Here is a 288,358-nt window from a genome sequence, read left to right as displayed (position 1 = left end):
TCTAGGATTTAAATGACAATATATAGAAATTAATTCACATTTCAAGCATGAAGTATATATAAATATTGAAAATATTGGAAGGTCACAAAAGTCATGATAAATATTTAAAAGGAATTTATTTGTACTATGTATAGTAGATTTTCTATAACTATCTTGAAAATATAGAGAAAAACAAAACTCTTAATAAACAGGAATAAAATAAGTGTACTCGCCCTGATAAAAAATCTACTAGATACCTATAGAGACTAGATACCTATAGATACCTGTAGATACCTATAGAGACATACCTAATGATGAAACATTGAAAATATTTTCATTAAAATTAAATTTCCAAGCCTATGGGCACAAAACAATTTTTTTAAAAAAGCAAGAGTTAGATGTATTAGTAGAAAAAGGAAAGAGGCAAATCTTACATTATTTGCAGATGCCATGACTGTCAACAAAAAGTCCAAGCATCAAAACCTGCCAAATTCATAAAAGAAATCAGTACAGTGACTATATGTAAGATAAATAAAATCATCTTTTCTAAATACCAGCAAAACATAATTGAAAAAATGTTTCCACATCCTTAAGCAATAAAATGTATGACTAGATATAAACCATAAAACTGTAGGACTTACATGATAAAACATTTACTAAAAGATGTAGGACGGACCTGAGTAAATACAGTTGGAACCTGGATAGGAATAATAATATTGCAATCCTGACAGTTTCCTCAAATCATCTAGTCAGTATAAACCTAACTGAAATCCTAACTGGATTTTTTAAAAGAGAATTTGAAAAGCTTAAAGTTCATCTCGGAAAATATGTGAGCAAAAATAGTTGCAACCTTCCTGAAAATATTTTCATTACAATATATTAAAACATAAAGCTATAGTATTGAAATGTGGATAGATGCAGAACATAATAGTACAGTTTTGATTCCTGAAATAGACCTGTGTATACTTACAGGAATGTAGTGTATATGTACCCTATCTAATGGAGGGACTGACAGTATTACTGGAAAAATGTGCATAACTAAATCAACTTAGCAGGAGAATGACTATCACAGAGTCCCTGTGGACATATTTTCCTGATATCCTGCCTTAGCAATCATTCCTATAGTCTATTCAGATTCTTAAAGTGGGGAATGAGCTTTTGCCATGTTTTTTCCCCGTATCTTCACATAATGGTTAGTCTATCCAGATCACGGTGCTATTTATGATGGACTTCGTAATGTCAGATGTCACTTGTCAATAACTAGATTCTTGATGAATCTCAATGTTCTGCTTTCTTTATTACACACACACACACACTGGCATGTACCTTTACAAAAACCTCTTCAAAGCCTCTAAGATCCATTATAACACTATTTTCTTATTTATATGAAGCCTGTCCAACATTATTATTTTCACACACTAAATCAGTCATTTGGGACAAAGTTTCCTCCAGAACACAAAATAATTGAAAGAGTGGTGATTACTGAGTAAATATCACATGCTACAGAATACATTCATACCAGGGTAGCTGAGTAGCAGTTTTCTAGCTATCAGCTGAGAGTGAGAGCTCACAAGAGTACTTAGAGGCTGGAAGAATATATATATTCTCAGAGTCTCATGTGTGTGTGTGTGTGTGTGTGTGTGTGTGTGTGTGTATACACAGAGACAGAGGCATAGAATGTTGTAAAAATGGTATTAAATGTGTACATATGTGACAAAACTGGTATATCACAGGTAAATGATGCCCTGATCAATGGTACTGAATAACTGGCTTTTGATTGGGAAACCAATTTTCGTCTTTAAGCAATGTACCAAAGAAAATTTTAGAAGGAATGGTTACAATAAAACAGAGTTTCAAGCCCTGTAAGAAAGTGAGAAATAACCTTTACACTTTTATAGTGGAGAAGTCTGCCTTAAGGAGGATAAAAAAATTCAGAACTCAGAAAGATGAAACATGACTTCTGGAATTCTACAGGCAGAAATGGGCTTATAGACCTACACAACTGCAGATACATGCTATCCTTTAAGAGAAAAGAAGAATGACACCGAAGATAGAACTGGTACAGAGGCCAGCAAGGCCACTAAAGGTAGCCCAGAAACTGAGTTGCCTCCATGGCTACAGAGACTGATGGAGACATTGCTGCAAAACCGGAGGCTGGAGTTGGGATTTAAGCAAGTGGAGGATTATCCTAGTCCATTCAGATTGCTATAACAAAGTACCTTAATTGAATAGCTTATAAATAACAGAAACTTTTATTACGATTCTGGAGGATAAGTCCGAGATCCGGTTGCTGTGGATTCCATATCTGGAGAGGGACTTATTATTTCCAATTCATAGATAACATGTGAGGACAGGTTCACATGCCAGAGGGGTGAGGGAGGTCTCAGGATCTCTTTTTTGAGGGCACTAGTCCTATTCAAAGGCTTTACCTCCTAATACCATCATATTGGTTTTCAATACATGAAAATCATGAAATACATGAAAAATCCTACATATAGGATTTCAATACATGAAATTTGGGGAGATATGAGCATTCCTTCTATAGAAATCATTAAGCCACAGAGGATTATTCTTGGATCTTGAAACCCAACTTTTTCCTACTAAATTTCAAAGTTGAGACCAGCAACCTCTTCATTTGTATTAGCTTTCCATTGCTATGACAAAATCAACTGATAAGGAAGAAATATTTATTTTGGATCATGGTTTTAGAGATTTCAGTCAAGGGTCACTTGACCTTGTTATCTTTGGGCCACTGGCAAGACATGGTAGGGTGCATGTGGTGGAAAAAACTGCACACCTTCTGGTGACCAGGAAGCAAAAAGAGAGAGGAGCCAACAGCCAGGGTTCTCATAACCTCTTCATGGGCGTGTCCACCAGAGACCTAACTTTCTTCCAATAGGCCCCACCTCCTAAAGGTTCTACCACCTCCCATAGCCTCATCAGCTATGGAAAAAGTCTTCAACTAATGAGCCTTTGGGAGAATATTTAAGATCCAAAACAGCATTATTCCTTTCACTTTCTTCCTTTTTGAATGTGAATGCATAAGGATATACACTTTCTATCATAGACAAGTACAAGGATATGTAGCTTAGCCCCTCCATTGTATTTTGGAAGATGATAACTTGTGTTCTATATTCACGGGTCCAAAATGGAGAATATCTTTTTTTCCCAGAATGGCTTATGCCATTCTGGTATATACTAGTCAAACCCATGCCTGATTTAGATGATGAGATACAGGACTTTTGAGTTAATGATAGTTAGATGAGATTTTGGACTTAGAGCTTAGAGTAGGCTAAGATTTTTGGAAATGCTGGCATAGGATGAATGTGTTCTACACGTGGGCAGACATGAAGGGGGGAGCCTGGATGGCAGATTTGGTTGGGTTGAATAGTGGTCAACCAAAAGTTATATCTAAGAAATATCTCACAGAACCTGTGAACATGACCTCATTGGGATCTTTGCAGATGTAATTAAGTTTAGGCTTTTGAGATGAGATCATGCTAGATTTATGGTGGGCCTTAAATATAACAAAGGTTAAAAAGACAGAGACACAGATAAGAAGGTGATTGAAGATGGAGGCAGAGATTGAAGTAATGTGTCTACAAATCAAGATATGCAGACAGGATTGCCAGGAGCCAACAGAAGTTAGTAAAGAATTGTGCAGCAAATTCTGCCTCAGACCCTCCAGAAGGAATTAGCCTCCAGAAATGTGAGAGATGGTTTAAACAACAGTTTAAACCATCTAGATTGTGGTAATGTGTTGCTGCAGCCCTAGAAAACTAATGCAGATTTGGGGACTAGGAGGTGGGCTGCTGCCCTAATGAATACTAAAAAGTGCAGAAGTGGATTTGAAATTGAGCAATGAGTACAGGCTGGAAGAATTTTGAAATACATAATAGAAAAGGCCTAGATTGCTTTGAAGAGACTATTGGTAGAAATATAGCTGTTAAAGGAGATTGCGAAAGGGACTTAAAAGAAAGAGGATGATAAAGAATACCTCTGTCATTTTAGAGAATTCAAATTTCATCCTGAACAGAGATATGAGGTTCTTATGAGGTCTCAAAAGGAAATGAGAAACATGTTATTATAAATTGAAGGAAAGCCACTGTTACAAAGTGACGAAATTCATGGTTGAATTGTGTTGTGTTGGAAAGCAGAACTCTCAAATGATGAACCCCAATATTTAGGTGAAGATATTTCTAAGCTTAATGTTGGGGATATGGCTTGGATCCTTCTTGCTGCTTATAGTAAAATTGGAGAGGGAAGTAAGAAATCGTCAAAGGAACAGTAAAGAGGAGCTAGCACTTGATAATTTGAGAGGTTCTCAGCCTACCTAGATCCCAAGGATGCTAAAATTAGGAAATTCATTGTTGAGAAAGCTTGCTCTACATAGAAGCCTAAAGGTGTGACTGGATAACCTATTGCTCAAGAAATTAGGTGTGTGACTCCTGGAGCCAATCAACCATCTCAACACAAGGCAGGAATAGAGACTAAAAAGACTAAATATAGTTCCAAACAATCAGTTATGCTTTGATTGCTTTTTAAAAGTTGGCATAAATTTTACCTAATGAAGGATAAGCCTAGAAATAACTAAATGTCTTAAATACCAAACTAACTAACCTGAGGATGTTTCATTTACTGGGGAGGAAAAAAAAAGCAATGGGGAGCCCTCTAGCTTTCTCAGTAGTTTTTCAGCAGATCACTGATGTGATGAAAGTAGTACTTTTTGGAGAGATTTCAGCAGAAATGTGCAAAGTGAACTGTACTGGAAAGAGTCTACAACTGGGAGACCAAATGTATCTGGGTGGGTTCCATTTTGAGAAATTAGGCCTAAACAAGATAGTGTTTTAAAATGTATCACAAACAAAGAAGACTTCATTTTCCTAATCCCTCAGGCACACAAGGGTTGTTTACGGGAATTTGGCATGAGTATATATTTCTAAATGTAACACTGATGGTATCTCTTATCAGATGACATGATTAATGATGTTTTCTTCAGAGTGGCTTCAGTTAGTGTTTATTAAGATGCTTCCCAAATCCTAATGTTATTTCAGAGATGCAGTCAGATGATTATACTTATGAGTACCCTGCAAGAATTAGAAAAGATAAGGCAGTGATTGAATGGTTTTTAAATAATACATTTTATGCCGATTAATTATTATGCAAATAGTGACTTTGTTCTCTTGTTTTTATGCTTGTCATTCTGTTTCTTTCTTTTCTAAGAAACCCACTAATTTTTAACCCTGACTTCATTGGAAATGCCATGTAATGACTGGTATAGCCCATCCCTTGGTGCAAGGGAAAGGAACCTCCCTTTCACAATATTAAATAATTTCTGGTTGTGGGCTTATCAGTGAGTAGAGTCAATGTCACAGTCTGAAAATTGTGCATTTCTTCTTTCTCCTTGTTTACTATTTGGCTTTTCTACTTAATTGCCCTACCACTTAAGGGAGAAAAAAGGAAACTAGCCCATGGTCTTTAGAAATGGCATGAGATGCAGGAAGAATAGCAACAGTGAAGGCTTTGAGCTATATCATACACGTGTTAATGCAACTGAAAGAAAACCATTGTGGTCAGAGTAAGCAAGCAAAAAAGTCAAATGTAATTAAATCAACAAGATGGTCAGAGTTACAGGGCATGGTGGAGCGTGCCTGTAATCCCAGCTACTCGGGAGGCTGAGGCAGGAGGATTGCAAATTCAAAGTCAGCCTCAGCATCTTAGTGAGGCCCGGAACAACTCAGCAAGACCTGTCTCTAAATAAAATATTTTTAAAAAGGACTGGAGATGTTTCTCAGTGATCAGTGCCCATGGGTTCAATCCCCAGTACCAAAACAAACAACAACAAAAAAAAATGGACCGAGTCAGAAAAGGTAGGTAAACTACCACATGCTCTTATCACCAGTCATCATCATATTGATTGTTTGTCTTTTGCTTGTCCCTTACCAGTAAATGCTCAAGTCTCTATTAGGAAGATTATGTCTTAAATTTTTACTCAATAAGTTACTACTTGTCCTTCAATGAAGTTTTCTGAATGCAATAACAACTCTCATATTCTCAAATTTGCAAGATTATAAACATCTGGCCTCCCATCATTGACCTCCTGAATCTCTAGATGAGAGACTTGGGAAATTACCTTTAATAATTCTTATGATCAGGCAAGTTTAGGAAAACTCTAAGCCTCAAAATCAAGTTTAATAGAATTTTGAATGCAAAAGACAATTTTGAGCAGTAGTTCCCCAAATCACTTACTACTTTACTGATGTTTTTGGTAGCTCTGGCCAGTACAGGGCATGTGAGTAACCACTTGCCCTTCTCATAACTATGGTCTTCATCTCTAATGAATCTCACGACTCTTTCCTGCTAACTCTATCCAGGACCACAGATTCTTTCTCCTTGCAGGAGTCCCAGTAACCATCATTTCCTAGGACATGAAACTAAAATGCCATTTCTCTTGCAGGGTTATCACTAGATCAGGGGGAATTTTCAGTCAATTTGTATTTGGGCATATATTGAATTATTACCCAGTAAAATGTATTTAGGTCTGTGGTTGATCTATAGGGTTAACTGTACTTTATTGATTCACCAATATATATTGATGAGATTTCATAACTGAAATATCCAGAAAAAAATAATTTCAACAATTTCTTTTTTAAAAGCATATGTATGGGGTTGGGGTTGTAGCTCAGGGGTAGAGTGCATGCCTAGCACATGTGAGGCACTGGGTTCAATCCTCAGCATCACATAAAAACAAATAAATAAAATAAAGTTATTTTGTCCACCTACAGCTAAAAAAATTTTTTAAGTTTATGTATACAAATATACTTATGATGAGGCAATGGAAACAAAAACAGTGAGCTCTATAATTAGATTGACCTTAATTTTAATCCTGCTACTTGCCAGTTATAGTACTAACCAGTTAATACATGCCTTTGAACCTCTGATTCTTTATCTCCATTATAGAAACAAAATTCTTCGCACAATTACTATAATATGAACATTTAATGTGAACGTGTGAAACAGCTAGAACAGGTTTGGCCACATGACATGTACATTAAACTAAGGCCTTGATTTCTTTCTCTCCTTTACGAACATAACTCTCACTCTAGTAATGGACTGGCTTATGAAATTTCCTGTTTCTCTATTTGGTAATGGAATTTGTACCATAGCACAAAAATGTTCTAAATGGTTATATATTCAAAATTTAATAATTAATGTATTGAGACAAGCAAAAACCTTAGTTAATCTTTTTGTGGTAATGGGTGTATGCCCTAGATTTTAAGTAAACTTTAGAATCATAGTCCCTTCACGTTAGGTGGGATCTCAACATCATTAGTATAATGTGCTGAACTCTACTGCAAATGGTTAGAAAATAAGCTGAAATTGGGGCTTCTGACAAATATGTATGTCCTGGAGTTAAGAAAGAATGTCTAAAAGTAAGCTTGTTGTTTCTTCAGTAAAAAGTAATGACTGTGAGGTATGTTCAGATTTTAATTATTGAAGGAATATTGAATTTATACTATCATTAAGCTAGGAAAGTTAAGCTAACAATTTAAAAAATATAGATAAATTTGTATGTCCCTAAAAATTTTAAATAACTCAAATAATTAGAAACCTAAGTGAATAAAAACAATCCAATTCCTAAACCTGATAATAATTCAAAAATTTTCTGAAGTTGAATGTAAATACATCTCAAGTTTTCCTAACAGATTATCTTACCTATCTTTTGCCCCATGGACATGTACACTTATTCAAAACATGCCAGTAGGACAAAATATCAAAAAGTTAAGTTGCAGACTGGTATTACCTGTATAATTGCCTCATTTGCAAAGGCCAACTCCTATTTTATGTCTCTTAACTCTCCTTCAGCTACACTCACAAGGATCTGCAAGTTTCTTAACCAATCCTAACAAAAGTTTTGAATCTTTAATCTGGTATAGGTTTAGAATTAATCACAGCAAAGCAACAGCTATTCACAGAGGTTGGGTCCCTGTGTACTCCTGTTTCTCCTATACCACCAAATGGCTCAGCCCAAGGCCTGCATTATAAGAATCAAACCTTGGTTGTCTAGACATTCCCAGGCATGGCACACTCTGACCCACCTCTTTCCTTAGCCATTAGACCAGGTTGTTCCTTTGATTCTGTCTTTCCTCGTATACTATTCTATTCTGTGCTCTGGTCCCTGCTCTGAGCACCCAGGTGATGTCAAGTCTAGAAGCTTATTAGTCCTGGTGTTGGTAATGTTTTCCTGAGAAGAATCCTGAAATGGTTTCTCTCACATCTGCCACATTGTCACACCATTGTCAGCTTTTTTGCACCATCATCTAGATTTCCTATATTTTTGTTCTGATTATCAAATACATTTTTTTTAATGTTAGTACTTGCCAGTATCGTACACAAGTTTGTTGTACCTTTTGGACACCCGGCTTTTGAAGTTCCCATCTAACCTCACCAGGTCACATTTCTACTTCCTATACCCTGATCTCTGCCACAATAAGCAGCTTTCCAATCAGTTTTGGTCCTGACATGTCCCTGCTAAAATTCCCTTAAGGTTTCCAACAAGGCTGACCCATTATTTCTACCTATTCTTCTGCACAATTTTTCCTACATAATGCTGAAAGATTGATCTTCAATGACACTCTTTTAATTTTATTATTCTGTTTAAACTTTATTAAGTTCTTCTGCATGGCTTCTAAGACCCTCACAGGATCTATCCAGTCAAATTGCTTAGTAATTCCCAAGAGTCTGATATGACTTGTTCACAGGTCAAGTTCATGCTGTTGGTTCCACATAAACTGTCTTCCTTCCTCCTCTCTGCATGTCTCAGGCCTGGCCATTGTTCAAAGACGAGATTGTTGGCCCAGGCCCAAAATGTCTACAGTTAGGCTCCCTTACTGAGACTTTTGGTAGGTTACATTATGTTTTTAGTGTGCAGCCAGAGCTGAGAATCAGCTATGTTATGGTTAGTCAAGGTCAGAAACACTCTGATTCAGCATATATACTCAAGGTCATAAACATTAACTTGTGAGCATGTACCCCCCTATGTAACCTGTTGTCAGTGTGCCTTCTTTGTTTGGCCTAAACATAAAAAGGGCCTTTGGAAAAGACTCAGGGGCTAATGGGAACAAAATGGGGCAAAATAAGGACTAAAAGGAAACTGGCTGGGGACTGAAACTAAAGTCCGAGGCTGCAGGCTGTGGCCACCTCTGAATAAAATATGTCTACTTCCCTAACTACATCTTGCATCTTTTTCTGCCTGCCAAGCCCTGAGCCTTGTTTTCTGGCTGTGAACTTCTGCATGACAAAGCTCCAGTAGAAATTCCAACATAAAGTCTTTCTTGATTCCTTCAGTTCTTCCATACATTGTCCATGTTTTTAACAGTTTTGTATTTAATTATTTTTTTAATTTCTAAAGAAATGACGACTTTTATCTCTTACAATGCTTAGTACAGTGATAGGAAGCATGAAACAGACTGAAAAAAAAAACAAGTACAACTGGTTTTAAAAAATGTTTTTATTTCCATTGAAAACACATTGGTCACAAAACTGAAGAGTGCTTCAGTTGTATATGATATGATGATTCAATTATGTGTGCATTTCTCAGGTAAGACACTGTATCAGGGAAAAACATAAGGTGACTATGGCCTTTGTAAAGCAGAAGCAGGTGTTATTGTGGAAACCTGTCTGCAGTGGTAAGTGACCAGCTAAGTTAAAGGCCTGGGAGGGACTGCCTCCTCATTGTTTCGCTTGGAGAGTTTTTCTAGGATATTTATTTCAAACATTAATTTCTAGAATGCTTATTTCAAATAGGGCAGAGGACTAAGAAAAGGTGGCGGGTGATTCCAATAAAAAGTGATAGAAAAAGAGAGAATATAAATGTAAAGATTGTTCTAAGAACCAGCTAAGATTTAGATCAGGAAGGTAATGGAAGAGAGCTATGCCTAGCATCCTGTTCCTTGCATATAAATAAAGTGTTGGTAAATGTTTAACAAACATCTCTCTGGAAATCAAAATTCCTGATCTGTAGAGTTTGCAGATTTCCATGGAATTAAATACTCCCATTGCCAATCCAGTTACCAACATGCCCTCATTGAACACAGACTTGGGAAAGCTGTGCACACCTGAGAACTGGGACTCACTAGGAGTTGGCTCCAGTACACTTCTACTTAAAGTTAAGGACAGACACTTGGAAAAATTTCTGAAATTAACTTGAGGTCTTGTAACTTCTCTCATATAATTTAGTCTTGTGAGTGGACAAACAGTGAGCCACTTATTTGAAAAGTCTCAGAAAGACTGAGCTATTCTTCAAATAGTCTTTGGAATCAAGTAACCCAATGTTGCAGGATATGTAGAAACATTTATCATCATCACTTTTTTTCTGATCTTGAAATAATATCAGTTTTATAATTAATATTATTCTTTCATGTAGACTTCTTGAAAGGATTTTTAAAATTTACTGAGAACCTACTCGGTCCTAACTACTATTAAAGATGAAAGCATTAAAAACATTGAAAGGCTTTGCAAGGTGTGGTGGTGCACATCTATAATCCCAGCTACTCAGGAGTCCGAGGCAGGAGGATCACAAACTCAAAGCCACCCTGAGAAACTGGAGACTCTGTCTCAAAATAGTATAAAAGGGGTTAGGGATGATAGAATGCTTTCCTGGAAAGTGCAAGTTCTGGGTTCAATTCCCTGTACTATTACTATTATAAAACAAACAAACAAACAAAAACATGCAGCTTAGTCCCTGCCTTCAGTATCTAAAAAAGTCTTCCCTTTGGTAGAGGCCCTAGAAACTCATGAGATGATTTAGCTTTTTGTAATAATAGCCATTTCCATATAACCAATAGCAACAAAGGATGAGGAGCTTAGGCCAAGTCTGGGGAAAAGGAGGAGTCAAAGCAGAGAGCCTGGTAGAAAACTTAACTTAACTGAAAAGTTAACAACTTAACTGAAAAAAGTCTTTCTTCCACTCGGATAAACAGAGACAATAATCTGGCTATGAGATGTAGAAAAGTTAAGGTAGAAGCCATTTAAGAATTAGTTAACCAACAAGAAAGTAAACTAACCCAGCTGAAAGGTTATAACTATAAATTGATATTAAAGTGATCTACACAAAATAATTTTGGACAACTTTGATTTATTTAAATGAATAAAAACAAAATGTTAATTTATGAACATAATTCGGTAGGCGAATTAGTCATGCAGTACAGCATTGCCCTTCGACAGTTTATTTCCATCAGCAGAATTAATCACAGCAGAGCAGATGTAGTAGGGACAATCCAAGGTTAAAACAAATGATACAAAATAAGATGATAACCTGGAGAAAGTCATGATTTATTATTCTGCCAGAGTCTGCTGTGGATTGTGCAGCCACGTTATGCAAGCCTGTCTCCCTTTTAACCAGATATCTCTGATTGTAGTGATCTTTTAGTTTGCATTAATTCTATCTGCCTTTGAAGGTAATGTAACTGTGATAAGAGCCAATTAGTTTTGCACGATCGAGAAACACAATGAAATGTGACTTACGAAAACAAAGATAAAATTAACTGTCTAAATGAGACAACAAGGCAATCTCATCTTTGCTATTTTCTTATAGTGCTAGAGTGCCATACGTTCAGCATCATAAACTGAAGGACAACTATAAGGATATTTGAGTTGGTTCAAATACATGCTGTAATGAACACAATTCTTCCAGAGTAACATTAGCTAGTAATTTAATGCTAACTTTCCACAGAACTTGAGAGCTATATCTACAGATTACATTACAAATACAAATGTCAGAGGATCAGTATGAGGAACCAACTTTTTTTAAAACTTTTCATATTTGTGAATTTGATAATGAAATAAAACGAGCAAATGGATCTTTGGATGGACATCATCTGGTTTTATTCTGCCATGAGCATTTCTCTAAACTTCAGGACATTTAAGAAAATTCCAACTGAAGGAGTGCTGCAAAAAAGGAAAAAACGTGTTAGGCCAGGTTTCACTTTTGCAGGTGTTTTGTATTTTTTATCTTATATTTCTGGTAAGACTTACATGCAACTAATAGTTCAACAACACACTCCAGTTATATTGCTTATGGTCTCATTTAATTGTGATAAAGATCAGACTACAACACTCAATTTACTAACCTTTTTTCCATTAAAAATAATAGACAATTTTAGTCTTGATAAGGGTTATTTTTTGAGGGCTAGGAAATAAATAATGGAAGTTTGTATTTGTTTGTTTAAGTGGAGAAACTGTCACCAAAAAATGAAAACAATAAAAAAAGACTGAATTATTTGACTTCATAAAAAATATGCATGGAAAAGCAATAATGAAAGGCAAACAGCCATCTCAAATATATGAACAACATATATGATAAAGGATCTATCATTCTAGTATGGGTGGAAAAATAAATCAAACAGAACATCATTACATTGGAGAGAAAGCAACACCAACAAAGCCAGGTGTAAATAATTCAAAGAAGAAATATAAGGGCAAGATAAACTGAGGAATGGGTAGAATTCAACCTTCCAAGTAATGCAAGAAATAAAATTAAAATAAAACATAGTATTGTTTGCTTATCGAAGATAAAAATGATAACAATCAAATAATGTTAGGTGGGAATAGGAAAAATATTCTTAAATTATAAAAGTGTAAATTGGTGAATCCTTTTTGAGGGAAGTTGGGATATATTCATACTTTCTTATCCAATAATTACAGAAGTAGGAATTAGTCCAAAGTAAGTAACCATGATTATGTTAAATTTTTTTAAAAGGAAGTTCTTTCTAATGTTTAAAGCAGGAAAAATTTAACAAAAAGCTTGAAATATATCCATTTATTAAATAAGTTATTGTGCATCCATTCCATGACACTGTAACCATTAATATTGTGTTTCCAAACATTTGTAATTTAGAATCGCCTGAGGATCTTTTGAAAATTCCAAAGCCCAGGTCATATTTCATATCAATTAAATAATAATTTCTTGTAATGGAGTATGGGCATTATTTTTCAAGCTAACCAAGTTCAATATGTTATGTTATTTGGAAACTGTTACATGAAAGTGATATAGAAAAAATATTTATCATCATGAAAGGATATTCACAACATAATGCTTTATTTTTTTAAAATTCAAATGCAAAATGTTATTCTTGAGGATATGACAGTATTCTACAAAAATTGTGTTCTATTTGTAACCCTTACTAAAGGGACAACCTCAAGGCTATGGTAACAGCCTTGCCTTCACCAAATCTGCCTAGACCAACAGTGAGCTTCGGACCTATAGATGGTCAAATTATGAGCTGACCAGAGGCTCAGAATAGGTAAGCATCAAAATCATGGGCATCAGTCAGAATCTTGTTCCAATAAAATTGCAACTATGAATATTGAGGGAAAAGGGCAGTGAAGCCAAAACTAAAGGGATATATAAATAGAAGTCACAAGACAGAGAAGGGGCCATGAGAAAATGAAAGTAATGAAGAAGAAAACATTAGTAAACAAGAAGCTATGAAGGAGTCCAAAGAGAGTGATAGATGAAGATGTTGGGTATGGGAGAGAAACTTTGGAAAGACAGGCACAATGAGGAAAAGTACAAGAGTATCTGAAACGTGGCATTAGTTAAACTCCTCAACACTTGCTGAGGTTCTCCAGTGCTTACTTGAATTCATAAGACCTACATGAACCCAGTCTCCACGTAGCCCCATGGAACTCAGAGAACTGTCAAGATAATTATATACATGGTAAAGAATTTTAGGCCACTTTCTAGGAGATCAGAAGCCAAAGATTATAACTACCAAGAGGGCAAATGATAAAGGCAGAAACCAAGAAAATACATAGATAAAAGCCACAAAGAATGAATAGAAGATGATGACATTCGAACTCGGGTTCTGTAAAATTTAATTTCCTAACAAGAGGCTTGTTTGTAAAGAAGCTCCTTCACTGGTTCTCTGTACTGGACACTTGGAACTATGTTAAAGCTGAACTTAAAAAAAATAGAAGGAAATTTGTGGTCCATAAGAGAACACTCGAGTTCCAATCCTAGAACTCTGTTACTACTACGTCTGTATGTGAACAGAAAGTGTTGTTGTTTTTTTTTTTTTCCCCTCTCCCTGGGTCTTTCAGCTTTCCACATATACCCAGGGGGATTGAGCTACCTCTACCAGCCATACACTGTTACCACTGGAATTTTTAAAACATAAATAAATATATAAGCAGATCTAGGACTGTTAGATTAGCCAGCTATCTTAAAAACAAATATGGTTAAGTTAATGTATTTAGGTTAATATTCTATTGTTGGAGACCCAGCACACCAATGATGTCCAACCCAAGATTCAGTATCTTTAGGGATACTGGAGGGTGCTCTATAGTGAACACAAATATTGACAATCAATTCTCAGACCTTCATTTTTTTTAAATTTTTATTGTTGGTTGTTCAAAACATTACAAAGCTCTTGACATATCATATTTCACACATTTGATTCAAGTGGGTTTTGAACTCCCATTTTTACCCCGTATACAGATCGCAGAAATACATCGGTTACACATCCACTGTTTTACATATTGCCATACTAGTGACTGTTGTATTCTGCTGCCTTTTCTATCCTCTACTATCCCCCCTCCCCTCCCCTCCCATCCCATCTTCTCTCTCTACCCCATCTACTGTAATTCATTTCTCCCCCTTGTTTTTTTCCCTTTCCCCTCACTTCCTCTTGTATGTAATTTTGTATAACAATGAGGGTCTCCTTCCATTTCCATGCAATTACCCTTCTCTCTCCCTTTCCCTCCCACCTCTGGTCCCTGTTTAATGTTAATCTTCTTCTCATGCTCTTCCTCCCTACTCTGTTCTTAGTTGCTCTCCTTATATCAAAGAAGACATTTGGTATTTGTTTTTTAGGGATTGGCTAGCTTCACTTAGCATAATCTGCTCTAATGCCATCCATTTCCCTGCAAATTCCATGATTTTGTCATTTTTTAACGCAGAGTAATACTCCATTGTGTATAAATGCCACATTTTTTTATCCATTCATCTATGGAAGGGCATCTAGGTTGGTTCCACAGTCTAGCTATTGTGAATTGTGCTGCTATGAACATCGATGTAGCAGTGTCCCTGTAGTATGCTCTTTTTAGGTCAGACCTTCATTTTTTAAGTGACTTTTTTTCTGAAAACCAATGCAGCTGAATAACTAAGGTTACAATATAATGTTTGTTTTTCCTATTCTACCTCCCTTTTCCCTAACACCCATGTCCATTTTACCAGGTACAGGCATAACTCTTACCCATCCTGAACCTAACAAAGGTTGCATTTTCCCAGATTGCATAAAGACTATGGGATGTCAAACCAAGGGCAATTCAAAATTTTGGTGTCTGAGAAGTTTCTTTAGGTATTGGTTATTGTTTTTTCCCCATGGCTTCCAGGAGGAGTGAGGTAGTTGGAAATTCTGTTTATATTTCCTATGAATGTATCAAATTTGAATGGAAAGAACAGTGATGGAGGTAAGTGAGTGGGTTGTTTTTCTTATTCTCAAACTCAAAAATGAAAAATATTTTCATTAATATTTGCTTGTTTTGTTTGTTTGTTTGGTACCAGGGATTGAACCCAGGGGTACTTAACCACTGAACCACATTCCCAGCCCTATTTATATTTTATTTAGAGACAGAGTCTCGCCTCTTAAGTTGCTTAGGGCTTCATTAAGTTGCTGAGGTTGGCTTTGAACCTGAGATCCTTCTGCCTCAGCCTCCTGAGCTTCTGGGATAGGCATGTGACACCACATCCAGTTATATTTTCTAAAATATTATTGATATTTTAAATTCACGTTTTTCTTTGGATAGTTCTTCTGCTCACCATCACATATTAATAACTTCTCTATTTTTTCATTCCTACCACATTATTATTCATTTTGGACTAAAAGGGATGTGTTGTTGTTTCTTTTGTAAATACCACACTTAGAAACAATCATGAAAAAAATTCATGATCTTTTAGTTATTTCCAGTAAAATTTATCTCATTTTATAAATAGGGCATATTTATTCATTAATACACATTCTATTAAAAAACTGTACCCATCATATTAAGAGATGCACTGCTGATGAAATCTTACCGTGAACAATACATTTTGGGGGGAGTGAGTACTGGAGATTGAACCCAGAGACACTTGCCCATTAAGTCACATCCTCAGCCCTATTTTGTATTTTATTTAGAGACAGGGTCTCACTGAAATGCTTAGCACCTTTCTTGTGCTGAGGCTGGCTTTGAACTCTCCATCCTCCTGCCTCAGCTTCCCTAGCCACTGATATTACAGGCGTGCACCACTGTGCCCAGGTTTGTGAATGATAAATATTACTGTTTAACAATAGCTTATGAAAAGCACAAACCAGGCACAGTGGCGCACATCTGTAATCCCAACTATTTGGGAGGTTAAAGAAAGAGAATTGCAAGTTCAAATCCAGCCTGAGCAATTTAGTGAGCCCCTGTCTCAAAATGAAAAAAAAAAAAAATTAAAAGTGTTGGGGTTATTGCTTACAGGTAGAACACTCCTGGGTTCAGTTCCCAGTACTTAAAAAGAAAGAAAGCACATATTTAGAATCTTTTGATCCTTTTTTTAATATTAAATGCAATCATAACCGAATCCAAAAGATGATTTTTAAACATGTAAAGCTTTATGACTACCACCTAAATGAAACTTCAGATTATGTGCATGTTTTTTGTTTCAAAGAGTACATATAAAGGTGTAGTCAATAAAGTCTTTAAAAATAAATACTTCTAAGCATAAAAAACAGTAAATTAGAATTAAAAAGTTCAGCGGAGTAGTTATAATGGAAAGATGAGTATAAGGAGGAGAAGGAACAATACATATTTTCTGACAAAAAGCACCTATTGATGTATTAAAATGTTTGATTTGAGCACCAAATCACTATAATATTAGATTCCCTTAGCCATATTCAAGAGCACTGTAACAGTTTTAATTTAAAATGTTAATATTTTAATACTGTGGAAATGGTATACTTTGTAACTATTAAACCTGTGATAAAAAATTTAAATGTTGACTTAAAATTAACAATGGGGTATCTAAATTTTTCAAAACATTTTTAGGGAGTAATAAAACAAAAATTAAAGATCCATAAAATAAAACACTTTATATGTACTATTTAGTATTTTCATAGTCATTACTTATTAAAGACATGAAAAACATTCAAAATTATATTGCTTATTAAATGACAGTTATAATAAGTTACATTGTAATTTTAAAATCTAGAAGAATATGCTAAAGTTCTAAGACTGTCATTAATATTATCATATTATATCAATTATTTAAAATGTATTAATAAAATTACAGTATAAATATTAAGATCTAAAATATTAATGGTTATCTGTGGGTGGTGGAATTATGAATAATTTGTATTCTTACTTTAGTTTATTTTTCCTAACTTTTATTCCCTGAGTACATATTATTTACACTATAGAAAAAATATTTAAAATACACCAATAAAGAATTTTTTAAAAGTTTAGACATCTATAGATTTACTAAACAAAACCAGCAAAAATGCTGAAGAATTTGATGTAGTGGTTGTAATTCTGATGCTTTAGCCACAAAGAAGGCTAAAATAAAATCTTACTTATTGATGTAAGATTGATATTGATATTCAGCTTTCTCCAGGATTCTCAGGGCATTTTTTCCTGAACAAGGAGTGCAGAACGAGGCCCCCTAGTAGCAACGGCACTACATCACTCAAAATGTGCTGCATAAGTCTTTGTGAAAAGGCCAATCAGCAAAAAATGTATTTTATAGAGGCATCTCCTGCGAGGCTCTGAATTATAACTTACCTGAACTGAAAAATATAGAAACTAAAGAACACAGAAATAGTAGGCAACTTCCATTCTACATTAAGTTTGAATTATTATTCTTCAAGGAGTTCTGAGGCTGTTTGGTGTGTATTAAATCTCAAACAAGTTACAGGTTTTTGGAGCTGAACAGTAATTGGTTTGTAAAACTGGCTTAAGCATTTCCATCTGCACACATAAAATTTTGATTAATTTTCTTTCTAGCTTTGTGGTGAGGCATAGCAATGTATTTTGACATTGAGCTCTTATCCACATTCAGAGGACTGAAAGGTCATTATCGTTTTACTCTCTGTGAAGACATTTCTCGATAATAATAGACTGTGCAAAAATAGTACCAGGTGATACTTGGCTAGCAGTCAAATGGAGCTCTGCTTTGTCTATAATTACCATTTTCAAAGGACTCAATTCCATAAACACTTGACTGAACACTTTGGTTGTGTTAGTTTCATCTTGCTTATTTTGGAAATATCCTAGCCAGAGGATTTCCTGATAATCTTATGCCAATACACTTTCTTCATCTTACCCATTGATCCATAATTTTCCATTAATTTAAAATTTAGAAAACAAAGTTTTGTGGGGAATGTAAATAAGAACAACCTAGTAAACAAAGACAGCATTTTACTTAATCTAGCTCAGTGGGTCGATGAAATGGAAATTTGAATGCCAAAGGATATATTAAGGCAAGCCCATCAATCAGGTCTTCAATCTACACTTATTTCAAATGTATAAATTCTGGCATATTATGGGCCAAATCTAAATACTCATGAAACAGAACAGTTGAGATACATTTTGTATAGAGATAGATATATCTCCTTTAGAAGTGGGACTATGGTTGAAATAAAAGGAGCTTAGACTAAACAGTAGTGAACAATCCTAATGCACTTTAATTTTAAATGAGGGCTCATAGAGAAGAAAAGCTATACTAGAACTTGAACTTCCCACTAAACCTTTCCTCATCTACTAAAAACCCACTTTCCATTTTAATATGTGATTAATTTGCTCAAGATATTACTGAATATTGATTATTAACATGCAAAATTCTTTATAAAAGCTGAATTTTATGCTAGATTTTGCTATCTGTGCTTTTCAGCATGGTATCACTTTGTAATTGTTCAGAAAACACACCACCCTGCCAAACTTCTCTAGTTTATTTAAAGATTATCAGTGGCTACCAGTGACTGTGACCTTCCAGTGATACATTAGAAATAATAGACTTGCACATCCTAGTTCTAATACTAATGCTGACTTAATGTTTGATATTTGACAAGTTAATAAACACCTTAAATATTGGTTTCCATAAGATTTTAAATGGAAATATCAATATTCACATTTTGCTGCTCAAGGAGTAAACAAGGAATTACAAGAAAAATCCTACCACCATGTCTGACATATAATGGTTTCTCAAAAGGTATTCTGTTACATAAAATCCTGATGGTTGAAATTTGTTGAAAAATTGCCCTGGTGGGAAAATATTTATAGCAATAATAGTAAGATATCAGTTGTCAATGTGCAAACAGTATTCTTTGAATCATTGAAGTCCATTGGTTTATATCATAGATTATTTTATGTTAAACTAATTTGATGCCAAAATTGGCTTAATCATGATGAAGGTATTTATCTTGTTCACCCATTTGTTTAATGGTGCCCTTAATAACTCTCTCATTGTCAATGCTATTTATTTTAAACTTTTTAATTACCTTTGTACCTCAGTTAGCAGTATCATCAAATAAAAATTTAAGTGCTTAATAACTTAAGTGTTAAACAAATGTGGTTTGATTTGGCTAAAATTCCAAAAGCAAATGGTGAAAAGAGAATTTGCTGCCATTGAAAGATTTAATATCAGGAAAGTTTAAATTAAATTGAAGACTTACTGCAAAATAAATTTATTAATGAAATCATCCTGCAAATTTAGGGTTAATCAGAAAGCAATTAATGAAAATTCAGTATCACTCATTCATAAGTGCAAAAAGTATTATATAATAATTTAATGCTGTTGTGACCTTTGTGTCCCCAGGCAGTGACAACTTTGGAAGCAATCAAAGCTTAAGCAATAATTGTGTTAGTAACTGGACTATTTCCCATCCATTTTTTTCTGAGACTCCAGAGTCTCTTTTCCTGGTGGTACAATTGAAGAAAAAAATTAATAGTGCGGGTCAATTGTGCTATGTAATGCTATTCTGGACATTTCCATGGATATATTGAAAGGGCAATTTAATTACAGTAAAAAGAAATAACTGTTTTCTTTTGCAACTCCTATCTGTTGAGAACTCATAATTACAACATACCTTCATGGAAAAAAAAGCACAGATAGATTGTGGAAACCAAAGAGAGATTTGTAAACTCTTTTCCTATTAGAAAGGTTCTAGCTCAATTCTAACTGGTATAGTGAGTAGATAAAAGCTTACTGTAGTAAAATCTCGGCTTATGCAGTTCAGCATCACCATGGAAACATCTCCCCCTCAGTGAAATAATGAGATGGTAATGAAAACAGCTGCCACATAATGAACCTAGGCACAAACAGAGGCCGAGTTACTCATGCCAAAAAGTGAGTGACAGAAGGGTCAAATAGATGGAGGCGGGCATGCTCAAGGAGTAACAAGAAAGCCTATCAGTGGGTGTTATGGGAAGGGGTGGGAAGAACTGCCTAAAATTATAATATTGAAACTCTCAGATTTTGACTATTGCAAATTTTGATATTGAATTTGTGGCATTCCCACGCAGAGACAATGGGGTGTAAAACTTGAGTGTTGATTATCTGAGTTCAACCTAATATTTCATATGTCTAATGCTTTAAACCAAAAATATGTGCCTTGACAATTAGCGCTCTATATTCTGCTGGGTCCTAAAGACCACATGTAGCTGGGAGCAACATTAGGATGGTAGGAGGATAATCCCTTTGGGGAGATGAGAGGATTTGAGACCTTCCCTTAAAGCACTCCTAAGTGAGTAGAAATTACACCTTTCCCTTCAAAGATGATCTGGGTCCACAGATTGGAACTGGTTGATAAATGCATAGAGCAAAGGGAGTCAACAAAAAACTGCCTTCTGGAGAAATTCACATTAAAAGACATGAATCCAAAAAGTTTGGGCTGAGAGAAACAAAGTTCAGAATAAGGCAACCAGGCAAATAAGGAAACCATAATATTACAATGTGGATAATGTATGTTACAAATTATAATATATGTGTCTATATATGCAAAATTTATACTCTCATTCACTTAATATTAATTATCATATACATGCTTATATATTTATATGTGTGTGTGTCACATAAACAGAATTGATCTAAAAATCTTCCACTGTAGTTTGGATCTTGTGTGTCCTCCAAAGGCTATGTGTTGAAGTCTTGATTGCCAGCCTGTGATGCTATGGAAGATAGTGGAACCTTTAATAGTGGGAAGTTAGGTCATCAGGGGAGAGGGGTGTGTCTTTGAAGGGGACATAGGGACCTTGGTCCATCCCCCTCTCTATTTTTGCTTCCCTGACACCATGAGGTGAGTAACTTAGCTCTACCACATACTTCCCACCACCTGCCTCTTATAGGACCAAAAGCAATGAAGCCAACCAATCACAGACTAAACCTCTGAAACCATGAGCCAGATTAACACTTTCCTTCTTTAAATTAATTTATCTCAGGTATTTTGTCACAGTGACAGTAATCTAACCTAAAGAGTCACTTTTGTTGAATGAATGTTTCCGATCAGTCCAAGGGAGCCCAGAACTGTGATAGAGCTAAAGGTGGTCATAAAATCATGGATCCTGCCCAAGATATTCTGGATCTCTTATTCAGAGATAAGATGAAAAATAGTCTCAGGAAATACTTCAAAGGATAGTGGAAGACAAATACAAATATTTTATTATAATATTAGATAAACTATGCTTATTTGATGTAGTAGTTTTACTTTGTTACTCACTGCAAATATGTGGTAAAAGAGAAAGCTATTATGGAAGTAACAATGAAGAAGGAAAATTTAATTTTGGTTTGTAAGAAAGACTTAAAAAATTTTCAAAAGATTATTGGCAATGAAAATCTTATTTATTTCTTCCCTGCATCTGTGAATCTTTTCATTAATTTGACAGAACTTTAATAAACGTTTGTTAGGATAGGCACTGTGCCTAGGGTGGATGAGTAGATCAGTGAACAAAATAGATGTGGTCTCTGTCCTCATGGTGTCATAATCTCAAGGATTGAGACCAGAGATGAAAACTGCTTTCCCAGTAAACTTGGCTATGAAACTGAAAAATGGAAATAGCTACAAACTGTGACCAAGTTAATGATTAATTAAGTGATTTAGACTAGAAAGTTCTAGCTACTTTCATAGCCTGTGAAGAAAGAGCCAATAGGGAGAAGTTAGAAATATAGGAGGTAATAAATGATATAGTAAGACCTAGAAGGAGAAAAAAGAATCTGGACTTGATAATTCTCAAATATATAAGGAAACATGGTGGTAGAAGTAGGGGAAGAGGTAGATAGTTTCTCCTGCCTGCTAGCTTCTCCTCCTGAATAGTGGCCACATGCTAGTAATCCCAACAACCCTGGAGGCTGAGAAAGGTGAGTTCAAGGCCAGCCTCAGCAACTTAGTGAGGCCCTAAGCAACTTAGTGAGACCCTGTCTCAAAACAAAAAAATAAAAAGGGCTGGGAATGAAGCTCAGTGGTAAATGCCCCTGGGTTTGACCTCCAGTACCAGTAGGAAAAAAAGAGAGTGAGTTCAGGATACCTGGGAATGACTGGAGGGCAGGAGTCCTAGGAAGCTTTAGGAGAGAACAATGAAAGTTTAGAATAGCCTGTTGGGGTGTGCAAAGTCACTCAGTGATTAAAATACACTTCAGAAAGGAATCAATTTGCTTCAGAGTTCCCTCCATCTGTGCCCTGGAGCAAATAACCACATCTCTAAGTGTCTTTGCCTATAAAATGGGGTTGTAATAGTACTTGTCATAAAGTTGTTGTGAAGATTAAATGAGATGATCCTTATAAAACACCTATCATGAGGAATGTTCAATACACATTAGCTGTTGTTTCTGCTAATACCAATGAGAGGACTGGCAGAATATTAGAGCTTTGGGGAAAATGTATATCAACACAAGACATTTTTAAAAGGACTTTCACTATATCAAGGACCAACTTGAGATCAAGTAGTTTGTATTTGGAGTGGCTTCATTATATACAGTTAGGAAATAGTTTACAGCTGTGTCTTGCAGTCTGGCTATTAAAAAAAAAAAGAAAGAAAGAAATGGTGAAATTGATACAAGGTTGAGAATTTGCAGGTAAGAGTTAAAAAAGCTTTAAGGGTGCTATTGTTGTAAGTTAGGCACATTGTAAAGAAGCAAGGGTAGTGAGCATTTAGATTAAAGTGAAGGCATTAGGAGAAAGAAAGCATCCTAGAAGTGGAAGGGAAGCAGAGAGGAAGCTAGAAGAAGCCATCTAAGAGTTGAAGAAAGTGGTTTGTGACAGTAAAGAGTAGTGACTGGTAAGAGTTTTATGAGGACCCTGTCCATTTAGAGGCTCTGTGCCTTTGAAAGCAGGTAGGTTGGGAGAGAGTTCAAAATGCTTTCAGTAAAACACACCACGAGGTCAACTTCCCAGATCCTCTGGATTGACCGGCTCTGAGATGCCACCCATCTCCTATTCAGGTGGCTTCCTTGGATGGCTTGGGGTCTTATTCCTCGGCCAGTCAGCATCAGATCCTTGACTCTCTCCATTGTACAGTCCCCATACCCTAAAGGCTTCTGCAGTGTCCTTTCCTGCAGAAAATCCTGCTCTAGTCATTGCTATCCCCCAAGGTGCTGGTCCAACCCTTCATTTCACATCCCCCTCTGTAGCCCAGCCTGCTAGTCTTTTGTTGTTGTTGTTGTTATTCTCAATTGTTATAACCTTAATGGAACACCCAAACTAGTCTGTACAAATTGAAGACGCTGTGTTCTATTACAAATGTGTTGTAGGTTAAGGTTGAGTGCTTTCTACATGCCTGTTCATAGACTAGACATGGCTGTTGTCTGCTGCCAGAGATTGCTGTCACACACTAGGGAACCCCACAGGCCAACTACCAACCATTCACACCAGGGCTTTTCAGATAGTTTGAATGGGGCCCCAGAATTCACACAATGAATTGAAAAGCTGCACTTTGCAGCCCAACCCCTCACAGAAGAAGACAGGAACTGGCTCTCTGACTATAGCCCTGCTCTCTCCAACAGCAACACAGAGTCTGTATGTCATGAGAATAAGCTTCTGCCTTTTGCAAGTGGTGGCAGGAAGCAGTGCAGTTTCTTCTATGCAGTCCTTGCTCTTGTTGGGAGACAGCACATCTTCCTGGTAAAGTCTCCACTATGGTTTCAGAAAAGGTAAGGATAAGCATCAGCTTAAGTTCAAAGGCTTCACAAGGATGAATGAAGGAATAAATCAACTTAAGTATGAGACACTGAAGTTCTTGCCTCAGAGCTGATGGGTCTTCCTGTAGACCCTTGCCTTGGCCTGTCTGCTCTGGTGTACCTAGTTACCTCAGGAGATCACTATCAGTGCCCGGGGCACTATCTGCTCCCTCTGACTGGCCTTGCTTAATAACCCTTTTGTCCCAGCATCCCAGATATCATATTTGCCCAATGTCCTATTTATAGGACAGCTTAAATATGTAAAAGATAATATATTGTCCCAGTTCCCTACTTATAGGACAATCTATTTTCATTCTTAATGATAATAAAGGACATATAAGTTCTAGATTATGATTTCCAACCTATTTTAGTGCACTCATGTCAATTTCATTGAAATATTTGCAGGATTGAAAACTTGGGATTTAGTAGGTTAAGGTAGATAGAAAGAATGCCCAAATTTACATTCTCTGTGTATCAATCAGAAAACCTCTGCTGATGACAGGTATGGGATGGCAAGACACTAGCCATCATAAAATATATCATTTTGGCAGTTGTATTTAGTAAGTTTAAAATTTGCAGGCATTACTCGCATGCACAGAAATGATTATAGAAATTATATACTCTTGACATTCCAATACATTAAACCTATTTTAAAGTTAGATCTTTCAGGTGGCAGTATAAAATAAATAAGATTTTCCTTCTCTTTCTTCTCATCGTTGGACTTCCCTTCTCTCTCCTAAGTGAGCCAAGTTTCCTAGGAATTTATCACACTGGTGTATGTATGGATTGAGGGTAAGGATAGGGAATAGCTAGTCCAAAATTTGTGCTCCAGTTAGATATCTCTTGTACCATCTGATCTTCAGGTATCATAACTTGGCATTTGCAGTGTCACTTTGCTTGGCTTTGGGGCATCAGGAGGTGATATTCGCTGCTGATATCCATGATGCCCATTATGGTGCGCGATCTCATGCATTTGGAGATTATCTCATTCTAGTTCAGACCTTTTTCAACCCCAGCTTTCACAATTCTCCTATATACCCCATATGAACTCAAGGGCAGCTCTCCGGGTTTTCCCTTCCCAAACTGGAATGTGGGTCTCTGTCAGTATGCCTTCAGGCCCCGCATCCCAGACACACTTTTAGCTGTGGCCATCAAAGTCCTATTAGCACCAAGGTTCTTGCAAAGCTTCTCTAATGGGACCGTGCTCTTCTTTGGGACCTTATTTGGGTTTCCTAGCTAATAGAGGATCTAAATCTTAGTCATGTTCTTCTCTTCTACTTAACAGCTATCTGAAATTCTATCTCTTTTCTTAGTGACAAGAGAAAAGTACTCTGACATCTAATGGTAAATTCTTCCCCTTTGATCATTTGAAATATAAACCAGAGATTTTTAAACCATAAGTTGTGACACATTAGTAGTTTTTCAATCAATTTATTTTTGTTGAAATTAAATAGAATCAAACAGAATAGAAAATACTACTCTTATCATATAGTAAATAAATGTTAAGTATTGTTCTGTAAAATTTCTGTTTTACTCGTGGAGGTTCATCTGTGTGTGTGTGTGTGTGTGTGTGTTACACTGATTCAAGATGTACAACATATTTATTTCTGTGGGTTACTGTCAAAAATGTTTTAAAAACTCCAATATAAACTTTGCTCAGTTCTCCAAGCTTCAGTTCTTGGGGATCTAAAATATTTTTCATCTTTTAATTGCTCAGTTCTTGCAAATCAAAGTGCTTTGACATGTTATTAGTCTTTATCATAGATTTTCAGAAATGAGTATTAATTCTTTATTGCAGGTTCTTTCCTATCTTCTTCTCTGATATAATAAATAGCATTGGCTGATTGGGGAAGGATACTACTGATACAAAGAAAAGAAAAGTATTGGAAATGAAACCTGGTACTAAAAATTTTCATAAATTGTCCCATTCAGTGCTCTCAGAATTCATACCAACAGTTATTTCCCATGTGGGTGAAAATAACAGGATCCCACCATTCCATATAAATGCAGCTGCAATCATTTTATACAATAACTACATTCAACATTTATTGAGCATCTAGCATGTGCCAGGGATAAATAAAAAATTTCTGCTTATATTCTAACTCGGTAGGTAGAAATAACTAATAATACAGCAAGAATGTAATATAAGTCAGCACAAAATCCAAAGGACCCACAGAAGAATAATGTCAGATGCAGACTTTTAGAATGGCTACTCCATTTGAACTCTGAAGACACATTGATGTTTCACAGGCAGCAATGAGACCAAGAGTATTCCAGGCAGAAGAAATAGCAGCATGAATGCACAGTGCATGTTCAGGGTGACTAGACAGAAGTTATGCAGCAAAAGAGTAATATGATGAGACTGAAAACAAAGATGGAAGGCAGAATGATATATGGAAAGTTCTTAACACTGCCAGCAATAGTATGTATTATTAATTTTATTGTTACTTATGTGTTGATATGTGTTTATGAATTTGTACTTGCTTTTGGCAGATAGGGAGAAAAAGTTTGAAGCAAATATGTGATGTATCAATATCTTTGAAAGACAAAAGCTGGGAGATTAATGCAGTGTGTGTGTGTGTGTGTGTGTGTGTGTGTGTGTGAGAGAGAGAGAGAGAGAGAGAGAGAGAGAGAGAGAGAGAGAGAGAGAGATAACATGGAGAAAGTACATAGAATAAGGAAAGAAAATGTTGGCCACCTGGAGGTAAGGAACATCAAGGACTCCCCAGATGTTCCTGGCTTGGATAAAAGTGTAGATAGTAATTGTGGTACTCGAGATGCAGCTCATAAGAGAAAGAGCATAGAATCCTAAGTATATTTTGGCACAAAAGTAGAACTAAGGGAAGACTCTGTAAAGTTTGCCAATAGTATAAAGAAATTTACTCTAGTGTAGGCTTCCAGAAAGGGAGTAACTCCACCTACTTCATATGTTAAAATCACCTGGAAAAGTTTAAGCAATAAATGACAATAAAATGCATGCCTATCGTAAAGACATTCCTTCTCATGGGGTTCCATATGGTCTGTTTTGCTGCATCATAATGGGGCACAGTGGGAGAATATATAACTTGGGTGTAATACTGGGGTGGGGCACATGCTGGGGTGATAAACCCAGGTGAAGACTGAGGAAGTCTGTGGTACCTGGAGTAGGTAGCATTAGGAAGTAGGTGGTTGTCAGTGAAGTTTGACTGTACTACCTATTGTGATCTGAGGAAAATATCCAAAGAGCAACCAAGCATAATGATATGGGATACAGGGAAGAGTAATGTCATCTTGGCAGGCAGACTACTAATGGAAAAGTATGTCCACAGGATGCCCCTTTTATTGGGTGGCATCTTGAGAGAGAATTCTTGTGCCTAAGAAAGCAACTAGCAATGTAGAGAACTGTGGATCTATGGAAATGGAATACTACCTGTGTTTTAAGTGGGTTCCTACGTAGAGAAACAAAAGGAAAGATCCAGGCATAAAGCTGAATGTATAGTTTGGGAAGTGGTGGTTTAGATCCAAAATAGAAGTCTGTTACCAGCTGAGCAGGAAGATCATGGAGAACAGAGTTGATGAAGTACTGAGTTCAAATATCTGCCTTTGATTCTCCACTGGGTTAGTATGTTGTATTACTTGTGGAAGTTTGAACAAATATCTTTATCTAGTACACAATGTATACCAATTATGATCAGAATCTCTGTGGGTGGAGCCTGAGCATTGTGCTTTGGAACAAAAACTGTGATAAACTCAGTCTTCACCTGAGTTTATCACCCCAGCATGTGCCCCACCCCAGTCCAAGCATTCTAAGCAAAAGTTGAGAAACATTGAGAAACTAGCCTAGAGTGTTCTCAGACTTAGCTGCTCATTGCAGTCACCTGGATTTTTTAAAAATTCTGAGGCCGGGTTCTACCTGAGTAGGTTCAATTTAATGAGTCTGGGGTTTGACTGGAGAATCGTGGCTTTGAAATGCTTCCCAGATAATTCTAATATGCAGCCAAGATAGAGTCATGCACGTACCCAATAAGGTACCCACTAGCCATGTGTGGCCATTAAACACAAAAAAACATAGCTACTCTGAATTGAGAAATGCAGTGGATTTAAGATATGTACAGAATTTCAAAGACCAGCAGTGAAAATAATGATGTGAAATATTCATTAATAATTTCTATATTGATTACATGTCGAATATTTTAGATATATTAGGTTAAACAAAATATATCATTAAATGAACTTTCTTTTTTTTTACTTTTTAAAATATGGCTACTAGAAAATTTAAAATTACATATATGACTTGTAATTATTTCTATTGGATAGTGCTGGTTTAATTTCTTACATGTTTCCAGCCTAAAATCCAGATTGATTCTAAGGACTACAGTTGGGTGGAGCCTGGGGTAGTCAAGGTAGAGGAAGAGAAAGGCTACAGAAGCTGAATCACAAAACTGGACAGACTTTAGCCCCAAATGGCTTTCCCTTATATAACTCTTATTTAGTCATAAAGTTAGAGAACATCCAGGTTAATAGGAACAATAAAAGCCATCCAGCTTAACTCCTTCATTTTATAGTAGGAAATATGTATTTCATTTCATTTTGTTGTCATAAATGAAATTCTTCTTGTAAGTTATAAGGTAAAAAAAAAGCATTTGCTTTTAATAATGTTAGCATCTTGCTGGTGCAGTGGTACACACTTGCAATCCCAGCGACTTGAGAGGCTGAGGCAGTAGGATCACAAGTTCAAAGCCAGCCTTCATAAATTATCGAGGCCCTAAACAACAAGACCCTGGTCTCAAAATAAAATATAAAAACCATATGGGAATGTGACTCCATGGTTAAGCACCCCTGGCTTCAATCCTCAGTATCAAAATAACAACAACAACAACAACAACAATAATGGCAGCATCTTGAAACAAAACAAAGGAAACCTGTGACTGATACAGAATTCAAACTAATTTGATATGATTGCTTTCATTATAATACCTAAGGGAAAGCTGTGGGGAGGCAATCAGGTTGCCTTTCTCATAGATGTCCAAGTCTGGAATGGGGGAAGAAAGGTAGGACAATGGGGGTACAGAGAGTAGCCCAGAGAGCAGGATGGGCTCAAAGGAGTCTCAGAGGGCACTAGGGCAAGAGGAAGATTGGGACACTGTAAGTCTGAGTGGACTAGGAGGTGACAATGGAGACAGAAAAGATACTAAAAGGGGCATCAATATACTAACAGATACTAAGAAGACACTAAAGATTATTTAGGTTGGATGCAGTGATATGCATCTATAGTCCCCAACTACTTGAGAGGCTGAAGCAGGAGGATCACCTGAGCCCAGGAATTCTAGGCTTGCCTAGCCAGCATAGTGAAACACTCTGTCTGTGTCTATGTCTCTGTCTCTGTCTCTGTTTCTCTCTTACACACACACACAAATTCAAAATTTGCCTGTTTCCAAGGAAAACTAGATTTCTTCTTTTTTTTTTCCCCACAGTTCCCATAGCCTGACTAATATCATAGTATTAGAGTTTAGTGATACTGACAGTTAAATAGGCTTTTAAAAATTAAGAATTTCCCAGGTAGAACACTGACTACTAAATAAAAAAAAAATTCTGACAAAACTTAAGTATAAACAGAACCTGGATTTGCTATAAGGCAATAAATCTGGACAAAACTAAGCATACAATATGGTTAAGTTGTAATAGTTTTATAGCTTGGAGTTGTTGTCTGTTTTATGGCTAACAACATTGAGTTGGATACTTTGGACAAGAAGGAAAGTGTTCAATTTCCCTTCATATCCCAGAATTAGCCCTGATTGGCAGTTCAGAATCAAGGCAATAAAAGGAATATAGGAATCTAAGCTGTATTGGTAACTTTTTGTGAGCCAAGAATTTCTTTTCTAAAATTCTGTTTCTTGTACCTTGAGAAAGAAGTTTTTATTTCTCCTATCACTTCCCCATGTGAGATTGTTGATCATTTAAAACCAGTTTTATTTATGCAGAATGTAGCAAATGCAAGGTTCTTCTTTATGGTAAGTCATTCTGTTTTTGGATTAAAAATAAATCCTCAGAAAAATGTTGAAAAGAAACTCTAACCAAGTAAAGGGAACTATATGAAGAAAAAATCAGATCGACTAAGATAATTTGTAATTGATATCCTATTCTAAACATATTACTTGTTCACAAAGCAAAACAACCCTCACTTGATCTTTCTGAAATGACCTAAATTTGACTGAAAATTTGATAATAAGGGAACTCTCTAAGATTACAAAGGGGATGTTTTCAGTCAACAAGTTTAGAATAGCTTCTTTTTAAAATTTAATTTTATTTGTTCTTTTTAGTTATACATGACAGTAGAATATATTTTATATATTTATACTAACAAGGAGTACACCTTATTCTAATTAGGATCTCAGTCTTGTAGTTGTACATGATGTGGAGATTCACCATGGTGTATTCATATATGTACATAGGAAAGTTATGTCAGATCATTCCACTGTCTTTCCTAGAATAGCTTCTTGTAGAAGCTTAGATCCTCACTGATATATTTGGGGGTTTTAGTCTTCTCAATTTTATAAAGATTGACTACCCAGAATATTAGCCTTTCTGTTTTCTGAGTCCCAGAAACGTCTCTTCATGCAGTGAAATTTGTTAAAACCCAAAGACTATATTTACTACTTTTCTCGACTGTAAAGCAATGAGACCATCTGATATTGGACAAAGCATATAGTTAATTGCCTCCTTTTAGAAAGAAATATTTTATTGCTCCCAAATGTTATGTCTGTGAGCTTAACATATTTTTCTTCTCATATATAAACTGATTTCTTTCTTGATGATAAAACAAATCAGAGATTCTTAAGAACTAGAGTTGAGGCATAGGGAAGCAATACTAAAGAGGTTCTTATAAACTAACTTTACTAAACTTATAAACTAACTTTAAGGATTCCTTAGGAAAATGTGATAATTATGATTTGGTTGCGTGCTGAATTTCCAGCAGAGCTTTTACAATTTCTGCTTCAAATGAAATTATTACATTTTTAATTTTTATAAAGCATGCAAATATAACATTAGAAGTGGGCTTTGGCTCAAATGGGCAGCACATTATAATCATCTGTGACATTTCTAAGTATTTTTTAGTAAAACAATATCACTTTTACTTGTAATTTTTAACTATTATTTTTTATTGAGAATAATATTTATGTCTTTACAGTGTGATAATTCCAATATATGTATACAATGAATAATGATCAAATTCGGGGTATTCCATTAGTGGAATTCCTGATTTTTGACTGAATATGAATGAATCCTATTTTCTCAGCTGCTCATGCAGTTAGGTATTTATATTAAATACATTCTATCCAATGAGATAAAAGTGGAAGTGAGGAGTACAACTTTGAGGAAGCATTACTAAAGCGAAGGAGTATAGTGGGTTGAATAGTGTCTCCCTGAACGGTGTATCCATCTAGAAACTGAATAGGATCATTTCAGATATAATTAAATAAAGGATCTTGAGATTGGATCATCTTGGATTTAGGGAGAACTATTCTAAATTCAATGATAAATATCTTCATGAGATAAAAGGGGTAGAGGGATGTCTGAGACAGAAAGACATACAGGAGAGATGGCTGTGTGAAGACAAAGCAGAGATTGGAGATATGTCCCCAAGCCAAGGATTCCCTGGTACTGACAGAAGGTAGACAGATTCTACAGTAGAGCTTTTGGAGGGAGCATAGATCAGTCCACACATTGACTGATTATCTATACCTTGATTCAGATTTCTGGCATACAAAACTGTGAGAGAATACATTTCTATTGTTTTAAGTCACCAAGTTTGTGGCACAGTTACAGCAGTCCTAGGGAACTAACATAAAAGACATACTCTTTTTTTTGCTTCTCCTTCTCTTTCTCCTCCTTCTAGTAATCCTCTTACTTCTTCTTCCCCTTTTTTCCTGATTGATCTTTTTTTTTTTTACTTTATTTCTTTTATTTTTTTTTTTAATTTTTTTTTAATTTTTTATTGTTGGCTGTTCAAAACATTACATAGTTCTTGATATATCATATTCCACACTTTGATTCAAGTGGGTTATGAACTCCCACCTTCACCCCATACACAGATTGCAGAATCACATCAGTTACACATCCATTGATTTACCTATTGCCATACTAGTGTCTGTTGTGCTCCGCTGCCTTTCCCATCCTCCACCCTCCCCCCCTCCCCACCTTTCCCCTCCCCTCCCCTCCCCTCCTCTCTCTCTACCCCCTCCACTGTATAACCCTGAGGGTCTCCTTCCATTACCATGCAATTTCCCTTCTCTCTCCCTTTCCCTCCCACCTCTCATCCCTGTTAAATGTTAATCTTCTTCTCCTGCTCTTCGTCCCTACTCTGATCTTAGTTACTCTCCTTATATCAAAGAAGACATTTGGCATTTGTTTTTTAGGGATTGGCTAGCTTCACTTAGCATAATCTGCTCTAATGCCATCCATTTCCCTGTAAATTCTATGATTTTGTCATTTTTTAATGCAGAGTAATACTCCATTGTGTATAAATGCCACATTTTTTTTATCCATTCATCTATTGAAGGGCATCTAGGTTGGTTCCACAGTCTTGCTATTGTGAACTGTGCTGCTATGAACATCGATGTAGCAGTGTCCCTGTAGCATGCTCTTTTTAGGTCTTTAGGGAATAGACCGAGAAGGGGAATAGCTGGGTCAAATGGTGGCTCCATTCCCAGCTTTATGGCTGGAACACCAGAACAACAGGGGACCATAAAGGAGGCTTTTTTTTTTTTAATATTTATTTTTTAGTTTTCGGCAGACACAACATCTTTGTTTGTATGTGGTGCTGAGGATCGAACCAGGGCCGCACGCATGCCAGGCGAGCGCGCTACCGCTTGAGCCACATCCCCAGCCCCATAAAGGAGGCTTTGAAGTAAAAGTCAGCTACAACTAGTCATGGCAGAGTAACCCTGTTACTATGGCTTACCATTTCTAAACTTCTTATGATGAAAGAGAATTATCTTTTTTAAGCCATTTCTATTTTGAGTTTCCCTGAAACTCACATCAGAATCTCATGTTAATCAATAACTCTTGTATAATAATTATTTTATGTGGTTAGGTTGTCATTTTCCTGAGACTCAACCTGAGAGGGGATTCATCTTTGTACAGTATGCATTTTAGGCATTGATGTTAGTCATATTATTGCTACTCAATAGACATTTGTTGAATGAATGGATGGATTAAACTTTACAGTGTTCCTATCAGTGTACAGAAGATTTAGCATTTGCACTTCATCAAAAGCTAATGAAATCTAAGTTTTAATGATAGAATCTGTACTATGGTTACAGACACATAGAAGGAAGTCAAGAAAGGAGATTATAGCCATTATTGAGAGCAGGTAACAGATATACAACTTATTTTTTAAATTTTTTAAAGAGAGAGAGAGAGAGAGAGAGAGAGAGAGAGAGAGAGAGATTTTTAAATATTTATTTTTCAGTTTTCGGTGGATACAACATCTTTATTTTATTTTTATGTGGTGCTGAGGATCAAACCCAGCACCCCGTGTATGCCAGGCAAGCGCATTACTGCTTGAGCCACATCCCCAGCCCAACAACTTGATTTTTTATTCCTATTCCCCTCTCCTTTTATTTTGGCCCAGATGAAGGCCTTCTCTTCCCAATAGTGTGTCTGTGTGTTTTTAAGGAAATGTTTTAAATCTTCATGTAAACCATAACAGAAGTTCTAGAGGCCTAACAATATCACGTATCAGAAGAACTAGAAAATAAAATTCAACGGTCTCTTGTCCAAATCAGAAACTGAGATGGAGCTAGAGAAATCAAGTTATAAATTATCATACATGTGGGAACTTTAAAGGATTATGCCTATTCCTCCAATGCCAGCATATTTAGATATTTAGAAGGCTTTCAAATCCAAGTAACTATCAATGGCAAAGTGATAGAAACCATCACTGGCTCCAGAAAGAAGGAAACAAGAAAAAATGATTCATATTTCTTCTTTTTAAAATTTATAATTGACAATCTCAATGCTTCTAATAATCAGAAGGATAAGATTAATAAATTTCAAATCTGTGCCATATAAGGTAGTGAGAGTGGAGCAATAACAATAAAGCTTGCCAATAATGACATTTAAATTTGATGCTGACACAAGTCTAATACAGAATGATTTCCAGATTATCATTACTCAACATATTTAAAGTATTCTTTTTTTCAGTTCACATCCTTATATTTAAATTTCACTTTGGTTCTCAAGGACCTGTGGTCAAATGGGCATAACAAAACGAAATCAACGTCATATATATTCAAAGTCACTTGAAGTGATGGGATCAATAACAGGACAGAGGACTAATATTCTCTCATGGCTTATTCTTATTCATGTATTTATTCATTCAATATTAATTCATCTAAGGCTCTTTTCCTGAATCCAGGATTATTAAAAAGATAAATCAAATATAAATCTGTCATTCAAAACATTTATAATTCTCATAGATAAACAGAACAGAGATAGTTATCAAAATATCATGCTCTTTTTATCCCTGGTTATAGACGCCCTACTTTTTAAAAATAGATGTATGATCATGTGAAATAAAGGCTACATTCTTTAGCTGCCTTGTTTGCTAGATATGGATATGTGATTCAATTCTGGCCAATGCAATATAAGTGGAAGTGGTGTATAAAATTTCATAATGGGTCTTACTGTACAAAGATTTTTTTCCCTCCCTTCTTCTAGGCTGTTTAGATTGCAGACAAAATGTCTCTAATCTGAACAACCACCTTGGACATGAAGTTGGAGCCACATACTATGGAAGGCAAAGCAACAAGGTAGAAGAACCTAGGTTGGTAATCCATGGAGCACGAAAACACTCTTACCTGCCTTCTGGACCTCATTTATATGAAAGTGAAAAAAATTTTTTGTTTGACTTATTGTTATTTTGAATAATTTAGTAATTTTCAGTTACACATACCTGAGTTTACACCTAGCTAACACTTATATAAATTGCTTATTGAATGTGAGAATGGCCATACAGAGAGACAATGCAATGTTGAAGTTACTTAGAAAAGGAAGTTATTAGTTCTGATAAGAAGAACCAAAAAGTCTGCATAGAGACAGTTATAGTTGAAACATAAAGGATTTGGACATGTGGAAATGAGTTGAGAAAAGTCCTATGTGGGATGTGGAAAGATACTTGTGGGACATACACCTGGAAGAGCAGTGTGTTGGTCAGCTTTCTATAACTCTAATAAATTCTTGAGATGATTAACTTACAAAGAGAAAAGGTTATTTTGGTTCACAATTTTGAAGATTACAGGTCAAGATTGGATGGACTCATCACCTTGAGTCTCTGGTAGACATGTCACATGGCAACAGTGAGGAACAGGTGGCAGGAACTACCTACCTCATGGCCAGGAAGCAAAAAAGCAGGATGAAGAGACCAGGGTCCCCTAGTCTCCTTCAAGCTCATACCCACAATGACCTAAGGATCTCCCACTAGACCCTACCTCCTAAAGTTTCTACCATCTCCCAATAGTACTATTCTGGGGACCAAGCCTGTAACACATGACCTCTGGGAGACATTCATCCAACCATAGCAGGAAGCCGGGAGCCAGATTAGTGTATGGACTCCAATAGTGACATAAGAAGTTTCAGCTTTTCTCAATAGACAGTTGGAGTAACCAAAAGCTTTTTTTATATAATCAATACTGTTTGGAAAGATTATTGAGATGTACTTTAATTACAGAACATATTTGGCCCTAGATAATAAGAATTCTTGGTAATTATAGGATAGTTCTTTCCAACCTTTTCCACATGAGTACACTTAATGGAATAATATTTGCATGTCACTCCAGATTAAATGGGTGAGGCAGTTAACCGCTGAAGGCCTAAGTCTGCAAGGATTAATATGGCAGCACACCTATTACTTATTTCCTACTAGGCATACAAGTTAGGAAGCACTGCATTTCATTATAAGATAGAGGATGTTTCTATTTAGACATATGTTAATAATTTAGGAATGGACTTGAATAAAATAAGATATTATATTTTATTATTAGGGTTAGTACCTTTGATTTCTATATAAATCATGAAGAATATCATTCAATAAAATGACAGTGCAGATGGTGATGACATTAAAATGTATACCTCTTTCTCTAACTACACATACTATAAATATATATGCATATATGTTTTACATATGAATATTTATATATATACACATACATACACATTATATACACATTTATATCAAGGAGAAATGCAGGAATCATTCCAGGTTTGCCAAATATAATTTTGTATTCGATTGTATAAACAATTAGACACATTTTGGAAATAGTTAATTTTCACACTCCAGTGACTAATATCCTTACCCCCTACACTGATTACCGTATGGCTCTTTCCTATTTTCCTATGTTCCTTTTGCATATAAGGGAGTATGGAGACAGGGACAGACCCTCTGAGAGCCAAAGGCATGCAACTCCATAAATCAAAGCTCCTCATGACTTTTCATACTGACCAGACTCTTTCAGATTCAGATTTGATACCATTTATTAATAAAAGTTAAGAATCAGAATAACTAATATTGCTGGTCATAGGGGCATATACCTGTAATCACAGCAACTCAGAAGGATGAGGCAGAAGTATCACAAGTTTGAGGTCAGCCTCAGCAAGTTAGTGAGGCACTGTCTCAAAATAAAAAATAAAAAATAGCTGGGCATGTAATTCAGTGGTAGAGACCATGAATTCAATCCCTAATATCCACCCACCCACATATACACACAAAGAATGACTAACATGCAGAATTCCTATCACTGGTCACTGTGTACAAGCATTGTTTTATTTCATATAACACCACAGGGAAGTAGGTATCATTATTATCTTTTTGTTGTTGTTGGTGGTAGTGGTGATGATGGTGCTAGGGATTGAACTCGGGGCCTTGTGAATGCTAGGCAAGCACTCTAGCAACAGAGCTATATCCCCAGCCCCATTATCATCTTTATTTAAAAGAAAATCTAACTTTAGGATAAAGTTTAAAAGCTTTTTACGTTTTTCTTCTGCTAGAAATGAAAAAAGAACTGAAGTTTAGCAATTTTATGCTGTAATTGCTGGGAAGTTCTGCATATCCAATTGTGGGATCCCTTACAAAAAAATAATATACCTCAGCTGGACATGTTTAAAAGTAAGCAGTAAGAGGGAAGCCATACTTTTAATTAGGCAGCCTCAGTATTTTGGGACTTGATCATCTACTGAAATTCTAGCTTTGGTTATTTCCATCCTTGAGATGCAAAGAAACACAAATATTTTCCGTTTATGGGATAGTTTTTTTTTTTTTTTCAATTAAATGAATGCCTTTAAACAATCTCAGAAAATCCAGGGTCCTGGATATACTTGATATTTCTGAAAACTAGTATATTCATGGAAAAATTATTCATACTAAATTCTATTCTGCTTGAAAGAAACAGCCTTGACATAGAATCATTGCCATGATTTAAGAGGATTATATTCTTCAAAAAAAATTGGTTTAAACGTTCATCTTTATCTATTCTTTTTTGCTTTATCCTATCAACTTAATGAAACCAAGAATGACAAGATACGTGGAAAACCTGCATCTCAAGCTATGATTTTATTCCAAAAATCAAATCTATTTTTAACAGATACTGAAAGCCAAGGACTAATTTTTACACAAAATTATGCATTCATGAAAAAACTGTGAATGAATCTACTGCTTGTTAAAAGAACATAAGTGATGGAGTAAACTGCCACCTAGAGTTGAGAATTGAATTCAGTTCAATATATGATATAAAAATGTGCCTATCAGTCCAAGATTTTTAATGTCTCATATTTAACATGTACATAGAAGCCTTTTTACTATAGATTCCATTTAGTCCTTCATCTATATGGTGTTCATGTCTCTCTGGATTTGGAAGTTCTAAAAGAAAAAAGTTAATTTTATAAATAAGGAAAACACAAGACTGGGAGAATTACGATGTCATTTTCACTGACTGTGTTTATAAAAACAGTCTTTGGGAAAATATTTAATATATTAAAATATGAAAATGATCCCCAAACAAATGGTCGAATTGGAATGTCTTATGTTATAGATTCTTGGAACAAAATATATTCAGCCCAACTCTTCCTGCTTTGCTTATATCCATCCTGAGGGTCAGAGGCTTCTTTGCATTTTAGTATCACTATCAAAATCTGCACGAACTATTCAGATTTAAATAAGTCATTTAGATCTGGAAAGCTGGTATTTCATTTCCTTAACTGGATTGCTCTAAAACCATATCCTTTTCCAAACCCCTATTATGGCTATGGCACCCCAAATTTGTACCTATCCACAAGTATGAAAAGGAATTGTACATCTCACCACTTGTGTGTAGCATGAACCAAGGTATAGCTGGGTGTGTGTGTATGTGTGTGTGTGTGTGTGTGTTTTAAGGTAGAGTCTGGCTTTTCTGGGTCAAGCTGAGAGTGTATATGAGCTGGGAATTTTGAAGTGAGCTCCTCCTCCCCTCCTCCTCCTCCTCCTCCCTCCCCTTCCTTCTCCCCCTCCCCCTGCCCCTCCTTCTCTCTTTCACTCTTCTCTCTTCTCTTTTTGGTACTGGAAATTGAACCCAGGGGTGCTTTACCACTGAGCTAACCACAGTCCTTTTTATTTTGAGATAGAATTTAAGTTGCTGAGAGTCTTGCTAAGTTGCTGCAGCTGACCTTGGGATCCTGTTGCCTTGGTCTCCTGAGTCACTGGGATTACAGGTGTAAAACATATCTTCCAGTTTAGAACAGGAGTCAGGAAGTGAGCTATTTCTAACACACTTCACCTACAAAATTCTGTGTTGTGTGTGTTATTTGACTGTCCTTTTTCAATGCTGACCATGTACCTGGTTTATCATTAAAACTCTTGGTACATGGAAAATAGGTTGTTGACTCTTTTCTGCCTCGTATTCTGACCTAATTCTTTCTCCTACAATAATACTTCCGCATTCTTATTATCCCCACCCACTTTCCCAGAACAATCTTATCCTCCTTTTCTTTTACAAAATTCTCTTTCAACATTCCCCTCCCAATCCCCTGAGGGCAAACCCGTGCTTAAGCCAGTTCTCATAGTTTCCCTCCATCTGCTCTAGGTCTCAAGGGTCTTTGCATCTCTTATAAGAGATATCTTCCCCTATGAAGCAATTGCCTTCCACTGCTTCTTTAATCAACCAGAGTGGAGATAAGCTAGGTTTCCTCCGTACTCAGTGAGGTGACTCTTGTTCTAAACTGGAAGATATGTTTCAAAATGATGTTGCCTATGTCAAGTTCTTCCTAACAATTTGAACACTACCTGTATGAAAGGCATTACTCTACATGCTTTGCACAATGTATTACTTCATCTTTCAAAAATGTCCCTTGAGAGAAGTATCATTATTATTTCCGTTCTACAGATTAGGGAACCTATGCACAAAGAATTTAAGTAACTTGTCCAAAGGAACACAGTTAATGAGTGATTGACTAGAATTTGAAACCCAAAGTTAGGCTTGAGAGCCCACAGATTCAGTGACTAGGCTATACTACTTCCAGGCTTCAGTACTTCTCTTAATTTTTTTTTTTTTTTGCCTCAAAAAGTGACATTTATTCAAAGAGGGAAAAAAAATGACAAGATGTCCATCCCTTGGCTCCCTTCCCTCCTCCTTCCAGCTGTTCCTTAGCCCCAGGGATTGAACCCTGGCTGGAGCTAGGTAGCAGGACAGCCCCTTTTAGATGAGGTCAGCAACACTGAGGGGCATCTCTTCAATAGAGGTGTTGTAGAAGGTCTCCATGTCTCAAAGAGTCCTCTTGCCTTCTTTGTCACAAGGTTAATAGCCACACCCTTACAGCCAAAACTCCCACCTCAACCAATTCTGTGGATGTAGTTTTCCCTGTTGGTGGGAAGGTCATAGTTGATGACTGAAGAAACCTGCTGCACAGCAATGCCTCTAGCCTATGTCAAAAAAGATGGCAAATTCAGCCTGTAACTTGAGGATTTGATCCATCCAATACTTCCATGCTAGCCATGAATTTCAAGGCATGAGGAAATCTAAACTTATGATGTTTTGAGAAGGGCTTGAGCTCACCTTATGCTGCTGCAGTAACAAAGTCTCATGGATCCAGGCAGTTCTGCAGAATAACTGAAAAATGGTAGCAAGGATTTGGATTAGAAAGGCTGGGATTTGAATCCAGGCTCTACCACCTCTGTGACTATGTGTGGTTATGTTACAGAGCTGGAGCCTTTTGGGAAACCAAGGCAGCATAAAGACCCCTTTCAAGCCTTGATTCTTGCAATCAAGTCATAAAAATTTCAGACATGTCGCTCAGAGCAAGAGGAATGAGTTTATTAAAGGAAAAGGGAAAGGGAACACTTTCAAGGGAGAGAATGGGTTCTCTCAGAAAGGAGAGGGATAATGTGCCTCCCTTGCATTCCAGTTTTATTGGGAATCCCAGAGAAGTTTCCAGAGTCCACCTCTTGACTTTTGACTGACAATAAGATGACATCAGACTTTCAAGTATACACTGCCATGACAACTCTGGGTCACTCTGGCCAATGCTGACTGGTTCTAATTGACTTCTTAACCACAAATTCTTACAGATTTTATGGTTAGAAGGAATTATCCTTATCTCCCCGAATTTTGAGATCTGATCTAGGAAAAGGCATGCAAAACTCTCCCTCTTCAGGGTAACTTGGGTTCCTCTTATCAACATTATTTTCAGGTCTGCATTTTTCCTGAAGTTAATAGTTAGTTTGCTGAGGAATGTGACATAGCCTGTCCACATAAGTAAGGGAGAACTGTAGGTAAATTGCTTCATGAAAAAGAAGACATGTGGGGGTCAGCACAGTGGGCCCATTTTACAGAATTATTCTCTTAATGTCATGTTCCCACTATTTACATCTGTCTGTTCCCTGACAGTTATTGACCTCTCGAGTTCCTCTTTATCCTTTAGACACTGTTATGATTCAAACCCAAAGTTAAATCTTTTAAAATTTCTTTTCCTTTTCATTCCTAAATATTTGTCTCTTTAAACCCAATACTGTCTTTGGCTGCCTTCTGAGGTTCAGTGGTTGAGCTCCTCTGGATTCAATACCTGCATGCGCATGCGCTCTCTCTCTCTCTCTCTCTCTCTCTCTCTCTCTCTCTCTCACACACACACACACACACATACACACACACCACAGAGTCCTTAAATATTAGTGAAAGGAAATCAATGATTAGGTTTTTCTTTAGATTTATTTCTATCTAAAGATTTAAAAACATTTTGTCTTTCATCAGCACATCTCCCAAGAAAGTTGTATTAGGTCTTCATGTTTGAGAAAGGCTTGAGGTTTTCAGAGAAACTTTATTAACTGAACAACCTTTCTATGCAGCAAGTCAGCACTTTCATCTTTCAGAGTAGGTAAACAGGACATAGAAAAGCAAAATAATAATTTACCTTACGTCATGAACTAGTTCATATTTGAATTGACTTCCTGTCTGATAGGCCAAGCAATGAAAAACAAAATATCAAAATACTAATTTGTATATTGTTACACATTAGTGAGTCATCAGGGCATCCTGTGCTTCATGAATATGAATTTGCATGTCATGTTCCAACTGCCTGAGCTGACCTTCCTTCCCCAGCCCTCGTATTTTTTAAGCTAATTTCTACTCATGTTTTATAATTTAACTCCTATGTATCCTCCTCTAAGAGCTTCTGAGAATCCTGGCCTTGTCTCTTTAGAGTTGCTATCCTCTTCAGTGTTCACATAGCATTCTGTATCCCACTATGTATGTCTATCATAGGACTAACTGGACTCCATTGTGATGGACAATGGGTTCTCTGAGGAACAGAAAGCTTTCTTCTCTGTCTTTATATTCTCTAGGCATAGCACATGATATTTATTCAACAAATGCTTTTGCATGAAGAGTGCATAAATGTATAACTATATCTGTATCTATCTATCTATATCTGTTCTAGTCAGGAGAAGAGGTGCCATGATAACAAAGACAGCCTAAGTCTGCTTCTCACTTCATACATATGTCCAACACAGGTCAGAAGAAAGCTCTACTCCAATAAATCAGCCATGCAGGCTCACAAGACTCCACCATCTTGTGGTGATGCATTCTTTGAAGTAAGTACACTTCTAGAGTACCAAGGTATTAGGGAAAAAATGCAAAAGGAGTATATCTTGGAAATGAAATTTCCTATGTCAGTAGTTTCCATCCATATATCATTGACCAGAATTATTCATGACACCTAACACAAACAATGCCTGTGATTCATATTTGATGTCCAGCATCTGTGACTCTTCAGTGACCTGCCTTTGGCTACTGGAGTACCTTTGCACAAAGCCTTAGTGCCTGGAACTTACCCCTAAGTGGCTTTTAGTAATGACTGTTTTGTCAATAATTATTAGTTCATCTCCTTTGTCTGAGGTTAGGAAAACTCTGAGAAGTTACTTACCCTCCATAATTCTGCAGAATCACATCAACGCCTAGCCTCTGTACGATTTTGGCCTGAAATTATGTTCTTTCTTGGCTTTATTTCATTCTCTTGTCTTGCTCCTATCACTTTCTGCTGTAGTTTGGATCTGGAACATCCCCCAAAGGTCAATTAAAGTCTTGGCCCACAGCTTGGTGCTATTAGAAGTGCATCCTAATGGGAAGTGTTATGTCATTGAGGATGTTCCCTTGAAGGGGGTTGTCTTCTTTTTTCTCTCTCTCATTTCTGGCCATAAGATGACTAGACCTCTTCTGCCACACTCTTGTCATGATGTATTATCTCACTACAGGCCTAGAAGCAATGGGGCCAACAAATCATGAAACCTCCAAAACTGTGAGCCAAAATAAACCTTTCCCCTTTGGAAGTAGAATCTCTCTCTCTCTCTCTCTCTCTCTCTCTCTCTCTCTCTCTCTCTCTCTCTCGGTACTGGGGACTAAACCCAGCAGTGCTTAACCAATGACTCACAACACCAGCCCCTTGTTTTTTTTTTTTATTTTGAGACAGGGTCTTGCTAAGTTATTCAGGGCCTCACTAAGTTGCTGAGGCTGGCTTTGAACTTTCGATCCTCCTGCTTCAGCTTCAAAAGCCTTTGGGATTATAATTGTGTGCTACGGTGCCTGGATATCTCAAATATTTTTAATGGTAACAGGAAGCTGACTAATGTACTTCTTTTCTAATTTTCCTTGAGACTACTTTCTTAATACATCATTTACATATACTTTTTAATTTAAGGACTGCATCTGGGGAACTTGACAAGACATTGCCACCTAACAAAAAGGTGGGCTGAGAAGCATAATGTATCGAGTTTCTACAAAGAGAGAACTGACACAGGTAAACTTTAGAATGTCTCTTACAACATAATGAAAAATAATTTGGTAATTAAGCTCAGGGTTACATAACATGGATCTAGCTATCTAATTTTAGCATCAAGGAATGAACAAGAAAAAGAAGAAAGACAGTATTGCATGGTGGAAGGGTCATGGAGCTGAGTGACTTCCTTGTAGATAAGACACTGAAGATTCAAGGCCACTAGACCAAAGTGCAAAGTTGACAGAAGCCCTGGACTTGGTTTTAACTGCAGTCGTTATCTGAGCAATAATTATAGAGATGACAAGCAATACAAGGACCTAGGTTTCATCAGAGTTTAAATAATATATACAGAGAAGTGAAAATACAAAAAATCAACTTGATGGTAATGTGATTCTGGGTTATTTCAAAACAGGTCCTCAGTCAATAACTAAAGGTGTAGGGAATTGGGAAATAGGATATGGTCTTTTTGTGGGAAGATGGTAGTAGACGCAGGGCTGGGGCTATAGCTCAGTGGAAGAGCACTTGCCTTGCATGTGTGAGGCACTGGGTTCAGGCCTCAGCACCACATATAAAATAATTAATAAAGATATTGTGTGTCCATCTACAACTAAAAAAAATATTTGAGGATATCTCTTTTTGTATGGGTGAAGCATGAATCTAATTTTGTCTTTTTCTAAAGTCTTAATATTTGAATATAATTTTAAAAAATCCATTGTTTCTCCATGTTTTAAAAATTGCCTTCTAAATTCTATATGTACACGGATCCATTTCTGAACTTGACATTCTGTTCTGTGGTCTCTCTATTCATGCATCCACAATGAACTTTTTAAATTATAGATTTATAGTATGATTCATATCATGTAAGAATAGTCACCACTTTTTAGATTTTCCTTTTTCAGTTTCCCTATTATTGTAACTTTGTTTTTCCATGTGAACTTTAGAATTAACCTATCTTAAACAATAAAAACATCTTCAGAGTATTTTTTATTGGGACTATATTCAATGTATCTATTAAGTTACAGGGAATTTACATACTTGTGATATATAGTTCTTTCCAAAAATGGAGAATGTCTTTCTACTGCTTCTGGTCTACTTTCTGAATATAACAGTATTTAAAAGTTTTCCTATGTATGTTTAACATAATTTTTGTTAAGAATATTTGGAAATATTTTTCTATCCTTATTAAAAAGATTTTTATAAAGTTATATATATTTAAGTGGTTATTGTTCTGTGTATAAAAGCTATTGACTTTTAATACCTGCTCCTTTATGAAATTTTTTTTTTTGATATTAATCTTAGCATTGGTTATTTTCTGTGTCCGAAGTGTACCAATAGATAATATGTCATTAAATACAGTTTTCTTCCTTCTTTTCCAATCTTATGCTTCTATTTATTTTTTTCTTGTATGATTGCACTAATATCTTCATTCCCAATTCATTAGTAGTGAAGGTAATAGGCATCCTTTCCTTTCCTGACTTTAGTGGGAATGCTTTTAGTGATTCTCTTTCTATATATTCAATATGTTATGGAAATGTGTATCCACTGGTAGAGCTTTTTAAATACCTGTATCTATGAATCTAGGACTATGTGCAGAGTGGGACTTGAGCATCTGTTTTATAAAACATTTCAGAAGGATTTTAAGGTAAATTCTCACAGCATAACATGTAAGTAAATTAATCCACTGCATAAACATTTATTGGGTCATATTTTGTATAGGACCTGTGGATATGAAGACAGCCTTCTCAACTCAAGGAACTCAGTTTAGCAGTGGGGAAACACCTACAAAGTAATGATGTATAAAGTATAATCAATATAGTGTAGACAGTGTTTCATTACTAGTATCTTTGCTTCAAATTGTATTTCTCTAGAGTTTACAGAGATTTCCTTTTTTTTATTAGAGCATTGTAGTTATAAGATTTATTCTTTTAAAAATAATTCAAAATTGGCCTTCACCAATAGCCTCTACTTAAAATATTATGGTGTATTATAGAAATTCTCAATTTCCTGCCCTTCTCTCTCCTCATCGTATGTGTTATTTTCAAATTGTGGCATATTGACTACGGCACATTATCTAATTCACATGCACAAGGCCCTGGGTTCGATCCCCAGCACCAAAAACCAAAACATAATTATGTTATGATCAAAGGCCAATCAGTTGTCTGTTAAGCAAAGTTATATAGATAAGTGTTTCTGAAAGCAGAGTAATTCTCTTAACTTTTGTTAAAGGATTTATACTAATATTTTTAATGGTTTATACCTGCCCCAAACTGAGTCTGAGACCTATATTCCTCCTCTCAGTGTCTATTCTTTATAATTTCTCACATGCTTTCAAAATTTTAGGAGGATAGAAAAGATTGTCCTAATGTTTGGAGTTAATGCTAGAACTTGTTGAAGAAGAGATGAGATTTTTTAACCTAAAATGAGCTGTAGAATTTTTTTAAAATTTGATACATTGGGATAACTGGCCTCCATTGTAAGTCAGTTTAAAACTCGTACAGCATTTGGCTCTCAAGCCTTGCAGTCTCTTCTTTCTGTGTCTGGGGTCTGAAGTACCTTCAATTGAGATTTGCCTAAGAATCTGAAAAGGCAGAGAGGTCAAAATAAGGCACAAAAGAGCTCGAGGTTGATGCTTAGAACTAATTCTAGATACTGTACTTCAGGCATCTGAAAGATGTAAAGAGTTTAAGATTTGATTTTCTGTCTTTCTTTTTAGAGTACTGAGTCCAGCTTAAAATAAATTGAACAGAAGTAAAAATCCAGGGTTATTAATTTGACTAGGTTATAATTTTGCAGAAATAAGCTCATCAATGAAAAAGATAGAACCTAGGTAGTAGGTAGAAATAGCCCAGTAAAGGACAATTTAAGAGTTCTCTAGCAAAAATTGTTTATATTGCCTTTTAAATACTCCATGTGCACAGCACACAGAAAAATGATTTAAATAAGTGCTATGCTCAGTTTTATAATATATTTAGTTCAAGATGAGTTATTAATTTTGACATCACTGTAAGGCATCTTATGGATAAGATAAAAAAATAGAAATAATTTCAATAAGTAGAAAGAATTACAAGTTATGTATTTTTTCCCCAATCAGATCTCTCTGGGCTTAACTTTTCCTTCTTGAAGCTGAACACCTGAGACCATGTTGATTTTGCATTTTTGTTACAATACAGGGTCATGGAAATTTGAGTTCTGTCATCAGAAACTCAGGGGCCTATTTATTAATCTTATTTACCCAAACCTTTCTTTAGCTGCTGCTGCTGCCCCTGCTCCTTCTTTATTTCTTCTTCTTCCCTCCCACTCTCAAAAAGGATGTCAAAATATTGCTTCAGTTTGGTAAGCAGGGCCCTCATGGCTTTCTGTGTCAGGCTTACCTATCAACCTATCTGAACATGTTTGGATTTATATAGCCAATAGGACAAGAGTTATTTGTGAAGACAAATATAGAGTCCAAGAATACAATTAGTTATAAATTATAATCTTAGAACCGATGATAGAATTTATTTCCTTGTATTGATTAACCATTTTCAATGGGAAATATAATTGCTTATATGACTTTGAGAAGCATTAATTTGCAACTAATATTACAAGTTTAAATTTAGCAAATTTATTCTTAAAATGATCTTGTTAACTTCACAACTTTAGCTTCTAAGCTCTTATCACTAGATTTACTCATTAATCTAATCTAAATATGTTCATACACATAAGTGCTAAGCACTGCTTATTTACTTCAGCCTTGATAGGATATTTATAATGTCTACTGGCTCTGATGAGAAAGTTATTTATTTTCTAAAAACTTAAATATACCACATTTTAATTTTAAACCAAATTTTGTTTCAAAGAAACCACTATATTATTTTATTGTGAACTAAGTAGATGGAAAGTGAACTAAGACAGTGAACTAAGTCCATTGACTACACAAAGCAGTGCCTACAGGAAGAGTGTTATATTTTTAAAGAGATGTAAATCATTTCTTTTTAGAGCAATAGGTACAATCAACCAAAACTCTTACAAAGACTGACATAATATTGCTTCAGTCAGGTGAGAAGGGCCTGCAAAGCCTCCTGTGTCATGCTTATCCAAGCAATAAATTACTTTTTTAGACAAAAACCATCCTCTAAAATTGCTTTAGCTTTTTTTTTGAAGTAAAAGTACTGAATGTGTAGTATTGGAAACACTTTATTTTGCTTTTCATCAAGTGAAATTATTTTCCATTTGATAGTGGAAAATAATGATATTTTCCACATCACAAAAGAACAAGATAGGTTTCTTATATTTTAGTGTTTTCTCATTCATATTGAGTCCAGTTTTAATTTGTCCCAAATAAAGATTCTTCCCACCCTATAATTTAATTTCATTGGCCTCTTAACCTAGAAATTTTCCTGAAAAATAGTCCTAAAATATCTGAGAAATAGTTCCATATTTAATACCTGATATTATTTCCTTGAAAGATATTTCTAAAGATACATGTGATTTAAAAGTTTTGATAGAATGCTAATACTAACTTCTCATTAGATGTTCATCTTCCTTGAAATTTCATAAGCTAAGTGAATAACAAGTGCTTCCCATTTTAGTCTCTCTTGAGAAATATGCTAACAATATCACACATATACAAATAGACTAGTATGTGGAAAAAAAGTAGCAAGAAAGAAATTAAATGAAAATTAAGTGCCTTTGGGGATTAAAACTCTTAGGAAGTCTTGAAATCTAGGTTAAAAACATCAAGCAAAGACAGACTCAAATTCATAGTCAGTTGTATGTAAATACCACTAGGTTGGTGTAGTGTATGCTGAACAAATTCTGACAAATAAAACTATTTATTTAGCTTATTTTGATTCATATTAACTTTAGCCAGATTTTGTAGGCTTATAGGTCATTTTGTGAATCTGAGGAAAACTGGGAACCCTAGTCCCAGGGAGAAAATGCACTTACACACAATCACAAATTTTGCATATAATTTCAAGAAGTTTTCAGTCTCATTGAAGCCTGTTTGTCCATTAACTGCATAGAGTTTTATGTTAGCCAATATGTTGCAAATAAGAGAAAAATAACTCATGTTATCTTAGGCAAAGATGAATATCTTGGCCCTTGAGACTGGGAAGACAGTGAACTAAGTCCACTGATTACACAAAGCAGTGCCTACAAGAAGAGCTGGATCTGCAGACTTTCAATACCACCAGAAGGGGGGAAATTATATATGTGTGTATATATATTTATTTGTTCTGATTAGTTATACATAACAGCAGAATTCATTCTGACATATATTTTGTGTGTGTATATGTGTATGTGTATGTGTATTTTTTATTTTTTATTTTGGTATTGCGGATTGAACTAAGGGGTGCTTATCCACTGAGCAACATCCCCAACCCTTTTATTTTTTACTTTATCAACTTGCTAAGTTGCTTAGGGCCTCATTAAACTGCTGAGTCTGACTTTGAACTTTTGATCATCTTGCCTCAGCTTCCCAAGTTGCTGGAATTACAGGTGCACACCACACTGCCTTCTCTGCTGCTCATTTCTGCTTGCCTTCACTTTTGTTGGCATAGGAATTTGATTTTCTTCTACAGAGATAACCTTTTTCTGGTATGAGAAACATACCCACCAGCAAATGGTAGAGAAAACCATGGTAGAGAAACATACCCACCAGCAAATCCTGCTTAGCAAACCTAGGAAAAACAGCTTTCCTGACATGTATATATCAAATCCAAAGGATTGTACCACAATTTATCATATCTCTGATTGTATATAAGGTATGTTGATTGTATATAAGGTGAATTTGGTGTTAACATACCTTATACAAATGTAGTTGTCTTTATGCTACCACTAGGTCATCACTGAAGACATGAATTGGGAAGAGATGTGTACCAGCATCCCACTCTATAGTATCTTCACCATACAATAGATTTAAATGACCTCAAAGTCATACATAATACTAAAAAGTAGTAAAACAATTAGGAAGTATTTTTGAGTGTTTATTGCTTTTGTCATATATATATATATATATATGTATGTATTTATATAATTTCATTGTAAATTTATAAAATTTTTAATTATGGCTGTGTGGAAAATAGTGTACCAAAATTCCAGAAATTTTAGCATTTACCCTCCGAGACAGTTCAAACCAGTCCAGCATGTCGTTTGTATGATTGCAAGATAATGTTAGTCAAGAGACACCTGTTTGAAGTTTTTAATAAGTTTTTAAAGTTTTTTTTAATAGAGCTGAGATGTAAAATCAAGGCTCTGCTTAGCCATCAAATTTTTATCTGAGACAATATACTCCATAACTATATGTAGGTAGATAGTGTCAGATACACTCAAATTTGAATGGCTTTACTTTTTTTTAAATTTGTTTTAATTAGTTACACATGACAGTACAATGACCTTGACATATCATATGTTTGAATCAGATGGGATATCATATCTCATTTTTCTGAGTATAGAGGTTGAAGAATCACATTGGTCATGCATTCACATATATACACACAGTAATAATAATGGCTTTACTTTATGATTAGATGAGTTATAGATTATCCACCAGTTTGGATTTTCCAAATCCATTTTCTTTCTCTTTTTTTAAAAATATTTTTGTTTTAGTCATAGTTGGACTCAATACCTCCATTTTATTTATTTTTATGTGGTGCTGAGGATCAAACCCAGTGCCTTTCATGTGCTAGATGAGCTCTCTATCACTGAGCTACAACCCTAGCCCCCATTTTCTCTTAATATAGTGCAAATCATTGAGAAGGTGTTTTCTCATATAGCCCCAAAATTTAATTCCCATACTTTTACAGTTTAACAGAAAAGGAAGGAAAAGCAGAATCTCTGAAAGTGTTTTCTGCTTCTTCACTGTGATTAAAATCAAACTTCCATTTCCTCATATTATGAACTCTATCAGAATTTTGTTTCACACTTGAATGATCTTTTAAAAAACTGTACTAGACAAAGTGTGACAATGAACATTAGAAATATGCTCAGATATACTGGCATTATTTAGTGGGTATGATTTTGCTAAGATATAAGACTAAAGGAAAATAATTGTGATAAATGCTGATACTTTACTTTTATGCATTTAGCATTGAATACAGAAGTGCCATCATAATTTTTTTTTTTTTAATTTTGGTACCAGGGATTGAACCAAGGGCACTCAACCACTGAGCCAGATCTCCAGCCTTTTTTCTTAAAAAAAAAAAAAAATCATTCAGAGACAGGGTCTTGCTAAGTTACTGAGGCTGGCTTTGAACTTGAGATTCTTCTGCCTCAGCCTCCTGAGCCACTGGGATTATAGGAATGTGCCACTGCATCTGGCTATAATTGTCTTTTTAGTGATTTTTTTCTGCAACTCAAACTCTCAGGTGCTTTAAGCGACCAAAGAAATGGATAACTGAGATTAATTGATGAATTAAGTCAGAAACCTAAGAGTAATTGTGTTCTTTAGTAATTACTTTATCTTTTATGTTCAATATGGATGTGTTGCTTTTAAACAATGTGCAACTGTAAAACCTACCAGTTTTCTAGTATTTATTTTAAACTTGACTTTATTTCTTAAAATCAGCAAAAAGGCAAAGCTGTATAATTATGAGACACATTGTATCAAAATGTTTCTAAGCAATTGATTAAAAATAAAAGTGATAATGAAGCTAATAAGATAAACTGAAGTTTAGGAGAAAAAGTTATCAGACATGAGTGAACATAAATTTATATTAGTAGTCTGGAACATCAAAAATGGAAGATTTTGCAAATCAGCTCTGGATTTAACTTCTCATACATGTCTATGTGCTATAACAAAATAGGGTTGCTGATGAAGTTAGTATAAAATTGCATCTTTTGATTTGTTCTTCTTGGTAGTAAGAGTTCACAAGATACCTCTTTTTCTGCTCTTGTGGGATTTGGATGCATCCTGAGCCCATGATCATGAAGGATATTTAGGGACTAGAAACTAGCCTCAGGAGAAACATGATGGATTCATCAATGATAGAATTATCAATGTCAGAACTAGGTGAGAAGAGAGAGATAAAATTGATCTAGATAAGCAGAAAAGCATAGGCTCCTGGGGGTGGGGGAAATGAAGGAGAATAGAACCAACAAAACCCAAGTCTGGTACCCCATTCAGAAAAGGAGGCAAAATGCAAGAAATAAACTCGATACCCTAAGGTAACAGTATAGTCACAGCATGAGGCTGTGGAAACAAGGCAGGCATATACCAATCATAGTGATGTCAATGATAAACAGGCCTCAAGTGGATTTTGTGAGACTAGCTGAATGTATAATGCCATGTCAATGAGAAAGAAATCAGTAAATATGTGAGATTGGCAGAGGTGAAGTTTGTTTATACTGGAGTAGAACTACAGTTATATTTCTGCAAATTAGCAAAAGAAATTAGATAAAACTCTACTGGTTTCATACTTTTATCTCTTTTTATATAAGAAGGGAGGAAGTAGTTAAAATTGGAGATCTAAACTAGTTATGCAACTCTACCTCAATAGGCAAGAAATGCAGTCTACTTCACTGCACAGAAGGAAACTGAAATGATTAGGTAAGATAGCATCATCATGCCATCGAGTGACCTAGGGAGCTAATGGCTCATAGATTCCAAAGACAAAAATGAAATTTGGAACATAGAAATTTGATTATATTTTCACAGTATAGTTTCTGTGTAACCAAAATTTCTGATATAACCATAAAGTGAATGAAATATCCAGAAGAATGGATATAACTTTAAAATAAAGGCACCTGTTTTAAGAAGTCAACAGTCTTTCACAGATTACTATAACCCAATTAAGACCATAATAATATAGGATGTTATTTCAGGGTAGCAAAACTGCATTAAAAATAATTCTGTAATTTCTGTTTTAAGGTTAGGATAGTCAGAATGGCCACTTTCATCATGCATTTTTAAGCACAGTGTAAATCATAGTAATATTTTGCAATATGTTGTCTGTGATATTTATCCATAAATTTCCTGCCCTAAGTAAAAAAAAATACTATAATAATAGAAAGATGAAGAACAAGGTTTGTGTTAAAATTCTATGATCATAGGATTTGAAGGGAAACCTAGATCTCATCTATTTCTCTTTCCTTTTTTGGAGACTAAATTATTCAGGCAAAAATGCAAAGAGCATAAATATCTTCTTTGGACCTCCTAGCAACTAGATGGGAAGTGAAAATAAATTTTCTTGATATGAGTTCCATAACCCTGCAATCTTTGCATTTGAATAGTTGGCCCATTTAAGGTTAAATGAATAAAATAATGTGCAAATAAATGAACAAATTCCATGTTTTTTTAAAAAAGGATTCTCTGATAAATAGTCAATCATGCACCTCTACCCAGAAGGCAGACATTTCCCTTGTAGAAACATGGAAAAAAATGGATTCCTTCATTCATCCTTCTGCTACTCCTACCAATAAAAACAAACACATCCCATTCAAAGCAGAACATTTAGCTCTCTGTTAGCAACAGAAAGAACACTTCCCCAGCAACAGGAAAACCCGAAAAGGACATCTATTTTTAAAAATAAAATGTGAAGCCCTCAGCATTTTGCTGATTTAGTGAACAAGACAGAGAATAAATCTTATCCATCCAAATTAGGTGAATGGCCTATGGATTTTAAGAACAAATAGCCTGATTTTACATACCTTTTATTTGATTATTTGCTTTGTTTTTTACACCAGATCTTTTCCTGACATTTCTGCTGATTTCTCTGTTTATGGTTATTTGCACATATGGCCATTATAAGGCAGGAGGTGTCTCATTTTAAGTGGAAAGGTGGTAATTCAAGGAGTCCATTACCATATGAAAAATAGTTCATAGCCGTCTGTGCTACTGCTCAGTAGCAGTAGCAAGGTTTTGTAAAAGGAGGTGATAAATATGCTTGAAGAAAAGTGATAGGAAAATGAACTGCAACTTTCTTATTATTGTTACATATCACAGTTTTAAAACAGATAGAAACCTAAAGAAGCATTTGATTTTGAGCCCTGGTATTGTTCAATGATTAAAATAACAACCTACTTTATTTTATGTGTGTGTGTGTTTTACACATTAAGTGTTAATACGTGTCATATATGTTGGATCTCCTAAATTTACAGTTAAAAAAACCCCCGGAATCTCAACAAATGATGAATTTTCACTTCAAAGGTTTAATCCTATTTAATAGCAAAGGCAGGATCACAAAGCAAATCTTCTCAGGTTTCTATTCTTTTCATTCCCCAGCCAATATTATGAGCCACAGATGTAATATCTCTTCCATTCAGTTGTGTGTACAATTAGTACAGTTTCCAATTTAACATTTTCATTGAAAACAAAAACATCACATAGGCAAGGGTGAAGACATGCCAAATTAACTTTGTTGCAACTAATGCATTACTATTTAAAAACAATAGTACTTTTTAGAATATCCTTATTTTCTTTTTTAAACTTAGTTGTTAAGCTAGTTAAATAGGAAGCAATATATTATTTGATTTTACCCTTTGTAAAAATGGAACTAGCTGAGGTAAGCGTTAAATATGGAGATGTATTATAGAGCTTGTTTTATGAGTAGATTGCTTTTCTCATTTCCTCCTTTGGCTGAAGGCAAAAACAAGAGGACAAAGGCTAATAACAACACTTAGCATGTCAGATTAAGGACAGAGATGGTCGAAACGTTTTAGTCTTTAGTTTAATATATATACTTAAAGATGTAGTATACACATAATTCTGAGTTATACAACTCTACTTGATAAACACACACACACACAGAGTCAAATAAGCTCATTCAATAAAATCATAAGGTGCTTGGGTGTACAGATAAAATGTGAAAGCAAACTGCTATGCGCTTTCCTTTATGATTTGGGCTGGTGAAACAATTCTCTATGGTATTATAATGGTGGATAGGTGACATTATTTATTTGTCAAAAAGAGTGAAGCAACTTATGCAAATAAAAAATCACATCATTTAGGAAGTAGGCAGATCTCAGGAAACAATGCAGAAGTTGACAAGACAATCTAACTGTATTATAAATATATCAAACAACCTCACTGAAGGGATTGGGGAAGAGGTGCCCAACTCAGTAACTCTGGAAATGACTAAAGTCTGTAAGATTAAAAACAAAAGTAACTGTATGTTAACAGTTGATAAATCTGTTTCCCATGAGGGTATGGGCTAACAATTCTGATACTGCTATACATGTGCATTGAAATGAAACAAGTAAATGGAGATGGCAGGAGCCAGATTTGTCACTGATGAAATAAGAATTATAGATAAGGGGAGGAAGTAGAATGATTGTTTTGGTAAATGGAATTAAGTTGGAGACATCACTATATACTAATATTTAGCTTAATATAGAGTGTTACATACACAAATATAGATAGGTGTATATACATGGATTAGTGTATACCTATATATTATCCTTGCTTTGTCAGCTACAAAGGCTTACAAGAAATGACACCTCAAGCAGCAAGTAAAATTTCTATCCTTGTTTCTAATATCATTCTCCAATAAAAGGAACCAGGGTTTCTTAGAGAAATGGTTGATTCTAGACTTGGGGCATGATAAGTCTGGAATATTTTATATCTATTAGAAAATAAAGAAGTGCTTAAGAATGAAAATAAATGGCTCCATATTGATTGGAGTTTGTTAGAGGGACACAGGACATCTGAAAAAGTTCCAGTGACCAAAGCTGGGACAATTTGAATAATAAAATAAAATGGTATTGAATTTTAACCTAAAGTTTAAGATAAATACCTATGTGTTCATGTTTATATAAATCATTAAATAACAGAAAAGAGGCAAATCTCCAATGCAAAATAATTTCAAATAATTTATTTGTATACTCTACCCTCAAAAGGAACATAAATTCCCATTCTCTAAGTGTGGGCCACACAGAGTGTCTTCTTTTCAAGGAGTATAGTGTGAAAAGTGGAGAAAAGAGTAATTTCACAGTGTAGAAACTTGACAAACATGACTTCAGGTGATAAAAGCTCAATACCATCATTGATAGCTTGTATCTTTTACAGGTTACCTAGGATAAGTAAAGCTCTCAAGGTCTGTAAGTGTATGATAAGATCTACTGTGATGACCTTTTCCAAATATTAGATATAACACGTTCAAATTCTTGCTACAATCTGGCCCATAATTAAGTATCCATAATAAAGAATTGTTTGTAATGTGCTTTCAATCTACTTTTTAAAAATTTTTTTGTGGTTTAAAATAGTATTTGCTTTTAAGAACTATTAACTGGGGTACCATTGATCTGGTAATACATATGAAATATACCATAGACTTTTAAGTATCTGTAATATTGTCCTTTTTATTTAGCTCTTTGTATCATTGTAGAACTGTTATTGAAGAGACGTGTGAACATTGTAATTTTATAATGGCTGCATCTGCTGTTAGCAGAGCTGTATATTATTTCTGCCTGTCTGTTGGTCTTGAGTTGGCCCAGTATTTTCTCAAACTGTACCAAGCAAGAAAAAAATACCCATGTTGGGCTGTTTGAAGGTAGACTTCAGAGCACTCTTAAGTGCTCTGGAATTTCTGTTTAATATTGTTCTATAAAAGCTGCTATTGGGATAGTCTGCTCTTGTCTGTACTTTGACTACAGTCTCCTGTTTCCAATGCATTATTTCAATGTCTATTTGCTGGCTTTGACCCTGTACTTTGTTAATGAATATATGGCAGTTATTAATGTTCAGTAGAGATGGTGGATCACGCTAATAATATTATAAGAAACTGGAGCTGATAAAATGTTTAAATAAAATATAATGTATTATATATTTCAAATTAGCTAGAGGATTTGTAATTATTTTACTACAAAGTAATAAATATTTTGAGATGATGGCTATGCTGATTATCCTGATTTGATCATCACACTATGTATATACATATTGAAACATCACATTGTACACTCTAAATTTGTACAATTATATCAGTTAAAAATAAAACTAACCAGGCATGGTCATGGTGCACACCTGTAATCCTAGCGGTTTGGGAGGCGGAAGCAGGAGGTGGAAGCAGGAGAACTGAAAGTTCAAAGCCAGCCTCAGCAACTTACTGAGACTGTCTTTCAATGAAATAAAACAAAACAAAAAAACACAAAAAAACAAAAACAAAAAAAGGAAAAAGGGCTAGGAAAAAGCTCAGTGGTTAAGTGCCTTTGGCTTTAATCCCAAGGACCAAACAAATACACACTAAAAAAAAAAAAAAGGTTGTTACCAAAATATTTAAATGTGGCAACTGTTCAATAGGTCAAATTTGTTTAGGTAGTTAATGCTGTACATTTCCAGTTTCTCAAAAAGAAATTAGAGGCAATTTGTGACAATCTGAATATGTAGAAAAAATTGTTTTGTCTCACACTAAAAATGGACAACCTGGATATTCTGTTTGCTTGGAGGTTTAAAAATCACTGGCAGTGGACTATTTCAAAGCATTTCACACTTGATTTTTGCTTCTTTTTGTCCTCTTTTCTTTTGCTAGACTGATTGGATATTGCTGTTGGGAAATCTAACTTCTTTCAATAACAACCACAGAGGCATCCTTATCATGTGCTTCTTAAGATAGTTTGTTTTGTTTTAAATTTCTTATTGATAACTAAAACACCCAGCATCTCAGATCTTCCTGTTCCACATTTCCTTTGTAATAACTGATATGAATAGGATGTTTTTAAGACCACATGGAATGAAACTGCAATCTGTATCAAATTAGGTGCTTACTTTGTTTTTTAAAATGCTAGCTGCTTCTGTAAGCATTCTTTTCCAACTATATAAGTCAATTTCCACAATTATGAAATAGCATACCTATTCACTTTGTTTCCTTTGCTAGAAAATTAACTTTGACTCATCCCCAACAGTATTTGTTTAAGAAGGTGGAAAGACAGCTCACAATTCCGTCACAAGCTTTCTTCTTAGTATTCTAGTGGCAGTATAACTTAAGTAATTTACTCTTTCAACATAAAGGATTGTTTCTAATTAGTTTTAACTAGCCTTTTCCATGGTGTCTTAGGAAATGATTCAGGCATCAATTTAAAATATATTTATTGAGCATCTACTCTGTGTCACACGCCATCCTATTTTAGGTACTAAGGAAATATCACTGAACAAAACAGAAAGACATGGTCTCATGGAGCTTATAATCTAGTGGAAGACAGATAATAAGAAAAATAGTAATTTGTTAGGTGTAACTACTATGAAAAAACTGAAGCAAAGAAGGGAGGCTGTTAGGGGAGAGGCAATGTTTTAAATGGAATGGTAGGGTAGGTTTCTTGGATGATACTGGTGGAAAGATTCTTCCACATAGAGATAATAGGTACATATGCTCCAGGACTGAGATTGCCTTGTTTTTATATAAGATCAGGGAGCAGGCCTGTGTAGCTGGAACAAATTGTTTAGCAGAAATAAGGCCAGAGGTAGAAATGGGGTAGGACTAGGAAGGTCAGCTAGTATAGGTTTTAAGGTCACAGGACTCTGGATGAGAAAATTGGGAAGGTATTGAATAACTGGCAATTTTAGCTTGCTCCTAGTTCTACAAACTTCTGAATATTAAAAGTATAACCATGTCATATCACAAGTTGCTACAAACCCCAAGTTGTGCCCAAACTTAATTTACCATTCTTAAAACAAGTGAAAATGCCTTACTTCTGAAAAGGGAAAGAGATGTAGAGAATAAGATTGAATACTAAGGCCAGATACCTAAATTACAGCTTTAATTCTCTAGTTGGGATCTTAAACATTAATGAGCCTTCTTCTCTGTTTTCTTATTTACAGGTTGGAAGAGTATCTTTTTCCAGGGTTCTTGTTATCTCTAGTATGTCTTGGTTTCCCATAATACCTCAGTCCAGGCTGTATTTTCCAATCTTATTTCCTATTTATGGCTTGCTCTTTCTATACCTATGATTTTACTGTACTACACAGTTCAGAATTTTCCTGACCCAGCAAAGTGGAAATGATGTATAAAGTATAGATTAAAACAACAAAAACTACTTCGCTAGAATTCTTGTAAAATGGAACAAAATCAGGGTTTTCTGTTTGACTGCTTGAATGAACCATTTTGTTTTCTTGGTGGGGACAAAATATAGTACAAGATTTGTAATGCCTTTACTCACTGTTCTGAGAATTTAAGAGGAACGTATTAAGTAAATTACACTTAGCACAACAGTATTATAGGTAAGTGGAGAGAAAAGATTTCAGTACTGGGAAAGAAGAAATTAAGGGTCCTAGTTTTTCAAATGCCTTTATGAGCGCTTCTACATACTTTATCCCACTTTAGCGGTAGACTGCCTAAGGTGTCAAGTCTCAGAGGGTTCTATGCACACTGAGTTCCAGAGTTTAGACCCATTTAAACTGGAACTGTATAGAATGACATATGAAATTTGCTCACTCTGATACACGAAAACATTCTATAAAGATAAAGCAATAAAGCAATTAAAGGCAAACCCGCTTTAGATATATGTTAAAGATCTCCTACTTGAAGAAAACCAAGCTCTTCTGATTATGCAAGGTGCTGTCCAATCACCAAATCCCCAAGAGCAAAGCTAAAGCCGATATGCCATATCACATCTACAACATGTAGCGCACCCTGGTAAAGAACTCACTGGGGACTGATAGAGACAAAGGAAAGTTTGTCAAAGTTTTGGAGAAAGGAACCGCGCGGGGAGCGTTTCAGACCACGCTTTAAGCCCACACAGTGAAGGAAGCCGACTACCCCAACTTGTTCTTCGATCGCCGCCGGGCCAGGAGATGCGAGATGCAAGTTTTTCTACAGGAAATCAGTCTCCCGGTCCCCGTGACGCTGGAGATTCGCAGCGCCATCAGTCAAAGTCTGGGCTTCTGCCATTCTGGCTCCTCCCCAGGGCTGGCCAACTCAGGCGTTTGGGGAAGGACGAACGAACTCCGCGGGCAAGCATTCCAGATTCCCTGCGACCCCGAGGCAGGGGTTTCTCTCCACTCGCAGCAATCCCGAGTTGCCCGGGGCACCTAGCCGGGGGAAGTTCGCAGCCGGCGGCAAGGGGACAACCCCGCGCCCGCCTCCATTCCTCCGCGCGCCGGCGCTATGGAGACGGTCACAAGACGCCGGCGGCTCCTGCGCCAGCCAATGGGAGCGCACGTCGCGGGGATACGCGGACGTCGCTCTTCCAAGATGGCGGCGCGTCCGTCGCGAGCAGCCGGGCCGGGGGGAAGCCAGCGAAGCCGAGTAAAGCCGCCGCCTGGGAGAGGACTGAAGGAGCAGTTGCCGCCGTTGGCGGCGGCCCGGGCAGTTTTCGCTACTGCTACGGCTGTTGCCATGCGGCGAGGCTAGGGAGGACCTCACTTCCCCGGGGTGTAATAATGTTAACAGAGGTAAGCGGCGACGGCGGCCAGTGTTTACCTGTGAAATGGGGAAGGGGCCGGCGCCAGCCCGTCAGGGAACATCATTTCTCTGGCCCGCGGGCCCGACCCCCCCCGGGGGCCTGAGGAGCTGCGGGGATCCTACAAGTGCCCCCAGAGTAGAAGCTGTGCTGACTCAACAGAGTCCCACCACCTTCGGCTGCCCGTGCCTCGCCTTTCGCAATTGCTACTTGCCAAGTCGCCTCTGGCACTGGGCTCCCGCCTGCTGTCGCTACGTCCTAACTAATCGCTCCCTTCATGGTGTCCCCTTACATGCTGGTCCGTGGCAGCGTTGGCCCCTGTGCGTTGCTGCTGGTTTTCCTTGGCCCTAAGATTTGTCCGAGGTTCCTCTTCTCGGGTCCATGGGCTCCAGGCCCTCCACCTCCGAGCTCAGTCAGCATCCTGGGTTTGCCGCTCGGCTAGATCCGTTTGTTTCCCATCCCTTACTTTGATCGCTTCATGAAGTGGACGTTTTCCATTAAGCTACACTGGGATAGCTTAGTTTACCATCCCTCTTCTTTCCCCACATCCCGTCACCGTTCGCTTAAATTGTGGTAACCGCAAAGTTCAATGTAGCATCTGCCTTCTTGATTTGTGTATATGGTCCCCTTGCTACTCTGGAATGGTTTTCTCCTTGGACATGAAATGGAAGTAGGGCAACAGTGATGAGCGAATCAATTCCCCTTTTCTAATGCCTACTGTCCATTGCACAAAATAGACTTTTTGAAGAAGTAGTTTGCCTTTACTAGCAGTACTTTAAGAGGGAGAAATTGAATTGGTGCAGCTAGGTCCTTGACTGAAGGTAGCCCAGTTATGTATAGTACATGCAGGTGTTACCATCATGGACTATAAAATACTGAAGTTTGTGGATCTGATAAGGTTTTTCTTAGAATCTGTACCCTTTAAGTACTGTGAGGATCCCCATATCAGGGACTATTTTAGGCATCTTTGTGGACTGAGCCTAAGATAGGAAGCAGTTTTAATGGACAATGGGAAGTAGTCCTACATGCACCAAGAAGGAAATAAAAACATTTATAGATGAGTGGCTTTTATGGTGTGAAAGTGATGATAAAGGATACTTACCTTACTTTGTCCTTGGAACTTGATGAACTCGGAGAAATGCCATACTTTGGTGTTTGTATTTAATCTATGTACAAATCCTGGCATTTGATGTGTTCGGTAAATACTACTTGATTGTAACTACTTATTTTTAGAAGTTAGAAGTTCACTTTATATTTCCATATTCTACAGGTTTTTCATTTCTGTAGTAATTTCATTGTTGGAAACTGTGACTACATCATGAATTTCTGTTGTGGTTAGCAGATTAAAAAATGAAAGTTTGTAAGCTGGGCACTGCGGCATATGCTTATAATCACAGCTGCTTGGGAGGATGAGGCAGGAGGATGCCAAGTTATGAACCAGCCTGAGCAACTTTGTAAGACATTTTCTCAAAAATAGCTGGGGATGCTGCTCAGTGGCAGAGCACTTGCCTAGCATGTGCAGGCCTTGGTTTCTATCCCCATGTGACAGCAGAAAGAAAGAAAGAACACACATAAGTTCTGTGTTTACCTTTAATGTGACATTTTGATGAGAATAGTTATCCTTATAAGTTTTCATAGGTGTCTCTAATACATAATGTTTTATAAGGCCATCTTTTGATAGAACTTGGCTGAATGTTTTAAAGATTTTTATTACTTTCACATGAAAGTGGTATCTGACTAGTAGTGGTGTCTTGATTTGTGAAAATTGGACTTCTGAAGTTTGTGTATTTACTATAATTTTGTTTGAGCAAAGTATTTTAAACAGTAATTAAATGACAGTAGCAAGATGTATGTTAGTGTTTTGTGTGTGTGCCTTCACAAGTTTGTAAGTGGCAGACTCAGGGTTTTAACCTTGGCATTTCCTACAGAGCCATTCTGTTAATCACTACTCTGGATCGCCTCTTCAAAGAAAGATCTAGATTAAATTATCCTTGGGTTTCATTTACAGTTTTCAGTATTCATTTTTATGGATTAGGAAACTGAAGCCTAGAGACTCATTCAAGGTTAAAAGATTATTAGTGACATAGTTGAAACTAGAATCTCATCTCTGGCTCTTGAGCACAGAGTGATGACCATTTTGCTCAGCCGCTATTCTTTTTCTTTTTTTAAAAAATATTTTTGGTTATGGGTGGACATGATATTTTTATTGGTGCTGAGAATTTAACCCAGTACCTCACATGTGCTAGGTAAGCTTTCTACCAATGAGCCACAACTCCAGCCTCAGCTGCTTTTCATTTAGTAGTTTTCATCTCTTTTGATAGGTTTTAAAACATGCTACTTCCTTGTCTGAATATTGTTAGTAAACTGAAAGGTTATTGTTACTTGAAGAAGACTTTTTACTTCACCTTAACTTTTTTCTGAACTTAAAAAAAAAGCAAAAAACAAAAACAAAAAGAAAACTTCTAAGCCTTGTGAAATGGTACTATTTTGAAATATTTTAGATGTAAAATTTCACTAAATATTGGTTACTAAAAAATTAGTAGTGTGGGACTTCTTTTTTACTGTATTAGTTCTAACTACTTAGATCTGCAGGTTTTAGAGGATGATTTAATTCATGTTGTATCTCAAAATATACAATGATGATTTGTGGCATGAAAGATTATCCTGCCTTTATGTTAGTCATGCACAGCAAGCATTGCCTGTGCTTAGAAAATTTGAATTTGTTCCTGGTTCCTTTACATCTCAGCATTGCAGTAGTGATATTATCTACATTAACCAGATGAAAAAACAGGTTGAGAAAGGTAAAATAGTTTGTTTAGAATCATGTAACAAGTGGTGGAGCCAGGAGTGGCATTTAGGTCCTCTTACTCAAAATTATGTGCTATTTTTTGTAGCTCAGTATGGAATGTATCTATCTTTTTTTTTTTTTTTTTTTTGTAGCTAATATCAGTTTACTTTTTTTTTTTTTTTTCCAAACCTAGGTGGGAATACTAAGTACAGTGACATGGTAACAGCAATTATAAGTGTTTATATGAAACTTCAGTTTTGCATTTTCAAAATATACCTTTAACTGAAACCTTTTCAGAAATGAGAAACCACCTGAGTTATTCATTAGAGCTCTTTTAAGTTAGGCTGAAAGGGAAAATTACTCAGTTGAGCAAACTAATATGTACATTGAACTTTGAAACCTGTGAAAGATATTAGATTAGTATGAATTGAAAACAGACCCAGTTATATAGTTCTCATTTGTAACTCTTTGGCTTCATTTTTTACTATTTATATTCTAAATGTAATTGAATTATTTATAAGACTTGCTAGTTATATTTTTGTTTTTTCATTTTTCATACAGGGATGAGGAATAAATATGTATATCTCACATAGATATGCACATATATATATATGTAAACGCATATATATGCACACAGATATATTTAATATCTTATTATAATTTTTTCCTTCTGTCTTTGCCTCTATTTGAATGTCATGCTTTTAATGTTTCTCCTATAGCATGTTGCAAAAAAATTTTCATGGTATACTTGAAATTTATTTGTTTAATATTAATCCGCTCAACCTCTGACACATCTCTGTCTCTTTTTTTAAACCAACAATAAAATCTGTGTATAAAAATTAGGACGGGAGATATTTAACTGAAACTTTGTTTTAATTAATCTGATTTTAACAGTAGAATATGATGAAATATTTATCAGTGAATTTTTGTTAGTATACTTTAAAACTTTTCTTGATGTTTTAAAAGCTATTAGGATTATGATTCTATGTATTATTGCGGAGAATGAAAGGTATAGAAGATGTATGAAAATGGAGTAAATTGGTTCTAGTGCTTTGGCATACTCTGGAGTTTTTTTTTTTTTTTGGTATGCAAAAGTTTATAACAACTTTATAAGAGACAAATACTACAAACAACTCAACTGCTCAACTGTCCATCAAAAAATGAGTGGATAAATCATTGTGGTGTAGCCACACCATGGAATACTACTGTACAACAAAAAAGGAATAGACTGTTGCTAACCACACACATATACACACAAATGGATGAATTTCAAGAGCATTATTCTGTTTTTTTAATTATATTTTTTCCTTTCTTTTAATATGGAATGCATCACGAATTTGCGTGTCATCCTTGCACAGGGGCCATGCTAATCTTCTCTGTATCGTTCCAATTTTAGTATGTCTGCTGAAGCGAGCACAAGAACATTATTCTGAATAAAAGAAACCACACATGAAGGGGTACAGACTTTATGATTTTGTGCATATGAAACTGTAACAGGGAACTGGAACATGGTGTCACATACCTGTAATCTCTGCTACTTGGAAGACTGAGGCATGAGCACACAGGTTTGAGGTTAGCCTGGGCAACTTATAGTGACCCCATTTCGAAAATGGGTAAGGGGTTGCTGGAGGTTGTTGTTGCATAAAATTAACTACCAGCCTTTTGTAACTTGTTCTTTAAAAAATACTGGATAAAATATGTAGCCAGACACTATGGAACACACCTCTAATCCCAGTGATTTGGGAGGCTGAGACAGGAGGGCTGTAAGATTGAGGCCAGCCTCAGCAATTTAGGGAATCCTATTAAAAAGTAAAAAAAAAAAATCAAAAGGGCTGGGAATATAGCTCTGTGGTAGAGCATCCTAGGTTTAATCCCTAGTACCAAAAAATAAGTTAAAAGTTATTAGTTGTTGGTTTGTAATGTGGGGCCGTAAGTGGATGTTAAATAAAAATTGTTTTTGTTAATTTATTAGATATAACACTGATTCTTAATTTTAAGGTTAACGGATATGATACAGATGGGAATGGCAAGAATTTAAAAACAGTCCCAGGTTAAAATAGTTGTTAGGGTATAAAAGGTTTTGTGGTTCACATAAATTCTGAGGATATTTACCTAAGGAAAATTAAATAGTTTTCTTCTCTTTAAGACTTCTCTTGCAGAGTGTGAGTCTGTAATCCCAGTAGCTCAGGAGGATGAGGCAGGAGGATTGTGAGTTCAAAGCCAGCCTCAGTAGAAGCCAGTCACCCTGTCTCTAAGTCAGATGCACAGTGAGGTGGGGATAAGGCTCAGTGGTCAAGTGCCCCTGAGTTCAATCACTGACCCCCCTCCCCCACCAAAAAAAAAAAAAAAAGACTTCTTATCACTTTTGATGGGTGATTTTTCTCACAAAGAAGGTGATAGAATTTGGAACATGTTGCATTTATTTAACCATGGAGACTTTCTTGTTTTGGGGGGAATCCTGAGATGTAGTGAGGAGGTGTGCATGTAGAAAGCATCTTTGAACTTCTAATGCTCTTTTAAAACATGAACATGTACGGGTGCACACATACGTTATGACTTGGTTTTTGAAATTATTTATAGTAGAAACATTCTTGGGATAAATCAATCCTTAAACTATATGAACTATTTCTTTAATTATTATTCATGACATTTTAAAGACTACTAATCAGAACAAGAACTCCATAGGTTCAGTGGCATTCAAAAGATGTTAAAGTTTGCAAACAATTTTATAAAGGGAGTAGAAGACCATCAGTGTTTAGAATGATTCTGGTTTGCCATTCTTCACACATCATTGTTTAGCATCTTTTGACCAGCTAAGCTGAATATTGCTAACTAGTTTTAATAATTTTTGTATCTATATTTATTTATTTCTGGGGATTGAACTCAGGGGCACTCAACAACTGAGCCATATCCCCAGCCCTATTTTGTGTTTTATTTAGAGACAGGGTCTCACTGAGTTGCTTATGCCTTGCTAAGTTGCTGAGACTGGCTTTGAACTCACAATCCTCCTTCTTCAGCCACTTGAGCCGCTGGGATTATAGGCATTTACCCCCACGCCCAGCTGGTGGTACGTACTTAGCTCTATCAACAATATTATTACAGTAGTAAGGCAACACATAAATTAACCTATATGTTAAGCATTATAAGGTATGAGTCTTTATGTACTTATTTTTGATGTGATGTTGGGGAAATCCTTTGAACTTTCTAAGCATTAGTTTCCTTCTGTGTATAATTGGGATAATAGCACCTTCCTAGCTGCATTCACAGTGTTATGAAGATCCAGTAAGATGGAGGGTATAACTATAAATTGTCAATCACTGTACAAACATTAGTGGTTAAAACATCAGTTCTTTTTTTTTTTTTTTTTTAATATACCTTGAACTAATATGAATTCAAGTCCTAGGCTTTAACTAGCTTCATTACTTACTAGGTTCTTGGTGGCTTAGCTTTGGGTGAAGGGAAGGTGGTCTTAGGCTATTGGTAAGTTTAAGGAACACAGGGAATAGGCTAAAAGAAGTGAAAGAAAAGTAAATGTACTGAGAGTAAGTCTTGCAATTACCAAACGAACAGTGTAGTTTCTTGTGTGTAGGTAAACTGATTTCAAAGAAATTCTTAAAGGATGTTCCTAAAAATGTTTTGAAAAAGGTGGCCCTTTTGAGGTGAAGCAGTCATTTGTATGTACATATTTTAAAATGTTTGTGGGAAATCTTTATTAACCCTAGAAACATTTTGAAAGGAAAATATGCTATTTAGGATAATATTTATAAGGATTTGATTGTAAATTATGCTATAAATTGATTTGAATAGATTAATATTTTCACCAAATATGTATATGCCTACTTTGTGCTAGGCACATGATAATAAGTTCTGGTGCTAAAGTGGTGAGTCAGACCAGAAACCTGCCCTCAGAAATCTATCAGAGCTAAATTTAGCTCTGCGCCACTTTGGACATCAAAGTGAAAGCCTGGAGGTCTTTGTCAAAATAAAACAAATACGATTAAAGGATGAAAAATTAAGAGGAAGACAAGGTTCAAGGATATAATTAAAAGATAAATTTGACTTAGATTAGTTTTTACAGTTGTAAGCAAATCACCTCAGTAGTTTCTGTAACATGGAAGCCCTGAAATGAGTTTCTTATAACTGAAGAGTCTCTACTGTCTTTAATTGTTCCATGGTAATTTATAGTGAGAAGAGAGCGGGTAATGGGGAGAACAGAGAAGTTTTTTTTTTTCCTTTTAATTTTTATTGTTGGTTGTTCAAAACATTACATAGTTCTTGACATATCATATTTCACACTTTGATTCAAGTGGGTTATGAACTCCCATTTTTACCCCATATACAGATTGCAGAATCACATTGGTTACACATCCACTGTTTTACATATTACTATACTAGTGTCTGTTGTATTCTGCTGCCTTTCCTATCCTCTACTATCCCCCATCCCCTCCCCTCCCATCTTCTCTCTCTACCCCATCTACTGTAATTCATTTCTCCCCCTTGTTTTTTTTTTCCCCCCTTTCCCCTCACTTCCTCTTGTATGTAATTTTGTATAACCATGAGGGTCTCCTTCCATTTCCATGCAATTTCCCTTCTCTTTCCTTTTCCCTCCCACCTCTCACCCCTGTTTAATGTTAATCTTCTTCTCATGCTCTTCCTTCCAACTCTGTTCTTAGTTACTCTCCTTATATCAAAGAAAATATTTGGCATTTGTTTTTTAGGGATTGGCTAGCTTCACTTAGCATAATCTGCTCTAATGCCATCCATTTCCCTGCAAATTCTATGATTTTGTCATTTTTTAATGCAGCATAATACTCCATTGTGTATAAATGCCACATTTTTTTTATCCATTCGTCTATTGAGGGGCATCTAGGTTGGTTCCACAGTCTTGCTATTGTGAATTGTGCTGCTATGAACATCGATGGAGCAGTGTCCCTGTAGCATGCTCTTTTCAGGTTTTTAGGGAACAGACCGAGAAGGGGAGTAGCTGAGTCAAATGGTGGTTCCATTCCCAGCTTTCCAAGAAATCTCCATACTGCTTTCCAAATTGGCTGCACCAATTTGCAGTCCCACCAGCAATGTACGAGAACAGAGAAGTTAAAAAAAAAATTCAGTGAATCTTTTTATTTATTTATTTATTCTTAAATAACTTTATTTTATTTATTTATTTGTATGTGGTGCTGAGGATTGAACCCAGGGCCTTCCATGTGTGAGGCGAGCGTGCTACCTCTGAGTCATAACCCCAGGCCAAATCTTTTTTATTTTTATAAAAATTAAAAAATATATATATTTTTGTGCAGTGTTGGGAATTGAACCCAGGACCTCACTCTCCATTGAACTAAGTTCCCCCTGCCCCTTTGAGTGGTGGAAAAAAAAAAAGAAGCTTTAAGTCTCCTTAGAGTGGTATAGCAAATTTTACTGAGAGACTTTGCCAAATTACATTACCCTAGGGAAAGTAATATTTGATTCCCTGATCCCTCACCTCCACATATTATATGTTTGTTTATTTGCTTATTGTATGTTTTTTTCCTACTAGGGTACTTCTGAGGCTGTAGCTTAAAGTTGTATTTCACAGCCTAGAACAGAGCTTGACATTTAGTAGCTGTCACTAAGTATTTCTTAAATGAATGCATGCTAAATATTTCCTCAAGAAAATTAAGAGAGAAACTGATGTCACCTTCCCTGTTTTCGACTGACCGCAGCTCATTCAGCCATAGAACAGGTAATTTCAGGCTGCAATTCGCCTGCGGCTTGCAGACAGATTGCTAGGGTTCAGCGCCTGGGTGCTTCTTAGAATCTGATCTTATCGGAGCGAACACCGAGCGCGGGGCGGCCGAGTTCCGGCTCCCGGAACCGTCCCGGAACCGCCCTGGCTCAGGGCTGCGGAGCCTGCGGAGGCTGCTTCTTGGACCCTGCTACTATCAGAGCATACACCAAGCACTAAGCAGCCGAATTCCGGCTCCCGGAACTGAGCCCGCGGGGACTGCTTCTTGGAGCTTACACTTATAGGAGCTTACACCGAGCACGGAGCGGCCGAGTTCCGGCTCCCGGAACTTCCCTGGACCGGGGCTAGGAGCCCGCGGAAACTGCGTCTCGGTCCGGGTCCTGCTGAGGGCCGGTCAGGACTCACCCGTTGCTTTGGTTGCCCGGCAAGGGGAACGAAATGCTGCCATTCGCATAGGATACCAACATGGCAGAGATCTGATGTCAGCAGAAAGCGGCGGAGGAGAGATCTTCATCAATACCAGCGGTGACATAAGCAGTTGGTCTCCTGGTAGGGGGGGGTGAGGCACAGTCACCCGAGTCTCCTCAATTTGTCCTCGAGCCAGAGGGGAGGAGCCGGGCCGCCGCCAGCGCCCGGAGCAGGCCCAGCGGCTCGCCAGCGTGGTGACCGTGTGACCCCAATTGGAGAGGGGGCGGAGCGGAGCCGCCACCCACACCCGCCAGGTGGGCAGACCCGCGACCCAGTAGTACATGGGCGTGGTAGGAGGGGCAGGGTAGAGCCGCCCTTCGCGCTTGCAATGTAAACAGACCTGTGACAGCCTGGCGGGTCAGGCCCAGTGGCCTGCCAGTGTGGTACACATGTCACCCCAACTGGAGTAGGGGCAGAGCAGATCCCTCTCCCACGCCCGGATCAGGCCCTGCCGGTGTGGTGGTCACGTGACCCCAATTGGAGTGGGGGCGGAGCGGAACCGCCACCCGTGCCCACAGGGTGAGCAGACCAGTGATCAACCTGCAGATCAGGCCCAGGGGTCCGCAGGCGTGGTAGGAGGGGCAGGGCAGATCCGCCGCCCGCGCCTCCAAGGTAGGCAGACCTACAACAGACCGGCGGATCAGGCCCAGGAGCCTGCCGGCGTGGTACAAACACCACCCTAATTGGAGTAGTGACAGAGCAGAGTCGCCTCCCGTGCCAGGAACAGGCCCAGCGTCCTGCAGGCGGGGTAGTCACGACACCCCAATTGGAGTAGGGGCAGAGCAGAGCCTCCACCTGTGCCCGAAAGGTGGGCAGATCTGTGACTGACCAGCGGGACAGACCCAGTGGCCTGCCGGTACGACAGACACGTCACCCCATTTGGAGTAGGGGCAGAGTAGAGCTGCTGCCCGCGCCTGCAGGGTAGGCAAACCTGCAACCGACCGGCGGATCAGGCCCAGTGGCCTGCCGGCGTGGTACACTCGTCACCCCAATTGGAGTAGGGGCAGAACAGAGCCGCCGCCAGCTCCCAGAACAGGCCTAGTGACCTGCCGGCGTGGTAGCCACGACACCCCCATTGGAATAAGGAGAGAGCAGCGCCGCCGCCCGCCCCTGCAGGAAAGATACGCAAGCAGTATGAAAAGAGAAGGAAAGAAAGGACCACAAGCAATGCAGGTCAACGCAACTTTAGAAGAGGTAACAGCTGCAGCAGATGGAATGTCAGATAAAGAATACAGGATATACATGCTTCAGATGATCTGGAGTATCAAGGAAGACATTAAACAGCAAAATCAGACAATGAAAGATCACTTCGACAACGAATTACGCAAACAAATCCAGGAAGCAAAGGATCAACTATACAGGGAGATAGAGGTTATAAAAAACAAGCAATCAGAAATCCTAGAAATGCAGGAAGCAATAAACCAACTTAAAAACTCAATGGAGAATACTACCAGCAGAGTAGAACACTTAGAAGATAGAACATCAGACAATGAAGACAAAGTATTTCAACTGGAAAAGAACATAGACAGCTCAGCAAGACTGTTAAGAAACCATGAGCAGAACATCCAAGAAATATGGGATAACATTAAGAGACCAAACTTAAGAGTCATTGGGATACAGGAAGGTACAGAGCTCCAAACCAAAGGAATGAGCAGTCTATTCAATGAAATAATACAAGAAAACTTCCCAGACTTGAAGAATGAGACAGAATCCCAAATCCTAGAAGCCTACAGGACGCCGAATGTGCAAAATCATAAGAGATCCACACCTAGACACATTATAATGAAGATGCCCAACATACAGAATAAGGAGAGAATTTTAAAAGCTACAAGAGAAAGGAAGCAGATTACATTTAGGGGTAAGCCAATCAGGATAACAGCTGATCTTTCAACACAGACTCTGAAAGCGAGAAGATCCTGGAATAACATATTTCAAACACTGAAAGAAAATGGGTTCCAACCAAGAATTGTGTATCCAGCGAAATTAAGCTACAGGATGGAGGATGAAATTAAAACCTTCCATGCTAAACAAAAGTTTAAAGAATTCGCAGCTAGAAAACCATCTCTTCAAAACATCCTCGCCAAAGCATTACAGGAAGAGGAAATGGAAAATAACAATGAAAACCAACAGTGGGAGGTAGGACAGTAAAGGGGGGGGGGAATAATCAAAGAGGAAAACAAACCATGTTTAGTAACATAAATAAACAAATATGGCTGGAAGAACAACCCATATCTCAATAATAACCCTAAATGTTAATGGCTTAAACTCACCAATTAAGAGACACAGGCTAGTAGAATGGATCACAAAACAAGACCCAACAATATGCTGCCTACAGGAGACGCATTTGATAGGAAAAGACATACATAGGCTGAAGGTGAAAGGTTGGGAAAAATCATATCACTCATATGGACTTCGGAAACAAGCAGGCGTGTCCATACTCATATCAAATAAAATAGATTTCAAGCCAAAGTTAATCAAAAGAGATAAAGAGGGACACTACATACTGGTTAAGGGAACCATACACCAACAAGACATAACAATCATAAATATTTATGCCCCAAACAATGGTGCAGCTATGTTTGTCAGACAAACTCTTCTCAAGTTCAAGAGTCTAATAGACCACCACACCATAATCATGGGAGACTTCAACACACCTCTCTCGCCACGGGACAGATCTTCCAAACAAAAGTTGAATAAGGAAACTATAGAACTCAATAACACTATTAATAACCTAGACCTAATTGACATATATAGAGTATACCACCCAACATCAAGCAGTTACACTTTTTTCTCAGCAGCACATGGATCCTTCTCAAAAATAGATCGTATATTATGTCACAGGCCAACTCTTAGACAATATAAAGGAGTAGAGATAATACCATGCATCTTATCTGATCATAATGGAATGAAACTGAAAATCAACGATAAAAGAAGGAAGGAAAAAGCATACATCACTTGGAGAATGAACAATAGGTTACTGAATGATCAATGGGTTATAGAAGACATCAAGGAGGAAATTAAAAAATTCTTAGAGATAAATGAAAACACAGACACAACATATCGGAATCTATGGGACACATTGAAAGCAGTTCTAAGAGGAAAATTCATTGCTTGGAGTTCATTCCTTAAAAAAAGAAAAAACCAACAAATAAATGATCTCATACTTCATCTCAAAATCCTTGAAAAAGTAGAGCAAAACAACAGCAAAAGAAGTAGAAGGCAAGAAATAATGAAAATCAGAGCTGAAATTAATGAAATGGAAACAAAAGAAATAATTGAAAAAATTGACAAAACTAAAAGTTGGTTCTTTGAAAAAATAAACAAAATCGACAGACCCTTAGCGATGCTAGCAAAGAGAAGAAGAGAGAGAACTCAAATTACTAGCATATGGGATGAAAAAGGCAATATCACAACAGACACTTCAGAAATACAGAAGATATTCAAAAACTATTTTGAATCCTTATACTCCAATAAATTAGAAGATAGTGAAGGCATAGATAAATTTCTTAAGTCATATGATCTGCCCAGATTGAGTCAGGAGGATATAGACAACCTAAACAGACCAATATCAATTGAGGAAATAGAAGAAACCATAAAAAGACTACCAACTAAGAAAAGCCCAGGACCGGATGGGTATACAGCAGAATTTTACAAAACCTTTAAAGAAGAACTAATACCAATACTTTTCAAGCTACTTCAGGAAATAGAAAAGGAGGGAGAACTTCCAAATTCATTCTATGAGGCCAACATCACCCTGATACCTAAACCAGACAAAGACACTTCAAAGAAAGAAAACTACAGACCAATATCTCTAATGAACCTAGATGCAAAAATCCTCAATAAAATTCTGGCGAATTGGATACAAAAACATATCAAAAAAATTGTACACCATGATCAAGTAGGATTCATCCCTGGGATGCAAGGCTGGTTCAATATACGGAAATCAATAAATGTTATTCACCACATCAATAGACTTAAAAATAAGAACCATATGATCATCTCGATAGATGCGGAAAAAGCATTCGACAAAGTACAGCATCCCTTTATGTTCAAAACTCTAGAAAAACTAGGGATAACAGGAACATACCTCAATATTGTAAAAGCAATCTATGCTAAGCCTCAGGCTAGCATCATTCTGAATGGAGAAAAACTGAAGGCATTCCCTCTAAAATCTGGAACAAGACAGGGATGCCCTCTCTCTCCACTTCTGTTCAACATAGTTCTCGAAACACTGGCCAGAGCAATTAGACAGACGAAAGAAATTAAAGGCATAAAAATAGGAAAAGAAGAACTTAAATTATCACTATTTGCAGATGATATGATTCTATACCTAGCAGACCCAAAAGGCTCTACAAAGAAACTATTAGAGCTAATAAATGAATTCAGCAAAGTGGCAGGATATAAAATCAACACGCATAAATCAAAGGCATTCCTGTATATCCGCGACAAATCCTCTGAAATGGAAATGAGGACAACCACTCCATTCAAAATATCTTCAAAAAAAATAAAATACTTGGGAATCAACCTAACAAAAGAGGTGAAAGACTTATACAATGAAAAGTACAGAACCCTAAAGAGAGAAATAGAAGAAGATCTTAGAAGATGGAAAAATATACCCTGTTCATGGATAGGCAGAACTAACATCATCAAAATGGCGATATTACCCAAAGTTCTCTATAGGTTTAATGCAATGCCAATCAAAATCCCAACGGCATTTCTTGTAGAAATAGAGAAAGCAATCATGAAATTCATATGGAAAAATAAAAGACCCAGAATAGCAAAAACAATGCTAAGCAAGAAGTGTGAATCAGGCGGTATAGCGATACCAGACTTCAAACTATACTACATAGCAATAGTAACAAAAACAGCATGATACTGGTACCAAAACAGGCGGGTGGACCAATGGTACAGAATAGAGGACACAGAAACCAATCCACAAAACTACAACTATCTTATATTTGATAAAGGGGCTAAAAGCATGCAATGGAGGAAGGATAGCATCTTCAACAAATGGTGCTCGGAAAACTGGAAATCCATATGCATCAAAATGAAACTGAATCCATTTCTCTCGCCATGCACAAAAGTGAATTCAAAATGGATCAAGGAGCTTGATATCAAATCAGAGCCGCGCCGTCTGATAGAAGAAAAAGTTGGCTACGATCTACAGTCGGTCGGGTCGGGCTCCAAATTCCTCAATAGGACACCCATAGCACAAAAGTTAATAACTAGAATCAACAAATGGGACTTACTCAAACTAAAAAGTTTTTTCTCAGCAAAAGAAACAATAAGAGAGGTAAATACGGAGCCTACACCCTGGGAACAAATCTTTACTCCTCACACTTCAGATAGAGCCCTAATATCCAGAGTATACAAAGAACTCAAAAAATTAGACAATAAGAGAACAAACAACCCAATCAACAAATGGGCCAAGGACCTGAACAGACACTTCTCAGAGGAGGACATACAGTCAATCAACAAGTACATGAAAAAATGCTCACCATCTCTAGCTGTCAGAGAAATGCAAATCAAAACCACCCTAAGATACCATCTCACTCCAGTAAGATTGGCAGCCATTCTGAAGTCAAACAACAACAAGTGCTGGCGAGGATGTGGGGAAAAGGGTACACTTGTACATTGCTGGTGGGACTGCAGATTGGTAACAGAAAAGTTCAATAAAATAAGCCTATTCTGTTTGAATGTTTAAACTAGAATCTTTATAATGTACTTCTGAAGTTAGAGTTAGTCCTGAGATCCTTTTATTCTCAATCATTTATGAAAGCCCTAAATGCTTTGCTTTTGACCTTAGCACCCTGCATTGTTGAAAAATCCTTAGTTGTTGCTCCACTAAATCCTGAATTGGTTTTGGTTCTGAAACCCTGAAACTATTTCTAGTTTCTTTATGGTTTGACACAGGATAGATACACAGTTCTTTGTATGACTTCTTTCTTTTCATGCTAGAGTTGTGTTACAGTGTGATGTATGGGCATGACTTCTTTCTTTTCATGCTAGAGTTGTGTTACAATGTGATGTGTGGAGAATGGTCATAGGATTCACCATATTTTGAGCTTGGAAGTTGTAAACTGCTATCGTATTATTTCTATGGAATAGGTATTATAAAATAAAATATCATCTCATTTCAGTTGTTACGTAAATGTTAAAAAATAATAGTCTGACTTCAAAACACACTATTAAATGTTATCCATTCTTTCTACAAGCCATGTTGGATTTTGCAATTTCTTTTTGGTATCTCTTCCTGAGTTTGAAATAACTGCTTTTCTCATATTTTTTCCTTAGCTGAGAAAATCATTGGTTTAATCAGACTGCAACTATTAGTATAATATCCACCTACTTTTACATCTGATTTTTTTCTCCTGCAGTATTGCAGATAGTCTAATTGTGATAGTTCAGGAGAGGGAAATACACTAGAGGGAGATTGGAGAAAACTTGAAGGGTGGAACACAACGAAGATATATAAAGAAACAAATTGTGTGCTTCATAAATCATAAAGGTTTTAGAAAACCTAATAGGCTTTGAGAGTGTCTTATGATTTATTCAAATTGTATTTTATGAACCCCAAATTCTAGAAGTTAATATCTGATAGAATATTCAGTAAAGTGTTTCAATTTAAAGTGTTTCATTTATAGTGAGGGAAGCTGGAATTAGCTGGATCAAAAAATATTGAACTTGAATTTAATTAGGGATATGGTTATCTTAATGTTTCATATAGGCAAAATCTGATTAGATTGTTATTTTTATATTAATGCACAGTTTATATGACTATGAAGACAATGAGATTATGTTTGTTATGGGACTCATATCACAAATGTATATTTCTTATTTCAGTGTATAAAAACTTTTTTTTTTTTTTTTTTGTACTGTGGATTGTGAACCCAGGGGTGCTTAAACAACTGAGCCACATCCCCAGCCCCTTTTTCTGTTTTGTTTAGAGATAGGGTCTCACTGAGTTGCTTAAGGCCTCGCTAAGTTGCTGAGGTTGGCGTTGAACTTGTGATCCTCCTGTTTCAGCCTTCCAGGCTACTGGGGTTATAGGTGTGGGCCACTGCACCCAGCTAAACTTTCGATTGAGTGAGGCTGGTGTCACATTAGTTAGGTTTGAATCTAAATTTTGTTGCTTCAAAACATTTTGGCTTTGGGGATGTTAGTAACTTTTCTGCCTCTGTTTTCTCATCTCTGTGATTTATGAATTACTAATACTTAATCCCATAGGGTTTTTATCAGTATTAAGTAGTACATGTTAAGTACATGTATTTCTCAAATACTGTACAGTATTTCTCAAAGTAACAATAAATAATACTAGGTATTATTATTTTTCTTTTTGTATAAATAGCAAGTGATTTTCAAAATTTAGAATTTAATTTTTGATGTTTTCTGTACTCTTGTTTCATTGAGTAAGTTTAAAAATGTTACTAATTCTTTTTTGACTCAGGTGATCCCATTCTTTCATTACTTTCAATCTCAGCTTTTATTGGCTTTCTAATTATTACATTTGCAAAGTGAATACTAAAAACTTGAGTTTAGACTCAATTTTAGGAGGGATGACACCTGACTTAATATTATGAATTGATCATAATCAGAAGTTTTGACTAACCATTATATTTGTGGCGGGGGCGGGGGAAGGAGGGGGAGAGAGAGAGAGAGAGAGAGAGAGAGAGAGAGACACACACACACCACTAAAATTTTAGTGAAGATAAAATGGGAAAATTCTCGTATACTCCCATATTATGCATTCAAAATGTTATTATTGTACAGTTTTCTGACATGTAAAGTACTATAATTCTTGCTAATTTAATAAGGTTATACAGAGTAGCTCTAAATTTATAGAAAGGTCTTAGAATAATCAAATAATTGAGTATTTTACAATTTATTAAATTCTATGAAATTGTCATAGGGAACAGAAAGGTGAGGAATGTTTAATTTGTTTTTCTAATATGTACTTGGTTTGTGTTATTAATAGTACTGTGTAGTAGTTTAAGAAAAGGATTTAGGGCTGAATTATTACAAATACAATCAGTACTTATATAAATCAGAATTATGGGTATTTAAGGAGATAAGTAATTTCCAGTTCCTTTATAAAATAGCTGCTCATATTGTATTATTACATGTGGGTTCATGTAATAATACAATAAACTGTTAGACTAAAGGAGTAGGGTGTTCTAATACAGTAACATTTTACTTAGCTAGAGATTATGCTACCAAGGTTCTTTGTGTGTGAGTTTCTGTCTGTCTCTATTTTCCCCTCTACATTTAGTTTTTTCTTTCTTGTTGTTGCTTTATGTATGTTTCCCCCCCACCACCACTTCTATATTTTCTGTGTTTTAAAGGCTTGCTTATGTTGAGTTTTGTTTTTCCAGTTTTCAGTTTTCCTTCCCCTCAAATAAATTTAAAAGACCACAATAGAAAATTTGTTTTATTTTTATGTTTGCTTCATTTGTGAATTTAAAAATATTTTTCATTGCTGATTTATAAGGTTAATAAATATGATAGTTTGTTTTTTCTTAAACATACAGCCCAGTATAATTTTATTATATAACTCTTGCCTGAATTTATACTGATTAAAAAGACTAATTTTCTTTCCATTAAATCAACATTATTGAGCTTATTTTTTTCAGTTGTGAATTAAGAGCATCTTGTGTTAGTTTTAGAGTCAGGATCATTGTTCTGATATTGATGTTTTACTCTGTAGTCCTCAGGATTATGCAGGAAATTTATCTGAATCTATACTAACTCTAGAACATACCCTGAAAGTTATCTTAATACCACAGAATCTGCATTGGATTCTTTAAGAATATCAAGGACTTTAAGATATTATGATCAGATTAGTTCCATTATTTCTGATAAATTAAATTTTTGAATCTTTATAAATTGATTATTCAGATGTTGTATGCAGAATTTCGTTTACCCCTTTTAAAAAACACCTATGTGATAGTGTAGTAGTTCAGAACGTGCTTAGATTTTAAGCTAAGCTCAGTTCATGCTTCAGTTCTATGACAACTGTTTCTTTTTCTGTTGAATATATTTAGTAATATAACTTATGTTGTGAGAATTGGATATATGTAAAGCAGTCACAAAAGTCCTAATAGTACTTAGTAAATGCTAGCCCAAATTATTATTTTATTTGTTGCCCTTTTTCGTAAGAAATAAATGAAGGATTAGGAGATTGGTGACAGTTTAGTGTTAAGCCACACATTGAGGATCTAACATTATCTACTGTGATAGGCTTGTACAGTTTTGATTTCCCCGTGGATTATATATTATCAGGAAAAGCAAGTTAGGAGTTGTAAATATTGGGAGTGTTTGTTATTCTTAATGTTATAACAGTATATGAATGAGGGATAAACAGGGCTTTTTGTGAATATGGCCTGTTTTATTTTGGTTTTACTCCAGTAAACTTTCATACAGGAACACTTGTGAATAGAAATCTTCCGATGTATGAATTGAATTTATTCTAATTCATTCAGATGTTAAAACAACTTAAGGTGAATTTCTATGTAATTTAACTTATTTCTTAGTATGAGATAATGGTAGAGAATGATGTTTGGAGAATCTTTAAGTACTTTAATATGGTCTAAATAGCTGGTAGACACTAGATTGTTGGCTTAGAAATGCCAAGTGCAATACTGTGTTATGTCAGAGTTATACACTATATTTTAATTTAGTGTTGTAGTGAGAGGGCATCTAAATGGAATAGGAAATTATTGAGAAACCTGGACATTCAAGAATTTTTAGGTCTCTTTTCTGTGAAAGGGTCCACTGTCTCCCTTTAGAGTGTCTTCTTTCCCTTCTAATAAACTGTGCTGTATTTTATTTATTTATTTGGGGATGAGGTGGCTGGGAATTGAACTCAGGGGCACTTGGCCACTGCTCCACATTCCCAGCCCTATTTTGTATGTATTTTATTTAGAGACAGGGTCTCACTGAGTTGCTTAGTGCCTTGCTTTTGCTGTGGCTGGCTTTGAACTCAGGATCTTCCTGCCTCAGCCTCCAGACCCAGTGGGATTAATGGTGTGCGCCATCACACCTAGACTTTGCTGTATTTTAAACTTGTTTTTGTATTTTATTTTTGATGTTTTTTGCCCTGAGAAATAATGAAATAATGTCCTTTTCCCCCTTCAATATGTTTCTGGTGTTATTTCAGAAAACATGATGAATCAAAATCATCTTCATTGTTCAGAGAGACCTTTTTAAAGAAATGATTTAAATACTACTTAAAAAATTTGTTAGATGTTTTATAAGAAGCAGAATGTTTAATATACTTAATTATCTCTAAGAATATATTCAAAATTACTAACAATAGTTATCCCATTCCTTGGTATTTATTCAGAAAAACTAAAATCAGCATACTACAGTGATGTTAATTGCGTGCAATTCATAGTAGCCAAATTATGGAACCAACCAAGATGCCCATCAACATACAAATGTAATAAAGAAAATGTAGTGCCATCAACAGACAGATAGAATAAAGAAAGTGTAATACTCATTCACAATGGAGTCTTATCTACAGAAGAATGAAATTGTTTGTCATTTGCTGGTAAATGGATGGAACCTGAGAACATCATGCTAAGTGAAATAAGCCAGACTTAGAAAGTCATGGGTTGAATATTTTTTCTTATATGCTGGAGAGAAATAAGACATTAAGAAAAAGGGGATCTCATGAAAATAGAAGGGAAAATAGTAGGGTAGAGGAAGAGGGTTGAGGGGGAGGGAAGGAAACTGAGAAAGGGGAGGAACTGGAGAATGAAATTAACCAAACTGTGCTATGTGCATGTATGAATGTATCATGGTGAACTCCACTTTTATGTATAACTATAATGCACGAATTACAAAAACAATAAATAGAAGGAAGGCCAGTTGAGTAGAGGAAGGGTGTCAGGGTAGGGAAGAGGGGAGAGAATGGGGGGAAGTACTGGGGATTGAAATGGAGCAAATTATGTTATATGCATTTATGAATGTCAAAATGAACCCCACTATGCATTAATAAAAGGAAATAAAATCACAACATAATTTTCAACCTTTTAAAAATCTCCATATTGATCAAAATTTGGCTTTCTTTTTTAAAATTTATCTGTATATTTTGTCCTAGGTGAGGAGTATCATATCTTAGAGATCATATTTTAATTAAAAAACTTGTTTATGTTGTTTGTTTAAACTTTGATAAGATTAGACAGAGATCTCATTTTTTCATGTAGGCGTTCACACCTAATTATTTTTAAAAAATGTGGGCTCATATGAATATACAAATAAATTTATAACCTGTCTTCTTAATATATTGTAGATTTATAGAAAATTTTACTTTACAACATTCTTGTGAAAATTATAACTGAAAGATTAGTGTTATTGAACATTAAAGGAAAACTGTGCTGCATCATTAAATAGAATTCATTGCAGATATGCAAAGATGCTTCTTTATTAGAAAATATATTAACATAGCTCATTATTAATTGATAAGTAGAAGAAAAAAGAGTATTATAGTTCATGTCCATTAGGCATTTGATAAAAGTTTTTTTTTTTTTTTTCCTAATTAAGTGTATTTAATAAAAAAGGTAAATTAGGGGCTGGGGTTGTAGCTCAGTGGTAGAGCGCTTGCCTGGCATGCATGAGGCCCTGAGTTCAATCCTCAGCACCACATAAGAATAAATAAATAAAAATAAAGATATTGTGTCCATCTACAACTAAAAATATTATAAAAAATTTTAAAAAGGTAAATTATTTATTAAAAGTGTTAAATGTCAGCAGCATGCTTTATAATCTTATATACAGCTTTTTCAAAACATTTAACTTTCCACATGTTATTTTTGTTGTTATAACTATTAAGGTAAATTGCAAACATTATGTCATTTCTTAAAATACTCCCATAAATCTTCCAAGAAACAGGATTTTTAAAATATAACTGCAAACTGGGTACAGTGATTCTAGCACTGAGGTAGGAGGATTACCCGGTGTGATGCCAGCTTCTGCAATTTAGCCAGGCCTTAAGCTGCTTGAGGAGATCCTGTTTCAAAATAAAAAGTAAAAAGGGCCAGGGATGTGACTCAGTGGTAAAGCACCCCTGGGATTAAATCTCTAGTACAAGGAAATAAAAAACAAACATATATATATAATCTGCAACATTATTGTCATACCTAATATTACCAGTAATTCTCTGTTGTCATCTAATACTCAGTGTTTACATTTTCCTGGTTTGAACCAGTATCTTCTAATCCAGTAATGTGATTATTATGTTTCTTTAATCCCAAATGTTTTCTCTGCCTTTCTTCTTCCTTTTTCTCTTCTTAATCAGTTTTCCTACTCTCTGTCCTCCTGTTTCTCCTCTTCCTCCTCTTTATTGCTGTGGGGGCTTGTCCTGTGCATTGTAGGATGCTTTAGCATTGCCCCTGGTCTCTGTGATAGCACCCTCAGCCCTGTGTTATGATTACCAAAAATCTCTCTACATTGCCATATGTCTCCTGGAGGTAGAACTTACCCCAATTTAAGAAACACTGAATTAAAGGTGGCATCTAATTAAAAAACAAAAAAGTCCAAAACTTATATTTAAATTTTTTTTTTATCTTGTTCAATCCTGAGTCAATTTTGTTTCCTTGGTTTTCTTGCTTATTCTTTAGGCTTATATATTTCTTTTCTCTATGTTGTTTAGTAAGTGGTAATGTGAAGAATAACTTTACTAAGATCATTTGGATATTGTAAAAATGTAACTGTACGATTCAATGCATTGATGTATACAATTCATTGATTTTTGGTATATTCAGAGTTGTGTATTTACCATCACATGTTGTGTAATGAATTATCCCTCACCCTTTAGCCATCACTTCCCAGTTATCCCTCCCCCATACTCGGTTCTTATAATTTTTTTTTTATATTACATATATATATATTTTTATATTTATTTTTTAGTTATAGTTGGACACAGTACCTTTATTTCACTTATTTATTTTTATTTGGTGCTGAGTATCGAACCCAGGGTCTCACACATGTGAGGTGAGCACTCTACTGCTGAGCCACAATCCCAGCCCTATCTGGTTATATTTTATGAACTGAATTGTACAGTATGTGATCCTTTGTGACTGTTTTCTTTCTTTTAGCATGTTTTCAAGGTTCATCTGTATTGTGTCATGTGTCAGAACATCAGATTTCTTTTTATTGCTGAATAGTATTTCATTGTATGGATCTATTGCATTTTGCTTATCGTCTTATCAGTTGCTGGGCATTTAGTTTATTTCCACTTTTTTTTTTAAAGTTGGACACAATACCTTTATTTTATTTGTTTATTTTTTATGTAGTGTTGAAGATTGAACCCAGTATGTGTGTACTAGGCAAGTGCTACCCTTGAGCTACAACTTGGCCCTTCCACTTTTTGATTACTATAGAATAATGCCGCTGTGAACATTTGTATAAGTTCTTATTTAGACATGTGGTTTTATATCTTTTGTGTATATACCCAGGAATGGATTGCTGGGTCATATAGTAAATCTCTGGGTTTTTGAGAAACTATGAACTTTTAAAAAATGGTTTCACTCTTTTATGTTCCCTCAACAGTATAGGAACATTCTGTTTTCTCCACATCCTGCAGAATACTTGTTATTGTCTTATAGTTGTTTTGCATTTGCATGTCCCTTATGTCTAATATTGAACACATTTTCATGTATTTATTAACCCTTTGCGTATTTTCTTTAGAGAAATGTCTGTTTAAAAATGAGTTCAGTTGTAAGAGTTCTCTGTGTATTCCAAGTAGAATTCTATTATCAGATATATGATTTGCAAATATTCTCTCCCAATCTGGGCGTCAACTTTTGATTTTCTTGATGGTAACATGTGCAGCACAAAATCTGCTTTTGATATAGTTTAGTTTATCTTCTGTTTCTTGTGCTTTTGATGTTCGAAGGTAATTATTTACATTCTATGAGCATTTTTACTAAGGGTTAGTTTCAGGTAATGGTATCAAATACCACTTATGAAAGAAAAAATAGACAAAAGGCAGACTGAAATTAAGCCATTATTGTTTTCTTCAACTTGAATTGGAAGTTTTTTCCATGCATTTTATTATCGTGTCTAGATGGTGTATATATTTATGGAAGACTCTACTGAGGATTTGAGGGTAGCAGGGGCATGGGTTTACATTGCAGTGGTGCTGGATAATTAACAACCACTATGTTCTGTAGGGTAAACTAAAACTGTAGTAATCTAAAATTCTGTAACATTGTAGTTTTTCATTGCCTGCTGTGAGTGTTCTTCATGGCCTAGAGGCGGAGGACTAGTCCTTCAAAACAGGAGACTTGGTTTTTTTTTGATTTATTTGCTTATTTTTTAGTTGTAGTTGTCAATACCTTTATTATTTATTTATTTTTATGTGGTGCTGAGGATTGAACCCAGGGCCTTGCATGCACTAGGCGAGTGCTCTATCGCTGAGCCACAATAAACATGCTGTTTCTGCCTGTGTGATCTGCTTATTTGCTGCATGATCGCATGCATTATTGGGGTGTTTGCTCATTGTCTTTTTTTCACAGTGCATTCTGACTGTCTGGAGCTTAGCCTTGGAGATCTTTATTGGCATTCTCTTTCACCAGTTTTCCAGGTCCAGGATTCACAGCTCAGATCATTGTGTGGTCCTGTTGCCTTTTTACAAGGAGCCACTTGGCCTTAGTGTTTACCTTCATCATCTCTGCCTTCTTAGTGTCATGCTTCTCACTGAAGTCTTTAAAAGTTCCATTTGCCACATAAACTGTGACATATTTTTCTTTAAACATTTTCCATATTCAAATCTGATTTAAAGATCCTGTGCATGGTAGATTATTTCCTGGTTGTTTTCACAATTTAACCAACTATTTTGTTTTACTTTTTCAAAATAGGATATTGATTTAACATTTTTTTGGTTTGATGGAGTACAAGAAATTTTGTGATTATTGGTAGAAATAAATGTAAGGATTTATGTCTTCACCTAAATCTTTAAAATAATTGTTAATTTAATATGCATAGATGATTTGGAATATGATGTAATCTTTGTAGGAAAAGTGGTATTTGCTATCTAAAAGTAGCAATATAAAAATAACTGCAGCTTATTTTCCTTTCTAATCATTAACTGGCATCCTAACACATATGTTCCACTTGCCTTTAAATAGTTATTTTTATATTGTTACTTGTAGTGTATATTTTTTGTTTTAAAAAATTATATGCTCTTGAAAAGTAAACCAGTGTAGAAATGTACTAAGTAAAAAGTGAAAGTTTTATTTACTTTTTCCAATTTAAAATAATCAGTGTCTACTTCCATATTTTTCTTTGTGTAGACACATCAGAGTTTTCATCAAATTTCAGAAAAATTACTCTTAAAGGAATTAATATGAATTGTCTTCCTCTTCCTTGATAATTTTTATTAGTGCTTAATTTTTCCAATAGTTTTTGTTTATTGTTACACTACAGTTTTCTCCCATTCTCTCTTCTCTGTGGACAGTAGTTGCTCAGTGAATTGATTTGATTCAGAATCCAAGAGCAAATGAAACATATATGTTAGGATGCCATTATTGATCAGAAAGGAAAATAAACTGGTAAAGATGTGTCACCGGAGGTGAAGAGAGGATCTTGATTTCTAAGACATTGATTTAGATGATTGTTCAGAAGATCTGTGTTTTCTTTTACTTACCATATACTTTTTGGGAGCCACTATGTGTGCCAGATACTGTATTTGGCATCAAACATACAAAAGTGAACAAAACATGCACAGTTTATATGCTCATGAGACTTATTGCTTGTGGTAGGTATAGGAAAATAGGCAATTCCAATGTGAGATAAATGTGAATACTGGCAAGAGTCTTTAAAATGGTGAACTATGGAGTTCAATCTAGAAATGAAAGTAAAGAAGTATGGAAGTAGGTAAGAAAGGAAAAAGTACTAAAATCAAGAGCCTGCAACTCTGAATGATAGTGAAAAAATAGATGCAGTTACCCTAACTGATTTAGAATTAGAAGATTGAGGTCAGAGAATAAGTATGTAGGATAGAAAAGAATGTTTTATTGACATGTATCAGAGTTTTCTGATGAATGATTAATAGTGCTCAGGGGATCAGTGGTTTTCACAAGACTGCAGATTGGAATCACTGGGAAACTATAAATTACCAAAGTCCTTATCTTAACTTTGTTGCACATTGGAAATCCTGATGCTTGGCTTCCATCCCTAAGTAATCTGTTTTAATATTACGTAGTGTTATCTGGGTAGTGGGGTTTTTAAATGCTTTTCTGCCTCACTGCTCTTTAAGTAATTCTTTTTTTTTGAATTTTTTAATATTTATTTTTTAGTTATTGGCGGACACAACATCTTTGTATGTGGTGCTGAGGATTGAACCCGGGCCGCAGGCATGCCAGGCGAGCGCGCTACCGCTTGAGCCATATCCCCAGCCCCTAAGTAATTCTAATATATATATATATATATATATATACACACACACACACACACACACACACACACACAGAAATTTTATAGGAGCATGGCCTGCATCCTGAAGTTTGGGTTCATGATAAAGAACAAACAACCTTTGTTTTGAAAGATTGGAAAGAAGCAGCTTTTTACTTGAGGCAAGATAGTGAAGTTGTTGGGGGATATGAGAGTACTTATTTTTACGGTGGAACAGAGTGAGCCTAGAGGGAAGTTTTAGGAGGAGGGAAGGAGGCAGTGGGAAGTTGGATGAAGTAGTAAAAAGCAAGAACAGTACAGCCTTAAGAGTATAGGAGAGGATTGATAACTAAATTTAGCTCTAGAGGTGACTAAGAATATCAGTGCTTAGGAGATTCAGAATTAGTCTGGAGAATTCTGATATTCATCAGTCCTGTGACAGATGATAATTGAATTGGGTGCATGGTTCTTGACATTTGGGGTCTTGATGAATTTAATTTTATAGGAGTCTTAGCCTTGTAGCCTTTTTGACAGGGGGTCTGGATTATTGGTGCACGATCCAGAGAGAAGCCCATGTTTATAAATTATTGTTCCCCAGGTCCCTTGCTAGTGGCTAGAAGCTGTTCTATCTAGCTAGGGTGAGCCTCTAAAAGTCTAAAAGTTTGGTAATTCTGCTTAGTGTAGCTCATTTCACTCATAAGTGTTGCTTGGATGAGTATGCTGTGCTATCTCACAAGGGCAAAGCCTTTAGTATTTCTTTTACACTTGATGCTTTTCAGGAACAATTTTAAATTTCTCAGTCCCAGATTTGTGACCAACTATTGATAGATTTTACTTTTTTCAATGTATGAGAAATGTATAGGAAAATAGGCAATTCCAATGTGAGATAAAACAAAGGGGGAGGAGGACCTTATTTATTATCTAGGCAAACTCCCCTCACTTGTGCGTTAGAATTTCATGCATAGAGGATTGAAGTTAGTTTCAAAAAGAAACCACTTGACTTAGATATAAACTGTCAATGGACTGGAGATCTATGATTGTTATACTGATTTACATTTGGTGCAAGAAAAAATGGTTTCACTGCAACTCATTAGTGATATTTTGGCACTGTTAAACTTGGAAATATTAGAACATCAAGCATCACTATTAGCAGATTACTTCAAATTTATTTTATTTTAAAATTAAAGCTTTTAGAAGTATAGTGCTTGTAGGCTTTATGAACTACCCTAGTTATGCATGAGAAACTATGATTTTGCTTTTGAATGAGGAGTTCATTCAAAACATTTTCAAAAAAAATCCATTTTATTTTTCGTCAGAGTAAGGTAAGAAGTAAAATAGTGAATTTGGTAGCAGCTTGTTGTAGAAATAAGAAAATAGTATGCTAAGTAAAAACAAGACTTTCACATAATTATAGTATATCATAGTAACTAGTAATTAAAACCCATGTACTTTTACTAAGCAAATTATATATCATGATTAAAGCTTTTACACTTTTTAAATTAGATGATTTTGCATATAGTGACTGTATTTCACGTGTTTGAAATATGAAACTCAGAATAACTTTTTGAGGTGCAACTCCAGGTAGATAAAACCTGTGATGGGTTATGGGGAATTGAGCTACTTGAAAAGTATACTGTAATTGGTAGGTTGTGACATAACATTTTTATGTGTCTTTTGTGTTCATAGAGATATGCTTCGCAATATGAAAACTGAGGAGCAATCACACTAAATGGTGCATGTATTACTTTGCTTTTTAAAAATATTTTTTAGCTGGACACAATACCTTTATCTTACTTATTTCGTTTTATGTGGTGGTAAGGATTGAACCCAGATCCTTGCATGTGCTAGACGAGCGCTCTCCCTCTGACCCACAATCCCAGCCCATGCTTTTTTGACTAACTTTCCCCTAACCATCTGATGTTTAGGTGAATATGACTATTACTCATTTTTTTAAAACTCATTGTATTTTGTTGAAGAACTCTATCCAGCAAAACCATTGTCTTAGTGATATGAGGTTAAATTTTGCAGTTTAGTTTTATAGAGTCAGATTCAGGCTATTTGTAGGAATTCTGTTAAAATTTTTTCGTTGGCTATGACAGATACATCATTTTGTTAAAAATTTCTAGGCCATAATTATTTCTATTATACCAAATGGTATGACATTCTGATAACTCAGGTTAACATTTGTTATGTGGGAATATATCCAAAGCATTTCCCTAGGTAAAATTTGTCTTTACTTTCTTGTCTTTGCTGTAGTCCATATAAAAATAGGGTGGTAATAAGACTTTTTAGTTTTTATAGCTTAACTGATTCTAGGTGAATATGGATCAACTCTAATCATAATTATAGAATATCAATAGTTAGTAACCTTGAGTAATTTATTATAACCTTTCTTCTAGATTCTTTATTTTCAAAAACTGATTTTTCATTTATTGTTAATTGTGATTAGATTGTTTGATTTTTGTCTTTGGATATAGTTTTGACTCCTAGAGGACCATAATTTTATAACACATTAGTTGTAGAATTAACACATTAGTAGAATTAACCTTTATAGCATTATTATTGCATATAAATATTAATATTCATTATGTTCATTTTTACTTAAAAGTCATTATGAAAAGGAGTCATGGTAAACTTCTTATGATTTTATTTGTTAAACCATTACTGAGAACATTAACCAGTACATCATACTTTGTCTTTCAAATAAATTCCTATATGATACAATTCTTTAAAAATTTACTACTTCAGATACAGAACACCAGTTAATGGGAGGGACCTTAGTATCATCTGTTCTCAACCTGCTTTACAGATGAAAAAATAGAGGACTGGAAAGGTTAGCTTTGACCCAGTATTTTTTTTAAAAAAACTTTTTTTTAGAAAAATATTTTTTTTAGGTGTAGATGGACACAATACCTTTATTTTATTTGTTTTTATTTTTATGTGGTGCCAGGTCAAACCCAGTGCCTCACGCATGCTAGGCAAGTACTCTACCACTGAGCCACAACCCTGGCCCCTTTAAAAACAAAACCCTTTTTTTAAAAAATAATGAGTACATTTACAAAGTTGTAATTGTAAATTGGCATTGAGTACATTTACAAAGTTGTGCAACCACTACCTCTATTTATAAAACATTTTCATCACCCTTTCAAAGATCTGTTAAGCTATTTCTTCCCATTTTCCATGCCCCCACCCCCAGGAACCACCAATCTGAATTCTGTATCCATGGATTTACTTATTTTGATATTTCATATACAGAAGCCCTGCTTATCTGTGTTGAGTATGTTCCAAGACTTGTATTGGACGCCTGAAACTTCACATAGCACTGCACCATATGTATATGTATATACATATACACATACATACTCTGTATTTTTGCTGTACTGTTAAATCATTACTGAGAACATTAACCAGTACATCATTCTTTGCTTTTCAGACAAAATTTAATAAGATTATTAATCTTATTGTTCCTAATATAAATTTATGTTTTAAATATTATTAAGTTTATATTAGGACAGTAAGATTAATAATAGCTAATAATAAAATAGAAACATTGTAATGAAAGTTATATGAATGTGATCTTTCAAAATATTTACTTGTACTCACCCTTCCTGTGATAATGTGAGATGATACTCAAGTGCCTATTTGATGAGAAATTGAGATGAGTGATATAGGCATTGTGTAATTGCATTGGGTTACTAAGTAAGGCTCACTTGAACACTAGCACTAGAATACTAAGACAGTCTATCTGATAACATAGAGTGCTACTAAATGACTACTAAATGACTGTATACAGTATGAATACACTGCACAAAGGAATGTGTTCATGTTCTGAGTAGGATGGTATGAGATTTCATCATACTGTTGGGAATGATGCCCAATGTAAACTTTATGAACTATTTCTTTCTGGCATTTCTTATTATTATTTGCAGTCTGAGTCGGGCTCTGTGTAATCCTGTAATCCCAGTGGCTGGGAAGGCTGAGGCAGGAGGATTATGAGTTCAGAGCCAGCCTCAGCAATTTAGCGAGGCCCTAAGCAACTGAGTGAGACCCTGTCTCTAAATAAAATACAAAAAGGACTGGAGATGTGGCTCAGTGGTTAACTGCCTCTGGGTTCATTCCCAGTAAAAACCCCTCTCTACCTACTGCCAAAAAAAATCAGTTCTGAGGATGACCTCAGAAAGGTGAAACCTTGCAAAGAAAATTACACATTAGGGAGAACTGTAAATATAATCATACCATCTATGGCCTTTTTTATCTGACTGAATTCACTTAGCATACTATTTTTTGAGGTTCATCCATGTTTTATCATCTATTAGTACTTCATTCCTATTTATGACTAAAAGTACTCCATTCTGTGTAGTTCCCAAAGTTCATCTGTTCATTCGTGGACATTTGGACTTGTTCTACCATATTGCTATTCTAAATAGTGCTGCTATGAACATGTATATTCATCTATTTGATTGCATATCTGTTTTTCAGTCCTTTCTGGGTATATTCCTAAGAGTGGACTTGCTGGGCCATATGGTAATTTTGTGTCTAATGTTTTGAGGAACCATCAAACTCTTCCATGCAATGGTTGCATCAGTTCCGTACCCCCCCTTCCATCATTCTATTTGAAAAAGAAAATGCGTTAAAGATGAATGTATTTTTAAAAGATATTGATTTTTATTTGATACATCTTTTGCAATGCATTTTCCAGCCAATAATATTTGTCTTTCTTCTAATAGTTTATGGGTTTATTGAATTTGATTTTGGTTTGGTTTTTGGTGTCTTTCATTCAGACTGAGTGAAGTTGTACTGTATTCTTTTCCACTCATTGTGGAACCTATGGGAATGAATTTGGAGGTCTACATAAATTTCACTCTATTTATTGGACAGGAGGGAAAAAAAAAAGAAATCCCAGTTTTGAGTTTCTTTCTTTGGTGTTCATTCCCCTTTGTCTAATCCACCTCTGATTTTTTATCTTTTTTTGTTTTTTATTTTTGGATTAGCTTCTACATTTGACCTTTGACTTTTTTAGGCCTGGCTTATTTCACTTAGAATGATAGTTTTCAGTTTCTTCTATCTATTGGCGAATGCCATAAGTCATTCTTTTTTTATGTCTAATATTCCATTGTGTATAGGCACCACCTTTTCATTATCCATTCATCTGTTGAAGGGCACCTAGGTTGGTTCCATACCTTAGTTATTGTGAATTGAGCTGCTGTAAACATTGATGTATGTGGTTGTTTCATGTAGAATGCTGATTTTTAAGTCCTTTGGGTAGACACCAAGGAGTGGGATAAATGGCTCAAATGGTAGGTCCATTCCAAGTTTTCTAAGGGATCTCCATACTGCTTTTCAGAGTGGTTGCGCCAATTTGCAGTCCCACCAGCAATGTGTGAGTGCATCGTTCCCCACATCCTCATCAACATTTACTGTTACTTGTGTTCTTGATAACTGACATTCTGACTGGAATGAGATGCAATCTCAGTGTTGTTTTAATTTGCATTTCTCTAGTTGCTAGGGACATTGAAATAAATAAATACACACATACACACACATATACATACATACATTCATACACACACCAGTAGTATCTCTTTTTCTGTGAAGTGCCTATTTATTTCCTTTGTCCATTCACTGGGTTATTTGCCTTTTTTTGTTGTTAAGTTTTTTGAGTTCTTTGTATATACTGGATATTAATCTCCTATCCGAGGAACAGGTGACAAATATTTACTCACATTCTGTTGGATCTCTCTTCACACTCCTGTATTATTTTCTTTTTAATTTGATGCTATTCCATTTATTGATTTTGTTTTTTTGGTGGGGGTGAGGTGGGGTACTGGAGATTGAACTCAGTGGCACTCGACCACTGAGCCACATTCCCAGTCCTATTTTGTATTTTATTTAGAGACAGGGTCTAACTGAGTTGCTTAGCATCTTTGTTTTTACCGAGACTGGCTTTGAACTGAAGATCCTCCTGTCTCAGCCTTGTGAGCTGCTGGGATTACAGGCATGCACCAACGTGCCCCACCATGCTTGGCCCATTGATTGATTTTTTTTAATTCTACTTCTTGTGCTTTAGGAGATTTATTGACAAAATTAGTTCTTCAGCTGATATATTGGAGTTTGGGGCCTACATTTTCCTCTAGCATGAGCAGAGTTTCTTGTCTAATTCTAGCTTTTTGATCCACTTTGAGTTGAATTTTGTGCAGGGTGAGAGATACATATGGATTTCCAGTTTTCTCAGCACCATTTGTTAAAAGGATGTTTTTCTCCAATGCATGTTTTTGGCGCCTTTGTCTTGTTTCAAATTATTGTCTTATTTCAAACTATTTATGTGGGTTTGTCTCTGTTTCTTCTATTCTATTCTAGTGGTCTTCATGCTTGTTTTGGTGCTACTACCATGCTATTTTTGTTGCTGTAGCTCTATAGTATAGTTAAGGTCTGGTATTGTGATGCCTCCTGCTTCACTTTTCCCAATAAGGATTGCTTTGGCAATCTTTAAACACCCCTGGTTTGAATCCTTGGTACAAAAACAAACAAACAAAAAAAGATCTGGTAGAACTTGGATGAGAATCCATTTTGTCCTGAGCTTTTATTTATTGGAAGGCTTTTGATGGCTGCTTCTCTGCTATCTCTGTGCTCCTGGTTTAATTTTGGTAGATCATATGTCTCCAGGAATTTTGTCTATCTTTCAGATTTTCTATTTTATTGGAGTACAGATTTTTAAATATAGTTTCTGATGATCTTCTGGATTTGAAGTCAGTTATTATGATGCTGTTGCATTTTTTTTTTTTTTTTTTTGGCTTAGAATTACTTGGTCTAATCTCTTTTATTATTCCAAATGAATTTTAAGGACTCTTTTTCTCTCTAGCTTGGTCTCTTATTTTGCCAAATGAATTTCGTAACCACTTTTTCTAGTTTTATGAAGAACGTCATTGGCATTTTGATAATAATTTCATTGAATCTGTGTAGTGCTTTTGGTAGTATGGCCATTTTGACAACATTAAATCTATTAATTTTACCTATTCAAGAACATGGGAGGTCTTTTAATCTTCTAAGATTTTATTCAATTTCTTTCTTTAATGTTCTATAGTTTTCATTGTAGAGGTCATTCACCTTTTTTGTAAGATTGATTCCCAAGTATTTTTGTTTTTTTGAGGATATTGTGAATGGAATTCTATTCCTGATTTCTTTTTCAGCAGATTCATCATTGAATTATATGAACACAACTTTGATACATAGGTGTTGATTTTGTATCATGCTAAACTTTGTTGAATTCATTTATGGGGTCTAGAAGTTTTCTGGTGTAATTTTTGGGGTATTCTAAATATAGGGTCATATTGTCAGCAAACAGATAATTTGAACTTTACTTTTCCTATTAGTATCCCTTTAATTTCCTTCTCTTGCCTAATTGCTCTGGCTAGAGTTTCAAGGACTATGTGGAATAGGAGTGGTGAAAACGGGCAACCTTGTCTTGTTTTTGTTTTTAAAGGAAATGCTTTTTTCAGTTTTTCTCCATTCAAAATAGTATTGATCTTGGGTTTGTTAGATATAGCCTTTACAATGTTGAGGTAAGTTCCTTCTATCCATTTTTCTAGTGTTTTAAACTTGAATGGGTGCTGTACTTAGTCAAATTCTTTTTCTGCAACTATCCAGATAATCATGTGATTCTTGTCCTTTAGTCTAATTTATGTGGTTAATTACATTTATTGATCTGGGTATGTTGAAACACCCTTGTATCCCTTGGATGGAACCCACTTGATCATGGTATAATCCCTTTTTAACATGTTTTTGTATGTAGTTTGCCAATATCTTATTTAGAATTTTTGCATCTCTGTTCATCAAGGATATTGGTCTGAAGTTTTCTTCCTTGATGCAGCTTTGCAGCTTTGTCTGGTTTTGGTATGAGGATGATACTGGCTTAGTAAATGACTTTGGCAGTATTCCCTCCTTTTCTGTTTCATGCAGTAATATGAAGCAGCTTGGTATTAGATTGTCTTTAAAGGTCTCATAGAGCTGGGTGTGGTGGCGCACATTTTTTTTTTTTAATTTTAAAATCATTTATTTAACACGTTTGGCTAGAATATATTTAAAACTCTTACAATTCAACAATAAAAAGACTACTCTAACTTTTTATTTTTTATTTTTTTTCCAATGGGAGTTATATTTATTTATTTATTTATTTTTCTTCTTTTTTTTATTGGTTGTTCAAAACATTACAAAGCTCTTGACATATCATATTTCATACATTAGATTCAAGCGGGTTATGAACTCCCATTTTTACCCCAAATACAGATTGCAGAATCACATCAGTTACACATCCACATTTTTACATAATGCCATATTAGTAACTGTTGTATTCTGCTACCTTTCCTATCCTCTACTATTCCCCCTCCCCTCCCCTCCCATCTTCTCTCTCTACCCCATCTATTGTAATTCATTTCTCTCCTAGTTTTTTTTCCCATTCCCCTCACAACCTCTTGTATGTAATTTTGTATAACAATGAGGGTCTCCTTCCATTTCCATGAAATTTCCCTTTTCTCTCCCTTTCCCTCCCACCTCATGACTCTGTTTAATGTTAATCTTTTCCTCCTGCTCTTCCTCCCTGCTCTGTTCTTAGTTGCTCTCATTATATCAAAGAAGACATTTGGCATTTGTTTTTTAGGGATTGGCTAGCTTCACTTAGCATAATCTGCTCTAATGCCGTCCATTTCCCTGCAAATTCCATGATTTTGTCATTTTTTTAGTGCTGCGTAATACTCCATTGTGTATAAATGCCACATTTTTTTTATCCATTCATCTATTGAAGGGCATCTGGGTTGGTTCCACAGTCTGGCTATTATGAATTGTGCTGCTATGAACATCGATGTGGCAGTATCCCTGTAGTACGCTCTTTTAAGGTCTTCAGGGAAAAGTCCGAGAAGGGCAATAGCTGGGTCAAATGGTGGTTCCATTCCCAGCTTTCCCAGGAATCTCCATACTGCTTTCCAAATTGGCCGCACCAATTTGCAGTCCCACCAGCAATGTACAAGAGTACCCTTTTCCCCACATCCTCGCCAGCACTTGTTGCTGTTTGACTTCATAATGGTTGCCAATCTTACTGAAGTGAGATGGTATCTTAGGGTGGTTTTGATTTGCATTTCTCTGACTGCTAGAGATGGTGAGCATTTTTTCATGTACTTGTTGATTGATTGTATGTCCTCCTCTGAGAAATGTCTGTTCATGTCCTTGGCCCATTTGTTGATTGGGTTGTTTATTATCTTATTGTCTAATTTTTTGAGTTCTTTGTATACTCTGGATATTAGGGCTCTATCTGAAGTGTGAGGAGTAAAGATTTGTTCCCAGGATGTAGGCTCCCTATTTACCTCTCTTATTGTATCTTTTGCTGAGAAAAAACTTTTTAGTTTGAGTAAGTCCCATTTGTTGATTCTAGTTATTAACTTTTGTGCTATGGGTGTCCTATTAAGGAATTTGGAGCCGGACCCCACCGTATGTAGATCGTAGCCAACTTTTTCTTCTATCAGGCGGCGTGTCTCTGATTTGATATCAAGCTCCTTGATCCATTTTGAATTAACTTTTGTGCCTGGCGAGACAAAGGGATTCAGTTTCATTTTGTTGCATATGGATTTCCAGTTTTCCCAGCACCATTTGTTGAAGATGCTATCCTTCCTCCATTGCATGCTTTTAGCCCCTTTATCAAATATAAGATAGTTGTAGTTTTGTGGATTGGTTTCTGTGTCCTCTATTCTGTACCATTGGTCCACCCGCCTGTTTTGGTACCAGTACCATGCTGTTTTTGTTACTATTGCTCTGTAGTATAGTTTGAAGTCTGGTATCGCTATACCGCCTGATTCACACTTCCTGCTTATAGTTGTTTTTGCTATTCTGGGTCTTTTATTTTTCCATATGAATTTCATGATTGCTTTATCTATATCTACAAGAAATGGTGGCGCACATTTTTAATCCCTATGGCTCAGGAGTCTGAGGTAGGAGGATTGCAAGTTCAGTGCCAGCTTCTGCAATTTGTTGAGACCCTAAGACCCTTAGGGAGACCCTTTCTCAAAAAAAAAAAAATAGTAATAATAAAAGGACTGTGGATGTGACTCAGTGACTAAACACCCCTGGTTTGAATCCCTGGTACCAAAAAAAAAAAAAAAAAAAAAGATCTGGTAGAACTTGGATGAGAATCCATTTTGTCCTGAGCTTTTATTTATTGGAAGGCTCTTGATGGCTGCTTCTGATCTGTTTAAACTATCTCTGTGCTCCTTGTTTAGTTTTGGTAGGTCATATGTCTCTATGAATTTTGCCTATCTTTCAGATATTCTATTTTATTGGAGTACAAATTTTTAAAAATAGTTTCTGATGATCTTCTGGATTTGAATTTATTTATTATCATGCTATTGCATTTTTTTTTGGCTTAGAATTACTTTGTCTAATCTGTCTCTTTTATTATTCCCAATGAATTTTAAGGAATCTTTTTTTTCCCTAGTTCTGTGAAGAATGACATTTATATTCTGATGAGGATCACATTGAATCTCTACATTGCTCTGATAATATGACCATTTTAATAATATCATTTTTGCCTATCCAAGAATATGGGAAGTCTCTCCATCTTCTTGTGTCATCTTCAGTTTCTTTCTTCAGTGATTTAGTTTTCATTATAGAGGTCTTTCTTGTCCTTCCTTAGATTTATTCCTAGGTTTTTTGTTTGTTTGTTCTTTTTTTTTTTTTTAAGGGGGATACTATTTTGAATGGGATTGTTTTCCTGATTTCTTTCTCAGCCATTCATTATTGATACATGTGAAAGCTATTCATTTTGGCATTGATTTTGAAATCTACTACTTTACCTAGTTTGTTCATTAAATATAGCAGTTTTATTGTGGACTTTTGTATCTTCTAAGTACAGGGTCATATCATCTATAGTGATAATTTGACTTCTTCCTTTATTATTTTTATCATTTTTATTTCCTTCCATTGCCTAATCACTCTGGCTAGAATTGGTAGTACTTACTATGTATAATAGGAGTGGTAAAAGTGTATATCCTTTTCTTGTTTTAGGCTTTAAAGGAAATACTTTTATTTCTCGTCCGTTCACTATGATATTGGTTTTAGATTTACCATATATAGTCTTTGTGATGTTTTGGTAGATTCCCTCTATTACTAGTATCTCCAGTGGATTTTTTTTTTTTTTTTTTTTTTTTATCATGAATGGGTACTGGATTTTGTCAAAGGCTTTCTCTGCTTCTATTGAGATGACTATGTTATTTTTGTCTCTACTACTTTTTATGTGGTGAGTGAAATTTATTCAGTTGCATATGTTAAATCATCATTGTATCCCTAGAATGGAACCAATGTGGTCACAATGTACAATCTTTTTAATATGGAATCAATAAATGGGAAGGTGTCAAACTAAAAATCTTCTTCACAGTAAAGGTAACAATCAAGAATGTGAAGAGAGAGCCTAAAGAATGGGAGAAAATCTTTGCCACCTGCATCTCAGATAGAGCATCAATCTCCACGATATGTAAAGAATTAAAAAAACTTAACACCTAAAAAACAAACAAAAAAACCCCTAAATAAACTAGTCAATAAATGGGCAAAGGAACTGAACAGGTATTTCACAGAAGAAGAAATATGAATGGTCAACAAATACATGAAAAAATGTTCAACATCCCTAGCAATTGGAGAAATGTAAATTAAAACTACACTGAGATTCCATCTCACTCCAATCAGAATATCAGTTATCAAGAACACAAGTAACAGTAAATGTTGTTGAGCATGTGGGGAAAACGATGCATTCACACATTGATGCAAATTGGGACTGCAAATTGGTGTAACCACTCTTGAAAGCAATATGGAGATTCCTTAGAAAACTTGGAATGGACCTAACATTTGAGCCACTTATCCCACTCCTTGGTATCTACCCAAAGGACTTAAAAATCAGCATTCTACAGTGAAACAGCCACATCAGTGTTTATAGCAGCTCAATTCACAATAACTAAGGTATGGAACCAACCTAGGTGCCCTTCAACAGATGACTAGACGATGAAAAGCTGGTACATATACACAATGGAATATTACTCAGCCATAGAAAGGAATGACTTATGACTTTTGCTGTAAAATGGGTGGATTGCAGACTATCATGCTAAGTGAAATAAGCCAGTCCCATAAATCAAAGGTCCAATGTTTTCTCTGATATGTGGATGTTAACACACAAACAAGTGTGGGGGAATATAAAAGTTCAGTGATTAGACAAAGGGGAATGAAGGGAAGGGAGAGGGAATGGAAATAGGAAAGACAATAGAATGAATTGGGTATAACTTTCCTATGTTCATATATGAATACACCATCATTGAAACTCCACATTGTGTACTACCACAAGAATGGAATCTAATTAGAATAAGTTATATTCCATGTATGTATAATATGTCAAAATACACTGTACTGACATAAATATATAAAAAGAACATATCTAAAAAAAGATTCACATATGAAAAAAATGTTAATATGTTTTTGGATATGATTTTATATATTAATTTTATATATTAATTTTTTATATATATTAATTTTTATATATATTAATTTTTATATCTATATTCATCAGGGATATTGGTTGGTAGTTTTCTTTCCTTGATGTGTCCTTTTCCTGTTTTTGTATGAGTATGATACTGACTTTAAAGAATGAACATTTGAAAATGTTCCACTTCTTTCTGTTTCTTGAAATAATTTGAGGAGCATTGATTTTAGCTCTTTAAAGATCTGATAGAATTTAACTAAGAATGCATCTGGTCTTGGGCTTTTCTCTATGAAGATTTTTTATTGTTTTTTTCTATCTCATTACTCATTATTGGTTTGTTTAGCTTTCTTTATCCTCTTGATTCAATTTTGATTAGTCATGTGACTAGAAATGTATTAATTCATTCTAGGCTTTTTAGTTAATTGGAATGTAAGTTTACAAAATGGTCTTGCTCTTTGTGGTATCTGGTGATTTCTTTCTTTTTTCATTTCTAATCAATTAATTTCTTTCTTTTGGTAGCGTGGCTAAGATTATATCAATCTTATTTTTCTTTTCAAGGAATCAAAAGATTGTTATAATTGATCCTTTGTATTGCTTTTTTATTCTTAGTTGCATTGATTTCAGCTCTGATCTTAATTATTTCCTTCCTTCTACTGGTTTAGGAATTGGTTTGTTCTTATTTTTCAAGGGCCTTGAGATGAATCATAAAGTTTTTTTTTTTTGGTAGATTTCTAATTTTGTTGCATTCTGATTAAATCGGATGCAAGGAATTTTGTCGATTTTTTGGGGGGTGGGTTTGTTTTGTATTTGTGAGGGCTTGCTTTGTGGCTAAGATTATATCAATCTTATTTTTTACCTCCTATGTTTCTTCTCATATTTTCTAAAATTTGGTCAATTTTGGAGAAGGTTCCATGAACATCTGAGAAGAAAGTGAATTTGGTTTTTGTTGGATGGAATATCCTATAGATGTTGGTTAAGTCCATTTGATTATATTACTTTTTTGGGTCCAAAGAATCTTAGTTTATGTCTGGATGGCCTATTGATGAGAGAGGTTTGTTGAACTCACCCAGTATTATAGTACTGGGCCATACCTGAATCTTTTAAGTCAAATAGTGAATAATTATAATTTGTATAATTAGGCATACTGATGTTTGGTACATAAATATTTACCACCATTATATCTTCTTTTTGGATTGTTCCTTTTACTAGTTTGAAGTTACCTCCTATGTCTCTTCTCAATAATTTTGGCTTGAAGCCTGATTTGTTACACATAAGAGTAGCTATGCATGTTTGTCTTTTGGCTCCATTCTCATGATGGTGTACAGTTTCCAGTTTTTCACTTTCAGCCTGTGACTATCTTTACCTGTAAGGAAATTCTGTTACAAAAAAACATGTAGTTGAGTCTTGTTTTTTTTTTTTTTAATACATTCTTCCAGTCTGTGTATTTTAATTGGAGAGCTGAGACTATGTACATTCAGTGTTGCTAGAGAGAGATGTTTATTGATTCCTGCCATTTTGATTAATTTCTTATGTTTTATTTCATCCTGTTTCTCATTTGCTTAGCTGTTCTTCAAATGAGATTTATCCATTTTCGAGCCTTGAAGTTTGTTTTTAATTTCATCTTTGTGTAGTATTTCTTTAAATATTTCTGGAGTTCCAGCTTAGTATTCATGAATTTTTTTAGTTTCTGCCTGTCTTGGGAAGGATTTTATTTATTTTTCAATTCTGAAGAATAGCTTTGCTGGATATGGCAATTATGGTTGACAGTTATTTTCTTTCAGGGCTTGGGACACATCATTTCCAGACCTCCTGACTTTTAGAGTTTGTGCCGAGTAGTCAGAAACAATTCTGATTGCTTTGCCTCTAAACATGTCTTAGTGTTTTTTTCCTGAGGCTTTAAACTTCTATACTTTAAAAATTCTATACTGAACATTAAGTTTTTAAATTATGATGTGTTGTGGAGAAGTTCTTTTTTGATCTTATCTATTTGGGGTTATGAATGCATCTTGTATAAGGATGTTCATTTCATTCTCAATATTCCTTATATTCCTTTGTTGGGTTTTGTGTATTGGGTGATGTGGAGTTTTCTTCCCCTCTTATAAGTAAGCCTTTTTACAACATTGCCTTCTCTTGGTAATGTGTTTTGGGATATCATTTTGTTGTAACTTTTTTAGTATGTATCTATGTGATTTTAGTAGTATAATTTTCCTGATAATTCTTTGGTATAATTAGTATATTTTGATCCAATGTGTATTGTGTTAGAGCTTCAGGAACCCACTTTCTCAGTAGGTTTCACAAGAGTGGTCCTCCTTGTAGGTCTGGCATTTGTGTTGTATACGCAGGGTATGTGGAGTCCACCCTGTATGATTATTATTCTTCACTTAAGAACTCTGTATATTTTAAAAGCATGTGGGAGTGATCTAGATTGAGATCTTTGTAGGTGTGGTGTACAGAATCTTTGTTTTGGGAGTGAATTTCCATACGTGAAACTTAAGAACCCCATAGCTGTTCCTACTTGGGGCCTGGTTGTAAGTTTGGGGGGTTTTGTTTTTTTATACTTTGTATTAAAGTATTATTGAAGTTTGTGTGTGGTTATTTTGTGTTGGAGCAACCTGTGCTATCTCTTTGTTGGCTTTTGGGTGTAGCTCAGCAGCAGAGTCTCAACCCTGTGAACTGGTAGCTGTATCCCACAAGATTCCAACATCTCACATTAAAGGGGAAAACAACAACAGTGAACAATATGCATTGTTAAAATAAATACCTGTGCTTACTATGACATCAGCTACACTAATTATCACAATTACCACAAAACAGGAATGACGAGTCAGTAATTGCCAACAGCAACCATAATAAATAGCTCTGATCTAGATCTGGCATTAAACAGAAGGTGTCAACTGGGACATCCACAGTACTAATAATTACAACAACATGAACCAAGTAATTTGAAAAGATGGTAAAAATGTGGCTCACTAAGAGAAGAGAAAATTTGAAGGGAAAATAAAGGAAGATTGGTATGTTCAAAATGTGAACAGAAAACAGAAGAGGTGTATCAAGTGATGGATATAAAGGAGAAAAAAATATAACAGAAAATGACAAGATAATTTGGCTATTAGAGGAAGAAGAAATGAAAGAGAAAAGAGAAAAAAGTAAAGACAAAAACCAAAATAAACAAAAAGCCCTCACCCTCAAGTCAAAAAATAACAAAGAATATGAGAAAAATGAGAAAAAAGAAACAACTATTTATGCATTTGTATAACCCCAAATGAATCAGCACAGCAAGATTACAGAAAAAGTGGAAAAAAAAATCATAATGAAAGAATCATCTCTGCCGAAGTGGTCAAAACTGTTGGCAAGGATGATGTTTACTGCCTACATCAGACTGCCCATTTCTCCTTTTTTTCTTGGAGTGTGTACCCCTTAGAGCAAAGGCTGAGGATTGTCAAACCCTTCCTTCTTTTGTGCTGGGCATGGAATTGGAGTGGCTTTGAAGTAAAGCTGGTTGAATGAACTTTCAGCTTTCCTTTTTACCAGTATATGGTAGCTGAATGAAAAATACTATCAGTTGGAGTTTTGTGTGGCCAGAACAGATCAGTGGACTCCCAGGTTGAGGCTCCTGCAGAGTTCTAAATGAGTTTAGTCTTAATAGGCCTTAGGGACTTTATAGGGTGGTACCTGTTCTGGAGAGATTATATGAACACAAGTCTAGGGCTGTGCAGATGCCAGTCTCTGCTGGGATTCTGGATCCCAGGAGTCTCTCTAGAATTGTACTTGAAGGGTAGAAGAGCCAGCCCTCTATAGGTCTCACAGATTCTACCCCTTACAAATATAGCCTTCTTAGCCTATGTTCCTAAGTGTAATCATGCCACTTGTTCAATTTTCCACCTGTCTTGAGCTGCCAGACTCAAAGTGAGTTGCACTCCCCTCTGTATCTCTGATTTGAATCTCCCTGAATATAGTCTTTTCTATGCTGGTTTCAGTCATGTTCCACTAGGTACACCTTATGCCATATGGAGGCACTTGCTGGGATAGAATGGCAATATTTACTGTTATATCCTGTGTTCCTGAAGTAGCAGGCTACATTTGGCCTCCTTGAGATGGCTCTCTGCCTTAGCTCTTGCTTTCCAGTCAGAAATACAGAGCACTTTTCAAACGCCAGTTCACTGTGCAGCCTCTGGTTCAGCTAGGTTAAGATTACTTTTCTATTCTGTGTATTTTTCCATACCAAATTTTTATGTTTCTCTCTGAGTATTATCCCTCCCATCTTAATCAAACTGGTGCCACTGCCTCTGCCACCATTGGCTTGGCTCCAATATATTCTTTTTTGTCTTTTGTTCAGTGCACCCAAATTTTGGGGTCTCTTAAGGGTCTCTGACTGATATGGAATTCCCGTAAATTTCCTCTTTCACCTGCCTCTCACTGTAGTCCCATTGCTTGAATCCTGAGCCACACAGCAACTAGTCAGGCATTTTTGAAAAATCCAAGAGGGAGACAGTGTTTCAAGTGTGCTCCTTATTTATTCTGAAAGGAAGTTTTATATTTTTACAAGATACTGTATTTGCTTCAATTACTGCATTTTGGCCTTCCTGTAGCGATATATATATATATATCCCGAGATTTAACCTCTATCCTTGCACATGCTAGGCAAGTGCTGTATAAAAAAATTTTTATGTTGAAAGAGTGTCTTGCTAAGTTACCCAGTCTGGCCTTAAACTTGTGTGATCCTGCTTGGCCGATCCTCCTGCCTCAGCCTCCTGAGTTGTAGTTGGATACAATACCTTTATTTTATTTATTTTTATGTGGTGCTGAGGATTGAACGCATAGCCTCGCATGTGCTAGGTGAGTGCTCTACTGCTGAGCAACACCCCAGTCCTTTAGTGCTCTTAATAGCTAGATAGTTTATTATATGTAACCCAGGCAGAGAGTCTTAGGAATCATTTATACTCTAAATGTTTATCCTTCTTGCAGTTACATAAATTCATAAGAGACTTCCAGAGGATTTGCTTCAAGAATATATTTTTAAATTTCTTGTGTACACATACATATACTGTACACACTGTCATTCTCAGTTAATTTTTTAGCCATTTAAGCACAAATTTGATAATCCAACTTGATAATCCAACTTCACATTATGTCTTGGGCAGAGGTAGGAAAGGAAACCAGAATTTGTGTACTTCCACTTTAGTTTCAGTGTGTTGTGCATGTTTAGTGACTTAAAGAAACAAAAACAAAAAGGGTTTTTGCATTCCTGTCATTTTCCTCATAGTTAGGATTTTTTGCTTGAGGCTCTAGACTGTAAGGATCAGACATATATTTCAGTTACCTTATGTAAGAAAGGGAATCCATGGAAGCAAAATTAAATGGAAACTAAAAAAACGATTGTAACTAAAAAATGTCAACTCTTTCCACATCTTCCAGCAGCCATATAATCTCTTATGTTGGCTTTTCAGCATGTATCTACTTCATGTCTGGTCTTTCAGTTGGCTTTGTTGCTTGCTGAATTGACCTCAGAATAACTATGTCTCAATGCAGGTATCCTTTTGCAGCTTCACCTGTTCACTGGCTGTAGTTTATAACTTTTCAAGTTATTCAGAGTCTAGCTCAGATTACGAATGGGGCCAGGTTCACAGGGTATACATTATCTACCAGAAAATGTGTTGGTTGCCTTTGTGTCAGGTATACTTGGTTAGGTTGGGCATCAGGAAGGGAAAGGTAGATAGGTTGTTATTTTCAGGGCTGTGAGAGCTTGGGATAAGCATATGAAACTTGCCTTTTATAGTATGTACTGGTTTCATATTCAGTTGTTTATTGACCAGAGACTAAATTGTTAAAAGGATTTTGTTTGAATAGAAAAGACTGAATACATTTTGTTTGGTCATTCTATATTTCTTGCATCTGTGTAATAAGTTCTTTAATTGTAAGTGAATTTCAGTAATTCTCAATGGCAGAGATGTGTGCTTATTAGGAAGCTTTCTTTTTAGCCCGCTTTTGGGGTAAGATTATTTATTTCAGTGTTTATTATGAATGTTTTATGGTTCACTGTTTGGTGAATGAGTGTTTAATGTATTAGAAAAGGAAACTCGGGCTGACTTCATTCACATACCCATGCATGTCATGGACTCTTTGAGTATTTATTGTATTCTGGGAATTTTCCTAGCCATGGGGAGGAGTTGAATATGTTATGCTGAATATGTTAAGTTGAATATGGTATGTTCCATATCCTTGCTTTGGAAATTGAGCTGTCCTTCTTCTTAGAGGTCAGATGTTCTTTGTGCCTCTGAATCCATCCCCTGTTGATGTGTGAGTCATGCCTTTACTCACCTGTTCTTTGAGTTGGCTTCCTTTTTACTGGATACTTTCTTAAAGCCTGATCTCTTCCCATTCACTCTGAACCCATGGCAGTCTGGTCCTTTGCTCATTATATTGATGCTACGCTCAGTAAGAGCAACAACTGCCCTCAAGTTGTCAAATCCCTGAATATTTACTGATTTCGATTATCTTGTTGAACTGTTCTGCTTTTGGACACTGCCAATCACTAAGGGCCTGTTAAATGTTGATGCATTTTAGTACTCCATTATTGTCTGCTGCTGTTTTTATGACCTACTTCATTCTTATTTTTAAGATTATTTTCTATGTAATAGTAACCAAAATTTTGTATGTCTAGCCTAGAGTATGGCCTTGAAAATGATTTGTATTGATATATCTAGTTACTTGCTGACTATCTTTACTTAAGGTCTTATATACACATCAACATATTCCATGCTGAATTCAACTCTTTCATCCACAAAACAAAAAAAATCCTCCTCCTCTTCCAACTTGTTCTCTTTGTCTAGGATGATAGGCTCTTCACCTGTTATTACTCAAGCTTAAAAACCTACGATGGCTGCTTTCTCATGCTCCATGTAGTTAATCACAAAGATAATTGATTATATTGCCTAGATATTTCTTTAAATATGGCTCCTTTCTGCCCCTGCCTTCTTGTTTATTTCTAATCTTGCAAATAGTTGTTGGAGTGGTTTCAACTTGAGTGTCCCTTGTGATTTCTCACAATCCACCTCTTCAAAATACTTCAGTGATTTCCTTCTGGAACATTGTTTCTTCAGTACCAATTCATGTTTTTGTCTATCACTTACTTTGTTCTTCACCTGCCTATATCATGCTTATTCTTTGAGACCAATCATATGTGTCACCTCTTCTAAGATGCTTCCTTTGATTCCACGCTTTACCCATTGGTTGGGTCAGATGGTATGACCCTTCCTTATGCCTGTAATAGCTGATGCATATCTGTCACTTTATAGTTTTATAATTATGTATACACATTTCTCTTCTATAAGACTGTAAGCTTCTTGAGTCCAGGAACATTTATAAAAATATTTTTTGTTAGTTATTGATGGACTTTTATTTATTTAATTGCTTATATGCGGTGCTAAGAATCAAACCCAGTGCCTCACATATGCTAGGCAAGCGCTCTACCACTGAGCCACAACCCCAGCCCAGGAACTTTTTTTTACTTACCTTTGAAATTGCCGAGCCTGTCTACCCTAAGTACATAGATGTCAGTAAATATTCAGTGAATGGATAAAAGAAACTTTTAATCTACAAAAGGCAGATACACATAAATAACTACCATAGAATTTTAAGTAGTACAATGAGAGTAGAGAATGCAAGAAACCAATATTCTGTTGGGAAGAGGGTGAGGTACTTACAGGAGAAGGCTTACTTCATGGAAGATAAAACTTTGAGCTGGTTTTTGAAGGAAACTTGCTAGAGGTTTTTGCTAGAATGGAGAATATAAACAAGAGGACAGCCCCTACTTATGCAAAAGCCAGGTGTTTCAGAACCTTTTTTTAAGGTCATTTTGGTAGTGAGGAGGAGGGGATAATGGGAAGGCAGTCATGCAGCTGTAATGAAGGTTTAGCCTCAGTCTTTGGCAATTGGTGGGGATGCTATTTAGGGCATTTAGAGTATAAATGGACAGGCCATAATAACTGATTGGAAAAGAGTTCTAAGATGGTAGTTCCAAGAAATTCTAACATTTCAATTTAAGTAATTGAGTAGGCATTAAAATTTAAATATTGGGGCTATGTAGTGAATGTAATTTTGAGTATGAGTTTGTAGGACCCATGAGAAATGTAGGCAGAACTTTTCTGAATGTAATTGAATATAAGTTTCTGAAATAGTTTTGGAAGTCATAATTCATATAAAATAGTGAAAAGTGATAGATTAGAGACAAAATTACCCAGGGATTACATATATAGTCAGATTATAAGAAAGTAGAAATAGCCTTGGGGATAGTAAGCTTTCTTCTATTTAGGAGAGATAATCAGGTACAGTAGTATTCATTTTCCTTGGTCTTTTTTATTTCCTTTATTCTTTCCCATTTGAACAGTTTACAGAAATTTCCTATTTGCAGCCCCTGTTTGTGATTTCTTTCTTTTTTTAAAAAAAATTTTAATATTTATTTTTTTAGTTTTCGGTGGACACAACATCTTTATTTTTATTTTTATGTGGTGCTGAGGATTGAACCCAGCGCCCCACACATGCCAGGCGAGCACACTACCGCTTGAGCCACATCCCCAGCCCTTGATTTCTTAATTATTCCTTTTTGAGGTTTTTATTATCAGTGTAAACTGGGGAAAAATAAATGCTTAAATCAGGTATGTGAACTCAAATACCTATATGAAATGGGCATGTATATTTAGAGCTTAACTTCTAGTAATAAATAGGCTGCTGTTATAAAAATATAATATTCCTTTGATTTATCTTTTATTTTCTCAACTTTGATAGTGGTGTAGGTACAGGCAAATTTCTTGACACTCTAATCAAAATAGCTATACGATTAGGATGATAAAAAATATTGTGGCCCATGTCTATAGTCCCAGTTACTATTGAGGTAGAGGCAGAAATTGCTTCAGCCCAGGAGTTTTAGACCAGCCTAGGCAACATGGTGAGACCCCCATCTCTTAAAAAAAATAATAACAACAAAAAACTTAGCATTGGGTAGACTGTGTAGCAAGTGCTGGTACTATGGCAACACTGGAGTGTTCATATCTCATGTTTATGGTGAGTGTTGCACTCTGCTTCATCCAGTTACTGCCTTGCTGGGGTTTGAGTCCACTTATTCCAGTTTTTTTTTTTTTTTTTCCTGGAATGCAACATAGCAAACTGCTAATTTCTGATCACTTTCTCAATTTTTAAATTCTTTGTAACAAAGACCAGCCACATGGCCTACTGGGCTATTTTGAGGTGTACTTGAAAAGAAGACAGGTTGAATCCTTGAACTTACAAGATTGAGTAATTATGGGGTCATGAGTTGGATGGGCTAAGACCTACATCCTTAGTAACTATAATGGCATTGACTTTTTGCCACCTCCCTTTAACTCTTTACTTGTTGAGGTCTTGATCCTGGAACCTGCAATTAGTGACTTAAAACTGGGATGGTTAGAAAGGACTTTTTTCCCTATTATCCTGCATATTTAAGTACAAAATTATAAAACACAACACAAAAAATACTTCGATATTTTGCTACAAGAATGTAATCGACATGAATAGAAATGTTTTTATCAGTTCCTTTTTCTGTTTTGTAGTACTGGGGATTGAATCCAGGGGTGCTTTACCATTGAGCTATATCCCCAGTTCATTTTATTTTTTATTTTGAGACAAGGTCTCATTAAGTTGCTGAGCCTCGCCTTCAACTTACTGATCCTCTAGCCTTAGCCTCCCAGGTTTCTGGATTATAGGCATGTACCACCATGCCTGGCAGGTTTCAGGTTCATTTAGCAAATGAACTCAGAATGTAAGTTGGTTAGGGCTGACTGAACTTGCTATCCTCCTGCCTCAGACTCCTGAGCAGCTGGGATTATAGGCATGTGTTTGTTTCTTTTAAGACAATCAGAAAATGTGTATGTATTTAACACCCTCCCTTTCTTAGGTGAACATTAGCTACCCATACTTTATTACTGTGTAGTTATTTTTAAGCAAAATACTCAGAATAAATGTGTTGGTACAAAGAAAACAATTCATTCAAAGTAAATAGAATTGGTATTTTCTGGTATAATGGACTCTTATTACCTCACATAATCAGCTCAATATAATTTGAAATTTAACTATTATTCTTTGGGAGCTTTAAGTTTTTTGCTTTCATTTACTTTTAGAGGAATAGTTATTATTTTTATATCAATCTCATTTGTAAACACATTTACAGTAGGCCTTTATCTGTCAAAGGAATATTTATAAAGATGGGAGTCTTTGTTTCTAATTATTAAAAGGTCTGCCATAAAAGAACCTGTTTTCTATTGAAAATTTATTCTTTAAAAGTTGTTTACTAAAAGTTATTAAGGCAAAAAATAGTTATCCCTAGAAGAATAGTTTCTTCTTCTACTACTACTACTACTACTGTTGCTGCTGCTGCTGCTGCTATAATTATTATTATTTTTTAGCCATGACTATCTACTAGATCTTTTGTTAGTTATTCAGGAACCTTTAGTAGTTTTACAGTTTGAGACTTTGAATAATAGTTGAAAGCCTGTCAGCAGGATTGTTCTTTCCTATATAGCCCCATTGATTTTGTAAATACTCTTATTATTTTTCCCGTTTCAGTACTGTGAACTTCTGAGTTTTAAATACCGTTATATTTTCTAGTCCCTACTTCAGTGATTCCCAGTGTATGGGATATGGGAGCAGGGAGGGAGTCTGCAACCTAACCATGGTTGTTTTCTGAATCAATAATATACAATATGAATAAACCTACTAGTATTCTAAACTGTGTATAGGTATTTTGTAATTAGTTTCAAAAACAAAGAATTTGCAATAGTTGTTACCTTTTATTTTCTTTATCATTGGATGCTAGGAGCCTTAATTTTTAGCCTGTGGGAGTCTATGACCTTATTCCCATTGCTTTAATAATAAAAAAAAAAAATTGAAAGATTAGTTTAGCAGTCACCTAAATAGATGTACATAATTCAGTCTTGGAAATGTTATGAAGTTACACCCCAAGGGAGATAATTGTTACAAAAAAATGTGAGAATTCAGAGAGAGATGTGTACATATGCGTATTATTGTGGTGAACCTCAGTAGGGAGAGGAAGGAAAACTCTGGTATTTGGTAGTCATGATCTTTGCTTGCTGGCCAGTTAGCTAGCTCTGAGACAAAGATAGTTGATTGAGGTGTCTATCCTTCTTATAGTGCAGCAGTCTGGCAGGGCACAATTCAGGAGCCACTTGTCAAAAGAAACCACACATGCCAAACAAAACAGCTCCTCAGGAAAACCTTCAGAGCCCAACTGCCACCACCGGCTTCCCACAAGCCTCTCCCACCACCCCAAGCCTCTCCACCTCCCACAATCCTCCTGCTCTTGAGGCCTATTCGCTGGGTCGCGTGGGCGGAGCCAAAAAAGTCCCCCAATGAGCAGCTCCGTGTTCTGAAAGGGCAGGGAAACAGTCCAATGAGCATCACCGCAGGGGAGCCCATCAGCTAGATGTTGCTGGGGCCGCTGTGAACCAATCATCAGCTGACAGTCTGAAAGTTTGCTGGGGCCCCTTCAGCTGTGGCTCACAACATTATAGGTTTTCTATATCTCCTGGCTCAACAACTATATTGAGAACTTGTGCCTTGTTGCCAGTTTTAATCATTCTCACAAGGACATATTGGAAACTTTGAATAGGGGTAAGTGGAAGAGGATCTTTGTTTTCCTGTCACTGGAGCATGAGAAAAGGGGTTTGGAGTCAGTTGACCCCATCATATGTACTGATGATTCTTGTAGGACTGTTCCATGAAAACAAAGTTGTGTTGCAGGTTGGTGTCAGGGTATGTAGAGCCATCCACAATACCACTATTTTTGTACATTCATTCCAGGGAAGAACAAGGATCAATCCCTTTGTGTTAGTCAGTTTTTCATTTCTGTTACCAGAATGCCTGACAAGAATAACTTAGAAGAGGAAAGAAACTTTTGTTTCAAAAATTCCATCTATAGACAACTGACTCTATTGCTTTGAGCCTGAGATGAGGCAGAATATCTTGGCAGAATTCATAGTGGAGGAAAGCTGCTTATCTTATGGCAGCCTGGAAGCAAAGGGAACAAGAGAGGAGGCTCAAGGGCACACCCCCAGTGACCTCCAGCCCCACCCACCTACCTGTACTTATAGTCCATTCAAATTATTAATCAAATGAATTAATCCACTGACAAGGTTATAGCTCTCCTAACCTGATTTTTTCCACTTCTGAACATTGATACATTGTCTAACACATGAGCTATTTATGGGACATTTTTAGATCCAAACCATAACATCCTTGATTTTTGTTTTGGATGGTGCAGTATTGGTATGGGTTGTGATGGTAGAACTGTGTAATGCTATCTCAAGCCATAAGGTGAGGGTGAAGAGGAGTACTTCATCTTAGGGTCCTTTTCTTTTTTACTTTCCCTCCTTTTTGTTTTCTTTCTCTTTGTCCTTTTCCATGATTTCTTTTTTCTCCTTCCTTCCTTTTCCCATTTCCTCCTTAATCTCCTTCTCTAGTTAGTAAATTAATTAATTAGAATGTTGATATTTAGTGAGCAGCTTCCAGGTACCTGGCCTTGGTTAAATTATTATATAATCTTGTATGATGGGAGTCCCATGTCAGGACAATATTCTATTGAAATTACCTGGAACAGAGCTTCCAACTTATTTTAAATGGAGGTAAGTGTGAGGAAAATAAGCTATGCTTATAATAAGTCCACTCTTCTTATGCTTACTTATTTTGGTTGTTAACTGTATATAGTTAACATGGATAAAGTTGACATTGAAATCATATGAACTTTAACATTCTTAGCCTTATCTGTTTGGCTGCCCTCTGTCATATAATGCATATAATATGCCAGGTAATATATTGTTAGTGTGGTTGACCTGATTCACTCTAGTGAGACTCATTTTGGAGTCTAAAGTCCTTTCCATGACAGTTTTTTCTAGCTGCTATAAAAGAGCTGTTTCTTCTTGGCCCCACTTCCATGTGAACTGGGAAAATCAAGTCCTGGCTCTGCACTCAAATTAGTTGTGTCATTATGAGCAAAGTTACTTAACCAATCTGTTAGATAGAGACTTTGAGAAATGATCTCATATGAAAATTTAGGATCAAAACAGCTTAATTTTTCAGAAGTTATACAGAAAGTTAGTGGAAAACTGAAATCTCTAATTTCTGATTCTGTACTTAGTAAAATATTATGCTGCCTTTCCTATCATAAATATATATATGAGGAGGGTCAAATGAGGTAAATGTTGGTTTGTCTTGATTGGCATAGAATATCACAAGATAAATAATTTTCACTTGCTTTCTATTGTCAGGAGGCATGTATGATCCTTTGCATTCTCATTTTTTGAGTCTAAGACCCCTAGAAGCAGAAATCAATTTTTGTCTGAACTTAAAGCCAAACCCCTATACATGAAGGATCTGAACATGGTAAGAAGTTGACATTGTTTGAAATTGGAAGTTCTTTCCATTTTTTCTTTAGGGTACAAAAGGGTAAGTTTATTTTCTAATAAAAAGTATATGCTTTATGTTCAAACTAGGACTTTATAACATAGATTTATTATAGGTAGTTTTCTTACTAGTTTCTTGGGGGACATATTAAACTTATTAATATTTTTGTAAAAGAAGGTACTCAGTTTTGACTTTAGCATTTTTATCTTACTATGGCTTTTAACTTCAGACAATTGTTAGCTGACAAATTTTAAGGTTAATTAAGGAGTCAGAATTGCCTAGAATCAAATTTTGCTCTTATTTTGTGTGACCTTTGGCAATTTAAAAAATCTTTTTTGAGCCTTAGTTTCTTTATTGTTAAAGTAGGTATTGAAATAGTGATTTTTATGTTAAAACTGGCTACAGGACCATGGACTCATTTACTTCTCACAATAACATAGTGACATGAATGAGGAAAGGAAGGCATGTAGGTGAAATTTAAATTCACTCTGAAGTCTAATTTTTGAGCATTATATGCTACTGCCTTTTTATTTCTTAAGTTGTTCTCAGGAGTGAGATCTGTTATGTGGAATGCTTAGTATAATTTTGGTTTTTAGATCCTTTTACATTTTGGAATTGTGAATAAGGCTTTTACAGACCTAAAAACTAATGAAGGGAGATTTATAAATATATAGATTGCTCCTGGTTCTAAACAGTTTTGGCAGCTTGTTAAAAATGAAGGACTCACAGGCCCTACACCAGTCATACTGGATCAGAATCTGCATTTTAAAAATCTGCAGTTAAGAATCTTTAAGTTTGAAAAGGATTGCATCTGATGATCTTGAAGATTTCTTCTAACTCAATAGTTGGGAGTAATTCTTGGATTAGTCAGCATAGGCAATAATTATTGTATTTAGCAAAGGAAATGGTAGTAAAGAGTTTTTAGTGTAAACCACCTATGTAGATTTCTTTTCTTTTTAAAATTTATTTCAGAACAATTGTTTGATAAATATCTGTTTGAATTTGTGAAAGGTTTTTGACATAGTACCAAATTTTCCCAAATTTTATCATCTTTTATCATTTTAGGAAATTTTAAGTTGTGTTAGATAAAATGTTTTTCTTTTTTTAAGATTTCTTTTAGTGCTCTTTGAACCTTTATTAATTTTATTTATTTATTTATATGTGGTGCTGAGAATTGAACCCAGTGCCTCACACATGCTAGGCAAGCCCTCTGCCACTGAGCCACAACCCCAGCCCTGAAATGTTTTTCTTAATTCATTGTACTAATAACATTGTAATATCAGCCAATTACAGATCTGAGCACACTAAGAATAACAAAATCTTTTTTGTCTTAGACAATGCCGTATTTTGATGTTTCAATGACCAGTTTAACATTTGAAGTTAATAATTCTAAGAGATTAACTGCAAAGCAAATGAGCACTTCACTTGCTTGTTTAGAAATGTTTAATTTCAGTAGTTTCTGGCATTTAAAAATTTCTCCTGAGGGATGGAAGCATAACTTAGTGGTGGCTCACTTGCCTGCCATGCTGGAAATTCTGGAAGCCCTGGGTTTGATCCTCATTCCAGGGAAAGGAAAGCGGGGCAGGGAGATGAAAATCTCTCACAGTAAGGCTAAACCACTAGCAGATGGCACATTGTAGGTTTTCACAAATTTTGTTGAAAGAATAGGGTTGTTTATTTTTTGATGTTTTTATATTCTTTTCAAGACTTGTAATAATCTCAAAACTTGAGTTTTTAGACAAATTTATTAACTTTCCTTGTTAACTAATTGCTGTTAGTCTTCCCCATATCAACTAATCATGATTCATTCCTTTAATTATGAAAGATATTAACCTTAAGAGTAAATTATACGGTTAAAACCAAACACTTGGTAAAGAAGTAAAACTCTACTGATTAGTTGAGAAGCCCCAGTGTGTTACCCATGTCTTTTATCCCCAAAGATAGTCACTTTTTTTTTTCTTTTTAAAGCCTCTGAATATATCTTTAAACTATAGTTTTTTTGGTTTTGAAAAACTGACTAACTAGTAAGCATAAATTTAACTGTAAAAGAAAAAGTAATACTGCTAATATTAGGTCATATCTCACTGGAGAAAGCTGGTTGAATCAAGTATCTGGGTCACATCTAGTTTCAGCTTTCTGGAGAGTTTATAAGATCTTTTTTTCTGGGGAAGTCAGTGGATAAGGTTTGCATGAGTCTTAGAAAATAGTGTCTGTTTCCTACCTATGGTGGGCATCTGGCAGTACTATAGTGTGGATCCAGGTACTGTGTGTTCAACCGAAGTTTCATCAGAGGGATTGGGATGCTCTCTATTTTAAATCACTGTGCCCTACTTTAAGCTTTTAGAAGGCAGTCAGAGTAGACCACTTCTGTAGGTGGAATTGTATTCCCAGCTGATTCAAGGAGGAAAGCATGAAGGCAGAGAAGAAACTTTGTTAACAGGAATTATCATTCCTCTAGTTAGAAGATAATAGTGTCTAGAATGAGGAAAATGGATAATAAATACACAAACGAACGAGTTATGGTTTACATGGGAGGGCTGGGCGGGAGATACAGAAACAAAGAACTCCACTGAAGGTTATAGAAGACATGATTAAATGGAAAAATATTATTTTGCTGCAGGAAGACTCAGTATTATAAATAAATTCTCCATAAATAAATCATGTCCAGTATTTTCTGTTCATAAGTCATGTAATCATTCAGAACTGCTTAGACAGGTCACTACAGTTGCCTTTTCTCCAGCACTTATCCCCATCTGATATAAGCATATATTTACTAATTTTTTCCCCTCTTTTACTTCATAAACTTAAAAAGGCATATGGTTATGTTCCAGCTGAGCTATATTTCCAGCCTTTTTTTTACAGTGTGAGTTTAGAGGGTGATATTCCTAGTATCTTGAATCTTGTCTAGCCCATAGAAAGCAATCAATAACTGGTGAATGAATGAATAAAACTCTTTCTCTTGTAATCCACAGCACCTATTGTCTGTTCCTCAGATTTTTGGTCTTCAATTTGTTTAGTTTAGTATCTTATAATGCTTTCTATTATTTTCTTTTAGTTCAGTGTCTAATTGTTTCATTCCTCTAAGACATTCTTTTCTGTGCTCCTTGATGGTAGGAGTGGGACAAATGCTTTCTTTGTATACCTCAGGGTGCTAGGCAAATGGATGTACACTTGTTGAATTGAATACATTTATTTATTCATAATGACTTAAATTGCTAACATCCATTTTGTCCTCAACAAAAGGAGTATTTTTACTGGATAAACAGTATAATTCTGTATGAAAATTTTTTTTTTTAAAGGATGGAGACTTGGAAATGTTTTGTTGAACTTTTGGTAAATTGTAGTATTGAAAGTTGGAACTTTTGCAAGTACAATTTTATGGGTCTCTGTACACAGTTTAAATGAAATAATATCACTATTTTCAATGAGATGGATTTCTTGAAATTTTAACAAAAAATGCTATAGTTATTGGGACTTAGTTTTAAAATGAAATTTTAATTCTAAATAAGTATAACTTTGTAGCCCACTTAATCTTTAATGTTCTATGAATATAAATATGCATATATTTTATAAATACTGTTATGTTTTTCATGCCAACATTTTATTCAACAGTTTGTGAAACTACTTCATGCTGTTTTTTTGTATTATCACTAATTGTTTTTTAAGTTATTGTTGATCTTCCATAAATCTCTATCATATGTTGTTTTTAGGAGATAAATTTCCAAGAACATTTCCAAAAGTAAACATTTTAATGTATGCTGAAACAATGCCATAAATGTTGAAAAGTGGAAATTTAAAACTGTGTAAAAGTTTGGTTGATTCTTTTCTAATTCATATGGACAATTATTTATTTATTTATTTTTTTGTTTTATTTCAGGCCAGTCTATCCATATGGGGATGGGGAAGCCTTGGCGTCGTCCTTTTTCTAGTAACCTTTGGACCCTTTGTAATATTTTATTTGGCCTTTTATATCCTCTGCTTTGTGGGTGGGTAAGTATAATCAGTGATAATTTTACAATTCCCATGTATATCTTGTTAAAATAAAAAAAAGATGGTAAAAAGTAGGAGTATGATTTATTTGTGAATGCTGATTTTTTTTAACAAGCATTTTACCAGAATTTAAAAAAAAAGGTAAATTTAAGATACCAAAAATATGGGTGTTATCTTCAAAAATAATATTTCAGTTTCTTTTTTTGTGATAATATGAAAAAGGATTTGAAAATTTGTTTTGATGCTATTTATCCTTTTAAAATTGGATATTTCTGATTTATTATGATCTTATATAAATAAATAAATAAATAAATAAATAAATAAGAGATTATATATCAAATTTCACAATGTAAATACTGTTTCATTAGTTAGACTTCAAATATTAGTGTTTCTCATTTTCCCTAATGAATGTGGTTAGTTTGGTCTAGAAAATTCAAATACTTGATTTTACAGTTTTATCTTCATGGTTATTTGTTTTACAGTGTTTGTGTGTTCACTTAAGATAATAAACCATTCAAAGGGAAGTTTTAGCCATACTTTGTTATAACTTCATATTTAGAGCACTGGTATCATATATGAATTGTAAGAAAACATAAAATATATATACAAGTGAAATGTTTATTATTTAGAAACAAGGGAGCTTAGAGGAGAGGAGTATTTTGTTTAATGTGTGTGTGTGTGTGTGTGTGTGTGTGTGTGTGTGTGTAAGTAACTAGTTGCAGAATGAACTCTTGAGACTTCTTCTAAAAATGTATTTTGGGACCTGAAATATTTGGAGGAGTTGTTTGAGTCCAGGTTTAGAGTATTTAGTTGAATGGAACAGTATATATAACAATGGTTTGAGAGACTGTATGAGATACCAAAGGGGCGGCTTCTGAATATTTATACTACCTACCACCTCTTTTAGGGTACAGGTTTGAAAGTTGTGTGTAGTTGTTTCTTATGGATATTCCCAGTGATTATTGAAAAGTGAGAATTGCTTAAATTGAGCAGCTATGTGAAAGCTATGTTAAAAATGTATTTTGTGTTAGATTCAGTATTTTTATGATAATTGTCTAAGTATGGTACTGTGTACTAAAATAAAACTTATTTTAGCCAAAGGAATCAAGTAATGTAGAGTTCAGAATATCTTTTTTGGTAACAAGGATGATGAAAGACCTTAGAGATCTGCAACATAAATGGACTTTCTAAGTATAGTCCTGTTACAAATTAAAGGTATAGCATGGCTGCATAGTTTCATGGTCTGCTTTCTCTGATTGAAAGGAGATTATTTTTCTTGAGATATTTGTCTGAAAGGCAGAGATTTCTTCTAATATTACTAATAAGCTGTGGCAAGAGTGAAGGAAAAGAATTTAGCAATATTTGCCAGTATTTTGGAAAGGTGAGAAATTGCAGTTTTAGAGACAAAGGTAGGAGCCTTTGAAAGGTAGAGAATCATTTCTCTTATACTAAATGTCATATAAAATTTGGGAAACAGGGAAAGGTCATCAGTCCATTCATTCCAAAGTCATGGAAACTTTTCTTTTTTGCTCCCTTTCTGAATCTGCTGTTTTTTGAAGGAATATTTCTATAAAAACAGTTTTGGGTACTTAGAATTTCTGAAAAAATTTTTTAGATAAGATGGGTCATTGGAGGTTGAGGGAAGGGTACTAAAATATTTATATTTTTTATATATTTTTATTCTTTAGATACTGAGGGTTGAACCCAGGAGTGATCTACCACTAAGCTACATCACCAACCCCTTTTATTACTTATTTTAAGAGAGGGTCCTAAGTTTGGCAAGGTCGGCCTGGAACTTGCAGTCTTTCTATCTTAGCCTCATGAATAGCTGGGATACAGAAACGCTTTAGATACTATTTAGAGTCACATGAAGAGGTCTGAAATTCCAAGTTTATGCTAAATCATAAATTGGTTTGACTTTCTGTTCCAAACTGTGTTGATCTCATTGAAACTCACTACCATTAAAGGGTACTCTTATTTCTATTTCTACCAGCAAACCTCTGAAACTCATCTCAGGAGGATTAGTTAATTAAGCATTCCCAGATTACTCAATTATGGGCAATGAATATCATAATTTCCTAAGTCAAATCTTTCTTATTTTGGCTCTCATTATGAATAATTTTCCATTCTTTAATTTAACTCTCTATAGTTTAAAAATCTTCTGAATTTAAAGAAAAAATTGACTTTTAAGTATCACTTTTAAGGCAAATGGTGAAATTTCATAAATTCAAAATAATTTCTTAGTTTTTGTGTGTTTTCTTGCTGTGTAAGTTTTAAAAGAGGCTTTTTTTTCTTACTTAAAATGCAAGTTTGAAATTAATGCATTTTCCTGGGGATTTTCTTTCCCCTTTTTTGCTAATAAAACTTGTTTTAAATTCTGCATTTTACCCACAAAAAATTATTGATCATGTTTTCAGTTTTTTTTACAGCCATAGCTAATTCCTATTTTCAAATATATAGGAAACTTTAAGAGAGAAAAAGATGTTTTATTTTGATTTTTATCCTAGGGTACTACTTTCCGTACCATACTATGGTTATTTCATGGCATTGTTGTTGGATAACGTAAGCATTGGTAGTACCTGTTTTTACTTAACCCACATAGCTGACACTGTTAATTAGGTGCTCTTTAATTTTAAACTGTTGGTTAGCTTGCCTTCCTACTGTTGCTCTGTGGGCAGAGGTTAATATTTTATCAGTCTGTTTTATGATTTTTTTTTAGATTTAGGAATATGAGGTTAATTTAATATAAGTATTTTATTGTGTTTGATTTTACTCTGAATAATTAGGTAAAAGTGAAATATACAGCCAACATGAATCTTAGTAATATCATTTATAAAAGGTGGATGAAATTTACTGATAATTTTGAGGCCAGCTTCTTAAACAAAAACAGAATTCTGATATGATCTTAATCTGTGTTCACCTGCCCTCCCACTCTACTTAACGTATTTATACTTGAAGATTGGTGAATAAACAGGTAGTAACAAAAAGTGGATGACTTTGAGAATCTTATTCTTTTTGGTAGTTGAGATTGACAGTATTTAATGTTTTACTGTCTTTCAATTATTGTAAGGTTACCAATCATTATCAGATTAAAGTTAATTTTCTTCCTTTATGGATTTCCAAGGCTTTGTCTTATTGGTAAATTTTAAATATAGGAAATAGCGATGACATTTAGTCAATACTAAATAGTGAACTAGTATTTATTTTACTGTGATCTTTTAATTGTTTTAAAAATAATTAATCTTCTGAGGATAAATTGATATTATCATAATTCTAGCCTTGTTTCAAAAGTCATAATGTGGATCATTTTTTTTCTGTATAGCACTCGTTACTGTAGGCATTGTCAAGTTATAAATATTAGTATGTTACCTTAATTAGCACTGTAGAATTGGGTCATTTAGCCATCTATTTAGATGTCATTTGTCTTTATCCTTGTTATTAGATTCCATATTTAACAAGGACTGATTTTTTCCAATTTTGAAAATGTCTGAGATTCTTTGTGATGTATGTTTGATTAAAATTTTGAAAGGAATTGTGTATTTAATATGTGATTCACAAATTGTTTGTTGCTGTTTTAAATTTCATTCAAAACAAAATTGTCATATTTTGGGTAAATTTACAGAAGGCATTTTTGATGAATAATAAAGCTATAACATCTGAAGTGTATACTTGAATAGTAGATGTGTTAATTTATAGAAGTATTGTTTTTTAATTCTTTAATTATTTTTTTTCCTCTAGGGGTTTAGTGGTTACCCTTCTGTTTGGAAAAACAAACTCAGAAAAGTACCTAGAACAGTGTGAACACTCATTTCTTCCTCCAACATCAACTGGGGTTCCTAAGGTAAATGGTGTAAAGAAATGTGAAAAATCTCAAAAAATCCAATTCTTTGCAGTGATAATAATGTGATCATCTCTATGGCTTGGGAGATTTTCTTCTTACTCACTAATGCTTAGTAAATTCATGGGAGACTTTCTGATCATACTTAGAAAAGTATATTTTGAAAATTCACATTGGAAACTTTCTTAATGTTAGATGTCAAGTGGGAATGAAATTTTAAGGGAAAGATATAAATTGGTTAGTTTAATTTGAGTGTTTTCCTGCTATATTAACATTGAGTGTCAAAGAATCATCCATATGGTTTGTAAGACTGTTAATGAATATTATGTTTTGAATATAGTACATTAAATGGAAATCAGAGGGAAAGATTTGCATTTTTTCTTTAATTACATTGAAAAATAAAATACAATTAAGTTATGCAATATCTGAAATTTTAATAATTCAGCCCTAATTTTTATTATCTTGAGTAGTGCTCCTTTTCTATTTAAAATAAAAGTAGGATTTTTAAAATAAAATTGAAGTTGGGTACTATGGGTAGGTTTAAGATTTGCAGTGGTTTTAGTTCTTATTGTGGGGTGGGATGGTTTCATCTCATTGGAAGAGATACAGATGACTGTGAATCAATGCCCCAGTAACCTAACTTTACAGTCCATTATATGCTAACATGTAGGAGATGCAGAGGTAAGTAATGTGTAATATTATTACTGAAATATGAGAATTTCATTAAATCCTACTGACTTTCATATTGACAAGCTAATCTTATAACTTTTTTTATAATCTGAATCATTTTCTCATTTTCTAAAGAAATGTTAGATGTCAAGTGGGAATGAAAAAAAGAATTTGTTAACATGTATTCTTTGTTTGCGTACAAGTCTGAGTAAATGCATCTTTTGTTGGAACATTTCTTAACCATCCAGTTTACATTCATTTAAGTGGCATATAACAGAGGATAGGAAATATTTTAGGAATTAAGATCCTAAATAGTAATAAATCATAGTTAAGACAGGTTGTACCTTTATAATTCATTTTCTACTTAGTGGTATAAAAATAGTTTTGATTTTCCATTTCTAAAATATGGTTTTTAAGTACATTTTATGGAAAAATATTAGTGGTTTCATATTTTGACTTAAGGCATGTATCTATGTACTCATGCGTCACTTAACAACAGGGATATGTTCTGAGAAATGCATTGCTCTGTGATTTTGTCATTGTGTAAACATTATAAAGTGCATATATACACACCTAGATAATTTAGCCTACTACAAACTTAGGCCGTGTGGTCTGTCCTGTTGCTTCTAGGCAGCAAACCTGTATAGTATGTTACCACACCGAATACTGTGGTCATTGTATCACTGTGGTGTTGTGTGTCTAAATATGTCTGCACAGAAAAAGTAATTAAGATTATGGGAAAAAAGATAAAAAATGGTACATACACCATTTGCTGGATAAGTTAGGGAGTAAATGGTGAGTGAATGTGAAGGCTTAGAACATTATTGTACACTACTGTAGATATTAACAAACACTACACTCTTAGGCTACACTAGATTTATAAAAAATTTTTTCAATAATAAATTAGACTACTGTATCTTTTTTTTAATATTTATTTTTTAGTTGTAGTTGGACACAATACCTTTGTTTTATTTCTTTATTTTTATGTGGTGCTGAGGATCAAACCCAGGGCCTCGCACATGCAAGGTGAGCGCTCTGCTGCTGAGCCCACAACCCCAGCCCAACTGTAACTTTTTTACTTAATAAACTTTATAAATTTTTAAAATAAATAAATAAAATTTAAATAAATAAAATTTAAAAATAAAACACAAACTTGTTGTAAAAGACACAGTCATCCTCATTAGTCTAGGCCTAAACAGAGATAGGATCGTCACTGTCATTGACTTACACCTCTACATCCTGTCTCACTAGAAGGTATTCAGGATTAGCAACACATGGAGCTGTGATCTCCTATGATGACAATGCTTTCTTCTGGAATGCCTTCTGAGAGATCTTCCTGAGTCTATTCTTGAGGAGGTTTCACTTTTTACAGAAATATGTCCATGGTGACTTCTTGGTGTGTGTATGTATCACTCTGTGTTTATTTTTTTTTATCATAGATTTTCTCATAAGCAGATAATATACTGTGAATATTCCTTTCTATGAATATATTGGGGTCCATGTTTTCAGATTTTTTAAAGGAGCTTGTTGAGGGGTATGTGTGTGTGTTTGCAAAAGTTGCAAAAAGCCTTTACTGTGGATTTTCTGAGTTTTCTTTTTCTGTTGCTGCTTTTTTAGTTGTGTGTTGTTCAGTAGGAAATACAAAATTTTCAGCTCCATTATAATCTTGTAAGACCAGCATTGTATATTTGGTTTATCATAACTGAAACATTTTGTGGTGTATTTGTGCTTTGACTTACATTTTTAATTTTAGTCTCCCATTACCCTTTACCTTATTCCCAGGCTGCTTTTATTTCTGAAAGCTAAGGAGAAGTAGAGAAATACATTTTCTTTAGTTGCTTAAAATTATCCTTCAATAAAATCAATTTCAAAACACATTCATTTGGCAGCTGGTGTACTATTGGGGGTTTTGAAAGGGGAGGTAGAAGAGGTAGAACTGTCCAATAAAGACAGTTATTAACTTGACTCCCTGAAACAATAACTTTATAGTTTTAAAGTCTCATTAGAATATGGCAATGATATACCTGTACATTTTCAATTTTCCCACATTCTAAATAGTGTTTTCTTTTTTTTTTTTTTTGCCGGGGATGGGTGTGTAACTGCGTGTTGAACTTAGGGGCACTCAACCACTGAACCACATCCCCAGGCCTATTTTGTATTGTATTTAGAGACAGGGTCTCATTGAGTTATTTAATATCTTGCTTTTGCTGAGGCTTTCTTTGAACTCACTATTCTCATATCTCAGCCTCCCTAGCTGCTGGGATTACAGATGTACATCACAGTGCCCAGCTAAATAGTGTTTTCTAATTTAATTAAATTTTTGAAGCTAATAAGAGATTTTTTTCTGTGTGCCTCGTTTTGTTATCTTGAGAAAAGTGTTTGGTTTATATTAGAGTCTCAAGAAATAATTCATTGAATCGAAGATGAAGAAGGGAAATGACAATGAGTATTCAATTTGAAGCCAACTGGAGAGATTTTAAATCACTCAATAAAATATTATGGTTTCCTTTAAGTGCTTAGAAGAAATGAAACGGGAAGCCAGGACTATTAAGATTGATAGAAGATTGACGGGTGCCAATATAATTGATGAACCTCTCCAGCAAGTGAGTTTCAGTATGTGGTATTTGAATTCCATATATTATATACTAGGTGTATTTCTTTTGAAAATACTAAGGTATACCTTTTTGCTATTGAAATAATGTTAAAAGTTTATGATAATGCTATCCTTGACATTTGTACGTAAAGATGTTGCTTGATTTACTAATCACCTGTTATGAGGTGATTTAGTTAGTAAGAAAACTTTTCGATTGAATTTGCATTTAGAGAAAAAATTTTGTTAACATTAGATATTTCTGATATTTTTTAATCTGAAAGGTATTACTTTTCCTGATGAAGAAGCTTACTGGGTTTGGTAAATGAGATATTTTTTTTCTGTTTTACTTTTAAAAAGTATAAATACCTGGTTAGGCTGAAAAATGTTCAAAAATTAGAGTTAGGTAAAAATTTATTTACCCCAAAATATTTTTTGTTGATGTTTTTGATTATATATTCAGTATAAATAATGTGTACTTTAAATTTTTAACATTTATTTGTAAATGAACCCATATTTTATCTAACTTACAAAAATTATACATTGAATTGTATTATTTGCTATTTATGGGCTAAGATGGTTGGCTATATCAAATGTATTATTTTAGAACTAAGTTTAATCCTGTATCTTTTTTTAAAAATTATACCTGCAGTGGATTTCATTATATAATCTTAGAGAAACATTTTTTGAGCATTATTTTACATCTCATTTTATCAAACTGATTAAATCTCTTTGTTGTATTATAGCATTGAAAAATCTGTTTTTTCCATGAACTCTTGTCTACCGAAATTTGCACAAGTTTGGCTATAGATAATGTTTTAAGTTTTTGAAACATTGGGACAGTAGATGAGTTGAAATACCATAATAACTTTAAAATTCATGAAATGTTTTTTAGCATGTTGATTTTATTTCATAATGAAGGCAGGTACTATTATTACCACAATTTATGATACAGAGAATAGATATAAATTGGCAGGTAACTATTTTAATTTTTAATTTGTCATTGCTATTTTAAAAATTCTAAAATACTGTATTTTTCCAAATATTTTCTTATAGGTTATCTAGTTTTCTTTGGAGGATTTTAGACAGTGTTGATCCTAAAAGTTTATTTTTTCCCTAATATTTTTCTTACAGGTTATCCAGTTTTCCTTGAGGGATTATGTCCAGTATTGGTATTACACACTAAGTGATGATGAGTCTTTTCTTCTTGAAATTAGGCAGGCTCTTCAGAATGCTCTCATTCAGTTTGCTACTAGGTAAGGTCATTGCATTTTATTTATGCTGAAAAATTTATGTATATTGTTTGTTCCAGTAGGGAAAATACCTTTTAAATTGGGGTGGGTAGTTTAGTTAAAAGGTAAGTAAAACAGATTATTATTTTGCAGTAACTCCCAGATTATAGAACTGGAACCTATAAGATTTTTTTTAGGGGGTGGGAGTGGGGGTAGGTGGGAGTACCGGAGATTGACCTCAGAGGCACTCAAACACTGAGCCACATCCCCAGTCCTATTTTGTATTTTATTTAGACAAGGGATCTCAGTGAGTAACTTGGCGCCTTGCTTTTTGCTGAGGCTGGCTTTGAACTTGTGATTCTCTTGCCTCAGCCTCCGGAGCCACTGGGATTACAGGCGTGCGCCACCATATACAGCAACCTTTAAACTGCCCTGGACTTGAGGATTTATAGAAAGTTTGTCTTGATTAAGCTGTGCTTTCCATCTCTTTGCCAGTTTTTTTTTTTTTTTTTTGCATACATAGTCTTCTCCATAGGTTGCATTTCAGATCTTTTACCATTTATTGAAAATACCTTCTTTCTCCTCTTCCATAGATGCTCTTATTTTATCTGAGTGTTATGGAAAAAATTAGTTTTGGTATAACTGCTATACCTCACTGTAGTTTCAGTATAACTGTTCTTTAACAAGATATTGCTAGCAGAAGTCCTCTTAGAAACTTCTCTTGTGAGATATACTAAAATGCTCACTTTACAAACCCATCTGTGTACTGCTTCCATATGGCGAAAGTATTCTGTCCAGTATCCTTATACTTAAACTACTTGCTTTTTTAGTGGCAAAGTGCCATTTCGTATATATTAAAATTAATAATGACTTTTATTTTTATTTTTTAAGGCTTTTTAATTGGTAGCATTATATGAAAGGGAAAATACTTCAGAATTATTTTGTTTTGAAAGGGTTTTATATTTGAATGAGTTTGAAGACTTTTTTATTATTAAAAGATTTTACTACCCAATACACAGATTGATTTTCCTACTGTATTCTCAAGGTATACTCTTTAAAAGGTAAAAATTGTATTCTCTAGCCAACCCCTTTTCCTCTATACTTAGGTTTTTATAATACAATCTTTTGGATTCTGACAGTGCTTAAGAATAGAACTTTGTCCGATAGCTCTCACTGTTTTCTGATCTGTGTGCACAAGTATTTTTCAGCTTATGCTGCCCAGTCAGAACTTTCCTCTATAACTGTGTTGACCCTAAGCTTTAGATTGGGGTAGGCAGGTTGAGGGATGGAATAGAATATATTTCTCAATCTGAGGTTATTGGGGAGCCCTGCATAAGACTTTTGGTTTGAACAATCATCTTAATTATAAAGAGAGTTTTGTACTTCTTCCTCATGATTCATAGCAAGTGTTTGTAGACTACCAGAATTATAGATGCAGACTCACTGTGGAACATGGAAAACATAATTGGTTTAATCAAAGAAGATCAGAAATCAGATTTTATCTCGTTTCATTTGCATAATGTTGAATTTTAAATTGCTTCAGAGAACTCTTCTTTATTAATTGTTTTCTATAGTAACACTGTCCTAATTTTTTTTCAAAACACTAGAAATAATAAGAGTTCCTTATTCTTGTATTTGACTCCTTAAGAGTATATTAAAATGTCAGAAATTTTAGACCTGGAAAGAGATTTGAACTAGTAATTTGAAGACTTGTGTTTGTTTTCTGACTTTACCACTTAACTGTATTTTAAACTCTTTGAACTTTAGTTTTTCTTATATAAAATAAGTATAATAATACATGCCCTGTTCTGTGTTCCTCACTGGATTATTGTCAGAATCCAATTTATCTATTCTTTTCATTAATATTTTGAGCCTACTTTGTACCAGCCAGGTGCTAGTGATACTGTGTTGAATAAAACAAAGTTACTGCTCAGTGGAATGAAGTGAACATAACACATGTGAAAGTGTTGCAAAAATTGTGAAGGAATTCAGAAATTTAAGTTATTTTGCCATCCAATAACCAAAATTTCAAAAGTAGAGAAGCTGAGATCCAGAAAAGTTAAGTTTAATGTTACATGGTGCATTAGAGTTGGAATTGAAATTAGATTGTTCTTTACAGCTAGTGTTCCTTCTCTCATTTTCTATCATATATATTATGATCCAGATTGTTCATCTGTTTCCTGTTTTTTTCCCCTGTCAGTTCAATGATTTCCCTGTTTTTCATCCCATAGGCACTTTTTTCTTCTCACTTTGTGTCTTAAGCCCCCTACCTTATTTTCTATAACATTTTAACATTTCTATACTATCATGTGTAATATTTAGGTGATTATCTGGAAAGCCATGTTATTTCCATTTAGGATTAATCTGAATTTATGTATTTGCTTGGCCATTGGTCTTAAGTTTTTGGCAAACTATAAAAGCTGATAATAACTACTTTAAAGACTTTATTGAGCCTAAAAATCAATATCATGGAAATCCCTTAGCATACAACAAGACTTAATAAGTATTGTTGGTTTGTTCTTTTTCTCTGAATGACTTTCCTATGTAGGATTTTTCTATTACTGCAAAAATACTAATTTACCAGAGGCTCCATGACTGTTTCCTATGGCAATATTAAGAAAATTAGGTTTATTTACAAAATCTTTCACATCCTTCTCTAATCCTTGCTCTGTGCTTGTATACTGTATGCACTGTGGAGCATGACAGGAGGATGTTGTCACCCTTATATTCAACTTACAATTGACTTACTCAGTCAATTGATCCAACTTACAGTGTTGTATAGGGCTTTAAATCAGGGGTCTACAAATCTGAAAATGTGCACAAAACTAATTTTTTTTTCTCCTCAAGGAGTACTTGCATAGGTTCAATTTTTAAATTTTTATTTATTTATTTTATAATACTGGTGATTGAACTAGTACACTGTACCTGAACTATAAACCGGCCCTTTCTGTTTTTTGAGATAGGGTCTCACTAAGTTGCCGAGGCTGGCCTCAAATTTGCAGTCCTCCTATCTCAGTCTCACAAGACACTGGGATTACAGGTGTATGCTACCACACCAAGCTAGATTTGATTTTTTAAATGATCCAGTGAACCTAGAAGAGATTTAGAATCACCAAATTTGTTTATATTTATTCATCAATTTTGAGAAATAAACAATGTCAGCATAAAACTAAGTAATAAATTTTGAGTAGAAATGGGGAATAAAGGTTATACTGTTAATCTGAAGTCTTGGATTTGAACTTTAGCTCTGTTACTTATTAAGCTCTGTGACCTGAAATGGGAGAAACACATATATTCTTTAACTTTGATGATAATAACCCATATCTCCTTATAGAGCTGTTGTTAGGATTCAATGACATCATTTGTGAAAGAATACTTCTTCGTAGTGATAACACCTTATATCAGCATTAGTACCTGTTATTTCAATAATTGTTTGGGGAAGGAAACTTTCCCTGAGTATCTTTGGATTTCTCTTTTCTGTGAAATCTGGAATCACAGACTGAAACTCTTTGGTTGAGGTGAATCCTTGATAATATATATATTTTTATTTCCCCTTCAAATGAGATATTATGATAGGACAGGAAGCTCTGGGCTATGTGTCAGAATATTTGTATTAAAATTCCATCTGTACCATTAAGTTAGTGTACCTAGATGAAAATTTCTCAAAATCACTGTAAGACAATAACATTAGTACTTGTAGCAAATTCAGAGTTGTTGAGGGACAAATGAGATGATGTGGGATCACATCATAAACTGATAAATGACGTTTTGAACAATTTATGCCTCAGTCAATTGATCCATAATGACTGCTCAATGAATAGTAATATTGCTATTATTGTTATTATTTACTAAATATCTAGGTTATATAGACAGATCATATGACCTTATCTTAGCTTTTTTAATGTGGAAAGGGACTGGCAGAGAAGACAAAATTAAAGCACATGAAATGAAGAGGAAATAAAATACTTATGTATGTTGTAATGAAAACTATTTGTCATATAGAGATAGAGTGAACTAGAGAAACTGATGAAGGAGACCTCATTTGGGTTGAGGCTAAATATATATAGCCTTAAAGCATAGATACATTAAGATAGAAATGAAGGACATGTTATGAAAAAAAAAATAATACAAGCACAGTTTTAAGGTGATTTAAAAAAAAAAAGATGATGTAATAGAAACCATAAGGAGATTCAAGTGAATAAGGAATCTTGTTTTTACTCTTCAGAGTGAAATACAATTACAAAATCTCTGCATTGCTGCTCCCTTTAACCCCAAGTTTAGCAAAAAGAAGATAGATTCTGATTCTACTATTTTTTTGTGAAGGGTTTTTCCATGGGTGTAAGGAACACATTTGTGTTATTTAAGATTTACTCTTTCTCTTACTACCTTATGCTATAGAAATAATGAAAATAAGTGGTATATTCCTAGAATTGTCTAAAAGGCAAACACTACTTAAATAGTGTTTTTTACAATTAAGTTTTATACTTCTTTGCCATTTCATGTTCTCTGTCCTTTAAAAAACTTATCTTAAAATGGACATTACTCCAAAAGATAGTTATTGTCATATTGGTTACAGTAGAACAGAAACAATTAGAAGCCATCTAATTATTTAAAAGAAGGGGAAATAACTTGATTTTTATATCTATAGAATAGATGAGGGGATGATAATTATGTATTCATATAATTCACAAACCATAAACTTTACCCACTGAAATCAGTCTTTTAATATATTCCCAGAGTTGTGCAATATTTGTGATTTTTAACCTCACAAATCAATTGAAGAATATTTTAATGACCTCACAAAGAAACCTTATATATCCAATATCATTCACTTCTGTATCCCCTCAGGTTCTGGCTCTGGGAAACTACTTTGGTTTTCATCTCTGAATTTGTCTATTTTGGGCATTTTATATGAATAAAATGATTAATGTGGTCTTTTGTGAGTGGTTCATTTCAGCATTTTAGCATCATGTTTTTGAGGTTCATCCATGTTACAACATTATTACTTATTCTTTTTTTTTTTTTTATCCTTGAATAATCCTCCATTGTACAGGTAGACCATACTTTGTTCATTTGTTTATCAGTTGATGGATGCATGGATTGTTTCTGGAATACTGTGAATAATGCTGCTGTGAGCATTGGTGTACAAATTCTTGTGTGGACTTATGTTTTTATTTCTTTTAGGTATATACCTAGAGGTGTAACTTATGTATTATAGTGTTTAATTTTTTTAAGAAATGCAAGCTGTTTCAGAGTTGCAGCATGTTATTAACATTTTCACTTATCAATGTGTAAGGTTTTAGTTTCTCCATATTCTTGTCAACATGTGGTATTGTCTGTCTGTCTGTCTGTCTCTCTTTTTTTTTAAAATTATTAGAGCCATCTTTGTGGGGTGAAGTAGTATTTCATTATGGTTTTGATCTGTATTTCTCTGATAGCTAGTGATATTGAAGATCCTTTTATATACTTATTGGCCATTTGTATATCTTTAGAGAAGTTTCTTCTCAACTCCTTTGTCCATTTTTAACTTAGGTTAACTTGTCACTTTATTATTGAGTATATTACTGTCATTTTTTTTTTTTTTTTAACTACAGGCTCATTGGACAGTCATTTGCATTTTGTCAGTAGCTGCTTTTGTGCTGTAAAATTGTAGTAGACTAGGTGTGGACAGATGATTTGGCCTGCAAAGTTGCCTAAAATTGTTATTTGTCCTGTTAAGAAAAAGTTTATCAATTCTAGGAATAGACAGTTTTGGGCCATTAAAACATTTAAGAATTGGGAATGTCGCTTGGTGGTACAGTGCTTGCTTGGCATGAACAAGGCCCAATGTTTGATCCTTAGCACCACAAAAATAAATAAGTAAATAACTAAATAGATATGTAAAAACACTTAAGAAATGTATTGTTAAATTTATAGGAAATATATTGGATTGAAAATCATAAAGTAGTGTATGCTGTATACTATAAAATTTTATAAAATTTGTGAGTATCTATATTTAAGAAATTAAAAGGAAGTACACTAAAATATTAATAGTGACGTTTGGATTGTGGGTTTATGGCTGAGTTTAGCTAATTCAGGAAATGTGATAAGGAATTACATTTTATAAAATTTATTACTTTTTAGCCAGAGATAGATAAAAACATCAGCAATACAGATAGTTTAAGATGCCTTAAAAAAAATTTATTGCCTCTTTCTTTTCTTTGTGTTCTTGTGAACATAAGAATTGTTCTTTCAACTATTCTTAAGACGTTTTGTGTTGGCAGTCACTGTCTGTTTTGTGTAGGCAGCCACTGTCTGTTTTGGGGGAAGTGATCTTGAAACTAATGCTTAATATCTTGCTTTGTATATGACAGAATAGTGAATATTCAAAAATCCTTCTGGAATTCCTATTTGTGACATCCATATTAATTTTTGGCAGAATTTTATATACATGTTGGTTGGATCTGAATGTTTCATTTGTTAGGGAAATCTTACTAAAATTCTTGTTTATTAAAATGACTAATATCATGAGTTTAATTTTTTAGTATTTTAATATTATACCATAGAAGAATGCATCCTTAGTTCAAGATTACTTTTTTCTCTATTCCAGAGGCTTGGTTAAGACTTCCAGCTTTTGTTCTTTGTGCTTAATCCTTGAAAAGGTGACTGTGCTTCATGTGTGTGCCTCTATAATTTGTTCATGATGTCCAAGTCATCAAAACACCTGAATCTTTGACTTCCTTGAAGTGTTAGAAAACAGAATGTAGAACTGGACTTAAGCAGTATGATAGTTCAGTAAATATCATTTCCTTTAATATGGTTGCTTAAATCTACATGCCTAAGTCTTTTTCTGTTTCCATCCATTTATTTATGACTTTTATAAATAAGAAGTTTTGTTTCTTTGTTTAGGTGGAATAGACAGAACACTGATTTGAAAGTCAGGAACCCTGATTTAACAAAACCTTGGTGCTACTATGTAACCTAGAACATGTAGTGTTTCAGTGTGGCTCTGTAATTATAGGAACTTGTGCTAACTATTTGAAATTTCTGTTCATTTTAAAATACTAAGATTCTCTGGTCAGGTTTGTCTTAATCTTGATTTACTTGTTTTCTGTCATATCTCCTGAAACACACACTTCACTATAGTCCACATTTTGAATACCATTTAGTGTGTTATTTTCTAAGTGTATCATTTTCTAAAGTTGTGTGGGATTGTTAATTCTGGTTAATTTGGCGGGGATCAATCTCTGATCAGTTGTTTTAGAGAAGGAGTATGTTAGTTTTTTGTCACTGTGTCCAAAATTCCAGACAAAAAGAACGGTTTATTTTGTGTTCATGGCTTCAGAGGTTCAGTACATGGTCAGCTAACTCTATTGCTCTAGGTACAAAGTATAGCCCAGAGGAAAGCTGCTCAACTCATGGCAGCAAGAAGCAGAGAGAGTGTGAGGTGCCAGTGACAAAATATAAATCCCAAAAGTATGCCCCTAGTGAATTACTTCCTCCAGTCATACCCTTCCTGTTCTGTAGTTACCACCCAGTATAGTAGTCTTTTTAAGTTGTTAATTCATCACATGGATTAAATCTACTGGTTAAATTATAGCTCTCATAATCTGGTCACTTCACCTCTGAACATTCCTACATTGTCTCACTCATAAGCTTTTTGGGGACATCTCTTATCCAAACCATAACCAAAGTCTTAAGAATAGGATAATAAAGTTTATTTGAGCCTTTTAATATATTTGTATTTGGTCAGAAATTTTCCTGACTTCAAACATAAAAAGACATTTTCTAGTCAGATCTTTTCTTAATGATTAAAAATCTTCTCTATTATAAACTTAAAAAAATTATTAACCAACCTACTGTTATTTTTTAATAGAATAGTGAAAATACAATAAATCTGTGCTGCAGGGATACTGCCACATCGATGTTCATAGCAGCACAATTCACAATAGCTAGACTGTGGAACCAACCCAGATGCCCTTCAATAGATGAATGGATAAAAAAAATGTGGCATTTATACACAATGGAGTATTACGAAGCACTAAAAAATGACAAAATCATGGAATTTGCAGGGAAATGGATGGCATTAGAGCAGATTATGCGAAATGAAGCTAGCCAGTCCCTAAAAAACAAATGCCAAATGTCTTCTTTGATATAATGAGAGCAACTAAGAACAGAGCAGGGAGGAAGAGCAGGAGGAAAAGATTAACATTAAACAGAGACATGAGGTGGGAGGGAAGGGGAGAGAAAAGGGAAATTTCATGGAAATGGAAGGAGACCCTCATTGTTATACAAAATTACATACAAGAGGTTGTGAGCGGAATGGGAAAAAAAAACTAGGAGAGAAATGAATTACAGTAGATGGGGTAGAGAGAGAAGATGGGGGGGGAGGGGGGATAGTAGAGGATAGGAAAGGTAGCAGAATACAACAGTTACTAATATGGCATTATGTAAAAATGTGGATGTGTAACCGATGTGATTCTGCAATCTGTATTTGGGGTAAAAATGGGAGTTCATAACCAACTTGAATCTAATGTATGAAATATGATATGTCAAGAGCTTTGTAATGTTTTGAACAACCAATAAAAAAAGAAATATAAAAATAAATCTGTGCTGTTATTAAGTCTACTATCTTAAACTTTCTTGTTGGTTTTAATTATTAGTATGGATTTATTAGAAATGAATAAAAGAGTTTTTGTTTTATTTCTTCCACTTCAGCACTGGGAGGTGGGATAGTCATGCAAAAGGGGTAGATAGATTTGTAGCCACGAAGTTATGAGACTTGTCTCCTTGTGTGGTTGCTAATATACCTCTTATTAGAGAAGAAGTTTTCATGTATTTTTGAGGGAAAAATAAGTAAATTTTACTTGGAAGAGAAGTTAGGAAGTAAAGGTAAATTTAATATAAATTTATGGAAGTTTGTGATAAAAAATCAAACTATTTTAATCAGTATTGATAACTAAATTCTAAAGTAGATGATAAAAGGGAGGACATGTGTTCTTTTTTAAAACATTTTTTAATTCTTTAGTTATAGGTGGGCACAATATCTTTATTTTATTATTATTATTATCATTTTTTTTAATGTGGTACTGAGGATCAAACCCAGTCCCTCACGCATGCTAATTGAGTGCTGTACCACTGAGCCCCAGCCCCAGTCCTGACATATGTTCTTGATAGATATATAGTAGCATGTATTTATGAATGAATTAAGGCAGAAGAGGAAAATTGACTTAGTAGATTTAGGATCAAACTTATAATTCTGTGCCATTAAATATTTTTGCCCAAATTCAGTTTCAGGTTGAGCTCTTAACACTGTACAAAAGTAGTCTTTTTAAGGAGTTTTGAAGGATACAAACAAGTATTTATGTATTTTAATATGTGTATTCTTTCAAACAGTGAATTATGAAGGAGAATTAGAATCTGATTCAGTGGCTCAAGATTTCAGTGGCTTCAAGAAGAAAGAATTAATTTCTTTCACAGATGAGCAACCTACTTTTCTCTCTCAACAAAATTGTCTGTTGATCAAAAAGTTCTCTAATGGAATAAAACTTTTTCTAGAACTCCCCAAAGATATTTGTTAAAATCTCCCCAGAAAAACTAGGAATTGCATTATATTAATCATTTGAACTTTTTGTTTCTTTTTTTTTTTGCATAGAAGATAATGATCTTATATAGGAGATGAATATATATTAATCTTATGTGATTTATTATTTTGATATTATTGATATACCTTTAACCCGCCTCCCTCCATGTGTACATGTATTTCTTTATTTCTTGATGGTTTTTAATTTTGTTTCTATGAGAAAAACAGCTTTGATTTTTTTCATTTTGACATAAGGCACCTTTTCCAGGAAAGTATTCTGCCATGAATGTGAAGATTGCCTTTACTGCCAAAGGGTCACCCTCTTCTCTGGTCAGGCAAGTCTACAAGATGACACTTGCATATGTATACCATGCTCATTCCCTTCTTTTGTTCATTTCTGTATCTGTTGTTCTCCCATATAAATACTACTCATTCATCAAGATTTAAATGTAGCTTCTTTAATTAAGCATCTTTAAATTAAGACACATAGCTTAATCTCTACTTGTTTCTGTGTGTGGTTCTCTTCAGCAAAATTTTAAGCAGTTTTTTTATAGTAGTACTAATTCTGTACTACTGAGGTGGAAGCTCGCTTAATAGATTCTTAGCCAGTATTCTCCTGTCTCTTTGTATGATATACTGACTGATAACCCTACCATTAAGGTTAGGTTGAATGACTTCTTGCTATTATTTCTGTCCACTTCTGTTTCCACTTTTTAGGTTTTAAGCTTATCAAAGCTGTTTTGTGTCATGCCTGTGCTCCATTTCCAAGAAAGTTTTAACAGTTAGTCCATGTTATGACTATATTCATTGGTGATTTAGAGGAGAAAGATAGTGAAGCACATTAAAAGTTGTATTTGTTTCTGAGCTTGTACATCCCACTTATGCTTTTTAATTTTAATCATATAGTTTAACTCCTAACTTAGCTTGAAGAAAGATGAGTACAGCAGGGTAGTTTCTATTCAAACTAAATTTACTTGGTTTGGAACTACTCAGAGCTAATTGAAGATTATAGTTGATTAAGTGTGCAAAAGACAATTATGAAACATTGAGAGAAAATCTTAAAAGACCTGCCTTCAGATTTGTCAGGCGCCCCCACCACCCCCGCACTGTGTGGTAGTTTGAGGTTCATTCAAGATGTGTGATGTGTTAGCACTGATCAGCAGAACCTTAATCAAAGAAACCTTCTTAGTCCTCATTGAAAGATTTATATAGGTTAGAATGAAATGTATTCAAGACTCTTTGATCAAATATTTAAATTCACCTACTAAACAATTACCAGTTTTCTATCACTCTGTGTGCTTGTGTGTGTGCTTATTGTGTTATTTAATATGATCATACATAGAAAGCCATAGGTGTCCTTAGAGGAAAAAATCCTGAGAAGTGATGTGTCTTGCAGAATTTCATAGCTAATGACTTGGTGGGTCTTTTATTCAAATCAAGGACATCTGTTGTAGTATGATGCAATTTCTGGAAATATTTGATTTTGTTGGTATATTACTAGTGGTAAGTTGTAAACCTTAGAATAGCTGGAACAAGTGAGGCAATTTGTGTAATCCCAATTTCAGTTCACATATTTGTGACGTTCCTTGCCTTTTAGACATTTAAGATTAAGTAATTTGGGGGCAAAAAGAGCTTCTCAGTTCATGTGCTATTTTAGAACTTTAGGAGTACGAATGCCTGCATACCTCATGTTGTCCTCTCTAAGCACCTATTAATAGTGCTTTGGCCTTGTAAGCAGAATAGTAAATCAGTATGCATCAAGTGCTTCTAGTGTTCATGTTACTTAGCACTTGGGGGTATAACTATGAATAAAACAGTCATAGTTGAATAAAACAAGATCTCCTCTCTTTGATATTTTAAAATTTAATGGTGAAAGTGTTAACTGCAGGTTGTTAGTTCTATGTAAAGTGGAAAGTATGGTGTTATTTAAATATATAACCAGAGAACCAGGACTATTTTGAGGGAATAGTGGAGAGGGTGGGTGTCAATGAAGGCTGCCATGGGTAAGTGACATTTCAGATGATCATGGAAGTATAGTTGGATTTTTCAAGTGAATGTTGGTTGGATATAAGAGAGAAAAAATATGTGGAGATGGGTAAGGTTGAACAAATTTGGTAGAGAAAATAATAGGTAAGAAGGGGCTCATTTGAGTTTGGGAAGTGGAGAAAAAACAAACAAAAAAAACCAAAATTTGGGTCTATAGACAGAAAGGACTAGGGTGAACTAGATGAAGAAGAAGAAATAAGCAGGATGCAGGTGTTCATGATTTGAGAGAATGTATTCATGCTTAGCCCTGAGAATGTATTAAAAAGTTTTTAAAGATCTCATTTTGTGCATATACTTTTTACAATATAAATTTGGCTGCTCTATAGAAAATGGGATGGAGGGGGAGATAAGTGGAGTTGGGAGACCTAGAGGAAGGATAGTGGCAAGGAGTAGTATGGTGATGTTAGAGAGGGGGCGTGCAAAATTTATGGTCAGAGAAAAGTATAGTTTCTGGTTTGGTTTTGCTTTTGTGCTTCAGTTAAAACTTCATAGCTTGTTTGACTTCCAGTTAGCCTTTTAATTCTTTCTTGAAATAATTTGGCAAGATACATAAGCTTCAGGGTATTACCGTAAATTTTATTTTATTTTTTTGGTCAGGTTAATTATATCACTATTTTTTTGGTCATATAAGAAATACATCTATATTTTTAAATGTAAGAAATGACAGGTTATAAATAATAATTAAATGAACGCATCAGTAATACGTTTTGGAATAGCCCATGTGTTTTTACTAGAATTGGTGTCATGTGATGGATGGAATATTTTTTAAAAAGTGGAAGAAACGGGGCTGGGATTGTGGCTCAGCGGTAGAGCGCTCGCCTAGCACAGGCAGGACCTGGGTTTGATCCTCAGCACCACATAAAAATAAAGGCATTGTGTTGTGTTCATCTACACCTAAATAAATAAATAAATAAATAAATAAATAAATAGTGGAAGAAACTTTATGAGCATAATTTAAGAATAATTGCTATTAAGAGTTTCAATAAAAAGCAATGTAGTAAATGCTATAGAAGGAAATGTAGCTATTACATAATTAAATGAGCTTTTAGTCACAGTCACATGATGTTTCTTGCATATTATACATCATAATTTAGTACTTCACAGTCTTCAAAATATTTTCTAATTTTATTAGACAAATATTATTAGAAATCTTTAGTGTATATTCTTTATTAATGGGAAACTGTACTATTGTTGTTCTTACTAATACAAAGAAGTTCCTTAGAGTTGAGATTTTTGGATTTTCAAATAGTCATTGGAAGAAAGTCAAGCAGTGGAAAATAGTGATGTTGAGTAGAGATATAGAATATTGTTTTTCCATTTTCCTACTCTCATCATGTTTCTGTATTAAAATAGAAATTAATGCTTAATATTTAAAATAATTTGAATATATTTGCATTTCTTGATGATTTTGTTCATTTTAAATGTCATTATGTCCTCTATAATGAATCAAGATGGGTTTATCTAGAGGCTTCTAAAATTGGTATATTTTATTTTGTTTGAAAAAAAAATTCAGTAAATTAAATAAATAATAGTGCATCATGAAATAGAACAGATATAACTTGGAACATTATATATTCTGTTTTCTTTAATTTAATTTCTTTAATTCGTAAATTTGTTAGAATGAGCCTTATATGGATTAAATGAGCTAATGGACTATGCTCAATAAATTCTATTTCTATAAAATTTTAAAGTATTGATGACTGAGTAAATATTTATGTAAAGATTTTTGAAAGGTACTCACATAGATTTTGACTTTTTTTTTTTTAAACGGGGGAAAAGGACTCTAGAAACAACTGCTAGTTAAAAGTTTTTTAGATTTTTATTTTGAGGCTGAATATTATTACCAAGTTTATTTATATGCCTATATGTGTGGCTCTTCAAATAATGTTAATCTTCTGTCAAAGATAATACTAAAATGCATAGTTTTTAATGTTAATTTGTTTTGCTGTTCATGTATTTAGAATTTATTCTTTGTTTATATATGCAATAAATCATATTTGTGACTTTAAAATAGTATATGAATATTAATAACAATGTTTTTAATTGAAAATAGCCCTCTGTTTTTTCCTTAATCCCATTATCACTCATTAAAGCTTCCTTTCAAAAAGTGACTGTAATCAAGTCAACTTTTTCACTAGTACTTTATTATCCTTGTGTTGTTAATTATGATAATGAATTATTTTGTACTTTTCTGGTTTCTCACAGTGCCCAACATCTCCATGAATATGCTTCTTGTCTTTTATCTACTTGATAAGTTCCTGAAATAGGGAAGTTATTTTACTACTATTTTAAGAAAAAAAACATTGAAAAAAAATGCTTATTTAAAAATATTCTATCCAAAGAGAGATGTAATTGTATTATATTACCTTTTTCAATAAAACCTCTCACTGGTGTGCTGAATTAGCAGTGTCTTGAGTTCAGTTGTTTTGAGATTAAAGTACTAGATAACTTTATAAAATGAGTCATCACTTATTTTACAAGTATTCTAAAGGCTTTTATGTAGTACTTTAGTTAATTCTTTTAAGTACCTCATTTTTCTGTGGTGAGTTATTTCTAGTGGTTATGTTTTTAAGTGCTAGCTTATACAAATAGAAATAAGATCAGAGGCAGGAGTTTGGATTATATAACTAAAAGAAAGAATATGGAGAATTCAGACAGGTTCAAAAGAAACCAAGAAATGTTTGTAACACTCTTTTAAAAGCAAACAAAAATATTATGTATCCCTTATGTATTCTTGTGTCTGGGTTGAGAAATTGTGTGATATACTGTGGTCAAACTCATTTCAGATTTAACTGGAAAAAAATAATTTCTTTTCATATTTTAATAAAGTAGATAGTATTTTTAAGCTTTGACACATAAAATAATTCAAATAATATTGTTAGAAGACTTAATGAAGTAAATTTGATATACTTTGGGTCTTGTAAAATGGGGACCAAATGAAAAATAATTAAAATTTCAGTATAAATTTGAAGTCTGTGATAATAATGTGTATCAGTCATTAAAATGAACTCACTTTTTTTTGGTAAAGCATTTATATATTGCTTTTATATAATTGTTTTCTAAAAGGTCAAAAGAAATAGACTGGCAACCTTATTTTACTACACGCATTGTAGATGATTTTGGCACACACCTACGAGTATTCAGAAAGGCTCAACAGAGAATAACAGAGAAAGACGATCAAGTAAAAGGTAATGTCTTTGTTCTATTTGAAAATTAGGATTTAAAACTCTGTTTTCTTTTTCATCTTCTGAATTTTATATTGTTTCTTTCCTTCTTCCAGGCACAGCAGAAGATCTTATAGATACCTTCTTTGAAGTTGAAGTTGAAATGGAGAAGGAAGTTTGCCGTGACCTAGTGTGCACTTCTCCCAAAGATGAAGAAGGTTTTCCTTTTAATATAATTCTTTTAAGTACAGTAACTGTTTAAAGACAAATTATCAGAACAAATTTAAGGGTAAAATTATTCGTGCACAGGTATAATAGTGAAGACACTGTTCATTTTAACTCTACAAGTTGTTTCTACATTTTTTCATCCATTTAAAAATTCATGTGTTGTCTTTTTTAAATATAACAGCACAAACGTTTAAAATTAAATGTTTTATTTTATGAACTATAGTAAGATTTTTATCTGTTACCCTAAAATATTTTCTAAGGAAATCATTATAAATCATTATAAACAAAATCATTATAAATGAGATCATTATAAATGATTTCAGATGAAATTTATAAATTCAAGTGAACATGCCTTTTCTTTGTGACAGATTAGTCCAGAGACGTTTTAGTTCATTTTTTGAATTTTACAATTAAATATTTGCTAATTAGCACATTAAAAAATTAACAATATTGTCCATTTAATTTTATTCCTAGGAAGTGTCAGATAGGAACAACCATAGGGGAAAAAAATGTAATTTGTTTTCTTAATAAATAATAAATTATTTTCTTAGATTTTTGAAAACGTGCTAATCTTTTTTTCCCTTTGCCTTTCCTTTCTTCTTTCCCCCTTTTTCTTCTTCCCTTTTTACATGTATTATATAATTTACCTTTTACTTGCCAGTTCATTCACACTATTATGAAATAATAGCTAAATCTAAGAAGTAGTAATGACATACAATATTTTACGTAAGTTGAGCTCACTTAAATCAGAATAGAAGAACGTATTCTGCATCTCTTTTGGAGAAAAATTTAATAATTCAAGTTTCTCATGTGATTCAATAAACTGTCTAAAACTGAACAGAATTAAAGAAATTTTAATTTGGTTACTGAATAGTATATGAAGAACAGTGAAGTAAATTTTAATGAATGCTGATGTGTACTAATTACTAAAAGAGTAAGTCAGTACAGCTAGGGAATGCTTATTTCTACCTTTTTTGTGTGTCTTATATTAAGAGCAGTTGGAGATTTTAGGTTTTCTAATGTTATTATAGCTACCTTTTCTATTTTTAGGATTCCTAAGAGATTTGTGTGAGGTCTTATTATATTTATTGCTACCTCCTGGAGATTTCCAGAACAAGATCATGCGATACTTTGTCAGGGTAAGCGTAAACTCATACCAAATAATGAATGTAAAGAAACTTAGAATAGTAGTTCTCAAAATTTTTGGTCTCAAGACCCAGTTAAATTCTTAAAAATTTTTGAAGACCCAGAAAAGGTTTTGACTCAGATTCCCTGATAGGGTCTTGGGGACCTTTTCCCAATTCCCCCAAAGTCCCTGTCCAATGCTTTGTTAACTTCCTAAGTTAGGTGCTTGTATTTTGGGTTATAACAAGGGTAAATTCTTAAAAATTTCCAGTACTATATAGCTTTACCTAAGGTAGACAAGATAAAAAGAACATTTCTGGACAGAAACTTCAAATAGAACTGAGCAGCTAAAATTTTAATTTTCATTAAAGATGAGAACTTTCCTGTAATGAAAGTCTTTGGAGTAAAACTCTTGTGTGTAAGCATAAAGGAGTAACATTTGGCTTTGTCTTCTTGTTATGATTAAGAAATGCTACTTACTTTTAAGACCTTATCCAGGTTGCATGGGTAAAATTAAAATTTTGAATTTTCCTGAAAATCATAATCTTGTTAGTCTTTCCTCCCCCTTGAATTGGATTGGATTGGATTGGACTGGATACCAATTTATAAAGCATGTTTTAAAAATACATGTATGTTATTGCAATCCCAGTTTCCTCATATCATCTAGCTTGAATTCAGTGTACTTGTCAGGTATTTTAAAGATATTTAATGTGAAGTGAGTAGAAACTACTAAGTTTTGATGGAACAGTGTGATAGATTAACTATATATGGTTAGGCCAATTTTGGGGAGCAGTCATATGAAAGGTGGTAAATACTTGGCATGTCTATTACTAGATTCACATCTACCATGTCTGAACTTCTCTTCTACTTAAATTTAATTAAATGTTAAAGTTCTCTAGTACTAGGCCCTCTTTTGCTTATTCATTCTTTGGCTTTAAATGCCATCCATATGCTAATTAGTTAAATTTATATCTTAAGACTTCCCCTTTGAGTTCCAGGGTCCTCTGACATGCTGTCCACTTAAAATCTCCCCTGGAATAACTCAGACCTTTTAAACTTACATGTCCAAAATGGAAATCATTCTTGTCTCTATATCCATTTTGCCATTTAGTCTTTTTTTATGTCCCAGTAAATGCTATGACCATCCACCAATTTTTCCAAATCCTGAGTCTTTCTAGAGGCTTATAAGGCTTGTGTGATAACATTTGTTTATTCTCTAGCCTCCATGCTGTGCAATCTCAGAGAAAACAAGAATTGGACGGTAAATTGTGGTAAAAATGGATGTTATTCAGGAACTGTTGGAATAGAGGAAGAAAGGCTTTCATATAAAACTGGACTCAATTCTGAATAACACAAGTAGGGATTTGTATCCTAGGGGCAGAATGGGGATAAGTGGATGGAAAGTTACTAAGAGATGTAGAGTAGTATGGGCAGGAGACTGTGTTTAAAAGGACTCAATAGGATTCTTGCTAAAGGTAGGTCAGGATGGTGAAATATCAAGAGCAGGGATGAAGAATTTGATCAGCTATGAAGGGTGGGAGAGTTCTGGCTAAATGTATGTGACAGGATTCTTGCTAAAACTGTGTGATACAGTAATGAATAAACATGGAAGGCCAAAGGTTGAGGCCTAATTTGGTAGAGGGTTCAGAGGAGCCTTCCAAAATTTGGTCAAGGATAATATCTTTGTCATTGGTTGTTACATTGCAGCCACATTGGCTTTCTTCCCCAAAAGGCCTCTTTCCTTTCCAGTTATAAAGCTATTGCATATGATTTTTCCCTTTGCTAAGATTGATTATTGTTAGTCTCTTAGCTAAGTAGTATTTATTTTTTTATATCTCACTTAATGTCATTTCCTCAGAGAAGCCTCCCTGACCACCCAATCTTAAACTCTCTTGTAATTCCTTATTACTGTTGGCTGTACATAGTTCTTTTTCATCATTGGATTTATCATGTTTTAAAGTAATAATTCATTTGTTGTGTTTACTTAATTGATATCTTTTTCTCAAATGAATTATAAATTCCTTTAGGTCAGGGACCTTATCTGTATGTATCATCATTGTATACCTAGTGGTTAACACTGTACATGGTATGTAACAGGCATTAAATCAGAGAATCAGTTATAATGCAACAGGAAACCCTGCCCTCTTGATGCCTGTGGTGCACATGCTACTGCAGATTCCTGAGAAATAAACTGACACCTAAGGACTATGAATGAAGATCTGCCCTGTTACATGAGGTTATTGTTAAAAATCAGTAGGATTGTAATGAGCAAATGTGTTTCACTAAGGATTCCTCTTTTAGTCAATACTTCATTTCTTTGTGCTTGAATCTGATTACGGATAATTATAAGGCCCTGCATTCAGCAATTCACTTTTTCTTTTGTCATGATAGTCTTTATCAGTTTTCTTTTGTCAATAATTTTGTCAATGGTCACTATATTCCAAGTTTTCCCAAATTTGAGTTTTCCGAAAAGACATTTTTGTTTAGATGAAAGTTCTTTCCTTTAAATGGGTCTTTTGCATAGATTGTACAACACAGTATTTGACTGAAGTAATTGCTTTTTAATTGCTTCTACATTCTTTCTATTACTGCCTTTTCTTCATTTAAAGATTCATGGTTTCATGATTTTATATCTTTCAGGCCTCCATAGTGACAGCTGATGCTATCTTCTAGAATTTGTGGGTCTTAAAATAAGAATTATGTGGAAATGGCTATTTACTTTGAAATATTTAGAGCTCTCACGAGGACCTGTAGAGGAATTATTGGGTCATATAATTAGCCCCTGAATAGCCAGACCATTTTATGAGGCAAATTCAGATACCAAAGTAGTTTTCTAAGATTAACTAATTGCTTTATCTAGTAAATACAAAACTTACTCAAAATTCTTTCCAATGTATTTTTCCTCATTTTAAAAAGAAACTTTGGAAAAACATTTTTTTTTGTGTGTGTGTGTGTAAATTTTCTTCTTACAAAGTACATTTTTAAATTTGAACATTTTTAGCCAGAGATATAATTAGATGGAAGAAATTAAATAAACAAGTATAATTTTTAAGAAGTTAGGGGCTAAAGCTAATCTTGAAAGGAGCAATTCCTTGAAATTTGGCACCATAAAGTATCTTGAGACATTTCTAAAAATAACTGGAACATATATTAGTGCCTATGAGATATTAATTCATCACAGGGTAATAGTTATCAGAGACCTACACAATTTACAAAAGTAAATTCACATAAAATATTTCTTTAAGGAAAAATAAAGACCACCTTCTGTGAACATATGCTAAAAAATGGCCCAGATACATTAGCAATCCAGTAAAAAGAAATAAATTACTCTTTTACTTTGAAAAGTTAAATATCTTGTTAAATTTGTTGTTATTTAGCCCCCTCCAATATTCTCAAGAAATGATTTTTATAAATTTAGCTATCATAGGCATTAATGGATGAAGGTTACTACTTAGGTGAAAATGGAATCAGTTCTAAATTCTTAGTTTGTTAGTTTTTTATTTCTACTCATTTATCAAATGCCTGCAATGACCTTAAAAAGACTGGAGAGATGGTAAATATTTTCAAAGATAGATAAGTCAGTAGTTTAACCAATTCTACTCATATACAGAGGATTCCTATATAGTGGTAATTTATTAGAGAAATGTAAGGTACTCAAAAACATAGAAAATATTAAGTGATACATCCTACAAATACTGGGTGGCTGTGTGTTTTAAGTATGTAAAAAAAGTGTTCAGCTGAAATGGTTAGGGTTTATTTTACAGTATAATTGATTGTTCAGTAAGGCTTCAAAGGAAAGGCAGAATTTAAATAGGTTAGAACATAATTATTGCATTTGCTTGGTTTTTCTCCCTTGAAGTAAAAAACTTGATTCTAAAATTAGTGTACATCTTTTCATTCTGTTTTATACTTTTAATATAGATGTATGAATCCACAAAAACTTTTTTCCTCATGTTTTGTCTTTTAAAAATTGACATAAATACTAATGTACCAGATACATCTATAATTCACCATTAGTGTCATTGTGGAGATGTGAACTTGATAGGTAGCTTTGTCTTCTTTATTTTAATGAGGTTGTGGGATATCACCATTTTATAACATTTCATTATTATGTTTTCACATGTGTATGTGTATCAAGTGTATCATACCTAGCTTATGTAACAGCACTGTGTCAGGAAATTTACATTATGCCTTTGAAAAATATACATTAAATTTGTTTTTAATTTTTTTTTTTTTTAAGGAAATCCTTGCACGAGGAATTCTTCTTCCATTAATAAATCAACTCAGTGATCCTGATTATATTAATCAGTATGTCATATGGATGGTAAGTACCTTTTAAAATTGCTGCTCTGTTTTGGAAACAATTTTTTAAATGTAAAATACTATTTGGAGATGAGGGTGTTTAAGAAATAATTTATTGAAGGAATTAAAAATGTTTCTAAAGTAATTCCTGTATTTGTTATTTTATATTTTTTTGTTAAATGTGTTGGTCATTTTCTTTTTAAGAAGCTTATTGATTATTTTGCCTGATACTATGGTGCTGCTACTGCTTATTTTAAAATGGAATCTTTTAAACTGCCTATGTATACAAACAATGAGTATTTTTAACAGCTACTTCAGGTGGAACATCCTTTGTCTAAAATGCTTGGGACTGAAAATGCTTCAGAATTTAGAATATTTTGGTATTTATAATAAAATATCTTGGGAATAGGACCCAAGTCTAAACATGAAATTCATTTGTTTCACATACACGTTATACGTAGTTTGAAGGTCATTTTATGCAATATTCTTAGCATGCCTGTGTTGTGACTGTGAACTGTCACATGAAGTTAGATGTGAAATTTTCTACTTGTGGCATAATGTCAGTACTCAAAATGTTTTGGATTTTGAATTTTTGGATTAGGGATACTAAACCTATATTTTGTTTTAAATACAACTCAATGTCTGAACTACTTAAATAGTGTGTGCTTCACATTTTATACCATATAATGGAAAATATGAATGATAGAACACTAGAATGAGAATCAGAATATTTGTATTTTAGGTCTGTTTTCCTAAGTTGCTTCATGTGCTTGTAAGTGGATAACTCAAGATTTTTCTACTCTTTCAAGCATACCAAATAGGAATTCTTCAGTTTATGAGTTCAATTTTTTTTTTTTTATTTTCTGATTGTATTTTCTGTTCCTCAGTAAAGTCATAGCAAGGAGGAGTTGTAAATGGGCTATCTGCTGGGAATTCCTTTGGTATATACTTTTAGATCTTTGATTCATTACTTGAACCCAGGATTTCTTCTCTACATTCATCTCCTTTTAACCCCATCTACTATTCTTAGGAAAGAATCACTGATTATTCTTTGATTTCCTTTGACATTGTCAAACTTGCCAGCCATTGCTTTATTATTATTGTTGCCACCACATTTGTCTCTCTCACCAGACTATGGGTTACCTGCAAAGAAAAGAAAAATTTTATTTTGTATTCCTAGCATTTTTTTTTCTGGAAGTGATAAAAGTTGATTTTCTTTTTAGTTGTCAACTATTTATTATTAGGTTCTACCAGAAGCTTTAAAAATGTGCATTTCTATATAGTTAAAATTTTAAGATGTATTTCCTTTGGTATTCTACCTAAGAGCTTATTCCAAAGTGAAAGTTAAGTCTGCAGAAATCTATATTCAAAGCCATTCATAGCAATGTTGTATATAGTCATAAAAATTTGGAAGCAACTTAAATATCCCAAACAAGGGATTAAATTAATAAATTATTTCATATCAATATAATCAAGTATTGTGCAGCCATTAAAATGATAGAATTTGGTTTTTATGAACATGAAAAATACTAATGATACCTTTTATGTGAAACAGTTAACTGAAGATGATCTCTTTTGCTGAGCATGTATTAACTCTGTAGTTCATTATATGGCAAAAACATTTTGTGAAGGTTTTAGCACATACTCCAAAAATATTTCAATTTACTACATTTTTACTTGTTCTTCTATGATTGGCCTGTGTATGATATATACTGTTGTATGATACTTTGAATTTTATGTGATTTAATAGACAAGGGAACACAGTCACTGTTGTACTTTTCAGTAGATTATCAGAAAATATATTTAAAAGAGAAGAATTTATCAAGAAGGGATCTTTAGCGTCCTTTGTTGTCTTTTTAACACTCTTGACATTTATGTGAAAAGCTTTTTAGGCATAGGTATTATAAATATAAATGTTAACTGAGCTCTTATTTATTCAACTGCATTTTCATGTTAGTGTGATCTAATTGAATAGTTCATTCTTATTTGAAAGTAACATCTTAGAACTATATTAACATTATCTTATGTATGTAAAGTGCTAGAGTCATAGAAAATGGTTGGGAATGATTTTAAAGTAATTTTTAAAAACAATATGGCCAGATTTGCATTATTTTTATCTTAATATATGTATATTTTATAAAGACAACAAAGTTAGGTCTTGTCTCTGTCTGGAAGTGATCAAACTTAATTTGCTAATATTGATAACTGTAACTAGACAAAAATGAAAGACAGTTGTATTTTAAATGTATTCAAGTTCAATGTTCTTTTATTTTATTCTTCCTTTTATCAATGAAGTATAAGTTGTATAAAGTGAAATGTTTGGATCTTAATTCTACATATTAATGAATTTTGATAAATATATACAGTCATGTAGGTATCATGAATCATAAAACAAATTTTCCATAATCCCCAAAAGTTCTTTTTTTCTGACTTCTAGCAAGTCCATCCCCTCTTTCCCCCAAACATAACCCCTCCATTCTCCATCACCATTAATTAGTTATGCCTGTTCGTGAAGTTTATATAAATGGAGTCATGCAATCTCTACTCCTTCGTGTCTGGCTTCTTATGCTTAACACACTATTATTTTGAAAATTTCCTTGCATTCATTTTTTTTTAAGTGCTCAAGAGTATTCCATTTTATGAATATACTATAAATTTCCTTTTGAGTAAATCATTAGGAGTGGAGTTACGGAACATAGGGATTATGTTAAACTTTATAAGAAATTGCCAATGGGATTGATATCAGCAGGATGATAGAATAGGAAACCCCAGATCTTATTTCTCCACAAAAATACCAATTTAACAAAATAAAAGGGTCCACACAACCTTTCTGAGAACTACAGAAACCAGTTAGGAAGTCTAAATACCCCAGGTGAGCTTGAAGCTAAGAGTAGCTGCACTGAAACAAGTCAGTAAAGCTATTTCATTTCAGCCGTGTCAGCTCATCCCCAAACATGGCATAGTTAGTGATCAGAAAGAAAAACCCAACTTGTAGCTTTTCCACTGGGAGAGAAAGGAAAGAATGGAATATATGACCAATATTCTGGCCTTTCAGGGGCTTTTCAAAGAATGTGTTTCTTTCTCTCCTGACTTGGAGTGCTGTTGGGGAGCGAGTATATTTTGATGCCTGTGGCCATAGAGAACAGAAGATAGTTTAATAACTTGTGATAGGGCCAGAGGACTTACAGTATAGCAGACAGTGACAGAACTCATATAATTATTAAGTGCCAGGCTCCTGAGACTCTGTGAGAAGGAAAGAAAAGACTACAACATGTGTCTCAGTACTCTGGATTTTCAGGGTAATTCCTGAGGTGCTGATATCTTTCTCATTTTAATTGGAGCACTGTTGAAACTAGCATATCTTGGATGCCTGGGGGCTGCCAAGGACACAGGAAGGCTTATCAGGTTGTTGCAGCATGAGAGAATTTTTACTGAAGTAAACAAGGCACTAGAAGGAGCAAAGATTATAAACTCCTGGAAAAGAAACTGAGAAATTAAGTGGGAAATTACACAGAGAAGCCCAGAAGTTTGAGAGGTTCCCAGAATCTTAGCTGGGCTGATTAATGAAGTTCTTCCTCTGTGTGAAGACAGTCTGTAAAATCTAGATGGAGGTGTCTGTTTTTTTAAATTTAAAAATCACAACAAAAAGTAAGGAACACATAAAGAAACAGGGAAACACGGATAAAATAAAATAGCCAAATAAATATCCAGGACTTGAACCCTAAAGAAACAGAAGATCTATGCATCATCTAACAAAGATTAGAAATATCATCTTAAAGAAACTGGTTGTGCTATGATACAGCATAGATATACAAGTAACAAATTGAAAAGTGATTAATAAAGAAAAATGAGACTATCAACAAAGAAATATAAACAAAAAATAACAAAAATAGTAGAGCTGAAAAAATACAGGGATTAAATGAAAAAATTCACTAGGAGAGGTCAACAGCAAACTTGATTAAGTAGAATGAATCCGTGAACTTGAAGACACATTATGTGAAATTATTGAATCAGCAAAAAACAAAAATGGAAAAGAATGAAGAAAAAATGCAAAGCTTAAGGGATTTACAGGCACTGTAAAGTAAATCAATTATGTATGTTGGGATTTTCAGAATAAGCTAGAGGAGAATTAACAGAGATTATTTGAAGAAAGAATTGGCAAAAACATCCCAAATTTGAGGAAGGAAATAGACTTTCAAATTCAAATTTAGGTTGAACCTAGAGAGATTCACCCACACAGAGAAGAATTAAATAAAATTGAATTGTCAAAAGGTCAAAGACAGAATCTTTAAAGTAGCAAGACAAAGGGACTAGCATATCAGAAAGCACTCATAAGATTATCAGCATTTTTTTTTTCCAGCTCTGTAGCTAAATACTATAGTTTTCCTTCATTTTTGAAGGATAGGTAAACAAAAGCTGAAGGAGTTCATCACTACTAGACTTTCCTTATAAGAATTACTGAAAGGAGTCCATCAGATTGAAATGAAAGAATGCTAGAGAACAGAAAGAAAGCATACAAAAATACAAAGCTCTTTTGTAAATCAAATATATAGAAATGCATTATTCTGTTATATTGTAATGATAGTGTGCCTACATTGCTTTAATACAGTTACAGAATTAAAAAATAAAAGCATAACATACAACTACAACTCTCAAACTATATCAATAGATATAAAATCTGAAAAGATGTAATTTGTGAGATCAATGAATAGACATGTAAAGTTAGTGCAAGTTTTGTATATTATTGAAATTGTTATCAATTTAGAATAGATTGTTAAAATTGTAAGATATTGCACCTAGGAAGCCACCAGGAAGTAGAAAACTGAAAAATTCACAAATATGTGGAAATAAGACTGCACACTGTTAAAAAAGCAATGGGTCAAAAAGCAGAACAGAGATAAATAATTTGATACAACAGAGAATTTAAATATAACTTTTAAGATACAGGAAAAACAAGTTCAGTTTTTCCTCCTATATTTTTATAACACAGAATGGTAATGAACCAAGCAGTCATTTCTTCAGAGATCACCAGCTGGGTATGCACTAATTCATTTAAATTCTGACACTATCTGCCTGGAAATAGCATCAGATCCCACAGGTTGAGGGCTCAATAAAACAACACCCTATCCTCCTTGAAATGCCAGTCTCAAGTCTGGGTTTTGGAACTTCTGGCTAACTGGTATAAATTGGGGTTTCTATGATCACCTTTCTAGGTCAGTTAGTTTGCCAGAGCAGCTTGTACAATTCAGGGAAATACTTGTTTTCACCCACTTATTATAAAGGATATTACAATGATAACATGAAAATTTAGATGGAAGAGATACATAGAGTAAGGTTTGGGAGAAAAGATGCAGAGCTTCCATGCTTTACCTGGGCATGCCACCCTCCAGGAACCTATACATGTTCAGGTATTTGGAGTTCAGTCCTTTTGGGTTTTTCTGAAACATGTTTGGTTAAATTATTAACCATTAATTTATCAGCTCGGTCTTTAGACCCTTTTTCCTCCCTAGAACTAGAGGAAAACTAGTGAGACTGAAAGTTCATCCCGAGGCTGTATAGGAGACAAGACACTATTATCACTCCTGAGATTCCAAGGAATATTAGTTGCATGTCAGGAAACTGGAATAAAGACCAAATACATATTTCACAATATCAGAGTTTACAAAACTTATGGGATTCTGCAAAAGAAGTACCAAAATGAGGAAAGACTTGTACACTACAAACCACAAACAGTGTTGAAAGAAATCAAAGATGACACAAATAAATGAAAACTCATCCCTTGTTCATGTTTTGGAAGATATAATATTGTGAAGATGTCAATACTACCCAAAGCAATCTATAGATTCTGAGTAATTTCTATCAAAATTCCAATATTTTTGGCTGAAATAAGAAAAACAATCCTAAAGTCTATATGGTATCTCAGAGGAACCTGAATAGCCAAAACAATCATGAGGACAAAATTTCAGGAAACCTCATCCTTCTTTATTTCAAAACTTATGCTACAGTAATTAAATAGTGTGTTATTGGCATAAAAACAGACCTGTAGTCCCATTGGAACAGGATGCAGAACCCAGAAATGAACTCTCACGTATATGATAAAGTAATCTTCCATGTGGTGTTAAAGACTACCCAGTGGGAAAGAATAATCTCTTCAAAAAATGGTGCGGGGAAAAATGGGGTCCTTTCGTCAACAGTTTCATTTTAGTACTTGTATAAATGTTTAATTGGAAGAAACTTTGTAATTATCATCTTGTATCCATGGTTTCTAATGAGAAGTTAACGTCTGTATCATTGATCCCTGTATGTAATGTATATTTTTTCATAGTTCTGTAATTTTAGTCTCCATTTCTTCTTCTTTTTTTTTTTTTTCAGAATAGTCAGTATCCTAAGTGTGCTATCTTTTCCCACTTTCCCTGTTTTGCTTAGTTTAAATTTTATCTACACTTACAGTGATTTGTTATTAGGTGATGTTACAGCCCTGGTTAAATTTAACATGTAGTTGTGAGTGGGGAGATCTACACTGACCTCATTTTAAACTCATTAGCACTAATATGAATTGTTCCCTTATTCTTGCCTTGCAATCATAATTTCCTAACTGTTTTCTCTCACTCTCCTGAATAGCTCTTTGTACATCCTCCACTTTCATGTACCCACCTTTCACATCCTCACGCTTTCACTCATGCTTTTATTACTTAATGGAAAAATGGAAGTAATCAAAAGAGAACTTTCATAATGTCCTATTCTCCAAAATGCTCATTCCTTACTTCTGTGTACATATACTCTTCATTTTCTCCTATGGTTGTTGGTGATATATCCAAGCATCCTAGATAAGACAACTCTTTTTGTTTTTGGTACTGGGGAGTACTTTCACCACCGTAGGTGTTTTACCACTGAGCTACATTCCCATCCCTTTTTAATGTTTTATTTTGGGACAGGGTCTCCTTAAGTTGCTTAGGGTCTTGCTGAGTTGCTGAAGCTTGCCTTGAACTTGTAATCCTCCTTTCTCAGCCTCTGGAGTCATTGGGATTGCAGGCATGTGCCACTGTGTCTGGCATCTCCATTCTTGTGCACTGTACCTGTCATCTTCTGGATAGTTCCAATTTTATTGCTTTGTCAATTTCCCACTCTTCTGCTTCATCAAATTTTCACACTCTGTTGGCTGTCCACATTTTCTTCTCTCTCTCTTTCTTCTTTTCTCTTCCGCCCTCCCCCCCCCCCCAATGGTATTGAGGACTAAGCTCAGGGACACTTAACCACTGAGCAACATCCCCAGTCCTTTTTATGTTTTATTTCAGAACAGGGTTTCCCTAAGTTGCTTAAGGTCTGGCTTTGAACTCCTGGTCCTCCTGCCTCAGCCCCCTGAGTTGCTGGGATTACAACATGGGCCACTGTGTCCTACTCTTCTTCTTTCTTGAACCCTGCCAATAAAGTTCTCTAGGTCAAGGAGGATGATATCCATTGTTAAACTTAATGGTCAATTCTTAGATTCCCCCTTTTATTGACTTTATTCTCTTGACATTTGACATTCTCATTTTCCTTATTATACCCTTATATCCCTAGTTTTAAACTCTATTTCAACAAAATCGACAAAAGTGCATTAAAATAAACTAGAATTCATATCTGGGGCTTATATATCTTATTATATTAACTAATAATTATATTATTATTACATAATTATATACTATATTTAAGTTTTTATAGGTGTTTCACATCTAGGATTATGGGACAAAATAAGTTTAGAACATTTCTCCCCCCACCCCCAAACAATAATGAGGATTGAACCCAGGAGTACTTTCACCACCAAGCCCTTTTTGTTTTTTATCTTGAGATAGGTTCTCACTGAGTTGCCCAGGCTGGCCTCAAACTTGTGATCCTCCTGCCTCGGTGGGACTACAGGTGTACACCACTATGCCTAGCTAAAACACTGCTTTACTTGGCTTGTTAAGACAAAATGTGTTCTTGGTTTTTGGCCTTCCTCAGTCTTTTTTGCTGTGTAAGTGTGCTAAGTAGGTTTCTGTTGTGGAACTCCTCTTTTTTCAATCCTCATGTATTTTCTTGATGATTCCTGTCCAGTTGTACGGTTTTAAATATCATATATAGGTCAATGACTTGGAAACAAATATTTCCAATTCTCCTTGAACACTTAACCTTTCATATTCAAAAGCATCCTTAATATCTACATTTTGTTGTTTAATGGCAAAGACTGAGCTCCTGATATTCTGCCTTCCTTCCAAAACCTTCCGTTTTTTTTTTTATGTTTTCTGCATCTTGTTTAATGTTGTTAAACATTGTTCAGGCCATAAATCTTGATATAATTCTTAGTTCTCTTATTTCACACTTAAATCAGATATATTTCTGTCAGCCAGTCTTTCTATACTGTCTGAGTAAAGCATTTGCCAACACAAAACATGTAACAAAGAACATTTAAAATATACTTTTCTCATACCCTCACTTTTGCTAGGCACTATTATCATGTTTTATCTGTATTATTAACTGATTTTTCTTCTGTTCTTGATTCTTCCTACATTTTTTATGTAATGATCGTTATATTTCAAGCCATAGAATATTACTCCTCTGTTTAAAACTTCTAGTAACATTTGATTTCCTTCAGATTAAAAGCAAAACCTTTATTAAACCTCAAGATTTGTCCCACATTACTACTGTCTCCCCTTCTATTCTTCAGCCCTTCTGTGGTTTAGCTCCAGTGACCATGGCTTCTTTGCTATCATTAAAAACTCCGAATCTTCTTTTGTACTTGCTAGCATGTTGTATATTTTACTTATTCTGTTTTGTTTACAGTCTGACCCATTAGAACATAAGTGCCATGAATATAGGGTTTTTTGTTTGTTGTTTCCTTTTGTTATAAGCTTTGGGTATATAGCATCTGGTGCCTGGTATATAGTAGGCACTCAAATTCAGTTTATTACTTATTAAATGAAGCCCCTTCCTAACTGTTTTTAAAAAACTTTATTTTCAGATCCGTGATTCTAATTGCAACTATGAGGCCTTTATGAACATTATTAAATTGAGTGACAATATTGGAGAATTGGAAGCAGTTAGAGATAAGGCAGCAGAAGAATTACAGTATCTTAGATCTTTAGATACAGCTGGTGATGGTAAGTCATTTAAGTAAAAGAATGCTTTCTTTAAGTATTGTTATATCTTTAAATAAAACTTTACTTACCTAACTGCCACTTAATGCTACTAGCTATTTTCACCTTAACTAAATAAATTTTATTATGTTAACATTTGCTTAGAGCAGAAGCATAATTTTCTGAATATGTGACTTGTGATTACTTCAGTTATGCCTAAAGTATGGATAATAGGCATGGTTAAATTTTAATGAAGTAATTTCACTGTACATAATTTCAGATTGTTTATTTTACTAGATAAAAATTTGTTGTATTAATTGGTTATCTTGTTAAAGTAGTACATATTTAAAATATTTTGTAAATACCATTTGCCTCGCTCATAATAAATTTGTTTCCTTTTAGATATCAATACCATCAAAAATCAAATAAATAGCTTATTATTTGTAAAGAAAGTATGTGACTCAAGAATACAGCGGTTGCAGTCAGGCAAAGTAAGTATAAAGTACTTTAAAATACTTTTTAATAGTTTTTTAGTTGTCAATGGGCTTTTATTTTATTTCTTTATATATAGTGCTGAGAATTGAACCCAGGGCCTCACACATGCTAGGCAAGCACTCTACCACTGAGCAACAACCCCAGCCCTATTAAGTACTTTTGAATTAATGTTTAGTTATAAATGTTTTCTATTGATTAAAATGCTAATAAGTGACAAAAGGTCAGATTTTATTTTTTTTTTTTTAGTTATACATGACAGTAGAATGTATTTTGGCAAATTATACATACATAGAGCATAACTTATTCTAATTAGGATCCTATTCTTGTGGTAGTATATGATGCAGAGTTGCCCTGGTTGTGTATTCAAATATAAAGCTAGGAAAATTATGTTCAATTAATTTTTCCTGTCTTTTCTATTCCCCTCTCTGCTCCTTTCCCTTTGTTTCGCTTTGTCTAATCTAGTGGACTTCTATTCTTCCTTTTTCTACCCTCCCTTGTTGTGGGTTAGCATCCATATTTAAGAGAGACCACTCAGCCTTAGGTTTCTGGGGGATTGGGTTATTTCATTTAGCATATTCTTAAGAGAGAACATTCAGCCTTTGGTTTTTTGGGGATTGGTTTATTTCATTTAGCATATTCTTCAGTTCAATCCATTTATTGGCAAATGCCATAATTTTATTCTTTTTTAAGGCTGAATAATATTCTATTGTGTGTATATATCACATTTTCTTTATCCATTCGTCTGTTGAAAGGCATCTAGGTAGGTTCCATAGCTTGGCTATTGTACTTGAGCTGCTGTAAACATTGGTATAGCTGTGTTACTTTGTATGTTGATTTTAAGGTCTTTGGGTATACATTGAGGAGTGGGATAACTGGGTCAAATGGTAGTACCATTGGTACTACCATTGGAAGTACCATTCCAAGTTTTTTGAGGAATCTTTATACTGTTTTCCATAGTAGTTGCACCTATTTGCAGCTCCTCCAACAATGTATGAGAGTGAAAAGGGTCTGATATTAACCAATGCAACATTCTACAGCAGGGATTTCACAACAGTTTTCTCTTGTATACTATAATATGATAAGTATTTATTAAAGCAAATCAAAGAGATTAGTTAAAATATCACTTGAACTTTCTCCCCCATACTGCTGCTGGGCCTCCATAGCTCTGTTAAGCTATGGACACCAATCTTGGTTCCACAGGGTAGGTTTTGCTACAGCTGTCAAGAATAAGCTTTAAAATTAAGACATGGCAAGTGAAATTTAGAAGAAGAGAGGGTAAAACTTCATTACTCAAGCTCAGTAACAATCGGTGATCCAGGAGAAGTATATGGTCAAATACAGGGTGATAGTTATCGTTTGCCAGATTGCTTATGTCAGTATGGAAGGGGATACGATAGTCTGTTCAGCATATATATTTGAACTATCAAAATATGGTGTGAGGGGCTGGGATTGTGGCTCAGCGGTAGAGCGCTCCCCTAGCGCGCGCGTGACCCGGGTTCGATTCTCAGCACCACATAAAAATTAAAGGCATTGTGTTGTGTCCTTCTACAAAAAAAAAAAAAAAAAAAAGAGAGATTTTCTCTCTCTCTCTCTCTCTCTCTTTAAAAAAAAGAAAAATGTGGTGTGAAAGTAGGCCTAACCAGTTATGCTGTAGAGTATTATACTGACGTACAGCTGGCCCATAGACTTCTCAGTAGGTTGCTATGGGCAAGACCTATGGAAGCCAAGTGGAAGTAACTGGAGATTAATTGAATGTGGAAAGCATTGTGTACAGGAGATTCAAGATTACAGTGTGGAAAATACTGATGGTCAGCTTATGCTGTCACCTGCTACTTGTTGCCAGAACCGCTACTGGCAGTAAAGCTCTCTAAAGAAAGCTGTGGATGGAGGTTTTTCTATTTCTTACTATCTCAAATGATTCCCTGGTTAAAATCTTGAAAGCAAGGAGTTTAATGCAGAAGTACCTTGGGAAGCATATCATGGATCAGGACAGAATATGTGTATTATCAAGTGGAAGAAAGTGAAGATGCTTACAAGAAACAGTTCTCTCAGTACAATAAAGAACAGTGTGATTGAAGACATTATGGAAGATGGATAAGAAAGCTCATGGCTGCTATATAAGAGAAACCAGTCTTTTAGAAGAAGTACAAGAGAGAAGTTAAAAAGAAGTGAAACCATCCCCCCAAATCCCTTGCCCAGAAGAAAGATTGGGTAGGTTAAAAGAAGGTTGATTCTCAGAGCTTAGGAACAGGCTGCTGAGAGCTAAATAAAACAACGGTTTTCTGTGAAGATTCTTTGGGTAATGACAATAAACTTGTTGACCAAACAAATTTAAATTTAAAAAACATAGCTTGAAACATGCAAAGGATTAAAAGTTTTATTTTATTCCTTGATTTTTTATTTATTTATTTATTATTTATTCAAAATTTAGCGTTCAGTGAATTTTGTGAATCAGGCACGATTTTAGGTGAACCAAATAAAGGTAGGTTTTTGTGGAGCTACCTTTTCATTGCATAGTCAGAAAATGAAATAAGCAAATGGATATATAACATCATGATGATATCTGCAACGAAAAAAATGTAGCAGTGTAGAATATATAAAATGAGCATTTTAGATAGATGCTGAGAGATTGGGTGATATTTGAGCACAGACAAATCTGAATAACATGAGAGTTCATACTGTATTTTTTGTGTGCTTGATTTTGATCTTCCTAGCAAAAGTGAAAGCAAGTGCAAGGGCCCTGAGACAGAAATGTCTTTAGTGAGTTATATGTGGTCGTCATGGTTAGGTGAATGAATTAAGGATTATGTGAAGAATGAAGTTATGGAACCTGAGGGCTAGATTTTATATGCATATGTTTTACTGGCAATAGTTAAGGTTTTTATTTTATTCTAATTGTGGTGGAAATCAGTCACTACATGTTCTAATTTATGAGTTAAAGTGAATTTTCTGACTTTTTATGAAGAATAACCTGTAGTGGAATTTAAGATTACTGCTTCAGATTAAGACAGAAATGTCTGTGGAGGTTATGAGATGTGCTTAGAGACTGGGTGTGGTGCTCACAGGATTTGCTAATGGACTAAATATGGGGTAAGAAAGGAAAAAAAAAAACCTCAAGGATAATTCCAAGATTTTTCCTCTGAGCAACTTCACGAATAATATATGCTATTTGCTGAGATGTAAAATTGAAGGGAAAGATGTGCAAGGAGAAACAAGTTCTGGATATTTTAATTTGATATCCTTTTAGAGATCATTTACACATGCTAATGGTTAATCTTGAGTTCAAGGGAAAGTTTAGTGATGGAGGTGACTTTATGAATCCTTGGAATTTATCAAAATTTGATTGAATGTTAAGAGACTGGATAAGATTATCTAAAAGTGAAACTAAGAGCATACCGATGATTAGTCCTAAGTCAATTCAGTGAATAAAGTTGAAGAAGAATTAAGGGATCCAGACAAGGAAGCAAAGAATAAATGGCCAGAAAGATTGAAGGACACACTGAGAGTGTGATTTCTATAAAAGGATAGGTCAGGTGTGTCAAATTATGATAACATTGAGTAAAATGAAGACTGAGAATTTGCCATTTAGGTTTACCACCATGGAAATTACTAGTGATCTGATGAGAGCAGTTTTTGTGAAGTAGTGATGAAGCCTGATTGGAGTCTGTCCAGGGAAGAATGGAAGAAAAGAATTAAAAATAATGTTTGTAGATAGCTCTTCAGAGGAATTTTACTATAAAGAAGAGTAGAGATTTGGGGGTTTAAGCAGAGAAAATATATATTTTTTAGTTTCTTTAGTTTTTAGTATCACCATTTGGCTCTGGTTTTCTATTTTGGAAATTTGTTTTTGACTTGCTATTCTTAGAATTGGGTAATATATTTAAATTCCATACAGAATGGAAGAATTTTTTTTTTTTAAATATTGTTCAGTTTGCTAGATGAATTTAACTTTCTGAAACATTACTAATAAAAAGATAAAGCTTGAGTCACATTGTCACTTGTGTGTATTGTTAACTATATTTTTAAACTACTGTATATATGTAAATTAGAAGAATAATGTGGTTTTATTTATGCATTTTTTCTTTAAATAGTTACCTTATCCAGACCTTAGAGTTAGTCATCTTTCAGCATCATTAGTTAAATTCTCTTTGCTCTAATGCATTTTGATATTGAATCCTCTTAAAATTTAGATACTTTGTTTGGAAGCCTATAAAAGTCAATTCTATATTGAATATCAACCTTTGTATTTTATGGGCTCAATTCATCTGATATTTTCCTTTTGAAAGTAATCTCAGAATCTCCAGTTTTATAACCATTTTACTTAGAATTTGACTTAGAATATTAAAAATAAAGTTATGCTGTATACTCTTCCCTATGCCCTGTGTGCACCATTGTTGCTGTTGCTCTAGGCTATTCATTTCAATTCTGTTGTCTGTTATTCAGCAACTCTGTGAAATGAAATACTGATTACAGAGATAGATTTATATTGCTGTTTCTTTGTTTTTTCTCTTTTCAAATTTTCTTTCTTCTTGTACTATTTATGCTAATTTAGTATCTGCAATGAATAAGGCAACCTATCAAATCTTTTCTTTAAAAATACCAGGGATAATGAGATGTGGATTTGGCGGTAGAAGCCAGTTAAGACAGTTTGCAGCAATGGTATGAATTTTAGAGGAAATGCTGCAGAATTGAAAACACAGATTCATATTTACCAGCTTTGTCACCATAGATAACCTTCCTAATCTTCATTTTTTTTAATCTGTTCAATGAGACTGGGGACACATACCCAATAAGATTGCTGTGTACCTTAAATTAAGTAATGTGTGTAATGTCATCAGCATAGTGTCTAGCATATAGATGCTGTTTAACTTTTGGATTCATGCCTCCCGCCCCTGTATGTAGGTAATTACTTCACTCTGTGACTGTGGACAGGATACAAATTCATTGTTTATGTGGTCTGAAAAGATATACATTTTTTTTCTAAAAATTATAAATTTTTTCACTGTTAGAATCAAATAGACTTTAATCAAAAATTGGAAATATTGGAGTTCATTCTTGAATACATAATCATTTCAAATATCCTCTTACTTCTTTATCCCCTAAATTGTTCATTTTCATTTGAAGTATGTAGAGATAGAAAATACTTAAATACAATATTTTAGATTGTTTTTTTATATTGGCTGAAATTAATGTTTATCATATTTTAATAAATGTTTGCTAGGTACCTCTTGAAACAACTAGGAATTTATGTTCACTAACCAGAGTATTTTATTGGGAATCAACATGAAAGGGAATGGAAAGACTTTATTTTTATCCCATTTAAATTTAATGTTAGATTTTATTTCCCTTATTTTTCTAAAGATCTTTACCCTAATGAGTGATTTGATAAAATACTAACATGTATTCACTTTTGTGTGTAGGAAATAAATACTGTGAAACTGGCAGCAAACTTTGGGAAACTTTGCACAATCCCTCTGGACAGCATTCTTGTAGACAATGTTGCACTACAGTTTTTTATGGGTAGGTCAATTCATTTTATTTACATAATATAGCCATTGAATTTTTCTATTGTGGCAAAATACACTTAACAGAATTTCATATCTTAATATTTTTAAGTGTACAGTTCAGTGATCTTAAATATAAAATTGATAATATACAGCCATCACCACCATCCATCTCTAGAGCTTTTTTTTTATCTTGTAAAAACCAAAACTTTACCCATTAGAATGATTGACTTAATTTCCTGAAGGTTCATTCATGTTGTAACATTTGTCAGAATTTTCTTCCATTTTAAGGCTGAGTTATAATTCAGTTTGTGTGTGTGTGTGTGTGTGTATACTACACATGCACAGACACCACATTTTTACTTACCTATTCATCCATCAAGAGACTCTTGGATTGCTTTGTGTTTTATCTAGGGTGAATGATGTTGCTATGAATATGCACATACAAATAAACCTTTGAGATTCTACTTTCAGTTGTTCTGGTTATATACCCACAAGTGGGATTGCTAGATCATACAGTAATTTTATTATGATTTTTTAAGAACCACCATACTGTTTTAATTTTAAGTGTTATTAAATTTTGAATGGCTAGTATGCTGCATAACAACCCTTTATTTTCTGAACTCTTTTTCTTTAGAAACCATGGAGATAAGATATTTATTTTGTTTTGAAGGAAAAAATGCTTATTATAACTAATGAGTATTTGTTAAACTGCTTTTTAAAAAATAAACCTAGGTGATTCTACTATGAATTTAAATCCATTGAGAATACTTTATTGAGAATGCATAATATGCATATAAGCTATTTATATATAATTTTTATTTATATGTGGATGTGGTATTTTATTTTTATACTGTCTTAATATATAATAATGTTTTATTTATATATTTTGCTAATATATAAAATTGGTTTTATCTGAAGATTTTTTAAAAATCCCTATATCTTCAGTTTTGTGATCAAAAATATAAATATGTGGTTTGCTGAATTGCCAATCTTTATATGTAGAAAAATTCATACTCTAACTAGTAATCTTTATTCAGAACAAATGTTGAATGTTGTTGAAGTAGTTTACTCCAGATGAAGTGGTAGAAATTATTATTATGTGGTAGAAATTATTCCCTAGCGATTTTATTATGAAAAATGAGATTTAAAAAATCTTTATAATATGTGCTTCCTCTAATGTTTTCTACATATCTGGTATTTAACTTATAACTTGTTTTTTCATCTTAAAGATTTGCAACACATTTTTAAATACTTGAAATTACAATCCTTTTTACTTACTTGTCATACATCTATATGGACCCCAAATTGTTTGACGTTAATGTCTGTCTTATTAATGGATTTTGTTCCGGTAGATTACATGCAGCAAACTGGAGGTCAAGCACATCTTTTCTTCTGGATGACAGTGGAAGGCTACCGGGTTACAGCCCAACAACAGCTAGAGGTTTTATTAAGTCGTCAAAGAGATGGAAAACATCAAACGAACCAAACCAAAGGTCTTTTAAGAGCAGCTGCTGTTGGAATTTATGAACAGTATTTGTCTGAAAAGGTACTACATTTTGATAAATGTTTTATTCTTTGGCAGTATCATTAATAATAATTTTTTTCATATATACACTACTTATGCCAGGTACAGTTGCCTCAGAAATGTGTCATTTAATTCCTAGAAAAATATTCCTGAGTATTTTTATTCTGATTGTTTAAGTGAAGAATCTTTTGTTTAGAAAAACAAATTAATATGCCCAAGGTCACACTAAATAACAAAGTCAAGATTAAAGGTCACACACCCTGAAGATTCAAATACACAGTAGATCAAAACTTAAAGGACAGAGAAAGATAAAATATGCACAAATAAAAAAGAAATAGAATGGCTATACTAATATCATACAAAATAGAATTGAAGATAAAAATTGTTATTAAAGAACATCCCATAATGATAAAGGTGTCAATCAGAATGATAAAATAGTTACAAACATTTGTCAAAGTTCCCAAATATTTTCAACAAAAATCGATAGAATTTAAGGGAGAAAGAGTAATACCAGCAATAATAGAGACTTTAATACTGTGTTTTCAATAATTGGTAAAGAATTAGATGGAAATCATTAAGGATATATGAGATGTTGAAAACATAAAGCAATTAGAACTAGCATATGTAGAACATTTTCCTTCATAGTAAAGTACATATTATTTTTAAGAGTACATAGAACTTTCTCAGGATAAAACATATGCTAGACAAATCTTACTTTAGAAGTATTGAAATCACAAAAAAAGTATGTCCTTTGATCAGATGAAATTAAATTAGAAGTCAACAGACGGGAATGTGGAAAATCTATAAGTATTTAAAAATTAAGCAATATATTTCTAAATAGGGTCTGGGTCAACAAGGGATAATAAGAAAGCTATAATTTCAAAATTCTTTTTAAGATCAGCACATAAACTGTGTATTTGTGTATGGCATGATGACTTGAAAAACGAGAAAGTATTTTTAGTTACAAATGAAAAGACATTGTGTGAAAATTGATGGGATGCAGTTAAAGTGGTATTCCAATGGAAATTTATAGGTTTGAAATGTCTGATCAGAAGGAAGAAAGATCTATCGTATAGTTAGATGGAAGAAATGGGTTCTGGTGTTTAGTTGCACAGTAGGGTGACTAGAGATGATGAGTATGTGTTGAATATTTTAAGAAAGGTAGAAGAAGGGATTTTAATATTTTTTAACACAAAGTAATATTTGAGGAGATACATATGTTTAGCATGGTATGAGCATTACACAGTATATACATGTTTCTTGAAAACATGGAAACAATGAGATTTTTCAACAATGAGATTTATGCCTGCAAGGTGGCTGTTATTCTTTCCTTTTGTAGAAAAGGTGCTCACATGTTGTCCTGTAGTTCCCTGGGTTCGGTTCTCAACACCACATAAAAATAAATAAATAAAGATACTGTGTCCAGCTCTCGCCTGCGCGGTAGACAGACCACCCCAATGGAGGAGGGGCCCAGCCGCCACATGCCTTTGCAGTAGGCAGACCACGCAACCCAGAGAAGGGGCCCAGCGGTCTGCCTGCGTGGTACACAGACCACCCCAGCTGGAGGAGGAGCCCAGCCTCCTGCCTTTGCGGTAGGCAGACCACATGACCCTGAGAAGGGGCCCAGCAGCCCGCCTGCTGATTAGAACTAGCATATTAGAAGCAATTAGAACTCCAACTGAAGGAGGAGCCCAGCCTCCCGCCTGCACGGTAGGCAGACCACCCCAACTGGAGGAGGGGCCCAGCCGCCCGTCCGTGCACTCACCTGACCGAGCTCTGTATAAACATAAGGTTTCCCCAACACCCCCCACCTCATCAAACACCTTATGAGAAAAACTGATGCAACTCATGTTGGAAAATCCCACCAACCCTTAAAACCTACCAACCGGTGGACGTGGCTACCAGCTCGGTTCTGCGGTGGATCAGGCACCTGGTTTACATCTCAGAGAATAAGAGTAGAGAGGCCACAGGTGGAAGCTCAAGTCCTCTCACACTGACTACCACCACCACCCTGAACCCAGAGACTCAAGCTAGGAATAGACAACGCCACTAACTGGAAGAAAAGAAAACAGAGTTCTGAGAGACGTTTTTTTTTCTTTCTTTTTCTCTCTTCTCTCTCTCTCTTCATCCATTCATCCAGTCTCCTCTACCCTTCCCCCTCTGGTCCTCGCAACCTCAACATATGTGAAACCAAAAATTGTGCATGAAAAAGGTCTTTAATAACTGAATCACCAGAATAATATAATATAGAGGATTTGCATATGCCCCACCTCCCTCCCCCCCTTTTTATTTCTTTTCTTTTTTCTCTCATTTTCTTTTTCCCGCTCTCTTTTTTCTCTTTCTTTCCTTGTTATTTGTTTTTCTCCTTCTTACTCCCTCTATCCCACTTGCAACCCCCTAAATTTTACTATTCATAAGTAGGGTAATCTTATAAATACAGATAGGAATTTGAATCTATACATTCTTCCATAAATTACCCATCTATTTGTTAGAGCTTTCCAAAGTTACTAAGTTAGATTAACCCAATACCCTCACTCCTTTCCCCCTAAACATAACATCCTACACCTGAAATTGAGTTTTCTTCAAGCTACCAGAAACGGTATGCCTTTCATGAAACTAATGACTATATTTGTAAACGATAATTGAAACCAACATTTGTAGACATAGAGTCTAGCTATAAATGTAGTAATAAGGAAAACATGTGCTTAGATGATGTACTATTGATATTGAGAACTGTCAACATTGTCTTTCTCCACAAAAGGGAGACTTTGCAACTATACAAGAGCAATATAAATATATAGGGGGAAAATCAATAACACAACAGTTTCACAAAGCAGAAAGAAACTTGAGCAGTATGAAAAGACAAGGAAAGAAAGGACCACAAGCAATGCAGGTCAACTCAACTTTAGAAGAGGTAATATCTGTAGCAGATGGAATGTCAGATAAAGAATTCAGGATATACATGCCTCAGATGATCTGGAGTCTCAAGGAAGACATTAGACAGCAAAATCAGACTATGAAAGATCGCTTTGACAATGAATCACATAAACAAATCCAAGAAGCAAAAGATCAACTATACAGGGAGATAGAGGTTATAAAAAACAAACAAACAGAAATCCTAGAAATGCAGGAAGCAATAAACCAAATTAAAAACTCAAATGAGAGTACTACCAGCAGAGTAGAACACTTAGAAGATAGAACATCAGACAATGAAGACAAAGTATTTCAACTTGAAAAGAACATAGACATGTTAGCGAGACTGTTAAGAAACCATGAGCAGAACATCCAAGAAATATGGGATAGCACAAAGAGACCAAACTTAAGAGTTATTGGGATACAGGAAGGTATAGAGGTCCAAACCAAAGGAATGAGCAATCTGTTCAATGAAACAATACTAGAAAACTTCCCAGACTTGAAAAGTGAAACAGAATTCCAAATCCTAGAAGCCTACAGGACGCCGAATGTGCAAAATCATAAGAGATCCACACCTAGACACATTATAATGAAGATGCCCAACATACAGAATAAGGAGAGAATTTTAAAAGCTACAAGAGAAAGGAAGCAGATTACATTTAAGGGTAAACCAATCAGGATAACAGCTGATCTTTCAACACAGACTCTGAAAACTAGAAGATCCTGGAACAACATATTTCAAACGCTGAAAGAAAATGGGTTCCAAGAATTGTGTATCCATCGAAATTAAGCTTCAGGATGCAAGATGCAATTAAAATCTTCCACGATAAACAAAAGTTAAAAGAATTTGCAGTTAGAAAACCATCTCTTCAAAACATCCTTGGCAAAACATTACAGGAAGAGGAAATGGAAAATAACAATGAAAACCAACAGCGGGAGGTAGGACAGTAAGGGGAAAAAATAATCAAAGAGGAAAAACAAATCATGTTAAGTAACATAAATAAACAAATATGGCTGGAAGTACAAACCATATCTTAATAGTAACCCTAAATGTTAATGGCTTAAACTCACCAATTAAGAGACACAGTCTAGTAGAATGGATTAAAAAAAAAGATCCAACAGTATGCTGCCTACAGGAGACGCATTTGATAGGAAAAGACATACATAGACTGAAGGTAAAAGGTTGGGAAAAATCATATCACTCATATGGACCTCGGAAACAAGCAGGAGTGTCCATACTCATATCAAATAAAATAGACTTCAAGCCAAAGTTAATCAAAAGGGATAAAGAAGGACACTACATACTGCTCAAGGGAACAATATACCAACAAGACATAACAATCATAAATATATATGCCCCAAACAATGGTGCAGCTATGTTCATCAAACTCTTCTCAAGTTCAAGAGTCAAATAGACCACCATACAATAATTATGGGAGACTTCAACACACCTCTCTCACCACTGGACAGATCTTCCAAACAAAAGTTGAATAAAAAAACTATAGAACTCAATAATACAATTAATAACCTAGACGTAATTGACATATATAGAATATACCACCCAACATCAAGCAGTTACACTTTTTTCTCAGCAGCACATGGATCCTTCTCAAAAACAGATCATATATTATGTCACAGGGCAACTCTTAGAAATTATAAAGGAGTAGAGATAATACCATGCATCCTATCTGATCATAATGGAATGAAACTGGAAATCAACGATAAAAGAAGGAAGGAAAAAGCATACATCACTTGGAGAATGAACAATAGGTTACTGAATGATCAATGGGTTACAGAAGACATCCAGGAGGAAATTAAAAAATTCTTAGAGATAAATGAAAACACAGACACAACATATCGGAATCTATGGGACGCAATGAAAGCAGTTCTAAGAGGAAAATTCATTGCTTGGAGTTCATTCCTTAAAAAAAGAAAAAACCAACAAATAAATGATCTCACACTTCATCTCAAAATCCTTGAAAAAGAAGAGCAAAACAACAGCAAAAGTAGTAGAAGGCAAGAAATAATTAAAATCAGAGCTGAAATCAATGAAATTGAAACAAAAGAAACAATTGAAAAAAATGTCAAAACTAAAAGTTGGTTCTTTGAAAAAATAAATAAGATCGACAGACCCTTAGCGATGCTAGAGAAGAGAAGAAGAGAGAGAACTCAAATTACTAGCATACGGGATGAAAAAGGCAATATCACAACAGACACTTCAGAAATACAGAAGATAATTAGAAATTATTTTGAATCCTTATACTCCAATAAAATAGAAGATTGTGAAGGCATCGATAAATTTAAGTCATATGATCTGCCCAGATTGAGTCAGGAGGATGTACACAACCTAAACAGACCAATATCAATTGAGGAAATAGAAGAAGCCATCAAAAGACTACCAACTAAGAAAAGCCCAGGACCGGATGGGTATACAGCAGAGTTTTACAAAACCTTTAAAGAAGAGCTAATACCAATACTTTTCAAGCTATTTCAGGAAATAGAAAAAGAGGGAGAATTTCCAAATTCATTCTATGAGGCCAACATCACCCTGATTCCTAAACCAGACAAAGACACTTCAAAGAAAGAAAACTACAGATCAATATCTCTAATGAACAAAGATGCAAAAATCCTCAATAAAATTATGGCAAATCGGATACAGAAACATATCAAAAAGATCGTGCATCATGATCAAGTAGGATTCATCCCTGGGATGCAAGGCTGGTTCAGTATACGGAAATCAATAAATGTTATTCACCACATCAATAGACTTAAAGATAAGAACCATATGATCATCTCGATAGATGTAGAAAAAGCATTTGACAAAGTACAGCATCCCTTTATGTTCAAAACTCTAGAAAAACTAGGGATAACAGGAACATACCTCAATATTGTAAAAGCTGTCTGTGCTAAGCCTCAGGCTAGCATCATTCTGAACGGAGAAAAATTGAAGGTATTCCCTCTAAAATGTGGAACAAGACAGGGATGCCCTCTCTCACCACTTCTGTTCAACATAGTTCTCGAAACACTGGCTAGAGCAACTAAACAGACGAAAGAAATTAAAGGTATAAAAATAGGAAAAGAACTTAAATTGTCACTATTTGCGGTTAACATGATTCTATACCTAGCAGACCCAAAAGGGTCTACAAGGAAACTAATAGAGCTAATAAATGAATTCAGCAAAGTGGCAGGATATAAAATCATCACGCACAAATCAAAGGCATTCCTGTATATCAGGGACAAATCTTCTGAAATGGAAATGAGGACAACCACCCCATTCACAATATCCTCAAAAAAAATAAATAAATAAAATACTTGGGAATCAACCTAACATAGAGATGAAAGACTTATACAATGAAAACTACAGAACCCTAAAGAGAGAAATAGAAGAAGATCTTAGAAGATGGAAAAATATACCCTGTTCATGGATAGGCAGAACTAACATCATCAAAATGGCGATATTACCAAAAGTTCTCTATAGGTTTAATGCAATGCCAATCAAAATCCCAACGGCATTTCTTGTAGAAATAGAGAAAGCAATCATGAAATTCATATGGAAAAATAAAAGACCCAGAATAGCAAAAACAATGCTAAGCAGGAAGTGTGAATCAGGCAGTATAGCGATACCAGACTTCAAACTATACTACAGAGCAATAGTAACAAAAACAGCATGGTACTGGTACCAAAACAGGCGGGTGGACCAATGGTACAGAATAGAGGACACAGAAACCAACCCACAAAACTACAACTATCTTATATTTGATAAAGGGGCTAAAAGCATGCAATGGAGGAAGGATAGCATCTTCAACAAATGGTGCTGGGAAAACTGGAAATCCATATGCAACAAAATGAAACTGAATCCCTTTCTCTCGCCATGCACAAAAGTTAACTCAAAATGGATCAAGGAGCTTGATATCAAATCAGAGACTCTGCATCTGATAGAAGAAAATGTTGGCTCCAATCTACATATTGTGGTGTCGGGCTCCAAATTCCTTAATAGGACACCCATAGCACCAGAGTTAATAACAAGAATCAACAAATGAGACTTACTCAAACTAAAAAGTTTTTTCTCAGCAAGAGAAACAATAAGGTAAATAGGGAGCCTACATCCTGGGAACAAATCTTTACTCCTCACACTTTAGATAGAGCCCTAATATCCAGAGTATACAAAGAACTTAAAACATTAAACAATAAGAAAACAAATAACCCAATCAACAAATGGGCAAAGGACCTGAACAGACACTTCTCAGAGGAGGACATACAATCAATCAACAAGTACATGAAAAAATGCTCACCATCTCTAGCAGTCAGAGAAATGCAAATCAAAACCACCCTAAGATACCATCTCACTCCAGTAAGATTGGCAGCCATTATGAAGTCAAACAACAACAAGTGCTGGCGAGGATGTGGGGAAAGGGGTGCACTTATAGATTGCTGGTGGGACTGCAAATTGGTGCGGCCAATTTGGAAAGCAGTATGGAGATTCCTTGGAAAGCTGGGAATGGAACCACCATTTGACCCAGCTATTGCCCTTCTCGGACTATTCCCTAAAGACCTTAAAAGATCGTACTATAGGGATACTGCTACATTGATGTTCATAGCAGCACAATTCACAATAGCTAGACTGTGGAACCAACCTAGATGCCCTTCAGTAGATGAATGGATAAAACAAATGTGGCATTTATACACAATGGAATGTTACTCTGCACTAGAAAATGACAAAATCATGGAACTTGCAGGGAAATGGATGGCATTAGAGCAGATCATGCTAAGTGAAGCTAGCCAATCCCTAAAAAACAAATGCCAAATGTCTTCTTTGATATAAGGAGAACAACTAAGAACACAGCAGGGAGGAAGAGCATGAAAAGCAGATTAACAGGGATGAGAGGTGGGAGGGAAAGGGAGAGAGAAGGGAAATTGCATGGAAATGGAAGGAGACCCTCATTATTATACAAAATTACATAGAAGAGGATGATGGGAAATGGAAAAAAAACAAGGAGGAGAAATGAATTACAATAGAGGGGGTAAAGAGAGTAGATTGGAGGGGAGGGGAGGGGAGGGGAGGGGAGGGGAGGGGAGGCGGGATAGTAGAGGATAGGAAAGGCTACAGAATACAACAGACACTAGTATGGCAATACGTAAAACAGTGGATGTGTAACTGATGTGATTCTGCAATCTGTATAAGGGGTAAAAATGGGAGTTCATAACCCACTTGAATCAAATGTATGAAATACGATATGTCAAGAACTATGTAATGTTTTGAACAACCAATAATAAAAATGAAAAAAAAAAGAAAAAGATACTGTGTCCAACTAAAAAATAAATATTAAAAAAAAATTTTAAAAAAACGTATGGGGGCTAGGGATGTGGCTCAAACAGTAGCGCGCTTGGCTGACATGCGTGCAGCCCTTATTTGACTCAGCAACACATACAAACAAAGATGTTGTGTCTGCCGAAAACTGAAAAATAAATATAAAAAAATTCTCTCTCTCTCCTCCGTCCTCCCCCCTCTTTCTCTTAAAAAAAAAAAAACGTATGCAACAAGAAGAATGCCTTTTTCTAATTTGAAAATATTTTGAAACAGAGGATGATGAAAAGGATTACAGTTAACAAATTTATTTGCTATTTTTCTAAATGTACCTGGTAATCTTTGAAGCTACCGAAAACTGGTAGACTTAAGTTGTTTGAGATTATATGTAGGCTATTACAGACACTCATGTAGTGAACCAGATGAGTCTTGTTTTGAAATAAGATAACTTGAGAATAAAAAAAAAAAATGTAATCAGAAAGGGATAGACAACTTGAACAATTTCTTTTCTGAAACTAATTTATTTGGAACACTACTGTTTTTTCACAAGTTTAAATTATCTGTTTAAAACTTTTTTCTGAGAAAGAGAAGTTTATCATATGTGACGACATCATTGCACTTTAAACTACTTAAAAATGGGCAGTTTGGATGTAGATAGCTTATATGATTTATTTATAGGTGCAAAGGATCTAACTGAAAAATGAGCCATGGGTGCAAAGTTTAGACCTATTTTTGAGAACTTGAAACAAATTCTGTTACATCTTAAAACCTATCATTTAAATAAAATTCCACTTATTCTAGGGCCAAATGATTTTGTTGAAAGTATATGTCACCAAATAAGATTGAGATTAAAAAATGAGCTTGAGTTGGGTTTGAATAGAGACGAGATAAAAGTCAAAGTGAATTTTACATTATGCTGCATTCAGCTGTAACACAACAAAAAAGAAAAAGATGTCCTAAAGGCTGCAGGCAATTCACAGAGGTATTACTAGAAACAGAAAAAATAAAAATAAACTTCTGCATTATGGAAAAGACAGACAATTTATTCTTTTGTTTTGCTAAATATAGATAGTATTTTTGTTTATATACATTCTGCTTTTATGTGTGTACATTTTTCTGCCTTACACTAAGTTTTCCAAGAATATAAAATAATGTAGCCTACAGGATTTAAATATCTTAGTGTACATACATTCTGCTTTTGTAGTCTTATGTTTCTGAATTTTAATAATTAAAAATATAATAGTTTACTATGTAAAGTTAAAGCCAGTTAGGAGTTTTTTGAAAGCTAAGTAGCTGTGTTGGAAAACGCAGTCATAAACTACTATTACATTTTCTCCTGTAGATTTTTAAAAATTAGTTCTATTAATGTTAATTGCTACTATTAACTAGTCCTCTTATAAGTAATAATTTATGTTATAGAAAGAATATATGTTAATAGAACATTTTAGGAAAATAGTTATTTTCATACATTTATGTTAAAATAATACAGAGTTTGCATTTCTTCTGCAATACTTTTTTGGGAGTAGAAATCCTGATTGGTTGTATCTCTAAAAGTGTTCATCACAGACCAGCTTGGGTTTACTACCAGACACTTTGAATTTACAAGGGGCATTGTGGTTATCTTTTCATCGCTATGACCAAAATACCTAACAAGGACAATTTAAGAGGAGGAAAAGCCCATGGTTTCAGAGTTCAGTCCATGCTGGACCCAGGGTGAGGCAGAGCATCATGGTGGAAGAGTGTGGTGGAGGAGCAGTGCTCTGTGCATAATGGCTAGTAAGGAGAGAGAGAGAGAGAGAGAGAGAGAGAGAGAGAGAGAGAGAGAGAGAGAAAGAGAGAAAGGAGCCAAAGGGAAGATGTGACCCACCTGCTCCTCATACCTATAATTAACACCCAGTTAGCCCATTCAAACTAGGATGGACTGATTAGGTTATAGCTTTTGTGATCTAATCATTTCACCTCTGACTATTTCTGCATCAACATAGGAACTTTTGGAGGACACCTCATATACAAATTACAACAGCATTAGAAGTTTTATAGCCCCTTTCCTACACATTTATAGCCTGCTGTTACTTTTTCTCCTTTTTTGATTTATCCATTGTGTTCCTTAGATACTTTATTGGCTAGAATTAGAGAAATTATTTAAGCAACGTGTTTTTGTTAGTTTCTCCAAAAGTTACCATTTTGGGCACTCATTCCTGTTTACATTGTATAGAACTAAAAATTCAGAGGTTGAAATACCAAAGCTTTAGGTATATAGCTTTTTCATCATATTTTCTTAATATTTCTGAAACTAATTTATTTGGAACCCTGCTTCTATTTTACAAGTTTAAATTATCTATGTTTAAAAATGTTTTCTGAGGGAAATTTGTCATATTGTGACATCATTATGCTTCAAACTACTTAAACATGGGCAATTTAGACATGTATAGCCTATATGATTTATGGGGGCAAAGGTGGTAGACCTATTTTCATAATAAAGTTAATTTTGAAATTGAAAGGTCATATTTTGTATTTCTAGGTAGTATTTGTCACATTATGTACTTTAAAATGAAAGTTTTGGGGACAAATTAATTTTTAAGATTTATTTTCTTCCCATATTACATTGGAATGTTGCTATAGCATTGGTATAAAAACAAATTTAGGGTAATGGTAGTCTCATTTAAAGCCCACTCAAAAAGATTCCCATAGTGTCAAATAAGTTAAATGTCTTATTCTTTTGGCATTCATAATATACATCTTGTACTATTGAATATTAAACTTTGATTTAACTCCTAATGACAGAGTTTCCTGTGTGCCAGACACTGTCCTACATGTCTTACATAGATCTCTTTTAATTCTTAAACTATAAGCTTAAATAACCTTTTGAAATATTATCTCCATTTTAAGATGGAGTAGTCTAGTAAGAGATAACTTGCTCAATAAAAATGAATATTTAAACCCATGCTTATCTACGAGTCTCCTACCTTGTTCATTGAAGGGAAGGCTCTAACTGTATTTCAGATTCTTAAACATCAAAAGTATCATTTACAAACCAGTGATTTGTATCTGCCAATTACTTTCAATAATATAATTCTATTATGAATTCTATTATTAATTTGTATTTAGAAACTCCAAATATCATTATTCTTCTTTTTCTGTTTGTTAGGCATCTCCAAGAGTTACTGTGGATGACTATTTAGTAGCAAAATTAGCGGACACTTTGAATCATGAAGATCCAACCCCTGAAATCTTTGATGACATTCAAAGAAAGGTATTGTATATTTTATCTTTCTTGAAAAAATTTCCAGGTTAATGTAATTATTTTTTTAAAAAGTTAATGAAACATAACTAAAAAGATGAGTTATGACAACAGTATCTCGCAATTCCAAAAATATAGGCCAATATTTTGTGTTTATGTCTTTAATTCATCAACACAAAAATTCTATGTTGGGGTTGCTTCTTTTGAATCTGACTGAAGAGGCAGACTTCCTAGTTTTATAAATTGATGAATTGATGTATAAAAAGACTTTTTAATTTTAATTTGAGCCTTGAACCTTTACATTTACTCTACTTTTTTCTTAGAAAATACTGTATCCTAGTATATTATAGATAGCTTACTGTCATGTGATTGTGTTGAATAAAGTAGGACCATTTTCAGTGTAACTTAGTTCCCAGAGGGACCAGAAATCATTATTTGAGATATAGTCATATTGTTCATGTATTACAACTATGATATATTATTGCAAGACTTTATTGTAGCTTTTGGTGAAATTTTATTTCACCATATATTTGTATTAATTATTGAATATCTTGAATTATTCCAATAAGGTATATGAGTTGATGCTACGAGATGAAAGATTTTATCCTTCCTTCAGACAAAATGCACTTTATGTGCGCATGTTAGCTGAGCTGGACATGTTAAAAGATCCTAGTTTCAGAGGATCAGATGATGGGGATGGAGGTAAGATGGCACTGTATGTATGTGTATGTGTTTATCCCTGTTTATATTCTGACTACCAAAAGAATGACTTTAAAATAAAAAGAGATCTCAGGAAAATACAAAGGACAAAAATAGAATAGAGGGAGGGAGGAGGGGAGAGCTTTGGGAGGTACTAGTGAATGAAATTGACCAAATTATGCCATATATATATATATATATGAACATACAATGAATTCCACTTTTATGTATAATTATAACACACTAATTAAAAGAAAATAATAAGGGAAAAGGGGAAAAAATAATAGAAGGGAGACCAATAGAACAAAGGAAAGGAACTAAAGAAAGAGAGGTAGGGAGGTATTTGGGAGTGTGATTGATCAAATTACTTTGTATGCATGTGCATATATGTCACAATGAATCCCACTATTATGTATAATTATATGCCAATAAAAACCATAAAAAGAATGACCTTTTACATTAGATTAAAAATATTTTTAAAGCCTAAATATAATTATATTTTTAAAGTTCTACAATGAATGACAAAAATTTAGTTGCTATATTGAATTAAAATGTTGAGAATTTATTATCAGACTAAAACTGCAGAAGGCTCAGCTTCTTGAAGAAGAATGTGTTCTTGTGGTTGATCACTTAGATATTTTTATGGTAGTTTCCCTTTTGCTAATAAGTTAATCAAGAAATAATATTCATGCTTTATAATGGGATTATTGGGCAGAGTAAGTGAGATAATAGTGACTCAGAGTATATCACAAACTATAAAGTGATATAAAAAAAATTGAAGGTTTTTTTCTATTGTTATTGAATTATTTTCCAAATCCTTGAATTGAATTGAATCCCATCTTTTATTGAATCTTAGTTTCTAAGTCTTCATCTGTGGAAGACATTTCAGCTGGAAAAAACCACAGTTATTTATTCTAAAGTTTCAATTTTTTCAAATGAGAATACTGAGGACTCTAAGCGTTTTATATGTAAGAAGCACAATTTAAGAGTCAGATATTTAGATTTTACTTACAGTTTACTACTAATCTCTTGTAATATTGATATTGGTCTTGGAAATCAGGATCCTGTCCTTCTTCCCCTGGTGTTGAAGATTAAACATTTGAGAAACACCTAGGTCAGCTAGAAAGCAAATTTTACTTAAGAGACAGAATAGAGATAACAGACTTCTCTAGACAGAATCTAGAACCCAGAGCTGGTGCCCACAGGAGTGGTAGTGTCTTGCTTTTTTGTAGCCCCCACCCTCTCTTACTTTTCTGCATAAGTGCCCAAAGGCAGGGAAAGAGCAGTCCAGAGAGTAATCCCTTGTGTTGGAAAGTGTGATTTCCACCCCCATCTCTACTGCAGCTGTTAACTATTGGTTGAGCAGGGAAGTGTGGTATACTGAAGTTAGCTGTTAGCGGCCCATTTCCTATTTTTTTTGATGATCAGCTACCTGTCCTTTGCCCCTCTCAGTGGTGGCCAACCATACATAATTGCTTTAAGCTTCATTTCTTTTTCTTTTTCTTTTTTTTTTTTTTTTGAGGGTTCTATAAAGTATTTTGACACCAATTTATGTCTTCATATATGTACTTTGGGTAATGATGTCTATCATATTCCACCATCCTTGCTAATCCCTCGTCCTCTCCCTTTCCCTCCCACCCCTCTGCCCTACCTAGAATTCATGTATTCCTCCCATGCTCCCCCTCCCTACCCCACTATGAGTCAACTTCCTTATATCAGAGGAAACTTTCAGCATTTGTTTTTTTGGGATTGGCTAACTTCACTTAGCATTATCTTCTCCAATGCCATCTATTTACCTGCAAATGCCATGATTTTATTCTCTTTTATTGCTGAAAAATTCCACTGTGAAAATATACCACATTTTTAAATTCATTCATCCACTGAAGGGCATCTAGGTTGGCTCCACAGTTTAGCTATTGAGAATTGTGCTGCTATAAACATTGATGTGGCTGAGTCCCTGTAGTATGCTGGTTTTAAATCCTTTGGGTATAGTCCGAGGAGAGGGATAGCTAGGTCAAATGGTTGTACCATTCCCAGATTTCCAAGGAATCTCCATATTGCTTTCCGTATTGGCTGCACCCATCTGCAGTCCCACCAGCAATGTATGAGTGTACCTTTTTCCCCACATCCTCGCCAACACTTATTGTTGTTTGTCTTCATCATAGCTGCCATTCTGACTGGAGTGAGATGATATCTTAGAGTAGTTCTGATTTGCATTTCTCTAATTTCTTCTGTTATAAATCTGGAATGATATTGGCATCATAGTATCTTAGTGTTCCATGTCACTGGATTTTAATGCAGTTATATATATATGAAAATGTACTCTTCTGAATATAAAGCAAGAGTTTTTATAGTTTTAGTTTTACAAACTAAATCAGAAATATCATTTTTTTCTTAATAGAAAGTAGTGGGTTCTGCAAGAAAAGTGGAGAGAAAGCCCTTTAGGACACAGGTCTTCAGATTCTAACCAGTTTACTTGTGATTCAGAAGTATTTTTTAAGCTCTAAATATGCACGAGTTGACAAACTTTCTGATAAACGTTCTACTAAGTAAATGAACAATATAATAAGAAGTAAATGACAAAGATTTAATTCAGCAAGTATTTTAAGAGAGTGTATTAATCAAAATTTTGGCCATTTACTTATGAATAGGCTTTATTGACAGTATCACTTGGGGATAGGTATATAATAGATTCACACTTTAAAAAAATAATGCTTGCCTAACATGCATAAGGCACTGGGTTCAATCCTCAGTACCACACAAAAATGAAGATATTGTGTCCACCTAAAACTAAAAAATAAATATTAAAAAATGTAAAAAAAAAATCTCTGTTACGGAAGCATTCTAGCATCCCCTCTCTTCTGCTTCCTACCATTCTGTTCATAGTACTGAGATTTTTTTGTAGAATATAAAGAAATCGATTTTTAAAAGTTTATATTTGAGCTTTAATAACTTTTATATTGATCAAGGATCTGATTGAGACCTTGGGTTTTTTAATTAATGTTCTTGTATAATTAGTATAATATTTTATTAACTCGATTTGATTAATTACAGAAGATATTCTTTTTAAATAAAATACTTCTGTGAGAACTGGATAGTATAATTAAGGTATCTAGTGTATTTGTATTTCTTGTCTCAGTTGAAAAGTGTTCTTTTACAGAGATGGTATGAAATTTGCAATATCAACTGTATATTTGCAATATCAATTAACCATCTTAAAATTACAATTTTAAAGTTTTATTGTTTACATTAATTTTATCTATCTTAGTATTTATGGATTAGCTATACAACCCAGAGTAAAAGAAAATATTGAGTCATAATCAACTCATTGTGTTACTTTTTAAAAAAAATATTTATTTTTTAGTTGTAGCTGGATATAATATTTATTTATTTATTTATTTAGTTATATATCAATCAGTGAATAACTCCTCGCATTTGAATCATGGATTATCATTTGGAATTATTTTTTATATATCTTAATATCCTTCTAGGACACTGCTATCTAACATTCTGGGTCCTAATTGATGAGTTTTTATACATTTTATACTGAGAAACTATCCCATTTTGGAAACCACTTTGAAATGTATATAATAGGTATAATAGGAAACATTGTTATTAAAAATGGCTTTTGACTTTAGTGTCTTTTTTATTGTTCTTTTAGGCCATTGATATAACTTTCAACTAATAAATCTTCTAATTTAGTTTTCTCTATAAGATTATCAAAAATAGTCATTCTCTACATTTTTGTTTATAGTCTTATGACTTTTGAAATTAAACTTCTCAGCAGTTAATGTATATTTTAGACATTTTGAAATGTTGACTACTTTTTAAAACATTCTGAAATAATTATTTAATACAGTATTACTGTGTGCCTGGCTTAAATTGAGCCCAAAATGAATGGGCCAAGTCTTCTGTGTGATAAGAATCCTCTAATGGTTTTCTTTGCAAACTTCAACATTTTATTTTGATCAAAACTAAGTAGAGAGCTAATTAACTGAATGGCTTTCTTGAACATGCTCTCTCTTCTTTCTCCTCTCCTCCGCTTTTCCCCTTGTCCTCTTCTTTCCTTCTCCCTTTTTGTTCATGATTGCTTTCTTTAGTTAAATCAGCCTTAAATTATTTTAAATTATAGGTTGGGTATCTCATACCCAAAATACTTGGAACCAGAAGTTTTGTAGATTTTGAAATATTTTCAAAGGCTTTAAGTTGAGCATATCTAATCCAAAAATGGAAACACAGGCAGCTCCAAAGACAAAAACTTTTTGAGTGCCATTTTGAATTCACTGTTTCAGTGAATTATGGATTTGGGGCTGTGGGATTATGGATAACCTGGGGATATTTTCTGGAGATATTACTAGAGTAAGACCTCACAGTCTTCAAAAAATATTTAAATTATATTTTTTCATAATGTTGAGTAATAGTTGATTTTTTTTTGTTCTAATATTTATAGACATTTATTAAATTCTTGGTTAAATATGAACCAAGATTGATTTTAGACTGTATTTCTAGATGATGATATTATTAATTGAGAAAATTGACTATGCCTTATTTTGCTCCTGAATTTTCTCTTTAAATTGATTTGTCTGTGGTGGGGAGATTTAAGAGGTTGGCCCACAAAAGAGGCCGGAGGCATGTAACTTAATAAGGATGATAGTGAACATTTGTTTACTCATTTTAGTTATCACTTTCCTATAAACCAAGGGATCATCCTGGGTGCAATTTCCTGTTTGTATTTTGTGATCAAAGCTCTGAGAAACTGAGAAATATTCCTGAGCTTTTAAAGTTGTTTAAAATTGAAGGCAATGCTTCTTTGTAGAAGTAGTACAATCTTGCCTTTTGAAGACCCATTTAGAGAACCAATTTACAAGTAATTTCTTAATGGCTAGTAAACACATTAACTTTCAACTCTGTATGAAATATTGTGTACCATAGGTTTATTTGTGTTCTCAAAATAGATACTTCAAATGCTATTTTTTCAGATATAAAGTTAAAAGCCCTAAGGAAAAGATTATTGTTTGATATTGTTTAATAATATTTAATTGACTATTCTCTACCATTTATTTTTAAAAAATTTTTCTTACTGCTTTTTAAAGAAATTCATTGCATTTTATCTTATCCTTTGGACTATTAGCTACATAATAATTTAAGAATGTAGACTTCAGGTGTTCTTGAAACAATTCTACTACCTAGATAAATGGATTTGATAGATACATTAAAAATCAGTTTATTTGTTCCTCACACTAATTTTATTTGTAATTTTTTTTGTAGTTTTATTTATTATGTTATTGTCTATACCTATTTTTATTTGCACACCTGCTATATTTCATACTTTTTTGTTTTTCCCTTTTACTTTGTTTTTATTTTCTTTTTTCCCCTTATAATCATTGAAATACCTTTATTTATTTATTTATTGCTTTACAATTCTTATTACACATATATACCACATTTTTCATATCTGTTTGTATATAAAGTAGGTTGACACTCAATTCGTGTCTTCATATGTGTACATCATCTCTAGCAATCAGAAATGCAAATCAGAACTACTCTAAGATATCATCTCACTCCAGTCAGAATGGCAGCTATGATGAAGACAAACAACAATAAGTGTTGGCGAGGATGTGGGGAAAAAGGTACACTCATACATTGCTGGTGGGACTGCAGATGGGTGCAGCCAATACGGAAAGCAATATGGAGATTCCTTGGAAATCTGGGAATGGTACAACCATTTGACCTAGCTATCCCTCTCCTCGGACTATACCCAAAGGATTTAAAACCAGCATACTACAGGGACTCAGCCACATCAATGTTTATAGCAGCACAATTCTCAATAGCTAAACTGTGGAGCCAACCTAGATGCCCTTCAGTGGATGAATGGATTTAAAAATGTGGTATATTTTCACAGTGGAATTTTTCAGCAATAAAAGAGAATAAAATCATGGCATTTGTAGGTAAATAGATGGCATTGGAGAAGATAATGCTAAGTGAAGTTAGCCAATCCCAAAAAAACAAATGCTGAAAGTTTCCTCTGATATAAGGAAGTTGACTCATAGTGGGGTAGGGAGGGGGGGTAGCATGGGAGGAATACATGAATTCTAGATAGAGAAGAGGGAAGGTGGGGAAAGGGAGGAGGCAGGGGATTAGCAAGGTGGAATGTGATCGACATTGTTTGTAATATTTTTTAACCCAGTGAGACTGAAGTGACAAAATAATTCTGACATTTCCTATTGGGCTTTGATTTGCAGGTTTTCTTTTTTATCATGCTTACTTTGTTTTGGACAACTATGTATGATACTATGAGAATAAGAATAAAAATATTTAATAATTACTGTTCTGTACATGAATGCGTTTTCATTTTTGGTCCGTTATAAGGTACATCAGGTACATTTTACATGTATGTTTTCACCAAAATGCCTGGTTGATTTGGAAATTTGGTATTTAAGAAATTAGGTGTTTGGGAAGTATACCACCAACTTTCCTTACTGTTCTCTTCATGTCTTGGCTAAGAAGACTTGCATTCTTGGTGTTTGACCTTTAGAGAAAGCAACCACTCCAAAAGCTTTTTACTGTGTACTAATTTAAAATTTCCCCATACAGAATCTTTTAATGGGTCTCCTACAGGAAGCATAAATTTGGTAAGTACTATTATGAGTACATTTATTATTAAAGTGACTTGAAAATAATGTGAAAGACTGGGTCTTTACATATGTAAATAAGTGATATATTCAAAGTCCCAAATTGTTTTTTAGTATTATTTGAACATTACTATGCTTTTAAAGAAAATATTAAATGTATATGTAAGACATATAAGACATCTACAAATTAGCATTCTAAGAGTATTTTATTTTTTATTTCAAGGAATTGGATATGGTTATACCTGCATGATTGCAGTTGCATTTTATAAAGGAATTCATTTATTATTTTCCATTGTAATATTTATGCTTTGAGATCCTTTAATCTTCACATATTTAGAAAAGAAATATTAAACTATTGAGGATAATGATAAACTTCTAGATATTTCTCAAAATCTGTACTAAAACAAATTCAAATACATGTAAAAATGTTTATTTACAAAGAGTTTTATAGCAAGCGTATCTTATGCTTCAAAGTTTACATGTTTTTAGCATGTATACTGCCGATGGAATTTCATATCTTCAGGGTGAAGTATGAAGAAATGGACATTTCATTATTGTAATATATTAGCATTGCTATTAAATAACTTATTTCCCAAAATGCTGTTAGAAAGAAATATTTATGTTTTACGAGATATTCACTCCATAGTTTGGTGGATAGAGGAGAGTTGGAGCAAGGGGTGAGGGAGAAGTAAAGGATTATTTGTTTTGTTTTTTCTTCCACTTGCATTATTTTTTTAAAAAATCTTTTGTAGTAGCTAACTGGTTTAGAGGTCTGTTGTCTTGTTGTCAATAACCTATTGCATAAGTATTCTATTACTGTACAAAGTATAACCTTTAGCAAAGCACTGAAATTGTTCATAGTAATATATCAGATGTCTGCATAAGTTTTTTATCTAATAACTTTTAAGAAGTTATCTTACATCAATTGGCGTCATTACTATTTACTTTTTAGTCCAAAGTGTACAACAGACAAGGAATTGCTCCTAGAGCATGAGGGAAATGTTAGCAGTGATGTTCATTTTACAGAGAAAGTTTCCAAAGGAGAGTAAGTGTTTCTTTGGTTTGAAATTTTTAGTGTTCACATTTGTAGTGTTTATTATTATTATTATTATTGATTTTTAAATAAATAAATGACAGCAGAAAGCATTACAATTCTTATTACACATATACAGCACAATTTTTCATGTCTCTGTTTGTATATAAAGTATGTTGACACCAATTCGTGTCTTCTTCGTAGCGTTTGTACAAGTGTTTAAGTACTACCAAAATTTATTTTTACTTATTTCTTACTTGGAATAAATACCTTTTCAAATAAAAGAGATTTCTTTGTTTCAGTCTTAATATAAAAAAAATGGAAAGGAAAAGGTAACATTTGAGGGCAGTGACTTGTAGTATTTTGTTCTCACAAATCTCTTTAAGTCAGGCTTTTAAAAAAGTAGTTGAAGTCTTTCACATTGTTTTTAAAACATCAAATTTTTGTGAATAGCTGCATTTAAAAAGCAGTTTGATTATAAACAAAATTATGATAATTTATTGCAATATACTAACCAAAGAAGATATTTAATGTATTTGATGTTTACTCATTTATCAATTGAGATTGGCAGGTAAATTTGTTCTATCATTTTTAGCAGTGACCTTGAAATTGCTTGCTAAACCACCTGCACTCCTAGCTACTTGGGAGGTTGAGGCCGGAGGATCACTTTAACACAGAAATTTGAGGCCAGTCTGAGAAATATGGCCAGACCCTATCTCAAGAATAGGCCGGGGAGGTGGGAGAGGTGGGATTTGTATTTTCATTTTTTGCCTTACTATTATGTTAAAATACATACCACATTTTCTTTCAAGAAATTTAAGAATCTTAAGGATTAATTTGTAAGTTGTATTTTATTTCAGCACAAGATTAATGTACTTATTTCAAAATCACTGTTGTATCCATCAGTACTTAACGTTTCGAAATCAGATGTAGTCCTGTAGTTAATATACATTTTACTGATTGTAATTTTATAGTCTACTTGTTATTTACATGGGCAATATAATTAATAACTAATGTTTAAGAGACTTTTATAGTGATAAGTACATTTAAATTTTAAAATGTAGCCTACAAGGGAAGATTAATAAAGATTGTGCTATTTCTATTAACATATTTTACTATGTTTCATGTGAAAACTTAAAAATTTAAGTATGTTCTGTTTCTTTTCAAATAGTTGAAAATATTTTATTCACATTTTAAATTTATTTTTTAGTTGTAGTTGGACATAATACCTTTATTTTATTTATTTATTTTTATGTGGTGCTGAGAATTGAACCCAGGGCCTTGCATGTGCTAGGCAAGTGCTCTTCCACTGAGCTAATCCTTTTATTCACATTTTATCCTGACAAATATGTAGAGCAAGTATGAGCATCATTTTACCTTTGGAAAAACTGAAATATAAGAAGGAGTAGTTAATAAGGTGAAGGTCTCTTAAGGTACCATATTTTACTGCATAATCATTGCCATTGCATAAATTCATATTCACAAATATTCTGTAAATCCTAATCTTATACCACAGTGTAGTAATGATTTTTAGTAATAAATGATTTTAAGTAATACTAGCACAATTTTTAAAAAAAGGTTCACATAGTGACCATACTGCACTTTTTTGCAAAAAAAAAAAAAAAATCGCATAAAACCTGCAATGATTAGGTGGTGAAATACAATATCAGTACCAGAACCTTTTGGTGGTGTATATGTCTGTGTACTTTGATGTGGCAGTTTGTTTTTGATTTTTTTAAATTTAGACTCAAAGGCCACAGTTACAAAATACTCATTTGGATCAATCAATAATATTTGTGGAATTCTTTTTGAAAAATATAATTTTAATTCAATTACACTTTTCAAAAATAATTCAACAAAAACCTTAATCTGTGGATTCACTTCATTTAATAAGTAATCTTAATAATAATAGGTAACATTTGCTGTGTTAGGCACTTTTTAAAGTATTTTACGAATTTTAATTAATTCTTCTAGATAAACCTGTGTTGTAGATATTATTATACCTAAGGAATCTAAATTTACTGATAAAATTATTTCTGAATTAAGTATTAAAAGAATACAAAGGTGGCTGTAATATATTTCAAATTTAAAGGGTAAAGTGTATCTACTTATTTTAATTTTTATTTTCTTGCCATATGTTGAATACAGTTGAAAAGTAGCAATTTACAGTATATGGACAAGCAATGAAGAAGAAACTATCTGATATTCTATATTTTCTTAATCTTGGCTTTTCTCTTTCTTAGTGTATTAAAATGGGTGTACTTATTTTATACGGGTGTGGTAATAAAAATAATATAGAGTTTGCCTGTAAAAATATGAATATGTATATTTTATGTAGAATTCTGTAATAGTTTAAAACTAAAATTTTGTTTCCTGATTTTTTTTCCAGTCTTTAGATGACCTTTCAAGTGTATCTTCTGATGACTCAGTACAACTTCATGCTTACATTTCAGACACTGGTAAGAGACTTTGTAGAATAATTATTACTTTAAAACTTTGTTTATTATATCCCTCAAATTATTTACTTTTACAAATTATATTTTTGTTTTGTCCTATTTTTAAGTCCACCACCATACCCTCTCAGCATGTTCTTTATTAAATTCTGTGATTTCTGCTTGGTTATTTTCCTTTTTCTAAGGTGTCATTATTATCATTTGAAAATGTTTATATTCCAAGTACTTTTCATTTCTAAGAAACTCTGAAACAGGTGTTTTCCTCTTGGTACTTGAGTTTGACTGACAATTGTTTGCATAATTCTTTTTTGAGGAAATCTCAGTTCAGTAGTTTTTCATGCATGCAGAATCAGAGTAGAGAATGGGACTAAATGAAGTCTCTAGATATATGAGTTTGTAGAAGTTCAAGAAATGCCTGAATGGGGTGAGAAACTTCTAGGACTTTGTAATCAGCCACCATATATGCAGAATGGTTAGTGTACCCAGAAAAAAAAAAAATCAATATCCATCATTACCATTAATTTATTAAATAATGCTAATGAGTATAAGATGATGCTATTTTTCTTATCTGGCCTCTTCATAGAATATAGGAATGTGTTTGACCCTTAAATATTGAATGTGAACATACTGAGCTACATCCTTCAGTTCTGTTTCATGCCTACATTTTAGATACTGAAAAGAAATTTTGTAGTTCAGTTTAGAAGACATTAATTTGCATTTTTTTAACATTTATTTTTTAGTTATAGTTGGACACAAAACCCTTATTTTATTCATTTATTTTTATGTGGTGCTGAGGATTGAACCTAGGGTCTGGCACATGTGAGATGAGCACTCTACCTCTGAGCCACAACCCCAGCCCCTTAATTTGCATTTTTAAAGACAATTGTTTTCTTTTGTGTCTTACTGGAGCTGGACTCTTATACTGCTTTCTCTTATCTGGCACATTTCTGGGATAAACTATCTATAATTGCTGACTTAATTGTTCCTTTATATTTACATATTGTTGGTGCATAGATTACTCTGCTCTTAGAGGTCATTGATAACTTTATTGTCAATAAAAGCAGAGGTCTTACTTCTTTCCTTTCTAGCTTTTGATATTGTTCCTCTTTTTTCTTCAATGAATTTTTAATTTCTTTTGAACATCTCTACACTCTCTGTTTGCTTGTTTTCTAATCATGAGTCTTCCTGAAGGTACAAATGTTTATTATTTGTATTTTTATTTCTTAGAAACCTTAAACTTTTATGTTTAGAGGAAGACACTTATGTCCATGCTCCTAATGGTAATATTTCTCTTTTCTGAGAGTTTTGATTTTCTAACTGCTTTGTCCAGTTGTTCATATACTCAATAAGTATTTATTAATTTCCTAAAATGGATGGAAACATTAATACTAGGCATTTTTAGTGAATTGTTATTTCTATTAGACAAACTTATATGTAGATGCTGATAAAGCAGCATAGTTAAGAGCCCAACTTTTTGACTGAATTGCTTGGGTTCAAACCTTAGCTCTGCTGCTTAATAGTTGGAAGAATGTCCTTAACTTCTCTGTACTGCAATTTTTTCATCTGTGAAGTAAAATAATAATACTTTTTAAAGAATACATTTTTAAAGACATTTGTTTACCTTACCTCATAGTATTATTATGGGGCTAATTGATTATACTTCCATGGTAGACATCACATATAAATGTCCAAGAAATATTTATTTTTCCATTTGAAAACCAGAATCATTTGACTTTTTAAAATTTTTAATTTTTGTTCTTTTTAGTTATACATGACAGCAGACTATAATTTGACTTATATAAACATGGAGTACATCTTAATCTAATTAGGAGTTGTACATCATGTAGAGATGGTTGTACATCATGTAGAGATTCACTGTGGTGTGTTTATATATGTACATAGGAAAGTTACATTGGCATCATTCCACTGTCTTTACTATTCCTGTTCCCCCTCCCTTCTTTTCATTCCCCTTGGTCTAATCTATGGAACTTCTGTTCTTTCTCCCCAACTTGTTGTGTGTTAGGGTTCACATATCAGAGAGAACATTTGATCTTTGGCTTTGGGGGATTAACTTATTTCATAATACTCTCCAGATCCATTCATTTTCCAGCAAATATCATAAAGTTATTCTTTTTTATGGCTGAATAGTATTCTATTTTCTTTATCCATTCTTCTGTTGTAGGGCATCTAGTTTGGTTCTATAGCTTAGCTATAATGATTTGAGCTGCTATAAAGATTAATGTGGCTGTGTCACTGTAATATGCTGTTTTATTAAATCCTTTGGGTACATACTGAGGAATGTGGTAACTGGTCCTGACATGTTTTCAGCCACCATTGCATAAGTATTTATGGTCCAATGCTGTGTTATACAGGGGTAGTCCACTGACTCTAGTGAAAATGTTACAGTAAAAAATATTGCCTAAATTAACAATGTGGTTAGTGATGAGGTTGATTTATATTCTGGTCTACTTTCTTACCTAAATATTTATTAATAACAAATGGTTTACAGAACATGTGTTATAAGTGGCTAAGGCCTAATAAACAGGAAACCTTCTATTTAGATCACTGTCTTCTCAAAATAAATACATGTAGCCAAATTATCTTCTTTAAAATCAAATTACATTTCTGTGTTTTGCACTTTTTTTTATAACAACTTTATTACTATTCTTTTGTGCTTGTACCTGGGTGATCTCCCCTGCCTAGCAATTTGTGACAGTCCTTTATAAAGGACTTATATTATTCTCTTCTTCCTTTTATATTTCTTGCTGTTCTACTTGGTCTTGTTAACTTATAATTGTTTGTGGCTAGCTGCCTAATTGGCCTCTGCTTTCTTTTCTGTTTTCCTCTTCCAAATCTGTTTTGGACACAGCTATAAAGTCATTCCCTTGTGGCCAGGCCAACTCGGTAAAGGTGATTCTCTAACTAAATGAAAGTGGTGTGCTATTTGATCTGCATGAAAGTGGTGTGCTATTTGATCTGCATAGTTAGATCACTATCTAAGAGAAAGTTGATTGTAAGAGGTAAATACAGTTAAAGGCTCTTTGTAGAGCATGGTGACCAAAATCTTATTTCTAGGGTAGGTTTTTGTTTTGTTTTCCTTTTCTTTTTCTTGGGCAGGGTGTTAAATTAGAAATAGTAATATTAGATGAAAACAGAATGAAGAATAATTTTGAGTAGGAAGTACAAATCTTAGAAAAATATTGATGAAAGGCTAAGAGATATATGTCCTTCTTGCCAATATAACTATCTGGCTTTTATCTTATTAAAATAATTTATCAAGAAGCTATATAGAACATCTCTTCAATTTCAAAACTTGATCCCTTTTTTTTTCATGATAATGAATCAGTGTAATCTATTTTAAGATTAATTATAGACTCCTGATCAGTAAGGTAGTCTAAACTGCTGTGGGTGATCCTGCTTCCCACATTCAGAAAAGCTGAATACAATATTATAAAAATAGCTGAAATGGGAAATCTATAGTCTATGAGACAAAAAAACAAATTCTGGAAAGTGAAGAGTCATTGAAGCCAAGGAATTTATGGTAACCAAAAGATCACTGTTTTGATGTTGATATCATTTTTATGCCTTCAAGCTTAGAAGAGGCATGATGAGACAAGGCCATAGGAAACTGAAACCATGTCCTTTGCATAAAGCCAAGAATACAAAGGATAGTATGATGGTGAAGAGGAACTAGAAAAATTGAGTTTACCTTCAAGTGGAAAGAGAAAGAAATGTCAAGATCATGGTTAGAAATGGTATCTATCACCCACAAGAAATGAAAAGCCCAGTTTGTATCCCAACATAGATGTGTCTGGATTTAACTATCTTTAAGTGATTGTATACTCCAGGATCTCAAGCCAGAGATTTAAGTACAACTGTTTATCCCTTGGTATCTGGAAGGTTTTGTTTCTAGGACCTGTGCAGATTCCAAAATCCACAGATGCTAAAGTCTCTAATATAAAATGGTGTAATATTTGCATAAAACTTAAATACATTCCTCATATATTTAAATCATCTTTTATTACTTATAATACATTATAAATACTATGTAAATACTTGTATTGGTTACAGAAAAATGATAAAGAAAAAAATCTGTACGTATTCAGTAAAAAACACTTTAAAAAGTATCTTCAAGTATGGTTGGTTGGATTGAGGATGCAGAACTCATGGACACAAAGGGCCTGATGTATTAAAATAGTTTCCAAATCTCTGAAACTACCATTTACAGTGGGGACACTAGTAGATGTTAGTGCTCCATGTTCCAGGGCACTAAGAATGCCCAGAGAGAGACAACACCTATTAAAAGTGTATTTATAGAAAGCAATTTAAAGAGATGGGAAGAAATATGAACCACCATAAGGTCAACAGACCCAGCAAATGAGATAAATTTCATCCTAAGGACTTAGAGAAAGCAATCTTTTTTTAAACCACAGAGCCACATCCCCAGCCCTTTTTAAAATTTTTATTTTGAGACAGGGTCTTGCTAAGTTGCTGAGGCTAGCTTTGAACTTACGATCCTCCTGCTACAGCCTCCAGAGTTGCTGGGATTACAGGTGTGTACCATCATGCCTGACGAAGAAGGCAGTCTTAATAGACATTATGTACATTAAAATATTAATCAAGCCGGGCACACAGTGGTGCATGCCTGTGATTCCAGCTACTTGGGGGACTGAGGCAGGAGTATTACAAGTTCAAGGCCCACCTGGAATATTTAGTGAGAACATGTCTCAAAATTAAAAAAAAAAAAAAGAAAGAAAAAGGATCAGGGTTGTAGCACAGAGGCCAAATGCTCTGGGTCTAATTCCTGGTTAATGCCCCCACCGTGCTCCCTGATATTCATACAGATAAATCCTGAGGCAAGAATAAATGGTATGAAAAAAAGAACCAAATTTAGAAATCAAAAACATACAGTGATTGAAATCAAGGCCAGATGGATTAAGAAATGACCAGATACAGATGAGGGGAAGACAGTCAAGTTAACCTAGATTAAAGTAGAGAACAGAGAATATAAAGTCAAAAAGATAAGTTAAAGAACATGATTCAAAATACGTCTCTCTACCTAAGATTAGTACAAAATGGGAGCTGGTTTAGATTTTAAAGACTACATGACTCAATTGGTGTGTGACAAATCAGTAGGAAAATAATGGGTGTTTTTTTTGTGTGTGTGTTGTTGTTATTTTTGTTAAATCCTCAGAATAAGTAAGTACTTGTGAATTGTTGAATATTATCAAAGAGAAAAATAATTGCCAGTAGATAAATCTTACTTATCTTATGGCTTCCACTGTTTACTTGAAAAGATTTCAATTGAAATGCAACCAAATAATGAAGGCTAATGCAAAAGATTTTTATTTTATTTCTTTCTTTCTTCTCTAGTAACTTAAGAGACCCTATTTGTACCTCTGAGGTGGTGCTGTGGTAACATAATTGGCATAGATATAAGTAAGCTCTTGGATTTAAAATAGATTAAAGATCTTAGAGAATCCAAAATAGACATCTCTGAGGCTGGGAGTGTCATAATAAACTTTTAGCTCATTTTGTATTCTTATCATCATTTGTAATGCCTTACACATGTTAGTATAGAGGACAGGAATCTGTTTTATCCTTTGGTAACATCCTTTTGTCTCAGTCTGTCATTTCAAATTCTTCTTCATTTCATGTTGTCTTTTTTGTTTTTGTTCTTCATCTTCCTCCTTTTTGTGTCTTTTGTTCCTCTTCATTTTGTTTTAAATGATTAGTATATGCTGACTATGACCCATATGCTGTGGCAGGCGTTTGTAATGATCATGGCAAGACATACGCATTATATGCCATCACCGTACACCGGCGCAATCTAAACAGTGAGGAAATGTGGAAAACCTATCGTCGGTATAGTGACTTCCATGACTTCCATATGAGAATTACTGAACAGGTAATGAGGTTTTTAAAGATTTTATACTTTATATTGTTTGTTAATTCAGTTTTGGTTCTAAATTTTTCTAAGGATGTTCAGATATTAATTACAGCTAATGAAAGAAAATAAGGTAAGAATTTTTTGTATTCAGCATAAAGATTAGAATGATTTTGAGCAATTAACTAATAAATTAAATGTTGAGAACTTCACACATTCTTGCCTGTTTTGTAGACTAGTGAATAAAGTATTAGTGGAAATAATACCTTAGAAAATTAAAATGAATACATATTTCTGATTTTAATAGTTTTTGTGTGTGCAAGCACTTTGTAAAAGTGTTGATTGAAGTAGGGATAGGATTGCTGTAGCACCTTTAATGCTCTTTCTTTTGGAGGCATAATTCAGAACTTTAATTATTTTATTTACTAATTTTTTTGGTATCCAGGATTCAATGTATGGGTACTTAATCACTAAGCCATGTCTCCAGCCCTTTTTATTTTTTATTTTGAAGCAGTGTTGCTTAGGGCCTTGCAGTGTTGCTGAGGCTGGTTCTGAACTTGAGATCCTCCTGCCTCAGCCTCCCAAGCACCTGGCAGAACTATAATTCATCCAACAGTGTGACATTAAATCCTTAGGTCCTTTAAGTTTTTTTGAACCACAACCTAAAATAAATTTTACATTAACCAAATAATGTTTCTAATTCTTTCTCAATTTAACTGTCTTGTGCTATTGAAGTAACTATAAGGACTCTTAAAGTAACAAACGTAAAAAAATTATTTCCCTTTTTCTTATTTTGATTAAATACTTTATCTTCTCAACATAGAAAAATATTGAAAGTCTTTTATTTATTAAGATTTTGAGGTATACAAGTAATATTGTCAATAAAAATAATAAAGATGATACCTGATAGATGAGGTGACATGGTTTCAGAAAAAAAAATTTTTTAAACATTTATGTTTTAGGTTTAGTTGAATGCAATACCTTTATTGTATTTATTTATTTTTATGTGGTGTTGAGGATCGAACCCAGCGCCTTGCAAGTGCTAGGCGAGTTCTCTACCACTGATCCACAACCCCAGCCCTCAGAAAATCTTTGTCGGTTAAGATAGTGGAAAAAAATATGGTTGGTACAATGATAATCTTATTAAAATATTTTGTAAATAGAGTTAGATACATAAATGGTACTTACAAATGATTAAAAACAGAAGGTTGGTATTGAATTCTGAAGCCCATATTAATAGAACTACTTTGAATTATACATTCATAAGGAAATAAATAACTTTGGACATGTCTGTTATTTTGTTTTGCGTTTAGTAGTACTTTTCCTTCATTTTTATCTTTATTTATTTGAAGAGGTGAAAGAATTTTCTGTCCTACATTGAAGAAGTAATTGCTTTCTTTTTCAAGTGTTAACCTATTTGATAATTATGAAAGCATTCGGCTCACATCTTTCTTCCTATCCCTACACTGTCACCAAATATGATAATTTTAAAAAACAATTCGAATGGCCAAGAGTAGTTTTATTTAGTGTAAATTTATAGGAATTTGGCCTAATGTGAAATTTTTTTCATTAAAAAATTGTAATTTTCTTTTTACTAAGAGAAACAACGTCTAATTTTAAATGTTGTACACTAATACTATAAGATTTTGTTTCCATATTGCCAAATATAAGTGAAGAACATACTTCAAAAAACTTTGTTAATAAGACAGTTGATGTAGAAATTTCCCTTTTCAGAACAACAGCAATAATTGGATGGAATTTATATAGGTCAGTTTTCCAAATGGCTTCATACAAGTGAAGTGGGCATGTTTTGACTTGGTGGTTCTTATGAGATTACAATAGTTGTAACTCCTTAAGTATTTAGATTGCTCACAGGGTTTAAGAAATTAAAAAATTGAGCTTGTGGGTGAAAATTAGGTTTATCCTGTTATTAAGCATCTGTAAGGTGAGCTGTTTGTCTTTTGGTTTTTCTTCAACTGTAAATTTTTAAATTCAAATTCTATATAAAATAGTAGAAGAAAAATGCAATGACTTGTAATTTACCAGTTAACGGTATTTATATGCTTGAATATTAACATTAATTTTTTTAAAAAAACAAAATTTCGAGTCTACTGTTAAATTATTCATTGCTGTATTAGCAATCTAAACCTGATATATTTAATTTAGAAAGATAGTCATTGAGTTTAGAATGTCTATGATTTATATATATAGTATTTGAGATCTTGGTAAACCTAGACATACTGCTTTATGTGAATTCTTTTTCAGCTTATTTCTAACTTCTTTCTCATGCTTTTTAAAAATATTCTTATGATATTTTGATGAGTTCTAGAGTGAAATCTCCCATTTTTTTCTCTTAACATGTATCATAACAATATTTGAGATAATTGTCATTTATATTTTTGTTCCAGACAGATAATGCAGACGACATTTGTCTTGATAATCTAGATATTCTGTGCTATTATGACATGTATAGTTTTTTTTTTAATATTTTAAAGTTTCTGGCATAAATTTTTATTTTAATAGATACTATCTTATTTCCTTGGTGTATTCATTTGTTAGGGCTGACATAACAGAATACCACAGAATGGCTTACTTACACAACAGGAATTTGTGTTTTTATAATTCTGGAAGCCAGGAGTCCAAGATTCAGATTTTGTCAGGTTTGTTTTCTCCTGAGGCCTCTCTCCTTGCTTTGTAGATGGCCATCTTGTTGGTATGTCTTCACATGGTTCTTTTCTCTCTGCAGTCTATTTATGTATCCAAATTTCCTGTTACAGGACACCAGTCAGACTGGTTAATGGCCCATACCAAAGGCTCTGTTTAATTTAAGCACCTTCTTTAAAGGCTCATTCTTCAAATATAGTCACAATTTGAGAGGTTAGGTCTTAAATATATGAACTATGAAGGAATTAAAGTTCAGTCCCATGGTATGTGGTAAGACCAGAATGAGCTATACATTTTATAAAATTGAATCAGTAGTTTAAGATGTGAATGAGTAACATTTCAGGAATATCTCTTAGGACACATTGAAAAGTAAATTTGTGTCCATAAAATTTGATTGCTTTTAAAATAATTTAAATTCATAAGCCAGATATTCTCTGTTCAACATTTCATATTCAGTGAAGACCCATTTCTGTTGATTTTCTGAATCGCCAAATTTATGAATATCACTACCAAATAATGTTTTCTCTGTAAATTGCCCCTAGCATTTTTTGTTTAACTTACTATAACTGTAGCAAAAGAACTACTTGAACCTTGTATGTATGTCATAAAATGATCTTGTTCACATTCTAGCACTTGTTCACATTTTAGCTCTAAGCAACCATCAGATTTTTCATAACGTTTAATAATTTATCAGAATCTTCCAGTTTGGGAATAGAAATTATGCTAAACCTCTTTTTCTCTTGTTTTTAATCTTTGCAACAGAAATCAGTTTTCTTTACAGAGATGTTAATGTTTTAAACAAAGAATTTTTTTTTTTTCTAAGTTGTTTTGTATCTCATGGGAAAAGCAGTGAGGCTGCTTAAAGTTTCAGGTCTTAGGCTGTTGGCAACGATAGCCATAGCTGAATGGCTCTGCTCTTATACTATTTTCAGCAGCCAACATGATTAAAAACTCCTGTGTTTCAGAAATGCATACCTGATTACTATCATGGACCTTTGAAGATACTCCCAAATGTTAAGTCTATAAATGTTAGGCTAATAGTATGTACACGTATTCTTGTTGTTAATTTTATAAAGCTAAGATACATGCATATGGCTCTTAAGGCTTTTATTTATTTTATTTTTATTTATTTATTTATATATTTTAGTGTAACCTGTAGAGGTTTTTCATGTAGTTAAAGGGAAGATTATCAGTGTTTGTTACAGTTTATTAGTATAGCTGCTCTCTATATTTTGAAATTTGCCTTTTCTACTTCTAGCAATTATGTATTGTAATAATTGATTTGTAGTCATTAATATTGAGAATATTTTTATTAGATTTTCTAACAAGCCAGGAGCTGATCACTTTGATCATTAAAACTTTTATTTGTCAATATTTTATTCACAAGTCAAAGGGTTGTTAAAGAAAATATTTTAAAATATCTTTTATTATGAAACTTTTTGAGTAATCTGAAAACTAGAATATTAAAACCCCAAATGTTTTATACTCAAATGATTCACATTTGTAATTCTTAACTGAAATTTTTTTATAATAAAAAACATGAGAACTGTGGGGAATGTTTGTGATGGTATTTTTTTATTTTCCGATTTTTGCTTAATACACAAAAATATATTCCAAAATTATCTGGTTTTCTGTTTGATATATAGAAAATCCTCCCGTGGAATTTTTTTTTTCTCTTTTTATAAAAAATTAAGACTATTGAATGTATTTTGTCTTATAGTTTGAAAATTTGTCAAGCATATTGAAGCTTCCTGGTAAAAAGACTTTTAATAATATGGATAGAGATTTTTTAGAAAAGAGAAAAAAGGATCTAAATGCCTATTTGCAGGTAAGTCCATGTTTATTATTTTCTGTGTTTTTAGTATAACACCATAGATTTCTTTATTAAAGAACAGAGACTGGAAGTATAACTCAGTGGTAGAGTACATGCTCATTAGTATACAGGAGACCCTGGGTTCAATTTCCAACATCAGAAAAGGAAAAAGAATATTTTTACTATAATAGTGGAATAACAACCCTTTTTTGAGTAATTTGTCAAATGTGACATGCAGGCCAGTCAGGAATGTATAAACACTATTTCTGTGCTTATTGATTAACTGAGAAGTTTTCTAAACACTCAGTATTTGGGATTTTACTTTTTAAAGTTTAGATGAGTACATGCACACATGTACCCTTTCCAAATTAAAGTATAGGTATTTTATGGCATAATAAAAAGTTAAGTGTCTCAAATTCAATACATAGTATTGAATTGTATATTAAAAGTGAATAGGTTTTAATTTTAATTATCAGTGTAAATGCCTTCCATGGCCTAGAATGATTCTAAGGCTTCTAAAATTATAGAATAATTCAAGAGAGGGTATATCATCTAAAGGGCTATTCTTTTTTTCTTTCTATCTTTATTTATTTATTTATTTTTGGGGGTACCAAAGATTGAACTCGGGCACTTAACCACTGAGCCACATTCCCAGACCTTTTTTAGTATTTTATTTAGAGACTGGGTCTCACTAAATTCTCTAGGGCCTTGATAAGTTGCTAAGGCTGACTTGAATTTGTAATCCTCCTGCCTCAGCCTCTTATCTGTAGCGTCTTGGACATGCAATTTTCTGTTGTGGAGTGACAACAAACATGTCTCACAAGTGACTTAGCTGCTTGAGTTATGAGTACTCCCAGAAGTAATTCTGTTTTAGGCCTAGGTACCCAGATGTCAACTGTAATAATGATATCTCTTTATAGCTTTTTATACTGTTTACAAAGTTTGTGTAGTTCATAAAGTTTTCACATGTATTAGATAAAGCATCAGGCCAGATTTATTGGGTTTCATTATTTAGGTTCCCTATCCTTTAGAAAAGTAATCAGCAAACTACAGTCTGCAGAGCCCATCTAAGCCTACCATCTGTTTTCTACTAGGAGTTTTATTGGAGCATAACCACTCCTTTCATTTACTATCCAGTGTCTATGGCTGCTTTCACCAACAGCAGAGTTGACCAGTTGCAGGGGAGATTCCATGGATCACAAAACCTAAAATAATTACTATCTAGCTTTTACAGAAAAAGCTTGCTGACCCGTGCCTTGGAATTTTGTGAAACTTAGCTAGTATTATACTGGATATTTTATTTGAAAGTTTTTTTTTTTCCTGTTTCTCTCTCAAATATACTTAGCTGTGTCTGGGTTTGTTTTAACCATCATTGAAATTTCATGTTATGATGTACTAAAAATATACCAAAAACGTGAATATTTGCTACTGTTCACCTTTTTCCTCTCTTGGTTTAAAGCTGAATATCCGGTATCCTTTGTATGACTCTTACCACATGTTGTAATTTTTTTATAGTACCAAACTTTAAAAACTGTCAATTATTTATAAGATTTAGAAAATGACTACCTTTTTTTCAAATTCAGTGCCATGAAGTACGTCTTTTAAATGTGGTTGTACCTTATACATCTTGAGTTCATCTTGAGTTTATATAACTCAAGTAGATCACAACGTTTTCCATTGAAGGAACTAAGCTAGAATGTTACATTCATTGGTACTTATTATGGAAGCAATATTTTGTTTGGGACTCTTCATAATACTTGAAAGTTTTGTATGAATTTTTTTTTGGGACTATTTGTTTCATAAAAATATGTTTCTACTGAGGGTTAACTCTTAGCATTATTATGTGAATAATGTAACTTTCTACTGTGTATCTTCTTAGTATAAACTGTAAGACCAGAAAATAGAATAGTAAATATATTTGTACAACTTTCACATTTCATGCACTAAAAGTTAAAATAGCAGGTGGGAAGATGATACATTATACTTAATTGTAATAGAGTTATTAGTGACTTCATTTTAACTGAGTAATTTTTTAAAATATAAAATTAAAGTTCTCTACATTCTTTTTATGAAATGAAATTATAAACAATAGTTAATTTCCATTATCTTATCAATTTAAGCTACACTTTCCCCCCCTTGTTAGTTACTGTTAACTCCTGAAATGATGAAAGCATCTCCAGCTTTGGCTCACTGTGTGTATGATTTCCTTGAGAACAAAGCCTACAGTAAAGGAAAAGGGGACTTTGCTCGTAAGGTAAGCAAATCGTTGCGTCGTTTATTTTTAGGTCTGCTTTTGTACTTTATTCTTGATAAAAGAAATGAATTTGGATTTGTATATGTTCTAAACTTGAAAATTGTTCTAAAACTTGGCCTATTTATCTTCTATACTTTATTAAACTACTGAGATCATTTCAGAATGTTCCATTCCCCTTCCCTCCTTAAAAGACTAGGCTTTTTTAAAAAAAAATTAAAAATTAATTGATTGGCAAAATAAATAAAAGTTAATAATTGTTAAGTAGAAGTTTGTATAGTTAGTCTAGGATGGTTGATTTTAACATCCTAATGGATGGAAACATTAAATTCCAGGGTATAGACCTTACAGTGGTAAAAAAGTATTAATGGTGCTTATTTCTGTATTTCATGATCTAAGTGATAACATTTTAAATTGGGAGGCTGAGGCAGCCTCAGCAAAAGTGAGGCTCTAAGCAGTTTAGTGAGATCCTTTCTCTAAATAAAATACAAAATAGGGTTGGGGATGTCGAGTACCCCTAGTTCAATCCCTAAAACCCCGACCAAAAAAAAAAAAAAAAAAACCAATCCAAATTTAAGTAGCTTTATTACCAATAGAAATGCATTCCACTCTTCTGTGTCTTTGATGTTCACCTTATTTTCTTTATCTCAGATCTATAAAAAGTTACAAAAATGATAAAAGAATTCCTGTATACCCTTCACCCAGCATCCTAAGTGCTGCTATTAACACTGTTATTGCTGCTGCTACTAGTAAGAACAGACATCTATTCAGAGATTAATTATGTGCTGGACATTGTAATAGACACAATAGTATCTTATTATTCATCATTTTAAAGATATTCTACTGAATTGATAATAGCTCTTTAAGATAAAAGAAATATTATATTCAGTGCACACTTTTTTGTTTTTTAACAACCAGCAGTAGCACTTACATATGGCTAAACAGTTATATACCACTTTTTAACAAACTCATGAATGGGAGTCTAAAGATCTTTCTGAATCATTTCTGGTAATCCACAAAAATATGTTTTCATAAATCATATATTAATAATCACCAGTGTCATCTTGACCTCTTTTAATTTTTCAGAATACTTTTTATGTATATCAAGAACTTGGGGATTTTAGTTTTGTGTTTTCTTTTTGGCTAATTATAATGTTTTTCCCTTGATTTCAGTGGAAATTAAATAGCATAGTAATTAATTAAAATACTGTACATACATTTTATGAGTGCTTATTTGTAGCTTAGGAAATAATACCTTATAACTCAATGATCATACAATTTATCCTAGTTTAGCATAATGTGTGAAACAATTCCTAGGAAGAGTACCTGACATGCATCCTTTTTCTGTGCACACAATATCTATCTAGTTTTGAATCATGATGTGAAGGCATTGTAAGCTATATGTAGAGATCTAAATTTAAGTTAAAATTTCATTGTATGTCCTTACAAAGAACTCAATTGAGTCTGTAATTGAGATAGTATCTGTATCAGGCTAAACATACACTTGTGCTAGCAATCCATAATTTACTTCTGTATCTGGTAATTTGAAAGTTTAATATCTTTCTTACCAAACATCTATTTTAAGACGCATCCTATGTTTCTGAAAGTATTAGAACATTGATGGACTCTGCCTTTATGCTTATAAAATTCTGTTTCCTTCAGAGTTAGGCATTAGTCACCTGTGGAGATTTTTCCATACCCTTGCTCACCTCAGTCCCCTTCTAATACAGGTGCTTAGACTGTACTCACAAAAAATTGAGTTACATATATAGAGAAAGAAATTGATTGCATGGGTCTGGAATGGTGCACTGGTAGCTTTTTAAAAAATTATTTCTTGATTCATGGCTATAAGGTTTCCTCTCACTTTAAAAAAGTGTTCAGTGATAGGTTACCCAGGCATAGATACCTTATGAGATTGTGTTCCTTTAACCAACTTGTTAAGTTGTATTTGCTGCACTTAACATCTCTGCTGTGAAATATGAGAATTTTAAAATTCTAAAATATGTTTGAATGTGTTCAAACAATTTTTAATTTAGGTGGTGGGTTAAAGTGAAATGCATGCCTTTTTTTTTTTTTTGCTTCTAATAAAATTGTCTTCTGTGAACATTATAACCTAGAGAAGTGGCAATTTTCCCTCAAGCTATACATTTTTATTTTATTTTATTTTTTTAGTTGTTGACAGTCCTTCCTTCCTTCCTTCCTTCCTTCCTTCCTTCCTTCCTTCCTTCCTTCCTTTCCTTCCTTTCCTTCCTTTCCTTCCTTTCCTTCTTTCTTTCGTTTTTTAAATATGAGGTGCTGAGAATTGAACCCAGGGCCTCACTCTTTAGAATCTACATGTGTATTCTTATGACTTGGCTTATTTACAATATTAATTGCAGTTTTTAAAAAGTAGTGTTGGAAATAATGTCCTGATTGATTTGAACACACTGTTCTGGTGAACCAAAAATATGTAGTATGTAGAATTAGAAAGGCAAAAATTAGTTTCATCTTTTTAATCCTTGTATTTCTCTTTACCAGTGATAGGATTTTAAAAAATCCTCCTTCATCCTGATTTCTGTCCTTTGGTTCTACTCTGGGGTATATTCTGACAGTGTCCTTCCTAAATTGGTTTTTCCATGAAGCATATCTGTAGTATTATTGACTCAGTTTAAGCCATAGAGTATCCAGAGCTTCCAATCCTTTTACAGTTATCTTGAATTTGTTATTGTCCTAGTTATTTCACGTTTTCAAAGATTTTGTTTTAATTGAAGCCATGGAAACATAATTAGAGTGAAGAAGTTTTGTCTTCTTGCTATCATCTATTAACATTGTTATAGTCCTTAAGCAATAAGGTTCATTTTTGTTACTATTATTTTGTTTTCTTCTTTCCTTCATGAGACATAATTTATTTTCCTTGACAGCTTTTATGAGACTCAGTGCTTTCTAAAATATATTATTCAGTTCTGTACAACTGGGTTTGTGTTTTTCTTTTTCTTTGTTAAAAATCTCTCAGAGACCCCTTTTATACTTTTTTTTTGGTTTATTTAGATGTCTTTCCTTTGCTTAATTAAAAGTATTTGACATTTGTACAGTCAGAATATCAGGTTTTGATTCCTGTTCCTCTGGAGAGTTTTATTTCTTTTTATATCTCTGTGTTTATATTTTCTTCTGTATATAATTTTTATATATTATCTTTAAAAGGTATGATTTACCTTTCTAATTTGTAACTTCTCTTTTTCTTTTTAATTGTCTTCAAATTTTCTTGATAAAGTCTAACTGAACATATTATGTATCCTAAATATTATTTTTAAAAAAGAAATCTAAATAGTTTCTTCAGCTTTCCAATTATTCATTTTACTAGCTTGTTTTCTTTTTAGTATCTGCCCAAAATATCTGATTGTTTGATTTGTATTGTGATTAAAATATATAATGGCTGGGGCTGGATTTGTAGCTCAGTTGGTAGAGTGTTTGCCGTACATGTGTGAGTCACTGGGTTCTGATCCTCAGCACCACATTAAAAAAACAAATAAATAAAATACAGGTATTGTGTTTGTCTACAACTAAAAATGTATGTGTGTGTGTGTGTATATATATATATATTTAAAAAGTATATAATGGCTAACTCAAGTAACTTCAATTTGTTTTGTAAAACTGTTTTATTCAGAATTTCTTTAATAAGAAGGCAGTGAAAACTTATATTTATTTTGTAACCACATTAGTCAAATTTTTAAATCATAAATGTGAATGTAAAAATACATTTTTAAGACACACAGAAGACAACATATCTTTAAGATGCAATGATATAGTACAGACTGAAAATGATTGTATATTTAATGTATTACATTTCTGCATTTTTCTGGACTTCTGGGTTGAATAACATGTCTGATACAATGACGTCATGGCACAATACCTTTTTCCCTTTAGATGGACACTTTTGTAAATCCACTTCGAAATTCTATGAGGAATGTTTCAAATGCAGTTAAATCCCTTCCTGATAGTTTGGCAGAAGGAATGACTAAAATGTCAGACAACATGGGCAAAATGTCAGAAAGATTAGGTCAAGACATAAAGCAGTCATTTTTCAAGGTAAGAAGATACTCTCAGTAATGTATAAAACAAACTATTTTTAAGTCAAGTAAGATGTATTGAATTCCTTGCATAGATTTACCTTATGTTCCCTCCGAAATACTTTAGATGTATAGTCTTGTAAATGAAAAGCAAGAAAGGAAGTTTTTTACCAGAAATGGATGCTGAAAAATCCAGTCACTCATCAGTCTTTGCTCTCATAGACTTCTAAAACCCATTTAAAACAATATGTAAAATTAATAAAGTTGCTTTTTTAATTATTTTATTTCATTATGCAAATCTATAACACTATAAATCCTGTAGCAAACAAGTAAATGTTATTCACAAATAAGCTACACTAGTATTCTCTCAGGAAACACAAAAGTTATAGTTTCTTCTGATTCATATGATGGAGAGATGACCAGATCTAAGGGAGGAAAAGTCTTTATCCACGTCAGCCTCTGGGTCTATGCAGTACTGTGTGTGTTCTTCCTAATGGCACAGAAGTTTCCCAGGAAGCGTTTTCACTACATTAGCAGATCAAGCTACTGGACCAAGTAGTTTAGTGCATTTTTAATTTATATTTTTAAAATAATCTTGATATATTCTTTAAGATTATAGTCAAAGCTATTAAAAATCATAAAGCTATTAGAATTTTCTGTTTATTGGTCAGGTTTGAATGAAGGGCAAATATACATAAGCATATATTCCTTGATATAAAAGGCAATTTCTAAAATAGTGTGGGTAAATCTTACTTTTCTATCAATTCTTATGCTTCTCATAATGCTCCAGTTTTATTTCTAGTGATGGAAAATATACCAACACTGAAATGAGTAACAGTACTATTTCTGATGCCATAATATTTGTGACTTTGTGCTAAAATCATTGAACTTTTCTAGGTTTTTTTGGTCATTACCAGAACTTCAAGGGGTTAAAATAGGTGATTATAATGTTCCTTTGATGCTGACAAATGATTTTCGACTAATACGGTTCTTTCTGTTTTCTGTCCTCTTAACTTATGTAACAATGAGTTAATTCCTTAAACCTATTAACATATTATCAAGAGCTTTTTATGGTATAAGAAGATTAGAGTTCTGTTCTCTGGCTATGCTCCTGTTTAGTTTTCCATTCACTTAACCTCTAGTAGTTTTAAATTCTTCTACAAAGTGTGGATGTTTGACTAAGAATTTCTCCTTCCAAATTCAAAAGTCAATTCATTTTTAAAGAAAAAAACCTTTGGGTAATGAAATAAACATTCTTCTATATAGGTCTCCCATTCTAAATTTTTTAAGTGCTTATATATTGTACCAAAAATCAAATCAAATGGTGGTATTTGTTTTGGTTTGTTATTATATTGTGTTCTTTCAATGCCTACTTTGTTGTGTTTACTTTTTCTTTTCTTCTTTTTTTTTTTTTTTGAATGTTAGGTGCCTCCTTTAATTGCAAAGACTGATTCAGATCCTGAACATTGTCGAGTCTCAGCTCAACTTGATGATAATGTGAGTTAATTTTATTCTTGGTAATAAATATAATAGTTGGAATTCACACTATACTTGGCAGATCTTAACTTTTTGATAAATATGTATGTATCATTCATATACACATATTGTGTTAATCTTGGTGAATTTTTAAAAACTATACATGTCCATGTAATCTTCACCGTAATTGAAATAATAAAAAATTTCCAGTACTCCAGATTGGCCCTTAAACTCTCTTGTCTTCACCGAGGATAATTTCAACCCCTAACTTTACCCTGCCTTTGTGCTTTATGTAAGAAAAACTGTAACGTAGGTGCTCCTTTAAGTCTGGCTTTCTTTGCTTAACATTGCGATGTACTTCCATTTGTTTTGTATGATTGTAGTTTCTTTGTTCTTGTGGCTTTGTAGTATTTCTCTGTAAATGGAGCACAATTTTGTACAATATGCATAAAACTCCTGTGAACATTCTAGTACATGTTTTAGGATTAAAAAAAACATAGCTAGCACTCATTTCTGTTAGGTCTACACCTAGGAATGAAATTTCTGGGCTAAAGGGTATACATCCTGCTCAATATTCAATATTTTGTGTTTAATTTTAGCCATTCTAATTGTTGTTTTTCATGTGGATTTACATTTGTCTGATGACTGAAATGTTGAACCTTTCTCATGTTTATCAACTACTTGGTGAACTGTCGTATGTGGGTATCCAGATCTTTTCCCCATGTCTATTACGTAGCTCTCTTTTTCTTTTTAGTAGAATGCATTTTATAATCTGCTCTGTGCCTACTGCACAGTCATGAAATATCCTGTGATTTTCTATAAAATGCTTTTTGTTTTACTGTGCTATCATTTAGATTTGCAGTTCATCTGGGATTAACTTTTACATATGGAATGAGGTAGAGGTCCTGTTGACCCAAACATCTTTTACTGAAAAGGCCTGTTCTTCCCTATATTGTGTTTCTGTCTTATCAGAAATCAGATTATTATATATATTTGAATTTGTTTTTAGGCTCTGTATTCTGTTGTATTAGGCAGATTTATTTTGAAGTAATAACAATCTCCTTTAAATTTCCAATTAAATTTATTTATAATTAACTACTTTAAATTGTTGCCTTTTCAAGATTATAATGTTTTATTATGAGTTTTGCTTGTATAATATCCATAACATCATAACTTTTTGTTTGTGGTGTTTACAGTTTACTTACTTATTAGAATTGTTGTATGGCACCAAACCTATGTGAATATGCTTTATTAGAAAATGGAGCAGTATTTATTCTGCCTTGGTAATGAAATGAGTCTCCCTTTCCCTTCTGGTTTGTTTAAGCTATTTTAAAGTTATAATAATCATCTGTTTGTGGAATGAAAAGTACACTAAGAAAATGTTTACAACATGATAATGAGATATTCTTTTTTCTATATTTAAATTGTAACATTGATGAAAAAATAATTTGGAAGAAAATCTCATTGGTGAAAAAAATTACAAAATTACTGGCAATTCTGTGAAATCCTAAATCCTTACCTGTTTTTTACTTCCTACATAATTTTGCACATGAAAGCATTCCACTTCTTAATTTGTAATCTCATTGATTGAATACTCATAATAAAAGTGTTCTAGTTTTCTGTTGTTAAAAGCTAAAGGAAAATTCTACTAGGCTAGTGAAATGTGGCTTTATAATGTTAATTTAGATGTAGGTTGAATTGAATTTCAACTTCTTTTTCCTTAAAACACCTAAATATTCACAACTTACTAAGCCAAACACTTTATTCTGTGTTGTTTTATACTATTAAAAACAGATATTGAGAATATTTCATTCTTATGAGAAATATCATGATAAAATAAGCAAAGAGTCTAGCATTTGCTTGATCAAACTGGTACAGCCTCTATTAAAAGTTATGAGAGAGAAATCATCTTTTGTTATGCCATCATGAACCCCCCTTTGATGGATACACTTTGAGAAGTTTGTGGGTTCCCCCCCCCCTACAGCCTTGGAATTTACTCATCATTGTAAAATTTTCTATTCTGGCAAAATGACTGCTAAAAAAATATTTTTTTTTCATAAATTAGAATGAAACATCAAATTTTGAAGGCTATCATGTAACTTGTTCTCTAATTTACTGAAATAGTACCAGTTTGTAAAAGCAGCAAAAATAACCACTCATAGTGAATGTAACTCTGATACGTTTATTTCTGTTTCTTCCCATATTTTGTCAGGTGGATGACAATATTCCACTTAGGGTAATGCTGCTTCTCATGGATGAAGTATTTGACTTAAAAGAGAGAAATCAGTGGTTGCGAAGAAATATCAAAAACTTACTTCAGCAGCTTATTAGAGCTACATATGGTGATACTATAAATAGGTACATCCCTCCCATACCTTTGGAGCTTGATCTTATTTATTACTTATCTTTTAAACTTTCACTTCTAGAAATAGATTTCTCAACCTTCATGGCAGAATATCTTCTCTGGGCCTGTAAGAAGATAATTAAAGCAGTCTGTTGCTCTCAGAGATATTTATACCCAGATTAGTGTGCATGCTTTATAAAAGTTGTATTTATTTTATTCACCTTTTAAAATTTTAAGTATATTCATTTAAATTTATTTGCTTTCAGAAAAATAGTTGACCATGTTGATTGGATGACCTCACCTGAACAAGTAGCTGACTCAGTGAAACGTTTCAGGTATATCTTAAGACACGGTCACTTCTTTCAGGTAGTACAGAGTTTAGCATTGTTATCACTAATTTTTACTACTTTTATTTCTTTCCGGGCCATAAAGTTGGTTTCTGCTCATCTTTGGTGAACATAAAAAATTGTAAGCATTGTAAGAAACATTTGTCTCATGAAACTACTTATCTTTGTATTATTAAAAAGAGAATAGAAAGAATATAAAGAAAAAAAATGAGATGATTGGCTACATTTTATCACAGTACTATAACTTTAAGATAATCAATATTAGTATAGAGATTGCAATATAATAAAATACTAGTTTTAGAGATTAAGTTTTTTTCAGTTGTATTTACTAACCTTGATTTTAAGTGAAACTTCCTAAGAAAGTATCTCTCTCTGGCCATGGTCTAATTTTTAATTACATATTTGAGCTTTTGAGGATAATACAAATTAAACAGCTTTGACACATTAATTTATGGGTTCATATACAAAAATATATGGAGTTCCTCCCCTTTGCCAATCATTGAGGAGTGAGAGATAAGATGAGAAAAGTAAAGATTAAGAGAAGTAGTTTTCCCAAAGGCACATATGATAGAAAATGAGAGATCTGGCTTTTTTAACGGTTTCTCCCCTTTGTACCAGAAATTGGAATATCTGCCCTGGCATGTTCATTTTGTTTCAGGGTAGAAAAATGGTGTTTCTCTGTAGCATTGATTTCTAGCCTTGGCTGTATGTTGGAAACACCCAGAGAGCTTTAACATGTACCAATGCTCGCAGGGCTGGCTGTCTTAGATAACCAAGTGGAAGGCCTGAACATTTCAGATTTTTTAAAGCTCCCAGGATTTCTAATGCAGGGATTGTTTTGGGGAGTTTCTCTCAGATCAATTCTGGATAGAGCAAGTTTCTCTCGCTTAGTTCCTGCCTTTGGACCAAACATTAGGAAACGGGAATCAAATATAATGTGAAAGTCAAGGTGAATGGGTTATTGTATGTGTGATAGGACTACTAGACTCAATCCATTTATAAGTTGTGGGCATGGGATGTAGTTTTATGTTGAATTAGTTATAAGGAGAATGGAGTGGACCAACTGAGAAAAGCTGTTAAACTCTAAGGTATCCAAATTTAAGATCTCATAAGTTTGGGGATGAATTGTTCAGTCAGCAGGTGCTCACTTTTTTTTTTTTCAAAATTTTAAAATTCTAATTACTTATACATGATGGTAGAATGCATTTTGACACATCATACATAAATGGAGTATAAGTTCTCATTCTTCTGGTTGTACATGATGTAGAGTTACACAGGTCATATATATGCACATAGGGTAATAATGTCTGATTCATTCTACTATTATTCCTACCCCGTTACCCCCTCTTCTCCCTTTACTCACCTCTATCTAATTTAGAGTGCCTCCATTCTTCTCCCCGTCCCCTTATTGTGAATTAGCATCTGCATATCAGAGAAAACATTTGGCTTTGGTTCTATGGGATTGGCTTATTTCACTTACAATAATATTCTCCAGTTCCATCCATTTATTGGCAGGTGCTATAATTTCATTCTTCTTTAAGGCTGAGTAATATTCCATTATATGTATATATACCATAATTTCTTTATCCATTCATCTGTTAAAGGGCAAGTAGTTTGGTTCCATAGTTTAGCTATTATGAGTTGAGCTGCTATAAACATTAATATGGCTGCATCACTGTAGTATGCTGATTTTAAATCCTTTGGGTATAAACCTAGGGTAGGATAACTGGGTCAAATGGTGGTAGTGTTTCAAGTTTTCTAAGGAATCTCCGTACTGTTTTCCATAGTGGTTGCACCAATTTTCAGTCTCACCAGAGGTTCTGACTTTTGAGTTTAAATGTCTGGTTATGTTTGTATATTCCATTTTGTTGTCTTTGTGTTTTTGAGCTACCAAAGGGCAGAATATATCTGCCATTTTTCTTTGATATCCTCTTACACCTAAAATTAAATCTTTCACTTAGTTGTTTTTAGTTGAATATCATTATAACTATATAAATTTTCAGAAATGTTTTATCTTTCCATTCACATTTGTGTTTTCTATAGAAATTTGTAATAATTTCATTAACTTATGTCATTAGAAATGAAAATGTTTACAGAGATTTTTAATCTTCTCTAACAGAGATGCATTTTGGCCAAATGGCATTTTAGCAGAGTCTGTTCCATGCAGAGATAAAGCTATTCGAATGAGAACAAGAATTGCAGGAAAAACTAAATTACTTGCAATTATGCCAGGTGAGTGAGCATGTAATTTGTAGTTCTGAATTTTTAGAATTTATCATGCTAGATTAGCTATTTCATTTTATTATAATAACTACTATCTTAATGGTTTACTATATAATTGTGCTAGGTATTTCTTATATATTCTTAATTAACCAACAGTCCTGTGAAACAAAACACTATTAATATCATAGCTTTATATGTATGGAAACAGTCCTCAGAGAGGCTAAATAATCTTCCAGAGATTTCTAACTCCTAAGTGACAGGACTGACTCATCTTTGAGTGAATTGAAAGCGTGTGCTTTTAACCACTTCACTCTGCTGCATTGAAACATTTTGGTTATTAAATCATTAAATATGTGATGGATGAATGGCCTAATAAAAGAATATGAAATGGGGATTTTTAAGAAAAAAATGTTTGTTCCACATAGAAACAACTGATTGGTCTATTATTAATCTTCAGTGATTTAAATTTTAATCCCAAAGGGGATACATAGTAGCTCTAATTTGAGTTACTTGCTTAGGATATGGCTGTCTCTCTTAGAAGAATGTGTTCTATTTGTCTTCTCATAAGAGAGAGGCTGTATGTATAATATGAAAATTGGTTTTGTATGGCTAGAAGGAGGTTTTGCCCCTTATTTTTTTATAAATATCTTTAAAAATGCCTAGATAACTTTTCTCTGTATTTTAATTATGGATGTAGAAAATGGATAAGACATATTTATAAATTCTTTACTAACAAATAGTACCAATTTCTGTGCTTATAAAACTTTAAGCTTTCTCCTATGTCAATTAAATTAGAAATTTGCCACATAACTTAATTCTTACATATATACTATTGCACTTGGTGGTGTTAAAGCAAAGGAATAACATTTTAGAAAAACAAAGAGTAACTTTTAGAATATTTTTCCATATTTTATATTTGTGCATATAGTTGTACTTAATGGTAGGACTTGTTGCATATTCATATGTTCACACAATATAACTGTATAGGATATTTCATATACTTTTATGATAACCAGATTGTGCTACAGACAGATTTAATTGTACAACTGGAAGGAATTATTTAGTAAATATTTATTGAAAGTGTATCATACCAGGCACTGTTCTTTGCATATAGCATTGCTTTCTTGAAGCTTACATTCTCTTAGGAAGATACCCCCAAAACAAATAATTAAGTAGTATAATAGTGGTAAATACTAAGAAGAAAAGTAATGCAGGGAAGGGGCATGAGTAATGTCAGGTGCATTACAGTTGTAGATAGAATGAACAAGGGAGGAGGCCTCATGGAGATGACATGGGTATGAAGATCTAAGTGAAGGTAGATAGAAAAGTATATGATTATGTCTATACATAATCTGTTGCCTGCTTTTTAGTAAACTTGCAGCATATTTACTTTAAACTATATTACACTCCTGGGTAAGTACAGATCTTTTGGAAGTTTCAGGTTCCTTTCTCAAGGAACAAAAATAATATTTATGCTTGGGGCTCTGATTATGAATAATTCTAGAATAATCATATATGTTGGTCCTGTACTCCACCATCTCTATAACTTCATTGGGTGAATTCCAAACTTGCTTGTCATACCATATTTACTTTTCCATTCTCTTCTCTACTTTTCTCTTACAGGAATTCTAAAATTCAGCATGACTTTTCTATCCCCATTTCTTGAATATGATTGTTGTTTTTACACTTACTATTCATTTGTTCTTTGATGTTTTTTCCACCAAGGCTAATTCTTCATCTCTTTATATGTATCAAAAATTGTGCCCAAGTAGCAAAGTCTACTAGTTTTCATTTCCATAAAGACACATTTTCCTTATTATCTCACAATAAACATCTTTATACTTTTAATATTTTTGTGGCACTATTCCTATGCTACAGTTTTTTTTTGTTTGTTTGTTTTTTGTTTTTGAGATCATGGATTAGTGGGGGTTTTTCCTTGTGTACTGGTAAAACATTATTCACAATCTTGGATTAGTTTGTTAACTTATAGCGTTTCTGATTGCTCATTAGATATAGTAAGAATGTTTGTGTACTGTTATAGAATTTACAGATGACAGCTTATAAGGATATTGCCTATTAGAAATCCCCACTTAATAAATGAGGGAACAGAGAAAGGATATCACATGGGTATTACAGGACAGGATTGCGACTGTAATTTGCACTCTTTTGAGTTTGCATCCTTATTCTCCCTGTGCCATATTGTTTCCCAGTGTCTACTGTATAAGTGGATGGTAAGTGCATGCATACAGACATGCATAATTTTAAGTCAGTTATAAAACAGCTGAAATGCATTAACTGGATGCATGCTATTTATCAGTTACTCTATTGTGTGCTTTACATACTTCATTTAAGATCATAACTTAAGCCTTGTTTGCCTTATTTAAACAATGAATTCTGTGTATTTTCCCCTTCTTGATTTAGATGAACTGAAGCACATTATTGGAGCTGAGACAACACGGAAAGGCATTCTTCGTGTTTTTGAAATGTTTCAGCACAACCAGCTAAATAGGAGAATGGTTTATGTCTTCTTGGAAGGCTTTTTAGAAACCTTATTTCCACAGTATAAATTCCGTGAACTTTTCAACAAACTGCATTCACGGTCAAAGCAGATGCAGAAATATAAACAGAAACTTCAAACTACTCAAGCGCCTTCTTTACAAAAAAGGTGACACTCCAATCTATGAAGCTGGTGTTCATTTTGTCCAGGACTAATGGTATGGACAGATCTTCTGGGGCTTAACTCATAAACTGTTGTGTCTGCACCAGTCTTTTAGTGTCTCAAAATAGAATATTAATACATCTATAAGACTCTGGTTCTTCTCATTCTCGTCTATAATCCAGCCACTACCACGAGAGATTTCTGTGTCTTAAATGATTTGGTGCATAATTTGCAACTTTGAGAGGATACTGCCCTCATCTCATGCAAGAATGACATTGGTCTCTTCCGTTTCAAACTAATCAGCATTCTCCAGCAATGACAAAGTGCCAGAGTGTATATATGAGAGCTAAGGAAAGCACAAAACAGTGGTTCACAGATAAACTGATTAATTTGTTTTAATAGTTGGAGACTGTGCAATGTATGATTTAGATAATGATTTTGTAGGTCTTTGTCATCATTTTAGGTAAGTGTGGACTTGCCAGGTGAATGATCTTTAGAATATCTGTTTCAGATATGGGAAAAATGACAGAATGCCCTTACAGAATGAAATAACCTTATTCCCAAATTACAGTTTTGTAACATTAAAGAAACCAGTATAAAATGAAACCAACTAGAAATAGTATTTGGTTGTATTTTATCATTCATTGGGATAGAACAAATTTTAATTGACTCATTTTTGCTTTAAGGGCTCTGTTTTTCTCTATGGTTCTCAGTTAAGTTTTTTTGGCGTTCTGTGTGGAAAAAGAAGCATGTGGTAGCTCTCACTTAAGTTTCAAAATGATTAGTTTTTAACAGATTACTGATTATACAGAAGGGGAATAATTTGTTGGAAGAACTGCCAGATACATTCTGTCCTTCCAAAAATTTGGAAATTAAAAGAAAACAGTACTCTATTGAAAGTTACCATATGATAATTTTAAAATTGCGTGATCTAGACATGCCTTAGGTAACTACAAAAATAGCAAATCAGAAGATTAATGAGTGTATTAGACATATGTAAACATACAAATTCCTAATTCTATTATGTGTATATATATGAAAATAAATAATGAAAACAGAACTCTACTATTTTTTAAAATATGCTTTTATTTATATTTCGCATAATGTAAAATTCTAAATAAAGCTAGTAGGCAAAACCCCTTGGTGTATACATTAAAGTCCCTAAAATAATTTTATACCAACAAAACAAAATACTTTTTTCAGTTTTGAAGCCTCTACATTTCCTAGCTTCCTCACTCTGTTTTGTCCATCTCTAAAGTCTTCATATCTCCTGTGTGCAGGATTTCTGCATAATTTTAAATACTTCATTGACTAAAGGTTTGGATGTGTCAGCTTTTTTTGTTTTAAAAATCTTTAACACTAAAACCTTAAAATAGTGAAGCTACTTATCAGACCACTGAGCCAGGATTAAAAGAATGACCGGGTGCTTAAGATAAAGGGACAGAGCATTGGTATCCCAGTTATTTGGGAGCTTTAAGATTGGAACAAGATATTAGTGTCTTGTTTTCACTTAGACCCTACTTATAAAGTGAAGCCTATTAATGGGATAAATCCTTCCTTTAAAGCTTTATAATAATCATATTTATTAATGATGCTGTGTGCGTACTTGCACTGTACACATGTTCAGCATGTGTTGCATGTCTTCAGAATTACATAAATGAAATCCCTTTCATTGCAACTTGCAAGTGTAAAAAGATGCTCAGTGGCTATGATGGAAGAATTATTTCTTCTACTTAGTCTGTCTCCTGTCCCAGCCCCTCCCCTCATCCCAGGCTGTAAAAGTGGGATATGTGAAACCTATCTGTGGAAAGCATCAGCATGGCCATAAGTGCAATGATTTTCATACATACCCCTGCCCATTTCAAGTATATTTTTGACATGAATAAATTAAGTGTATACAGAAGAATTCATGCAAGAGCCTAGTGTGTACATGTGGAAAAAAAAAAAAAAAGTCTCTATATAATGTGAGGAACACTGACCATCAACCAGGGAAAGAAAGGTCATGTAGGATAGCAAATTTTCCTAACCGAGCCCTGCAAGTTAACTGCAATCATACCAAAAACTATTTGAGTAAATGGGTTTTTAAAGTAAATTTTGTTTAAAAGAGTTTATATTTCAAAAGCAGAAATGTCAAATGGTAGTCTATAAACGGTGATGCATCTTCTCTATGCACATCTGTGTTTTACATCAGAGAGAGCCGTGGTCATGCTAAAATTAGAGATACTTTTTAAATGACTTGGTCAAGCTGTGTGTAAAATATTTAACTCATGAGTCAAGTACAGTGTACTATGTTTAATAAAGTTGTTACATTGAATGCATTTATTGCATATATGGATATATACATGAAAAGGCGTTATGTCTTCTGATATTTGATTTTTGAATGTGTTTTTAAGTCAGTGGTGCCTTTAGGCAATGAACCTTCAAAATTAATCAGTCTTTGTTTGGGTTTTCTGATTTTTCAGGTAACATGTAAACTACTTAGAAACCATCATAGTTTATTCACCTAAAAATTTGATTGTATGATTTAAACATAGCACTTAGATGAGCATTTCCTATAATTAGGGTGTTCTGAATAGTTGCTGAAAACAATTGTGCCATTGACCAATGGATGCACTTGGCTAGCCTTAATTTTTTTTTAAAAAAGAAACGTTAAAAACTTTCCTGAATATTTCAGTTTGCTCATTTTAAGTTTGTGCAGCTGGTGTTTGAAAAAAAAAAAAAATCATACAGTTAAGTGCTACCAGAAAGTGTACCAATTTTTTAAAAAATTAAGAACAATACAAATTTCACATCTAAAATTTTAATTTTGTGCAATATTTTCATTTTATGCATGTGTATTTGAGTAATTGTAAAATAAATGAATTTTTAATGTTTTGAGATGTAGTTTAAACTGTCTTCTTAACCCAACAACTTACATTCCGTTGTTGCTGCATCCTCTTATTTAAGGACTTGTTTTAAAAGTCTTTTTGTCACTCCTTGTAAAATTCTTTTATAATTGACAAATATTGCTCATAGGAGCATGGCTCCTGTATTACAAGGGAAAATATAAAGAGCACATTTAAGGATTACAATTGTTAAAAGATACCTTGTGCATATCATTGTACAGTAAGTGTCAACTGTGTGCCTAACTGTTCTATCAATACTTTCCTTCTTATCAAAGAAGAAACAATCAGAATGTCAGTTATTTTTATTACCTAAAGAGAAGATGAAAAAATTTATTTGGTTTGCCTTATGTTCTATCCATTAGGAAATACTAATAAAGTATTAACAAACATTTTTGTTGAATTTATTTAGTAATTTGTTACTTTAAAACTTGCTCAATAGTCCTATTTCTAATATCTGTATGTATTATATTTTTATTTTAGAAATTAAGCAAGTAAGATTCCAAGATGATAGATGACCTATTGAGTGGTTGGTTACTTAAGCCATCCAAAGTTAATTTTTCCTTCTTGGAACAAATAACTTACTATCACAACATTAAAAAAATCTTCATACTGCCCTATCATATAAAAGTATAAAGTTATTTTCCCACAGACAAAAATATACTTAGTAATTTATTAATAATTTGTAATTGTTATTTCAAATTCATATTTTTGGCTAATATTTTAGACAGTTCTATTATTCTAAAAGATATTAGCTTTAGTACTCAGCAATGTGTCTATACGTGGTTGGTCATAATATTTGTAGCTTTTGTGGAGTTGTTATATTTATGGACTGCTTACGCATCAGATATGATAACTGCTACCTCACCAGGGACTGACATAACATTTTTTAAAATGATAGTATAAGTCCCTTTAAGATATTCCTGAGGACTGGGGATACATCTCATTGGTAGAGTGCTTGCGTAGCATGCAAGAGACGCTGGATTCAGTCCTCCAGACTGCCCCCCACCAAAAAAAGAAAAAAAAAAAAACACAAGGAAAATGTTTTATACTTTTATGTAAGAACTGCCTAAAACCCCATAATGTTTCTACACAATTTAAATGATTATATCAAAGAAATTTTATGAGAAATCTGTTTAATGTTGCTTGCCTCATTTTTCAAACTTTAGTAACCACAGAATCTTTTAACATAAACAGCCCCAGGGATATAGTTTGAAAAAAAAAATTATTGGGGGAGAGAAACAAAACAAAAAGGAATTGTAGTCTCTTTTTAGTTAAGGAACATAAAAGAACTGAAAAAAAAAAATGTTTTTGGAACTTTGGGGAGAAAAAAGTAGAACATAGAAAGTTAACAACTAATTATATAGCAGATATTAGAATGTAACTTGGCTGGGAGTAACAGAATAATGAACTCAGTGAGGGATGATAGAATGCATCTCATGAGAAGTGGAAAGATTTTGCTGGTAATGATCCAGAGTAGTAACTAGAAAATGCAAGGGGAAGAGAGAAATGTCATACTGTTCATAGCACTGAGCATATAGTCATAGTCATAGCTGAGATTTATTGCAGTAAAAGGATATAGAACTAGATCAAAGGGATAAAGCTTCTGGGACAAAGTTTGGGAGAAACCAGGCTCAAAGCTTCCAGTGGTTCTTTATCTTATGAAAAAATGTTGCCATCTAGAGAAACTCATTTGAGAGTTTACATGTATTTTTTTTATTTGGAAGCAAGTCATGTTAAGTACCTTCTGCCTGGCACTTACCAAAATTCCAGATTCAAAAGAAAAGTGTATGTTTGGCATAAACCATGTTTTTTTGTGTGGTTTAGACTTAGCCACTTCATCAGTTTGGGTAATTGATAGAAAAACTGCTAAACCCTGAGTTCTCAAAAACCTGAGAACAAGGGTGAACATATTTGGCAGACCTCCTTTCAGATAACTATGTTAACTCTTCTGCTCCACACCTAGAAGTGAAAACATGGCAGAAAAAATTTAGATGTAGATAAAAGGAAACATACTTAAATGATACTGGTATAGATGTAGTAATCCGAGAAAATGGCGAAATAGTGTATTTTCAATAAATTACCATAGTTAACAGTTACATAGCACTTAATAGTCACAACAACCTTTTGAAGTATAGATACTAATTTATCTTCTCCAGTTTATAGATGGCAAAACAAAAGCATAATATGGTAAGCTGTCCAAAGCTTCAGAACTGGTAAGTGCTCAAGTTGAACTGAACCCAGGTGGTCTGGCTCTTGAATCTAAGCTGTGGTTTCTCAACAGTGACACTGTTTGGGACCACATAATTCTTTATTGTGGGAGCTTTCCTTTGTGTTATAGGATATTTAGCAGCATCCCTGGGCTCTGCCTGTTGGGTGATACCAGTAGCATTCCTCCTCCTCCCTCCTTTATAACAATCAAAAATATCTTTAGAAATTGCTAAAACAATGTCTGGTAAGGATTTCAAGTAGAGAGAAAATAGTCACCAATTGAAAACCGCTGACCAAATCTCCATCACATAATTAAGATAAAATAGGGACTGAAGATTTCAACTCTGACTCTTTTTTCCTTAAGTAAACATCTGACAAACCTGTAGCTTGCCTGGTAGTAAAAATGTAAATGGAGTCCCTTCCTTCTGGTTTAAACTTGAGTTGTAGGCCCTGGAAGTTAGCAAAACCAAGTATTTTGTCTTGACTTCATTTAATGAAGCATTTCATGGCTAGAGGAGGTTAAGTGGGTGGGATTTCCCATCCTGAAATAAACCAAGAAAAAGGGATTTTCAAGATGTTTGAAGATGAAAGGTGAATGATTGTGTGAGAATATTGTTTTATTCTCTGACCAGGTTAATTGTTAACTTAATAACATAAGTACTATTAACTCAGCAATATTTATACTCGTGAAATTTATTTTTCTTTCAAACAACTGTACTTTTAAAGCCTGAAAATTTTCTCACAGTCTTATTTGAAAGTCAACTCTCTTCTTAAATGTTTTTGTCTCTGAGTTTTCCTGTGGAAGGTGAACACTGCATCGGGATGCCCAAGTGACTCAGGTACCAAGGAGACTGTATATGCAATGCACCTTCTCTGCTCTAGGAACACGTCGTGAATCTCATTCGGCAATTAGAACTTGTACCCTTGCTGACTGTTTTCAGCTGCTCCTCCACCTTTTTCTGGGTCTTGGTCAAGTCTGGTTCTGGTTTTAAGTAGCATACAGCTACTTTCTAGATTTGTGGAAGCAGTGTTGGGAAGCTGTTTTGGGGTATCTGATTGTCTCAAGCAACATTTGTCTGTTTGTCTGCCAGTCTACTGGCATTTCAGTCAGACCAACAACTGGTTTCACATTCATAATTGCAGCCTATCCCAGTGTCTGCGGAATCTTCCACGTTTGTCTCACTTAGGCAGTCCTATGACCTCACTAAAAAAAGGTCAAGAAAAAAGTTTTTGCCTGCTAGGAAGAAAGCAGCTCCCTATGATATTTTGTATCTTCCCTCCTGCATCAGATTGGTAAGTTTTGTCCTTACTTTTTTAGCTCATGGATGAAGTTATAAAAGCAAGGTTACTATGTGCAAACTTGTTCATAAGTGGAAAATGTCTTTTTCTCTCCTTGAAGAAGAAAAGTATTTAGCTGTTTACAAATGTTTATAGTTGTAATCCTTGTATTTATACTTGGCACTCACCCAATTTATTCTAGAAATTAGGCATACAAAAAGGTCATTTATATGGACTACTTAAGATAATTAGTTCAAAAAAAGATTAAGCATCAAATGGAAGAGAATGCATGCAGAAGTTTAAGAAAAAAATTGAAATTTCACATGTTTTTAAAGGAAAGACCAATATATGAGTTTTCTTTTCTTTTTTTTAATGACATTTATATCAGTGAGAATGTAGTGTGATGGAAGGAGACTGCGATTTGGTGGGAAAGATTATTTTAGGCTCCTCTGGAACTTAATGACTTCCTTAGCAACCTGGAGGATGTTGAGTAGCCGGATTTTTCTCTCCTTCCTTTCCTCTCTTTGTCTCTCTCTCTCTCTCTCTCTCTCTCTCTCTCTCTCTTTCATTTCAAACTAGACAATGTGGAAAAAGTGCAGTGTTAAAATATATATATGTATGTATGCAGACATATATACTGAAATAGGAAGAAATTTATCACTAATCTCCTCTGGTGTTCAGTAGGGACCCAAGAGTTGGATAAAATTCTTTTATTGTAGGTGTATGAAATTCTGAAGGTTTTTGTTGAGAGACTTGCATTCCTTTGCTTATCTCTACATAACTTACATACATAAGTTAGATTTTAAAGTCTCTCAAATTAATGGAGCTCCTGTTTAGTTGACATAAACAGATTAAACAGGACTTACAAGAGAACTAAAATTTCAGAAAGGAAGTTCAAACAAAAAGCTCTTTGGATAAGTTTGCTGGCCCAAGTATTTAAGGAAAACCTGGTAAAGAAGGTTGGTGGTAAAAGCCATGATTTAAAATAATTGCCTGATTGCTAGGTGTAAAACAACAAAGATAAACATAAAGGATTTTCAGCCTCTGCTGCCATAGTGTTTGTTGCAACAGACTTCAGCTGTCTGCCAGTGACTTCTTTCTGGGTTCTTGTCTCACAGATTCAAAGAATGAAATCCATGGACAAGGAAGAGTGGACCTAAAAGAGTAGGATTTATTCAAGTGAGAAGGAGAGAGAATGGCTCCTTCAGGGTCAGAGGGGACCTAAGAGGGGTTACTGATGAAGTGTACTATTCTAGGGTCTTGTATAGGGACAGATATTGATCAATATCTGTGTTAATCAGTTATTGGAGAAGTACCAAGGCTATTGGTCCAAATCTATGCTAACCAAGTATTGGAGGTGTTAAGACTCCTGGTCAGCACTTGAGTCTGTAGCCTTCACTCAGATGTGTCCAGCCTCCCTTTTTCCACTGCCTCTGTACCAAGAAGTTGGCTGGAACATATGGAATGTTTTTACAGGTTAATTTCACGGAATAACCTCTTCATTTAAAATCTCCCTCCCTCCCTCCCTCCCCCCCCTTCTCTCTCTCTCTCTCTCTCTCTCTCTCTCTCTCTCTCTCTCTCTCTCTCGGTGGGGGTGGGGAGAACAATACATTTCCTTAACTGTTTTACTTCTATGTAGCCTATCTTATTCAATATGTTACCAAACAACCATAAGAACAATTTAAACACCATCAGTATTTTTAAGTATGTAGTTTTTTAAATATAATTTGATACGTAAATGTAGAAAGAGTTTAGGCAATATTACTAAACAAAGGGAATACTTGGATATACTAGATGTTTATTAATTTTGAACCCACTTTATTATTGAGCTATATCCCCAGCACTTTTTTATTTTGAGTCAGAGTCTTGCCAGATTGCTAGGGTCTTGTGAAATTCCAAGGTTTAGGTGATTATTAATGAATCTGCCGTAAACATTGTTCAATAATAAAGAATTTGGCATTTGTGCCTGGTTCCTAGTGGATAAACTGTAAGACCCTGTAGTTCCCTGAGTAATGAGAGTGTCGTCATTATTCATGAGACCCTTGAATCACTGAATGTGTACAAAGGAAATAAGATGATTTAGGATGGGGCTGGTCCCCAGAAAGATCAATCATGTGATTAGAGAGTTAGGGCCTGTAGCCATCTGACCTCTAAGAGGGGAGGAGGGATGGAGATTAGTTCAATTATATGGCTAATCAATTGTGCTTATGTAATGAAACCCGATAAGAAGTCTAGACAGGCAAACTCTATAGCTCTTCCTGGTTGGAGAACACATCAATGTGTCAGGAAATATCAAAGAGTAGAATTAAAACAAATGTGATTTTCAAAGATCAACAAAGTTTTTATTAGTGATTCATGAATCAGGCAGCATCTAGTCTGCAAAATAGAAAGAAACTTCAATGAGTTGGACAGTGGATAAATTTTATAGGCAAGAAAAGCAGAGGAAAGAAAGAACAGTGAATGAATAGTGGATTGATAATTTTAAGAATACTTTCCTTGTGGGATGTAAACAAAATATTCTTGGCTAAATGGGATTTGGCTGTCTAGCTGCTGACTCTTGGAAGGTCAGATCTTAAAAATGAACAGCTTAGGTTTTGGTTTGGTGATGTGGAACCTTGGCTTGAGTGACTCCATTTGGGTTCTGCTGCCTTTTCTTAACTTAATGCCTTAACTCCACTGTATGAGCACATGGAAGTTCTGTGTGGCAAAACCTTCCAAATTCTACCTAGTCATTTGACTGACCCTAATTTTTATGCCTTGTAATAAAATTATAATCATAAGTATTAGAGTTTTCCTGAGTCCTGGGACTTCCTCTCTTGAATTTTCAAACCCCTGCAGAGGTTGTGGGAACCTCTGATTTGTAGCCTGTTAATCAAAAGTGCAGGTGGGCTAGGTACTCACAGGTGCAGCTGACAATTGAAGTAAGGGCTATTGTGTTGGAGACTGCATCTGAACCTGTAGAGTGTTGTGCTAACTCTTGGTGGTTGGCATCAGAATTGTATTACAGTATACCAGTTGGTGTCAGAATAAACATTCATGTACAAGTCTATGGACATATGTTTTAATTCTTTTGGATAAATTCCTAGGAGTGGAATTGCTAAATTATATGATAAGCATATGTTTAATCTTATGAGAGACTACAAATTATTTTCCAAAGTAGTCATAGGATTTTGTGTTTCCACCAATAATTTATGGGAGTTTCAGTTGCACTGTATTTGGTCTTTCAGTTACTGAGAAAAGAGTGTTGAAGTTTCCAACTACAAATGTCATTCTGTTTCCATTTAGTTCTGTTGGGTTTTGCATAGTGTGTTTGAAGCTTTGTTCTTAAGTGCATACATATTTAAGATTTTTATGTCTATATGATGAATTGACCTATTTATCATTGCCTATTGTTCCTCTTATACCAGGTAATATCCTTTGTTCTGAAGTCTAATTTGCCTGATATTAATAAATCCAATCCACCTTTCTGGTATACAATTTTCATTCTTTTAAGCTATGTCTTTTTATTTTAGGGAATGAGCTGGCAAAATTTTCCCATAAGTGGCTAGAAAGCTTAATGTTTTAGGCTTTAAAAGTCACAAGTGGGTTTTTTTAAACATATTTTTTTCTTTTAAAAAAACATGCTGCAGGCTAAATTTAGCCTCTGGACTGTGCTGTGTTGACATTTATTTTAATCAGTTTCTTATGACAAGATATAGTTGGCTGGTTGCTTGGGGTTGGGGGGGTCTTTTGTTTTTAAATCTCTGCCTTGTTTTATTTGGTTAAACTATTTACATTTAATTATTGATACAGTTGAATTTAAATTTACCATTTTGCTGTTTTTTATTTGTTCCGTGTGTTCGTTGTTTCCTTTTCCCTCTTCCTTTTTAAAATAAATATTCCATTTTTATCTTCTCTAGTGATTTATTAGCTTTGCTTTCTTTACAAAACAATTGGTGGTGGATTGAGGATGCAGCTCAGTGATAGAACACCTTCCCAGCATAAGCAGGGGTCTGGGTTCTGTCCCTGGCACCCCACACACAAAAAGAACAAATAATTGGTAGTGCCTCTAAAGTTTAAGATTTGCAATTTTAATTTATTGTATCTGTCTTAAAATAATATTCTGTTCCATGTATAGAATATGAATCCTTAAACACTATATTTCTTGTTCCATCTTCCTTATTATCATTGTCATACATTTTATTTTTACATATATTATAAGCTTTATAGTAAACTGTTACGTATTTAATGTTAAATGTCAAAGTGATTTAAAACAAGGAAAAATGTCATATATATATATATATATATCTTCAATTTTTACTATTTCATTGCTTTTCATTGTGCAAGTCTGTGTTTCTATCTAGTAATATAATCTTGCTGAAAAAAAAATTAACATTCCTTGTGGTACATGTCTGCTGACATTAGTTTCTGTGAGTTTTTGTTGTCTACAAAAGTCTGTGGTCACTTTTCTGAGCAGTATTTTTATGTGCATAGAATTCTACCTTGACTGAACTTTTTTTTCCCCAAGTATTTTAAATATGCCACTTTACAACTATAAAAAGATCAGTGGTTACCGGGAATCTGTCAGGAGGGAAGGGAGGGATGAAAAAGTAAACCCCAGCATTTTTGGAGCATTAAACTATTCTGTATGAAACAGTAGGATGTTGGGTATGTATCAAAATCCATAGAACTCCACCATACAAATACATATTATGATTTATAGGTGCTAATAATGTAATAATTACAATTGATTACTTATGATATAATACAATAAGAAATTATAACAGGTACCATACTGATGAAAACTGTTAATTATAAAAAAAATTGCATGCATGGGTGGTAAGGAGGAGAGTTGGTTTGTTTTATAGAATTCTATGTATTATTTCTCAATTATTTTGTAAATGTAAAAGTGAGATTTAAACAATAAATTCCAGTTATAATTTTTTAAAAATATGCCACTTCATTACTTCCCTTGCATGGTTTTGGAAGAGAAGTCTGCTGTAATTCTTTTCTTTATTTATATTGCATCCTCCCCCACTCCCACCTTTTTTTTTTTTTTTTTGCCAGCTCCCTTTCATGACCACTTGGTGTTTCTTTGGGTTACTGTAGCTTGACAGTGGCATGTTTAGGCTTTTGTGTGTTTAAGCACATGCTCCTGTGTGCCTGTTTTCATCTCGTTCAGGGTTGAGTTTCTTGTATGTGTAGATTGTAGATTATATATATATTTTCCTGTTTTCTTACTTCTGGGACTCCATTTCCCATATGTTAGTTCTATTTGTGGTGTTAGTTCTATTTGTGGTGGTGTTGTTGTTCTTTTTTCTCTTTATGTTCAGTCTGGGGTTGGTTTCAATCAATTGATCTTGACATCCTCTGACTGGTTCAGAGCATTTTTGTTGGGTGGAGATTTCAGGGTAGGCCACCTCCGGATTCAGCCTTGGGTCAGGAGCCATTCCTGGTCCACTCAGCTATGGCAGTGTTTTATGGTGTAGAGCATGGTTACTCACAGATGATTCTTAGCAGGACATCACAGGCAAGGAGATTTCTGACGCAGAGATGTGATAGGCATGAACAATATCCCAAGTGTGATGGATTCCTGTCCATCACAGGTTCCAAGGGAGGGCATTAGGAAGAGCCCAGTCATCCTGTGGGAGAGGGAAATCAAAATATATTCAAACTCATTTCCTAAAACATGGAAGTATTTATTATGTAGAAGCTCTGGGGTACCATTAAGAGTTCCTGGGAGACAGTGGCTTCCATTTAGCTAGACTTTGGGGTTTGGGGGAGAATCAGGAGAGAGTTACTCTGAGGAGGCAGAGAAAGTGAAATGACACCTACTATCATACAGTTAATGATACAGTGGGATTAGACACCAGGCCTGGGTCCTATCACAACACTGTCACACGTCTCACCCAAACTGCACTTGTCTGAAGTTGGCGCAGAGAAAATAGCTTTTAAGGAATTTGCTAATTAATCCCCTCTGCTGAAGGGTAATTGTGGGGAAAGACAATCCTTTATTAGTGCTGGCGAGACCCTGTCCCTTCCTTACCACTGCTCCTGCTTGATGCTGACTTGCTGTTTCAGAATGAGGCAACACAGCGAGGGAAACATATAAAGAGTGTGGCCTGGGACTCTCCTGGCTAAAGCATGCTGTGGGACCCTGGTCACTGACAGTCATTCTGTGGCAGGAGTTAGCTGGAGTCTCAGTTGTTCTCACTCTAGAATTCAGAAGATTTCAGAGATTTGCAACTGACATACAGAGAGGCCCTAAGATCCCACCAAAGAGAATGTGGTAAAGGGAAGTGAGAGGGTGTCTGGAATAGAAACTTAGTGAAATAACATTGCCCTAATGATCAGAAAGAAATAATATATACAAAGGGAAGTCTCAAAGAGGGATTTTCCAGAATATCTGTAAAACCATGGAGTCATAGAATAGTTATTTGGGACCCATGAAGCCAAGGTTGTGGGCCAGAGGTGGCATCAGAATGAGCTCTCTTCGTGTCAGCTGAACACCTGTGGTGCACCAGCTGCTGGAGGACAGAGCACATCCTGGGCCTTGGCAAACACAACCATGTTCCCAGGGTGGGCAGGAAGCCGTCCAGGTCCCTGAGCCCTGGCTCTTCTCCCTGAGCCTTTTCCTTTGGGAATTATTTTCTTGTTAGCCTAAGTCATTTGTTTTTCTTGTGAGACTCTTCACCTGTTTGGAGTTAATCTCTGTAAATGATGTCCACCATTCTTTTGTGTAGCCATTTCTATCCCTTGAATTATTTTTGACCTTACAGATTACATTGAGGGATTTTCTTATATAGCTACAACAACATCAAATTAGTAAGTGATAAAGAAATTAAAGAGTCTCTTAATCCATCTGCTGATTCTTAGTGGCCACCCTCTGGTCTTTGTAGTGAAGGGGTACATTGATAGAGTCTTCAATTTACAATATCAGTTTATTTCTCTTTAGTTATAGTCATGGAATTAAATTTACTAGGACTTGGTTTACAACTTGTAAAAATCAAGGTGCTTTTGTATTGATTGTTTAATTCTGAAGTTCAGAATGGCCTTTTAGAGTTTGATTCACAATGTTACTTTTAATTGATGGCATGCCTTTTCCTGAATAACAGTAGTACTAGACAATATTTAATGAGTGCTTGACATTTGGAATATTCTGCATGTTTATCTCATGTTATCCTTAAAAGAAATCACCATGAGGTAAATAGTATTATCCCCATTCCATAGCTGCAGAGACTTAATTACAGGAGCAGGGTTCATAATCCATACAAGGTCACATAGTTGTTCTCAATCACTCTGTAATCCTTTCTCTAAATAGTACAGAAAATACCATTTGGGAGGAAAGCCAAGCTTGCAAGCAAAGAGTGGATTATGAATCACAGTGGGGACAAACGACCAGGACAGTGAAACCCATAGCCCGTGAGATATGAACATATGTGGTTGGCTGGTTCATAAATTTGGAAGCTCTGAGAACAGACCAGTGTAACCTCAAAATTGGACCAGACGTAGGGCATGTTAGACATTATTAATGCTTTATATCAATTAGTGTGCCTATTCCTGTGAAGGAAGAGGCATAGATTCAGACCATTTCCTTTTATCAATTCTTGTTCCTCTCCAATGATTTAGAAAGAAATTCAGACAACTTCTAATATTTATTGAAGATGAAACTATTAATGCACATCTATAAAGATCATACACTTAGAATGCCAGTTTCAAAAAGAAATAAGATATTCAAGTTATTATCTCAGTACTGCTTTTAATCTAGTACAGAAGGCCTATGGAAGTTCGTCCTGGGATTCATGCATGCCTAGAGGACTGACATAGCAGCAGGTAGGGCTCCACATGGGGGACTGAGAAATCTCTACTGGAACACCTTCAGGGACGGGAAGAGGGCTCAACAATGGTAGGCTAACAAGGGAAGGGGGATTTTTTTTTTTATCAGTCATTTAGGGAACCCTCAAATCCTGTTCCTGCTTTAAATCCTAAGGTGAAGGCTATAATGAAAGAATAGGCGTCCCCCAATACCCCACTGCCCTCCTGGGACAGAGTCCACCCACTGACCTCAAACCCAGATGATAGATGTTGCCTAAGCAGATACAGCAGCCCAGAATGTCCACCTGCTGACTGTGATACCCTTCATTGTCGCCTGTATGCCCACTGACATGAACACTGGAGTGGCCACAGATTCATGTGGCAGCCTCAGTTTATTTGCCCTGGGCCACAGAGCTTGAAGCAGCTACATTCAATGACCAGCCACGTGATGTGAGGGGAAGACTCCATGGATGTGGAGGTGGCTGCTGCCACCAAAGATGGTGGCAGTCACAAACTGCAGGAACCACATAGGCCATGAAATAGAAAGTCAGTCCAGGACACGGAGAGTACAAGGTGTCAGAAACTTGGACCAAAAATTAGAATTGGTATGGTGTTCAGAGGTTTACAGTCTAGGCATAGCAATGTGACAGTGAGGGCCTCAACAGCCATGGTGGTACCTTCCACAGGCATTAATCAGTAGGACATAGTGAACAAAAGCAGGTGAGGAAGAAGAGGCGGAAAGGTAACAGTTGGCTAAGAAAACCAGGCCTAGTAACACATGAGATGTCTCCCTGAATAATTAGGAGAAATTCATGCATCTGTAGTTTTCCCAGGATGGTGATGGAGTCAAGGAACCAATCACTAGTGGTTTATCTGCAGGCCATATGGGAAAGCCTGGTGTGCCATGGGTTTGTGTGGTTGTTCCCTTTAGAGTTGTTACCTTCTTAGAATTCATGAATCATCAGGTCACATGAGGGAGAACTTTGGAGTATGAGAAGCCTGTTAGTGCTGTTATGGTGAAGTCTTCGCACTTCCTAAGCTTTCTAATGAAAAGCTAAAGTTCACGATAGTAATCCTCTGACAAATTACAAAATTATAATAAAGTTATTTTATTCTGTTCAGCTAGTCCTAGAAGAGTTCAGTTTCTGAAAGACCAAACTTTTCAACTCCATCCCCAGTGAGAAATAGTTGCTCTTGAGATTGCCAGAGATCAGAGCCTGATACTCTCTTGGGAAATCTTTCAGCAACAGGTGCTGTTTCTTTTTCTTCATTACATCAAAAGATCAAAGAAGCATGAAGTTTGCCTTAATGCGACTGAGCTGCTAATCATACACCAAAAAAATGAAGCTGTAATGGAGTTGTGAACAAATGTCCCTTTGGCACCTGTTTTTGTCATCTCAGTTTGTTTTTCTTCCCACTGTATTTTACACCTCCTAATTTAATTTATGTCTGGCCCCCTCTCCTCCCAGCTGTCCAGTCCTGGAGAGCACAGACATACACTCCAGCAGGGGTTGCTGCAGCTTAACATGGAGCAGGGACTAAGCCAAGGGCATTGGCCAAATCTTATGCAGGCTTTGAGGGTCCTCACTCACATTCCCTTATCTCACTATGGGCTGGAAACTTGAGACTTCGAGTCTGATAGAGTCTGTAAAGCTCAAAAACTCAGAAAGTTTATCCTATTCAAACAGGGCTTTCTAGAGGACTTAACAGGACTTTGTAGCCCATGCAGGGGCTTTGCAATATGAAAAGTGACTTGTTAGGGGCACCCCAGTGACATTCCTACCATACTTCTGAGCCAGGATACAATTTTGATACAGTTTCAGGGGAACATGGGCAAATCATGAAAGCCAACAAAAGAATGCAAACCCAGCTAGGAAACTAGAAAATAGGCATGTTTTATTCTGGTCCTGCACTTTCACACAATGCCATGGAGATATGATTGGACAGTGGTAGTATGCCAATGCTCCTCAACGTATGATGGGAGTTTGTGTCAGTAAACCCATCGTAAGTGAAAGCAACATATACTTGACCTACTAAACAGCAACACAGTTCACCAGAGAGTGTCAGGGTTTTCCCCTGGTGGCCACATGACTGATGGGGAGCTGCAGCCTGCTGCCAGAGCCCAGCATCACGAGACAGCATATTGCTAGTCTGGGAAAAGATCCAAATTCGAAATTCAAAGTATGATTTCTACTGATGTGTCTTGTTTTTACACCATTGTAAAGTTAAACAATCCAAAGTCAGGGACCAGCTGTACTTTGGGCCACAAAGTGAATTAAATTCTAATTCTCATTCTGTTGTTTTTTGTCAAAGGCAGATGCAAGTTGAGGGGCACGATGTTTCATCATCAGAGACAGTGCTTCTCTAGATCTGTATTTTGCTGAAGCCATCTCAATAAAGCCATTGTTCATTACTTCTGTAACTTCCCCAGGACGATAAGGGATATTGGCAATAACATGGTATATTAATCAGGCCATAAATTTACCTCTAAGACTAAAATAATGCAAAGGCAAAGGTCTCTGGCAATCTCAAATTAAAAGCATAGCCTCCAAAGGGACAGAATAAGTGTAAAAATAATCCAGACGACATAAGAGAATTTTCTTTATGATAAAAAAATGTCATCTAAAATCAGTGGGGCAGAGAGGATATGATGACAAATAGTGAAGTCATTTGTATTGCATCTGTATGTCATAATAAAATATATTAATAATTGTGTGTTTAAGAACCCTAAAAACACAAGAAAAAAAAATAATGGGAGAATTCCTTTGTATCCTTGAAGTGGGAAAGATTTTCCTAATGATGATGTAAAATCCAAGAGACAGAAAATAGAGGATAAATGTATTTAAAAAGAAAAAATCTTTAGCAATGCAAATTATACTGTAAGCATATCAGAAGTAAGATGACAAATCGGGAGAAAAACTTCGCTCATATAACAACCAAACTAAAATACATATAGATCTCCCCCAAACCAATTTTAAAACAAGAATGATTTTAAACAAAGGAAGTATCTTACATATATTCTGTACCTGCCTTTCAGCTCAGTGAGGGCTCCTTCATACTTTGTCACAGGTGTCTTTCACTGGGGCAATCATTTATTTAACCAGTCTTCTATTAGTGGACATATAGTTTTGTTTCAATCTTTTGCTATTAAATCTTTTTTGAAGAGAAAAAAATTAATGTTCAAGAGCTTAGATTCTGAAGTCTCAGAGCCTGTGTATTTTGAGTTTTGCCTCTATTAGTTTCAAGCCATAGGACCTTGAGGAGGTTACTTAACCTCTCTGTTTCCTCCTCTGTGAAATGGATTTGAAGTTAATAGTACCAACCACAGGGGACTACTGTGAGGATTCAGTGTGCTGATATTTAGGTAAAGGACTTGGAATAATGTCTGGCCCAGAAAAAAATGCTATGCAAACATTAGCTATTATTATCACTACGTGCCAAACTATGGGAAACGCTGATTTTATATATTTCTACTTCTGTAATGTTTAAGACTCATATCCGAAGAGAACTTAAAGGGGGGATGCTCTTTCCTAAAGGTACAAAGTGAGTTCCAGTGGTGAGAAATAACTCTCTTGCTTTTTCTTGCCTTTTTGGTGAAGAACTGCTTAGAAATCTGCGTGTCAGGCACCAAGAGATCCAGTTAGTAAATGTGGAGCAGCTCTGGAAGCTGCATTTTAATATGCATGCTAGGGTGGTCCACCACAGCAGGACCCACATGACATTTTGAGAAAGTACTGCTTGCTATCTCCTGGCTGGGTGATACTCAAATTGTAAATATAGTGCCTTTGGGAAATGGGTCAGGTTCAAGATTCTTAAAAGTTGAGCCATAGATTAGCTCTAATAGATATTATCATAAACCAGCTCCGAGGAACAAATTTCAGTTAGATTTCAGAATTTATGAAGTTGACATTATTAAGGCATTATTGCTTTATAACTGCATTCTGAGCATGTTGCTTATTTGTGTATTGCATCCTGATTTATATGGTAGGTCTGGAGGTTAGGAACCTTGATTTCCAATGTGTCCCCTAAGTAGAGTACATATTCTCTTGACATATTCTTGTTAATATTTAATGCGATTTAGAGGCACTAAAGAAAGGAGGACATTTGAATTATAGCTTCAAGATTTCTTATTGCCCTGTAAGAACATAAAAGAAAGATCACAAGCATTGCCAGTCCAATCCCAGATCATCAAGTACTAAATTGGGAAATGTTGCAAAAGTGACAAAATCCCTGAAACTCAGTTGCTTCTTTTTTTAGTATTGGGATACTAATACTTAACACCCATGTTTTTCCAGTGACTAGAGATAATGTTCATGAAGAGGATGCCGGTGTGCAGAGATAGTTGATTTAAGTTGACTTTCTGGGGGTATTCTCTTCTAGTTGTCTGATGCCCCCTCCTTGACAGTCCAAATCCTGGATTAAGAAAAGATCAGGATCTCTTGCTTCAAACTAAACACTTCAAAGGCAGTGTTTCATGAAGAGTCTGAAATCAAAGCCAGAGCCAGTCCACCTAAAAGGAAAACACAGAAGAGTGGTAGTATTTGAATGATAATATCAATCATTATGATTACTTTTTTGCTGGTATTTATATGAACAGATTTATATGCAATATTCCAGTTAATCTTCACCAGAATTCTATGGCATATAAATCTTAGTACACTTTGATTTGGCAATAGTATCTTAAATATACTAAAAACACAAAGAACAAAAGGGAAACAACAGCTAAAATGAACTTCATCAAAACAATATAACATTTGGGTTCCAAGAGCACCATCAAGAAAGTAAAAAGACAATCTATAGGGAGAACACATTTGTAAGTCATGCATTTGATAAGAGACTTGTATCCAGAATACATAAAGAACTCTCACAAATCAATAATAAAATGATAAACTACCAAATGAAAAAAGTAATCTGAATAGACATCCCTCTAAAATGACACACAGTAGCCAATAGCTTATGAAAAGATGCTCAGCATCTTTAGTCACTGGGGACTTTGGGGGAGTACAAGTCAAAACTACAGTGAGATACTGCTTCACATTCACTAGGTTCACCCCAATGAAAAAAAGAAAACAGTATAGTGAAATAGACTGCTGGTGGGAATGTGAAATGTTGCTTTGGAAAACAGTTTGGCCAGTTCTTGAGGAATGCTTTACATAAAGCTACTATAGGACTCAGCATTTCCGCTTCTAGATATATACCCAAGAAAAATGAGATCACACATCCGTACACAATACACTATGTTCACAGTAGTGCTATTTATAATAGCCTAAGGATGAAAACAACACAAAGGCCCACCAACTGATGAATAGATATCCAAAATGTAGCATATTCATACAATGAAATATTATTCAGCAATAGCAAAGATACAGTATACAACATGGATAAATCTCAAAAATATGCAAGCGAAAGAAGATAATCACAAAGGTCACATAATGCATGATTCTATTTATATGAAATCTCCCAGAGAAATCTATATATAGAGAAAGTAAATCAAGTGTTTTCCAGGAGCTAGTGGGGGAGAGGGAGCTGGGTAGTGACTAACTAATAGATATGTAGTTCCTATGGGGGGTGGGGTGGGGGGTGATAGAAATATTCTAGAATTAGAGTGATGATTACACAATTCCTTAAATACACTAAAAACTACTGAATGTTATTCTTTAAATGTGTGTATTTTTATGTGAGGTATAATTCAATTAAACTGTTAAAGTTTTTAAAAATCATCTGAGATGTAGGTATTGTTTCTGTTTAATAAATGAAGTGCTTGAGGCTTGCCAAATGCCACATGTGCCAGTGAGGAAGCCAAGATTCAAAAGCAGTCTGCCACCTCCAAAGCCTGGATTCCTGAGCATAATGTTCTAATATTATGAGGCCTTTCTGAGCTTGAGAGATAACTTTAAATATCTTTTAACAAGGGACCTGTGGTCTTAGACATGCTAGGAGCCTGGCTGGAAAAAAAAAAAATGATTATCCTGATTCACCATTTCATTGAGAAGTTATCTTGGGATGCTGAAGTTTTTCATTGGTTGCTCAGACTTTGATGAGGCAGACTGATATGTAGGGCACAGAAAGCTCTGGTCCCTTGCAGAAAACATTTACTGGGATGTGTTGAAACCAGATGCTCTGAAACTTTGGTGTGTTTGGGGATGACCGCATGATTTTGTTGAACTTGCAAATATCTAGGCTCCAATCCAGACATGGTGAATCAAAACTGAACACCATTGCCTGGTGATTTTTATCAGCTAGGTGAGATAAAGGCACAGAATCTAGAAGCAACCAGGGTGGCATTAACTAAGGAGCTCCTAGAGAGCAGTGGGCTGGTGTGTATCAGAAGCTGGACCCTAGCCTAGCCATTGTCTGCAGTGTTCCATGGGCCCTGCTCCAAGTTCAGAACCACAGTACTGGCCTCAGGAGCAGTGCTTAAAATCTCAGGGGATCCAATACATGTTTTGACTATATTGGTTAAAAATAATTTGTCCTTCAAAATAACTCAAATAATCAAGAAAAACATGAAGGTTTTAAATATAATTTATCCCAAATCTTCTACCAGAGAAAATCATTAATTTATACTTTAAACAAACACAATCACAAATATAATTCTGAGCCTACAGATAGGGTAGAGATAGTCTTATACAATTTTGCATAAATGGGGTAAAGAATCCTACATACATAATATCTTGTAAAATTGTCTTTAGGATTTCCATGTTTCAGGAGAAAATACTTTAAAAAAAAAAAAAAAGAATAATCTGGCTTTGGTTTTCTAAAGTTTCATGATGATCACCATTTTTTTTTATTCTTTTTTTATTATTAGTTGTTCAAAACATTACAAAGCTCTTGACATATCATATTTCATACATTTGATTCAAGCAGATTTTTTTTAATATGAAGCATTAAAAACCACCCCATCCTAAAGTTCATATCCCAACTCAAAGCATCACAAAATTTTCATTGATGGTTACATTATTACCCTTTTCTCCTGTTCACTTAAAGACTAATTTTTTTAAAAATACTATAGATAAACAGTGAATTCCCACCTTGAATTTCAACCAGTGCTGAAAATATTAAGGTCAAAAAATTTTAGAGGCGTGAATGTATGCAGATCCTTGGAAATAAAGATTGTGTTTCAGAGTTTATAAATTTTAGGTTAATTTTTTATGTGAAAGGGCAGAATATTAGTTTTTGTTCCTAAGTCTTCTTGTAATTCTAAAAATCTATTGGGGCAAGAAGAAATGTGCAAGCTTTTCTATTTGTAACAAATATACACTGAAAACACACCCAATAAATGATCACTAACAGAAATGCTAGAATTTTTCAAAGCTTTCAAAACCAAACTGTGTCTGGGTCATTGTCTTTACTACCACCAGGGGATTTTTTTTTTCTCACTTTTATGCTTGGGTATGTCTCCATGAGCTTGAAATTCTTGATTCTGAGAACAAGAGGTAAATTGATCCAAAAAAGGAATGAGGTAGAAGAAATTTTGTTCTGAAAATGTTTAGCTTTGAAATGTGTCCTAAAAATATTAGTTGTTCCTCAAAAGAAATGCTTAGCTTGACCTGTAGAAAAAACAACGAGAAAGAGCAGATCTGTTCTATTTGTGGTTAAACGGATTAACTTTCTGTAAGGATTACGGAAACAGCTTGAACCAACTAAAAGAAACCTCTAATGCTCAATGGTAGGACTTTTAAATATAAAGACATATATTTGATACTTCTTCTCCACATTTAACTACTTTTTCCCTATTGTGGGTATGAATCCATATTCTTTTTTTAGAGGTGTATTCCTCCCTCTAGAAAATACTAAAATTCTTTTGGGATATCCATAAATAAGCAAAGAACATTTTTAATTCCAAGGAGCTTTGCACATAATATAACTTGTCTGCTTGTTACCGCCTCCACCCTTGTAATTTGAGAGCCTGATAAAAGTGAAAATTAAACTTTCTAAAAACAGCATAGAAACACTGATCACTCATTAAAACCTTTTCCCTTTAGGTGCCCCGGGGGACCATATTGGCCCACAAGGTCTGCTAACACATTGCATGCAGGGGTTCAATTTTTTCGCTGAGCCTGATGCCATGCCTGGGGGTTGGGGTTGGTTCTTAATTTTTGAAGGGTTAATATTAGTAGCTCGTCTATTTTATCATATGCTTTTAGCAATTTTAACCAATTATCACATGTAGGTAGTGACAGAGCAAAGAAACTAAAGAGAGAAAACATTGAAAAATAGAAGTGTAAATTGACACCAAAAGTGCTGGCATGCTTTCTTTCCTACCAAAGAACAGTGTCAAATGAGTTAAGAGGGCCTGCTCTTGTGGACCCACAATTGAATAAAAAGTCCTGCCTCTGCAGAAGGAATGCTGAGGTTTTCCTTTGAATGTGGCACCTCCATGTCAACAGGCTTGAGATTAGGACTCTCAGCATCATCCTCCCTCACACAGCTGAGAATGCTAGGATAATTGGGTCAGAAGCTCAAATAAGAATATCAGGCTTTGTGAATGCCCATTTTTCAGAGAGAAATTCTTTTCAGAAACTTGTCAGGCTGAGTTTATATGATCCTCGAAGACAGTCAAAAGCATAGACTGATGAATTACATTTAGAAGGACCAGGGGCCTCGTGCATGTTATTCCACTGGGGATTTCCCTTCCGTTCTGAGATTATGGGTAAAGGTAGTTAAATAGGTTAAGGAAGTGTGTACTAAGAGGATCAGGAAATGTTTGGATATAGCTTTAGGAGGCTGAATGGGATCCTCAACCTTGCACTTCTGGGTACTGGAGGGTCAGTGAGTTCAGAGTTGCAGAAGCCTGAGGAGAGTATAGGAATCAGAGGAGCAAAGGCTGGCATTTGAGAACCACTAGACCACCTTGAAAGTGATGTCTCCTGAAGAGAATATCATTAGGTAGTAACCATTTCAGACCTTTAGATTTATTAAAATGGAAGATTTTTCAGAGGGTACCTAATAGAGTGCATTTTCACTTTCAAATATGTAGTATAGTTGGGTATCATGGAAAACTATGTATTAAGATGACATTTTAAAATAAATTTGCAGTCCTGGCTCTCATTTTTGTGACCAGAAAATCTAATCTCTGTGTCTCACTCTATAAGGAATTAGTGTAAAAACAGATGAGAATGGTATTTCAAGTTACAAAATTTGATACAATTCATGATCATCAATGTCATGATAGCTCCCTAAATCTGAGAGAGTAAAATCTTTATAGTTTTCAGCCTTCCTCAGATATTTCAGCAGTGCAATTCATTATGAAATTTTAATATGAGATGGGATCTTGATGTGCAGGGTGCACAGCTGGTTTGTACCAATCAGGACATATCCATTGCTAAAATAGTGAAATATTCATTCTAGTTGGCAAGCAATCTGTATTCCAAATCTCTGAGATTTTAAAGCCAGTATGTTGATATACACGTAAGTTAAAAAAGTGTAGATTCCAAGCTTTAATGTTCATAAGCAGGTACAGAATAATGTGTTTTTTTTTTCTTTTCCTTATCTACATGAAAATTTGGAGCAACTTTTGAACATTCTGAGGAATGTGGAACAATTTTTTTGTAGTGTCAGATTCCCTGGCCTCCCTGTTCCCATACTATAGTCTATTAGTGTTTCTCAATCACTATAATGACCAAAAACATCTCTAAGAATTTCTAGAATATTCCGCAAATATCTCTTCCCTGAGAAACACTGGATTTTCGCGTGTTGTTATATAATATCTTCTGTGTTAGCCCATTGAGACAACTTGAGTCAAAACATTTGGCTTTAGTTCCTCTACTTGAAATACATAATAAAAAACCCTATCTTATTACTATATAAACAATACCAAGCAAATAAAAACTGAAGGGTAAGTGGCAGGCAAGAGTACTTAGTGTGAGGGCATGCTGAAATAAAAACATCGAGAACAATGATCTTCCCATAATAATAACTGTAGTAAAATAATCTGTAAGGAATTACTTTGTGTCAGGCTCTGTGCTTATTTTACAATTTTAAATTTTACACAATCTCTTAGCAACCTAATCTAGGAAAGGTATTGCTTTCCCCAGAGAACCCTGTCTCCTGGGTATTCCTTGCCTGAGCAAAATACCACTTTTTTTCCTAACTGCCCCTAAATTATATGTATGTATGTGTGTATGTGTGTGTATATATATATATGTGTGTGTGTGTGTGTGTGTGTGTGTATACTTAAGGGAGCAGTTTTTTGTTGTTTTTGTTTTTGTTTTTGTTTGCTATATCCCCATGCCAGCTTGTAGAAAATTGAGTCAGCAAAACTCACATTTGAATTCATTATTCAAATAATTATTATTCAGAGAAGAAGAAGTGAGGGAAAGAGAATAAGTTGGGGAAGAAGGAAGCAAGTACTGGGAAGTATACTACAGACCTCATGCTTCAGCTGCAGGGGAGAAGAGAAGCTGAGGAGCAGAGGAGAGACCCCAAGGGAAATGCCACCAAGACCTTTTGAGTCCTGATGCAAGGGTGACTACTGCCTGGGCAGTCCAGCCCTTGAATGCCTGGCCCTTCAGGGTGAATCCAGATAAAATGGAGTCAGTCTCACATGGACCCATAACAGAAGCTCCCTCAGTGCCCATTTCAGGAACAGGACAGGTAACAGGTCCTCGCTCTTCACCTGAACAGATAAGGGCTCAATTTTATTGGCATCAAGTCCATCTTGATGGAAAGTCACTGACAACTCAAGTGGGTGTCCCTCTATGGAAGCGTATTAATTCCGATCTGAGGCAGTCTAGAAGTGGGCTCATCCAGCAGTGGGATCATATGTAAGCTTTCCACTTTCAGATAGGCTGCCATCTGCCCAGATTCCTTCCTTCCTTTCTTTTTCTGTAGAATAAAACAGTCATATGAAATATATTCCAACATCATAATTTTTTTTCCTATTTCCTATTATACAACTGCCTCAGACCATGAAGGTATAAAATTCAACTGTTTAGTCAGCTGTTCCATCACTTCTAAGAATCGCTGCCAGTTTCTCAGCTAGATAGATTAGTTCTCATGTATTCCTTCTCCGGATCTTCCACTCAGATCCAAGTTTTATGTTCCCTCATTTGCCATATTTCTTCCCCCTCAATCATGTTTTGGACTTTATAGTATTCTTGGTTGCAAAGAGTAGTAAAAACATGGCTTAAAAGTAGAAATTAAATGTGTTGAAAAAGTATGTCACGATGGACTAAATCTATGGGAAAGCTGGGAAACAATGTGAACAGGCACAAAGTTCTGCCCCAGGATGATCTCACTGGGTTATCACTTCCTGGAGCACACTACATCTCTCTGGTACAGCTGGCTCTATTATCCCTACCCAGCCCTCCACCCCCTACCTCAGTGAAGACCTCAACCATTCCTTTGGTGATGATTTCTCATCATTATTCTTTGCTGAAAATCATAAAAAGTAAACAGAGCTTGCATTCCAGAAGTAAACACCTTTATAACTGAATTCAGTTTATTTCAATCCTGTCTCTGAAGTCTTGATTTTTCAAATAATGAATCTTAAACATTATCCAATAGCAAGCTTAATTATTATGTGATCTGAGTTTCCCTGTTGGGGTTTCTCTATAAACAACTAATGTTTTTCCCCCCATTGGTTTTATTTCAATGTTAATCAAATGTAATCAGATAATTGGAATTGTCTTCCAGATGATTTGGCATGTTTTCTGGCAACTAAATGAATAAATTCATTGAGCATGCATAGCTTGAAATTTTCTGGTGATAGTGTTTTATTGATTTGCTCTTTTGTAATTAAATCAAATAAGCTAACATTTCTAGGTACCCAAGCTGAGAGAAAATGACTTCAACATTTATTGGACTGAATTTGTTATTTTGTGAAATTGTGCTGATGGACATACTGAACCATGCAAGATGAGATATGAAATGTAATAAACCTCACATATTACCCATAGAACAAAATCTACTTTTATCTAAGCTGTCCAGATTTTTTTTTAGCACCAACAGAGAAGGAAAAGGCCCGAGTAATGGTGTCTTATGTTACCCATGTAAGAGTGACTACAGCTAGGAAAAAAAATGAATTATTTTCAGCCTAGAGGGTCTTTCCCCCAAGGAACCCCAAAACTCTTGACTACATTTTACATATGTTTTCAATGTATTTATTTTTATAAAAACAGTAGAAGTCAATCAAAAATTTAATTTTGGAAATGGGATCTATGAGGCACACATGAACAAAACATTGACTGACTTTTTAATCCTTCTTCCAGCGTTTAAGATGTTATGTTGAACAAGTCAAAATATTTCATAAACACTATTGAGTCTTCATTGAGACTGAGTTAGGGGTTTTATAAAGGAAGAAAACAGAACACAGAGGATCATGTGAATGGCTAGTATTCACAAAGTTAATTTACAGAATCAATGACTAGATTATTTTGCGTTTCATAGCATGTAAGGAAACAGTTCCTAGGAGGCCCTTTGCCATAACCACAGGGCTGTTCACTACCTTGCTCCTGCTAAAATTGCAAATGGGACATTGCATCTAAATAAACCTAGAAACATAGTCTCCTTTTTCTAACCAAGAAAAAAAGAGCAGGACTTAAAGAATAATATGTTGAAACTGGCTGCCATTTAGCCATGAAGCATTTATAGATGGTGTTATTGCAAGAGTGGTGACCCTGTCCTGGGGCAAAATGGCAGGAGGTTGTCTTTTTTTCTGGATGGTAGCACCTGCAAACAAAAACAGGGCCAGTTTCTGGGAGCATTCATCATTCTTTATGAACATTGCTAAATGAGCCCCTCTGGGAAGTCTATTTAGCTCTTAGAGATGCCTCCAAAAATCCAGAGGAACCCTTTGGAAGCAGGTTTTCTCATAACCTTTGAAGAGCTTTGAGAGCTCCCTGCATTTCCCAGTCTGGGGTGTTTTCAGGACTTGGCAGTAATGAAGCTAAGGGATTCAGATCCATTACAGACTCGCTGGAGTGTGTGGCTCTTGAACTTGTAAAGATCAGGTGCTCCTTTTAATATGCCTGACATTGTAATCCTAGTTGAAAGGTACAGATTGGGGGGTGACCTGTGATTTTTTAAGTTTCTTTTTGATCTCCAAGTCCCCCTCATTTGCACGGCCACATGTACATTCCAGCACAGCAACACCCTGCACCTTCCCTAGAGGGCGGCCCATCTGCTCCCCTCCAGCCACCACTTTGAAGTGCAATAAAGGGCTTTGCTTCACAGGACACCCCCATCACTCACCCTCCCACTCTCCACCTATCCATCCCTGTCAAAAGAGAGGGAGACATATGCGTGTTGATTTTATATCTGCCACTTCGCTGAATTCATTTACTAGCTCTAGAAGTTTCTTGGTAGAACCTTTTGGGTCTGCTAGGTATAGGATCATGTCATCCACAAATAGTGATAATTTAAGTTCTTCTTTTCCTATCTTTATGCCTTTAATTTCTTTCATCTGTCTAATTGCTCTGGCCAGTGTTTCGAGAACTATGTTGAACAGAAGTGGTGAGAGAGGGCATCCCTGTCTTGTTCCAGATTTTAGAGGGAATGCCTTCAATTTTTCTCCGTTCAGAATGATGCTAGCCTGAGGCTCAGCATAGATAGCTTTTACAATACTGAGGTATGTTCCTGTTATGAACTACTGTTTACTTATGAAACAATTTAAAAATAAATTTAATAAATTTTCAAAAAAAAAAAAAAAAAGAGGGAGACAGACAGACCGACAGACAGACAGACAGACTGGGTAGCCTTCACATTTTGATTTTCTGAATATTTTTTTTGTGACCAATAGGAATGATGCAATGAGCAAGTATTAGTGACATTTTAAAACTGGGCCTCTGTCCTATGCAGTTGTTTATAAGTACAAACAATTGCCACATTATGATCCAAAACAGAATATTTCTTGGAAGTTTTCCTTTGAGTTGTAAGAACACTATTCTGAGATTCATATGGACTCACTCATAATTTTCAAGTTATTTTAATTATTTACCAAGTCATTTATACTCATTCACCCAATAGTCAGTCATATATCTATTGTTCTGAGTATGTCTTTTTAGAAGAATGATCAACAATAACTAATGGCTTGATTTAGGTATTACTTAATAGCAATTATTTAAAAATAGAACAAATACAATCTTGGTTTCTCTACTTCACTGTAACAACTGGAAAATAAAACCCACAAACCGATTTTTAAAATAAATATTTCCTTAATTTAATCAATATAATTTCAGAATGAAGAGCCTAGAAGAATACTAAAGGTCTTTGTGTCTTAGGGCCTCCAACATTACTTTACATTTTAATGCACATTCAGACTGAGAGAGGAACTGGATGGAAACTTGCGACATTTTGTTAGTTTGAGACAGGATTTTGCACTGCTAAGAGATGTGATCTTATCAATAAATAAGGCTAATGATTACTCATTAGACTAAATGAGAACCTTCTTCACCAGCAGGAATTCCTACTGCTCCTGGAAATAAGGAAATGTTGAAAATCAGACCTTTTTCTGGGACCTGCACATGAGCCAAGTCCTTAGGGCTCCCCTCTCTCCCCTTCCCTTGTCCTGGCAATTCTGAGTCCCCACAACACAGGGTTTTCAACAACAGTATTTGTCACATCTCCAGGACAGTTTATCATCTTTTGTTGCCTACCAGCTATTTTGAGCAAATGAACACATTCATGCTTCATGAAGAGCTTTTAATGAAGGATGGGTGACTAGACCCTCTTCATGGAAATCATACCAACATTTAAGACTTTTCGCAAATTTATTTAGTTGAGTTTAATTACTCAAAAAATTTTATATAACATATTTAAAACCCTTCTTGATTTTTCTATTTTTCTTTGATTTGATTGTTTTCACCAGGATCAATTCTCTTCAATGGAATATTTATATAGAAATTCAATTGATTGTTTTGTTTTTGTCCATAATCAGTTTTTTAAAACCCATTGCCATTACAGGGTGAATTTTGCAATTATTTCTTCATTTTTTTAAATGATGAAAATATTCTAACTACCAGAAAAGTTGAAGGAAGGTTAAAATGAATGTTCATATACTCCTTTCTAAATTTATTAAATTTTATCAGGCTTCCTTTGGCTCTAGAACATATTTCCCTTTTCCAAAATCATTGAGAGTAGAATGTAAAATTATGGTATTTTATTCCTATATATTTCAGCATGACTAAGAAAAATTATCCTTGAAAATTGTATTGGGTTCATAGTTAAGATGGGGAAATGATTTGATTAAAATAATTTATTAGCATACACTAAAAGAAGGCACTCTTGATTTTCCCAATTGTTCCCAAAATGTCCTTTGTAGTTTTTTTTTTTTTTTTTTTAATTCTAAGATCCAGTCAGCTTCAAGCCTTACATATGGCTATGATTTCTCTGGTAGAAATAAAATATTTTTCCTTCATTACGACTCAAATAACTAATCACACTCAAGAGAAAAAGTACCCTGTAGCCTGAAATACACAAAGTAATTGAGCCACACTGTATGTTTCTGATCGCTAAACAAAAACAAAACAAAGTAAATTTGAAAATTTACCATAAATTTGATGTCCTTAGCAAAAGCAAATTTATCCTTGATCTTTGTTAGTATGAATCTTGGTGCATTTTCTGTTGCTATAATAGAGTACCTAAGCCTGGGTAATTTATAATGAAAAGAAGTTTATTTTGGCTCATGATTGTGGATGCTGCAAAGTACAAGACATGGTGTTGGCTTCTACTAAGCTTCTGGTGAAGGCCTCATGCTGCTTCAACTCATGGTGAAGAGTGGAAAGAAAGGAGAAAAAAGAGGGCTGAACTCCACAATAGCTAACCCTTTCTTGCATTAATTCATTCTTGAGAACTCTATGACCTAAACACCTCCCATCAGGCCCCACCTCTCTATACCACTTTATTGAAGAATAAGATTTCTATATGCAAACTTTCTGGGAACACACTCAAATCTTAGCAGTAGGTTTATCATGAGAGAAAGTTACTGTATTTCTACCTTGAGTAGAATAATGTAAATTTGGTAACCTTGATTTTTTTTTTAATGAATTTTGATATTTTTATGATGGGCTAATCTTATTCTTTTTTGCATGGCCTTTAACTACTTGTGTCTCCAAAGTTTTCTTTGGGCCCTCTAGAGTCATTCTCAATCTAGAACCGTCTCACCCCTTTCCTGTTCTTCATGATGGTGACTCCTTTGAAGAGTCCAGGCACATTGTCCTGCAGATCAACCCACACTATGTATTTCACTGTGATAAACACCTGTGATAAAATTATTACTCTCTCTGATGTAAACGTTATTCCAAATTTAGCTGTGTATCACTTCCAAAGCCCGCTCCCGTGTCCTGTGACCAGGACCTGGTTAATGTTTGAGTTCTTCTTTGTTTCAGGTATTGTAATGTTCCAGACTCATTCTATCTTGGGAATCAATTTTTTCTCCAAACAGCTCTGGTTCCTTTCAACACAGAGTGTACTTAGAAATCAAGATCTAGGCCTTTTCAATGGGCTGAGCTAAAATAATTTCTAAAAAAAATCAATCATATTGACATTAATTCAATAACATGGGGATTTTTTCCTGTTTTGCCCATTCCATTTTATATCTCCGTTTTCCTACAGTGAGACTACTAGTTCTTAACAATGTCACTCTATTTATTCATTTATTCCAAATTATAATATATCACATTTTCAGAATTACAATATCAATAGCAGAAGACCTATTAAGTAAAGTTGAAGATTATTTTGCAATTCTTTTTGTTTTCAGAATATATCCACAGTACTATGTTCTAATTGCATGAATTATTTTTCTCTGTGTGATTGTATATTATATATGGCTAGGATAATATGTTTCTGATTATATATTTTAATGTTAGGGTTTAATTTTCCCATCATTTCTGATTTAAATTTATTTATATAATACATAAAACATTTACTTAAAATAATAGTCTAAACTAAAAATTAAGTTATCTTCAGAAAAGTTGTGTTCTAATGCCTCTTTCCTCTAGCCTTTTCTCACCCATTCCTATTCGTAACAGTTTTTTTACTTTCTAGTCTATCTTTCTGATGTTTCTTATGAGCAAAAACATATTTTCTTATACTTTTTATTTATCTTATACAAAAAGTAAAATACAATGTGTAATCTTTTGAACTTAGTGTTTTTATGTAACAATATAACCTGGAAATAACCTAATTGGTGCATAGAACCAGTTTGATTAGTTTCATAAAATTCAATTTTATTGTTATAAATGGATTTTTCTGTTAATTTGAAGTCAGTATATTTTACTGTTCACAGCCAATGTCAATTATTTTTTATATTTGCTCAGGTCAGTTTTTTAAGAAAAATATTTTGTCATCCAGATATTATTTTGTCAGTTTGTCATCAAAACTGAAATTTTTTAGTTAAGTTGCACATTTTTTATTTCAGTAATAATTTTGGCATTTTAAAGCACTAGTAGCATTTTTGTTATTTCTTTTAGAAACATTATAGATTTAATAATTGACCTGTGATTTGCATTTATTTCTCCTGTAACTCATGAGACATCAAACAGAATCCCTTGTGATTACTCTGTTGCTCAGGATTAAATGGCAAGTCAGTTTCACATTCTTCACATCACTGTGGTGATGGTGGTTGTTGACCACACTGCTGGCTGAACAAAGAGTCAGTGTCAGGCCTAACACTGGGGAAAGCCCTGGTTCTAAATAGCCAGATCAATAGTGGTGTCAAATTGTCTGTCTGATCCTCAGACCACTGCATGGATTGTCCGTGCTGCTTCATTCCACAGATTAATCTCCTCTGATCTGAAACAGGGAAGATTCACGAGTTGCTTTTGACATTTTATCAGACCTATTATCACTATAAATTGAAGTTTCTCTAGTGAATTATTAGAAAAAGAAAACTGTCAGAATAATTTGGGGACTTGGTGGCTGTAGCTTTCCAGCCTTAAAAGATACTTAAGAGCGGATCCCAGCAGCTGTTATTTGTTTGTCTCTGTGACAGTGTCATTGTGGCCTTTCACCTGCTGCCTTGGTTTAAGTCTGAAAATGCTTCTCTTTGGCAATGAAGACTTATTGGTCGGATCCAACAGACCCTGGGGGAAAACTCACTTATGCCTTCGTTGCAATTCTTCCCGATTTGTTCTTTCTCTGTGATGCTCAGAAATTTCCCACCCTCTCTACAGATAACAATTGGAGCAATGGAAAATGTTGGAATCAATCTGATGGGGATGGGTGGGAGGTGAGATGAACAGAGAAGTGAAGTAACCTGGGGGCTGATTTTCCTCTCTCCTTGCTCCTCAGAGAGACATTTCTATAATTTTAGAGTCAGGAGATGGTACTTCTTCCCCTGGCTCTGCCACTTCCTCACCATTTTATCTCAGGTTCCTTTGAACTATCTATACCTGTCATCTGTATAATGAAGGAGGTGATACTTCCCTCTCCCCCAGATGAAGGTTGCTGTATGCATCTAAATAAAATGATAGAAAATTAATAAGCAGAGTTTAAAGACCTATGTCAACAAATAGAAGACTTTAAAAAAAATAGTGCTGTAGCGATATAGAAATAAGAGACCATTGTATATTTCCTGCATCTTGTGCTATCATGACAATTTTTGTTTGGTGGTCATGGGAGTTTGGCACGTGATGATACTTGGGAAGTGATTATGAGCTTTGCAGTTTGTAGGATGTAATGTCTTAGTTTATTCAACTCACCATTTATTTAAAATGTGGAAGTATCTAAGGATTTCCCTTTTTCCAAGGCTAGAAAATCCACATTGTCTCAGATTCCTCTGGAACTCCAGAAATCACTGTGTGCTGTAATGAGTGAGTTAGGAGGGATGTGTTGGGTGAGGCACTTAGAAGATGCCATGTGGGATCTGGGGTGTAGCTCAGTCAGAGAGCACTTGCCTAGCACTTGTGCATCCTGGGTTTGATTCCCAGCACCACCAAAATTTGAAAAAAGAGTCTATTTGCCCTAAGAAAACAGATGGAGCTACAGCCAGAGGTGGCATTTTTTACTATTATTGAGACTCTCTATTAGGCTAGTGCACAAGTTTACTTCAGGTTAAAATAATGAACTTAAATTAAGTTTTTAATAACTAAAGGAGGAAGTACTGCAATATTGATGCCCTTAATACCACTGAACACTACAGTTAATAGGGCTAAGATGGTAAATTTTATATTATGTTTATTTTACAATTACAGTTTTTAAAAAATAATGGAGGAAGGAGGGAAAAATTTTTCCTTTTAAGGAAAAAAGAGTTAATTGAATAAATAGAACAATATGTGACAAAAGATAGCCCCAAAGGGATTTCTGCCAGTCAGGCTGAGTGATAAGCACTCTGGTTGGACTGTTAGTTCTCCAATCTGGTCATTAATCCCTGTGCCTTGACAATTGGCCGGTGACACCTGCCATCTTACAGACCACTTTGCAGCAGGATATCTGAATTATATTCACTCCACCGAAACTTCTCCAGGCCAGATGTGTGAAGACTTCTCGGTCCTCTGGATGAAAGGCGTCCTTTATCTTCTTGATTTATGACAGCTTTCCATTTGATGATCAAACAGAGTTACTAACAATTCGGTTACAGATGTCTTAGGGACCCTTGGAAGAATATTTATGTCACAAAAGCTGTGGCCCTCAGTTTTGCTGCAGTGTGCCACAGCACAGGTCTGAGAGTCCTGAGAATTCTTTTCCATGGGGGAACAATTATTTACACTACTGTTCTTTTTCCCTTCATTCTTTTAAGATTGGGTTTCTGTAGGATAATACCTGAAATGATAGTCACTTGGGCTGAAATGCCACAGGTGATAGAATGAGCCATGCAGGTAACTCAGCCTTGTCATGTCCTGGGACTCCTCTATTGTCACACTCACTGGAATTAGGAAAGATTTTCTGTTTTACCTATTTTTCCCAATAAAGAAGTTTGGGAGATATAATTCTTGTGATGTAAGAAACAAATGACTATATGGTATTTAAAAATCTGCAATATTTTGTAGAAGAAAGACAATAAAAGAAAGATTTTCTTTAAAATGAGAATAGTTGTTAGAGGACTTTTCTTGATGTGATAATCTGGTGAATGAGAGTCCATGCTGTCATCATGGAGCATGCAGCTTTCATAGATTGAAGTTATTGGAGCCTTCAAAGAAATGCTTGTTTAAAAATAACACAACTGGCTATTTCTACTTGACTTTCCTTCCTGGCTATAAGAACAGCACCTTAAAAACATGACTTGTTGTCATAGTCTAAGACACCAAATCACACAGCCCATGCAGCAGATGACTGGAAGACACTTGGTTTGATTTTGGATAAGGACATAGATCAGTGAATGTTTAGTTTTAGCTGAGAGAGAGAAGGTGGTTACAGTGTTGGTAACTCTAAAGAATGAATGCAATCTCTCAGGCAAAGAAAACAGACACTCTTGCAAGAACACCTTTCTTACCCATTGTCAGGTGCCTGGAAAGATGCTATTTTTTTTCTACTATAGTTAAAGACCTTGTGACAAAATATTACTGGAAGGAATTAAGCCATTTTTTCAAAGTGTGGGACTAGCTGTTTTAAAAATCACTTAGGGTATTGTTGAAAGGCAAACTTGGTACCAACTCACCCCGAATCAGAACTTTTGGGATCTGCATTCAAACTAGTCTCCAGGTCACTATTTTTCTCCCCTAAAGCCTAAAATCACTGTTTTATGTGTTATTAGTGCTTGTAACCCAACTGAGCTTCTGCTGAGGGCAAACGTTGACGGGGGGAGGCATTTAAAAGGAAAAGGATGTGGGGGCAAGACCCAAGGGGAAAAAGAAAAAGAGGGAGGGACTGACTGAAAATAAGCTGGTAGCAGAGATACTTGTCCTATTTCACACTTGAATTTGACATTTGGAAAGGTCTTGATGGTATTTCAGAGTTTGCAGTACAAGGGAGTTGAAGAAAAAGTGAAAATTCAAACTATAACAAACTGGAAGGAACAGAGTGGATATCCTACTCAACTGGGATGTGCTAGCTTGTACCTCATGCAAACTATATCCCAAAGTGAAAGATGACTTACAACTTCGTTAAGAATTTTTTTTACATGTCAAAAAAATGAGCTTAAATGGGAAGAAAATAAAAATGCAATTTATCAAAACTATGACATAAAAGTATGAATAGACTCTAATGTGGGTTCTAAACCTACTATATGCCAGGAACTTGCACATTATCTAATTATATAATTTAATCCTCAAGACTGCCCTATGCTTGAGGTTCTCATTTTTAAGGCCATAGTGGAGAAATGCTTGCTTTTTGGCTTTTCTTGATGTGATAATTGGTGAATGAGAGTCCATGCTGTCATCATGGAGCATGCAGCTTTCATAGATGGTGGAGATGACAGCCGCTCATCAAGAGCTATGTCATCTACTTCCCCCTGGCTCACAGCTGGGCTGTATTTCCCTGAAGCTCTGCAGCAGGGTCACCCTTGCAGAGTTTACCAAATGGCAGTGGAAATAAGTGCTCCACTCCTGGGCCTGACCTAAAAGGTCCTCCTATGAATACTCCTCTCTTTTCTTTCCATCTTCTTGCTGACTGGAATGGACACTTGCTAGAGTAACTTTGGAGCCCAGGAGTATAGGGCCCAGGAACTGTAAAGTAGCTGACCTGGGTAAGCAATGAAGTACTTCTTTCAGACTTGAACCATGACACATTTAGACTATTGTTCCAATGTTTATTCTGTCATAACTAATGTTCCTGTGAAGAAATAATATAACACCTCCCAAACCCAGGGACAAATGACTAAATGAAGATAAGAAGATTTATAATAAGAAACATACCCAGTAAGTAAATGTACAGAGCTATATTTGCCTAGAGAATGTTTAAAGAATTATGAATTAAAATGTGAAATGTGCTTATAAGATCATGGGGACCATCACATATTCACCCCAATAACCAAACTTGCCATGCAGAAGAATATAGAGGATCTTACACACATGGTGTTGAGCAAAAGAGGCCAGATATGAAATAGTGCATTTATTTCAAGATTTGCAATGGCTACATTTGACAGACAGATCTTTTCGTTTTTCATCAGCAAAGGGGTCATTGGCTAGATTTCAGCTATACTTGCTGTTTGTGATCACTGTCACTTGCAAAATTGTGAAAAGGAGAACTGCATGAAGAGGACTTGCCCAATGCCTGTGTAGTCAGCAAAGGCCTTCTGTAATATTGCTAGTTCAAAATTCTGGGTGGATGGAAATTTTATAAATCTCTCAAGCTTTAGACAGGAATAAAGATATGTCTGGGCTCAGCATGTCCTAGAAGTTCTCTCTTCTGTGCTTGTTTTCTTGTCCATTACTAACAAATATGTCCCCTACAAAAGTGGTGGGACTAGAGGGTATCTACTGGTTGCCACACTGGGAATTTTGCTATTTAACTTTTTCAACTCTAGGTATTGGCTACTTAGTAATAACATTGATGGATTAGATTTTCTAAGTATGCATTAAAAAGTGGATATAAAAGTGTATTTAAGAGAAAAAAAAACAGTTACATTCATAGGGGACACACACACATATACATATTAACACTTATTTTTATAAGTCCCTCAAACATTGTTAACTTTGGTCAATTTGGAGAAAAATCAATAGGAGCAATTACATAAGTTGTCACAGAAGCAAAAAAGGTTAATCACTGAGATTTTTACTTTTAGTTGTGTGGATTGGCTCCAAGTACACAGTATATACATCAGCCTCTTGTCCACCCATTGATTTTAACACTTTCACTATTGTGAATAATTCTCCTATGAAAATTTGCATACAAGATTTTGTATGAATGTATATTTTCAGTTACCTTGAGTATATACCTAGGAAGGGAATTGTTGGGTTTGCGTTTTTGTGGAACTGACAAATTATTTTGTAAAGCAGCTGTACCCTTTGACATTCCCATCAGTAATGTATGAGGGTTTCCAGTTTCGCCACTTTTGCCAACTCTGTGTCTTGCAGCTCAGTAGGTATGAAGTAGCATCTCACTATGGTTTTGATTTACATTTCTTCATGACTAAGAATGTTGGTCTGGGTGTGGTGGCACATGCCTGTAATTCCAGCCCTCAGGAGGAGTTCAAAGTCAGCCTTAGCAAAAGTGAGGTGCTAAACAATTCAGTGAGACCCTGTCTTTAAATAAAATACAAAATAGGGCTGAGGATGTGGTTCAGTGGTCAAGTGCCCCTGAGTTCAATCCCAACCCCCCCAAAAATGTCAGATATCTTTTCATGTGCTTACTGATCATTTGCATATCTTTGGAGAAACCTCTATTCAAAACTTTGCCTGTGTAAACATTGTGTTATTTGCATTTTTATTGTTGAGTTTTAGAGTTCCTTGTATATTCTAGATACTAGACCCTTATCAGGTATGTGTTGTGTGAATATTTTCTCCCATTCTGTGAGTAGTCTTTTCCACTTTCTTGATAGTGCCCTTTGAAGTACTTATTTTTTTATTTTCCAGGACTGGGATTGAGCCCAGGGGCACTTTACTACAGAGCTACATCCCTGAGCTGTTTTACTTTTAATTTTGAGACAGGGTCTCAGTAAGTTGCTATGGCTGGCCTCGAATTTGTGATCTTCCTGCTTTAGCTTCCTAAGTAGCTAGGATTATAGGCATGTGCTGCACACACCTAGCTCAAAAGTACTTTAATTTTGATGAAGTCTATTATTTATATTTTCTATTTTCCCTTGTTATAACTAAAAAGTCACTAATTCAAAGTCACTAAGATTAATACCTATATTTTCTTCTAAGAGTTTTGTAGTTGTAGCTCTTATATTTACTTATTTTTTGACCCATTTCAAAATAATATTGTATAAGGGTCCAAATTTATTCTTTTTTAAAAAATTTATTATTATTATTATTAATTTGTTTTATTTAGTTGTACATGACAGCAGAATGTATTTCAATTTATTGTACACAAATGGAGCACAACATTTCAATTCTCTGGTTGTACACAGTATAGAGATGAATCACTAAGGTAACGATGTCCATCTCATTCCACCATCTTTCCTACCCTCCAAACCCCTCTCCACACTCCCAGTTGCCTAATCCAACCAAATTTATTCTTTTTATTGTGGATTATAATTGTCTCAGCACACTTTTTGAAAATATTCCTTTTTATCTCCATCAAATTTTGGGGGGATCCTTGTCAAAAATCAATTGACCATAAATTTATGGAGTCTCAATTCTGTTCCTGGGGTGTGTATTTTTGTATTTATGCCTTAACCATGTAGTGTTCACTGCAACTCTGTAGTAAGTTTTAAATTGACAAGCGTAAAATTTCTAGTTCTTCTTTTTCAACACACTATTCTGGCTATTCTGGTACCTTTTATGTCCATATAAATTTTAGGATAAGTTTGTCAATCTCTGAAAAAAAAAATCAGTTGAAATGTTGACAGGTATAGATCAATTTAGAGAGCATTATCTTAATCAATTTGGAAGGCCTTAACACTATCTTCCAGAACATAGACTTGAATTATTTTCTTATTAGGTCTTCTTTAGTGTCTTTCAATGATGTACTATAGTTTTCCATCTAGCTGTTCTTTTGTTAAATACTAAGGATTTTTATTGGTTTTGATGTATTATATGTGGAATTGTTTTCTTAATTTAGTTTTTGGGTCACTCATTGCTAGTAAGCAATTTTGTCCAAGAATGAACTTTCGTTTTGACTGAAAACAGTCCTTCCGAATTTATTCAAATATGGCTTCACAGAAAAGATGAACTTTGTGGTGTGAAGAATTTAGAGGGAACACCAACACCACATAAGTGCTTTTTTGTCACTACTCAAGACTTGAATTCAGACTTCTGAAATTGAGTTTAATCTCTTTAGAGGAGATAAAGTTTATATACACATTTTTGTAGGCATTGATCAATAAGATATTTGTGCTATTCCATAATAACAGAAGCTCACAAAAGCAATCATTTCTAAAATGAGCATTTTTGAACACACCTTATTCTTCAGACTTGAATCACTGTCATTCCTATGTTTGTCTGGATAGAATGTCACAAGGTATAAATTGCTTCTGTAAAATATATCCAGGCTATCCCCTGAGGATAGGTTCATGTCCACAGGATACTATACCATATTGTGTGCCTCATGAATTCTTACAGTTTTCAAATATGCCTATAACATGCCTTAGATCAGCAAAAACAATTTTGCTAATCCAACTCCATCCTCTCACTAACCAATTAATGAATTTTTAAATTCCTGTATTTCCAAGGATGAAGCAGGAGAATTTGTGATATGTCCATTTATCGTGCTATATGGGAAGAGATTTGCTGAAATTTTCCTTACAGCGTGGCAGGGTCTAACCACAACTGTAAACTACAATTCATCAGCTTGACCTGTGTTGGGATTAACAGCGAGGGGAGCCAGCCCGCCTTCCTCTACCTGCCCACTTGGAGGTTATAGCTGTATAGCTGTTTAGCAGCACTGCCCTCTAGTGAGTGAACTTGGAAAACAGGTTCTAGTAGGAACCTGTTTTGTGTGACTGTTGTCTCCACAGATTTCCATCACAGGTTCTTATAGCCCCATTACTCAGTTTTCATCCTAAAAAAACGAGAACCTTTCCAGAGTTCTAATTATCATGGCCTCACCCCCTCTTCTTCAACCCCAGTGATTTTTTTCTTAGATTTCTAAAACCTCAAGGTGTTTCACAAAATATGTGTACAACATCAACTCTAACTTTTTCTGCACTATGCTTTGTGACAGCAGGAAATAGACCAAAGGGAAGAAGGTAGGAAAATCAATGAAGATTGTCAGATTTGGATTTTGTTTGTTTATTTGCTTTTTTTTTTTTTTGTCCTGAGTATCTTTTTATTTCTCCTTAATTTAGTTTGAGAGACATTGCCTTTTCTTTTCTTAATGCTTGTGCCTCTTGCTCATTTTCCTGTCCCTCTGATTCATTGGGTAGGAGTGAAGGTGTTTAGTTAGCCACGCAGGTTGTTTAGGGTTGGGGGTTGCGCTAGCAAACTGCAAATCAGCAGATGCAGTGTTGGATGGGTGGTTTTCTCCTTTTGTTGCATACCTGTTTGGGATTCTAGTATGTCTCAGGTTTTATAATTTAAATTGATACATTTAAATTTGTGCTCCAAATGAAAACGTTGAATGTGTTGAAAGCAAAATGAACACATCTTAAGCAGAAAGGGATCCTTAAGTTATTGTGACCTTTCCCTCTTCCAGTGAATTAGCTGCTGTAGAGGCCATAGGTACCTATAAGAGGCAATGGCACCTTAGGTTTAAAGCCAGAAGGGTAGGGCATTCCCATTTCTGCTTTTTTCTTGCTCTATGCTCTTTAGGCATCATTAACCTGTTTGAACTTCACAGGATTGTCATGAGGATGAATGAGATGTCGTACGCACATACACGGATGTATATACATATACACACAAATTAGCACATCCTGTGTTTAGTTAAGTATTACTTCTTACTGTTGCAAATTCTACTTTGTATTCCTTACATGTTCCAGGCTATAGTTATTTTTCTTCTATTTATTTAAAAAATATATCATTTTTCTGATCATTTATATCTTATTTTTTCTAGATTTGTCAAAGTATAATTAATAAATAAAATTTCATACATTTAAGGTGACATTTAATAAGGATATATATTGTGAACTGATTACTACAAGCTAATTAACATATCTATCACCCCACACAGTTGTTTGTGCTGGAACTACACAAACAAACTGAGGGATATTCAGTAAGAGGGATCTTACTGAATATCAAGTGCACAATATGTGTTAGAATCTAGAGTCACCATGTGACCATGTGTACATTAGAACTCCAGAACTTATTCTTCACAGTTGGAAATTTGATCAACATCTTAATTTCTCCCCCACTTCCACTTCTGGTGACCACCATTCTGCTGTCTGTTTCTATGAGTTTGACTTCTCTAGATTGCACATATAAGTGAGATTATGCCATATTTGTCCTTAAGGTCATGTTTATTTCACTTAAGGCCTGTTGTCCTCTAGGACTATCCATGTTGTCCCAAATTTCAGGCTTTCCTTCTTTAAAGCTGCATAATATTCCCTTGTGTATATACACCACACTTTTTTTTTTTAAATCTAGTCATAGGCTGAGAGACATCTAGGTTGTCTTGACTACTGTAAATAATGCTGAAATGAGCATAATTGGATAAATATCTCTTGGAAATAGCGATTATATTTCTTTGCATGTATATGCAGCAGTGGGGATGCTGGGTCATATGGTAGCTCTATTTTGAATATTTAAGGAAACTCCTTATTGTTTTCATAATGGCTATACTAACATACATTCCTACCAATAATGTTTAAATGGTTCCTTCTTTGTCCTGTGGACACTTGTTCTTTTAATTTTTGGAAATATCCATTCTAACGAGTGAGAGATGATAGCTCATTGTGGTTTTGATTTGCATGTTCCTAATGATTGGTGATGTTGAGCACCCTTTCCTATACCTGCTGGCCACAATTTGTCATTGACGAGGGTCCCACCACCAACGGGCCACAGAGCCACTGTTTTAGCCAGGAGAGTCCCAGGCCACACTCTTTATATGTTTCCCTCGCTGTGTTGCCTCATTCTGAAACAGCAAGTCAGCATCAAGCAGGAGCAGTGGTAAGGAAGGGACAGGGTCTCGCCAGCACTAATAAAGGATTGTCTTTCCCCACAATTACCCTTCAGCAGAGGGGATTAGTTAGCAAATTCCTTAAAAGCTATTTTCTCTGCGCCAACTTCAGACAAGTGCAGTTTCGGTGAGACGTGTGACAGTGTTGTGATAGGACTCAGGCCTGGTGTCTAATCCCACTGTATCATTAACTGTATGATAGTAGGTGTCATTTCACTTTCTCTGCCTCCTCAGAGTAACTCTCTCCTGATTCTCCCCCAAAGTCTAGCTAAATGGAAGCCACCATCTCCTACAAGCTTATATGGGTACACAGAGCTTCTGCAAAACGTTGATTCTGTATTTTAGGCCATGAGTGTGACAATGTTCTTAATCTCCCTTTCATGAAGAAGAAGAAGGAGAGACATACAGAGGGGCCCTAAGAATTCTTTGAAACAGAACGTGGTAAAGGGAAGTGACAGGGTGACTGGAATAGAAACTTAGTGAAATAACATTGCCCTAATGATCAGAAAGAAATAAAAGGGAAGTCTCAAAGAGGGATTTTTCAAAATATCTATAAAACTGTGGAGTCATAGAATGGTTATTTGGGACCCATGAAGCCAAGGTTGTGACCCAGAGGTGGCACCAGAATGAGTTCTCCTTGTGTCAGCACCAGCCCTTTCATCTCCTTTCCCCAGTTTCAAGGAGTTCAGCTCTCGACTCACTTGCCCACACCTTGCAACCGAAGGCTGGGACCTGGTAGTTTTTCTAGGCATTTCTTTCTTCCACCATTCAATCAGTTCCTGCAACTTATTAATGCTACAGGAATCTGTCCTCTCCTGTGGTGCACCAGCCACTAGAGGACAGAGCACATCCTGGGCCTTGGCAAACACAGCCCTATGTGTGTTCCCAGGGTGGACAGGAGGCCGTGTAGGTCCCTGGGCCCTGGCTCTCCTCCCTGTGCCTTTTCCTTTGGGAGTTATTTTCTTGTTAGCCTAAGTCATTTGTTTTTCATGAGAGACTCTTCACCTTTTGGACTTAAGCAGTCCACCATTCTTTTGTAGACCCATTTCCATCTCCTGAATTATTATTATTATTATTTAATTTTTTTTGTAGTTGTAGATGGACAGAATGCCTTTATTTTGTTAATTTTTATGTGGTGCTGAGAATTGAACCCAGTGCCTCATGCATGCTAGGCAAGTGCTTTGCCACTGAGCTACAGCCCCAGCCCCTCCTAAATTATTTTTGACCTTACAAATTACACTGGGGGATCTTCCTATGTAGGTAAAGAAAATAATCAAAACAAATAAACAAACAAAAAAACTAAAACCTGGGCCCCAATAGACGGAAGTGAAAAGGGGAAATTAAAATGATAAAACAAAAAAGAGTGCTTCTACACTTTCTCTCCTGTTCTCTGGTGCTGCCTCTTTCTTGGTCTCTTTCCTATTCATCTCCTTTCCCCATCTACTTTCAAGTAGCAGAATGAAAAAAAAATGCCGCAGTCTGGCTGGGCACACAATCACGAGCCACCACACAGCTTGTAGATTCAAACAGCAACTCTTTATTCCCGAACTCACACCAGCCGTCTACAATCACGTTCTGGGGAAATCCACGTTCTCTGCCCAAATCCACCTCCACTGGGCTTCTATCTCCAAAATATACTGTCTGAATCCCGTGAGAACTCAAGGGGAACTCAGGCAGCAGGATACGCCCTATTCCCAGCAGGAATAATCTTAAACCTTAAACCTGGAACCTAAACTGGGAACGCCCTAAACACGATTATCTTAAAACCGGGAACACCCTAATCTGCCTTGGTCCTTGAGCAAGGTCACGTACATTCAATGTCACTGCAACATGGGGTACGCTGGCAAGGAAATTGTCATACCTACTTGGCTAATGGCTCCCAGCATCTCCCCCCTTCTGATTAATTAAACAACAAGCAATGTGGCTTAAGGACCGTGCCTGGTAGGTTGTCCAATTCAACATATGGTTCTTACCCGTCATCGGAAAACTGACCTTTAGGCGTCAGCCTCCTGTCTTAGGTTGATACCACTGCAATTGAATCATACCCGTCACTGACTACCGGTCCAGCATACAGCCATACTTGTGGATAGGTCTATGCACCAGTGGGGGGGTGAGGTTCTTTGCCTCACCTCTGTTGGCCCCCAAATTTGGCCTTGGTGCCAGTGGGGGAGTGAGGTTAATGTGGCTTAAGGACCGTGCCTGGTAGGTTGTCCAATTCAACATATGGTTCTTACCCGTCATCGGAAAACTGACCTTTAGGCGTCAGCCTCCTGTCTTAGGTTGATACCACTGCAATTGGATCATACCCGTCACTGACTACCGGTCTAGCATAAGCCATTGGCCCCAAATTTTAGACCATCACTAGCAGAAGGGAGGAGGATACAGAAATGCCACAACACCAAGCCAATTGACGGCTCCTTGGGAAAAATTGCATCACTAGTGACACCATCAGCAAAGATATGCCAGCATTACCACAATTCGCTGCACCAAACGATAGTTACATAGTCCAGGCAAGTTCTGCAAGCAGTTCAAAGCAGAGGAATCTATCAATATGTCCATTTCCTCCCCAAATCCGTTTCCTCCCAAAGTAAGTTGACTCTTTGATTGAGCATTACTTGTTGAGTTCTTCACCGGCACTGGGATGGAGATAGGAATTCTGGCAATGATGCTAAAGAGACATTATCCTGAAAAGAATTATTAAATATAATGAAAAGGAAAGGTGAAAGTAAACAAACAGATCTGTTAACCTACTTTAAAAACAATCCTTAACAGCTTTTTATCTAATTTAAACTAGTAAACAAACAGATCTGTTAACCACCTTTAAAAACAATCCTTAACAGCTGTTTACCTAATTTAAATTAAACCATTTAAATCACGTGAATAAAAAAAATAATAATAATTCGGATCCATTTTTTCATGAGCGCTCCTCATATAAGAAATATGGACATACGCACATACAGACATACAACACAAAACACAAGAGTGTACACAAACGTACAACACATAAGAAAATAGTAAAGGCCTTGTAGCTTTACCTAGGTGAAATCTCCATTGCAATGTTTAAAAACTCCACAGTCAAAAAATAAAACTGATCAGAAAAACATTAACCTAGGTTTGTATGAGCTCAAAAAATAAAAATAGAACCTTATGATGTGGAAAAATGCAATAATAAAATAGCTATTGAAAAAAGCATCCTGGTTAATCACTGTCGCAGATGTAAGAATGGCCAAGCTGGAGTTCTGGATATCAGCTGTTATGGATTTGAGTCAAATCATCTTCTTTTCGATCTGTAGAAACTGTTTTAGTTAATCTCTCTGGAATCCAAATGGGCTGCTGTTCTCCCTGTGGAAAAACACAAACAGACCCCCGACTCCAGACAATCACTGGGTCAGGACCTTTCCATTGTCCTGTTAGAATATCTTTCCAAAGTACTTTAGGCTTATGTACATTTTTTGGATACATATGCCTTTCCGCAGCACTAAGTCCTGATGAATCCAAATTTAAAAAGTTTAGAGTAAAAAGCGTTATTTTAAGTTTATCTTTGGGGGATATATACCCCCTTCCAATTCCCTCTTTTTGCTTTAATAAGTATATGTCTGTATCTAATAGTTGTCTTAGCTTTTTGCATTTTCTATCTGTGTAATACCTTACTTGACATTTTCAACCATTTTCTATCTTATTTCTATCTTCTAGTTTTTTTCCCTAAGGTTTGTATTTTTACCCTTAGTTGCTTATTTTCCTCCTAGTTTTTTTTTTTTTTCCTATTTTGTGGGTTTAAAATTCTTGTCTTCCTACATCTTTTCTATCTTTTTACATCTTCTTTATCTTTTTTCTTTTTAACTTTCTATACTTCTGTCTTTAAAGTTTTTCACTTTAAATTTTTAATCTTCTTTATCTAAATATCTTTTATCCTATTATCTTCCCATTTTTTTAAAGTAATGCCTTTAAGATTAAGCTTCTTTCCTCCATCGTGAAGGCATTTTAACCACTTTCAATTTAACCTTTTAAAGCCTTTTAATTATCATCTATACTGTACTTTTAAATGTACTTTTTCACCACCTACAGCTTCACTCTTTTAAACGAGGCTTAGATTTTGTTTAAATCGCTTCAATGTTAGTTTACATGGCTGCCTTTCAACCAAAGGCTTTTTTTTTAAACTCCATTGAGAAGCTTTGTCTCAATCTGCCATGTACAAATACCTTTTTCTTCTTTCTTCCTTTCTCAAGCTTTTAAACTAAGTCTAGTTTCCTCAAAATCTTTTTAAATGGCATTTTACAACTTTTTACTTTACCACACAGATTATCTTATCTAGAAACACTTCTTTTTCCTTTAACCTTTTATATTAAAATATATTCCCACATCTTGAATCTTTTTCTATCTCTTTTTTAACCGTTAACCCTTTTTATAAATTCACATTTTGAAACAACTCTTATAAAATTTCTGATTTAGACAAATTACTCCACTTTAATAAGATGAAAGACTTTCATGTTTTTTATGATACTATAATACTATAATTGAAACCCAACTGAAACTTCTTATACTCTTTGTATATAAATTACACATGATAGAATCTTAACTCTTAGTAACCTTGTTTTAGCAAAGACACAGACCAAAGCAATATTAAACCTTTTTTCCATTCACCAATTTATGAAAACACACATGCTTAAATATATTACCTTATGTAACTTAATAAGTAAAGAGTGGTTGATGTTTCAACATTTTAGCTTTGTAAATTAATCAGATGTCTGTAAAAACCAAGATCTTAGACAAATGTAGTAAACAGAACTAGTCATCTCTTTCTTGAAGAAAAATCCTTCTACAGGATACCATGATGGTCCCATTGATATACTTAATAACTTGTCTTTAAAAAGCCATGGGCTACATTTTTGTATTGTATCAACATATGCCCTAATTGTTCTTGGTCTCACTGGGGTGCCTCCTTCCTCTAACAATTTATCTTGCTCGGAGGCGAACAACTTCAAACCTTGAGTCAACCATTTTCCCCAGTTTGCCTGAGAAAGTTCTAAGAACAGGCAACTTGAAATAAAAACAAAATAAATCAAAACAATAACACATTGTTTTTTGAAATGTTCACCCATTCTTTCTCTCTTCCTCAAGGGTGAGAAATTTCACTTACCTCCAAGCTTCAGAAGTTCCCCGTACGGGCCACCAAATGCCGCAGTCTGGCTGGGCACAAATGCCGCAGTCTGGCTGGGCACACAATCACGAGCCACCACACAGCTTGTAGATTCAAACAGCAACTCTTTATTCCCGAACTCACACCAGCCGTCTACAATCACGTTCTGGGGAAATCCACGTTCTCTGCCCAAATCCACCTCCACTGGGCTTCTATCTCCAAAATATACTGTCTGAATCCTGTGAGAACTCAAGGGGAACTCAGGCAGCAGGATACGCCCTATTCCCAGCAGGAATAATCTTAAACCTTAAACCTGGAACCTAAACTGGGAACGCCCTAAACACGATTATCTTAAAACCGGGAACACCCTAATCTGCCTTGGTCCTTGAGCAAGGTCACGTACATTCAATGTCACTGCAACATGGGGTACACTGGCAAGGAAATTGTCATACCTACTTGGCTAATGGCTCCCAGCAAAAAAATATTAAATTTCCCATTGACATGTTTGAAACATCTTTTTGCCAAGTTAACTTTACCTGTTTGCTTTATTCCGTTTTCCCATAGTATTTCCCAGTTCTTAAACTTTATTGAATAGGCCCACTTCACAAGCCATGGTTGGGATTTATTTTTATCTGGATCAGAAATTGAGGGGTGCAGACTGAGTACGTAGCACAATGGTGATAACACTTGTATAGTATCTGTGAGGACCAGGGTTGAATTCCCAGCACCATAATAAAAAAGAAATGATAGTTTCCTCCATGATCTACTTGAGGGATTAAAGCTTCAATAAGTTAATAAATACCAAGTTATCTTTTATTTAAAAGTTAAATTTCATTTTATTTGTTTATTTACTCAATGGTGTATATTGAGAATCATTTCTAGGGCTGCTGTTCATGGTTGTGTGGGTTATGTACTGTACAATCCCACTTAAATAAAACATCGTCTTTGTTAATATGGAGATTACAGTCTTGGAGGAGATTGTATTACCAATGACCTTTCTGGATATTTCAGACTCCTCAAGTTCAGCTCTCGACTCACTTGCCCACACCTTACAACCGAAGGCTGGGACCAGGTAGTTTTTGTAGGCATTTCTTTTCTTCCACCATTCAGTCAGTTCCTGCAACTTATTGAGGCCACAGCAATCTGTCCTCTCTGTCTTGCCACTGCCCATGTGCTTATCCGGTTTATGCACTGTGTATGGGAACCTGGGCAAGGGGATGAAGAGGGCTGAAGACCACTACTAAGCCCTGCCCCTGGGTAGGTAGAAGGGTAATCTCGATTTTTACAAATGGTCTCTTTTTTAAGCTATGTGCCTTTAGGATTGCGTTGCTCATAGAAGTTCCTCAAAATTGACTGTACAGAGGGGTAACTTGGTGGCTTCTAATTGATACATTGGTTCTTAACCAGTAGCAGCTAATCTGTTTTTGGTTTGGTTCATTACATCCTAACTGTTCTCCCTGCTTACTTCTTACTTCCAATTCAACCTTCCACACAGGCAGTCAGGGTGATATTTATAATGCTCAAAAATGATAATTGTGTGACTTACCTAAAATATTTCTTTTATGACTTATTACCCTCAGAATAAAATGAAACTTGCTTTGCAAGGATATAACACAAACCTTTTTATGGTGTCAGTTCCAATACAATTTGAACTCTCTTTTATACCCAGCTGTCCAGTCTTGTGGCTCTCCTTGAAGTCTTTTTCTGAGAACTCCATGTTGTCTGTGCCTCTTTACTTTTATAGTTTATTCTACCTGACTCTTGAAGAGTTTATGTTTTATTCATTTAGCTCATTTATCTTTTAAGATATTATTTATAAATGGCTTTATCCCTAGCATTAATCTTGCATTGTAGCTGAATTCCTATGCCCTCTTTGGAACATCATGAGTGCTCAAGAAATGTATATTAAATCAGCACACTGACTCTATGTTAGAAATGTTAGAAAACCTACTCTTGCTTCTTCGGAGATCCTTCCACAGAAAGAAGGTCACATCATTGTTCCAATGGAAACAATTGTGAGACAAATTACCAGACTAACCAAATGACAGTCTTTGGTGATTATGTGCAAGGTGGATATAGGCAAGGATAGACTCCCCAGCAGACTGGCTGAATATTTGCTTAGAGAACTAGGAAGTAAGGAACACAAATAAATGGAGCAAAATATGGATTTTTTTTCGATGTTTCAGGAAATGAATTTCATTATTGTCATGGTAAGATTCTAAAATGGTTGAAATTGCTTTTTGTTACTTTAGGGTTTAGGTAACTAAAAAAAAAAATACTGTTTGGTAAGAAATGTGGTGGGTGGTTGTGGGGTGGGAAGTATAATCTTTTTAGGCTCAGAGTTTCTAAAAATCTTTATCCAGTCCTGGGAGGGTACTGCATCAAATATTTGTTAGGGTGTAATTTCCTGGCTTCCAACTATCTTCTGTCAGTGTCTGAGGTCATAGGGCAGGGCAAATTTCATGCTTCTGGAATGATTTTTAAAGAAGGTAGAGCTTGAGAGGACAGGCAGTACATTTCCTTCCATTAAGGCAGAAATTTTGCTTTAAGCTTTGGCATTTGCTGGTGACTGTTGGACACTAAGTGATTGGTGGGGACGAAAAAGGACTCCCATCTGGTTACTTCCTTTCAGCTATACTTGCTATCTGGAGGTCAGTATGATGGGCCTTCTTCCCACACATCCCTCTGTCAGCAAGTTTCTCCATCCTAACTTCCTTCCGTCACTCAAGACTGCCCTGGAGTCACCTTTTAACCTGATTTTACCTTTGTAAAGCATTTCATGGGTGGCCTTACCATAAGATTTATTAAGGCCCAGAAGTCTCTAGCCTTCATTGAATGGATTTCTGTTACTTGAAAAAAAGAAAAAGTCTGAATTAAGACAAATTGTGAGATCAGAAGAAAATAACAAGGAGAGTTTCCAGACTGAATTATGACATAAATAAAAAATGGAGATGTTTAACTTACGAGAACAGAGGAGAATTTAACCACACAGACAGAAGGAAAACAGGGAGAGACAGCTTGTTAAATTCAATCATCTGCTCTTTATCAACTTGAATATCTTCATCTTGCCTTTTATTGACAGAGATGTTTCTCCGGTGAAATCATTTCAGTGACTAAGAGAAGTGGGGTGATTGTCCCCACTGGCCTTATCTGGGAGGAGCCCCTCTGGGTCACCATTGTTTGCACCACTTTGTTGGAGTGATGCAAGAATCAAGCAGGAGCCGTTACAGTGCTGGCCCCAGACCTCCCCCGGGCCTTGTTCTAGACAGTATTTCTTTTTAGGCCAAGGTGTGGCTCGCTGCTTTATACCCTCTACCAAATGAAACCTTCCTTAAGTGTTACTACATGTTAATAAACAAGAGTCAGTGAAACCCACTTAAAAAGAATGACGGGTTTATGAAAGAAACCTTTTGAAAGAAGAATATTTTCCCCTGTGGGCCAAAGCTTAAGCAGAAAAACAAAGAACTCTTTCAAGGACTTAAAACATGATGGAGGAGGAATTCTGACTTTGTAACTATAAAAATAATGGTACCTTTAGCTCCAACCTGTCTTGCTCCAGGGATTTGTAAATACATGTTGTAAGCACAGGTGGAGCCCTTCCAATCTTGGACCTCGGTGCTGAAGTGGGAGTGACACTCGCCTCCACTTGTATCCTCAGAAATTGAGGCCATCAATCTAAGCCGATTGTCCGGTGCCACCAAGAACTGATGGCTTCTGTGCTGCAGGAACATCCTCTGCCATCAGGACTTGTAGCCTTCTGTTCTGTTATTTTCTTTTCTCTTTCCTCTCCTCCCACTTTATGTTCTGTTGGTTGGTATCCCTTTCCAATGAGTTGGGCCAGTGTCTGTGAGTGTCCAGGAGGCAAAGGGTCTTCCCCTTACATCAACCAGCTTTGCATCAGTGAGCTCGTGCCATTTGTTGTTATTCCAATGGACACTATTAGCAAAACTCATCTTGAAAATAACATCCTTCCATGTATTTTTTTTTGGGGGGGGGTGGGTGGGTACCAGGCATTGAACTCAGGGGCACATAACCACTGAGCCACCTCCCCAACCCTATTTTCTATTTTATTTAGAGACCGGGTCTCACTGAGTTGTTTAGCGCCTTGCTGTTGCTGAGGCTTTGAAGTCCCAATCCTCCTGCCTCAGCCTCCTGAGCCCCGGGGTTACAGGTGTGCACTGCTGCGCGCATCTCTTCCAAGCCCTTCTATTTCTATAAGTATTCTTCTAAAATTTGAAAGTTTACATTTAAAAAAATCTCCAGTGTTTGGCATTTTTCTAAAGAAATGGTATCTAAATTGTTCTCCCTATACTTAGTCACTTTGCTGTAAAAATGTGCATTTGTTCACTTATTAATTTTGTTTCCTGATGGTTGTTTCTTTGAACTTTCTTTTGGCATTGTAAAGAATGTTGTAGAAGAGATAAAACAAAACAAAACAAACAAGCAACAACAACAAAACAACCTTTTTTCTAAGATTTTTCTTAAGATTTTAAAACCATTAAATCTTTAAGATTCAAAATAATTAAAATTTCTTAAGGTTAAAAAATCTAATTCTTCAAGTTTGAAAAAAACTATTTAAGGATTGAAATCTTATGATTAGTTAATCTTTCCCAATTGAAAAATTTTAAGGAAATTGGGGTTGTGGCTCATGGTAGAGAGCTTGCATAGCACATGTGAGGCACCGGATTCGATCCTTGGCACCACATAAAAAGCAAATAAATTAAAGGCATTGTGTCCATCTACAACTAAAAATTTTTTTTAATTAAGAAAATTTTTAAGTAGTTTTAATGGAAATAAGTGTCATTTTAAGTAGATAGTCTAATACTATTTTGAAATATAGTAATATGCTTTATTTTAGGCACATTCCTGTAGAAAACCTCCTTAAATTCAACCAAACACCCCACTGCTTCAGGAAGATTAAGTTTTAGAAATGCTTAAGAGTAAGAAAGAATCAATGTTCAGCCTTGACAAGACAGAAAAGAACCAAAAATAAGTCCCTGAGAAAACAGTTGTAAAAGTTAAAGCTTCCGGATCTGAGAAAACAACTTGAGTGTATTTTTGAAAGATTTTGTAAACAAGAATCAAATCAGAAAACATTTTCACACAAAGACTTGAACACAAATATCCATAGCAGTACTGTTTTAGCTAAAGGAAGAAACAAAAAAGATCATTAACAGATTTATGGAGAAACAAAATGTGGTAGGTCCATACAATAGAATGTTATTTATCTATGAAAAAGAATAAAGTACTGGCCCAAGTTACAACATGAGTGGAACTTGAAATCATCATGCTAAGAAAAAGAAGCTAGACACAGAAGGTCAAGATTATATACTTCTCTATAAAGATGAAATGTCCAGAATAGGTAAATCTTTAGATAGAGTACAGATTTTACTTTGCTATGGGCTTTGGGGAGGTGGGCATGGGGAATGAGTAAGGCATTTCTGTAGGAAAGAAGAAAAGGTTCTAGAAATAATGGAAATGGTTGTCCAATGATGTGAATATACAGAAAACCCACTAAATCATACACTTTAAAAGGGTGGATTTTTATTGTATATAACCTATATTTCAATGATAATAATAAAAATAACAACAACAACAAAAACAAAACAGCAAAAATCACAACAAATTTGAAAAGAGAACAGATGAAGAGTTAGGTGAGGGGCCTCAATGGCCTCCTGGCCCTGGAGGATGCATGTTCCGCACCCTTGGAACGAGGGTTCAGCTTTGAGAGATTGCTCCTCTCTTCACTGTGGTGGAGAGCTCATTCCTTGGAGAGGCCTGAGACCACCCAGTCTCACTTATATCTTACCGCAGGAAAGGCTCTTGCTATTCTTCAAGGCTTTTCTCAGGGTGGCCAACAACTATGCCCCAACCTTTCAAAGACCTGGACATGTGGAAGTGACCACCTTTAAATTAGAAACATGAAAGGAACAAAATAAAGTGTGTAGGTCTATAAACACCCAGAGAAGATGGAAGGAGCATGGGAAGGAAAGTCCTAAGTGTTAGAGGGGCCTAATGTTCTCTGCTTCATATCTGCTCTCTCCTCTGAGGCGTGGAGCATGATGGGTCTTATGCCCAGGCTGTGACTGTAACTGACGTCTGCTGGAGACCATTCTCATGACAAGGTGCTGCTCCTGTGGTTGGCTGTGGGGGTGCTCTGTGCTAAGGGCTCTTGGCTTTTCCCTTCTTTGCCAACTGCTCTGTTACTGGTTCTCTGAGACCATGAGTACTTTGTCTTTAGCCTTCAAACTCTGCAGTTATGTGGTCTAGTGGAAGAGGAAGGGATTAGGAAGCAGAAACATTGATTGTAAAATTATTATCATCTGTGTGACCAAGACTGGAGCCTCCCAATCACAGTGTTATGAATATGTCACAGTGGTGCTTTAAATTATTGATTTCTCCTACCCTTGAGGTATCTCAGAGATCTGGGTAACAATAGTGCCCAGGCACAGCACCTGTGGCTGCTGGCAGGCTTGTCCAGGGTACCTCAGAGGGAAGATCTAGCCCAACGAGGCCCACAGAATCCCAGTGATGGGCACAGTCATCTACGTCAATATCCATGGCTCCTGAACACATTGCCACCAAGACATCCTCAGCAAATAGGGATAGGCAGAATCATGCCTACTGTGTCAAGTGGCTGATGGCCTGCAGGCCGGGAGGGGTCATGTTTCCAATATTCAGAAATCTGCCCAAGTGAGGGTGGTATGGAGTGAGGATTCTAGCTAGGGAATCCAGAGGGCACCAGTCCAAGTGGTCCTCCAAAATAACTCTCCTCATGTGTGTGATACTTCTGTCCCATTTTGGCCGATGGGCCATTTTAATAGGAGTCAAGTTCACTGCAAGATGATTCATCTAATAGATGTACCTTTTAAAAAATGAGAACTTCCTCTTTATCTGAAAATTCTATTAGATTCAAAGTCAATTTGCATTATTTGGATGACATTTAATACTATACTTGCCCTTGAGAGAAAGGAAGGACTGTACCAGGGGATGTAACTCAGTGGTATAGAGCTAGAGAATGAGCTTAGCTTGTGTTCGGCCCTGGGTTCAACCCCCAGCACTACAAATCAATCAATCATTCAATTAATCAATGAAAAAACCTCTACCCAAACCATTGATTTCTGTGTGCCCTAATGTTGAAAGTGATGTGAGGAGAGAGAAAGTTCCAGGTTCCTGATCCTTAGTTTTCTCATCTGCAAAATAAATATAACAATTCAGAACTAATTTAGGCTAAACCTCAAGGGTGACTCTGTTTTCCCTGCCATGCCCTAAAATAATTAGTAGTTCTTTTTATAAGATATAAATAAAGGTTTAGAAATCCAAGAGAAAACATCCTGTGGAATGATATTTTTCCCCAACAAACTCCCTTTTTTTTTTACTACTCAAGATAAAATTAATTAATATTGGACATTGTCCATAGGGGTTCCAAGCATTCTGCGGGAGATTTTCTCCCCTCCGTTTCACATGATGAACCCAAGTGAAAATCTTCTGCCAGCCCCCACACCTAGTCTTGGGAGACCAACTTCAAGTCACCCACAGTTCCAGGTACATTGTAGAAAGCCATCCGTGAAATGCATGAGGACCTTTCTCGGCATGCCAGCAGGGGGATAGGTCTGGCACTGGGAAATTCCTCTGGCACTCCACCGAGACAGAGCCTCCAATTCACGTGACCTTCCCCTCTGCTCTGCTAGAAAGGTCCTGGGCAGCAGCACTGAGACAGGAGTAACCCGTTAGGAACTGCGCAGCCTACCTGCCCCCACCTTTAACCTGCTTTGGTGCAGAACTTTCTATCAAAAGCCTTTGATGTTTTCCGATATAATAAAACAGATGCTGCCATTCTGACAGGAATGAGATGAAATCTTAGAGTGGTTTTGGTTTGCTTTTCTCTAATTGCTAGATATGATGAACATTTTTTCATATATTTGTTGATTGATGTATATCATCTTCTGAGAAGTGTCTGTTCAGATCCTTGGCCCATTTATTGATGGGTTATTTGGTTTTTTTGGTGTTTAATTTTTTGAGTTCTTCATATACCCTAGAACTTAGTGCTCTATCTGATGTGTGAGGGGTAAAGATTTGCTCCCAAGATGTAGGCTCTCTATTCACCTCACAGATTGTTTCTTTTGCTGAGAAGAAACTTTTTAGTTTGAGTCCATCCTATTTATTGATTCTTGATTTTAATTCTTGTGCCAAAGGAATCTTATTAAGGAAGTTGGGCCTAATCCCACATGGTGGAGATTAGGGTCTACTTTTTCTTCTATTAGATTCAGGGTCTCTGGTTTTATTTCTAAGTCCTTGATCCATTTTGAGTTGTTTTGTGCATAGTGAGAGATAGGGGTTTAATTTCATTTTTGTTGCATATGGATTTCCAGTTTTCCCAGCACCATTTGTTGAAGAGGCTATCTTTTCTCCAATGCATGTTTTTGGCATCTTTGTCTAATATAAGATAATACAATAAGTGTTGGCGAGGATGTGGGGAAAAAAGATACACTTATACACTGTTGGGACTGCAAACTGGTGCAGCCAATATGGAAAGCAGTATAGAGATTTCTTGGAAAAATTGGGAATGGAACCACCATTTGACCCAGCTATCCCTCTCCTCAGTCTATATGCAAAGGACTTAAAAACAGCATACTACAGGGACACAGCCACATCAACGTTTATAGCAGCACAATTCACAATAGCTAAACTGTGGAACCAACCTAGATGCCCTTCAGTAGATAAATGGATTAAAAATAATGTGGCATATATACACAATGGAATATTACTCAGCAATAAAAGAGAATAAATGCAGGTAAATGGATGGAGTTAGAGAAGATGATACTAAGTGAAGTAGCCAATCCCAAATAACCAAATGCCGAAAGTTTTCTCTTGATATAAGGAGGGTGATTTATAGTGAGGTAGGGAGAGGGAGCATGGGAGGAACAGATGCACTCTAGATAGGGCAGAGGGGAGGGAGGGGAAGGAAGGGGGTATGGGGTTAGAAATGATGATGAAATATGATGGACATTATTATCCAAAGTACATGTATGAAGACATGAATTGGTGTGAACATATTTTGTATACAACCAGAGAAATGAAAATCATGCTCTATATGTGTAATATAAATTGTAATGCATTCTGCTGTCATAAAAAAAAAAAAAAAAAGCAGATGCAGGCTCCTTTCTTTGTTAGAAGTTGGACCTGACCTGTCTGGTCAGCTTGCCTGTCCTGCCTCTACTTTGACACTACTTTCTGTGTTCTGTGGTTATTTTGCTCTTCTATTTTTCTTAGCTTTTATTTCTTAGCCAGTCCATTCCACCAGAGGGGATCCCCACTCCCTCACCCGCCAAGACATGGCAGATATTTCGTGATCTGTTCTCTGCTATCTTCCAGGGTGAGTGCCTCCTTCCTTTGTGCTCAAATTAATCTACCATGGGGCAGATGGGTCCTCCTATATACATGTTGCTTTCTCATTCAAGACTCCTTAGATGAGCTTGGTAAAGCTCTCAGGACCCAGGACCAAATGCTGCAACCAGCAGAAAATTTCCACCCCTCCCTTTGTTTTATATAAATTATCACTTGGGAGTGGAATAGCCGGCCCACGCCTTGGGGTATGGTGCATTCTGTGACGTCAAATCCATTCTTTCCAACACAAAAGGAAGATTGTGACGGGGCACAGAGCTAGGAAACCCCGCCCTGAGAGGACACACACACACACAGGAACACTCAGAGACCGACAATCTTGTTGGGAACATTGCATGGTTATTATGGGGATCAAATGTGGCCGTCTAAACATGTGCTGGGAGAGACCTGCCCTTCCCATGTGCCTTAGGACCTTCCTACCATGAACTCAGAGGAGAAAGGCGGTTTTAGAACACAACAAAGAGCATGTTTTCCTACTTAAAAATGGCTTTCTTTTTTGAGCAGGATGGCTGCTGTCAGGAACTATCATCAGATCAGAGAGAAGTGTCACAGACCTCAGGGCACCCATTCTGCAGACGCAGCATAAAAAAGCCACGTTCCCTGTGCTCCTCTTTGTACCCTGCAGGTGCTCTCAGCTGCTCTAGAACCATGCAGTAGACACAGGGAGTCAGCGTTGGGAGTTTGGGGGGAAAGGCTTTCAGTGGAGCCAAAGAGAGTTTTTGAAAATGTAAGTGCAGGCTTGAGGTCTTGAAACCACATACTGAGGTCTGCTTGGTCTCTCAGACTACCTGGGATCATTCTTCCAAATGATCTCAGTATAAATAAATATCCAGGGCCAGCAGGGGTGAGTGAGGGTGGGCATGAATTTGGGGACAGCAGGTGATGCTTCCTTGAGCTCTGAGGTAAGGAAAGTAAAGCTTTGATCACTCTCTTGGTACCAGAAAGAGAACTGTATGATGAGAGAACAATGAATCGTCTAGCTGATTCATCTTTCATAATTGTAAATATCACACTCGGTCCAGTCAGAGAGAGAGAGAGAGAAAAGTGAAGACAGCTGAGAAATAAATTAGGAAGGAAGAGGAACGTATGGAGCCCCCATTCTGTGCTGGACACTGGGACCCAGATAACTGTTTAATGTTTCATTTCATACTATAGAAATGATCCCTGAAAGTATAGTCTTTGATGTTTCATTTCATGATCACCATAGTCCACCAGGAAGGCATCATTATTCTCCTTTTCGAAGAAGGAAACAGAGACCCATGAAGGTTTGGTGACTGACTATAATAGGTATCCTTGGATGCTAATCCCACCCGATCCCACCTCTCTCTTTTCCCCCTCATTATTCTCCACTGCAGAGACTGCAGAAGCTAATGGGCCCCCTTCTCTGCCTCCCTTCTGGTCAGAGAGGGCTTTGGGACAGTGTTTGTCTGGGAGACAGGTGGAAGGGCAAGGATAACCTTAGGGGACATTTTGCCATCTCTTCCCTTCCTGTCCTGAAGCTGCCTGTTCATCTTCAACACCTCTGATGGTGAGCAGCCTGCTCTCAGAAGTCCCCGGAGGTGCTGTTCGTTGGCCCATGTCATTTATTCCAGCCCTCCTCTGGATCCAGCTCAGCTCTCATGTCTTTTCCATGAAAGATTTTCTACTCCTCCAGAAGCAGTGATTGTTCCCTCTCCCGCATTTTCACCTGCCAGCAGCACCTCCTTCACGGTTCTCACTGCAACCTTGCAATGAAGTTATGGGTCTCTGTGTTTGTTTCTTCTCTGATGTCATTTAAGATCATCTAGGCAGGAAGGCTGTGCCTATTTATATCCCACAGAAGGGCCTAGCATAGTGCCTGCCATACAGTAGCACTCAATAAATATTATTAGTTAAATAAAATAAGTCTAAGGCCGGATTTGGTTTGGGGGACCACTAGGAAGAGGTCAGGAGAATTCTACTCACTGGTCCTGGCACAGTGAAGCCCATTGAATGCCAGGCCTGTCTCCTTCGAGATTTGGGTTTTATGAGATAATTTACCTTTTCTTCCCCCCAAGCTACTATTTTTAAGGTATGATGTGACTTAAAGCTAAAAGTCCACTGTGTTTCTTGATACATGCCACCCCCACCCCACCAAGGCCATCTGACTCTAAAGCCCAGCATGCCACACAGATAACACCATTAAGCATGCATGTTTCATTCAGCCAGTACCGAAAGACCTACAAGTGGCTGGTGAGTTAACCGAGTGGGCATTAAGGTATTGTCAGAGAAGGGGCCAAGTCCCCAGGACACACCAAACCCTAAGCAGAGCAAGGGTTCAATGCAAGGGAGGAAGATGTGGCTTTTTCTCACAGCAGCAGAACACTGGTTTCAATTTATCAAAACTTATGGAGACAGGCCAGTGTGGGCATCTGAGAACTGGCTAGGGTGACCTCTGTTTTCAATAAGGTCGTGGTTCTGGGTTTGAATGGTTGGTTTGTAAGTCAGAAGTGGGGAATCTCAAAGTGTTCCACGATACCTGTGGCCGCCCATGAGGCAGAGTGGTTGGGGAAAGCAGCCAATTCATGTCCACCGGCAACCGCTTGGAATTCCTGCCAAGTTGCAGATCTTTGGAGCGTGTCTAGAGACCTGTGGTTCAAAGTACAGTAGTTCTTGCCACATAAATTCACTTATCAAAGTAGCTGGAGAGTGAACTGGAAAATGAATTCCGAGATTCATTTGGGCCAGGCAGTGAATAACCATGCCAGATTGAGAAAGAGGTAGAATTGTTGAGAAAGGAAAGGTTATAAGAAAGAAAAGGTTATGGGCTGAATGGGCAACCCCCACACCCCGCAAATTTATGCGTGGAAACCTTAACATCTCATGTGACTATATTAAACATACAGCCATTAAGGAGGTGATTAAGTCCTAAGGTGGGGGGGGGCTACTCTGATAAGATTAGTACCCTTATAAGAAGAGGAAGTGTTTGTCTCTGTCTCTATGACACACCTGGGGCATGGCTGTCTGAAAGCCAGGAAGAGATTACTTGGTCAGGGAGGTTTAAAGGTTTTAAGCAGCATCAAGGGATTCTAGATTATGTTTGGGAGCAATTTTTTTTTTTCCTCCACAAATAGGCTCCAAGAGAAAACATTAAAAAAACTTTCAGACCGTTTTCCCTCCACAGCCCCATGCTATACTGCTTTGGAAATATAAATGGTCTTTAATTACGATCTGTGTCTTCTTTCATCTGCAAGTTTGCTTAGGGCACATCTCATACCCCGAAGCAGCAGAGAGCTGATACACTGGGATGGCGGGGGGGGGGGGGGATTACACAGCAGGTTTTTGAAATAATGGTATAACTGTTATGTTATATTTACTATTTTATATTTTTATATTTATATTTACTGTTATGAAAATTTACTATTTTCTTTAACATGATATACATTTAGAAAACAATAATATCTGTGAATTAAGAGGTCTGGTAGACTAGTTATTTTTAATTACATGTTAAAATAAATATGTAACTATTAAACATAGAGTGAATCCTTGCCACCCAAGCTTAACTTGGGATTCTAACACACTTTGGGACATAGTATAAAAGCCTGAAGGAACTTAAGTTGAAAACTCAGATGTGCAATGTTTATAGCAGGTCAATTCACAATAACTAACCTATGGAACCAACCTATGTGCAATTCAACAGATAAATGGATAAAGAAAATGTGGTATGTGTATATATATATATATATATATATATATATATATATATATATATATATATATATTACTCAGCCTTAAAGAAGAATGAAATTATGGTATTTGCTGGTAAATGGATGGAACTAGAAAATATCATGTTAAGTGAAATAAGCCAATCTCAAAGAACCAAAGGACAAATGTTTTTTCTGATATGCATATGCTAATTCACACTAAGGGGGAGGGGCTAGGGAAGAACAGAGGTACTTTGGATTAGGCAGAGAGGAATGAAGGAAGGGGAAGGGATATGGGGGTAGGAATGATAGTAGAATGAATCAGACATTATTATCCTATATTTGTATATGATTACATGACTGGTGTAACTCTACATCATGTACAGCCAGAAGGATGAGAAGTTATACTCCGTCTATGTATGATGTGATAAAATGCATCCTATTGTCATGAATAACTAGAACAAATTTTAAAAAGAGAAAAAAAGAAAAGAAAATCCAGATGGGTAAAGCTGCTATTTACAGAATGACATTTCTGGGTGTTTTTGATGACCCCATGAGAAAGTCCTAACTATTCATTTGACTTTATGTTAACAGCAACAATGAAGTGTTACATTTGTGATTTCCTCTGAAGTTCAAAGGAGTTTCAACTATGGGCACATTTTCTTTTTATATTCCAATGGACTTGATTAAATGCCTTGTTTCTTCCGTGCAATTTCAGTCTAGGGTCCATTTGCTCATATCCATCATTTATTAATGTTTTGCGTTACTTTTCTCATCTAGAAATAGACATGGTACAGTGATTGACTTTCTAACTATCCCAAAGGAATTCTCTGTTGAATTCTTTACATGATCTTGCCTTTCTTACTTGTTATAGGTAACTGGTGGCCAACTAGCTCCAAATCCTCACAGGCTGCATCTTTTACATCCCCTGCTGGGCTGAAGGTCTGAGTTTCAGTTCCATACTTAAACACCTCTGGTCAGAATTTTTGCATATGGAAAAGCCTCTCAACACCTGATTTAGTTCATTTTCACCCCAACAGTTCTAAGCTGCTTATTTCCCATATAAACTTAAGTACTTTCTTTCACGCTCATTGACTCCTGTTGTTCATACTTTCCAGTGTCCTTTGCTAGGTCCCATGTGTCCTAATTCATCCCAGTCTGTAAAGGATCCATTGTCACCATCACATCTTCTGTAATCCCTGAGTCTGAACATCGTTTCATGTCCCACAATGCCATCTCACTTGGTACCCCTCATGGCTTTGATTGCACACCCACACTGTCATACATGGAACTCTCGGTGTATACATGTGTAAACAAGGGGTACAAGGCTTGTTTTCTCTGATGTAAGAAAGCCTTTGGTTAAAGGTTTATGTGAGAGAGGCAACTAAAGTATGGGTCTTGAATTGTCAGCGACAGAGACGATCCCTCTCTTAGGAGCTCTGAGTGTGAAGGTGTCAATTTGAGACTGCCCAGTTGCTATGGTGACACCCTGTTCAATAGGAGATTCTGTGCCAGCTACAGAGCTATTCAGTTCTTGACCTTGAGGTTCAGACACCAGCTGCTGGTGACGGGGTAGAAATTTATGGGTGCAAGCTGATAATATAATAATTGGGCTGCTCATACTGAGGACCTTGATTTTGCTTACTTTGAAGAAACTTTCTCACAATAAATCCTTTTGATGTTTCTACCTATATAATAAATGTGCTGAGCTTGTTATGGTTCACTACCTCCCTACCAAGGAGTAGCCGACATCCAAGACCTAGCTTTTTCTCTTTTTGTGTGTCTGTTTGGCTTTTCTCCTTTCTCTCACTGTTGGGTCCAGGAACCTGAATTATCGGCTATGTAGGACATGACAGGCCTGAATGTGTATGAACCTCCTCTAGAAATGCCTAGCACACTAGTGTGGCAAATAGCAGCATTCAGCAAGTGTTTTCTTTAATAAATAAGTGAACATCCGAGTGTCCTAAGTGATTCTCTGTGTTTTAGAAGAGCATTTGAGATCTATCCACTATATAGATGCAATACCTTTTAAATACAAATAAATTAAAACGATTTTATGTGAATAACCTAGGTTTGGGGCCAGCCTTTGGAATTTTGGAAATTTCAGCCACAGAAATTGTTACAGAAAGGGCTATGGCAATTCTGGGCTCTGTGACCTGTTTTGTAGTCTCTCAGACTTGCCTAAAGCCACAATCTTTAAAGTCCCTGCACCAGCATCAGTATTTCCTGAAAATATTTAGAATGCAAATTCTCAGGCCCCATCCAAGACCTAGTACATCAAAAAGTCTGAAGGTGGAGTCCAGCAATCTGCATTTCAACTGCTGCCCAGATGGTTCTGATGCACACCCAGGTGTGAGGACCACTGGCTGAGAGGAAGTCCCAGGAGGGCCATGTTCAGCACTCTCTGGGAGTGATTGATTCAATGACTCAGCAACATTTTTAGGGCCCAGCCTCCCTCCCATTTCTTGGCTCTGCCATCCTGAGTGTCTTGACCTCTCTTGCCGCAGCTACCAAATAGGGCTTTTACAATTACCGAACAAGCTCTTAACCGGCATTCCAGTAAGAGGGGCTCACAGCTTGGCTTGTAGTTACACTTGCTCATTCTCAGTGTGTTGATCAACTGATGACAAATTAGGAGCCTGCCTTTGCCTTCCCATCCTCATTTGGTTCACTGTGAGAAGCCTAGAAGCCGGTGCTCACAACAGCTTGACTCATGAACGATGGTGCATACATCGGAGCACAGAGTGCTGCAGTGGAGGGGCTGATGGGAGAGGCATTGACTAGGGAAGGCTATGTAGGACTAACGGCCCGGGTTAAAGAAATGTTCCTTGACTCCTGTTGGCCGGGATGCCCTGTCTTCCTATTTCCCCTGTTTGTCAAATGCGATGACATCCTAGAGCTGGTTTACAGTACCTGATGCGGGTTCACTTGTGGAAGATGCACTTCTCCTTTCTTGATGCTGGCAGGTCCCCAGCTTGGGTACAGTGTTTGTTCTCCTCCATGTCAGTCTGGTCTGCCAAAGCTATTCATGGTGGTTTTATTTGCTCAACAGTGACTCATGGAGGATGGGGCTGGTGATGAAGTTCTCTCCACTACACTGTGAAGGTTAGTCTGGTGGTGGGTTTCTGAGAAAGTTCTTCATTTTTAGCAAGAGATGCTGAAAATGGCATCTGGAATTTGGTGTGTGAGGATGTGGTACTTGGAGAGAAGCAGCTTTCTGGGCACCACAAGGGCATCTCAGGCTAACACACCCAGGATGGCAGAGCCAAAGAACAGGAGGGAGGCTGGGCCCTGATAGTGTTGCTGAGTCATTGAATCAATTACTCCCAGTGCTGCCTTGTATCAGGACTTTTGTTACAGGAGACAGTCAACGCCCTTCTGCCTAGAATTCATTAAATATTAAGTGTTTATCATTGCTGTTCTGATCCCTTTCATTTCTCTTGAAAAAATGAAAGGGACCGATGTGATGATTTTCAATTTCTTCCAATCCTAATAATTGATGATTCTTTGCTCAAAGTGTCTGTTTGTGTGTGCGTGTGTGGGGGCAGGGTATGTTCAAGATGAGCCAAGAATCAGCAGGAGTGGGATCTGGAAGGGCAAGTAGTGCTTGAGTTAGGGTCAAGTTTGTCTCAGCCCAGGAGGTAGTATCAAGTTGCGGCCGTGGGGTTAATAGCATGAATTCCTAGGGAAGAGCTGAAGTTTGATTCCTAGGGCCCAGCAACATCAGGAGTAGGAAGAGCCCGACATTGACGATAAGAGCTAAGAACTAGCTGGGCATGGTGGTGCACACCTACAATTTTAGCAACTGTGGAGGCTAAGGCAGGAGGACTTCAAGTTCAAAGCCAGCCTCAGCAATTTAGCAAGGCCCTGAGAAATTTAATGAGATTCTGTCTTGAAATAAAATTTTAAAAAGGGCTGGGGATCTAGCTCAGTGGTTGAATGCCCCTGGGTTCAATACCAGGTACCAAAATACAAAAACGAATACTTCCCCCACCCCCTAAGAACTGGGTATAGACAAGAAGGAAAATTGTGACAAATCATCTGTTTACCAGCCATCAGAGCTCTTGTATGTGTTTAGCAAAGGATCCTCTCATGGTACCAAGCATGGATGCTACATTAGCATGGAGAATTAAAGGGCCCGCGGTCTCCTCAGGGGCATTACCAGGATCCTTTGTGGTCCAGACTTACTGAATTCCCTCTCTGGCCAGGTATCCTGCTCTTTCAGACTCTACTAACCTCATGCAGCACCTTTTCTTTCTCTTTCAGCTGCATCTTTACTGATAATTTTCCATGCTCACACATTTCAGGCTCACTCATTATTGAATAAATATAAGTTCAATTTCTAAACTTTTTAGGTATTCTGACTTTTGGAAAACAGATGTGAGTTAGCTACAAAATGTTTAAAAGGAAGGAGGAAGGAAGGAATTCAGGAGAAGGAGGAAGGGAGGGAGGGAAAGAAAGGGACATTTTTCAGGAGAAGGAGGAAGGGAGGGAGGGAAAGAAAGGGACATTTTACATTGCTTTCTGTCATTTTTGAGTCAACACTGCCACCTAGTGGTAAAGTAATTCATTAATTTTTTTATTGAATTGGCTATTTCATGTCTAGGATTTTCAAGTGGTAAATTTTGAGCAAGAAGAGACTTTAATAATGATTCATTTAAAATGTATTATTTTGAACATGAGGAAATTAGGTCGTTAAGTCATAGGACAACCAGAGTCTTTAAAGGCCCATACAACTAATCACTGTGCTACCAGTATGGTTCCTGATCTACAAACCACTTTTTTTCTTTCTTTCTTTACTATTCTAGAAATTCTCAACTATTAACTCTTAGGATTTTGTTTGCCCACTCACTTATTCTCCCTTAAGTTTTAAAGAAATTCTTATCCAATTTAGCTATTTCCTAAAGGAAATTGAAGAATGAAACAAACAAACAAACAAACAAACAAAAATCCCCCCAAAAAACCCAAATAACAAAACCGGTTTCAAATGAACCAAAATTATATTATCTCTTCCAGTTTTAACATTGTTTGATTTGCCTCTTTTTCTAAGTCTTTCTCAATGGCTTATAAGTCTATGTGCATTTCTTTCTCTCTTGTGTGTGTTTAAATATGATAAAATTTTTTTGATACATTCTGTACCAATATTTGTTCACCTTTGGGCAGGACTGGGTGGAGCCTGAGATTCTAAATTTTCATTAAGCTTTCCAAAGACACTAAAGCTGCTGCTTGCAGATCGTAGAGCTTTATTGAACAATGATTGCATTCTTAATAACCCCAAATCTTTCTTTAGAACGGATCAGAAAACTGGGTTCTCTCTGGACAGATGTGATGCATAAAGGAAAATTCATTTGTCCTAAGGGGCATTTTGACAGAAGTGGCTAATTCTCCTTTTGGTCACAGTGGGGTCATGCCAGCAAAAGAAAGGGCTGCTGCCTGCAGTGCTTAACACGACAAGCTCGGGGAGCTTCCCTGCACTCCATGATGGCCACTGGCTCTCAGGGGAGTTTGTGATAATCGTGACTGGTGAATGTCCTCCCAGTGGTGGTGCTCAGATCCACAGTTGTGTTAAAGTTCTAAGTTTGGTTGCATATTGGAATAACCAGGGAGCTTAAAAACACTCCAAGTTCCGTGTCTTGTCCCTGGAGTTTAAAAGCTCCCCAGGTGATTCTAATGTGTACTGAGTCTGAGAATCACTGTGAGTCCAAAGGCACGTAACAGACTACAGGATGCCAACATGTCTCTCCTCTCCTGCCTGCTCACCAGTTCTGTCTGACACTGGGCTGGAGAAGGGAGTCAGTTCTAACGTGCCCTGGATATTGATCATCCTCTCAGTGCCCCACCTAGCTACATGACAACAGGATGGGCATGTCCAGTCCCTTCTCGAGGTCCCCAGGGCTTGGTGCACAGCATAATATGTTTCACCCCCAGCTCTCCTCCAGGTCAGCTGAGGCCATGTGATAAGGCTGCTTCAGCCTGAGGAGAGAGAGCTCTGGCTTTTGTAAGGTCATAGCCTGGATCCAGTTCATTCCCCAGGAGTTACAGTATGAATCAGATGATCTGATTGTCCTCATGAGACCTGTAGAATCAGAAATGTTATCCAAGTTTTTCCTTTAGACCTTTTCAAATGGGATCCTGGGAGCTCTGATGTAGACCTGAAATGACTTTTGATGTTGAAAGTAACTTCACTAGGACTAATTTTTTAAAAGTTGCTTCTGCCACTTCTCTCTAAAGTTTTGGGATCTCTAGGCTATAAATAGTAAGAAGAGAATATGATAAAAATTCCAGTTAGAGACGGGATTGATAATGTGCAATTGTAGTTAAAGAGCTAAAGAAAAATGCCTCATTCTCTGATGTTATCTTTTTCCACAGATATTTACTAAGGGAGAGATGGAGGGAGGGAGGGAGAGAAAAATATAAAGAGAGAGAGAGAGAGAGAGAGAGAGAGAGAGAGAAAGTTAGGATTGTAGATAGAATATTGTTCTCTTATCATCTTGACCCTTCTCTATACTTGGCCCTGTTCATCAAACCTCCATGAAACTGTTTCCTTTCTGCCTTTATGACATCATTTCCTCTTGGATTTCCTTTTCAGCTGCCCTCACATGGTGTCCTATTCCCTCTCGGATGTGGAGGCCCTCCCCTGGGGGTGAGGCTGCTCTACAGGCCTCACCTCCTGCTGCTCATCACTATGCAGATGGATCTAACCCCATTGTGAACAGCCCTGGTTTTCCTTCTGAGCATGGCACCCAGGAGACATACAAGTGATAGATCTTATGATTTTAAGGGAGGGGGTGAGGAAGGGATACATAAACTCCCCAATTCCCACAGACACCCAAAGAAAAGGTTTTCCTCTTTTTTTTTTTTTTTAGCTCCATTGCCACTATTTTAAGTCAGTTCTTCTCTGCCCCCCAACCTGCATACCAGCATGGAGTTCTGAGAAGGGTCCCTGGCCCCAGTCATGTCCCTTCAGTCCTTCCTTCTTCCCCAGTGATAAACCTGTTGCAGTCACTGGATCCCCAGAGTTGCTCCTGGCCAACTTCCCGAGCTGCCACCATGAAGGGCAAACACCCAGGCACAGGACATGAGGGCTGTTGAGAGCCACAGCCAGAAGGGACCCCAGCAACTTCTAGCTGCCAACTGATTGGCTCCTCTGCGGTGATGCTCATTGGGCTGTTTCCCCGCCCTTTCAGACCATGGAGCTGCTCATTGGGGGACTTTTTTGGCTCCGCCCATGCAACCCAGCCAATCGGCCTCAAGAGCAGGAGGAGTGGGGGAGGTAGAGAGGCTTGTGGGAAGCCGGTGGTGGCAGTTGGGCTCTGAAGGTTTTTCCTGAGGAGCTGTTTTGTTTGGCGTGTGGTTCTAAAAATAAAGTTTGTTTCTTTTGGCTCCTGAATTGTGCCCAGCCAGACTGCGGCAAGGGCTGTGGTGATTTGTCCCTTATTTCAGTCTTGAGCCTTATTTCTCTCTAAAGCAATGATACTGCCTTCATCTCCCTAGCAATCCTCTCATGAACCATTTCCTTTTTCCTTCCAGGGTTTACATGCTCTTGGAAGAGACTTCTATTCTTTGCCTGATAAACTCAGTCTCATCATTCTAGGGACACTTCAAACTCCAAAGTCTGTTAAATAACCCTTCTGCCGTCATTGCCTACCTCTTTAAAAGGACTTAGCTCATCCAGTTTGGCTTACTTGCTCATCCACCTCCAACTTATCATGGAAACTTCATCATACAATTTATAAGAAGATCCTTACATTGAAAGTAGGAAAAAAATAAATGTAATATAAATTTTTAATATTTCCAGTTTCAAGATTGTTCTAGAAATAAAAATAGTATTTATCAAATAATAGTTACTATTCCGAATACTTTATATATATTAACTCTTTTAAACCTCATTGCAGCTCCTTAGAGCTGGGTGCATTATCCCCATTTCATAGATGAGGAAACTGGGAGCAGATGGGTCCAATAAATTCCCAAGGTCACACATCAAGCCAAGGCTGATGGGCTCTTGAATTCATGCTCATAACCTCGATGCCTCACTGCTTTTTTTTATATATATATATAGTATCAGAACAATTTTGTGTTTTGTTTAAAAAAAGAATTCTTTGAAAATGTTGCAGAAAACCACATGCAAGTCATACAGAGAGCAAATTTATTTATTTAGAATCCTCTTCATGTTTTCGTTGCCAACAATTAAGACTTCCCTCTCAAAAGAAAAATTTCTCTGAGATGGGAGGGGGCGGAGAAGAAGAGAAGATTTCTGTTGGTTCTATAACAGTGGAAAATGGCCTACTAGCAATTTGGGAATGTGGGAATAATGGTGGAAGGATGGCAGTGACCAGAAGGTCCCTTTCATCCTAAAGACATCTTGGAACTGTGTGAGATCCTGGAACTATGTCACTGATTCATATTGGTTTCTGTGGACAGGGACCCCAATGACTGAGTTAAATTTTCTACCAATATGATCTAATAGGAGCTTGTGAAGGAGTTAAATGACTTACAGGAAATAAACAGTTGCACAATTTCTTGCACACACGGTTCAGGTTTCGAAGTTATTTTAACACCCTCCCTCCATCCCTTAGAGAGTTGTTTTCCCTAAATATGTCCACTTTCTACAACTGTTCATTGCAAAAACCGTTGCTAATTGAGGAGAACCTTGAATCTGTTCTAATCTCAAAGTAAGCAAAGTTATCCCGGGGCAGCAATTTTCATCTGACTTCTAGTCTTAGAATGAGAGGGGAAGAAGGTTATGAACATGCATTTGCCAACAAAAATACCAGGTAAAGCGTAATCAGAACTGTTTAAAGGAACCCAATTTAGAGAGATTTAGTTTGTCTCTTGAAAACCTCCTGAAGTCCAAGAATTACAAAAGGCTTTTGGTAAAGAGTGGATCTCAGGTGAAATCAAAACTTTTTGGTTGTGGTTGTCTGTGTTCAGCAGTAAGATTTTACTGTGTTCGTTTTAACTAGAGTAAACATCTCTTTTAAGAAGTTTGAAAGTGTGTCATGCACTCCATAGTCACTATTTAAATAGTCACTGTGCCCCTGACTGAGACTCTAAAACCGTGATTGAAGTATCTGGCAGAAAGCCAGTGGGTCTGAGATGGTAACTATGGGCTGAGTCAGATGCTTGTCACTTCACTATGGTCATCTATGCTCTTTAGCCTGAGTTTCCAGTTCTCTATAATTAAGAGGGAATTCCTATTAATACTTCAGAGTCGGATTTGTCTAATGTTTTATTTTGTAAGCATATTTTTAGCCTCAATGAGAGTTTTCCATGTCTATTTGTTCAACAAACAAATGAATGTTTCAAAAATACAACAAACATGTACTGAATGCTAAAGTGGGCCACTTATGAATGACATAAAGATAAATAAGATAGGGTTCCCATCCTCTAAGAACTTTAGACTGTGGTGGCAGAGACAGGAAGGTCCATTGGCAACTCCTAGTCATGAGGGAGACAGACACTGCTGGTTCTGTTCCCACAGCCACTCTTTCCATCTTCCTGGCTAATATGGCCATGGGGGGGTGGGGGGGGGAGAGAGAGAGAACAAAAATGAAATAGAACAGAAAAACTGCCACAATATTATTTTTAAAAAGTTAGGCTCCACTCAGGATGAATCGTTACAAGTTTAAGCCAATCATGTAATTCTATTCCCCTCAGCCATGATTGGTTGATTGGTTGGAATGGCCATGGGATCATTCCTGGCCAAAGAGACAAAAGATAGAACTTCTGGGGGAATTCCTGGAACAGATTCCTCTCTAATGGAAAATGAAGGCTGAGTGGGTGGAATGCCTCTCCTCTTCCTGCCTTTGTGGCGATGATGGCAGGAGTGCAGGGGCAGTATTTCTAACTCACTGGAGATGTCCAGAGGCAGATAGAAAAAGTATTCTTGAAAACACCGTAAGAAAACTGAACCAACCATGTCACCAACTTCCTCCAGAATTCTTGTTCTGTGAGGCAATAGTGATAATAATCTTATTGTTCCAGGCACGTTTAATCATCCATTAAATTGCCAGTACCAACTGGGTGTGGTGGTATATGCCTGTAATCCCAGTGGCTCTGCAGCCTGAGGCAGGAGGATGGTGAGTTCAAACCCAGCCTCAGCAGAAGCGAGGCACTAAGCAACTCAGTGAGACCTTGTCTCTAAATAAAATACAAAATAGGGCTGGGGATGTGGTTCAGTGGCCAAGTGCCCCTGAGTTCAATCCATGCCCCACCCCACCCCGCAAAAAAACAAAAAACAAAAACAAAAAAAACACTAATTACTAGTACCAGAAAAAAAATGTTACTGGATAGCTATTTCAATAAAGTTAGGCACAAAATTCTTAAAGATGCAGAGTAGAGAGAGGTGATTTGGCCAGAGGAAATCAGGGAGGATGTTTTAGATTTTGTGAACTTTGAGCTGGGTTTTAAAGAACAAGTGGAAAGCTCACTAGGTAGAAAAAGCAGGGAAGAACATCCAGGTATGTGGAATGGCTCAGAGGCAGGAGGAGGGCCATGGCCTCTCTGGACTTGTATGTGGGTTTAGATGCCAGAATCTTTTAGATGCTTGGTAGAATATATTTGTGATGTTTGTGGGTTTAATGTTCATTTATATGTGGCCTTTGAAGGTTTTAAATTAGGCATATAGTCGGAAACGTGCAATTACTTGTAATTTGTTCAAGACTTGAATGTACACTTTGGTGGCTTTGAGTTTTTAAAGTGGAGTGGATGATAGGGCAGTGGGCAAGGGAAAGGCAGGGCACACAGTGCAGTCTCCAAGATCTCTGTATTTTTTTTCCTCCCTTTATAACTTGGTAACTTTCATGAAGTATTAGACATTTGGTTCTTGTGTTGGTCCAGGTCATCTGAGAAGCAGATGCCAAGATACAATCAAACATGCAAGGATTAAGCATGCAGAGATGTCATTAGGGGACCCGTCTTGTGGAGGAGATGGAGAGGGCGCAGGGTGAGTCCATCAGGCTGGGATGCCCTGTGATGTAGAGACCAGGAGAGTGGAGGATGCATTGGTTGGAAGTGCCCTCAGCCACTGTGCAGGCTAAGAAAGGCTCTGAGGGGCCTTGGGGAAGTCTCCCAGCCCAGGATGCTGCAGTCAGAGAAGTCCCCTGTTACCCAGGAGTGGATCTGCCTCAGTGTCCCTGTCCTCCTTAGAGCAGCCATTGGGAAACACAACCTCAGCACAACATGGCAATGGATTTCAGGGCTCTGCTGCTGGGGCCTGTCATTCTACTCCCTGAGGTTGGAGGTTTGCAAGGATATTCTGTTTCATTCCAAAAACTTGTCCTGGGGTTGGGGTGGGGGACTACTAGAACTGGTAATAGAAGTATAAAAAATAAAATACTTTATATGCATTTTATAGGTAAAGTTCTTAATCTTTTTTTGGGGGGGGTCACAGAACTCCTTTAGAATTTGATTTCAGCAATATTCTCTCAGAAAAATGTACATACCCAAAAGCACCCTGGTCTAGCATGACACCTTGGCCTCATCTCAAGTTCTGAAACCTCCAGCTTTTCCACAGCTGGCTCCCTAGTGTCTGCTGCAGCAGCCCCACAGCATTCCACACACTGACATCTGGACGCCTTCTGCCAAGGGCTTGTCCTGCTTCCCGGACAGACTCATGAAGCTGCAGGCTCGTGTGCACTTGGAAGACACCTTGGCTGAGAGTCCGTATGTCTTGCCTCTCAGGGCCTCTATGGGTTCACCACCCACACTCAAAACTATCTCTGAGTCCTCCCTTCTTATTAATTCCTAGAATCCCTGGAGAATGAGGTTGCTTCTGTGTTCAGACCTTGACCATGGTCTTGGCCACTCGGTCAGCTGCAGCCTCTTCCCATCTTTCTCATTCCCTGAGCCCTTCATCTGAAATTTGAGTTGATAACCTAGACTGTGATCTTGATTTCATCCTTAACACTTAAGGGCAGATATCCTCTTTTTATGTTCCCCTGGACCCTATGCTCACATAACTACAATAATCAAATATATAATACACACACTGTCCCCCCAAGTAGTGAAAATCCATATGCAGTTGATTCTTTTTTATCCACAGAGGTGTACTCTATACAGCTGCTGTACACACTGAATTAGCAAATATAAAACCATTGCTGCCAGGTGTGGTGGTGCACACCAGTAATCCCAGCAGCTCGGGAGGAGGCTGAGGCAGGAGGATCATGAGTTCCAAGCCAGCCTCAGCAACAGCAAGGCGGTAAGCAATTCAGTGAGCCCCTATCTCTAAATAAAATACAAAATTGGGCTGGGAATGTGGCTCAGGGGTTGAGTGCCCCTGCGTTCAATTCCTGGTATCCCCCTACCAAACAAAAAGTAAAATAAAATAAAAATAAAAACAACATAAAAACCTTTGCTGCTGCAGGAAGTGCATCCACATACAAACCTATCTTACATAGATTATAATTTTAAATACTAAAACCAACTCATCTGAGCAGATTCTCTTTTCTTTCTTTCTTTCTTTCTTTTCTTTTCTTTTTTTTTTAAGGAAAAGTAGAGTTCAGAAGTGTTACATGATTTGCCCACGGCTCCAGTAACAGGTGCCAGAGATGGAATTCAAAGCTATCCAATTGGCCAGCGCAGGAGCTTGAGAACTGCTCTGCCCCTGCCCCTGCCCCCTGCCCCTGCCTCTGCCCCTGCCCCTGCCCCTGTGGTCTCCACCCTCTGCTCTTTGCAGTACCAGAGCTGAAGCCAGAGGCCAGGCCTCGCCCGGTTGCACCTCAGATGGGAATGTGCTTGTTGGAACATCTCCCCCCATTTTTTTTTTTTTGCCATTCAATTTATGTCTGCAAATGACCACTAAAACATGCAAGTATTCATGTTGGTGTTACAAATAAAATAAATAAGAATCCCTAGAAAAATATGTAAATAGGAATCCATAGACAATAAAAATTCATTGTATTAGGTTAAAAAAATCAAAATTTCCAACAGGGTATATGGTGAAACGTGTGTCTTTCCTTCTCTACCTTCCAATACCCCAATTCTCCCAGCCCTTTGCCCTCCAAGAACTGCCCTTATGGATCTCTTATTTTTCCTTCAGAGGTAACTTCTACAGCATCTTAGACTAAATGAGTGGTTAAGAATAGAGGGTTTGAATCTCTAGCAATTAGAGAAATGCAAATCAAAACTACGCTAGAATTTCATTTCACTCCAGTCAGATTGGCAGCTATTAAGAACAAAAAACAACAATAAGTGTTGGCGAGGATGTGGGGAAAAAGGAACACTTGTACATTGCTCGTGGGACTGAAAATTGGTGCAGCCAATATGGAAAGCAGTATGGAGATTCCTTGGAAAAGTGGGAGTGGAACCACCATTTGACCCAGCTATCCCACTCCTTGGTCTATACCCAAAGGACTTAAAAAGAGCATACTACAGGGACACAGCCACATCAATGTTTGTGGAACCAACCTATATTCCCTTCAGTAGATGAATGGATAAAGAAAATGTGATATACACACACACACACAAACACACACAATGGAATATTACTCAGCAATAAAAGAGAATAAAATCATGGTTGGAGGTAAATGGATGGAGTTGGAGAATATAATACTAAGTGAAATTAGCCAATCCCCCCAAAACAAATGCTGAATGTTTTCTCTGATATATGAAGGCTGATTCATAGTGGGGTTGGGAGGAGGAGCATGGGAGAATTAAATGAACTCTCGATAGGGCAGAGGTGTGGGAGGGGAAGGGAGGGGGCATGGGGATAGAAAAGACAGTGGAATGAGATGGACATCATTACTCTAAGTACATGTATGAAGACACAAATGGTGTGAATATACTTTGTGTACAACCAGAGATATGAAAAATTGTGATCTGTATGTGTAATATGAATTGTAATGCATTTTGCTGTCATATATAACAAAGTAGAATAAGAAATAAATTAAAAAAAGAATAGGGGGTTTGAGTTTGAACAGATCTAGCTTTAAAAGAACATGTAAGCATGGGGAGGTTATTCAAACCCTCTAAGCCTCAGTTTGCATAGCTCTAAATTGGAGGCAATACTCTTGCCTTCTATGTGGGCTGAGAGGATTGGACAATGAATCACGGGAAGTGCTTGTCAGTCTTCTAGGTCTTCCAGTCTTCTAGTGCTTCCCAGTCTTCTGGGTCTACACTGTGGGTCTGACTTCCCTATCCCATGGTCTTTAACTCACCGACATGTCCTCATCCTTGGGTCCAATTTCACAGAAGGATTTGGCTGGAGAGAGTGCTTGAACGATTGTGGCTTTTCTGGGCATACCACACCACCATGTCTAGTTAGAGGACTAAAGAAGGGTGGCAAGGATTTTTTTTTTTTAAAGGACTTGTATAAATCAGGTCTTGGCTTTAGCTGTAGCTAAATACAGAGAGTTATAGGATGATAGGAACTAAAGGAGAAGAGAGAGGCACTTCCTGATGCAAAGAAATATGGTAGCATTACCTCTCCCAGCACCAGCACCAATGTTGCACCCAGTGGTCTTTCCTTCCACGTACAAGTCTGTCCCCAGTGGAGAAACCACTTTCCTCCCAGGAAAACTAAGCGTTCTTCCTTTCTGAATAGGTTTTAAGAATTTGACCTACTTGAAAGGATCTAGGTGAAACTGATTCCCTTGAAAGAATTAAATAGTTTTATCTCCTAGCAAGAACAATTATTTTCCCATTATTTTTAAATTTTCTCACTTTCCTAGATGTGTGACCATTGGTAGAGCCTGTAGGATGAATTTAGCTGACAAGCTACCATTCATATAAGGAAAGTCAAGGTTGTATCTGACTTAGATCTTTTCTACAATCCGCTAGCATATAAATACAATTAAAAAAATAAAATAGAAGATCGTCATGGGAAAATTAATCTATATTTGAATCATTTAACTTTTTATGTTCTGGTTGTTTCTATAAAAGCTAAGAATAGTGATATTTTCCTGCTTTGGCTCTCTTTCAGATTGAATTCCTATTCTATATCTATGGACTTCAAAGAGAAAAAGACAATATTTATAGGAAGTTTTTGTTTTGAGAAGGTCTCCAGAGACTTACCTGCCTTTTTTTGTTTTTGATACTGGGGATTGAACCCAGGGCCTTGTGTATGCAAGGCAAGCACTCTACCTACTGAGATATATCCTCAGCCTTTACCTACCTTTTTAAAGAAAATGAAAACCCTTCTCTTCTCTCACCTGTGCAGGTATAGCTGTCATTGTAAATATAAACTTAGATTTCTCACAGTCTTGTTTTTAAATCTAGGAACAGACTTATCTTCATGATTCTTGTGCTTTTCCTGTATGTTTAAACTTTTTGTTTAAAAAGAATGTAATCTCAAAATATGTATCCCCAATATATTTGAGTTAAAGTAAAATTCATTCTGGTGTTTGGATGAGAAATTCTTCGTTTCCACCTCTGAAGTCCCAACTTGGGAGCTATTCTTGAAAGGGTGGGAGCCTTTTGCTACTGGACTCTGCAGAATCGTTGACTGCAAACCTTACCATGGGACCCACACTGCCTACCTCCACATGGAGGTGTGAGCTAGAGCTAATCATTAGATCCTGCCCGCAATCTCATTTCTGGCCTGGAGAAGTTAAAACAAACAAACAATTCTTTCTTGGCAGTCTGCAAGCTGTATTATAATTATTCAAAAATATTTTCTCTTTGCAGATCTCAGTGAGATGAACTGGGAAATTCTCACCTGATCATTTAGCTCCATTTATAATTTAGAAAATGAAAAATTGTTTCATTTTAGATGAAACACTATTTCTCCATGTCTCACGGCAGTTTTTCATAATTTGTGCCCCTCACTGTGTTGCTCGCCGCATGTCTGTGGCCAATTTCTCCCTTTTTATAGGGACACCAGTCTTATTGGAAGAGTATCCACCTTCCTCCAGGATGACATCATCTCAACTAATCACCTCTGCAATGACTCTGTTTCCAAATAAGCCCCTGTGGATTGGTGGTCCTTCCCTACCTGTGCCAAATGATGACTTCTTCTAATAGTGTAAAACCAAGCTGGGATGAATACAAGGAAAGGAGAAATATGGCTCTTGTTCTTGGGATACTCACTGGTTAGCAAAAACACACATGGAATTATTTACAGCAATATAGAAATGATAAATATGGTCTTGGTTTAGATAACTGATTCTTGCCCTGTTTTTTGGCTCCAGCACACATGTAAATTGAATCACATGACACGTACTCATCATCAGTGTAAGCAGGATTCTTTAGGAAGTAGATACAATTCCTCCCCTTTCTCGCCTGGTCAAGAAAAAATTTGAATGTGAATAAGTGGATCAGCATGCTCATATTTAAATGATGTCTTAGGACTTGTCCCATTTATTTTAAAATGCCAATTACTGAACAACTTTAGTACTTTATCATTAGTAATGGATTATGACACTTCACAACTCACTGCTTACACAGGTTAGAAGCTGAAAAGTATTGATTTGTACAAAAATTGCTGCTGGGGTTCTCAATGCTACCCTTCAGTTTCTCGGTAACACCTGAACAGCAGCCTGACCATGTGGCTAGCTTTGTTCTGTTTTTATTTTAGGGTGGGGAGTGTTCTACTGGGAATTGAACCCAAGGGCACTCTATAACTGAAGTACACCCACAACCTTCTCTTATTCTTTATTTTGAGACAGGTTTTCACTAAATTGCTGAGGCTGACCTTGAACTTGCCATTCTCCTGCCTCAGCCTCTGGAGTTACTGGGATTATGGGTGTGAGTCACTGTACCTGCTTGCTTTGTCCTTTTAAATAATAATAAGAGGTGATGGCATGTGCCACACCCCAGAGGAAGCCTTCAGAGCTATGTAGTGACTTTGCACCCTGGCTTCTCTCCCTTTGCCTAGACTCTCTACCTTTGCCCTGGAGTCTAGGTCTCCTCAGAGCTTCCCAAGGTCTGTGGTTCCTTCCAATTACCTGGTGGGCAAGGAGAGAAGAAAAGGGGTCATGATAGCTGTGGGGACTCTTTTTTAATTCAGGAGTTGGCAAGGGGAACAGTTTGGCCCAGAAGAGACTCTATTGGTCCCTCAAATGGCCCCACCCTTCATGTCAGGAATAGGTGCCACTGGCCTGGTCCCACTGCATGAGTCCTGCTGGCTTTCTAGGCCTGTGGCAGAGGCTGTGGGCCAGGGGGCCACGGGTGTCTGTTGCACCTTCCTTGGTGGAGGTGGCGGCCCATGAGGGGTGGGGGGGAGGAGGAGCGCAGCTGAGTTCTTCTAATGCCAGCCCCGTTTCCCTACCACTCAACATGACAAGCAGGGGGAGGGAATCATGTGCAGAATTTCTCTACATTTCTGGGTAGAAAGGCAGGAAGAAGACAAAACAGTGAGAACCTGAGCAGAAGCTTGGGGTCATGCTCTCTTTGAGAGGAGACATCCCCAGTGGAGTCCCAGTGACCGAGGGACCGGCTGTCCCAGCTGCTTTGGTTTTGAGTTGGAATCCCACTATTTCTCCAATCTGTATGGATCTGTTTTTATCAAATTCTTCAATTCCTATCCTTTTGGGGAGCTGCAGGACATGCGTCATTATTTCCATTTACTGTGGGGGGAACAGAGACTCCGCCAGGATTTGGAACTTGCCCAAGTGGTCAGGAAGAGCTGGATTTCATCCCCAGGTCTGCGGGGCTTCAAGCCTGCGCCCTTCCTTGTGAGCCACACTACCTCCCTGTGGACAGGGCTTGTCTCTGCAGAAAGGAGAACATCACTCTGCCTGGAGGAGTGAGCAGGGCTTCCTGGAGAACCAAGAACGTTTGTCCTGTTTTGAAGGATGGGTAGGAGTTCAGAGGCAGAAGGAAGGACGTAGAAAGAAGGCATGCCAAGTTGAGGAAATGACACAAGAAAAATTTTAGGGTTGGAAGAAATGGCACATTCAAAGATCCTGGGTAATCAGTGTGGTGGAGCTTGGAAGCAGAATGTGATGAAGAAATGAAATTAGAAAATCAGACGAGTCATCTTGTGAAGAGGCTTGGAAAACCTGAGGTGGTCATTCTTCTTTGTCTGTGTGTGATGTCCCCTTGGAGATCTGCCTGAGAACTTCTGAGAAGTAGTGCAAACCAGTTCTGGGAGGGGTGGCAGGTTTGGTGAAGAGTCTCTTATATTCCCTGGACTATCTCTGTGTAACTATGGAATATGATTTGTGCTCTGCTGGCATGAAAGTCATGATTACTGAGTTCTAAACAACCTCTTGGTGATGTTGAGTCAAGTGTGTGTATATGTGCACGCTCGTGTGAGGGGGAGGGTAGGGAGTGCTGATAGATGTGAAGGGTGAGGTACTATATAGTAAATAAAACTAAGTTCTTGGGCATGCCTGTTTGATTTGCTCTAGAGCCATGGTTTGCAAATGGACTTTTGATGGCCATTCACGAGGTGCCCCTTTTTGTGCAGGGGTGTCCCAGGGATTGAACTCAGGGACACTCAACCACTGAGCCAAATCCTCAGCTCTATATTTTTTTTCTTTATTTTATTTAGAGACAGGGTCTCACTGAGTTGCTTAGTACCTCACTAGTGCTGAGGCTGGCATTGAACTCATGATCTACCTGCCTCAGCCTCCCCAGCTGCTGGGATTACAGGTATGTGCCCCTGCGCCTGCCCTTATCCCAAGTCTTCTATAGTATATTTTCATAGGAAATGCACTTGCTCAAATATTTTGGTAACACTCCTTAAAAAGTACAACTTCTACAGTAGAATACCAAGTACACATGATTTTTTCAATTAAAATGGAAATATTAAAGAAAGAAATTGCAGTCTGACTGCTGAGCATACAATTCCTCCCCCACTGGGTGCTGTTCCCTCTCTCCTGTTCCCATACCCAGTATGATTGATTCTCCTCTGGTATTTGGGCATACAATTGTGGGGAACACATTTAAAATGCTGCCTTAAGGCATTTGTTCATTTTCCACTCCTTTTGGCTAGCATTCTTTGAGAATCTATCCTTTCCTAGCTATTGTGGTAGTCACTGGGTATTAAAAAAAAATCAGTCTGATTTTAAAAGAGTTTTGTCAATGGACTGCTTCTGTGGAGAACAGCTTCAGTATCATGCACATTATTTTAAGATGTTTATGGTTGTGTATGTGCAAGGCTGCATCCTGCATGGTTAGTGGGAAAATATGTATCCTGAAGGGAACAGAGACTGCTTTAGAGTTTTAGCTCTACTACTTAAGTCTAGGGAAAGGGACTTTCAATTAGAGCTTGGTTTTCTAATCTGCAAAATGGGGATAATTGTATTTACCACTTAGATTCAATAAAATAATAATTGCTAACATTACTGAAGTCTTAGGATGTTCTAGGTATGGTTCTAAGTACTTCATATGTGAAGTTATGAAGTTATGAACTGCATAACTCCAGGAAGCCACTCGGAGATATTATTATGCCTATATTAGTAGAGAAAGAAATAGAGGAAGTCAGGTAAGGTGCATGGTCCAAGGTCATGATGAAGCCAGGATATGTGCCCAGGCAGGCTGGCTCCAGAGCCAGAGCTTGTGCCTCTTGCACTTAATGTGTTGCCTAGCACAACTTTGGCACTTGGTCTACACAGGGTAAGGTATATACTTTGCATGAATGCAAAAGAAAATGTGAGGCTTCTTGTTCAAAAAATGAGAAAAAAGTATCCTTAAAGGCAATAAAGCATAAAACTTTTACTTTGCTTTCACCATAAATAGTATTTATTTTGTTTTTTTTTTAAATTTATACAAGACAGTAGAGTGCATTTTGATATTATACATACATAGAATATAACTTCCCATTCTTGGTTGCACATGATGTGGAGTTACACTGGTTGTGTATTCATACATGAACTTAGGAAAGTTATGTCTGATTCATTCTACTGTCTTTTCCATTCTCATCCTCCCTCTCTTGGCTTCATTCCCCTTTGTCTAATCCAATGAACTTCTATTATTTCCTCTTATTGTGTGTAGCATCTACATATCAGAGAGAACATTTTATGGCTGAGTAATATTCCATTGTGTATATACCCACATATTCTTAATCCATTTATCTGTTGAAGGGCACTGGGTAAATTCCATAGCTTAGCTATTGTGAATTGAGCTGCTATAAACATTTATGTG

General features: G+C 35.3%; 1 protein-coding gene and 2 non-coding genes across 6 annotated transcripts; 2 read left to right on the top strand and 1 right to left on the bottom strand.

The window, feature by feature from the left end:
* Positions 1-59,511: 59,511 nt before the first annotated feature.
* Snx13 (sorting nexin 13) lies at positions 59,512-211,712 on the top strand. 4 transcript variants are annotated; one of them, XR_006855969.2, is made up of 26 exons: positions 59,512-59,741; positions 114,954-115,066; positions 118,805-118,907; positions 122,087-122,176; positions 123,298-123,419; positions 138,070-138,191; positions 138,284-138,385; positions 139,446-139,534; positions 143,761-143,844; positions 152,800-152,938; positions 153,317-153,405; positions 158,830-158,929; positions 160,269-160,462; positions 171,808-171,912; positions 172,470-172,602; positions 179,194-179,231; positions 182,654-182,723; positions 188,453-188,625; positions 192,989-193,096; positions 195,225-195,335; positions 199,236-199,397; positions 200,804-200,875; positions 203,067-203,212; positions 203,465-203,564; positions 205,665-205,777; positions 208,190-208,328. XR_006855969.2 is itself a non-coding variant. In XM_046463512.2 (26 exons), the coding sequence occupies exons 1-26, from the start codon at positions 59,730-59,732 to the stop codon at positions 208,435-208,437; spliced, it is 2,874 nt and encodes a 957-aa protein (XP_046319468.1). In that variant the 5' UTR covers positions 59,513-59,729; the 3' UTR covers positions 208,438-211,712. The 4 variants fall into 4 exon arrangements, 3 of the variants coding, with proteins under 3 accessions (XP_046319468.1, XP_046319467.1, XP_046319469.1); XM_046463512.2 differs by having other exon boundaries at positions 59,513-59,741; positions 188,486-188,625; positions 203,465-203,533; positions 208,190-211,712; XM_046463511.2 differs by having other exon boundaries at positions 59,513-59,741; positions 203,465-203,533; positions 208,190-211,712.
* Positions 63,851-63,954, bottom strand: LOC124106111 (U6 spliceosomal RNA). The gene has a single exon (XR_006855997.1). It is a non-coding gene; the product is annotated as a U6 spliceosomal RNA (small nuclear RNA).
* Trnaa-ggc (transfer RNA alanine (anticodon GGC)) lies at positions 80,302-80,374 on the top strand. Its single transcript has one exon. It is a non-coding gene; the product is annotated as a tRNA-Ala (tRNA).
* Positions 211,713-288,358: the final 76,646 nt, after the last annotated feature.

The sequence above is a fragment of the Marmota monax genome, unplaced genomic scaffold (assembly GCF_021218885.2).
Source record: "Marmota monax isolate L192 unplaced genomic scaffold, Marmota_monax_Labrador192_F-V1.1 WCK01_AAM20220418_F8-fsc00057, whole genome shotgun sequence".
In the NCBI taxonomy this organism is placed as follows: Eukaryota; Metazoa; Chordata; class Mammalia; order Rodentia; family Sciuridae; genus Marmota; species Marmota monax.
The sequence above is the reverse complement of the archived record's forward strand: the minus strand, read 5'-3'. Positions and strand labels throughout refer to the sequence as shown.

What these genes read in the sequence shown, in the direction of transcription:
- Snx13 (XM_046463511.2), top strand. An exon ending in ATCCTCTGCTTTGTGGGTGG is followed by an intron (nt 115,067 to 118,804) that starts GTAAGTATAATC and finishes TTTTTCCTCTAG; the next exon opens with GGGTTTAGTGGTTACCCTTC. An exon ending in TCATGCGATACTTTGTCAGG is followed by an intron (nt 139,535 to 143,760) that starts GTAAGCGTAAAC and finishes TTTTTTTTTAAG; the next exon opens with GAAATCCTTGCACGAGGAAT.